Source organism: Erythrolamprus reginae, chromosome 6 (assembly GCF_031021105.1).
Source record: "Erythrolamprus reginae isolate rEryReg1 chromosome 6, rEryReg1.hap1, whole genome shotgun sequence".
Taxonomy (NCBI): domain Eukaryota; kingdom Metazoa; phylum Chordata; class Lepidosauria; order Squamata; family Dipsadidae; genus Erythrolamprus; species Erythrolamprus reginae.
The window spans coordinates 39,036,762-39,313,809 of NC_091955.1; the positions used below are offsets into that span (position 1 = coordinate 39,036,762).

At 43.5% G+C, this 277,048-nt stretch overlaps 1 protein-coding gene across 9 annotated transcripts; it reads right to left on the reverse strand.

Annotated features, from left to right (window-relative positions):
- Positions 1–32,312: 32,312 nt before the first annotated feature.
- SCAF11 (SR-related CTD associated factor 11) lies at positions 32,313–208,715 on the reverse strand. 9 transcript variants are annotated; one of them, XM_070755586.1, is made up of 15 exons: positions 208,326–208,715; positions 193,304–193,384; positions 192,597–192,754; positions 151,846–151,923; positions 151,331–151,419; positions 150,066–150,130; positions 148,563–148,609; positions 136,650–136,756; positions 129,652–129,738; positions 127,568–127,659; positions 118,885–121,692; positions 116,233–116,363; positions 64,964–65,164; positions 64,250–64,369; positions 32,313–32,661 (listed from the first exon to the last, which is right to left on the reverse strand). In XM_070755586.1, exons 2-15 carry the CDS (start codon positions 193,362–193,364, stop codon positions 32,533–32,535), a joined length of 4,173 nt encoding a protein of 1,390 aa, XP_070611687.1. In that variant the 5' UTR covers positions 193,365–193,384; positions 208,326–208,715; the 3' UTR covers positions 32,313–32,532. The 9 variants fall into 9 exon arrangements, with proteins under 9 accessions (XP_070611687.1, XP_070611683.1, XP_070611686.1 ...); XM_070755582.1 differs by having other exon boundaries at positions 116,233–116,579; positions 208,326–208,713; XM_070755585.1 differs by lacking the exon at positions 208,326–208,715 and adding an exon at positions 208,084–208,250 and having other exon boundaries at positions 116,233–116,579.
- Positions 208,716–277,048: the final 68,333 nt, after the last annotated feature.

A 277,048-nucleotide genomic window follows, 5' to 3' on the forward strand; every position in this document is an offset into this window, starting at 1 on the left:
AAATAAAGAAAAGCAGGAAAATAATACCTGATACTTTCTTGCAGCTGTCAGAGGAGTATCTTTTTTTTTAATAAATTTTTATTGATTTTATAGGTTTACAAAAACAAACATATAACAGTGCACAGTGCATGTGCCCATCACCAAACAACACACACACCCCATCACCCCCACCACCCCTATAAGAGGATTCAAAGAATTTTTACTTGTTTATCTATCTATTAATCCTTGGCTCTATCTTGAACGATTTTTACTAAAAGAGTGATTGCTTTCCAGCAACCCCCGAGCCCCCAACTCGAGCGAAGGGCGGGTGAGCTGGGCGAAGGGCGGGCGAGCCGGGCAAAGGGCGGGCGAAGGGCGGGTGGCTGGGCGAAGGGCGGGCGAGCAGCGAAGGGCGGGTGGCCGGGCGAAGGGCGGGCGAGCGGCGAACGGCGGGTGGCCGGGCGAACGGCGGACGAGCGGGTGCTGGGGGGGGCTTCGCCCTCCCGCCAGCAAGAGGGGGAAGACCCAGGGAAGCCGCCCAGCAGCTGATCTGCCCGGTGCCATCTACGCATGCGTGCCCATAGGAAAAAAAGGGTGCGCATGCGCAGATGGTGTTTTTACTTCCGGGTTCAAAAATCGCCATATAGCCGTTTCGCAATGATCGGGATCGCAATACCCGGGGGATCACTGTATTGTTTCTATAACTTTACAGAATTTATTTCCCATATTTAAATCTTTACATAGTTGAAATAGGTAGTCATGGTTAACTTTGTCAAAAGCCTTATGAACATCTAATTTTAAAATGCTTAATTTTCTTTTGGTACTGGTAGCATGGTGTAAAACATTGATCACGTTTCTTATTGGTTCAAAAATTTTCCTTCCTTTCACAAATCCATATTGATCTTCTCCAATTATTTTTGGTAATATATTCTCTACCCTATTTGCCAATATTTTCATAAATATCTTGTAGTCCTGATTCAACAGGCTAATGGGGCGATAAGAACTAGGATCCATTAAATCACGATCTGGTTTTGGGACCGTTATAATTTCTGACATTTTCCACGTCTGTGGAGTTTCAAAAGTCTCCATTACATTATTAAACAATTTCTCCATATACGGTAATAATTCATTCATATACACTTTATAATATTCAGCTGTAAAACCATCTGGACCTGGAGCTTTAGCAGGTTTCAATCCCTTAATAACTCTAGATATCTTCTCACTTGTAATTTTTGCATTTAACATTTGACTGTCCTCTTCCTTTAATTGCTTTTTAACCTCTGAGGTTTGTGAAACAACATACTCTTTTTTATATAATTCCCCATAAAAATCTCTCATTATTTTTTCCATTTCTACATTATTACGTTTTATTACACCATCCTTATCTTTTAAAGCAGAGATATAAGATTTCTCTTTTCTTTTTTTCAAATAGTGTACCATTTGCTTCATTGATTTATTATTCCAACTTCTAATTCTATGTTTCATAATCATCTTCATTTTATTCCAATTTTCCTCATCAAGTAATTGTAATTTCTTTTTCTTAAATGATAATAATAAATTCCATTCTCTATTTCTTGTAATTTTTAAGGTTTCTTGGATTAAATCAATCTCTTTTAATAAGTTATTTCTCTTAACATTCCAGGATTTCCTAAAGAAATCTTCCGTGCTAATGCAGTTACCCCTCATCACTGCTTTATGTGTATCCCAAACTATTGTTTCTTTAATCTCACCTGTTGCATTAATACTAAAGAATCCATTGAGTTCCCTTTGTAATTTAATTCTACACTCCTCATTTGCTGAGACAATGGGGTTATACCTCCAAATTCTTTGTTTATTACAAACCTCTATTTCTAACACAGCTGACAAAGGAGCATGATCTGATAGCCAGATAGCTTTCACTTCTGCTTTCTTAAACTTTACCTTATCTGTTTTATTAATTAACATATAATCTATACAGCTAAATTTATTATGTCTTGCAGAGTAGAAAGTATCTCTATTAACTACGTTTTGATGAAGGTCCATCATATTAATTTTATTTAAATGTAACTTTTTCTTTTCCCCCTTCCCTGTTGTTAATTCCAAATTAAAGTCACCTGCTAAAATCACTATACCTCAGCAAAATTATCTAACTTCCGTTTTACATTTATTATAAATTGTTTTGCATTTACGTTAGGGGCATAAATGACCGCTAAAGTTAATAACTTATTTCTTATTTTCCCCTTAATAAATAACATTCTGCCATCATTGTCCCTCTTAATATTACTTAATTGAAAATCCACTCTTCTGTGAACCAAAATAGCTACGCCTTTTGCTTTATTCGTTCCTCTCGACTCATAAACTTTTTCCCACTCTATATTTGTTACTAATCTGTCTGTTTTTTCCCTTCCCTTATGAGTCTCTGAAAGGAATAAAACGTCTGCCTTACTGTCCTTAGCCAGCTTCATGATCCTACATCGCTTTTTCTGTGATGAAAGACCATTTACATTGAGAGATAGAAGGCCTAAATCACCAATTTACATAATCTAAATGCATTTCCTCTTCCAACAAAACAGAGCCTGCCGGAGAATTTTTTTTTTTTTACAATGAATCCACACCCTGGTGCCTCTACCCTGACCTCCCCCCCAGGGGAAGGCAACGAAAAAACCTTCCGTTACTGAGAGGCACTCCTGGATCTGCGTTCCCTCTGAAAGCCCTCCCTTCTTCCTCATTTTACAGGACAATAAAAGATTCCCCCCTCCTTCCCTCCTCTCCCCTTATTAACTAGCGTGAACCCCCAGAAAGAAGTACAGAAGTACAGAAAAAAGGTTAATTAGTTGAAAAACTTAATACCATATTAGCACGTCAACTCAGTTCAGTTTATTATTTTTTTCTTCTGTCGAGTGACTCTTGGCTCATCTCTCTTCTCCGATTGAAGTGAAGCCAACTCTCTTTGAAGCTCGGCAATCTTCTCCTCTTTGCTTTGTTCTGCCTCGCGAAACGGTTCTGCTGCGTCTGGCCGGTCGATCGATGCCTGGCTCTGAGTTGCTCCCTCTGGATTTAATCCCAATTGGAAAAGCAGCTTTCTTCCTTCTTCTAATGATCTTGCCTGAAAAAACTTGGTATCTTTAAATACAATTATGGTGGCCGGATACCTCCAGGAAAATTTAATTCCATTTTCATACAGCTGAGAAGACACCTCTCTCATCTGGTTTCTCATCTTGAGAGTCTCGGCAGACAAATCTTTTAAAACTCGTATTGGAAAAGCTTTGTAACGTAAGTTTAAAATCTGCTTCAATTCTTTAAAAATTTCTGCAGCTCTTCTTTCTGAAGCAAATCTAATAACAATGTCCTTTGAGTCACCCTTACGAGGTCCAAAAGCCCAATGCGCTGTTTCAAATTCTTGCAACTCACATGTAACTTTGTTCTCAATGAACCACTGAAGGATTTCTTGAATGAGTTGTTTGCCCCCCCCCCAAATCTTTGGGGAAGCCTCTCAAGCGTATATTAGCTCGACGCTGTCTGTCTTCAAGATTTATGATGCGAATTTCCTGGCGAGATTTCCCCACTTCCAGCTTTCCAATCCTTTGATCTTGAGTTTTGGTTTGTTCTTTCAATTCTGCCATTCCAGTTCCCAGTGCCGATAAATCCTTTTTCATCTCTTGGAGCAATTTGCCCATATCAGCAAAACCTTTAAGCAGCGAATCCATCTTCCCCTCCAGCTCCACAGCAGACACCATCTTCCCTTTGTTCTCACATCTTCATGCGACCACGTTAAAAAAAGTTATTTGCTTCAACTTTTAACTCCTTCTGATAAAGTTTTCCGACAGCTTGTTCAGTTCACTCTCCTCTCAATCCACTTTTAGCAAGCTAGAGAGGGTAGTTAAGGGTTAACTTTTATTTTTTCTTCTTCATATGGGAGAGCCCTCCCTCGGTGCGTCTAGCTCAGGCGACGCATGCGTAGATCTGCAGCTGTCAGAGGAGTATCAATTAAAAGACTTATGGAGATATTTTTTCCCAAGTACTTCTAACTACACTTTTTTTTTCAAACCCACATCAATCCTGGTCCAGGATAGATATGGCGTGCACAAATCAGGATTTAATAAACCAAACAACAGAATGTGAAATCCTTCCCAATACATGGGCAGACCACAATCCCCTGAGCATAAAATGGAAAGACTCTGAAAAAAATGCTACCAAAAGGTGGATACTAAATCAATGCTGGAAAAAGAATTGAAAATCTTCCTACCAATAAACAAAAACAATGACACTACAATATTCAATTTATGGGACAGCACAAAAGCTTATATCAGGGGATGTCAATAGTGTTTCAGGCATCATATAATAGAAACAAAAAAAATAAAACAAATGAATTGATCACAAGTCTAAGAACCTTGGAATGAGAACTGCAGAGAGACCCCTCAGATATAAAATTTTTAGAAGAGCTAAATACAACAAAGCATAAAATTAATATAATAATGCAAGAGGAATTGACAAAGAAATTGAAAAGAACAAAACAAAACTTTTTTGAAAATGCAAATAAGCCAGACAGGTGGTTGGCATATAAAATAGCTAAAGAAAGAGTGGATAGGAATATAGATACACTAACTGACCTAAAAGGAAATTTGCAAAGTGATAATAAAAACAAAAAAAATAAATAATAACAAAATTCTATACAGAGCTTTACAAACAAGAGGAAGTAGATGAAAAACAAACCGTGAACTAAATAGAACAAACTGATTTATCAATAATTTCAGAGGACGATAAGGAAATGTTAAATAAAAAGATTACCCTAATAGAACTAAGGGAAGCCATAAACAATTCGAAGAATAACAAATCACCTGGCCCGGACGGTATTCCTTCAGAACTATATAAAATAACCCAAAACTCATTGGAATCATTAATGTTAGAACTTTTCAATGAAATATTAGATACAGGCAAAGTTCCAGAATCATGGAAGGAGACATATATAAGCTTAATACCAAAAGATGAAGCAGATAAACAGAAAATACAAAATTATAGACCTATATCGTTATTAAACACAGATTATAAGCTTATGGCTGCAATAATGGCAAATAGATTCATTCACCTCGATCAAAATGGTTTTCTCCTATATGGACAGATAAAAAAGAATACAAGGCTTATTTTGAACGCACTAGAATATTATCATCTTCATATTGACAAACAAGTTGCATTCATTTTTATCGATGCAGAAAAAGCCTTTGATAAAATAAATTGGTTCTACTTTATCAAATTAATAAATAAAATGGAATTTGGAGATAAATTTAGTAGAATGATAAAAGCAATCTACGAACAACAAACTGCCCGAGTCTTGATAAATGGAGATATGACCAATAAAATAGAAAGGTGTCAGACAAGGGTGCCCACTTGCTCCATTAATTTTCATATTAGCACTAGAAAGTCTATTAAGAAATAAAAGAAATAAAAAAGAAATAAAAGGCCTGAAAATCAAAAAAGAGGAATACAAATTACAAGCATCCGCTGACGATATGGCCTTCATTCTTGAAGAGCCTTTAGAAAACGCTACTATCCTCTTTGATGAGATTGAAAGGTTTGGAAAAGTTGTAGGACTTAAAATTAATAAAATCAAAACTAAAATAATAACTAAAAATATGACAATTAAGCAAAATGAAAAATTAGAGAATTCCATTGGAATAAATATAGTTAAAAAGGTTAGGTATTTAGGATTAACACTTACATTGAAATGCTCAACAATAAAAAGAGACAACTATGATGTAGTAATTCAAAGAGTAAAAATGGACTTAGAAAAATGGACAAAACTTCAACTATCACTTCTTGGCAAAATTGTTTTAATAAAGATGAATGTACTTCTGAAATTATTATATTTGTTCCAAACAGCTCCTATTAAATTAAACAAAAACTTTTTTGACACTCTCAACAAAATAATCCATAAATTCATCTGGGCCAAAAAGAAAGCTAGAATTAAATTAAGATATCTACAGGATCATAACACAAAAGGAGGGATGGGGTTACCAAACTGGAGATTATATCAACAGGCCGCAGCCATGACCTGGATCAAGGATTGGATAACCCTAAGAGATAGAAGATTATTGCAAATAGAGGGCTTCAATTTGGAATTCAGATGGCACTCTTACCTGTTCAGTGCAAAAAACAAAAAACATAGCTATTTCAAACAACATTAGGACAAATTTAATAGAAATTTGGTTAAAAATTAAAGGGCAACACTATACACAGCTACCAAATTGGATATCACCAACAGAGGCAATAATTTACCTAAATACATTAGATATAAATAAAATTTTAACATACGAGCAATTATTAAATGATGATACCCAATTACATACAATCCAAGGATTACAAGATAAAGGGATTAATATAGACTGAATTCACTACCTTCAAATAAAGTCAAAATACAATCAAGATAAGAAAATAGGATTTCAACGGAGAGATCAATTAGACAAAATATTATTTGGTCCAGAAGAAAAATTGGTCTAAAAATTTTATAAACAACTCCTTAATGTTGAAATGATGGAAGATCAAGTCAAAGGGCCCATGATAGCATGGGCACAAAATTTTGGATACACTATTAATATTGATGAGTGGGAAAAATATGGACTACCAATTATAAATTGACAACATCTTCAACATATAAAATGTTCTACAGGTGGCATTTGCCACCTGCCCGACTTTCTAAAATGTTCCCAAATAGATCACCAACATGCTAGAAGTGCCTAAAAAATCGGAACCTTCTACCATACATGGTGGACTTGCCCCAATCCCAGAAAATATTGGACTAAAATCAAAAGCCTTTTAGAGCAAATAACAAATCTACAAATTCCACTAAAACCAGAATTATACCTGCTTGGAATTATCAGGCAAAAAATAGCAAAAGAAGGCTTCAAGAGTTGTAAACCTAATCCTATGTAGCTTCTGCTCTGGCAATCTCACACTACTTACCAGAGCTTACAAAACTTTTGCCAGACCCATCCTCGAATACAGCTCATCTGTTTGGAACCCATATCGCATCTCAGACATTAACACCCTTGAAAATGTCCAAAGATACTTCACCAGAAGAGCCCTTCACTCCTCCACTTGAAATAGAATACCCTATGAGACTAGACTTTCAATCCTGGGCCTAGAAAGTTTAGAACTAAGACGCCTTAAACAAGATCTAAGTATTACCCACAAGATCATATGCTGCAACGTGCTGCCTGTCAGCAACTACTTCAGCTTCAACCACAACAACACAAGAGCACACAATAGATTTAAACTTAATATTAACCGCTCCAAACTTCACTGTAAAAATTATGACTTCAGTAACCGAGTTGTCGAAGCGTGGAACTCATTACCGGACTCCATAGTGTCATCCCCAAACCCCCAACACTTTACCCTTAGATTATCTACGGTTGACCTATCCAGATTCCTAAGAGGTCAGTAAGGGGCGTGTACAAGCGCACTAGAGTGCCTTCCATCCCCTGTCCTATTGCTCTCCTATATCTCCTATACCTTTCTTCTATTCCTATATTTCTTCTATTCTTTCATTGATATGTTATATTACTTTATCTTCTTTTCTATTATTTCTTAGATATATTTTACTATGAGTATCTCCTCTATAACCTTCATCATGTATTTTATTATGTATATATAGATATATACCCACTAAAACCCTCATTGTGTATTGGAATAGATAGATAGATAGATAGATAGATAGATAGATAGATAGATAGATAGATAGATAAATAAAAGACAGATACCTAATAGTACACAAAACCACTGTGGCCAGAATCACATTCACGCAAAATTGGAAATTAAATAATGTTCCATCAACTTTAAATATAATAAATAAAATCTATGAAATTGCTGAAATGGATAAATTGACAATGGAAATTAGACAAAAAGATAATACAGAATTCTACCAGATGTGGGAAAGATGGTATAACTGGGTTGACCCAAAAAAATATTTAAAACTTTAAACATACAATGCAGTCAATCTTGTTACCCGTTGTTATTCCTTTATTATAAAATATTGGATACAAGTGTGAAATATACATGACCAAGATTCTTGTAAAAATATGAACATAGTAAACAATAGTGAAAGTTGTAGTAACAATGCCAACCTGTAGGCTGGCAAAAACATGTTTTGTTACCATCTATTAAGTGGTTTTCTTTCTTTTTCTCTTTCTTTCCTCTTGTGTGTATTGATTCATTGTTTTCTTTTCTTTGCATTGTATTTGTCTTGTTTTAGTGTAAATAATTAATATTTTTTTCTGTTAACCCTGTTAGATTCCCCGGTCCCTGCAGAGGACTTCTTATCAGAAGTACAAGCAGTCCACGAGATGGTGAAACGGTATTTGATTAAGGCCAAAGAGGACTACAAACAGGTGGCGGACCGGTCCCGGCGAGATGTCCCCCCGTTGGCTGTTGCTGACCAGGTGTGGTTATCCACCAAACACATCATGTCAGAATTACCTCAACGTAAATTGGATCCATGCTTCATGAGCCCTTTCCCAATTGAGGTCATCAATCCGGTTGCCTATCGGCTTATGTTGCCTGCCAACCTGTGTGTTAACCCCGTTTTCCACCATTCCCTTTTGGTACCTGTTTCTCCTGAGTGCCCACTTTGTCCCAGTGTCCCTTTGTTGCCTGCCCCGTGTTCAAGATCATCTGCCCGAGGTCATGATCCATGCCATCCGGGACTCCCATTGGGTGGACAATTGTTTTCAATATCTTGTGCAATGGGTGGAGGGTGAACCTGACGATTGTTCGTGGGTGGAGGCTGCCCTGGTTGATGCTCCCGTCCTTGTCTGGGCGTTTCATGCATAATTTCCACAGAACCCTCGTCCCTTGCATTGGAGCCAGGGGAGGGGCCTTCCGGGAGGGGATGGTGTTGTGGTTAGCTCTGGCCCAGCTCCTGCCCCAAGCAATGTGGAGGTGGATGTGGGGGAGACATCCACATGACGCAGGCCTGTTTTTCTTCCAGTAGAATCTGTCTCCACTGACCAAGGAAGCATGAGTGACAAGGAAGAGTGGAGTTTGGCCCAGGAGGAGATCAATCATCTGTATCATCCTTGGATTCTGAACAAGACTTAATGACACATCCACACATGCGTAGATTGATGCATAGGAGACAACAACTGAAGGATTATTACAAGAGAAAATGAGGCCACCTGTGGTTGGGTGGGGCTGCTGTAATTAGTGCTACAGATAAAAGTGCAGCCTGGTGTGTTAGCCTCAGGGCAGTTTACCTGATTCATTGTTTCATCAAGATCGTGTTTTTTTGCTGTTCAGGATTGTGTGTGTGGACTCTCTGGACTTTAGAATTGGACTCAATTTCCCAGTTATTGGGTGAGCAATTGGATTGCATTTAACCTGTGCCTTGTGTGTACCAGAAAATCCTTTTGACATTTAAAAAGAGCTGTTTCTGTTTTTCTGTTTATAAAAACTTTTGGGTTTTCCTTTTATCGTGTGGTATGTGTCTTCCTGGAGTAATTACCCTGTAATTACGGGCGGTTGAAACACACCGGCAGAACAAGGGGTCACCACGGTGAGGAGGGGGACACACTATTTTCCAGGGTACCAGAGGGCCGGATGAGGAACAACGGTTGGAAGCTGACCAAGGAAAGATTCAACCTGGAGATAAGGAAGAATTTCCTGACAGTGAGAGCGATCAACCAGTGGAACGGCCTGCCAGCGGAGGTTGTGAACTCCCCAGCTTTGGACATTTTCAAGAGGAGATTGGACTGCCGTTTGGCTGGGGTACTGTAGGATTTCCTGCTCAAGCAGGAGGTTGAACTTGATGACCTGTAAGGTCCCTTTCAACTCTAATAATAAATAAATAAATAATCAAATACCGCTTCACCATCTCATGAACTGCTTGCAGTTCCGATAAGAAGTACTCTGCTGCGGGGACCGGGGAATCTAACAGGGTTAACGGGAAAAACCAGGGATGGAAGCCATAGTTTGCATAAAATGGCGTGAGTTTTATGGAGGTATGCCGGGAGTTATTAAACGCAAACTCCGCTACCAGGAGGAAACGTGACCAATCAACCTGCCAGTCTGACACAAAGCACCGCAGGTATTGTTCCAAAATTCCAATGTTTTTTTCTGTCCCCCCATCAGTCTGAGGGTGCTGGGTCGAAGCAAGACAAACTTGGACCTGTAAAGCAGACATAAGCTTTTTCCAGAACCGTGCCGTGAACTGAGTTCCTCGGTCCGACACAACTCGATCTGGAAGTCCATGGATCCAGAATACATGTTGCAAAAACAATTTAGCGGTGTCATGGGATGTGGGTACCTGGTGACTGGGGATGAAATGGACCATTTTTGTCAACATGTCCATCACCACCATGACTGGGGTGAACCACGACAAGGAGGGCAAGTGTGTGACAAAGTCCATGGACACAGCTCCCCACGGCCTTGTGGGCGGTGGCAATGGCTGTAATAATCCTGGCAGGGGCCCTGTGGCTGACTTGGTCGCACAATACCGTTCACATGTGGCCACATACGAGTGAATGTCATCTTTGATTCGCGGCCACCAAAAGGTTCAGGTCACTAAGTCCAAGGTTTTAAACAAGCCAAAATTATCCGCCGCAGGATTGTCATGGCATTGGGACAGAATCAATCTGCGAAGCGGCCCTGCTTGTATATACAACTGCCCCCAGTACTGGAGCAGTTCCTCAGCAAATGATTGGGCACCATCTCCCTCACAAACCCATTCCCCCCGCTGCATCTCACGGATACGCCTCCGCAAGTCGATGGGGTCCTGGATAGCAGCCAGCGCTTCCGCTGGCAAGATTGTCTGTAACAGGGCTGGCTCTTTCGGATGCAGAAATTCTGGTTTCCTAGACAAAGCATCTGTTCTGGGATTCTGGAAGCTGGGTGTGTACCGGATCCGAAAGTTGAACCTTACAAAAAAGAACAACCAATGTATCTATTGTTGGTTCAACTTTCAGGCCGTTTGCAGATACTCCAAATTTTTATGGTCAGTCGTGACCTCTACCTGATTCCGGGCACCCAGTCTCCATGTCTCCAAAGCCGACTTGACTGCCAAAAGTTCCTTTTCCCAGATCGTGTAGTTTCTTTCCGAGGGCGTGAGTTTTCTGGAGTGGTAGGCACACGGAAGCAAGGTGCCACCATTGGGACGGGCCTGTAGAACTACAGCGCCGATGGCAAAATCAGAGGCATCGGTCTCAACGACAAATGGCCGACATGGATCTAGATGCTGCAACAAGGGCTCTTTCATGAAAGCGTCCTTAAGAGCTACAAAAGCCTGCTGCTCCTTCTCACCCCAATGAAACGAGACCTGTTTTTGCAACAACTGGGTGAGAGGCGCGGTCAACTGGGCAAACCCTGGTATTTATTTATTTATTTATTTATTACTTAGATTTGTATGCCACCCCTCTCTGAAGACTCGGGGCGGCTCACAACACGTGGAAACAAATCATAAATAATCTGACAGATTTAAAATATTTAAAGATTTAAAAAAGACCCCATATACTAACAGACGTACACACAAGCATGCCATATATAAATTAAACATGCCCAGGGGGAGATGTTTCAATTCCCCCATGCCTGACGGCAAAGGTGGGTTTTAAGGAGTTTACGGAAGGCAAGGAGAGTAGGGGCAGTTCTAATCTCCGGGGGGAGTTGGTTCCAGAGGGCCGGTGCTGCCACAGAGAAGGCTCTTCCCCTGGGGCCCGCCAACCGACATTGTTTAGTTGATGGGACCTGGAGAAGGCCCACTCTGTGGGACCTAATCGGTCACTGGGATTCATGCGGCAGGAGGCGGTCTCGGAGATATTCTGGTCCGATGCCATGAAGGGCTTTAAAGGTCATAACCAACACTTTGAATTGTGACCGGAAACTGATCAGCAGCCAATGCAGACTGCGGAGTGATGGTGAAACATGGGCATACCTAGGTAAGCCCATGACTGCTCTCGCAGCTGCATTCTGCACGATCTGAAGTTTCCGAACACTTTTCAGAGGTAGCCCCATGTAGAGAGCATTACAGTAGTCGAACCTCGAGGTGATGAGGGCATGAGTGACTGTGAGCAATGAGTCCCAGTCCAGATAGGGCCGCAACTGGTGCACCAGGTGAACCTGGGCAAACGCCCCCCTCGCCACAGCTGAGAGATGGTTTTCTAATGTGAGCTGTGGATCGAGGAGGATGCCCAAGTTGCGGACCCTCTCTGAGGGGGGCAATGATTCCCCCCCCAGGGTGATGGACGGACAGATGGGATTGTCCTTGGGAGGCAGAACCCACTCCGTCTTATCCGGGTTGAGTTTGAGTCTGTTGACACCCATCCAGGCCCCAACAGCCTCCAGGCACCGGCACATCACTTCCACCGCTTCGTTGACTGGGCATGGGGTGGAGATGTAAAGCTGGGTATCATCGGCATATTGATGATACCTCACCCCATGTCCTTGGATGATCTCACCCAGCAGTTTCATGTAGATGTTGAATAGCAGGGGGGAGAGGACCGACCCCTGAGGTACCCCACAAGGGAGCGACCTCGGAGCCGACCTCTGACCCCCCACTAACACCGACTGCGACTGGCCAGAGAGGTAGGAGGAGAACCACTGAAGAACAGTGCCTCCCACTCTCAACCCCTCCAGCCGGTGCAGAAGGATACCATGGTCGATGGTATCGAAAGCCGCTGAGAGGTCAAGAAGCACCAGGACAGAGGATAAACCCCTGTCATGGGCCCGCCAGAGATCATCCATCAACGCGACCAAAGCGGTTTCCGTGCTGTAACCGGGCCTGAAGCCTGACTGCTGGGGACCTAGATAATCGGCTTCTTCCAAGGACCGCTGGAGCTGGAGTGCCACCACCTTCTCGACAACCTTCCCCATAAAGGGAAGGTTGGAGACTGGACAATAGTTGTTAAGTACGGCTGGGTCCAGGGAGGGCTTCTTGAGGAGGGGGCGCACGAGCGCTTCTTTATAGAGAGTTGGAAAGACTCCCCTCCCCAAGGAAGCGTTGGTAATTTCCTGGGCCGAGCTCCGTGTCACCTCCCTGCTGGCCGAAACCAACCAGGAGGGACACGGATCCAGTAAGCAGGTGGCGGAACTCACAGCTCCAATGGCCTTGTCCACTTCATCAGGTGTCACCAGATCAAACTCCTCCCAGACAGGTGGAAAAGTACGTGCCCCAGTCACCTCGACTGACTCGTTGTCAGTCGACTCTGTAGTACAATTGGAGTCGAGATCAGCCCGGATCTGAGCGACTTTATCAGCGAAAAACGTGTTAAAATCCTCGGCACTGCTCTGCAAGGTCTCCCCAACTCCCCCCTGGTTAAGAAGGGAGCGGGTCACCCTAAACAGAGCGGCCGGGCGGGATTCCACTGATGCAATCAAGGCGGCATGGTACACGCATCTTGCTGCCTTGAGCGCCACTTTGTAAGTCTTAATAAAAGCTCTTACAAGTGTTCGATCGGATTCGGACCTCCATCGCTTCTCTAGACGTCTCTTTTGGCGTTTCAACTCCCGGAGCTCCTTGTTGAACCATGGGGCTCTACGGGGTCTAGTGCCGCGGAGAGGTCGCAAAGGCGCAATCCGGTCAAGAGCCCCTGCTGCAGCCGTGTTCCAGGCCTCAGCAAGGGACTCCGCCGAACTGTGGACGAGTGCCTCTGGAATAACCCCAAGCGCCGTCTGAAAGCCCTCTGGGTCCATCAGGCGTCTGGGGCGGAACATCTTCATTGGTTCCGCCTCCCTACCGGGAAGGATTGGAGCCAGGAAGTCAAGCCGTAGTAGGAAATGGTCTGACCATGACAAAGGCAACACTTCTAAGCCCCTTAGTCTCGGACCATTACTCAATTGCTCGGAAAGGGATACCATGTCAGGTGCGTGCCCTCCCTCGTGAGTCGGACCCTGTACTACTTGAGTCAGGTCCATGGCTGTCATGGTGGCCATGAACTCCTGTGCCAGCCCAGAGGTATGAATGTGCGATAGTAGTTTACAAACCCCAGCAACCTCCGGAATGTGCGATAGTAGTTTGCAAACCCCAGCAACGTCTGCACATCCTTGACTCTCCTTTGGGGTTGCCAGGTCTTTAGTGCTGCCACCTTGCCCGGCTCCACTGCGCTGCCCCCTGGAGAAATGACGTGACCTAAAAATTCTATGGTGGTCTGCAGAAACTGATACTTCTCTAGCTTAGCATATAAACGATGCACTCTCAACCGGAGCAGAACCCGGCGCAAATGTCCCAAAGGAGTAGACTTGGAGGGGGAATACACTAAAATGTCATCCAGATATATGACCACAAAATGGTCTAACATGTCCCTGAATACATTGTTCATCAAATGCTGGAAAACAGCCAGGGCATTTGTGAGGCTGAAAGGCATCACTGTATACTCTAAATGCCCGTATCGGGTGCCAAACGCTGTTTTCCACTTATCCCCTGGTCTTATATGAACCAAATTATAAGCGCTGCGTAGGTCCATCTTGGAAAAAACAGTGGCAGCTCGTAAACGTTCCATTAATTCCGGAATGAGTGGCAAGGGATAGCAATTGTGCACCGTAATGGCATTCAGGCGCCGGTAGTCACAACAAACAAGACGGGCACTGATAATGGGGAGGTCGATGGCCTGATGAACCCTTTGGCCAGATTTTTATCTATGAAGTCCTTGAGGGACAGCTTTCAATATTCCCCTAGGATGTTTCCAATTTTGAGTGCTCCCATTTGGTCTATAGGGGGTGCCAGGAGTTTTCATGCAATTAATCAATGAGGTACTGCATGAACATTTGTATAAGGGGATCCTTATCTACCTTGACGATATATTGATATTTTCAGAGACATTAGAGCAACATGTGGTCCTTGTGAGGGAGGTTCTAAAGAAACTTTAAGGCCGCAGAATTATATGCAAAACTGTCCAAGTGCGAATTTCACCAGAGCAAAATTGACTATTTGGGTTATCGCACCTCACACCAAGGGGTGGAGATGGATCCGGAAAAGGTGAGGGCAGTCCTGGAATGAAAAGCCCCACGCACAAGAAAGCAGTTGTAGAGTTTTTAAGGGTTTGGCAATTTCTACCGACATTTTATTCTAGCGTTCTCCCAAATAGCCCTGCCTATCACGAATCTATTGAAAATGAAAGGAGAAGGCAAGCCTAAATCGAACAGCGCACTACAGTGGACCATGGAGTGTCAAGTGGCTTTCAAAAAACTAAAGAGACTGTTTGTGGGTGAGCCATCTTTAAACACCCAAATCTGGAGTGTTCTTTTGTAGTCCAAGTCGATGCAAGCGATGTGGCCGTGGGAGCGGTCCTGTTGCAGGGAGATGAACAACAGGGCCTTCGCCCCTGTACATATACTTCTAGGAAACTGTCTGAGACTGAACAGAGGTGGGCGGTATGGGAAAAAGAAGCATTTGCAGTGCACTGGGCCCTACTGTCTTGGAGGCACTTCCTAGAGGGAGCTAAGCAACCTTTTGAGGTGTTGACTGATCACAAAAATTTAGCGGCTTTGAAAACCTCCAGGAAACTGTCCCCCAAGCAAGCTAGATGGGTGCAGCATTTTAGTCAGTTCAGCTTCTCGTTGCGCTATATACCTGAGGAAGTAATTTTATGGCCAACGCCCTTTCTAGGTTGCCTCAATACAACAGTGGTAGATTGGAGATAGTCCAACCGCTGATCCCGGCACAACAACGGGCATGCCCAGCAATCATCAGAGAGCAGAGTTTAAAGAAGGCCGAATTTTCGGCAGATGCCACCCTACACACTGCCAAATTTTCAGCGAGAGGGATTTCTACTACCCTTTCATCACATCATCTTTTGTGGTTACGAAACTGGCAAGCAGACACAAAATCGAAATGACGTTTAGCCTCCTTGCCCTTCCAAGGTTCCAACATCTTTGGGGAGGCTCTGGATAAGGTCCTCATCAAGGATAAAGACAAGCGCAAGATACTCCCCAAGTCCTACAGAAGGCAAGACCACCGGACCATTCCCTACGCCCGACATCAGCCCTTTCATTGGGATTCTTCCTCAGGGACAGGCCAACCCCCGAGGTCGTATTCACAAGTCCGCTTCAACCAAAATTCTGCATTCAGGAATGACCGTATGCCCTTCCAGGACAGGGCAAGGGGCTACCAACAAGCTAGACGCCCATTCACAGGCACTAACCAGAGGGGCTTCAAACGCCCCAAATGACTCAACCACCAAACATCCTGTAGGAGGGGAGCTCCACCTTTACAGTACCTCTTGGTGTGTCACATCATCAGACAGATGGGTGGTAGCCACGGTGGTCCAAGGACTGCGGTTGGAGTTCATCCAGCCCCCACACTTCCTTCAATGCCCGAAAACCCAGAACCCTCACAGAAGGACAGAACTGCTCCAGGAAATATCACACCTCCTGGACATTCAAGCCATAGAACTGGTTCCTCACCATGCCGAGGGAACAGGGTTTTATTCTGTGGTTTTCATCATTCCAAAGACATCGGGAGGATGCAGGTTGATCCTGAACCTAAAACAGTTGAATCTGTATATCCTCTACAGAAGGTTCAGGATGCATTCTCTTCAGACAATCATGGCTGCAATATGGCCCCAGGATTTCCTGACTTCTCTGGACTTGAAGGAGTGCTACCTCCATGTACCGATCTATCCTCACATCGAAGGTTCCTACAATTCTGCATAGAAGGGGCACACTATCAGTACAGGGTGATGCCGTTCGGCCTTTCGTCGGCCCCTCGAACCTTCACGAAACTTTCAGATGTACTTACAGTGACTCTTCGTGCACAGTCGATATAATAATTTTATCCAAGTCTCAGACACAGGCGCGGGAGGATCTCACTCTGACAATGAAGACCCTGGAAGAACATGGCTTTACTATCAACTTGCCCAAGAGTCAACTAACTCCTTCCAAAACACTTCTACATCTGGGTTCTGTCATAAACACGACATCAAGTATAGTGTCTCTCTCACCAGAAAGACAAAGCAACATCTTATCCCTCATATCCTCTCTTCGACGACAACAGCGGGTCCCCCTGGCCTTGTTATCCAAGGTCCTAGGGATCTTAGTTTCCTGCATAGGAATTGTACCGTGGGCCAGACACCACATTAGGACTCTTTAGTGGTTCCTCCTCCCTGCCCAGAGGGCAAAAGTGAGTCACTCAAACAAACAAGTTCGTTTGCCACGGGAGGTCAAGGATTCCCTAGCCTGGTGGATGTCCCCAGCCTTGCTACGAGGGTCGTCGTTTTGGATTCACAACCATGTCACGCTGACTACAGACACCAGCCTGTCGGGTTGGGGCATGCATATTGGCCTTCAGGTCGCACAAGGCCTCTGATCCAAGGAGGACCTCAATCCGGTAAACATCAACTTCCTTGAACTCAGAGCGGTGTTCCTGGCACTTCAGCATTTTTCAGGACAAACATGTATTAGTTCTAGCAGACAATATCGTGACCAAGGCCTACCTCTATCATCAAGGGGGCACGAGGTCGCGGCGTCTCATGCAGGAGACCATGGCTCTTTTCAACTGGGCCGAGAACAACTTGGCCTCCTTGTCTACGGAACACATCGCCGGTATCAACAACATCCAAGCCGATTGGCTAAGCAGAACCACCTTGGATCCGACAGAGTGGAGGTTGGACCCGCACCTGTTCCAGGAGATCACACAACGTTTCGGCACACCACTGGTGGATCTGTTCGCAACCCACATCAATGCACAGCTCCCCAGATTCTACTCCCATTTTCCATCGCCCAAAGCAGAGAAAATCAATGCCCTGCTCTCTAGTTGGCCTTGCGGCCTCCTTTACACCTTCCCGCCAATGAACCTTCTGCAGAAGGTAATTGACAAGATTCTACAGGAGAAGGCATACTACTGGTGGCGCCACACTGGCCACGCTGCCCGTAGTTTTCAGACCTAGTGGCACTATAAATCTCTCCCCCATGGAGGATTCCAGACAAGGACATATCCCTCAGTCAACCACCCGAACCCTCAGTGGTTTCAATTAGCCGTTTGGCATTTGAACAGAACAGGCTGAAGGAACATCAGTTGCCTGACAAGATCATTTCCACGATGCAAGCAGCCCATCGTCCATCCACGTCAAGGATTTATAAGGCGACGTGGTCAGCTTTCTGAAATTCTGCAGGGAAAAAAAGATAAATATGGAAACAGCTTCGGTGATTCCAGTACTTGAATTCCTACAAGCAGGCCTTGAGTGGGGCCTAGCCCCAAACACCCTTAAGAGACAGGTGGCAGCGCTTGCGACCGTCATTCGATTGGACGAATATCGATCCTTAGCTTTTCATCTTTGGATAAGAGATTTCCTCAGAGGCGCTTTGAATAAGCATTCTCCGCCACTTCATAGGTTCCCGACTTGGGACCTATCGCTTGTACTAAAGGCGCTAACAGGTCCTCCATCTGAACCCCTGAGGACGATTCCAGTTAGATTTCTTTCCATCAAGACGGCTTTTCTTGTCGCGATAACATCGGCTCGACGAGTTTCAGACTTATCATCGTTGTCTATCCGTCCAGACCTTTGCGTTTTTCACCTGGACAGACTTGTTCTATGTTTAGATCCAACCTTTATGCCCAAGGTCAATTCTCTGTTCCATAGGAAACAGGAACTTGTGTTGCCTGACTTTTGCTCACACAGAGACCACCCAGCGGAACTCAGGTGGCACAAACTGGACGTCAGGCGAGCTGTAAAGATATACATCAGAAGGACAGATGCGTTCAGGGAGTCAGACACATTATTTATCTCTTTCTCACAACCAAAATTGGGACTTGGAGTATCCCCTAGGTCCATCGGCCGCTGGATCCGGGAGTGTATCTCTGAAGTTTGCAAGGCAAAAGCTCAGACTCCTCCCCAAGGGATCACTGCACACTCTACCCACAGCGCAGCCACATCGGCAGCTTGGATGACACAGGCTTCCATTGATGATATATGTCGAGCAGCGACTTGGGCCGTACCAACTACATTTATCCGACACTATAGACTGGACTCTTAGGCTTCGGCTGAAGCATCATTTGGGAGACGTGTGTTGCAGAGTGTGTTCCTCTCCAGCTTAACCCTGAATCTGCACTCTCCCACCCATGGAACTTGAACTTGGGTATATCCCATGTTGGACTCTCTTTCCAGGTGCAGTGGAGAAGAACCGTTGTACCTACCGGAACTGTCTTCTCAATGCACTGGAAGGAGAGTCCAAACCCACCCAGAATTTCGCTTGATTCAGGGACGCTGGGTTCGAAATTCTAGTTGCTATAAGTTCTGTGTTGGTTTAATAAAATTGTGTTGGAGTATACCGTCTTCGTTTTTAAAACTGAGCTCATGGGGGCAGGCAAGGGGCGGTGCCTAACTAATATGTTAATTTAAACTCAGTCTCCACCAATAAGATTAGAGAATTACCCATGTTGGACTCTCCTTCCAGTGCATCGAGAAGACCGTTCAGGTAGGTACAACGGTTCTTTAACCCTCTCTTTCCCCCTCCCCATGGGGACATTTAGACTTGGTCAAGTAATTTTCATAGAACTGTTTCATTAAGCTATCAGCCTTGACCTTCCGACTCTTTACCCAGGTAACATCCAACAAAGGGTACCCCTTTCAATGAATCAAGTACTGTAGTTTACCCTGGAAAATTGAATCCAAAATCTTTTTCACTTCATAGTGGGAGAGGGGCGATTGTGTATGTGGCCTAATGTTGAACCTGATCACCAGTTATAGCAGACTGCAGTGGAATACAGAGTGGATCTTTCCTAGGATTCTAGGTAATGCAAGCTACATCGTGACCAGGTTGGTTACTTTCATGATTGGGATCATACAACAGGATCACAATCTCCCTCTTCCTGCTTGTTATACCTCTAGCTATGCAGCCAAGCATTCTACTTGCTTTCCCTACTGCCACTTTAACCAACCTTGGTTGACAGGAATACCTTATTCCCCACTCTAAAAGGGGGTTGGAGAGAGCAATGTTTATCTGCTTGTTTCTTATAAGCTTCCACTGCCTAAACAAGCGCCCTCTTGGTGTCCTCCCATCCTCTTTAGTTTCTCCATCCATTCCGCCAATGTGATGGACAATGGAGGTTCTGTAGGTAGTTCTGGCATAGGAACAAAATTTTGTCCACTGGTAACCTGGAAAGGAGTTAGTCCCGTGCTGGGTTGCTGCAAAAGGCAGCAGTTCAGCTCAATTGCTGGTAACCCACATAACATCTGAGGCATTGTTACACTAGGGCGTTAGCTTTTTCAGCTGCTCCATTAGTGGAAGGGTGGAACGCTGAGCTAAGTCCTTGGGTGGAACCAATGGCACGAACAAATTTTCTCCAGAATCTGGACCCCCTGATCTGATATGATTCTATGGGGGACTCCATGCAATCTATAAATGTGTTTTAGGAATAACTTAGCAAGATGTCTGGCAGTGGGTAGTCCCGAACAAGTGATGAAATTAGCTTGTTTGGAGAATAAATCAATGACAGTCCAAATAACAGTGTTCTCCTTGCTCTCGGGGAGTTCCACAATGAAATCCATCACTATTTCTTCCCAGGGTCTACTAGGATTGGCAACTTGCTGCAGCAACCCAGGTCTATATTTCCTGGTGGCACAGGTGGCACAACTCCTTACATAATCTTTGACTTCTGCTCTCATCCTGGGCCACCAGAACTGCCTCCGTTCTAGGTGCAATGTTTTCAGGAACCCGAAGTGGCCCCCTAGTCTGGAGTCATGACTCCATTGGAGAATCCCTAATTACAGGCTAGTAGGCACATATAATTTGCAGGGTGTCCAGCAAACCTGGAAACGGGAATCGGAATTATCAGGAAAATTGGCAGTTTGGGAAATATCAGGGAATAAATCGGGGGGGGGGGGATGACACAAACTATTAAAATGTTTAAAAGTCAGGGGGAAATCGTGTAAAAAAGAAAGGGATCGGGCTGCCGGCCAGTCTCAAGCAAAAATGAGCATAACTGTGGCAAAAACTTGCTTCCTCAGCTTAGCCATTTGGTGTTGTGGTTGGCTCTGGGCCAGCTCCTGCAATGGGGAATTTGGACGTTGGTTTAGGAGAATCCTCAGGTTCCCAGAGACTTGTCTTATTGTCAGCGTCTTCTGATAGTGAAGCTTCATTGCCAAGGTCAGATGCTGGGGGAGTGGAATCGGACAGAGAAGTGGATGCAGCCAGCCCATTAGGTAATGACCCCATTAGTGAGTCATCAGACTCAGAGGAGGATCGGTTGATAGATGCTCATATGCACAGGGTCATAGCTGGAAGGGACCAATTGCGCAGGTATCATATAAGATAAGGGAGAATACCTGTGGCTGAGGCAATTAGGTTAGTGGGGTTGCTGATAAATTATGGGCATTGAGGAGTGCGCATGTGGGTGTTAATCTGACTATTGTTTTGGTCTGAACTGTTCCAGGACTTTCACAGACCTTTTGGATATTTCAGTTAAGTACATCTTATGAACTCATTGCAGGGGGGTGGATGTGACGCTTTCCCAGCTGCCTTTATCTGCTCTGTTTGTTTTTGCCTCTCACAGCATTCCAGGACTGTAATCTGTGTGGGAGAAATTTTGGCTCTGTTTAAAGTGCCTGCATTCAGTACTATTTTGGATAAACGGATTTTCTGTTTACTCTGAGACGGTGTGTGTTTGAATTTACATTTGGTATGATGTCATCTATAACTGTGTCTTAATTAGATCGCAAGTTACAGGGAAATGTCAGGAAAATATCATGGAATTTCAAAATGCTTTCCCCCTGGACACCCTGAATTTCGTTCCCTTCCAAGCCAATCCTTCCCTCAGTGTTAGGATTTCTTTGTGGTTATTGAACTGGGCAGAGAAAGAGGCAGCACTCATTCTCATGGTTGCAGTGTAGAGAGGTGGCTGCTGGAACCTCTGGGCAGGGGGGAGACTAAGGGCCCACTGGCTCCGAGCTCATCCCATCCCTGGGATATATACAGCCCCAGGTGTCTTCATATCAGGCTTCCCCTAAGCTCTTGTCTCTCATGCTAGGGGCCATTCCAACCTGGTCTTGGGGCCAACCTGGGCTGAGAGGGAAGGGTATCCCAGGTAGTTTTCAATTCAGCTGGAGGATCTTTAGGGGCTTCACTTGCAGCCATATGGAACAATAGGGTCTCTTGGTTTCGCAGGGTGAACAATAGGGTTTCTTCATTAACCCAGTGTAAGGATCCCCAGGGGCCTTCAATGCCCATTTGTGGGGCTGGGAGCCTTGTTTAGGGACTGTTTCACTTACAGTTAGGCATCCCAAATTGTCAGGAAGATCTGCTAAGGACTGGCTCCTAGACTTGGACCGGGAACTCCCAATTTCCAACCGGTTGACAACTTGGCTTCTCAGAGATCTCCAATCAGAGTGGGGTGACCAGGTAGCTCACATTTGGGCCTCACTTTCTCTGGTTAGAGGCTCCTGGCCTTCCATGGCTCCAGAAGAGACAGATCCTGATGGGGGGATCGTCTCATAAGCAGCCCTTTCCTGCCAGGCCCCTCCTGTGCTTTCAATTCTTATTGATCCGTCTGGGGGAGGGGGGTTGGAAACTCCAAACCCTTCCACAGTAGGCTTTTTGGTTAACCCTTTCTTTTCCATTTCTCCTGTTTACTCTCTGCCCATGCCTGGGAGCGGAAGGATGGGCGCTCAGGTCCCCAAGGAAAAATAATTTTTGGGATTGTTGTCAGCGCTCCAAATAGCATCCGAGAAATAAATCAGATTCCAATCCAATTCTCTCATCCAAGTTCGATTTATTAGCAGAGCCATGTTGCTCACTCCATTGCCATCCCAATGCTAACTTCCTTCCAGTTCCCCACCCCGGTTAAGGTTCATCCCACATCCTCACACCCACAAGTTCATCACGAGAACCAGTCCGAGTGTAGGGATTTCAACGACTTCCTCTTTACTTCAGTTGATGCAGAACAAAAGATAACCTTGGACTCTAAGAAAGGAATTTGTTGTGGCTAGTAACTTTCCCTCTCACGCAACTACCCCTGCCAGTACTATTCTACTGTGACAAGCCAAAGTCTCTAACTCCACATGATGGCTTCAGCCTGACATCGAAAATCAAATTAAATTACTTACAAGACAATAAAAACGGGGAGGGGGGGCGTGGACTACCTGATTTTGAACTGTATTATTGAGCAGCATCATTAACATGGTCAAAAGATTGGATTAAAATCAAGAACAAAAGACTTTTACTGATACAGGGGCATGATATGCAAGCTGGTTGGCACACATTCCTTTGGAATGAAAAATGTAAAACTCACTCATATTTTAGGAGACATAGAAACATAGAAGACTGACGGCAGAGAAAGACCTCATGGTCCATCTAGTCTGCCCTTATGCTATTTCCTGTATTTTATCTTAGGATGGATATATGTTTATCCCAGGCATGTTTAAATTCAGTTACTGTGGATTTACCAACTGCGTCGCCTGGAAGTTTGTTCCAAGCATCTACTACTCTTTCAGTAAAATAATATTTCCTCATGTTGCTTTTGATCTTTCCCCCAACTAACTTCAGATTGTGTCCCCTTGTTCTTGTGTTCACTTTCCTATTAAAAGCACTTCCCTCCTGAACCTTATTCAACCCTTTAACATATTTAAAAGTTTCGATCATGTCCCCCCTTTTCCTTCTGTCCTCCAGAATATACAGATTGAGTTAATTAAGTCTTTCCTGATATGTTTTATGCTTAAGACCTTCCACCATTCTTGTAGCCCATCTTTGGACCCGTTCAATTTTGTCAATATCTTTTTGTAGGTGAGGTCTCCAGAACTGAACACAGTATTCCAAATGTGGTCTCACCAGCGCTCTATATAGTGGGATCACTTCCCTCTTCCTGCTTGTTATACCTCTAGCTATGAAGCCAAGCATCCTACTTGCTTTTCCTACCGCCTGACCACACTGCTCACCCATTTTGAGACTGTCAGAAATCACTACCCCTAAATCCTTCTCTTCTGACCTTTTTGCTAACACAGAACTGCCAATACAATACTCAGATTGAGGATTCCTTTTCCCCAAGTGCATTATTTTACATTTGGAAACATTAAACTGCAGTTTCCATTGCTTTGACCATTTATCTAGTAAAGCTAAATTATTTACCATATTACAGACGCCTCCAGGAATATCAACCCTAATGCACACTTTAGAGTCATCAGCAAATAGGCAAACCTTTCCTACCAAACCTTCCCCTATGTCCCTCACGAACACATTAAAAAGAATAGGACCCAGAACAGACCCTTGTGGCACGCCACTTGTAACCTGTCTCTGCTCAGAATACTTGCCATTCACAATAACTCTCTGTTGTCTACTCTTCAGCCAGCTGCAAATCCACGGAACTATCCAGGGATTAAGTCCAATCTTCACTAATTTATCTATCAGCTCTTTATGTGGATATATAAAGGCAATATCCACGGCACCACCTTCATCCAATACCTTTGTGACAGTCAAAGAAATCGATGAGATTAGTCTGACATGATTTGCCTTCAGTAAAACCATGCTGATTTGGGTCCAATAAGTTATTGTTTTTTAGGTGCTGATTTATCCTCTTTTTGAGTAGAGTCTCCAACATTTTAACTATAACTGATGTCAAGCTAAATGGCCTGTAGTTACCAGCTTCTTCTCTACTGCCCTTCTTGTGGATAGGCACAACATTGGCCATTCTCCAATCCTCAGGAACATCTCCTGTTAACAGGGATTGGTTAAACAAATCAGTCAGGGGGATAGCAATGACAAATCTGAGTTCTTTAAGAACTCTGGGGTGGATGCCATCTGGACCCATTGCCTTATTTATCTTTAATTGTTGAAGTTCTTCTAAGACATCAGCTTCTAAGATCACTGGAGCTGAATCCGTACAGCTGGAAGCAATGCTATATCCATCTATAGTATTATATTGTAAGGTGTCTTTTGAGAAAACTGAACAGAAGTAGCTATTGAAATGGTCAGCGATCTCCTTATTCTCATCAATGCATGTATTATTCCCGGTACTAAGCTTCATGATGCTGCAGTTTTTCTTCTTCCTATCTGAAGAAGGTTTTATCCCCCTTCTTTACAGATTTGGCAATTTCTTCCTCTTTTGAGGCTTTAGCAGCATATATTATCTGTTTCGCCTCCTTCTGTCTCATTTTATACACCTCTCTATCAGCTATACTTCCAGACTCTTTATACCTCCTATAGGCAGCCTTTTTTGCATTGACTATAGCCCTTACATCATTGCTAAACCATAGCTGTTTCTTCTTCCTTTTACCTTTAGTTATTTGCCTTACATACAGTCCAGTGGCTTTTAAGATGGCCTTTTTTAATATAGTCCATTGGGTGCTCGCTCCTGCCATTTTATCCCTCCCCTTTAATTCATTATTTAAATATTCCCCCATTGCATTAAAATTTGTTTTTCTGCAATCCAATACTTTGGTTGCAGTATAGGATTGCTCACAGTTTTTACATAAAACCACAAACATAGATGGTCACTGCAACCTAAATTTTCTCCTACTTTAACCTCTGAAACCCAATTGCCATTTGTAAAAACTAAATCTAGAATATTCTCCCCTCTAGTCGGTGTCTTAACCAGTTGTGCCAGAGCTAATAAAATTAGAAATGCAATTGATGCAATCAATAAAAATTGGATGAAAATAAAAACCACCACTATCCACAAATACCAAAGTGGTTGTCCAGCATGGAAGTCACGATCCACCCCAACATATTCTGAAATTTTAGATGGACGAAAACTGAAAACAATTTCACAACTGGAAAAAGAAGGAACTAAACTAGATTGGTGGCCATATTTACAAATTAAAATAAAATTTGAAGAAGAGGAAATCAGGAATACAAAAAGAAATCAGAACTAGATTAAGATATTATTTGGACAAGATAAGAAAATGATATCCCAATTATATAACTTTTTATTAAAATACAAAATGGAAGATCAGATAGTAAATGAAAGCATGATTAGTTGGACTAAATATTTCGGGTACAATATAAATTTAGATTTAGGGGATACAATATGGCCCAAAAATTTCAAATTGACTAAGTTGGCATCATATAAGGAAAACCTGTATAATATGTATTATACAGTAGATGGCACCTTCCGCCAGCGAGTTTGGCCTTAATGTATCCAAACCTTGTGCCAAATTGCTGGAGATGTGGAGAGAAAACTGGAACATACTACCATATTTGATGGCCTTGTCCTCATATTTAAAAAAATTGGAATAAAATCCTTTGACTAAAGGAAATTAAAAAACTGGAAATAAATAAAGCACCAAAACCTTTTTTCTTGGGAATAGATCAGAAAATTGAAAAAATATATTATATATTAATAGGAGCCAGAATTACCATTGCACAAAATTGGAAACTGTTCAGCTGGGCTCTATGGTATGAGCCTCCTGAAAATTCAAGGGTAAAAAATTCAGACACACACTTGACAATTCAAACACAATGTTTTTTATCACAAAATTCAAAAGAAACAAAGCACCCTTTTTGTATTGCAAAGAGCACTTTTCCCGAAACAAGCTTGTAGGCTGTAAAAAACCCTTAAGTACTTAGTTAGCAGCTGTGAGGAAACTTCACAGCCCTCCTTCTTCCACGAGTTGAAACACACACGCTTTGCTCTGCCTTGGTTTCAAAGTCTTGAAAAATCAAGAGTCCTGAAACAGCAAGTCACGGTCCAAACCAGGACAATCAGATAATCTCCACACTGTGAGGCCAGCACGCTGCCAATTTAACAGCAGCCCTAATTACTTGAACCCCACCCAACCACAGGTGGACTCAATTATCTCCTATAATACTTTTGAAGCTGTTCACTCCTATGCATAGCTCTACGCATGCATGGGTCTATCATTATTTCCTCATCCGAATCTAAGGAAGATAAGGATGATTGACTTCTTCCTGGGCTGTCTTCCAAGCCCCCCCCTCCATCTCACCGTCACTTCCTTCTGCAGAGGACGATTCACCGTCTGACTCTGTCGGCAGCAAAACAGTCCTATAACATATTGATATTTGCCCTGCATCCACCTCCTCAGTCCTTGGGGCAGGAGCTGGGCCAGAGATACCCACAACAGAAACAAAAGGAGATACCTAACAAACATATGTTGATTAGAAAAATTATGGATTGTGAGGAAGCAGATAAGATGACTATGAAATTAAATGTCAAAGAAGGCTTAGAATACTATGAAATTTGGAACATATTTTATGAATGGTTAGAGCTCAGGAAAAAACAAAACTAGAGTGTATTAATTATATTAACACATTATAAAAGTAAAGATATTGACTCTAGTTAATATTTTTTTTGGTTAAAATGGTACTTAATAGAAAGTATGATTTGTACTAGCTCAATAACTTCAAAAATAATTACAGTAAGGCAGAAAAAAGCAAGACAGGAATATACAAGATATATAAGATTTTTACGGTTCTATTGACATGTTACTTACTATGGTTGTTACACGTTGATAGAAACATAAAAAAACCTGTTGGGGTAAAGTGTAAAATATTAATATATTAATGATGTAATGTTTAAAAATTTATGTGTTTTGTTTGCGTTATTTTTTCCTATTCTTTTGAATTGTTTTTAATAAACATAAAACATAAATTAATAAAAATTATGTGTGCGATTAGGGAAACCACAGGGAGGCCATTTCCTCCCAGGAGATTCCTAGAGAGGCCCCACAGAGACTTCGCCCCGCCTTTTCCAGCCGTGTTTCCTCCCAGGAGATTCCTAGAGGCCCCACAGAGACGTCTCCCCGCCTTTCCCGGCCCTGTTTTCTCTCAGGAGATTCCTAGAGAGGCCCCATGGAGGCTTGTTCCTGCCTTTTCCAATTACAGTTTCAGAGGCTCGGGTTTGTAAGGGGAAAATGGTTGAGAAGACGCAAAAAAAATCTTGAACACCCAGTTGTTATCTAGAAAAGTTGGTAAGTAGAGGCATTCTTAAGAGGTTCCACTGTAATGGTTCACTCTCAGGGCATGATGGCCTTGAAACCAGGCTAGAACAGGTTTGAGCAAAGGTATGAAAAAAATGGCAGAAAGCCAATCCTCCCCCCAACCTTTCAACAGAATGGCGCCATGTGGACCTGACATTAGGTTTCCATGCTTGCTTAGAGAAGGGTTTTCAAAGCATTGTACAGAGATGGGACACACCTAGTGTACACATTGTGGCTAGGATGTAGTAATTATAGCGAACCACCCAGTTGTTGAATGTGAAGTGGTATGTACATAAGAGCTTTCTAAATCAATACAATTTAAAAAGAGGCAGACTCATTCCAGCTTAATCAAAAGAATTTATTGGAAAATATTCTGAACTACATAAAACTCTTTAGAATATTGTTTTCAGTATATTTTATTCCAGCCCTGCGCTACAGACACCAGTGTCTGGATTACATCAGCCACTGTGAACCTGATTTTAATATTCCTATATCTAAAAGTATAACACATTTAAGCTACATGCACACCAAAAGACTGGAATGAGTGCTCAGTGCACCATTTCAAGAAATATCAAGTATTTTTTCATAGCAATTTAAAGCAGTTGGATTTGTTTTGCTATTACTGAAATTCTTGCATTGTACTACCAAGAAATAAATATTTCAGTCAATAGGCACAGGAATACAAAAATAACTTGGCTGTTCTGACTAATCCTGTCTACTTCAGATGCGCTAATTAATTAACCAATTGAATGTCCTCTCTTTGTGGGTAGGACTACAATCTAATAAGAAATGTTCTTAAGCTTGGTTATACAACCTTTCCCTGCATATTTGTGGCAATGCTATTATTGTTTTAATTAAAAAGCAGTATAGAGTGGCCAAATTTAGTCATATACTTTATAAAGATGTCCAGTAAGAATAAGCGTTTCAGTACTGACAAAGTGATCAGAAAAGGAAAAATTCAGAAATATATGCATCTTGAACTAACAACTACACAGTACCTCCATTCACAGTTAGATGAAGTGCTGGTCACATAAAGTAAACAAATAACTTTCAATTCAGTGATGTGTGCCCGAACTATCATTTAAAAGGCTGCATATTAGGGAATGACTTAAAAATATTTAAGGAAACAGCCCAATAGCATGCTAGTCAACATCCCCTTTCATTTAGTTTGGAATTGCAGTGAACATTTGCAGCTACTATATTGGAGAGATATGGGAATAAGGCATTAAGCAAGCTTCTTAATCCATCATCTCAATAATAATAATAATAATAATAATAATAATAATAATAATAATAATAATAATAATAATAATAATAATGAAGAGTGCCTCAAACTCAACAGGAATCTTCTTTCTCCTTTTCAGCATTGAACGGAGTCCCTAATTAGTTTTATATCAAGCAGTAAATAGTCAAATGTAGATTGTTAAAGTCTGACCTGTGAATATGAAATCTTATGCAGACAAGATATACTCAGCAAAGAAAAATTAAGAATGAGCACACAAGCCTGAGAAATTTCATGAACTTCTAAAGTAGACCTAAATTCAGAAACATTGAAAAAATAACAGAAATGCATCAAATCAATACATAGTATATTTATGAATTCCCATCCTATCTTAAATGGTTAGAAATACACTTCATTATAAAATGCAAATTATGAGTCCTCGGAGAGGGGCAGCATACAAATCCAATAAATTAATATTAATTATTAAAATTATTATTAAACAAAATTGCATTCTACAGGTTTAAAGTGTCAGCAGCCAGTTTATATTGGAAATTAACATGCATGCTATTCTAATAAAAACTCTCTTCAGAAGACTAAGTATAGCACCTGACTGTAAATAAAAATAATATATACACTAAAGATTATAAGATAAATATAGACCAAGAGTTCACTGTCTGAAATGGAATTTATTTATTTGTGGCATTCATATGCCGCTCACTCCGAAATGGACTCAGTGATGGAATGTGGATTGATAACTGTGATAGTGCTCTGCTTTAACTTTCTGATCCCTTTGTCTTGGGCCTTTCCGTGGAGCCTGTCTACAAGTGATCTCAAGAAGACATGTTTAATTGATTTGTCTGTCCCAGTTACACCCTTAATTGACCCAGGTTCCAAACTACACCGCCTGCAATGAAATGCAAGGCAATTACTGCACTCGAGTTATATTTTGTTGCAAGGAATTATCAAAGCCTGTTATTTCCCTAGCTCTTCATATATATATATATAAAATTTTCAAATTCAGCAAAAAACATGTGACATATATATATGCAGAGCTGAAGGGATTGGATACTGTATTCTCTGCCTTACAAGGCAAAGGTTGCAGGTTCAAGTCCCAGTGAGGGTATGGCTAGCTGATGAGGCCAAAATAAGGCTGAAATAGATCTATCCTAGTCTCCCTTAATTTTCAAATTCAGCAAAAAACATGTGACACATATAGATAGAATTGTCGGCTATCAATAAAATTAACTGCCTTGGAAATGGTCCTGGGTTGGGCCGAGAGGCAAAAAAGGAGCTGTGATGTTCCTTCAATACACCAGGGTGATTCGACACAAAAATATGTAACCCTTCCCTGGTGCAGAGCTGAAGGGATTGGATACTGTATTCTCTGCCTTACAAGGCAAAGGTTGCAGGTTCAAGTCCCAGTGAGGGTATGGCTAGCTGATGAGGCCAAAATAAGGCCGAAATAGATCTATCCTAGTCTCCCTTAATTTTCAAATTCAGCAAAAAAACCTGTGATATATATATATATATATATATATATATATATATATATATATATATACACACACACACACACATACATACACACACACACACACAGATGGTAGCAAGACACTGAAATATAGCTGCAATATGCTTCATGAATTACTTTTAGATAGCAACCTTCCTCATCACCCGCTACATATACATTTAAGATCAGTATAACATTCTCTACTTGGACTTCATGCAATAAACTAGCACAAGGTCATCTGGCATGCTGTCTTCATCATAGTATAATTCTTGCTAGAACATTATATTATTTCACAGGCCTAGGACAACTGCTTGCTTTAAAATCAATGTACAGTAATACCTCGTCTTACGAACTTAATTGGTTCCAGGACGAGGTTCGTAAGGTGAAAAGTTCGTAAGATGAAACAATGTTTCCCATAGGAATCAATGGAAAAGCCAATAATGCGTGCAAGCCGATTAGGAAAATCCAAAACATTAAGGCTTTAAAAAAAAAAAAGCTGCCAGCAGATGAAGCTGAGGCAAACAGAGTGGGGGGAGGGACAGTGAGAGGTGGCAAGAGGTGGCAGTCCCAATGAAGCAAGGCGAAAAGAGCCTCTCTTGATCTCCACGAGTCCCTCCGTTTTTCCCCACCCTGTCCTGCACCTTTCTCCCCTGTTGATCTCCATGGGTCCCTCCCATTTTTTCCCACCCTGTCCTGCACCTTTCTCCCCTGTTGATCTCCATGGGTCCCTCCCGTTTTTTCCCACCCTGTCCTGCACCTTTCTCCTCTCTTGATCTCCATGGGACCCTCCCGTTTTTTCCCACCCTGTCCTGCACCTTTCTCCTCTCTTGATCTCCATGGTACCCTCCTGTTTTTTCCCACCCTGGAGATCAAGAGGGGAGAAAGGTGCAGGACAGGGTGGGAAAAAATGGGAGGGACCCATGGAGATCAAGAGGGGAGAAGGTGCAGGACAGGGTGGGAAAAAACGGGAGGAACCCATGGAGATCAAGAGGGGAGAAAGGTGCAGGACAGGGTGGGAAAAAATGGGAGGAGCCCATGGAGATCAAGAGGGGAGAAAGGTGCAGGACAGGGTGTGAAAAAATGGGAGGAACCCATGGAGATCAAGAGGGAGAAAGGTACAGGACAGGGTGGGAAAAAACGGGAGGGACTCAAGTCTGGAGGTGGGGCATCCCAGCGGCCGGCGGCAGGTTCGTAAGGTGAAAAAAGTTCATAAGAAGAGGCAAAAAAATTCCGAACCCTGGGTTCGTATCTCGAAAAGTTCGTATGACGAGGGGTTCGTATCATGAGGTACCACTGTAAATACTTTGTCATAGGTAACTTGACTAAGATTGTTGCTTACACAATCCACGTCTTAAATTCAGTCAGACATTTGAAAAGGTTGGCAGTTCAGAAATATGCTTGTCTTGAAACATGTTAAATACAAATTAAATTAGGCAAGGAATAACCAAATGTTAGGTGTGATGCAAAATACTTTTCCATAATATATTAATGGAGGTTGTTTTCTCCAAAGGTGTAGTGCTAGATTAAAATCTACACTATGCCTTTCAGAACTATACTAGGATTTAACACTGACAAATCCTCAACAGGAGAAATGAAGACAACACACAAGCCTATGAAGTGAGAATTTTTTTTAAAAAAATCCATGGTTTAAAAGAAAGAAAATCAAAGAAAAATCTACTCCAGTCATTTCCCTGACTCACCTGTATTTTATTATCCTGCCCAAAATTCTGACAGATTGCGTGAATAAAAAATATTGTATGCGACATTCAACAAACTAATTGGGAATGGTGGGCGGTATCCTTTATTCCTTTTATTTTCTCTTTACATAGCTTTTGCAAAAGATAAATTTTAAGCATTTATCTATATTTATTTATAAGAAAACATTAAACACTATATTGAAAAATAATCTTATCAAAATCAGATTTCAGCCACTATTTCTAAGTAAAAGTCCAAGCCAAAATTGCACTTTGCAGTCATCCTGATGGCATTTTTTGATTCTGGATTTATTTTCTTTCAACAGAAACAGTTTCATCTGGATTTTTCTTTCGCGAATGTTTGTATTTGTCCACATAAGCTTTTACCAGATTTGCTACTTTTGCAGAATTAACTTCCCCACTTTTGCTATGGCAAACCTAAATGAAAAATTGAAAAACAAAAGTTAAAGTATTATTTGATAATAATTTGATAATAATAATTAAAGTAATTCCTAATCTGATGACTCCTGAATATTAGGCTCAAGCAAAACTAGAGTGATTTCTGCAAAAAATCTTTATCAGAGTTCTCCAACCTTTCTGGCTTTGCAGACTGGCAGGAGAGAGAGGGAGATGGGATGGTTCCGCAGAAGCAACCAGCAAGAACATACGCAGCTGCATTTACTTTTGCGGCCTAGTTCCAAACAGCTCAGAGCCCAGTAGTGGGCTGCAGCCTGGGTACCCCCATTCTATATAATGCTGATAGAATATAATCTGGGGGGGACGGGGGGACGACATAGTGGAAGCTTTGAATAAGATGAGAGAACAGAAAATATGTAATTAGACTATTCCTAGATCCAAGAATGAATGAGAATGTTGATTTTGATGAACATCTGCTTAGAAAAAAGTTTATTTCAAATACATAGATTACTGTAATTTTCAGAGTATAAGATGCATCTTAGTTTTGGGGGATGAAAAAAGGAAAAAACAAATCTGCCTCTGTCTTCCAGCAATTTGCCTCCCAGCAACCAGATGATATACACAATTTGTTTTGTATTTCTATGCATATCTATCTGACCCACAGAAATAGCAAAGAATTGGAGAAATGTACATTATGGCAGCAAATTTTCTTAAATGGAGTCACACTAACGCCTCCCAATTATTTAAATAGATCTATTCAAAACATGACTAAGTCAAGGTTTAAGTCAGCTAATTTATCTTAATATTAAACAGGACACTGCTACATTTCAGATTATACTTTTACAGATCCTATTAAAATTGATGTGGCTTTCTGGAAGTATAATTATTCTCTACTATTTAAAATAAGATACAATAGCACCGGGCCTCTTCAGATCAAGCATTTATTTTAAAAAGCTTTTTCATTTTGTTAAGTTGTTGAAAACAATAATAAAGCAGTTTTTAAAAAGTAAGTCTAATAATTTGAACATTCTATAGGCGTTTATAGTTCTTGACTTACCTCCTTGCAGCAAACAACAGCCAGTTTGTTTCTGATTTGTGTTTTGCATGTACACACACATACACTTACATAAATACACACAAAACATTTATAAGAAATAAATGAATCAAAAGCACAATTGATCTGATTATTTATGAGAGGCGCAGTATGAGATATAAATATGGCAAGAACTCTTAATGTGGGCTGGACAATGCTTAGTAGTGCCAAGAGTGAATTATGGAGAAAAATGGACATGGAAGAAAAGAAAAAGTGAACCAAGAGTAAGAGCAGAATTAGTGCAGGAAGAGATTTTTTATAAAATATACTAGAAGGTAAGAGTGGACATAAATATAAAATGTGAAATTTGCTTGGAAAAAATAATTTTTTTAGAAATTGGGAAATAAATCTTTCAGGTTACACTGATGGTGATGCTGAAAACAAATGCTTTCAGAAGGAACTGAAGATTAAATGAGACAGAATTCAAAATAATTCAGGCAATACAATAAAAAAAAACTGTTTTGGAAGTGGCCAAGGAAAACTAAAGAAAGTTTAATGAATACAATTTTTTAAATTTGAATGAAACAGTAGTTAAGGGAATGCTGGAAGTATTTTTTTTAATGTATAGAATAGGATAGAATAGAATTCTTTACTGGCCAAGTGTGATTAGATACACAAGGAATTTGTCTTTGGTGCATATGCTCTCAGTGTACATAAAATATAGATTTGTCAAGTTATAGGGGTCAAATAATTGTCATAGGGGTCAAATAAGCAATGAAGAAGCAATTTCAGGTACATGGCCGCGTGCCCCAAAACTACCCCCCCCCCGCACACCCTTTTCCGAGGCCGAGCCGGACATTGATGTTGGGGACGGGAAGTGACGAAGTTTTTTTATTTTGAATGTCAGACACGTGTCCGTGCATGCTCCCCATCCCCCTGCCAGCCCACTGGGGAGGCGGTGGGGAGGCCACAACTGAGAGGCTCGGCACTGGCCCATCCGTGGTGGGTGGGGGCGGCCGCGGCTCCCTTTCCTTCTCCCACCGCCTATGTCTACCGCCGTTGGCCGTCGCCAGCAGTAGACATAGGCAGTGGGAGAAGGAAAGGGAGCCGCTGCCGCCTCTGCCCTCTCCTCAGGCACCTACAGCCCCCTCGTGCCCCTGGCCTCTTGCCGCTGCCCCCGCCTACCTGATCCGCCCCTCTCTCCAGCTTTCTCCTCCTCCGCCTCCCACCTTGGGGCGTGGCTCCTCCCGTGGCAGTGACAACTGCGGCTTCTCCTCCTCCTCATCCACGCTCCCAGCCAGGGGGCTGCAAGTTTTTCTCTGGCGCTTCGGGAATGCCCACCCCGCCACTCTGGCAGCCCCTTCGCTGGGAGCGCTTTCATCCTGGGCTGTCAGCGAAGGGGCTGCAGGAGAGGTGGGGCAGGCGTTCCTGAAGCACTCGGAAAAAGTGTTCTAGCAGCCCCCTTGCTGACAGAGAGAGAGCAATAGACAGAGTGAGAAAGAGAGAGGGAGAGAGAAAGTAAGTGAGAAAAAAAGAGAGAGAGAAAGGGGCGAGAGAAAGAGAGATCAAGAGAAAGAGAGATAGCAAGAGAGAGATCAAGAGAAAGAAAGCAAGAGATAGAAAGAAAACAAGAGAGAGTGAGAAAGCAAGAGAGAAAACAAGAAAGAAAGCAAGAGAGAGAGAAAAAAATAAGAGGAAGAGTGAGAGAAAGAAAAGAGAGAGAGAAAGAAAGCAAGAGAGAGAGAAAACAAGAAAGAGTGTGAGAGAAAGCGAGCGAGAGAAAACAAGAGAGAGTTCAAGTTTCAAGTTTTATTGGATTTATATGCCGCCCCTCTCCAAAAACTCGGGGCAGCTAACAACAATCATGAAAATATACAATAAAATCCAATACTAAAAGCAAATTAAAACCCCTGAATATATAAAAACCAAACATACATACAAACATACCATGTATACAGTTGTAACGGCCTAAGGGGAGAAAAAAGTCTTAATTTCCCTATGCCTGGCGGCAGAGGTGGGTTTTAAGTAGCTTACGAAAGGCAAGGAGGGTGGGGGCAATTCTAATCTCTGGGGGGAGTTGGTTCCGCAGAGAAGGCTCTTCTCCTGGGTCCCGCCAAGTGGCATTGTTTAGTTGACGGGACCCAGAGAAGACCCACTCTGTGGGACCTAACTGGCCGCTGGGATTCGTGCGGCAGAAGGCGGTCCCTGAGGTAATCTGGTCCGGTGCCATGAAGGGCTTTATAGGTCATAACCAACACTTTGAATTGTGACCGGAAACTGATCGGCAACCAATGCAGACTGCGGAGTGTTGGTGTGACATGGGCATATTTAGGGAAGCCCATGATTGCTCTCGCAGCTGCATTCTGCACGATCTGAAGTTTCCAAACACTTTTCAAAGGTAGCCCCATGTAGAGAGCGTTACAGTAGTCGAGCCTCGAGGTGATGAGGGCATGAGTGACTGTGAGCAGTGACTCCCGGTCCAGATAGGGTCGCAACTGATGCACCAGGCGAACCTGGGCAAACGCCCCCCTCGCCACAGCTGAAAGATGTTTCTCTAATGTGAGCTGTGGATCGAGGAGGACGCCCAAGTTGCAAACCCTCTCTGAGGGGGTCAATGATTCTCCCCCCAGGGTGATGGATGGACAGATGGAATTGTCCTTGGGAGGCAAGACCCACAGCCACTCCGTCTTGTCTGGGTTGAGTTTGAGTTTGTTGACACCCATCCAGGCCCCAACAGCCTCCAGGCACCGGCACATCACTTCCACTGCTTCGCTGACTGGACATGGGGTGGAGATGTATAGCTGAGTATCATCGGCATATTGATGATACCTCACCCCATGCCCTTGGATGATCTCACCCAGCGGTTTCATGTAGATGTTAAATAGCAGGGGGGAGAGGACCGACCCCTGAGGCACCCTACAAGGGAGAAACCTAGAGGTCGACCTCTGATCCCCCCCACTAACACCGACTGCGACCGACCGGAGAGATAGGAGGAGAACCACTGAAGGACAGTGCCTCTCACTCCCAACCCCTCCAGCCGGCGCAGAAGGATACCGTGGTCGATGGTATCGAAAGCCGCTGAGAGGTCAAGAAGCACCAGGACATAGGACAAGCCCCTGTCCCGGGCCCGCCAGAGATCATCCATCAACGCGACCAAAGCAGTTTCCATGCTGTAGCCGGGCCTGAATCCAGACTGCTGAGGACCTAGATAATCGGCTTCTTCCAAGGACCGCTGGAGTTGGAGCGCCACCACCTTCTCGACAACCTTCCCCATAAAGGGAAGGTTGGAGACTGGACGGTAGTTATTAAGCACGGCTGGGTCCAGGGAAGGCTTTTTGAGGAGGGGGCGCACAAGTGCCTCCTTATAAAGGGCCGGAAAGGACCCCCTCCCCAAGGAGGCGTTGACAATCTCTTGGGCCCAGCTCCGTGTCACCTCTCGACTGGCCGAAACCAACCAAGAGGGACACGGATCCAGTAAACAGGTGGCGGAGCTCACAGCTCCAATGGCTTTGTCCACTTCATCAGGTGTCACCAAGTCAAACTCCTCCCAGACAGATGGACAAAGACGTTTAGCCCCAGTCACCTCGACTGACTCGTTGTCAGTCGACTCTGTTTTACAATTGGAGTTGAGGTCAGCAAAAAACGTGTTAAAGTCCTCAGCACTGCTCTGTAAGGGCTCCCCAACTCCCCCCTGATTAAGAAGGGAGCGGGTCACCCTAAACAGAGCGGCCGGGCGGGATTCTGCTGATGCAATCAAGGCGGCATGATACGCGCATCTTGCCGCCTTGAGCGCCACTTTGTAAGTCTTAATATGAGCTCTTACAAGTGTTCGATCGGATTCGGACTTACTCTTCCTCCATCGCTTCTCTAGACGTCTCTTTTGGCGTTTCAACTCCCGGAGCTCCTCGTTGAACCATGGAGCTCTACGGGGTCTAGCGCCACGGAGAGGTCGCAGTGGCGCAATTCGGTCAAGGGCCTCCGCTGCAGCCTTGTTCCAGGCCTCGGCCAGAGACTCTGCCGAACTGCGGACGAGTGTATCTGGAAGAACCCCAAGTGCCTTCTGAAAACCATCTGGATCCATCAGGCGCCTGGGGCGGAACAACTTAATCGGTTCCGCCTCCCTGCGGAGGAGGATTGGAACCAGGACGTCAAGCCGCAGTAGAAAATGGTCTGACCATGACAAAGGCAACACTTCTAAGCCCATTAGTCTCAGACCATTACTCAGTTGCTCAGAGAGGAATACCATGTCGGGTGCATGTCCCCCCTCATGAGTCGGACCCTGTACTACTTGAGTCAGGTCCATGGCTGCCATGGTGGCCATGAACTCCTGTGCCAGTCCAGAGGATTCACCGAGCGACGGCAGGTTGAGGTCCCCCAAGACAATAAGTCTAGGGAACCCCACTGCCAGCCCAGCTACCTCCTTGAGTAGCACAGGCAGGGCTTGTGCCACGCAGCTGGGAGGCAGGTACGTGAGAAACAAACCCACCTGAACCCCTAAGTCCAACTTCACCAGGAGGGACTCGCAACCCGCAATCTCCGGGGCAACAAGTCTACGCAGGCAAAGGCTCTCCCTGGCTATAATAGCCACTCCTCCCCCCCTTCCCTGGGGTCGAGGTTGATGCCATATCTGAAACCCGGCTGGGCAAATTTCAGAGAGAGGAACTCCTCCCTCTGGGCCCAGCCAGGTTTCAGTTACACATGCCAGGTCGGCCTCCTCATCCAGGATTAAATCCCGGATGAGGAGAGCTTTATTTACCACCGACCTGGCATTGAGTAGCAGCAGCCTGAGCCCAGGGCCAGACTTACACTCGTCACCAGTATTCTGGGTTGAGCTCACGGAGAGAGAACAAGAGAGAGAGAGCAACAGACAGAGCGAGATAGAAAAAGGAGAAAGTGAGAAAAAGAGAGCAAGAGGGGGAAAGAGAGAAAGAAAGAGAGAGAGAGAGAGAGAGGAAGAAAGGAAGAGAGAGGGAGAGAGAAGAGAGGAAGGGAGAGAAATGATAGAAAAATGAGAGAAAAGAGAAATGAGAAAATGATTGAGGCAGAGAATGAGAGGAAAGAGAGAGAAACAGAGAAGTGACTCTCGATTTAAAGCATATGGTGAAAAGCAACCAAATAATAACAGAGAAAACCCCTCCAGCCCTCACCTGTTTTTCGAAATGGTTCAAAAGTTCACACACACACACAAACAAGGGGGAGGAGACAGGGATGGAAAAAGAGAAGTGAGAGGGGGAAGGAATGAGAGAAAAGGGGAGGGAGAAATGAGAAACAAATGAGACAGAAAAGGGGGAGAGACAGGAGAGGTACCCAGAAATGAGAACAGTGGTAGAAATTTGAGGAGGGATGACTATTAAATATGGATTGACTATGGAATATGGGGAAAGATATATTTAGGTGTTGTTTAATATTAGCATGTATTAATTTAAAAAAATGGATTAGAATTTTAGAACTATATAGAATTGCATAGGTAAAATTAATGGAAGATATATGTGATAAATAAGGGATATATGATATGTACTGTATGGTTTTATGAGTTTGCATTATGAATTTAAAATATACTTGGAAATGTAGAAGATTGATGAAAGTTAATAATTTTAAATGCTAAGTGCCTGAAAATTAATTGAGCTTGGAAATATTGAATGAAGATATAGAAAAGTATAATTTATGGAAATATATTAATTGATGCATTGGTGTTCAGGTAGATTTTCATAGTATTACTAGATTACTATAATAAATATTTAAGAAATGAAGATTTTAAAGCATGGATTTATTAATAGTTGTGTTTTTGGTTTTGCTGGTTGTTTTAGTTTTAATAGTAATAGATTTTGGTTTTGTTTTATTATTAATTTATTTTAATAAAAAAGAAGGGATTTTGTTTCCTTATTTATTTATTTATACTTCTATGCCACCCAGTCCCAAAGGGACTGCCACTCAGACACTATACTTTTCCGCCCACACCGAAAAAAAATTAGAGGGAACATTGATCAATATTAATAAAAATCTTAAGGATACAAGCAACAAGTTAGTCATATACAGTAGTCATAAGTGGGAAGAAATGGGTGATAGGAATGATGGGAAAAAACTAGTAATAATAGTAGTGCAGACTTAGTAAATGTTCTGCCTGGCTACTACTAGTAGCCACCCATGAGTCCAGAAATAAGTCAAACACACGACAGAAGAGCAATAAATCAAGGAAGTCTCTTTTATGTACAAAGGCTAAACGCTGGCTTGAATGCAATACCAATTACTGTTTTATGAGTCCAAAAGGTCAGAGTTACTCACTCAAAAGTTCCCCTGACATGTTTAGGCTTGTGCCAGAGCAAAGGGGTGATTTATGAGTCCATAAAATCAGAATTCCACATTCAAATCCGCAAAGCCTTTGCCTGCTTGAGTGTCACAGTGAGGAATCCAGTCTGAGATACACATTCGTATTTAGTGCTAGCCCAAATTCTGCATTTCTTAAGCCTTGACCTATGGCCCCACATATATAGTTATGCTTGATATATTTAGGGTACAAAACTACATTCTGTGTTTATAATCTATGCCTTTCTCCCAGTGGAACATAGCTGCGCTAAAACACAAAAGGACATGAAGACAGGAAAAGGACATGGCTTTGATGGTGTTAGATAGATCAGCCACCTGCTCTCAATGCACATAGCTCCACGCATGAACCCACATACTAACCGCAAGTTCCTCCTTTTCTTGCTGTCACAAATTCTGCATCTTCTACATTGTATAACCCTTTTTTAAACTTTCTGTATAAGGAAACATTGACAGCTAGTATCTGATTGGCTCATATCGTGTATTTTTTGTACTCATTTGGAAATGTATAAAGAGCCCTGAAAAACAATCCATGGGGTTCAGACATTGCTTTTCTATCTTCTGAACCTGATGCATGCATCAAATAAACCTGAGTTACACGATCTCCTTGTGGTCTCCATTCCCTTGACTGGTAACTGAATTTTGCCACAACAACAGAGTTCACAGAAATCCAAACCAGAATGCAACCACGTTGCAACAATCTTCTTTCCTCCAAACGCTAATGATAAACACCCACACCCAGCACTCCAACCCTCCCTTTTTTATCAGGGTTTTGGCAGCGTCGTTACTTCTTAACAGCTGCGCTCTATTATTTGTTTCTATGCCTGTGCAGCTGTTTCTGCCTTCCCAAGATCCTCCACACATGGGGATTCAAGATAGAATTATTCATGACTTCTTCAACTTCTGAGCCCGAGGACCCTCTAGCTGGTGGGCTGGCTGAACTCATTCCCTGTCTGTCCCTTCCTCCTCACTGCCTTCCTCTGCCTGCGATTCTGCTTTGCTGTTTGAGGCATCTGGCTGCAACCACACTGGGAGTTGAAAGTTGGAGGTTAAATGGATTAGGAGCCGAGTATCAGAAAATAAAATCATGTGTGAAAATATATTCAGAGTTTCCCTCTTCCCCGATTCCCATAGCTCTCATCTTACAAGGATTCTATAAGTCTTTGCTCCTAGGCATGGGATTAAATTATTTGTTGAGCCCCTGGTGGGTTTTCTATGAGGTAATGGATGATTTTGTCTGGATCCAAATATCAGTTTCTCTTTTAATCATTCCCTCCCCCTCCATTTTTACCTATGTAAGATGTCTAGATTCATTTGGTCAGGCAGCCTTCCAAACCAAATTAAATAAAAATTTTGGAAATGCCTTCATCAGGGACAGGAAAGCATTTTTTAATGCAGAAATGATATTTTTATTGGCTAAAAACCCCAAAGACTTTTAATGTTAGCCTGCATGATACAATGAGATGGCTCTTATAATTAATGTATGTAAAACTAAGATGGTCAAAGCAAATTCCCTTTCATTATTACCTGCATCAACTTCCAGCTCAGTTTGCCAAACAGAAATTGGAGGGGGTTGGTAAATTCGTATGGTGGGGGAGGACTAAGGAATGCATGAGAGCCTTCTGCTGCCAGAGAGGAGATACCTACCAAGGAACAAGTTCTTGGAGCTACCAGCCAGTGCAGACTGTTTTCCCAAACAAAAGTACTGAATGTAATTGGTGGACAATGAACTGTGGGCCGCCCAGGGATGAAAAGGGGTTTTTACCTATGCAGGTTTTTGCAGGAAAATCTCAGAACTGACTTTGCTTCTGCTATGCCTAAAAGGATTTTTAAATAAAGTTTTACTCTAACCAGCCAGTCTCCTTCTCTCCTGCTGGTGATGCCTGCACCTAGCAGGATGATTGGCTCCACCACTCTTCCGCCAGCATGGCATTGAGTGGCCTTGGCAGCAACTGGGATTCTTTCTCCTCCACTTGTGGCAGCAGTAGAGACGAACAACCACCTATCCCCCGATAGTCCATTTTGGCTCAGATGTGGCATCGGGGGATGTACACAGATCGGGGGATGTACACAGATGATGCAGCCCAGGTTCACACTGTGGTATCCAACCTGGCACTGCTACCAGAAGGCTAGTATCCCTGCACAATAGCAATGCACCAGAGCTGGGCAATCTGGATACTTTCATGCAGATCCTACATGAGTGATTTGAGGAGTGTGTCTCAGCCCTATGTACGGAATCATGTATCTATACCTTTAAGCAGGGAAAGTGGCCAGCAATAGACTACATCCAAGACTTCCACAGCCTAGCTAGCCACTGGAGGCACTGACCTGAATGTATGCTGGTTTCCTACTTCCAAGAAAGGTAGAAATAAGAGCTAGACTAAAACTGTACACCGAGGAGTGCCACGCAATCTACAAACATGGTTCCAAATAGCCAGCAAGGTAGAGATCGACCTGATGGAGTTCTGAGAGCACATCAAACAGGAGAGTCAACCCTGCAGAATGCCCAAACCACAGCTGGGTCCCAGAGTGGGCAAAGAGGATACAATCTTGTCCAGAGGAAGCCTCACCAAAACTTGGCAGCCTATTGTCTCTATGAGAAGGAGGGACATTGAGCAGCCGAGTGCCTTGCACCACAGCCAGCATCTGCTTCTGCACATGCCAGTCAACCCAAAAGAGGTCCCCCGTGAAGCCAAAGGAGAAGACACATGTAGGGTGACAGATGTTGAGCTATCTTCCCATCTAGTGAGGAAGCGGAAATCCAGACCACCACCCAAACGGGTCCAGCATTCAATAAGAACAACAGTATAGGGGAAGACAACACAATGGTAAGTGCCACCATCACCCCTATGACAGCCAGGATTGGAATCATGATGCCCTTATTGGGGATGAGGGAAACTATCACAGCATGGCAGGACTCAGGGTGCACATGGTGCATAATCAGTCCCCAGGTGGCGGACGAACTGGGGCTGAGACTGAGGAAACTAAGGTGATCCATGGCTTTTCCCCAACTGGATGGATCAATAACAGGGTGTATGCAAGCTATCTACCTGACCAAGGCAGTAAAGCTCAAAGTGGGGACCCACAGAGACTATTAGATTCACTGTGGTCCCTGGAATGACTGAACACATGGTCCTGAGATTGGAGTGGTGGAAAAAGTGGAACCCCTCTGTGAGCTATGACAGAGAGGTAACAGATGTGGAGTAAAACTGCTAATTAGCAAGAGCTAGGGTGTAGCGAGCTGGCCGTGTGCCTATGATTAAGGAAGTGAAAACAGAAACCACAAATACACTAAAAGATTATGGGTTATCACAACCTACATCAAGTTTTCAGCGAGAAAGAATCAGTCATGCTCTCACCTCACGTTCTGTCCCAGCTATGGACCACAAACAACACAGGACACACAAAGTCTGTACAAATATTAGTTTATTAATTAAGGACTACTAATGAGCTTTCTTAGTAGTCATCAAACAGAAATACAGTTTAAAGCAGTCTTTTCTGAACATTGGATGTTAAGTCAACTTCATTAACAGCCAGCACGAGTTCATAAAATAAATTCTGAGTCAACAGACCTGTAGAAAACAGGAAGGTTTTGGTGATTGACAAAATGCCCAGAAGGAATTTGCAAGAAAAATGACAAGAGAGAGAATAAGAGCCGGTCAGATATTTCTGGAGTCAAGACACGAAGGAATATGAACAAATGTTGTTTCATGTAAATTGCTTCCTTTGTCGTCATCCCTTAAATAGGCTAGGGGAATTAGCCCCAAGCGTTAGCCAGTTAGCCCCAAGCCTTACTCCTGAGGAGACCTTTTCCTGAAGAACCATTCCTGCCTTTGAGCAGCTCTGTGTGCGCATGCATTGAGAATAGTCTCCTACTCTTCTTCCTCGTTCTGAAGGCTATGGCTGAATTTTTCCTTCTGGCACCGAGTCCTCTCCAGCTTCCTCACTGTCTGACTTGGTGCCAGCTGCACAGGCCATTGGTGCATGACACCAACTTCTGTGCTGCTTGAAGCAGCTACCAGCTGCACGAGCTGCTGGCAGGAGACAACAGTATCCTTCACCAAAGGGCCCTTCCCCGTCTGTCGGTCTGGATATGGTTGGAATGGAAACTGGTAATAGAAAGCAAGATCTGGAGCATGGAGGGAGGTCGCATCCTCCCAGGTGAAGTCCTCCAGCCCATACCCCTTCCACTTGATGGGGTACTGGAACCGGCCTTTCATCCACCGGGAGTCGCAAATGCTGGTGACCTCATATTCAAGTGGTTCATCTCTGTCATGGGGCGCTAGCTGGGGACGATCAAGTTGGTGGAGATGACAGGTGGGCTGTTTAGGAATAAGGAGGGATCAATAAAACATGTGGTGTATCCTCAAAGACCGATGCAGGTTAAGGTGGTAGGCACTGGATTGATGACCACCTCCACAAGGAAAGGACCAAGGTAACAATGATCCAATTTTTGGACTGGCCGGTCTGAGGGGAGATGTTTCATCAACAGCCACACTTGATGCCCCACAGCCAACGGTGTGTTACCCACCAAGAGTGGTCTGTGACCTTTTAATAATCTTCTTTGGCCTTGTTAAGATGTCACTTCAACAACTGGTAAATGGCCTGCAACTCGGTCAAGAACTCATCTGCTGCCAGAACTGGGGAGTCAAGATGCGTGAGCGGGAAGAATTGGTGCTGATAGCCAACATTGGCTAGGAAAGGGGCTGTCTGATTGGAGATGTGATGGGAATTATTAAAAGTAAACTCTGCGACTGCTAAGTACTCCACCCAATTGTCCTGTTGCTGATTGACAAAGCAGTGCAGATATTGCCCCAATATTCCTATGACCTTTTCAGTGCCACCGTCAGTTTTGGGATGATGAGCCAACGACAGACAAATCTGAATGTCCAAGGCCGTCATCAGCTCCTTCCAAAACTGGATTGGGCCCCTCTGTCTGAGCCAGAAGACATGGAGGAAAAACATGTTGATGGTGGCGCAAGCTGTCAGTAATTCTCGACGGGATGAAATGAGCCATCTTCATCATCCACCACCACAAACACAATTGTGAAACCAGAAGAGGAGGGCAAATCCATTAGGGAGTCCATTGAAGCGGCTCCTCAGGGTCTAGCTGGTATCAGCAAGGGCTGAAGCAATCCAGGGAGAGCTCCTGTGGCCAACTGGACATCATGGCAGAGTCGAGGCCAACAGAAGGCCCGCAACACTAGGTAGACCAAAATGTCTTGCTGTGGGATTGTCCTGGCACTTGGACAAGATAAGACACTGGAGCCGCCCTGGAGGGATGTACAGCTTCTCACAGTATCACAAGAGATAGTTGGAAAACATCCAGGGATAATAAGGCCCTATCTCATGCTTCCTTTGATCAACATACGTGTCCTGCTGCTGGGCCCCCCAGATCTGTGCCCATAAGTCGATAGGTTCATGGATGGCAGGGAATGACTCAATGGGCAGAATAATTGGAGGCGGAAGCCGATCCTCAACATGGGCATATTTGGGGTTCCTCAAGAGCGCATCCTCAAGAAAGACCACTGGATCTGTCATATTGAGTTTCTGTGCAGTCTGCAGAAACTCCAGATTTTTGTGGTCCATCCGGACTTCCACTTGATGTCGGTGTCAAGCCACTGCAGAAGTTGTTGATAAATTAACAGCTTACTATACTATCTAAGAAAGGAGGGAGGATTTCAAGAGGCAACTACAAAGCATTCCTAGAATGCATTCCACTGGGATAGCAGTGAAGATGGCAATGAAGATGGCGCAATCTGAATGGCTAATGGGCAAGTGGTGGGTGGGGGATAGCAAAAGATGGGAACTTTCAACTGGATGGAACCTCGGATCCAGGATTCCCTGTATGGTTGCCAGCATGGCTCCGGAATTAAATTGGAATTTCAAAGAATGTTTTGACATAGCTTTTGATTTAGTTTGGATGTTATCGGGAACCTTGACATAACTATCCTGGATCTCTCATGAATTCTTACCCAGTTACCATAGCAGACACTAGGAGGGGTAACTGAACTCCCACATCTGCGGAGAGGGGCGGCATACAAATCTAAATAAAGATAAAGAGATCAGACCCGGCATCAGGCGGTATGAAAACACAGGGAAAAAGGAGAAAAAAATGAAAGAGAAGGCACAAGCTGCTGGAGAGTTTGAAGTCCTCTACCATCCCTCCCAGGAAGGCACAACTGCTGGAGAGGAATGGAGACAGCGAGAGATTAGTCTCTGCTTTGAAAATGAAAGCTTCCAGATGCTGCCATGCCATCAGTTGGTGATTAATCTTCCTGACTGGGCTGAAGACTTAACCGTGAGTTGGAAAAGCCCTAAATCACAGCCAGAGTCCTCCTTCCAAGAAAAGCACCAGGGCCTCCTATCGAGTGGGGACATCTATTTTTTCCACACGAAGGCAAGTGGAAACCCAGGGGCCCTCTCCACAGGGGTGAAGCCTACTGGATCAACCCAATGCCTCACTCTAAGACCAGCTGAACAGCTGGCCTGGGGAGTCTCCAGCATGAGCAGTTGGGAGGGGAGAAGTGTCACTAGCAGCAATGCTCCTGTGGCAAGCCCCACCTGGATGGGCTTTCTTCCCTGGAGTGGGGTGGGCGCAGAGACAGTGGACCCCAGGATACCCCCTGCAAACAAGCATTGCACCAGGGATGGGGCCAACAAGGCAGACCACTGAATTGCTCCTGCCTCTCCACCAACAAATGGGCCTCCCCCTGCAGATGGGACCATATGGGGCCTAGCTCAACAAAGGTAGCAGAGAGTTTGTAAAGCTGAAGAGCCCTCCCAGAAGGCTGTCACCCCACCGGCTGCACTCAGGCCACCTCCTACTTCCAGAAAAAGCTCTCACCCAGCCGCTGGAATGGGGACAGTTGGCACTGTGGTCAAGAGAGCCTCCTCCAGAAGATGACGAAACCTTGCCTATAAAAGCAGCAGCAACCCATTAGAAGGATGGGAACAGCGACTAAGATGACCCGATGGTGAGTGAAGCAGTTCACCCATTCCTCATAAAGAGGAAGATTAAGGTGCCCAAAATGGGAAAGGAGGGGAGATAGATACCATAATAGATATGGGTTGCACCTGATGCCTAATCAACAAGGTGGTGGTGGAGAAGCTGGGAATACGTACCAGGGCCCTAATGAACCCCATCCGGTTCGACTGTCAAGCTGCTGTAGAAGTTGTTGATAAATTAATGGCTTGCCACACTAAGAAAGGAAGGAGGATTTCATGAGAAAAGAGTACTGCCAGCCACACAAGCCTGGAGTAGCACCGCTCCAACTGCAATATCAGGTGCATCTGCTTTCACCACAAACAGATGGTGAGGGTCATGATCACTGTTCCCTCTGAGGTGTGCATCCTCCAGCATTTTCGAAAGCTGTGCAGTCAAGATGCGATGGATGGAGAGGAAGGAAATGTCACGGCTCTGTGAACACAAGGCTTTTACTTGGACAGCTGCTTCTGCTTTTGCTAGAGCCTAGCCAGCAATGCCCCTCAGCTGCCCAATTGGCAGCAGGCTGAAGCAATCGTGGCTTCTACGCAGAAAGGAGTCACGGGGAGAAGGGGCGGGAAGCTTGAAGGGACTTTCGGAAGGAAGGTAAAGTCGATGAAAACTCAATCTTTCTCCAAGAGCAGCCGCTTCAGGTGACTGTGGCTTTTCCTCCTGCTCAGAAATAGAAGTCTCTTCCAGCAAGCCAGCAACATATTTTGCAAGTAAAATAAGTTACTCATTTAAATTTGATTCATTTCTAGTACAAAAGAGGTAATTTTGTAATAAAATGTTCTTCAAATGGGAACATATTTAACCCTGTGTAATTAAACATCCTGATGACTTATTTAAAAAAATACAAAGGTTAGAATAATATTATAATAGTGTGAATTTTGCCATTAATCATTGTTCTACATAATTAATATGAATACTTTTTTTTGAGAGTGTAGTTACTCCTTATCGAAGATAAATACCATCTTATAGAAGAAAGATTTTACAATTAATGATTGAGTAACCCCAATTGTTATTTACTGATCTATTGAGATAGTAATCATTTTAACTTATGAAATATATTTTAAATTTGTCATATGGAAGTTTAAGCAATTGTTTTGTAATAATATATGAAATCCCGATTATTAAGAAAATTATGATACTTGTCTTACCTCGTCTTACGAACCACTCATCATATGAACTTTTCGAGATACGAACCTGGGGTTTAAGATTTCTTTGCCTTGTCTTAAAAACCCTTTCCTTCTTATGAACTTGAGCCCAGGTCCGTGGGCTCTCTTACTGCGCCTGCACTCTCGTACTGCGCATGCACTCTCTGACTGAGAGTCTCAACATCCTTTTTGCACCGTGGTGACCAAAACTGAATGCAGTATTCCAAGTGTGTCCTTACACCTGGAATATTGCATAATATCATAATGAGATGCCACAGATTTCACTTCCAGGCTCAAAACAGTACGAAATTTCCCCTCCCCATCAACTATGGTTGGAAAATTTATTTATTTATTTATTTAATTAATTAATTAATTTTTATGCCACCCTTCTCCTTAGACTGAGGGCAGCTTACAGCATGTTAGCAATAGCACTTTTTAATAGAGCCAGCATATTGCCCCCACAATCCGGGTCCTCATTTTACCCACCTTGGAAGGATAGAAGGCTGTGTCAACCTTGAGATTTGAACCACTGACCTACAGATCTACAGTCAGCTTCAGTGGCCTGCAGTATAGCACTCTACCTGCTGTGTCACCCTGGCTCTGATAGAAACTCACTTTTGTAATAAATGTTGAGCTTAGTGAGATTTACTGATATTGTTTTCGGGTGGTAAAAATAGTTTCCTAAACAAAACTGCATATAAGCTGTCTCAGACAGTTCTCTTAAAACAGAGCTTTTATAAAATTGAACATTAAGTAATATGCTAATTTACAGTTCCAAACTTTGAACTGGAGGAATCTGCAAATGTATGATACTTTAGTGACTAAACCGATATTTAGCAAGATATTTAGTATATTTCACTGCTAATTGGCATTTATAGCCAAAGAAACATGCAAACAATTGTAGCCTTCCATTAAAATTCTATGAACATAATATACTAGTTGGGAGCAAATATATCTTTTAAAACTATTATTTCCATTCATAAATTAGTTTGGTTATTGTTGGTTATGACCAAGCCCTACATGGCATCGGACCAGATTACCTCCGAGACCGTCTTCTGCCACACAAATCCCAGCATCAGGTCACAGAGAGTCGGCCTCCTCAAGGTCCCATCAACCAGACAATGTCAGTTGGCGGGACCTAGGGGAAGAGCCTTCTCTGTGGGGGCCCCCGGCCCTCTGGAATCAGCTCTCCCTGGAGATTTGCACTGCCCCCACCCTCCTTGTCTTCCATAAAAGTTTAAAGACCTATTTATGCCGCCAGGCTTGGGGCCATTAGATCTCCTTCCCCCGACCAACGAGTGTCTTAGTTTGTTTTGTGAAAGGTTGAATGTTTTAAATTATATTAGAACTTTTAAAGGTTTTTACTCATATTAATTGGATTCTATTTGTATTGCTATGTTCCTTGATATGTTGTGAGCTCCCCTCCGAGTCCTCGGAGAGGGTGGCATACAAATCTAATAAGTAAATAAGTAAATAAGTAAATAAGTAAATAAATAAATAAATAAGATATAAACAAACTTAACATAGTTTCTTCCCTTGCACATTGGCTGATCTAAGTTTGCCTAGTGGTTGTGAAGCTGTCGCAAGAGCAGACAGAGATGTTGGAGATGACTTTTCTGGGATGTCCAGTAAATCAAGATGTCATTGAGATAGACACAACAATAGAAAGATAGAAAACGTAATTCATGAAATGCTGAAAGAAAGTGGGAGCAATGGTTAATTCAAACAGCATGACTGTATATTCAAAATGGCTGTCTTCCACTCATCCCCTTCTCAATCTAAACCAGCTTGCAAGTTCAACTTGGTAAACATGGCAGATGTTGTGAGCACTCCTTGTCCACCTCTGGTCGTCAGATTCTGAGGATGAGCCAGGCCCCTCTGGATACCCTGGGCCAGTGGGATTACCTGATGAAGAGAGTGAGAGTGAGGGGGAAAGTGAACTGAGTGAACCCAAGGAAGTACCAGAGGAGGTTGATATAACAATGGGGGAGTGGTCTCAGTTGGAAGATGAGGAAAACATTATTAGATATTAGATATTGGAGATTTCTGAGAAGGCAAGGAGACTTGCATAGTAAAAGGAAATAAGCTTACAGCTTTACATCTTTGGGGTGTGATGTCACTTCTAGGCAGTATAAAAGCAAAGGATTTGGGGTAATTGGGTGTGGGGTTTCAACATTGTTCATGGAAGAGGTGTTCGAGTGGAGGGGTACCTGAAAAAGACATTATTTGCTGGATGATGTTTGTCTTAGATTCTGGTGAGCGGTTTTATTCCTTTGAATGATAAATTGGCTCTGTTATCACTAAGGAATGCAATTAGGTCAAGTTGGCACTTTTCCCAGACTTTGTTTAATGTTTCACTTTGGAGAGAAAAATTACTCCCTTCTTCTTGCCATTCAATCTGCTTTACACTGTGTGCTGCTTTTGCCAATAGAGTGTGATTTTACCATGAAATAGTGGACTTTTGGGTTGGTGGTTTCGTTCCGAGAGGCCGGACATAGGACAGAGTAGCCGCCTGGAGTCTCTCCAAGAGTTTAGGAATCAAGGCCAAAGGACACCACTTGCGCACTGTAATGGTGTTCAGTTTATGGTAATTGCAGCACAGGCACAAGGCACAAAGGAGGCACAAAGGCACAGGCACAAAGAAGACCAGGCACAAAGACCAGAGCAGACAAGGGCAACGATGGGGGCCAGATAAAACCATGGGCCAGGTTTTTTGTCCACAAAGTCCCGTAAAGCCGCCAATTCAGAGTCCGACATAGAATATAGCCACCTTGGAGGGAGTGGTGCATCCGGGAGTAAGTCAATGGGGCAATTCTATGACCGGTTTGGGACCAATTGGTCCATCTCTTTCTCGATAAAAATGTCCACGAAGTCTGAGAGGTCAGCCCAACAAAAACACCGCAGATGAACCTTATCTGGCCTCCACAGACTTGGCACGTATGATCAACATACAGCAGGCTTGGGAAGGACACGAAGTTCTGGGAGCAAAGTATGGATCGTGATTCCAAAGCTGAGCCAGCCCTCAAACCATTGAGAAATATAATCCGGATGTGACATAAAATTGGATGGCTTCCTCATGCTTACCAATGGTCAGGCGTACAGGTTGCAGAGTGGTTTTAAGCACCCAATCATGAATGGTCTTGAGGAGCATGGGAGGGTCCACAGGACACAGAGGGATGGCAATGTGAGTTGCAAACGCTTCATCCATGAAATTAGTTGTCATGTCAGCCTCCACCAAGACATGGGCAGGAATCCCTTGGGATTTGTTGGTAATGAAGACTTTGGTATCCAAAATCAGATGATGAGGGGGTCTGGGTCCATGTCCATAGAGTGTGACCTGGTGTTGGTATGTGCCCAACCCATAGTTTACCTTATATTGGGTGCTGGCCATTTCCCAACATGGTAGGCTGTAGGTGTGGTGCAGTGCAACGTCCCTTGTCACTGTTTGGAGCTAGAGGCAGCAAAGTGTCCAGATTCCCCATAATATAAGCACAATATCTGTTCTGCCAGCGTGTCTCAACCGCCTGTAATTACAGGGTAATTAGTCCAGGAAGACACACACCACACGATAAAAGGAAAACCCAAAAGTTTTTATAAACAGAAAAACAGAAACAGCTCCCTTTCTAAATGTCAAAGGGATTTTCTGGTACACACAAGGCACATGTTAAATGCAATCCAATTGCTCACCCAATAACTGGGAAATTGAGTCTAATTCTAAAATCCAGAGACTCCATGCATACAATCCTAAACTGCAAAAAAACACAATCTTGATGAAACAAGGAATCAGATAAACTGCCATGAGGCTAAAACACCAGGCTGCACTTTTATCTGTAGCACTAATTACAGCAGCCCCACCCAACCACAGGTGGCCTCATTTTCTCTTGTAATAATCCTTCAGTTGTTATCTCCTATGCATCACTCTACGCATGCGTGGATGTGTCATTAATTCTTGTTCAGAATACAGGGATGATACAGATGATTGATCTCCTCCTGGGCTGTCTGCCAAACTCCCCTCTTCCCTGTCACTCACGTTTCCTTGGTCAGAGGAGACAGATTCTACTGGAAGCAAAACAGGCCTGCGGCATGTGGATGTCTCTCCCACATCCACCTCCACATTCCTTGGGGCAGGAGCTGGGCCAGAGCTAACCCTGCCCTTCATCTGTCCTTCTCAGTAGTGGACAAGTGGAGTCTGGCTGCACTGATTTCTATGGGCTCCTCCCGTGGAGTCTCACATACAATTGAGTTCGCACGAGGTTCCTGGAGGGCACAATGAGAGGTCTACCTCTACCTCTAACATCGCATGAATATGGAGGCACAGACAAACCAGCTTGTTAAGGTTTGGAGGCAGATCTACTTGGGCCAACTCATCTTGTAACACCTGACAAGGCATCCTGGAATGCATCATGAGTGCTGCCTCATTCCAGGCTGAGTCGTGGCTTAGCAACTGGAATTTACTAATGTATTCCTTGTCACAAAACACACACACACACACACATACAAAGACAACCTGTCTCTGAAGGAAAGGTTGGTGTGGAAAGGAACAAAATTGTATTTTTTGGAGTATAAGACACTCCGGAGTTTTGGGGCAGGAAAATAAGGGGGGGGGAATTCTGTCTCTGTCTACCAAGATCCATCGTATTGATCTGGCTAGTGTCCTGTAAATGTGTGAGAGAGTTGAGGGCTCTCTCACACATTTAGATAAGTTGAGATAAGCCATGCTCCTTGCTGTATCCTTCCTTGTGATTTATCTCAACTGTTCTGTACTGAAGCTGCATACTGAGCTCTGAAAGAAACTCCTGTTCTCTGCTTATATTTTGCTTAAATTTGCTACCACATTGGAAAATCTGCTTTTGGCATTATATATTTACTTTATGTGTTATATAATATATAAAGAAGTTATTGAATCAGGTAGAGTCAGTTATTTCTGTGTGCTTTTTGGATGTGATTGCTGCGGCAAACTCTGACATGTCGTTGCAACAAATAGTGAACAGCCAGGTCAGCTTCAGCACATTATTGCAGCTTGATTCAGCTTGAGCAGCTGATTGGTGGGTGGACCGGCCTCCCGGAGCTGTTCCAGGCTGCAGGGATTGCCACAGACCATATTCGGTATATAAGACGCACCCAAATAAAAAAAAATTAGGGGGGAGAGGAGTGCATCTTATATTCCAAAAGAACCGTTGTACCTACCTGAACGGTCTTCTCAATGCACTGGAAGGAGAGTCCAACATGGGTATTTCTCCAATCTTATTGGTAGAGACTGAGTTAAAAATTTACGTATTGAGCACCGCCCCCCTCTGCTCTTCCCATGAGCCAGTTTTAAAAACGAAAAACCATATAAAGAGGATAACCAATTTTTTATTATAATAATTAACAACTGACTAACTGCCCACTCCGGCGTCCCTGCACCCATAAGCATACTGGGTGGGTTTGGACTCTCCTTCCAGTGCATTGAGAAGACCGTTCAGGTAGGTACAACGGTTCTTCTCCACTGCATCTGGAAGGAGAGTCCAACATGGGATATACCAGAGATTTACGGCCCATGGGAGGGAGAAGGTCTTGTCAGGGACGTTGGAGAAACACAAACTCGTTGTAAAACACGTCTCCCAAAAGCTGCTTCAGCCGAAGCGAAGGAGTCCAACTTGTAATGCCGTATGAAGGTTGAAGGAGCTGCCCACGTGGCAGCCCTGCAGATGGCATCTATGGACGCCTGTGTGACCCAGGCTGCTGAAGTGGCCGCACTCCTTGTGGAGTGAGCTGTCACTCCTGCTGGTACGGGTTGTTCTCGAGCCCTGTACGCCTCCGCGATACAGTCTCTGATCCAACGGCTAATCGATGTGGATGAAATTCCAAGTCCCTTCTTCCCTTGTGAGAACGCGATGAACAGTCTCTCCGTTCGCCGAAAGGATTCCGTTCGCCTCACATAAATCTTGACCGCACGGCGTACGTCTATCTTGTGCCATCTTAACTCTGATGGATGGGTACCGTGGGTACAAAAATCCGGAAGAATCAGTTCCTGTTTCCTGTGAAAGTCTGAATTTACCTTCGGTATAAAGGAAGGGTCTAGTCTCAGTACCACCCTGTCCGGGTGGAAGATGCAAAGGTCCGGCCTTACCGACAAGGCAGACAGTTCCGACACCCTTCGTGCCGACGTAATCGCGACTAGGAAGGCTGTTTTAAGAGACAATAGTCGTAGTGATATGGATCTCAAAGGTTCAAACGGTGGCTTAGACAGGGCCCTGAGTACTAGTGCGAGATCCCACGATGGAAATCTCCGAACCGGCGGGGCATGCTGGTTCGATGCTCCCCGCAGGAAATTCAATTCAATTCAATTTATTGGATTTATATGCCGCCCCTCTCCGAAAACTCGGGGCGGCGAACAACAGTCATGAACAATATACATGAACAATATACAGTTAAAAATCCAATACTAAAAACTAACTTAAAACCCCTAAATGTATAAAACCAACATACGTACAAACATACCATACGTACAGTTGTATCAGCCTAGGGGGGGGAAGAAGTCTTAATTCCCCCATGCCTGGCGGCAGAGGTGGGTTTTGAGTAGCTTACGAAAGGCAAGGAGGGTAGGGGCAGTTCTAATCTCTGGGGGGAGTTGGTTCCAGAGGGCCGGGGCTGCCACAGAGAAGGCTCTTCTCCTGGGCCCCGCCAAGTGGCATTGTTTCATTGACGGGACCCGGAGAAGACCCACTCTGTGGGACCTAACTGGCCGCTGGGATTCGTGCGGCAGAAGGCGGTCCCGGAGAGATTCTGGTCCGGTGCCATGAAGGGCTTTATAGGTCATAACCAACACTTTGAATTGTGACCGGAAACTGATCGGCAACCAATGCAGACTGCGGAGTGTTGGTGTGACATGGGCATATTTGGGAAAGCCCATGATTGCTCTCGCAGCTGCATTCTGCACGATCTGAAGTTTCCGAACACTTTTCAAAGGTAGCCCCATGTAGAGAGCATTAAAGTAGTCGAACCTCGAGGTGATGAGGGCATGAGTGACTGTGAGCAGTGACTCCCGGTCCAAATAGGGTTGCAACTGATGCACCAGGCGAACCTGGGCGAACGCCCCCCTCGCCACAGCTGAAAGATGTTTCTCTAATGTGAGCTGTGGATCGAGGAGGACGCCCAAGTTGCGAACCCTCTCTGAGGGGATCAATGTTTCTCCCCCCAGGGTAATGGACGGACAGATGGAATTGTCCTTGGGAGGCAAGACCCACAGCCACTCCGTCTTGTCTGGATTGAGTTTGAGTTTGTTGACACCCATCCAGGCCCCAACAGCCTCCAGGCACCGGCACATCACTTCCACTGCTTCGCTGACTGGACATGGGGTGGAGATGTATAACTGGGTATCATCGGCGTATTGATGATACCTCACCCCATGCCCTTGGATGATCTCACCCAGGGGTTTCATGTAGATGTTAAATAGCAGGGGGGAGAGGACCGACCCCTGAGGCACCCCACAAGGGAGAAACCTGGAGGTCGATCTCTGACCCCCCACTAACACCGACTGCGACTGACCGGAGAGGTAGGAGGAGAACCACTGAAGGACAGTGCCCCTCACTCCCAACCCCTCCAGCCGGCGCAGAAGGATACCATGGTCGATGGTATCGAAAGCCGCTGAGAGGTCAAGAAGCACCAGGACAGAGGACAGGCCCCTGTCCCGGGCCCGCCAGAGATCATCCATCAACGCGACCAAAGCAGTTTCTGTGCTGTAGCCGGGCCTGAATCCCGACTGCTGAGGACCTAGATAATCGGCTTCTTCCAAGGACCGCTGGAGCTGGAGTGCCACCACCTTCTCGACAACCTTCCCCATAAAGGGAAGGTTGGAGACTGGACGGTAGTTGTTAAGCACGGCTGGGTCCAGGGAGGGCTTCTTGAGGAGGGGGCGCACGAGTGCTTCTTTATAGAGTGATGAAAAAACTCCCCTCCCCAAGGAAGCGTTGGTAATCTCCTGGGCCCAGCTCCGTGTCACCTCCCTGCTGGCCGAAACCAACCAGGAGGGACACGGATCCAGTAAACAGGTGGCGGAACTCACAGCTCCAATAGCCTTGTCCACTTCATCAGGTGTCGCCAAGTCAAACTCCTCCCAGACAGCTGGACAAAGACGTTTAGCCCCAGTCACCTCGACTGACTCGTTGTCAGTCGACTCTGTATTACAATTGGAGTCGAGGTCCGCCCGGATCCGGGCGATTTTATCAGCGAAAAACGTGTTAAAGTCCTCGGCACTACTCTGTAAGGGCTCCCCAACTCCCCCCTGATTAAGAAGGGAGCGGGTCACCCTAAACAGAGCGGCCGGGCGGGATTCCGCTGATGCAATCAAGGCGGCATGATACGCGCATCTTGCCGCCTTGAGCGCCACTTTGTAAGTCTTAACATGTGCTCTTACAAGTGTTCGATCGGATTCGGACTTACTCTTCCTCCATCGCTTCTCTAGACGTCTCTTCTGGTGCTTCAACTCCCGGAGCTCCTAGTTGAACCATGGAGCTCTACGGGGTCTAGCGCCACGGAGAGGTCGCAGCGGCGCAATTCGGTCAAGGGCCTCCGATGCAGCCTTGTTCCAGGCCTCAGCCAGAGACTCTGCCGAGCTGCGGACGAGTGTATCTGGAAGAACCCCAAGCGCCTTCTGAAAACCATCTGGATCCATCAGGCGTCTGGGGCGGAACATCTTAATTGGTTCCGCCTCCCTTACCACCAAGGGTGGTAAGCCAAAGATCTTACGTCCTCCACTTGTATCATGGTGGAAAGGGCTGCCACATGTCGTCTTAGTGTGTTCGGTGCTAACCCACGCTCAAGTCCCGCTTGCAAAAATTCGAGAACGGTGATCACCGACGCCATCCTAGGGTTAACTTGTTGCTTTTCGCAAAAAACGCAAAAAGCTGCCCATGTCGTTTGGTAAATGTGAGACGTTGAAGAGCGCCTTGCGGCCTGCATAGTATCAATGACCTTGTCAGGTAGTTTCAATTGTCGTAGTCTGAGCCGCTCAAATGCCAGACGGTTAGTTGAAGCCACTGGGGGTCTGGATGTTGTAGGCTCCCCTGGCTCAGTGATATCATCCGGTCCGGGATCCTCCATGGGGGTGACACTGACAGCGCCACCAGATCGGAGAACCACGGGCGACGGGGCCAATGAGGAGCTACCAGCAGCACCTCCCCTTTTTCCCGCAGAATCTTGTCCACCACTCGCTGGACCAGGTTCGTTGGTGGGAATGCGTAAAGTAGGCCCGGTGGCCAGGGTGTCAGCAGGGCATTGACCTTCTCCGCTCCGGGCCCTGGAAACCGTGTGTAGAACCTCGGCAGCTGAGCATTCCGGGAGCTTGCAAAAAGATCTATTGATGGGGACCCAAATCTGGCGACCATCTGTTGGAAGATGCTCGGCTCTAGTCTCCATTCTGACGGATCCAGGGTAGACCGGCTTAGCCAATCCGCCTGCGTGTTGCTGACTCCCGCAATGTGTTCCGCTGACAGGGATTGCAGATGACTTTCGGCCCAGTTGAAGAGATTGTCCGTCTCCTTCATGAGTCGTTGTGACCATGTGCCCCCTTGGTGGTTCAAGTGGGCCCTGGTCGCGACATTGTCCGTGAGCACCAACATGTGCCTTCCCTGGACCAAAGGTGTAAATGTCTGTAGAGCTAGGAATACTGCTCTTAGTTCCAAGAAGTTTATGTTGACGGGCGATAGATCCTCCGCCCTCCACAGGCCTTGAGCCATCTGGGTCCCGATGTGGGCACCCCATCCTGTAAGACTGGCGTCTGTGGTCAGGATGACCTGGTTCTGCATTTGGAATGGAGATCCGATGGCTATTGCGATAGATGTCCACCAGCTTAAGGAGTCCTTGACCTGCTGTGGTAAATGTACTAGCCTGTGGGAGTGGCTCACCTTGGTTCTCTGAGCCGGGAGCAGGAACCATTGTAATGTCCTGATGTGATATCTGGCCCAAGGAACGATGCCAATCGCTGACACCATAGTGCCTAGTATCTTTGACAGTAGAGATAAGGGAACTGGTCCCCGGTGGATGCTGGACACCAAGCATCGTATGTTGTTCTGTCGTTCTGTCGACAGTGCTACCGTGCCCGCCTGAGTGTCTATAACCGCACCAAGGTGTAGTAAACTGGTGGTGGGCGTGAGCTGGCTCTTTCCCACATTGATGGTAAAGCCGTGGCGTTGCAGTGTGTGTATGGTCTTGGTGAGGTCTCTCCTTGCCGCTGCCTGGGACCTGGACAAGATGATGATGTCGTCCAGGTAGGCCATCAATCTGATGGATCGTGCCCGTAAGTTGGCTGTCAGCACGTCCAGGAGTTTGGTAAAGGTGCGTGGGGCCGATGAAAGGCCGAATGGCATTGCCCTGTATTGGTAATGCCTCCCTTCTGAGCAGAAGCGGAGGAACCTGCGATGTTCTGGATGTATGGGAATGTGCAGGTATGCTTCCTTGAGGTCTATGGATGTTAAAAGGTCCTGTGCTCGCACGAAAGCCAGAATAGTGTTCAAGGAGTGCATCCTGAACCTCCGGTATCTTATGAAGAGGTTCAGTTGTTTCAGTATCAACCTGCAGCCCCCGGAGGCCTTGGGCACGATGAATATCATTGAATAAAACCCTTGGCCTTCCTCCTGCCGGGGGACCTGTTCTATGGCTTGTATGTCTAACAGGTGCGTGATCTCTTTGCGCAACTGCAACTTTTTCTGAGAGTCTTTTATTCTTGGGCAGTGTAAGAAGCGACTGGGAGGTGACTGAACGAACTCCAACTTGAGCCCGTGTGTTACGGTGGCCACAGCCCATTTGTCGGAGGAGGTCCCTTGCAAGGTGAAGCTGAATCCCTGGAGTCTGCCTCCTAAGGGCTGTGAGGTGGCCGAGTCACTTCGTGTTACGTTTGAACCCTCGTTGGTTGCCACCACGTAATGGCCTTCTAGACTGCTGGTATCCCCTTGGCCTGTCCTGAAAGGAACCGCGGTCGCTCCTGTAGGGCTGTGGATTGTATTGGCCCCGAGTAAAGGAGCGCTGGTTCTGGCCGGAGCTGGCAGATGCATCCCAACGAAAGGATTGACGCCTCGAGTATGGCGTGGATCTACGGTCCTGTCGTCGGTTGGACCTGGGGAGGACCTTCCTCTTGTCCTTGTCCTCCACGAGAACCTTCTCCAACAGGTCTCCGAACAGGTTTGAGCCTTGGAAAGGACCGGATGCCAGCCGCCATTTTGATTTAAGGTCCGCCTGCCAGTTCCGTAGCCACAGGAGACGGCGAGAAGACAGCGTGGCGGCCATGCTCCTGGTGGAAAACTTAGCCGCATGTAGAGTGGAGTCTGCGGAGAATTCTGTCGCCGCCCGCAGCTTACTCAGATCCTGGCGAAGACGTCCGTCTTCCGGACCAAGGCGGGACTGCATTTCCTGAATCCACAACATTGATGCCCGGTTAATAAATGACGCTGCTGCAGCCACTCTGAAACTCCAGCCGGACATCTGATGTGTCTTGCGCAGTAACGTTTCCGTTTTTCTCTCTTCAGGTCTCAGGCTGTCACCTGTCTCTGAAGGTACTAATGCGCTAGAGACCAGCGTCACAACAGGCTGGTCGATTGGGGGAAATTCCAATAGTTTCTCTACCTCCTCGTCGAAGGTATAGAATTTCCTCTCTAGGTTGGTAGGCCCCTGGGCTGCTGCAGGATACTGCCAGGGCCTTTTGATTCCTTTTACAAAAATGTCCGAGGCAGGAAAGTGGTCAGACTCGGGCTGAGGCTCTTGTAGAAGTGTGGTCGAAGTGTTGCCAGTCTCAGTGACCTCTGTTGCCTTCTCTGAACCAGGAAAGTTCATTACATGCTTGGCTTTATATAACAGAGTCTTAAAAAGCGTTGGTTTGAACAGACCCACCGTGGGCGTCTGTTCTGGCGCTGTCTCATCCTCTGAGAAGCCATATTCCGGTTCACTGTCCTCGAATTGAGCTGGCTCTTCCAACAAGGACCCCAAGGGGGGCGGTGCCGACCATGATTCCTTTGGTTGAAGAGGCTGCCTGCCATACTGCTGCGCTCCCATAGCCATGTTTTGCGAATAAGCACTGGCTATAATGTCCTGCAGATCTGGGGGCAAGTTCTGCCACGCACCCGGCTGTGATCTCAATCCAGCTGCTGTGGGGGTAAAGGTGGCAGATGGTCCCTGGGAGCTCCTCCCCGAAGGCCCCGCTGACCCTGGTCTGGCCCAGGAAGTGCTGGGGGATGGCATGGCTTGAGGCATGGACAGAAACTGTCTATCTGGGGACCAGTCCCCTGCAGGTTGGACCCCCATAGGCCCAAAGGTGGCTGGGGGCAACATGGGGTCTGATCCCTGTCTCTGGGCTGGAGGTAGCCCCTCTGGAGATGATTGTAATGCAGCTTCCAGCTTTTTTTCGAGCGCTTTGATGCGCTTTTCAGCCTCTTTGATGGAAGAGGTGGAGGCAGGGGAATGGGAGGACTTGGCCTTCTCCTTCCCCTTCCCCTTGTCCTTTGGTGGCCTAGGGGATTCAGGCTTATCGCTGCCCTGACGGTCTTCCATAGTACTCACAATGTCCAAATGAGCCTCCAAAACCTCTTAGATTGACCTCCGGTAACTGTAGCCTCACTGCGTCAGGTAAAAATGGCGTCTGTGTCCCTGCTGGGCCCGCGCCTGCGCATTGGGCTGCCTGGCCCCTTCGCGCTCTTTTGCCGTCTTGGGGGGGCGGGGCGTTTTCGCGCCTAATGATGCGACGCCCAATCGGCTCATCCAATATGGTGGCGCCCGCGCCTCCCGGCGTCCGGGCTAGTCCCCAGGGTCCTCCGGCCTCTGGGGCTCTGGACCCTTCTCACTCCTCGCCTCCACGGCTCCGGGAGAGGGGCAGCTGTTTCCTCAGCCGCTCTGACGGCCGCGGCTCTCGGCGGCGGTTCCGGCGGCTTCGGCGGCAACTGCGGCGGCCGCCGCGCTGATCAGCTGTGAGGTGCTTCCCTGCCGGCCGAGCCGGATTGCCTCCGAGCCTCCCAGTGGAGGGGCAGTCCCCTCCACCTTCGGCTCGCAGCCCTGGTATGACCTCGGAGGTCAGGGACCCCAGGCTGGCTGCTCCTCTGCGGGGTGTTCCCTCGGGGGGAATACAAGACCCCTGAGGAGGATCGTTGGGGGTGCTACCCGCGGAGGGCAGAGACCCCAGCCGTCTGTTCCACTTCGTTTCTTCAATCTGAAAAACAAAGAAACAGATTAAACAGGTTATACATTTATTTTCCTATTTTATTCTATTTTAAACCAATTCAAAGTTCCTCAGAACAAACTCAACATGTCTCTACTCTTAGACTGAGTTTTTAAAACTGGCTCATGGGAAGAGCAGAGGGGGCGGTGCTCAATTAATATGTAAATTTTTAACTCAGTCTCTACCAATAAGATTGGAGAAATACCCATGTTGGACTCTCCTTCCAGATGCAGTGGAGAAAATATGGTATACATTCCAGCCAGCCAACAGACCTCAGTTTTGCAAAGGTATTATGACACATATATAGTAGGACATTTTGGGTTTGTAAAAACTTTTCGCTTTAGTGAAGAGGCAGTTCTGGTGGCCAAGAATGAAAAGAGACATAGGGGCATACATAGCCAGCTGCCATGCTTGTGCTTCAATGAAACAGCTATTCTGGAAGCCCCCCCCCCCCCCCCGATCTATTGCAGGCAGTGGCTGAACTGATGAAGCCCTGGGAAGAAATTTCTATGGACTTTATTGTGGACTCGCTGGAAAGTACAGGGAATACTTTAATCCGAATCATCACAGACCTATTTTCCAAGTACGCACATCTGTGGTGTGCCCAAAGATTCCCTCCACCCGGTCTCTAGCAAAATAGCATATCTATCGCCTTCGTGGAGTCCCAAAACGCATCATTCCGGACTGAAGGGTGCAGTTCCTCAACCTGATTGACTCCTCTCAGGGCCCTACCTCCACCTATCATCTTAGTATCAATGGAGTCCATGATCTTATGAACTCAGTTTTGGAGCAGTACCTGAGGTGTTATGTCAACTACCAACAAACCAATTGCAGAATTGGCATACAATAATTCCCAGTAGCTAGTGTAATAGAGTTTGGGCCCATGTCAGAAATCCCACAGGGGCAGCCATTCTCAGCATCCTTGGCTGAATGGATGGAAACATTAAAGGAAATATGAGTGGTGGTGTGCAGGGCATTGCAAAAACTGCAAAAGAGGCAGGTGGACAAGAAAAGAGCCCCAAAGTGGGAGTTCAAGGTGGGGGATAAAGTATGCTTACCTACCAAGTTCCTTAACTGAGGCAGCCTTGTAAGAAGCTGGACCCATAGGACCCTTTCAGATCATCCAGATCATAAATCTTGTTACTGTAGAGATGCAGCTGCCAAAAAGCCTCAGAGTGCACCTAGTGTTTCACTGCAGTCTGTTGAAACCTTTCCATAACTCAGAATTAAGATTTGCTACAGAGAAATCTTCCCCTCCCACCCTAGTCAAAAGAGATGAGCACTATGAAATCAAGAAGATTCTAGACTCTCAGTACCATTGGCCGGAACTGCAATATTTGGTGTTATAAAAAGCCTATCACTTAGCCGATATAGATGTGAAGGCAGTTAGGTTAGCGAACAGATTTCGTGCTGAACATTCAGATTTGCCCCAATGAGGAGAGGGACAAATAATGCAAGGAGTGTTAAGGAATACATGACAGCCTTCTGCTGCCAGAAAGGAGAAATCCATCAAGGCCAAGATCTTGGAGCTATCATTCGGCATAGACTGGTCCCCCAAAACAAAAGTACTGAGTATAATTGGTGGACAATGAACTGTGGGGAGCCCAGGGGTAAAAAGGTTTTTTTTAACCTATATGGGGTTTTGCGAGAAAATTTCACAGCTGACTTTGCTTCTGCTGTGCCTAAAAGAATCTTTCAATAAAGTTTTACTCTTGGTAGTTTCTAGGTGCCAGAAGTTTCTATTTTTTGGATGTGCCAAATGGGACAGTTGATGGAGAAAACTATTGCAAGTTGCCCAATATGTAGATTATGTTGTATTCTTTAGTAGAATGTGAACTACAGGTGGTAAAATAGAGGACAAATGTGAAGATGTACATATGTTGCAGAAAATTAGTAAGTGCTAGGTGATTTGTTACCAGAAATAAACATCCATTGAAAACAGATAAAAGAGTTATGCATAAGAACAAAATTCTCGCCATTTGTTACATGGAAATAAGAAATAAGAATGTCAGAAAAAAATTGAATTGGAACAATGTACTGGATTCAAGAACAGTGTGTAAGGCAAGTGAACAGTCAAGAATGGCTGCTAAATAAAGTGAACAATATAAATGTGAACGAACACTTGAACAATAATGGAAGGTAATGTTAAACCAATTTGGTCATATACAGAGACTGAATGAAGGATGATCATTTTTTTAAAAAAATAAACAAGAACAGAATAAAATAAAATAAATTGAGTGGCAACCCTGAAGCTGACCTGGCTGAAGCCATCTTGGAGCTTCAGTGCCGCCACACTGGAGTGAAGGATTAGAGATGGCTGGGATTGCGTAGTCAAAATAAAACTTTCTTTTAGGAACCAAGGGCGTTCTCACATCTGGCCAGAGGAAGGAGTGAAGTCACCAGACCAGTAGATGCTGCCTTGATTGAAAACTTTTATTTTTAATTAGGTGAAAACCAAGGGGGCCCATTGCCATTATATTTCCAATAAAGCTATTCTTTGAGAAATTCTGCTTCGGAGTTCTTACTTGCAATGGATCTATGACTTAGAACCCTATCCTTGAGATAAAGGGAAGACCAGGAAAACAGTGGTTGGGTTGAATTAATAAGAGAGATAATCTTAAGAACAAAAAACTATGTAGGAAACAGTACATGGATACTCTCCATAGGAGTGTAAAACAAGGATACCATTTTTGCCTTCACACCTCATTTTGCACCACATACTTTTCTGTGCTCTAATTATTCAGCCCAAAAATGAAAAACATCAGTATAGTGGTGATTACATATGAGAAACAATATCTGATGTACTAAATGCCTGTAACAGCTTCAGCTATATTATAGAGCTGAAACTATTACCTCCTATGTCAAAAATCCTGAAAGTATTAATAAAACTAGACTGCTAATCACTTATGAGTATTGTCAATATTACTTACCTTATCTACTGCTTTTCTAACTATCTCTTTATATTCTTCTTTAGAAATATCTTTATTTTGATAGAAAGGCTTAATAGCAAGTTTTACTTCTTGTGCAGCTTTTTCTTGAATTAGTAATTTCTAGGGGAAAAAGGGTAGATCTTATTTAGGGAAAGGGCACAGATACAAATCAACATTTTTGAAGTGACATACCCAATTCAAATATGCATAAATGCTACTCTCCATAGCAGTGTAATCTCTGACTGCAAAGCACACATCCGCGTGTACTTTCTAAAATAAAACACTAATGCTAGAAGAGATATATAACAATTAACAAAAATATATTACTTGGTGTGGAAATTGTTCATGTCTAGCCATAAGTGGCTAAAGATTATTCAATAATTGACTGAAACAAAACATCTATTCATCTAAAGAAGCTTGTTAACATGCACAGAGGCAGGTTCCAATGATTTAGTAAAACTACTTTTACCATACCTCCCTCTTTTCCTCTTTTTAAAAAAACAAACAGCTAATATAGGCAGAACAGGGGGTTGAGAACATAGTATCAAAGTAGATATTATGTATTTTTGTATAAAGATACAAACTGTAACATTATTAAATCCTATGGAAAAAAGAGATTATAAAAATGACTGATGTAAACATTATTTTCAAGGCAATTTATTCCTATTTTTAGTTATTCAAAATTATTCCTGTTATTCTTTGCTTTGAACTTACCTGGTCTTTTTTAGAACTATCAGCGCTGGCTTCCACTATAACATTTACTTTCTTTTCCATCAATTTTACAGCAGCATTTGAGGATTTGATATTATTTGATGCTGTGTTACCCATACTTGATCTCTGAATAGATTCCATACTTGGAACAGACAAGTGTGTTGTGTTCACGCTGTTAGCAACATGGGAAGTAGTTGGAGCAGCCTGTTTTGAAAAGTTAAGAGAATTTAGCATCCAAGTAGTTATATTAGTACTATTGAACAGAATTCTAAATAACAAATGAATTAAAAAGATGCTATCTCCAATATATTATACAATGGGTCGGAAACTATTCAGACCCCTTTAAATTTTTCACTCTTTGTTTCATTGCAGCCATTTGGTAAAAGCAAAAAAGGTTCATTTCATTTCTCATTAATGTACACTCAGCATTCCATCTTGACAGGAAAAAACCAAAAATGTAGATATTTTTGCAAATTTATTAAAAAAGATAAACTGAAATATCACATGGTCATAAGTATTCAGACTCTTTGCTGTGGCACTCATATTTAACTCCCATGCTGTCCATTTCCTTCTGATCCTCCTTGAGATGGTTCTGCTCTTTCATTGAAGTACAGCTATATTTAATTAAACTGATTGGACTTTATTAGGAAAGGCACACACCTGTCTATATAAGACCTCACAGCTCATGTGTCCTATAGTGCTTGATGAAGGTAGTAGGTGCAGACCAAGTGGCTGCTGCTCTACACACCTCTTCTAAGGAAGCCTCTTTAGATTAGGGGGCCAAAACAGCCACGCTCCTGGTAGAGTGGGCTGTAATGTCCCTAGGGCGAGGAGCTGCAGACAGATCGTAGCCCTTAGCTATGACCGCCCTTATCCATCTGCCTATGGTGTTGGAATTGACTTTTCTCCCCATAGAAGCCAGGAGGTATGATATGAGAATGGCCTCGGATTTTCCCCAGTCTGCCAGGTGCTTCAAATAGATGCTCAAGGTGTGCCTAACATCTAAGGTGTGCCACTTCCATTCCAGTGGATGCAGGAGGGAAGGGAAAGTTGCTGGGATCTGTGGAACAATGAATTTATTTTAGGGAGAAAGGAAGGATCAAGGCGTAGGACGACCTTATCAGGCAGAAAAAGACAGAGATCCTAGCGCATAGACAAGGCAGCCAATTCGGAAATCCTTCTGGTCCAGGTGATGGCCACAAGGAAGGCCACCTTTTGGGTAAGGTGACAAGTGGAAGAATCTCGTAGTGGCTCGTATGGAAATTTCGTCAGAGAGTCCAGCACCTTGGTCAGGTTCCATGTTGGAAAATGGTGAGTGACCGGAGGGCTACGTAGGGAGGCACCCCTCAACAGTCTTTTAATCAGCGGATGTTGAGACAAAGGAGAGAAATCTGTGCAGGCCAAGACTGATGAGGGTGTTGGGAGCTAACCCCTTGGAAAAACCGTCACTCAGGAACCCCAGCATCTGGCCTACCGTTGGGTCCGTTGGAGAACAGCATGCTCCCTTGCACCACTTGCAGAGTGGAGGCGTAAATCCATTAGGTAGATGCCCGGCTGCTGTTGATGATCAGGTCCATCACTCCAGTGGGCACCTGGCAGTTTACTAACATGAGCCGCTCAAGTGCCAGGCAGTCAGTTTCAACAAAGTGGGGATCTGGATGGCAGACCGACCCCTGTTTCAATGTGTTGGTTAACGCTTGAAGATGCCAAGGAGGGGATACAGACAAGGTCATAAGGTCTGCAAACCAGGCCCTGCATGGCCATATGGGGCCACCAGGACCAGTTCCGCACCCTCCTCCAACAGTTTGCATATGATCCTGGGGATTAGGGCAAGGGGAGGAAAGATGAAGAGGAGCCCCTCCAGCCATTGGGAACGGAGAGCATCCGTGCTCTCTGCCCCCCAACAGCAGAACCTGGTGAAGAGCCGAAGCAGGTGAGTGTTCATAATGGTACCAAAAAGGTCTACTTGAGGCTGACTGAACTAGGCACAGATCTGCTGGAAGATGTTGGGATGCAGTCTCCACTCCATCTGGTCTATTGTGGAGCGGCTGAGCCAGTCTGCTGTGTAGTTGTCCTCCCCTTGTGATGTAGTTGGCCATGATGGAGAGCAGGTGGTTCTCAGCCCATGTGCAAAGTACCCTGGCCTCCTCCATAAGGGCAGGGGACTGGGGCCCCCCTGCCTGTTGATATGAGCCTTGGCTGTGGTGTTGTCAGTGAGGACCAGAATATGCTTCCCCACTGTTAGCCGGCTCAGCTCTTGGAGGGCCAGGTAAACTGCATGCAACTCTAAGATGTTGATGGGCAGAGAGGACTCCTGCTCCGACCAAAGGCCCTGGGCCATTGAAGAACGAATGTGGGCACCCCATCCCAAAAGGCTGGCATCAGTGGTGAGAACCAGATGGGGTGGTTCGAGGAAACAGGAGCCAAGGCTCAAGTTCTCTGGAGACCACCATAGGAGAGAATTGCGGACCTTTTGAGGAAGAAAAACCCTTAAGGAAGAAGAACCCCGAACCTGCTTTTGGAAGGGGAGATAGAACTATTGCAAGTCCCTAGAGTGTAGTCGTGCCCAAGGAACAATATTGATGGCCGAAATGAATTTTCACAGAAGCGTAGATAGCAGACGTAGTGGAACCTTGCACTGACGCGGGATGGAGGAGTTTAGATCCACAATACTAGCCTGACGCTCCTGGGAGAGAAACACCCTACACTCTAGGGAGTCGATAATGGCACCCAGGTGGGCAATGGAAGAGGTAGGAGCAAGGTGACTCTTGTCTTTGTTGATGGAAAACCCGTGGTCTGCTAATGTTGATAACATTACCTGGATATCGTGCAGGGCTTGAGCCCTGGAGGAAGCCAGCAACAAAATGTCATCAAGGTAACAATGAATATGCATTGGGAGTATCCTTAGGTGGGCCGCCAAGGCCACTAGCACCTTAGTGAACACTCTGGGGGCTAAGGAAAGGCCAAAGGGGAGAGCCCGGTATTGGTAATGAACGCCCTCATAACAGAATCTAAGGAACCGTTGAAGGTCGGGATGGATAGGGATAGGCCTCCGTAAGGTCAATGGAGGATAGGAGATTGCCCTTTCATATGCACGCCAAAATGGACTGAAGTGAGTGCATCTTGAACTGTCAGTATCGAATATGATGGTGCAATCTCTTGAACAGAAAAAGGATGGAATAAAAACCTGATTCAGCTTCAGGATCCGGTACCTGCTGAATGGCCTTAATCTTAAGAAGATGATCAATGGCCTCTTTCATAAAGTGTTTCTTTGCCAAGTTGTTAGACATAGGTCACCAAATAAAGAATTGCGGATGGATGGGTGGAGAAGAAGTCTAGGGAGAGGCCAAATTTTACCGTCTCCCTGACCCACGTGTCGGATTTGGTTTCCTCCCATTGGTCCGCAAACAGAGACAGATGACCACCAATGGGAGGACCCAGATCCGACGACGACTCACTTGCTGTGGTGGAAAGAACAACCTTCCCCGCTTCGAAAGGGCCATTTAGAACCTCTGCCACAAAATGGCTGATTCTGGAAGAGACGCTGCCGCCCCCCGTTGCCTATAGGAGTAGTACTGCCTGGAGGAAGTAGTAGGTTGGGCAGGGGAACAAAAGGATCTCCTCAGGTTTGGAGCAGATCTGGAGTTACCTCTGCGTATCGTAGGTGGCAAAATCTTACATTTGTCTTTGTCTTCAATTAGAAGCTGGTCAAAAAAGATGTTGCCCATCAAAGGGAGATGTGGCGAGCTTCCACTTGCGTTTGGCGTCTGCTTGCCAGGAGCGTAGCCAGAGCATCCTGCAGGCCACAATGGAAGTTGCCATTGTACGCAAGGTGAATCTAGCCACTTGGAGTGAAGCATCCACGGTAAGGCGAGCCGCTGTCAACCTCTTGGCAATGTCCTGGTGGGACCTGGTGTCCTCAGCTGGAATTCTGTCCTGTAAATCTTGCAACCGGATTAGATTAGCGTGAACAACGAAAGAAGTGGCCGCTCTTACTGCCCAGGTGCCCGTCTGGTGGTTTTTGATAAGAGTTTGTTTGGCCCTTTTATCTTCCAACCTTAAAAGCTCTGCAGCCTCGCCTGGGAGGTTCGTAAGGTACAAAAGGGCGGTGATGGGAGCATCCACCGAGGGTGTATGGAGACAGGAATCCAATTCTGGCAAAACGTTAAAGAATTTCTTAGCATTGACTAAGGGCATGGCCCCTGCTGAAGGAAAGAGCCACTGTTGTTGGACTGCTTGAATGAACAAAGGTGGACAAGGGATCACCTGAGCCTCTGGGGTGGTTAAGGAAAAGAGAGGATTGATGTCAGAGCCGGTTGAGGAAGAAGAGGCAGCGTTAGCGATATTCGCCACATTCCTGGCCTTAAACAACAAGGAGCGAAATAAAGCAGGGTGGAATAGGCCCACAGTAGCTGGAGGTTCTGGTGGAATACCCTCGTCATCACATATTTCTAGATCTGGACCCCTTTCATCATCCTCTACTGGATTACGAAATTCTGCCGCATATGTGGGCTGTGACAATGGCTGGCCTATTTGAGATTGAGGTTGGCTTGCTATCACCCCTGACACATTTGCCTGATTCATGCTAGAGGCAGGGGTCTGGGAGCCTTTCATGATCTGCATGCACTGCATGACACTCTGAGAAACAGCCGCAGAAATAATAGCCTGAAAGTTTTCTGGGTCATGAAGGCCCTGAATAGCTGGGAAGGTCGGCATTGGCATGGCAGAAGGCTCAGGAGCCTGAGGAAAGGCTTGGAAGGTGAAAGGCAGAGAAGAAGGAAAAGACTGCCCAGTAGACCCCCAGATATCCGAATCTGCCAGTATTAAGTTGTGTGATTCCATTAAGGCCTTGTCTGCCAGGTCAGGAGGAGACAGGGGTTTACCAATTGAAGCTGCTTTGGAGGCCTTGTCACACATTCTGGTCAATGCCTTATGCATTCGGGTTTCTGATTTTTTTGAGGCCTTGGTTGCTTTAGGCCATGTGTCTTTGGCCTTGAAGGCCCATTTCTTCGAATGCACAAAGGAATACCCCACATTTCTGGGGCCTGAGAATCCCCGTTAGGGGTCGCAATACTTGGCCCTGCCTTCCGGCTTACAGAATTATCTGACATGGTATATTAATAAGATAGGCCCAACAAGGAGAAAAAAATGGCAGTTGAGACATCCAAAATGGCCACCGCTGTGGAGTGAAAAGACAAAATGGTGGGAGGCCTAGTGGGCTTGAGTAACTAAGGCCTCAGCGACTGATACTCAACTGCCGAGCGGTGCTTGTTACAATTACTCTCTTCCCTGAGACAGAAAGAATGGGATTCGATTTCAGCTAAACCGCTATAAAGACCGCTCCTCAATTGCCGTGGTATGCGAGTTTCTGATACGGCAAATAGAAAAAACCTCTCGAAGGGCCTAACACATAGGAGCGGTGTGGTGCGTTGCTGCCAGAGATGATCAGCTGTGAGGCGCTGGCTCTTAATTATGAGGAACCAGGCGGATTCGCAAGCTGAACGAAAGGAGCCAAAATCGCTTGTTCAGGATGTTTCCCGCTTCGGCACTTGCTCGCCGGTTTGTCTGGACCTCTGGGAAGGTCTTTTCGGCTGCTCAATTATTAGCTCTCCTCGTCCGGTTGCTCAAGCTAAGAATGGAAATAGGTGGCAGATGAGTTGCTCTCCGTTAGCAACTCGGCTGGCTAGCCAGCCTGGAAGGCCAAGCCTTCCTTCCTCACAAATTGCCTTCCCGAGGCAGTGATTAATGGGGAGGAATGGGAATGGGTTTTTTTTAAGGAAATTATCTGAGGTGAAAAGTAGTAGATAAAGATCAGAGGTAAGAGAAAACAATAGTCAGTGAGTTGACCACACGTCCGGTCCTGCTGAGTACTGAGGAAAAAAGCGGGAAGACTGACAGAACTCGAGCTTTTATAACATGGGCTCAGTCCTAATTGGTTGATGGACGGAGGTCTACCCACTGACTGTGGACTACACCAATAACCGGAGAATCCTGACCTCAACTCAATTGAGCATCCCTGGAGAGACCTGAAAATGGCTGTCCACCAACGTTCACCATCCAACCTCACGGAACTGGAGAGGATCTGCAAGGAAGAATAGCAGAGGATCCCCAAATCCAGATGTGAGAGACTTGTTACATCATTCCCATCATTCTGTATTAGCTCAAAAGGGTGCTTCTACTCAATACTGAGCAAAGGGTCTGAATACTTATGACCATGTGATATTTCAGTTTTTCTTTTTTAATAAATTTGCAAACATATCTACATTTCTGGGTTTTTTTCTGTCAAGATGGGGTGCTGAGTGTACATTAATGAGAAATAAAATTTATCAAACAGCTGCAATAAAACAAAAAGTGGAAAATTTAAAGGGGTCTGAATACTTTCCATACCCACTGTATATGACTTGCAGAACATAGAATTAATGGGTAAGGGGAAAAAACCTTTATATTTTCTGTTCTGTCCGGCCCAGTTATTTTTCAGTAATTAATCCCCAATTAAGACTCAGAAGCAAAGGCACTTTATATATTTGTCTATTTACAAAGAAACATGCTAGAAACAGCAATGAGATCATGCAGGCTGACTCATTATCAGCAAAGTCACTATGGCTGCCAAAAGGGGATCATAATTCAAAGTAATTACTTCTCGGCTGAGACAGTTTTTACTCACAAGCTACATTCAAAATCAGAATTTCAGGATCCAAGAGGATTAGGAGAGTCTGTTATGCTGCAAGGCTGTGCTTTCCATATTGAAACACTGAATCTCCACACCTTTTTTACCCATAAATAACAAACTTAGGGATAACCTGGAAAAGATCTGGATGGAAATCCTAAATGGTAAATCTACACAGGAAGCTTGGGAGGCTCTGAAAAACACAATCATAAAAGCCCAAAACAACACAATCCCTATGAAAAAGAAAAACACGATCTTCCGGTTGGTGTTCTGCCTGACTGGGCTCAGGCAATGCATAACAGTCCAAGGAAAAGAAATCAAACACACACATGCTCTGCTAATCAGCAAACTTGTATTAGGTAAACAAAAAAGGGTTACTCAAAAACAGTTCTTAGAGTCTGAAAACAATGATAGTGCAAGGCTTACTTCAGCCGCATACAAAAACACAGGAAAACACAAACAAAGACAACCTGGAATGAGCAAAGATGTTTCAGGAGTCCTTTTGAATCTTTGGAGCAAACAGCAAGTCCCAGAGTTTTCACCTCCCACTTGTCTGAAAAAGCTGGGTTGAAAACTCCAACGGCACGGAACAGAAACTTCAGAGCAGGAACCACAAAATAACACAGATAAACAGCCACAGTTTGCCTTGGCCTTTGTTCCCTTTTATCCCTTTAGCCCTCATTAAGGGAAACACACCCAGCCCTCAGTATAAGAACCACACCCAGCCCAGGTGCTACTATTATGACTTGTAATACTCCTTCAACCGATCCCTTCTTTGCATAGCTCTTCGGCTACGCAGATCAATATATTGATCTGCAGAAGAACCCAGGGACGAAAGACTGTCTGAGGGACTGCATGCCAAATCCCCTGGGCTGTCTGCTGAATCCTGTGTACCAGTGGCCTTGTCCTCCTGGCTGTCTGCCACGTCTTCCTGGCTGTCTGCCACGTCTTCCTGTCTGTCTGCCACGTCTTCCTGTCTGCCTGCCACGTCTTCCTGGCTGTCAGCCAGGCTTTTCCATTCACTTTGTGCCGCGTCTCTCCCATCTGTGGGAGCAACGGCTGGCCCAAGCCCAAACACAACAGTTGGGAACGGCGCTGGCTTCTGGTTGGGAACGGCGCTGTAACAGGAGACAGGGGACGGAGCTCCGTACCTGAACACTCCTTTTTCTTCCTTGGAGGTCGCATTTTTGTGGTCTGATTGGACTCGGAGGGTCCGATCTTAGAACAGGGGGTCTCATGGAGCCCTAGAGACAGATCACCACCGTCTTGTGGGGCAGGGATTGCCCCGCAGCTCTTTGGAAAAAGAAACAGGCATCGACTATGGTGGCTGCCTGACCATAACAGAGCGACCACACAGGAGGAAGCAGAAAAAAGTAAATAGGAAAAAGGTATAAAAGTTTTAAAAAAGATCCTATAGTCTTTGCTAAAACTGAATAGTCTTTGCTAAAACTGAAAAGGAGTTGTGATGCTAAATTAAACAACTGGAAGGAGCCAGGACTTGTCAACTGCCGTATATTAATTATAAGGAAAACACAAGTAAATCTAAGTAAACTTAAAATTCAAGCTCCTTAAAACATCAGTGGATTTTCTCCCAAGAAACAAAATAATAAAAAGTGAGTATCTGCCTTTAAAAGATGGGGATTTAGGACTAGCGGAAGATCAGTATTCCAAATCAGATAAACTGTTTGACCGATCTGCTGCATGGCTGTTTATCCGATCTGCTGCACGGCGACGCTGCTATTACACCTTTAAAGCTTTAGGACTCTAGTCTTAAAGAGGGTCACAAAATTAAAACGATTGAAACTATATGTGGAAATTGTGTTTTTTGGAACTGAGTATTTTTTGGACCCCGATATTTGATTTTGGATTCTGGATTAAGAATTTTGGAGCTGTTTGAGAAATCTGTATTCCATTTTGGATTTTACTTTCTTCCTGAACCGATTGTAAATTATCCGGAAAGAGTTGGCGAAAGATTGACATGGCAGAAAGAAGACAAATTTGGATGGCCGACGCCATTTTTGTTGTAAGCTAAAATGACTGAATGGAACAGAAGAGGATTAAAATTGGAATGAGCCGATATTAGATATTTAAGTAGCAATCTCATTTGTCTTATTTGTTGGATTTCGGATTTTGGATTTAGTCTGGGGAGTTTCTTTTTTCATTCTGAAGGATTGGATATCATTGATAGACTCTGGATTATAAGATAATGACTGTGGATTTCAATTAAATACGATCAAACTCTTTTCTCCTTTTTTTTCTCCTTTTGAAAATTTTTGCAAACTTGTGAAAGAAAATTTTTTAGGACCTATTTGGAAAGACAGAACAACCGGACTAAATAAAAATAAGATCTTAAGTATATTTTGAATTTATCTCTTTTCTTTTTTCTTCCTTTTCATTTTTCTCTCTCTTCTCTCTCTTTTCCCCTTGTTTTCCTTATTTGTCTTTGGTTCTATATGATGAATTGTTAAAGTTGCATCTTTTCCCCTTCCCCCTGGACTGATTGTAATAACCTTTGCTATCTATAAGAAAACTCTGATTATTGTATTATAATATATATGTAATAGTAATATATAGTAATAATTAATTTTCTGAAATCATTTTATTGATAAGTAATAATTATTTTGTTATATTTTGTTATATTTTGTTATTTTCCTTGTTCCTTAGAGTACAAAAATTAGTTGTGTTAGCATATTAACTCCACATTAGTTATTTTAAGATATTAATGAAATTCTAATTATGAATGAAATTCTATTTATTAGGTTATTAATAAATATAATTGGGATAAGTTATTAATAGTGTATTAAGTAGTAATATACAACTAGAACTAAGTTTGAGTAGTTTAATGCTCCTCTGGAAAAGCTTAAAAGGTTCACTTAATATGTCCAGCACAACAACAACCTTAAAGACAAATGAAAAACAGACCTCCACTCTATCATTATCATCACAGGATTCGCCATCACACCAAAGGTCAATAGCAGGCATGTTTGCAAAAGATAAATCAGCGTCACAACCAACCCTCCAAACTACCCAAGAAACTTTAATAGCTATGCAAGAATCTATGCAAAGAACCCAGTCTTCAATAGATAATAATAGAGATTATTATTACACGAGGATTTGAAAGCTGAAATGGGTGAGATGAAAGCAAGGATGAGAGGCATGGACGAGAAAATTGAGAATATATAAGAAACGCTGCAGGAAAATGAACATAGACTAAAAACAGTGGAGGAAAAAATAGAAAAGGTAGAGCAAAAGATGGAGGATATCGAAGAACGTAATGAGGTCACCATAAGAGTTTTGGACGAGGCCATAGTATATTTAGAATTGGAACATGCCTCTTACGGATTAAGATTTTAGAACATTATAGAAAGATGATTACTTAGGAGCAAAGATGACATAAATAGTGGGTGAGATTGATCTACAAGAAATAATCAAAGAAATTGATGAAATGTATAGGGTCCAAACTAACTTTGCTCAGAGATACAACCTTCCTAGGGAGATCCACATAAAATTCGCCAGAAAGTTAATAAAAGATGAAATTCTTAGATGGCTAAGGCCTATATTCGCGGCTTGACTATTTCTTATAACACTAAAAGGAATAAAGAGAAAAAAAGGCAGTATCAACAATTAGAGCAAGAATTAAGAGGCAGAAAGGGAGCTACAAAATGATCTGAATAATGGAAAAGTTAAGGGGAAAATTAATTTATTAAAACATAAAATAAAGCTAAAGTCGGGTTTCAGGCCCAGTTACAGCATGGAAACTGCTTTGGTCGCGTTGATGGATGATCTCTGGCGGGCCCGGGACAGGGGTTTATCCTCTGTCCTGGTGCTTCTTGACCTCTCAGCGGCTTTCGATACTATTGACCATGGTATCCTTCTGTGCCGGCTGGAGGGGTTGGGAGTAGGAGGCACTGTTCTTCAGTAGTTCTCCTACCTCTCCGGTCGGTCGCATTCGGTGTTAGTGGGGAGTCAAAGGTCGACCTCAAGGTCTCTCCCTTGTGGGGTGCCTCAGGTGTCGGTCCTTTCCCCCCTGCTAGATATTAACTACATGAAACCGCTGTGTGAGATCATCCAAGGGCATGGGGTGAGGTATCATCAGTACGCAGATGATACCCAACTTTACATCTCCACCCCATGTCCAGTCAATGAAGCAGCAGAAATGATGTGCCAGTGTCTGGAGGCTTTTGGGGTCTGGATGGGTGTCAACAGACTCAAACCCAACCCTGATAAGACCGAGTGGCTGTGGGTTTTGCCTCCCAAGAACAATTCCACCTGTCCGTCCATCATCCTGGGGGGGGAGTTACTGACCCCCTCAGAGAGGGTCCGCAGCTTGGGCGTCCTCCTCGATCCACAGCTGACATTAGAGAAACATCTTTCAGCTGTGGCGAGGGGGGCGTTTGCCCAAGTTCGCCTGGTGCATCAGTTGCGGCTCTATTTGGACCGGGAGTCACTGCTCACAGTCACTCATGCCCTCATCACCTCGAGGTTCGACTACTGTAATGCTCTCTACATGGGGCTACCTTTGAAGAGTGTTCGGAAACTTCAGATCGTGCAGAATGCAGCTGCGAGAGCAATCATGGGCTTCCCTAAGTATGCCCATGTTACTCCAACACTCCGCTGTCTGCATTGGTTGCCGATCATTCCAGTCACAATTCAAAGTGTTGGTTATGACCTATAAAGCCCTTCATGGCACCGGACCAGAATATCTGAGAGACCGCCTTCTGCCGCACGAATCCCAGCGGCCGGTTGGGACCCAGAGAGTTGGCCTTCTCCGGGTCCCATCAACTAAACAATGTCGGCTGGCGGGACCCAGGAGAAGAGCCTTCTCTGTGGTGGCTCCGACCCTATGGAACCAGCTCCCCCCAGAAATTAGGATTGCCCCCACCCTCCTTGTCTTTCGTAAACTCCTTAAAACCCACCTCAGCCATCAGGTATGGGGGAACTGAGACATCTCCCCCTTGCCCATGTAGTTTTTGTGTATGATATGATTGTATGTATGTTTTTATATATTGGGGTTTTTTAGACTTTTTAATGTAAAATTTTTATTTTTAGATTTTAAATATTAGATTTGTTACCATGTATTGTTTTTTATCACTGTTGTGAGCCGCCCCGAGTCTACGGAGAGGGGCGGCATACAAATCTAATTAATAATAATAATAATAATAATAATAATAATAATAATAATAATAATAATTGAACAAGAAGAAATACCGACAAAAATAAAAAGCGCAAAACAAGATTACTTTTTCGGTATAATTTTTTTTATTTTTCTCCACCATAAAATAAAAAAATATATGGTTATAAACACAACAATAATGCCTAAAATCAATCATATACAAACTTTTCTTTTCTCATTACTCACTCCATGGAAGTGTTATCTCTCTTCCTGTATAAAATTTTCTGTTAATTTTATACAATATTAGCAATTCTTAAAATTCTAAATTAAAATTTTTCCCTCACTGTCTTACTACTAAAGGTTACAACAATGTAAAGAATAATAAAATCTCTTTTATCTAAATTTAATCTTATATCATATAGTTGATTAAAAATTCTCTCTATACGTATATCTGTAGTAAAAGAAACTATTCATAAAATGTAATCTACATCATAAAATAAAGTTCTATATGTTTAAATCTAAATAATAGGTAAATTTTGTGTTATATCATTATATAGTGCTACCACCATTTCTCATCTTTGCCATCTGGTTTGGCAAAGCTTAAATCAAATTCACTTGTTTCTATTTTTCCAAAATTAACCAATTACTAATAATACATAATGTAGAAACATCAGGCAGAAAAAGACCTCATGATCCATCTAGTCTGCCCTTATACTATTTTTTGTATTTTATCTTAGGATGGATCTATGTTTATCCCAGGCATGTTTAAATTGAGTTACTGTGGATTTACCAACCATGTCTGCTGGAAGTTTGTTCCAAGGATCTACTACTCTTTCAGTAAAATAATATTTTCTCATGTTGCTTTTGATCTTTCCCCCAACTAACTTCAGATTGTGTCCCCTTGTTCTTATGTTCACTTTCCTATTAAAAACACTTCCCTCCTGAACCTTATTTAACCCTTTGACATATTTAAATGTTTCAATCATGTCCCCCCTTTTCCTTCTGTCCTCCAGACTATACAGATTGAGTCCGTTAAGTCTTTCCTGATACGTTTTATGCCTAAGACCTAAAATGTATCAGGAAAGACTTAATGTATCTCTTAATTTTCTATCCAATCATAAAACTTCATCCAAATTTTATAATAATCAGAGTCTTGTTTATCTTTAAGTTTCAAAGTCAATCTACTCATCTCTGCACACTCCATAATTTTTCTCAAAACTTCTCTTTCCGTTGGTATCCTATTTAATTTCCAACATTGTGCATATACAATCCTAGCTGCAGTAATTATATGTATAATTAAATATGTCTCTTCTTTATCAAAATTATCTGGTAAAATGCCCAGAAGGTATGAATCCAATGTTGAATTCGTGTCCAAAATTTCCGTGCTTCCGGACAATTCCACCACATGTGATAGAATGAGCCAAGTAACTCGCTGCATTTCCAACAGTTCATTGACAAATTCTGAAACATTTTCCCTAGCTTTTGTGGTGATATTTGCCATCTATAAAACATCTTATACATATTTTCCTTGAATGCAGTTGACATTGTCATTTTATAATTTCTCTCCCATAATTGCTGCCAACAATCTCTATCTATTGTATATCCTATATTTCTCATCCCTTTTATCATTGTATCCTTAACCTGCTCGAATTCTAACTCAAGTATTTGTAAAAAAAATTGATCAGGTTAACATCCTGACCCAATAAGATTTGATCTAATTCTGTTTTTTGTAAGTTAATACCTTCTGTTTTAATGTCTTTCTCAAATCTTGATTGTAACTGTAAATACATAAACCAATCCAGTTTTATGCCTTGTTTTTCTAATTCTTGAAGAGGTTTTAACTTCAATGATTGTGTCAGTATATCCTTATATCTTAAAATATTAGACCAGTTTAGTCTATTGGGGTGCATGAAAACTTTTATTATCGATATCCAAAATGGTACTTTTGAGTAGCGTTTCGCTTTCATTTTTTCCCAAATTGCCATCAACGAACTTCTTATACTATGTCTCTGAAATGATCACATACAAATGTGTATGTTCTTCTTCTCATACCACATAAATGCGTGCCAACCTATTTGCAAATCATGTCCTTCTAACACCAATAGTTTTTTATTATTAAGTAAAATCCAGTCCTTTATCCATGTCATTACTGCCGCTTGGTAGTACAGCTCCCAATGTGGTAGCCCAAGTCCTCCTCTTTCTCTCGTATCTTGTAAATTTTTAAAATTGATTCTTGGTCTTTTCCCTTGCCATACAAATTTTGTTGTCATTTTATTTAACTAATTGAAAAAAGTATTTTCAAGTTTAATGGGAATAGTAGAAAATAGGAACAGTAATATTGGTAAAATATTCATCTTAATTAAAGCAATTCTGCCCAATAGAGATGTCTGAAGATTCTTCCATTTTTGAAGGTCTTTCTCTATCTGCTTTTTAAGTTTTACATAGTTATTTTCTTTGAGTGATGAACATCTAACTGTTAAATGGATTCCCAAATACTTTACTTCTTTTTCACCATTTGAACACCCATACATCTTTTAAGCTGTAATTTCTGCTTTTTGGTCATATTCTTTGTGATTAGTTTTGTGTTGTTTTTATTGATCTTTAGTCCTGCTACCTCTCCATATCTTTCAATTTGTGATAAGAGTTTCGGGCCTGAAGTTACTGGATTTTCAAGTACAAAAACTAAATAATCAGCAAAAGCGTGTCATTTATATTCTTGGTCTCTAATCTTTAATCCTGAGATCTGAGAGTTAGATCTAATATTTCTGTTTAAAACTTCCAGTGACAAAATAAATAACAATGGAGACAAGGGACATCCTTGCCTTGTAACTTTAAAAGTTTCAATATTTTGTGTCATTTTTTAGCTGATTGTTTTTTATATATTGCCTCGATGACATGAAGAAATCTTGCACCAAAGTTCATGTATTGTAGTTGTCTGTTCATGAATTGTCAATTTACATTATCAAATGCTTTTTGCGCATCTAAAAACATCAGCGCCATTTGTTTTTCAGGATGTTGTTCATAATATTCAATAATATTTAAAATTATACACATGTTGTCTTTTATTTGTCTTTTAGGAAGAAATCCATTCTGATCTGTATGAATAAATTCATTTAAGAATCTTTTAAGTCTGTTTGCTATTATAGATGCAAATATTTTGTAATCCACATTTAAATGCAATATAAGTCTGTAGTTTTTTACTTTCAAAGTATCAGCTCCCTCTTTTGGTATGAAATATAAGCCTCTGTCCAAGAATCTGGTATTTTAGCATCCCACATAACTTCATTAAATATGTCCAACATTAGAAGCGCAAAGACTTCCTCAAAAGTTTTATAGACTTCTGCTGGTAGCCCATCTGGACCCGGGCCTTTTTCATTCTTTTGTTTCTTTATAGCTTCCAATAATTCCATCATAGTTATTCTAGCATCAAGGTTTTCCCTAAATGTTTCTGGTATTTTAGGTAGATTTGCTTCTTCCAAATATTGACAATTTTTTTTGGTCATCTATAAGTTCTTTTTTATATAAGTTTCTATAATAGTTCCAGACAATTTGTTTTTTCTCCTCCTCTCTATTGTGCAATCCACCTTTCTCGTCTTCCAATTGTTTTATCCATCTTTGTTCTTTATCTTTCCTTATTTTATAAGCCAACTATCTTCCAGGCTTATTTGCCTGTTCAAAGAAATTTTGTTTTGCTAATTTCATCTTCCTGGCTACTTCTTCAACCTCTATTAAATTTAATTTGTGTTTAGTTAAGTCCAACATCACTTGAACTTTTAGATCCTGAGGGTTTATCTGTAACTGATGTTCCAATTTTCTATGTTTTACTTCAAGCTCTTTCTTATATAGAAATTTTGCTCTATTCCTCTTACTCATGTGCGTTGTAACAAGGCCTCTAAAATAAGCTTTGGATGTATCCCAAAGTATTTGCAAGGAAGAATGTTCTCTTTTGTTTTCTTGGAAAAAGAAGGCCATTTCTCTTTTAAAAAATAGTTCGAACTCTTTCTCTTGTAATATTTCTCGCCTTATTGTCCACCTAGGTTTTTTACTTCTGCCCTTCCATTTCATTACAATAGGATTATGATCTGCCCAAACATTAGGTACAATATCAACTTTTTTGAACAGAATTAAGCAGATCAAATGTAGTCCATACCATATCAATTTTTGTCCATGAAGCATGTCTCGCAGAGTAAAAAATGTATTGTTTTTCTTTCAAGTGTCTATTTCTCCAAACATCCACCATATTCCATTCATCTATCATCTCAAAAAAAAGATTTAGGCAAAATCCTCTTTTTAAGTTTGTTGCTTTTATTCGTTTTGTAGTCCAGATCTGGTTGTACTATTCCATTAAAGTCACCCAATACACAAATATTCTCATAGTTTAATTCATTAATTTTCTTGTGTAACTTTAAGTAAAAGGCTTCTTGATTATCATTTGGGGCATATATTGCTACCAACAGTATTTTTTGGTTATTAAGTTTTAAATCAACCATCAGTATTCTGCCTTCTTCATCCGAGTAAATATGATTGGAGTCAATTTTCTTTTGTATATACAAAGCAACTCCTCTTTCAGTCTGATCTATTAATGAAGTATAGAGTTCTCCAAATGACTTATTTTCTAAAAAATTCTTATGTTGATTTTTAATATGAACTTCCTGAAGACAAATTATATCCAAATTTAGTTTTTTAAGTTTGTTAAAAATTCTGTTTCTCTTATTTGATGAATTAAGTCCATTAACATTTATTGAAATCCATTTAAGCTCTTCATCCATTTTAAATTTGTATTTGTTTTCCTATATTAAAGTTTTTGCCTCTCCTTTGCTGCTCTCATCATCACCCTCTCTCTTTGTTCCTTACTATCAATCAGAAAAAGTTGTTCTATACTTGTTTGTCGCTTCTTGGTCTTGAGATAAGATATCTGTTCCTCCCACTGCCACTTCCAGTAAGTATTCTTCACTTAAGACTTTTAGACCCTCTTCTATGGGAGCTGATTCTTTTGCTCTCACAACTACTTGCATCTCCTTCGCTCCTTCCTCAGTCTTTTCAAACTTCTGATGGAAAAACAATTCAGCTTTCTTAACTGAGTCCAGTCTATATCTTTGACCTTGCCATACCAGGAATATGCCCTCTGGAATCAGCCATCTAAAATTGATTCCTCTTTGATGAAACTTTCTTGTTAAAAATTGGTATTCTCTTCGTAGATCTCTTATCTTTCTTGGAACCTGCTTTATAGAATAGAATAGAATAGAATAGAATTTTTATTGGCCAAGTGTGATTGGACACACAAGGAATTTGTCTTGGTGCATATGCTCTCAACGTACATAAAATAAAATATACATTTGTCAAGAATCATGTGGTACAACACTTAATGATTGTCATAGGGGTCAAATAAGCAATGAAGAAGCAATATTAATAAAAATCTTAGGATATGCGCAACAAGTTACAGTCATACAGTCAACATGGGAGGAAATGGGTGATAGGAATGATGAGAAAAACTAGTAGAATAGAAGTGCAGATTTAGTAGAAAGTCTGACAGTGTTGAGGGAATTATTTGTTTAGTAGAGTGATGGCGTTTGGAAAAAAACTGTTCTTGTGTCTAGTTGTCTTGGTGTGCTGTGCTCACTATGATTTCCTTCTCTCTGTACTTGAAAGTTGCAGTTCTCAGCTTTTGAAGTATTTGTGTTCTATGCTGCTTTTTAGTAAATCTAGCATGAACTTCTCTTGGTAAATTGTGTCTGACCACATACCTAGTGCTCACTCTAAAAGCTTCATCAATATCCATCATTATTTCTTCTTTGTCCTCTTCCATTGTTTCTGCCAAAATATCACCTAAAATCTCTTGAAGATTCTCACCTTTATCTTCCGGAATGTTCTGAAAACAAAGATAAAATTCTGTGCGGTCTGCCTCAAGAATGAGTGAAATTCTCTTTTTTTCTCTTCTGTCATCAATTCCTCTATCTTTGTATCATGGGTCTGCACCTTTTCTTCGTATTTGTTGCTCATTTTTACCAATAATTTCCTTCATTCCTTTCATTTCAACATTAACAGAATTTAAATTTTTAATCACTTGGTTCAGATTTTCTTTAAATTGAATTCTTGATTACCATTTTCTCTACTCAATTTTACTTCTTCTCTTAAAGCTTGAATTGCACTTTTAATTTCAGAAAATTCCAATTTCTCTGTTATGCTTGATGACTGTGGAGGAGTGCTTGTAGAATGAGATGGTTTCTTTGCTGCCATTTTATAATCCAATTAGGCTGAAATATTGCAATCAGGTAATAATCCAAAGGATGGGTATGCAAATCCAGTGTTAAACCCCCCCGATAAAATAAAAAAGTAGTTTAAAAATAAAAAATAATCCAAAAAATCAAATATAATCCAATGGATAGATAGAAAAATCCATTAATTTAAAAAAAAGGTAATAATCCAAAGGGTGGGCATACAAACCGGGTGTTAAAAACACCTGATAAAATAAAAAAATCATTTCAAAAAATTGAAAAATAATCCAAAAAATCAAATATAATCCAATGAATAGATAGAAAGAACCATTAACCAAAAAAACCCCAACACCCCGCCCCCCACAAGGTAATAATCCATAGGGTGGGTATACAAACCCGCTGTTAAGAACACCCGATAAAATCAAAAAGTAGTTTAAAAAAAGAAATAATAATAATAATCCGAGAAATCAAATATAATCCAGTGAATAGATAGAAAAATCCAATAGTCTAAAAAAAACCAAATAGTAATCCAGAGGGTGGGTATACAAACCCGGTGTTAAAAACACCCGATAAAATAAAAAAATTAGGTTTTGGAAAAAATCAAAAATAATCCAAAAAAATCAAATATAATCCAATGAATGGAAAAATCCAGTGATCGAGCCCCCCCCCAAATTAAATAGTCAGACCCAACATTTAAATTAGGGTCTGATAAAAAGAGTAGTATAAAAGCCAATTCTCCAGAACAAGCTATCAAAATCAAAATCTGATAAAAATAATAAGATAATAAAGAATGGAAAAAAGTAGAGTATAATAAAGGCCTAATTTTTTTTTCAGGATTTAAAGATTTAAAAATTAGAAAGCCAATATAAAAATTAATTAGTTTTTTTTTTAAAAAAAATAAAAAATAAAAATAAGTAAATAAATTTGAATTATGTATAAAATAAAATCAAGGTTCAAATCAAAAAAGTAGCTGGGTATAAAAATTGTAGTATTTAAAATATATATACGTTATGTTCATTGATTATAGAAATATAAGGGTCTTTTAGCTGAATTATTATACAGAAGCCTCGAACCAAGGAGCTGAGTTATTGTACTTTTCCAAAGAGAAGGGGGAAAAAACTATTTATCACTTTGTAACAATAACACACTGAGTCAGCGAGCTGCACCTGGCTTTGTTATTAAATGTTGCAAATGTTGCAGATTATCAAGGACAGTTTCCCATGCTACAGCCTGTACTTTTTTCTTTTAACTTCTTGCCACTAGACGGCAGTGTAGGCCTTTTATATATGGCAGTACAGTGGTACCTCAAGATACGAACCTAATTGGTTCCAGGGGGAGGTTCGTAAGACGAAAGGTTCGTAAGACGAAACATTGTTTCCCATAGGAAACAATGTAAAGTCAATTAATCCGTGCAACAAGAAAAAAAAACCCGCAAAAAACCCGCTGCCGGCCGGCTGTCACCTTTTAAAACAGCGGGGGGGGGGCCTTCCCAGCAGCCTCCGGAACCGGGAAGTTTGGCAAAATTTCGGGGTTCGGGAGGCTGCTGGGAAGCCCCGCAGCCCGGCTGTCACAACAACCAGGAGGCTTCCGCCTTTGGGTTTTCGGCTGGGGGAGCAGGAGGACCTTCCTAACTCCCTCCTCCCCGAGCCGAAAACACAAAGGCGGTCATTCAGGGCGTGGAGGAATGGGAAGCTCAAACGCCGGTGGCTTCAGCTTCCCATTCCTCCATGCACTTCGCCCTGAATGCCTTCTGGCCGCCTGGCAGAGCGGGGAGCCGGGCAAGAGCGATCTTCTGCCGGCCATGGGCGAAGGGCGGGGAAGCCGGCGGCTGTAGCAGCTGGTGCAAGAGGCTTCCCCGCCCTTCGCCCATGGCCAGGAGAAGATCACTCTTGCCCGGCTCCCCGCCCCTCTTCTGCTGGCCACATTGGCTGCAGCGGCAGTGACAGCTGCGGCTTCTCCTCCTCTTCCTCCTCCACCTCCTGTTGCCACTTTCCCCAAGAAGCCTCCCGTCCACAGAGGAGGCAAAGATACCATTGCGCTGCTTCAAAGCCCGGGCGGCTCTGAAGAAAAAGGGGGCCGCAGCGGCGGGTGTTGCTGCAGCTTATCCTCCTCTTCCTCCTCCTGCGGCCGCCTTCCCCGAAGATCTTCCCGTCTGCAGAGGAAGCAGGGAGAGCTTTGTGCCACTTCGGAGCCCGGAGGAGGAAGAGGAGGAGAAGCCGCAGCTGTCACTGCCGCCAACGTTTTCTTCAAAGCCACACCAAGCTCCAAAGCAGCGCAAAGCTCTCCCTGCCTGCTCTGCGGCCGGGAGGCTCCTTGGGGAAGGTGGCCGCAGAGGAGGCAGGGAGAACTTTGTGCCACTTCGGAGCCCGGAGGAGGAAGAGGAGGAGAAACTACAGCCACCACTGTGGCCACACTTTCCTTCGGAGCCCAGTACAAAGCTAACCCCGCCCCCTGGGCAGCCAGAAGGCTCCTTTGGGAAGGCGGCTGCAGGGGGAGGAGGTGGAGAGGCAGGATAACTTTGCGCCGCTTTGGAGCCCGTTTCTTTCCTGCTGCCACTATCTCCTTGAAGGTTTTCCCGACGAAGCGCTGCGCTGGGCTCCGAAGTGGCGCAAAGTTCTCCCTGCCTCCTCCGCGGTTGGGAGGCTCCTTCGGCTGGCAACAGAAGTCCGGAGGTGGGGTTTCCCAGGAGGGAAGCCTCAGCAAATTCGCAGCATCGCAAACCTCTGCTGGGGCTTAAGAGCCAAAGCATGCTGCTGAGACGGCTTTAGCCCCAATCCTGCTTTAACGGGGCTAAGGCTGCTTTAACCCCAGCCCACCAGTTTTCACAGAGGGTTTCTAAGGTGTCCTCCTGCCTATTTGCTCTCTATGTGTCATCCAACTTTCGTGGAGGGTTTCTTAGCTTTCCTCTTCCCCATTCTCCGTGAAAGCTGGAGGACAAATAGAGAAGAAATGGTGAAGAGAAGAGCCTCCTTGAAAGGTTGAGGACACATGGAGAGCAAACTGGGAAGAGGAGAGGTGAAAAACCCTCCGTGAAAGGTTGAGGACACATGGAGAGCAAACTGGGAAGAGGAGGGGTGAAAAACCCTCCGTGAAAGGTTGGGGACACATGGAGTGCAAACTGGGAAGAGGAGAGGTGGAAAACCCTCCGTGAAAGGTTGAGGACACATGGAGAGCAAACTGGGAAGAGGAGAAGTGGAAAACCCCCCGTGAAAGGTTGAGGACACATGGAGAGCAAACTGGGAAGAGGAGAGGTGGAAAACCCCCCGTGAAAGGTTGAGGACACATGGAGAGCAAACTGGGAAGAGGAGAGGTGGAAAACCCCCCGTGAAAGGTTGAGGACACATGGAGAGCAAACTGGGAAGAGGAGAGGTGGAAAAAACCCCGTGAAAGGTTGAGGACACATGGAGAGCAAACTGGGAAGAGGAGAGGTGGAAAACCCTCCGTGAAAGGTTGGGGACACATGGAGAGCAAACTGGGAAGAGGAGAGGTGGAAAACCCTCCGTGAAAGGTTGGGGACACATGGAGAGCAAACTGGGAAGAGGAGAGGTGGAAAACCCTCCGTGAAAGGTTGAGGACACATGGAGAGCAAACCACTTTCGGAGACTGCTGGGGAGCCGCGCGGCTGTTTTAAAAGGTGACAGCCGGGCTGGGGAGCTTCCCAGCAACCTCCCGAACCCTGAACCGGAAGTTTGGCAAAAGTTCAGGGTTCGGGAGGTTGCTGGGAAGCCCCTCAGCCTGGCTGTCACCTTTTAAAACAGCCGCGCGGCTTCCCAGCCGTCTCCCGAAGCCAACCCGGAAGTTCGGGTTTGGCGTTCGTAACATGAAAAAAGTTCGTAAGAAGAGGCAAATTTTTTCTGAACCCTGGGTTCGTATCTCGAGTTGTTCGTAAGACAAGGGGTTCGTATCTCGAGGTACCACTGTATAAGCATTTTAAGAGGAAAAAATCTTTCCGACTACAGATTTTTGAATATCTTAATACTTTAAAATATGGAAGGAAAACAGTAAAAAATGCTGGAAATCCAGCCCCAACATGCAGTAATACTTTTCTCTTTAAAATATCAGTTTCTTTAGAATTGTAGCACTTTACAAAAACGCTGTTAACATATCGTTCTGGCACTTTAAATGCAGCATTCAGAAGAGACGGCAATGCAGAAAGCTTTCCCCGCCGATGAGCCGGAAATAAAAGTTCCAGTGTTTTCACGTCTCTCCCTCGCCAAAAAACAGGTCCAAAGTCAAATTTTAAGAAACCTCCAATACATCTCTTCTTTCCAAAGTCCAGATTTTAAAATCCCAAAACATTTCTCTCACCAGATGCCTTTATGTATGATTATTATCCTTCAGCTTCCTCATTTCCGAAGCTTCATGTAACAGGTTACTTCCAGCAGGTTGGTGGTCAGGGAACTGGCTTCCTGCAGGATTTTGCGATATCCTGCAGTTCCCCAGATGTTCCCCTCTCTCACCTGGCTCTCCAAGCCAGGATAGTCCACATCGTGGGACCCCAATCAACCGCGGTTCAACAGGCTATCCCAGAGTATTGGGGAGTCCGTTGTGTCACTTCAGCTTAGCTCCGCCCCTCTCTAAAACAAGATTACTTTGAAAATGCAAACAAACCCGGTCGCTGGTTGGCCTATAAATTAAGAAAACAAAAAAAATCTAAAACAATTAGTAAATTAGAAGATAGAGAGGGAAAGGTAAGAGCAGACGAAAAGAAAATGATAGTGATAGAATTTTATAGACAATTATATCAAAATGAAGAGGTGAAGGAAATAGAGATTAAAGATTTTTTAGATTCAGTAAATTTACCTATTCTGACAGTTGAACAACAACAAAGACTGAATTCCCCAATTACAATGGCAGAACTCCAACAAATAATTAAGAGGCAGAAGAACAGTAAAGCTACTGGCCTGGATGCAACTCTCACAGAATTTTATAAACTAGAAAATAATACAGTGACAGTGAATATGTTAGAGATCTTCAACAAAATAATTTTGGACACAAAATTCCCAATATCCTGGTCTGAAGCTCTGATCACATTAATACCTAAATCAGGACCACAAAAAGAAGGAATAGAAAATTATAGGCCAATATGTAGATTATATTTATCTCCATATAAGCAGCCAGACTTAATTTTTTTAAAATGGTATAATTCATGAAGATCAAAATGGTTTTCTCCCAGGCAGGCAGATGAAAGATAATCTTAGGACGATCATCAATATTTTAGAATACAACGAATATCATTCCAAAAAACAAATGACCTTGATCTTTTTGGATGCAAAAAAAGCCTTTGACAATGTCAATTGGAGATTTCTAAAATTACAATTAGATAAAATGAACTTTGGTGCCAATTTTAATAAACTGATTGATTACATATATACTAAACAAACAGCTAAAATTATAATTAGTGGTGAACAAACTGATAAATTTGAGATTCAGCAAGGACTTAGACAGGGCTGCCCCCTTTCTCCCCTTTTATTTATATTATTTTTATATTATATTTATTTATACTAATACACACATGATAACTAAAAATATGACTGATGCTGATAAATCAATTAGAAACTTAACGGAAATGAAAGCAGCAAAGAAGATAAAATATTTAGGTGTCTGGATAACCTCTAAAGCCTCTTCCCTAAAAGAAGATAACTATACTAAACTTTTAGCCCAGATTAAAAAAGATTTGGAAATATGGAATAATCCACAACTCTCCCTTTTAGTAGAATATCAACAATAAAGATGAACATCTTACCTAAATTACTGTTTTTATTTCAAATAATACCAATTAACCCAGGGAAAAAAATTCTTCATTGAACTCACAAGGATTGTCAAAAAAATTATCTGGCAAGGCAAAAAAGCAAGAATAAAATTAACAGTACTAGAAGATGTGAAAGAAAGAGGAGGTTTTGGGCTTCCAAATTGGAAATTGTACTACCAAGCTACTGCTATGGTATGGATCAGAGACTGGCTTACCCTGGAAAATAATAGAGTCTTAAGTTTAGAAGGTCATGATCTAATGCCGGGGTGGCATGCTTTCGTGTGGTATGAGAAATACAAAGTGCATAAGTACTTTAATAGACATATAATCAGAAATTCTCTATTACAAGTATGGATAGAGGTTAAAAAAGATCATGTATTAACAATGCCCGAATGGATTTCCCCAATTGAGGCAATAAGACACCCAAATTTATTACAAAGTGGCACATTATTAAGATATAAAGATCTTCTAAACTCCCATTTTAATTTAAAAGCTAGACAAGAAATAAATAATGAGGGCAGGGTGACAGACTGGTGGACATATTCCCAGATTCAAACAAGATTCATAACAGATAAAAACAATTACCTTTTTTCAGAGTGGGAGTGGTGCCCTTGATAAAATAGTTATGAAAAATCAAGAAAAATGATTGGGAAAATCTACAAATACATGATAAGATCTAAAACGGAAGGCAACACATTAAAAGATCAGCTGGTGCAGGTACTTTGGGCATTCGATAGACATGGAGAAATGGGAAAATCTTTGGACATACAATTGGCAAACAACAAAGTCTGTAGCATTTAAAGAAAATGAGATGAAGATGTTCTACAGATGGCATTTGCCACCCCAGACTTTCCAAAATGTATCCGAATTCTCAGCCAAATTGTTGGAAGTGTAAAAAAGAGATAGGCACATATTACCATCAGTGGCGGATCTGTCCTAAAGCCAAATCTTACTGGAATTTAATTGAGAAATTGTTAAGAGAAATTATACAAGAAGTTGAAAAGACTCCAGAATTTTTCTTACTAGGTATAAGTTCCCAAAAATATAAAAAAGAAATTCTGTATTTATTAATTAATTAATGGCAACCAGACTAGTTTATGCACAAAGATGGAAGGATGCCGATATTCCAAAAGAAGAAGAAATAATAAGATTACTGACTGTGCTGAAATGGATATGATGATGAGGTGGTTAAACGGTCAAGAAGAATCGGAATACAGTATTACAAAATTTGGTATAAGTTTTATGATTGGGTGAATAAAAGAACATTCATGTAATAGAATATATTATACTATATGGTACAAAACTACGTAAATTCTGTAAATACAGTGATACCTTGTCTTACGAACTTAATTGGTTCCGGGACGAGGTTTGTAAGGTGAAAAGTTCTTTTTTCTTTTCTTTTTTCCTCGGGAGACTTCTGAGAAGAATGGAGCAGTTTTGGCTCCTATATTTTGTTGTATGTTCTTTTTGTTTCTGTCTTTGTTTTGTCTTGAAATAAAAAAACAATAAAAAGAAAAAGAAAGAAAAAGAAAAACAGGAAATCTAACAAAAAACCAGCAAGGCTAAAGAAAGACCTCACAGACACTCTAAAAGAAAAAAAAAGTCAAATACAAAAAAATGGAAAGAGGGACACATAACCAAGGAAGAGTTCCAACAAACAGCAAGAATCTGCAAACAAAAAACAAGGACAGCAAAGGCTCAATATGAACAAAACCTTGCAACAAAAGTCAATGACAACAAAATAGCTTCTTTTAACACACAAACAAAAAGAAAAAAGTCAAAGAAACAGTTGGTACACTAAAAAGAGAAGATGGCAAAGAAATCATAGACAACAGAGATAAAACAGAGCTGCTCAATACATATTTTGCATCAGTCTTCACACCAAAAGAAACCACCAACCAACAAACCAGTATCACAGCTGCAAAAAAACAGTTTTGGAATAGAACTCAACATAACTAAAATCACAGTAAGAGACTACCTGAGAGAACTCAATAAGTACAAATTGCCAGGACCAGATGGACTACACCCCAGAGTGTTAAAAGAACTGGCAGATAGCATCGCAGAACCTCTACTCCTTATCTTCCAAAAATCATAGAACACAGGAGAACTACCGGAAGATTGGAAACGAGCCAATGTAGTCGCCATCTACAAAAAAGGGAAAAAAACAGACCCAGGCAACTACATACCAATCAATCTGACATTATACCTGGAAAAATACTAGAAAAAATAATAAAAAACCCAGCTCTGCCACTACCTAGAAACAATAAGACAATAACCAACAGTCAATATGGGTTTGTCAGAAATAAATCATGCCAAATCAATCTCGTATCATTTTTCAACAGCGCAATGCAATAGACCTAATATGCTTGGAATTTAGTAAAGCTTTTAATAAAGTAGACCACATCCTACTACTTTACAAATTGGAAAAAAGTGGGAAAGACTACAACACATGTAGATGGATTAACAGTTGGCTGACCAACCAAACCCAATCAGTGGTTCCAAATCCACATGGAAGGAGGTAGGCAGCGGGGTACCTCAGGATTCAATCCTGGGCAAAGTACTCTTGAACATATTCATCAATGACCTAGATGAGGGAATAGAGGAGGAACTAATCAAATTTGCAGGCGACACCAAGCTGTCAGGGGTAGCCAATGCCCCAGAGGATAGGCTCAAAATACAGAAAGATCTAGATAGAGTATTAGTATCTTTCTGTGGGCTCAAACTAACAAAATGAAATTTAATGTTGAAAAAAACAAAATCTTACACCTAGGTAAAGACACGCATATAAATTGGGAGAAACCACATTTAATAGCAGTGACTGTGAGAGAGATCTTGGATAACCAACTAAATATGAGCCAGCAATGTGCAGCGGCGGCTAAAAAAGCCAATAAAATCATAAGCTGCATCAACAAGGGGATACACTCCAAGACTAAGGAGGTATTAATACCACTCTATAATGCCCTAGTCAGACCACACTAAAGTACTGCATTCGATTTTGATCACCCCACTACAAAAAGGACATTGAAACTCTAGAGAAAGTACAGAAAAGAGCAACTAAAATTTCTCTCTCTTTCTCTCTCCCCCTCTTGCTCTCTCTCTTTCTCTCTCCCTCTTTCTATCTCTCTCCCCTTCTCACTCTCTCTCTTTCTCTTTCTTTCTATCTCTCTTTCTTTTTTTCTCTTCTCTCTTGCTATCTCTCTTCCCCTTTCTCTCTCTCTCTCTTTCTCACTTACTTTCTCTCTCCCCCTCTCTCTCTCTGTCAGCGAGGGGGCTACGAGAGCGCTTTCCCTGAGCGCTTCGGGAATGCCTGCCCTGCCTCTACTGCAGCCCCCTTGCTGAATGTCCGGGACGAAAGCGCTCCCAGAGAAGGGGCTGTGAGAGGGGCGGGGCAGGCATTCCCAAAGCGCGTGGAGAAAACCCTCTCTCGCAGCCCCCTGGCTGGGAGCGCAGAAGTGGAGAAGGAGAAGCCGCAGCCACCACCGTGGGAGATGTCGCGCCCCAAGGCAGGAGGCGGCAGAGGAGAGGAAGCAGATCTGGTGGGCAGGGGGCAGGGCCGAGAGGCCAGGGGCGCGAGGGGGCTGCAGGCACTGTAGGGAGACAGGGGCAGCCGCAGGAAGCAGATCCGGTGGGCAGGGGGCAGGGCCGAGAGGCCAGGGGCGCGAGGGGGCTGCAGGCACTGTAGGGAGACAGGGGCAGCCGCAGCTCCCTTTCCTTCTACTGCTGGCGCCACCCCCCGCACCCCCCCGTGGGCTGGCAGGGGGATGGGGAGCGTGCGCCTGTGGAAAAGGGCGCGCGGGGGGGTATTTTGGGGTGCACACGTGCGCAGCTTATGGGGAACACTGGTTGCTGGAACTGGGCATGGATAGTTTAGCAAAAAGGAGAGCCAGAGGGGACATTATAGCAATATAAAGATATCTGAGAGGTTGCAACAGAGAGGAGGGGGTCACACTATTTTCCAGGGCACCAGAGGGCCAGACCAGGAGCAACGGATGGAAACTGACCAAGGAGAGATTCAACCTGGAAAAAAGGAAGAACTTTCTGACGGTGAGAGCAATCAACCAGTGGAACAGCCTGCCAGCAGAGGTTGTGAACACCTCATCACTTGACACATTCAAAAGAAAATTGGACTGCCATCCAGTGTTCCCTCTAATTTTTTTTCAGTATGGGCGGAAAAGTATAGTGTCTGAGCGGCAGTCCCTTTGGGACTGGGCGGCATAGAAGTAAAATAAATAAAGAAAGAAAGAAAGAAAGAAAGAAAGAAATAGGAAATAAAATTTCCCTTCTTATTTATTAAAAGAAATTAATAATAAAACAAAACCAAAATATATTACTATTAAAACTAAAACAACCAGCAAAACAAAAAACACAACTATTAATAAATCCATGCTTTAAAATCTTTATTTCTAAAATATTTATCATAGTATTATAGTAATCTAATAATACTATGAAAATCTATCTAAACACTGTTGCGGAACTTAAAGTCTGTTAGGACCTTAACTCCGGAGGTCGATGGATAGAAGCCTTAATCATTTTTTTAAACAAGATTTTTATCTTAAAAACAGAGATAAAACAAATAAAAGACTGTCTCAAGGGACAGGAGAACATATGTTTCTTACATCATGGAGATGCAGAAGGAAGAAAACATCAATGCATCAATTAATATATTTCAATATTTACTTTTCTATAATTTCATTCAATATTTCCAAGCTCAATTCATTTTCAGGCACTTAGCATTTACAGTACTATTATTAACTTTCATCAATCTTCTACATACAAGTATACAGTGAACCCTCGAGTTTCGCGTCCTCAAGGATCGCGAAAGGGCTATTTCGCGAGTTTTCAACCCGGAAGTAAACTCCACCATCTGCGCATGCGTGCCCTTCCACGCATGCGTAGATGGTGGAATTTCCCCGCCGGGCAGAGGCTTCCCTGGGTCTTCCCCCTCTTGCCCCCGTAAGACCCCAGCGGCGGCGCGAGCAACGGCGTGGGCGGGCAGGCGGCACGCGCGGGGACACCCCAGCTCGGCTCCCCAGCTGGGAAGCGGCCCCAGCAACAGCGTGGGCGGGCGGGCGGTGCCCGCACGCTTGGGGACATCGCAGCTCCGCTCCCCAGCTGGGGAGCCGAGCTAGGGAGTCCCCACCGCGCGCGCGTTGCTGGGGAAAGCGCGCGCGCTTGGGGACATCGCAGCTCCGCTCCCCAGCTGGGGAGCGAAGCTAGGGAGTCCCCACCGCGCGCGCGTTGCTGGGGAAAGCACGCACGCTTGGGGACATCGCAGCTCCGCTCCCCAGCTGGGGAGCCGAGCTAGGGAGTCCCCACCGCGCGCGCGTTGCTGGGGAAAGCGCGCGCGCTAGAGGACTCCCTAGCTCGGCTCCCCAGCTGGGAAGCGGCCCCAGCAACAGCGTGAGCAACGGGGTGGGCGGGCGCGAGCAACGGGGTGGGCGGGCGAAGGGCGGGCGGCAGTGGAAGCAAAAACACCATCTGCGCACGCGCAGATGGTGTTTTTACTTCCGCACCGCTACTTCGCTAAAAATCGATCATCGCGTGGGGTCCTGGAACGGAACCCTCGCGATGATTGAGGGTTCACTGTATTTTAAATTCATAATGCAAAGTCATAAAATCATACAGTACATATCATAAACCCCTTATTTATCCTATGTATCTTCCATTAATTTTACCTATGTAATTCTAAAGTTCTAAAATTCTAATCCAATTTTATGAATTAATAATCCTAATATTAAACAACATCTAAATATATCTTTTACCATCATTCCATTGTCAATCCATATACAGTAGTACCTCGACATACGAGTTTAATTCGTTCCGGACCTGGGCTCTTAAGTCGATCAACTCGTATCTCGAACAACTTTTCCCCATAGGAATTAATGTAAATAATTTTAATTGGTTCCAGCCCTCAAAAAACTTACAAAGTTAGTCTAAGTTATGAAAAAAGACATGTTTTTAATGAAGAAATATACATGTACATATAAATGAATAATGAAGTTTCTTTCCCTTAACTTGTAAACTTTCTTAAACTTTTAAATTTACATATGTACACAGTAGCCTAATCATCTGTTTTCGCCTTTTTGGCTGCACTTTCACTTGGAGCAGCTCTTTTCATAAGAAATTTATCCAATGACATCTGCTTTTGCCTGCTTTTCAAAATGTTGCGGAAGTGAGTCAATGAGGTGTCATTGAAAAGTGCTGCTGAACGACTCGTGGCTACTTTCTCTGGGTGATTTTTTTCGATGAAACTAACAACGTTCTCCCACTGCGCTAGCATCGCTTTTATTTCACTGGTAGGAATGACTTCCTGTGGTTCCTGTACCTCTTCCTCACTGCTGCTCATCTCTTGGGTCATCTCCGTCTGTTGCATCTCATGGAGCGCCTTCAGGTCCTCTGTAGAGAGCGGTTCTTCATGCTCTTCGACAAGCTCATTGATGTCACCCTCGTCTACCTCCAGACCCATACACTTACCGAGTGACACAATCTCCTCCAATGGGGTGTCAGTCTCGGTGACGTCCTCGGTCTCGCCCTCGGGCTCAGCAGAGTCCCTTGGTGCAAGAGCAGCAGGCCACAACTTCTTCCACGCCGAGTTCAAGTTTCGCCTTGACACTTCTTGCCAGGTAAGGTCAATGATGTTAAGGCAAGAAACGATGTTAAAATGATCCTTCCAAAACTCAGCCCAGTCTCATCACAGTTAAATATCTGTTGAGAGACATAGCCTTCTTTTTCAACCAGGCTAGCAAAACGCATAACAAACTCCTCCGCTGCCTTGATGTCTGCACTCGCTGCCTCCCCATGCCTAACTACTGAGTGAATGCCACTTCTTTTTCTGAACCTGTCAAACCACCCATGACTTGCCTTGAACTCATCTGGATCTCCCGACGAGGATGGTTCATTTTTCTTTAGGTCAGAGAATATCGCACGAGCCTTCTCGCTGATGATCGCCTCTGTTATTGTATCTCCGGCCAGCTCCTTTTCTTTTATCCAAATTAACAATAACCTCTCCATCTCTTCATGAACAGATGTCCTAAGTTGGGAAACTATCGTCGCACCTTTTGCTGCTTTAACACCTTTAAGGATGTCCTTCTGCTTCAGGATTGTATAAATGGTGGACGTACTGCGTTTGAACATCCTCGCAAGTTCAATAACACGAGTCCCTTTATCGTGCAAATTAATTATCTCCTGCTTCGCTTCTATGGATATCATCATCATCTTCTTCTTCTCAGCGGCCTTTGCACTACCGGACACTTTTTTCGGAGCCATGCACAAAACTCTATACAGTACTCGCTTTAAACACCGACACCACCGAGACGAGACTTTTTTTCGCGCCGAGAAAACCGGAAGCCAACTAGAGCGGAAGTTCGGCTCGTATCCCGAATTTGAGCTTGGGTGTCGAACAGAAATTTCGCTCTCGTCGCGGCTCGTATCTTGGAATACTCGCATGTAGAGCAGCTCGTATGTCGAGGTTCTACTGTATAATAATCAATCATCCCTCCTCAAATTTCTAGCACTCTTGCCAAAGGGAAGAAACCATGTTGTTTTTCAGTAGCCTGCATTTTTCTTTCGATATTTGTTATTTTTAATTATAAGCTACCAAAGGTTTTTACGCAGCTGATAGACATGAAAACTAAAGTATATTAAGAAATTGGATGATTGATATTGTCTTGCTGATCTTAATCTGCAGTAAAGATATTTTGGTTTTTAAAAAACCCACCATATTTTACCTCAGAGAATTTCAAAATAAAATACTGTGTGTCTATAACAGTGACCTCAGAATGGGGCAATTCTGCTAAGTATCAAAATGCCACTTAAATATTTGAGTTAGTTTCAAACTAGATTTTGATTTTCTCTCTGTCTCTTTCTCTCCCTTCCTTTCTTTCCTTCTCTCTCCCTTCCAACTTTTCTCTCTTTCTCTCTCTTCATCTCTTTTCCCTTTCCTTCCCTCTTTCTTTCTCTCTCCTTCTCTCTGTCCCTTTATATTTCTCTCTTCCTCCCTTTCACTCTCCCTCTTTCCCCCTTTTTCTCTCTCTTCCTTCCCTCCCTCCCCTCCCTCCTTCCTTCCTCTCCTCTTTCCCTCCCTCTCTTTCCCTTTTCTTTCTTTCTCTCCATTTCTCTCTCTCTCTTTTCTCTTTCACCCTCCCTCTTCTCTCCCCACGGGGGACTTGCCCGACAATCCTCCACCTGGCAACTCAAAGAGGAGGAGGGTATGTGCATGTGTATGTGCGTGTGTATGTGCGTGTGTTTTGCCCGGCTTGGCTTTCGGCAGGCCTTCTATTACCTTGGGTGAGATCGAGGGGGCGTTCTCCTCACCGCTGCCATTCCAGCCTCGGAATGCAGAGGTGCCTCAGCGAGCGGGCACGGAGACTCACTGCCTCCTCCCTCAGGGCTAACTTCTGCACCCCGCCATGGGCCTCTGGGGGGAGGCTGACCACCGCCGCGTAGCTCTCCTCAGCCGAAGCCTTGACACATGAGAGCAGGCTCGGGGCTCTCGGCGTCAGCAGCCACCACGGTGCCGTTCTTGTTATTGTTGTCATGGCAGCTGCCCTGCGCTGGCCAGCAAAGCTGGCTGCCCAGGAAAGTGGCACCTTTGAAAAGCACGCCGCTTTCCTGGGCAGTGTTCCCTCTAACGTGAGTTGTGCGCTATAGCGCAGGAGATTTGAGATGTCTGCCCACGAGTTTCCAATTCCAGCGTGGAGGTCTGACCTCTGCGCTGGAATTCGCAATTAGAATAAGGTGACCAGACCTTGATCATTTGTCCTGACTCCAAAATGCGGCATGACTTTAAAACTGACTGGATTGGATTTCCACCCTCGAGAGAAAGAGAGAAAAGCCCAGCCGGCTAATTTCCCCTCTCCCTCTGACTCCAAAATGCGGCGTGACTTTAAAACTGACTGGATTGGATTTCCACCCTCGAGAGAAAGAGAGAAAAGCCCAGCCGGCTAATTTCCCCTCTCCCTCCGACTCCAAAATGCGGCGTGATTTTAAAACTGACTGGATTGGATTTCCACCGTGGGGAAGGAGCGGGGAAGAAAGAAGGAGAGAAAAGTATGGCTTTTTCTAATTGGGCATTGTATTTTTTTAATTCTCATTGAAGGCATTTGTAATTGCTTCTAAATGGTGTTGGTTTTGCTTTTGCAAAAAAAAAATCAAAACAACCTCCTTAGGTGCAAGTCAGCTGAAAGTCCTAGAGAGACTGAAGGTAGATAATTCATTAACAATCAAGGCATGTCAAACTGATCTGTGTTTCCTGAACTAGATACTGGATATTTGATACTAGATGTAGAAGTTGTTTATGGTTATTCACAGTTTCTTGAAGTATTGTCTACAAGGTGGGAAGATGCTCCTCTAAAGAGATCTCTATTGTGGCTTGTACAAATATTTTAAAATGTGAAACATTTTCTAGCAACCAAGATGGAAGGGACCTTGGAGGTCTTCTAGTCCAACCCCCTGCTTAGGCAGAAAACCCTACAGACAAGGGGGGGAAGAAGTGAAAAAAAAACGGGCTAAGGCATGAAAATTTATTTATTTACATGTTTATTTATTTATTTATTTAGACTTCTATGCTGCTGAGTCCCGAAGGGACTGCTGCTCAGACACTATACTTTTCCGCCCACACTGAAAAAAAATTAGAGGGAACATTGCCAGGCAGCCGGCTTTCCTGGCCGGCGCAGGGCTTTGCTGGCCAGCGCGGCAGCAGGGGAGGAGGCAGAGTTCAGGGCCGAGCCCAGGCCCATTGCCTCCGGCTCCGGAGGGCAGCCCCCAGCGTGGCGGTGGGGGAGGAGGCGGAGTTCAGGGCCGAGCCCGGGCCCATCGTCCCCGGCTCCAGGGAGCAGCCACCAGCATGGCGGCGGGGGAGGAGGCGGAGTTCAGGACCAAGCCTGGGCCCATCGCACCTGGCTCTAGGGGGCAGACACCAGCACGGCGGTGGGGGAGGAGGCCAACGCCTCCTCTGATGCCGCCCGGGTAGGTATCAGAGCCTGGGCAGCCTCGGCCCTGGCTGTCACCGCCAAAGCGGGAAGGCGAGGAAAAGGTCCTCTGTGCGGGAAAAACCAGCACGCTATTGCGTGCCTTAGAGGGAACACTGCTGCCATCTCGTTGGGGTGGTGTAGGGTTTCCTGCTTGAGCAGGGGGTTGTACTTGATGAGCTGCAAGGTTCCTTCCAACTCTAATAATAAATATAAATATAAACTTGCGAGAAGTTTTGTTTTACAATGGGCCTCTCTGGACAGAACGCCGAGCAACACAATGGAGCTACAAGTGTCAGGTAGAACGTGCGTCTCACAGTCCAATATGTCCCACCTGCCAGAAATGAGTCTCTGTAAGACTCATAATGCCACCACCACTGCCTCATGGAACAGGACTGTGCAAAGCTTGTTGTGCCATTGCATGCATGAATGGCCGCACTACTGCGAGGCAGTCCTGCACTTTGTGCATGGAGGGGTACAACAAGCCTTGAAGAGTCCACGAGGCGAGTGGTGGTGGGACAGCCACTCTGCCTTCGCCAAGAACATGGAGGGGAGGAGGGGAAGGGGCGTGGTCAGTGCTGTTGAGACAGCATCCCTTGCACTCCTGCGTGGATGCCAAATCCCCATTGTTTGGGGGCGCTGATTCCAGTTAGATTGACCTGGAACCTCCCGAAAGGGGGAGGGTGAACAAGGGGTCTTGGCCATCCACCGTTTTTGGGATTGGCATATCCTGCGGTGGGCTGGCAGTCGACCTCGACCGGCAGTGGGTGAAACAGCCTCAGTCTCCATAGTTGCAGCAGATACGTGCTTGGAAGAAATAAATAAAGCATCTGGAGCAATGTTCCCTCTAATTTTTTTTCGATGTGTGCGGAAAAGTATAGTGTCTGAGTGGCAGTCCCTTTGGGACTGGTTGGCATAAAAGTCTAAATAAATAAATAAATAGATCTTCTGGTTTTGGCGCCGGAAGCTGGGCAGTCTCCATCTCTCCTCGGGGCTGCTTCGGCTTTTTTTGCTTTCTTGACTGCCAGAGGCGATCGTAAATCGGTAGGAATTGCGATTCGAAAGGGGAAGATCCTGTGCCCATGGAGAAGTAGACATGCTCTCTGGATGGTGGAGGATATCTCTGGGTCAAGCGCCAAAGAGATCGGCTTTGGCTGTTCCGGAGACATGGCGATCTGATGCCATTGGAGGAATGATTAAGAGATGCGGCTGGAGATGGTGAGATTGTGAGATCGTGAAAAGATTTGGAGGAATTTGGACAGATTGTCATTGATTGAGGTGGACTTTGAAAGATCCCTTTCTGCTGTGTATCCTTGGAGACGAAGTGGAGTTTTGCCTGGAGAACAGCAAGTGGCGACTGTATTTTAAAGGCTGTGTTTTGAAGCTTTGTTAAAGAACTGGGGAAGGGCAGAGACAAGAGAACTTAAACTGGTTAGATACCAAATCGGACTCTGCTGGAAATCCTGTGTTACTTCTTACAAAGTTACCAAAGTGCGGAAGGTAAATTTAAAAGACAGCAGGAAGGGTAAGAAAGTTTCTTTTTGGAGTGTTGCAGATGGTGTATGGATGTAATTAAGGAAAAGCCTAAGGAAAGGAAAACAGCACGTTTAAAGTCAGTGACATATTTTCTATAGACCAAAATTATGAAACTTTGACAGGGACTAAGGAAGAAATTTAAAAAATTGGTGAAAGGGTAGGTCGGCTAGATCAGCGTTTCCCAACCGGTGGTCAGGTGTGCCCGAGGCTCCTAGGGAAGCTCCAGCTGGGCGGGGCGCTGCCGGCGCCCCTGCCTGAGTGTCGTCCTGTGGATGGTCTTGGGCTTCACAGTCGCTTCCTGGTTCCCTCTCCTCCCACCGCCTGTGTCTCCCGCCGTCGCCTCCCACCAAGCCGGCGGCCGTTGCCCTGGGCTCCTCAAGTGGGAGCTGCCGCTTCCCTCCGGCCAGCCCAGCCACGCTGCCGTAGAAAGCACAGAGGTTATTGCCACCGCTTCTGCCTCCACTCAGGGAGCCACCGTGGTCACCGCGCCTTTTCCTCTCGCTCAGCTCAACCACGATGGCTCCCTGAGTGGAGGCAGAGGCAGCGGCAATAACCTCTGCACTTTCTACGGCAGCGTGGCTGGGCTGCCTGGAAGGAAGCGGCAGCTCCGGCCCGAGGAATGAGGCGCTGGCGGTAGACACAGGCGGTGGGAGGAGAGGGAACCAGGAAGCAACTGTAAAGCCCAAGACCAGCCACAGGACGACCTTCAGCCAGGGGCGCCGGGACTGCGCATAGCCATGGTGGGAGTAGCGTGAGAAAGAGAGGATTCCATCCCACGAGGAGACGCCCACCGAGCTGCAGGTCCCGCTGCCGTCGCCTTCTTTCCTTCCGCCTCTTTCTCCTCATGCAGCCTGAGCCCGCCTTTGCGAGTCCGCCCTGGTTTTCGCTTCGCCCCATGATTTCCCGGCAATTTCATCCAGGCCACCTCTTGCCTCCTTTTGAACTGCGGGAAAAATCTGCGGGCGAAGCAAAAGCCAGGGCGGGAGAGAAGCGCGGGGGTGGGGAAGGAGGAGAGCCCCTCAGCGCTTCCCCTCTGCCAAGCTGCCTGCTTGTCCTCGCGCCTCGTTGCTACCTCCTGCCTTTTTCCAGGGGCCTTTGGAAGGCACCCAGGGAAGGGGGGGATTGGGGGTGGCTGCAGCGGCTTCTCGTCCTCCTCATCCGGCTGCTAACGCCCGCCCGGCCCCTCTTGCAGTCCCTTCACCAAGCGCTTTTTTCTTCTCACAGCTGAGGCAGGATTTGGAATGTCGGGTGTGTGTGCGTTAGGGCTCCGCATCCCCCTGCCACCCGGAACATTTAAAATAAGAAAAACCTTTGACGGCCGCCGCAGAGAACAAAGAAAGACAGAGAAAGAGAGGCAGAGAGAGAGAAAGAAAGAGACATAGCAAGAGAGACAGAGAGAGAGAAAGAGAGACAGAGAAAGAGAAAGAAAGAGAGACAGAGCAAGAGAGACAGAGAGAGAGAGAGAAAGAGAGACAGAGAAAGAGAAAGAGAGAAAGAAAGAGAGCTAGCAAGAGAGAGAGAAAGAGAGACAGAGAAAGAGAGACAGAGAGAGAATGAAAGAGAGAGAATGAAAGAGAGATAGCAAGAGAGGCAGAGAGAGCAAGGGAGAGAGAAAGACATAGGGAGGGAAGGAGGGAGAGAGAAAGAGAGCAAAAAAGAGAGGAAGAAAGAAAGAGGGATGGAGAGAAAGAAGGGAAGGAAGGAAGAGAGAGAAAGAGTGAGGGAGAAATAGAGCGAAATGGAGGAAGATTTTTTTTGGTCAAAACTTTTCTTTAGCCGCCCCTCCCCCCCCCGTTCAGTGTTCCCCAGGATTTTGAAAATATGAATAATGTGCTGCGGCTCAAAAAAGGTTGGGAAACACTGGGCTAGATGCTAGGATGGAAGCTATTCAAGACACAATTGGAAATAATAAGCAAAACCAAGATGAAAGCAAGCAACAAGGACCTACAACCAGGGCAAGAGCAGAAGCCAAAAAAGAGAAACCAAGATAATTTGCAAATTGAAAACCAAGAAGATGGAATAAAACTTTTGTCAATAAACGTAAACGGATTAAACTCCCCGCAAAAAAGGAAAAAAATCTATCACAAATTGATTAATCAAAATTTAGATATTATTTGTCTTCAAGAGACTCACATTAAAAAAACAACAACAAACTGATGTATTATCCTTCCCTAGGTTGGGGGCTCTCTTTGTGTCTCTGTTTTCAGTCAAGAAAAGAGGTGCAGCCGTATATATAAAACAGAAATTTAATCCAAAATTAATTTATAATGATGAAAATGGAAGAATTGTGATATTACAAATACAAAATGGAAATAAAAAATAACAATAATCGCAATATATGCTCCTTCATTTAACCAATCTTCCTTTTTTCTTAACTTACATAAAAAATACAGGAAATTTCTACAGATGATAGACTTATAATTGGCGATTTCAACACAGTAAGCGATAAAAATAAAAACTATAAAAGTCCTAAAAAACATAAACGTAGGAAAGAACTGCCAGCAACATTTGATACACTGAAATCAGAATGCGAGATAAAAGATGTTTGGAGGTATTTCTATCCTAATAATAGGCAATATACATTCTATTCCCATCCTTTCAAATCATGGTCAAGAATAGACATGGCCTGGACCAGTGTAGGATTAATAAATGACATTACAAACATAGAAATCTTACCCAACGCATGATCAGATCACAACCCTGTATTCTTAAAATGGTGAGATTTAAGCAAAAGAACAAATCAAAGATGGACCTTACCAAAGATAAGAACTACAATGAAACCATGGTAAAAGAATTAAATTTATTCTATCAGATAAATAATGATAGGAATACTTCTTTCAAAATGTTTGGGACACAATGAAGGCATATCTTCTGTTGTGGTTGGCTCTTGCCCACCTCCTGCCCCAGGGAATGTGGAGGTGGAGGCAGGGGAAACGTCAACATGTCCTAGGCCTGTTTTGTTGCCGGCAGAGTCAGGGAGTGCATTTTCCTCGGACGAAGAAGGTGGGGGTGACTTAGAAGAGGGGGACTTGGCACACAGCCCAGGAAGCCAATCACCATTATCTTCGGTCGATTAAGATGATGAAGTGTTAGACCCACACAGGCGCAGACTTATGCATAGAAGAGACCAATTGAGGAAATATTACAGGAGATAAGAGAGGCCACCCGTGTTTGGGTGGGGCTCCAGTAAGTAGAGCTGCTGCTATAAATAGCAGCGTGCTAGTTTGGCCGTTGTGGAAGATTATCTGATCGCAGTTCTTCAGGATCATGCCTCGCTGTGTCTGAACTTTGTGGATTTTTCACGTCTTTGACACCAAAGCAGAGTAAAGTGTGTGTGTGTTTCACTTCGTGGGAAGAAGGAGGGCTGTGATGTTTCTTCACAGCTACTAGCCAAGTACTTAAGGACTGATTAAGGGACTTGTACAGCCGACAAGGTTATTTTGGGGAAGAGTGCTCTTTGCAATACAAAAAGGGTGCTTTGTTTCTTTTGAATTTTGTAATAAAGGACATTGTTTTCAATTTTCAAACGTGTGTGTGTCTGAAATTTATACCCGTGAATTTTCGGGAGGCTTCTACCAGAGAGCCCGGCAGAACATCTTCGAGGCATAACAATTGCTTATTTGTCAAAAAAGGAAAAACAAAAACAAAATACCTTAAAAACTCTAAACATTGAATTAGGAAAACTTGAGAAAGACCTCCAAAATAAACCAGGAAGCAATAAAATATTAGGACAATTAAATTTAGTAAAGCATAAAATAAATTTAATAACCCAAGAGGAACTTGCTTGTAAAATAAAGAAAGTAAAGCAAAATTTTTTGAATTTGGAAATAAACCAGGAAGGTGGCTGTCCTACAAATTAGCAAAACAAAAAGCAGGCAGAACAATAAGTGCGTTATACGATACAAATAGTGAACTAAAAACAAATAATAAGGATAAGAAACAGGTCGCCCAAGCCTTTTATGAGGAATTTTATAATGCAGGAAACCCTAATTCAGACTTGGTAAACAACTATATAGTAAACCTATCTTCACCAACTATATCCGAAGAAGATAGACAAATGCTAAACAATAAAATAAGTAACATAGAGTTAAGAAATGCTCTAAACAAACATGAAAATAATAAATCCCCTGGACCGGACGGTATCCCTATTGAAACTTATTAAAAAATGCATGAGACATTTGAGCCTATACTGTTGGAACTTTATAATAACATCTTAGAAACCGGAAACCTGCCAAATTCATGGAAGCATATATTATGTTAATCCCAAAGGAAGATACAGATACCCATTATATACAAAATTATAGACCCATATCTTTATTGAATTCAGACTACAAATTATTGGCTTCCATCATGGCAGAGAGATTCAATTTTTAAAAAAATAAAATCATACACCCTGATCAGAACGGCTTCCTTCCAGGAAGTAATATCTCAAATAATACAAGAATCATTTTGGATCTATTGGTATTTTACGACAAAAGAATAGATAAATAATTAGGATTAATTTTTGTGGATATCCAGAAAGCTTTTGATAGTATTTATTAGAAATTCTTTATAAATCAGCTCGAGGAAATGAAATTTGGAGATAACTTTATAAACTTAATAAAATCAATTTATTCCAAACATACAAATCCAATAAATAAATAAATCAGCTAAAATCATTTTAAATAATAAGATCACTTCTCAAATCAATATAAGGAAAGGTGTCCGTCAAGGTTGCCCTTTGGCACCTTTGATATTTATCTTGGCCTTGGAAACTCTACTGAAAAAAAAATGAGATAAAGAAGAAATCAAGCGCTTAAAAATAAGAAACGAAGAGTTCAAGGTCCAAGCCTTTGCAGACGACATATGGAAGACCCCATTGATGGAAGTAAAAATTTGATTAACGAAATTGAAACATTTGGGGAAATAACTGGGTTAAAAATAAAGAAAGAAAAAATGAAAATAATTACAAAAATATGTCTCAAGTACAAAATATTAAATTAGAAAATTTATTAAAAATAAAGATAGCAAAAAAAAATCAGATACAGTGATACCTCGTCTTACAAACCACTCGTCATCATAGTTCCCTCTAAGCTGAGCAGTGAGCAATCGTTCACTTAAAAATCATCATCAACTCAGAGTTTTCCAAACCTGGCCAGAAGCCGAGAGGGAAAGAGTGAGAGGGAAGGAGAGAGAGAGGAAGAGAGGAAGAGAGAGAAACAGATAGAAAAAAGAGAGGAAGGAAAAGAGAAAGAAAAAGAATGGGAGTAAGGAAGAGAGAAAGAAAATCAAAATCTAGTTTGAAACTAGCTCAACTATTTAAGTGGCATTTTGATATTGATAGAGTTGCCCTATTATGAGCTCACTGTTATAGACACACAGTACAGTATTTTATTTTGAAATTCTCTGAGGCAAAACAGGGTGGGTTTTTTATTTGTTTGTTTGTTTGTTTATTTATTTATTATTTCTGTGCCGCCCAGTCCCAAAGGGACTGCTGCTCAGACACTATACTTTTCCGCCCACCCCCCCAAAAAATTAGAGGGAACACTGCTCGTCATACAAACTTTTTGAGATACAAACCCGGGGTTTAAGATTTTTTTGCCTCTTCTTCCAAACTATTTTCACCTTACAAACCCAAGCCACAGCCACTGGGATGCCCCGCCTCTGTACCTCTGTTGCCAGTGAAGCGCCCGTTTTTTGCGCTGCTGGGATTCCCCTGAGGCTCCCCTCAATGGGAAACCCCACCTCCGGACTTCCGTGTTTTTGCGATGCTGCAGGGGAATCCCGGCAGTGCAAAAACGTGTGCTTTGCTGGAAGTCCGGAGGTGGGGTTTCCCAGCGAGGGGAGCCTCAGCGAAATTGCAGCATCACAAAAACACGGAAGTCCAGAGGTGGGGTTTCAAGGACTTCCGTGTTTTTGCGATGCTGAGATTTCGCTGAGGCTCCCCTTGCTGGGAAACCCCACCTCCGGACTTCCATTGCCAGCGAAGTGCCTGTTTTTGCACTACTGGAATTTCCCAGCAGCATCACAAAAACACGGAAGTCCGGAGGTGGAGTTTCCCATGGAGGGGAGTCTCAGGGGAATCCCAGCAGTGCAAAAATGGGTGCTTCGGCTGGCAAAAGGGGTGAGTTTTGGGCTTGCATGCAATCTCTTTTCCACTGATTCCTATGGGAAACATTGTTTCGTCTTACAAACCTTTCACCTAACAAACCTCGTCCCGGAACCAATTAAGTTCGTAAGACGAGGTATCACTGTATTTAGGTTCACAGCAAACTGCAGTTCAATAAGAAAAGAAAATTATGACACTCTAGATCAGTGGTTCTCAACCTGGGGGTCGGCAACCCTTTGCGGGTTGAATGACCATTTCACGGGGGTCACCTGAGACCCTGGGAAAAGACAAATTTCTCCTGGTATTAGAAACTAAAGCTTCTATTCTGGCATCTTGGAACATATTCATACAATCCGACCAATCAGGCGTTTACAGTGGGGGTGTCTCTCTGACCTTCCTGCCAATCAGCTCAAAGCTTTGTTGGGAGAATTGGTGCTAGACTTATGGTTGGGGGTCACCACAACACGAGGAACTGTATTAGGGGCCACTGCCTTAGAAAGGTTGAGAACCACTGCTGTAGATGAAAATATTCAAAAAGACTTCGATAGATGGTCTAAAATTCCGCTATCTCTAATGGGTAAAATTGCCACAATCAAAGGGAACACTCTTCCTAAACTATTATTCCTGTTTCAAGTCGCCCCAATAAAACTTCCAAAAACCTTCTTCACCAATTTGAACAAAAAAATTAGTAAATTTATCTGGTCAAAAAAGAAAGCAAGTATGAAATTAAAGTTATTACAAGACCCCCTAGAGGGTTTTGGTCTACCAAACATCAAATTGTATTACCAAGCCACGATTCTTAAATGGACACAAGATTGGATACTCCTAAAAAACTCAAGTCTTAACTTTGGATGGCTTTGACCTCTAAACTGGTTGGAACACATTTTTAGGAACTGATAAATATAAAAAACATTAATATTTCACGTCACATTACATACAAAAAAGTATAATAAACAATTGGAACCAAATAAAAAAGCAATATTACCCAGCAACTCCTAAGTAGATATCCCCTTTGGAGGCCATAACCTACCCAACCTTGTGGACAAAGGACAGGCTAATTAGATACCAACAGATTTTAGATGAAAACAATGACTTATTACCCAAACAGATCCTGACGACCAACGGAATTAAGTTGGATTGGATAAATTATCTCCAAATCAAATCAAAATTTAAGGAGGATAAAAGATACGTCGGTTTCCAAAATTATAATGAGCTTGACAAGATCCTACTGGGATCAGAGGTTAAAATCATATCTAAAATTTAGTTTACTTCTTAAATAACTAATGGTAGGGGAGCAAGTTAAACCATCAACGATAGCATGGGCCCAAAATTTCGGTTACCCCATATATTTAAACGAAAGGGAGAAACTCTGGAACTTAAACTGTAAACTTACACTGGCAACTCCATACAAAGAAAATCTTTATAAAATGGTATGGATGAGGTGAATGGGAATGGTATGAATGACATATTTGGCCCACCTGACGTTAGAGAGGCAGGAGGGGAGGAGGCGTGAGGGTCAGAATATCCCGGTGCTCTTGGGGAGAGGCAGATATGGCAGGAGCCACGGAGCTAGTCATTCCAGGGGAAGGAGGGATCGCTGCTTAATAGCGATCCCTTGTTCCGGCTCCAGGAGCTCAACTCAGAGCACTGGTGACGAGTGTAATTCTGGCCCTGGGCTCAGACTGCTGCTGCTCAATGCCAGGTCGGTGGTAAATAAAGCTCTCCTCATCCGGGATTTGATCCTGGAGGAGGAGGCCGACCTAGCATGTGTGACTGGAACCTGGTTGGACCAAGAAGGAGGAGTTCCTCTCAGATATGGCATCAGCCTCGACCCCAGGTAAGGGGGGGAGGAGTGGCTATTATAGCCAGGGAGAGCCTTTGCCTACATAGACTCGTTGCTCCAGAGATTGCGGACTGTAAGTCCCTCCTGGTGAAGTTGGACTTAGGGGTTCAGGTGGGCTTGTTGCTCATGTACCTGCATGTCAACAGCCCTGCCTGTGCTGCTTGAGGAGGTAGCCGGGCTGGCGGTGGGGTTCCACAGACTTATTGTCATTCGGTGAAACCTCTGGGCTAGCGCAGGAGTTCATGGTCACCATGACAGCCATCGACCTGACTCAAGTAGCACAGGGTACGATTCACAAGGGGGGGTACGCACCCGACATGGTATTCCTCTCTGAGCAACTGAGTAATGGTCTGAGACTAAGGGGCGTAGAAGTGTTGCCTTTGTCATGGTCAGACCATTTTCTACTGCGGCTTGATTTTCTGGCTCCAATCCTCCCCTGCAAAGAGGCGGAATTGAATAGGTGATTCTGCCCCAGATGCCTGATGGACCCAGAGAGCTTTCAAAGGGCGCTTGGGATTATACCAGATGCACTTGTCCACAGTTCGGCAGAGTCTCTTGCTGGGCCTGGAACAAGACTGCGACAGAGGCTCTTGACCGGAATGGGCTGTTGCGACCTTTCTATGGCACTAGACCCTGGAGAGCTCCTTGGTTTACCGAGGAGCTCCAGGAGTTGAAATGCCAGAAGAGATGTCTAGAGAAGCGATGGAGGAAGAGAAAGTCCGAATCCGGCCGAAAACTTGTAAGAGCTCACATTAAGACTTACAAAGTGGCGCTCAAGGCGGCAAGATGCGCGTATCATGCCGCCTTGATTGCATCAGCGGAATCTCGCCCAGCTGCTCTGTTTAGGGTGACCCGCTCCCTTCTTAACCAGGGAAGAGTTGGGGAGCCCTTGCAGGGCAGTACCCAGGACTTTAACACATTTTTGCTGATAAAGTCGCTCGGATCTGGGCAGACCTCGACTCCGATTGGATAACAGAGTCAACTGACAATGAGTCAGTCGAGGTGACTGGGGCCCGTCCTTGTCCATCTGTCTGGGAAGAGTTTAATCTGGTGACACCTGATGAAGTGGACAAGGCCATTGGAGCTGTGAGTTCTGTCACCTGTTTGCTGGATCCGTGTCCCTCCTGGCTGCTTTCGGCCAGCAGGGAGGTGACACGGAGCTGGGTCCAGGAGATTGTCAACGCATGTTTGTGGAGGGGGTCATTCCTGGTTACCTACAAGGAGGAACTTGTGCGCCCCCTCCTCAAGAAGCCTTCCCTGGACCCAGCCATTCTTAACAACTATTGTCCAGTCTCCAACCTTCCCTTTATGGGGAAGGTTGTTGAGAAGGTGGTGGCGCTCAAGCTCCAGCGGTCCTTGGAAGAAGCCGATTATCTAGGCCTCAGCAGTCGGGTTTCACGCACGGCTACAGCAGAGAAACTGCTTTGGTCGCGTTGATGGATGATCTCTGGTGGGCCCGGGACAGGGGTTTATCCTCTGTCCTGATGATTCTTGACCTCTCAACAGCTTTCGATATCATCGACGATGGTATCCTTCTGCGCTGGCTGGAGGGGTTGGGGGTGGGAGGCAATGTCCTTCCTTCAGTGGTTCTCCTCCTACCTCTCTGGTCGGTCACAGTCGGTGTTAGTGGGGGGTCAGCCTCTAGGTTCCTCCCTTGTGGGGTACCTCAGGGGTCAGTCCTCTCCCCCCTGCTATTCAATATGTACATGAAACCACTGGGCAAGGTCATCCAGGGGCATGGGATGAGGTATCATCAGTACGCTGACGATACCCAGCTGTACATCTCTACCCTATGTCTGGTCATCGAAGCAGTGGAAGTGATGTGCCGGTGCCTGGAGGCTGTTAGGGTCTGAATGGGTGTCAACAGACTCAAACTCAACCCTGATAAGACGGGGTGGCTGTGGGTTATGCCTCCCAAGGACAATTCCATCTGTCTGTCCATAAACCTGGGGGGAGGAACTACTGACCCCCTCAGAGAGGGTCCGCAACTTGGGCGTCCTCCTCGATCCACACTTACATTAGAGAACCGTGTCAGACTAATCTCATTGAGTTCTTTGACTATGTCACAAAGGTGTTGGATCAAGGTGGTGCCGTGGATATTGCCTATCTGGACTTCAGCAAAGCCTTTGATACGGTTCCACATAAAGAGCTGATAGATAAATTAGTGAAGATTGGACTTAATCCCTGGATAGTTCAGTGGATTTCAAGCTGGCTGAAGCATAGACATCAGAGAGTTATTGTTAATGGCGAGTATTCTGAGCAGAGACAGGTTACAAGCGGTGTGCCACAAGGGTCTGTTCTGGGTCCTATTCTTTTTAATATGTTTGTGAGTGACATAGGGGAAGGTTTGGTAGGGAAGGTTTGCCTATTTGCCGATGACTCTAAAGTGTGCAATAGGGTTGATATTCCTGGAGGGGTCTGTAATATGGTAAATGATTTAGCGTTACTAGATAAATGGTCAAAGCAATGGAAACTGCAGTTTAATGTTTCCAAATGTAAAATAATGCACTTGGGGAAAAGGAATCCTCAATCTGAGTATTGCATTGGCAGTTCTGTGTTAGCAAAAACTTCAGAAGAGAAGGATTTAGGGGTAGTGATTTCTGACAGTCTCAAAATGGGTGAGCAGTGTGGTCGGGCGGTAGGAAAGGCAAGTAGGATGCTTGGCTGCATAGCTAGAGGTATAACAAGCAGGAAGAGGCAGATTGTCATCCCCTTATATAGAGCGCTGGTGAGACCACATTTGGAGTACTGTGTTCAGTTCTGGAGACCTCACCTACAAAAAGATATTGACAAAATTGAACGGGTCCAAAGATGGGCTACAAGAATGGTGGAAGGTCTTAAGTATAAAACGTATCAGGAAAGACTTAATGAACTCAATCTGTATGGTCTGGAAGACAGAAGGAAAAGGGGGGACATGATCGAAACATTTAAATATGTTAAAGGGTTAAATAGGGTTCAGGAGGGAAGTGTTTTTAATAGGAAAGTGAACACAAGAACAAGGGGACACAATCTGAAGTTAGTTGGGGGAAAGATCAAAGGCAACATGAGAAAATATTATTTTACTGAAAGAGTAGTAGATCCTTGGAACAAACTTCCAGCAGACGTGGTTGGTAAATCCACAGTAACCGAATTTAAACATGCCTGGGATAAACATATATCCATTGTAAGATAAAATACAGGAAATAGTATAAGGGCAGACTAGATGGACCATGAGGTCTTTTTCTGCCGTCAGTCTTCTATGTTTCTATGTTTCTAACCACCTTTCAGCTGTGGTGAGGGGGGCATTTGCCCAGGTTCGCCTGGTGCACTAGTTGCGGCCCTACCTGGACTGGGACTCACCTCAAGGCTCGACTACTGTAACACTCTCTAGATGGGGCTACCTTTGAAGAATGTTCAGAAACTTCAGATTGTGCAGAATTCAGCTGCGAGAGCAATCATGGGCTTCCCCAGGTATACCCATATTACACCAACACTCCACAGTCTGCATTGGCTGCCGATCAGTTTCTGGTCACAATTCAAAGTGTTGGTTATGACCTATAAATTTTATCAAAACACCCCCTCAACGGTTTTTACAATGCCCCGGGATCCTCTGTCCACAGAAGCAAACTCTTTTGTTGGAGGAGATTTTCCACTTGCTAGAAATCGGGGCAATAGAAACGGTTCCCCCGGATTAGAGAGGACAAAGGTACTACTCAATTGTCTTCATGGTACCCAAGGCCTCAGGGGGGTTATCGTCTAATTCTAAATTTAAAACAGCTCAATTTATTCGTGAAATACTAACATTTCAAAATGCATTCCCTTCGTTCAATTCTCTCCTCCATCAGACACGGAGATTGGTTAACATCAATAGACCTGAAGGAGGCGTATCTACATGTGCCAGTACATCTAGATCACTGACAATGTCTCAGGTTTTGCACAGAAGGTTGCCATTTCCAGTATCGGGCAATGCCCTTCGGTTTGTTATCCGCGCCCAGGACTTTCACAAAGCTGTTGGACCTTGTGACAGCGGTGCTGAGAACCCATTCAGTGCGCCTCATGGCGTATCTAGACGATGTGTTAATTCTATCCAGGAGCCCTTCACAAGCACAAAGGGATCTCAGCCTGACCATGCAAGTTCTACAAACTCATGGTTTTACCATAAACAAGAACAAGAGTCACTTAGAGCCCACCACCTGCCTTCCACATCTTGGCATGGTGATAGATACTCACTTGGGGAAGGTTTTCCTCTCCAATGACCGCAGGCAGAAAATTCAAGACATGGTGTGCTATCTCCAACATCGACAACGGGTGTCCCTAGCCTTTCTATCCCAGTTGCTAGGGACATTCGTCTCATGCATAGACATTGTTCCCTGGACTCAACTGCATACCAGGCCACTGCAGTGGTTCCTTCTTCCTTTTCAAAGAAAACACATCAGCCACTCCACTCGATTGGTGACTGTTACAAGGAAAGTGAGACAATCACTCCATTGGTGGCGGACATTGATGATTCTACAGGGTTCCCAGTTTCTGGAACATCAAGAAGTGATAGTTATCACAGATGCGAGCACTCAGAGGTTGGGGGGCACATTTCAAATCCCGGACGACACAAGGACTGTGGACTCAGGAAGAATTACAGGGTGTGAATATCAATTTTTTAGAGCTAAGGGCAGTGTTTCTAGCGCTACAAGTCTTTCAATCGCAAATGCAGGGCATTCTAATGGACAATGTGGCCACTTGATCCCACATCAACCATCACGGTGGGACAAGGTTGGGCAAATTAATGGAACAGGCAGAGGTTTTGATCTCTTGGGCGGAGGCAAATTTTGCATCCATAAGAGCTGAGCACATTTCAGGGACATCAAATACAGAGGCGGATTGGCTCAGCAGGGAAACACTCAATCTGGCAGAATGGCGTCTGGGGACAGAGGCCTTTCAAGAGATTACCAACAAGTTTGGAATGCCACTGGTGGATTTGTTCGCCACGCCTCTGAACGCTCAGCTACCACGTTTCTTTTCCCGGTTCCCTTCACCAGGAGCCGAGGATGTCAACGCACTCAGAGCAGCATGGCCGGAGGGTCTGCTCTATGTGTTTCCACCTACTTGTATCATCCCCAAGGTGATAGCCAAGTTACTCTTGGAACAGGCGGAAATTCTCCTGGTTGCTCCATATTGGCCTTGTTGTCCGTGGTTCGTGGATCTGATGGACTTAGCCATTTTACCTCCATGGCGAATTCCCAACCGTCGAGTTTCCCTCAGCCAGGGGTCAGTCTTCCACCCAAATCCACAGTGGTGGAAACTAACCGTGTGGAGATTGAGGGGGACCTCATGAAATGGGCTGCCTTACCAGACAATGTCATAGCCACCATACAAGCTGAGCCCCGACCATCCACCACCAGAATATATCAGGCCACTTGGGCAGCCTATTGTCGTTTTTGCAGTGGTTTGAAGTCGGATCCTCAATGTCTGTCATTAGGAAATTTACTGGCCTTTTTACAAGCAGGTTTCGACAGAGGACTAGCGCCGAACACTTTGCGCAGACAACTGGCCGCTATTTCCTCTATTATCAAACTGGACGCATGGAAATCTATGGCTCATGTTCCCTGGATCAGGGATTTCATCCGAGGCGCAGCCAACTTACGACCTCCAGTGGTACACAGGTACCCAACATGGGACCTTCCATTGGTTCTTCAAGCGCTGACGACACCACCATTTGAACCTCTCCATCAGATACCAATACGTTTCTTGTCAATCAGGACAGCCATTTTAGTAGCCATAACATCGGCAAGGAGGGTATCGGAACTCTCGGCTTTGTCAGTCCAGCCTGACCTATGCATATTCTACCCTGACAAAGTAGTGTTGAGATTAGACCCAACCTTTCTGCCAAATATCAATACACACTTTCACAGATCACAAGAACTAACGTTACCGGATTTCTGCACACATAGTTCAAATACATTACTATTACGTTGGCATAAATTAGACGTTCGGCGAGCCCTGGAAATATATATACGACGAACTGAATCTTTCCGGAAGACAGAGGCTTTGTTCCTATCTTTATTACCTTCGTCAATGGGTACCAAGGTAACACCCACAACGATTAGCCGTTGGGTAAGATCATGTATTGTATCTGCCTATGAATCTCAAAACCTACAAGTTCCTTCAGGCATTACTGCCCACTCAATAAGGAGTGCCTCGACATCGGCAGCTTGGGCAACACAGGCCCTGCTTGAGGACATCTGTCGAGCACTACTTGGCTAGCTCCAGATACCTTTATCAGACACTACAAGCTTGACTCATTTAGGTCAAATGAAGCAGCCTTTGGCCAAAGAGTGCTGCAGAGGGTGTATGACAATTCTGCGCCCCTGGTCCCAGCCTTCTCCCGCCCTGTCATCCTAATCTTGGGTATATCCCATGTTGGACTCTCCGCAGCAGTGCATTGGAGAAGGACCGTTGAACTTACCTGAACGGTCTTCTCGATGCGCTGCGAGGAGAGTCCAAACCCACCCGGCCGTTAGCCCAGGGGCACAGTTACTGTTTGAGTTTGTTTAATAAAGTTATGTTTATTGCATTACTCCTTCGTTTTTATTGACTGAGGTGATGGGGGTGACTACAGGGCAGAGCTAATTATTATGTTAATTTAACTCAGTCCCTAACCAATAAGGCTGAAGTATCACTCTCCTCGCAGTGCATTGAGAAGACCATTCAGGTAAGTTCAACGGTCCTTCTGCACAGTGATGTCTTGAATCATATGTTACCTAAGTCTCCCTCCTTGACTGAGTGGAGTGGTGGAATCAAGTTTGTTTTCTGCAGTAAGGCACTGGGGAGAGGAATTTTCCACTGGGATGGATATGGATTACAGCAGTTTTGACCAGGATAGCTGTGATACAGTTGAACAATTCATAGCTACTCCTGGGGCTTCTTGAAGCATAGGATAGAGTGGGGATTCTATGGCATAATTCCCAGTGGAGCCAATCAAGAAGATTTCCTTGATGAAGGGCGAAAGAGGGATTGGGTACTGGTTCTGTCAAGCATCTTTCCTCTTCAGCACTCACAGTATTCACATTCCCAGAGAACTGGAAACAGCCCTACTGACAGTTGCAGATAGTATGCAGGTGGACATTGTTTATTTAATTTGCATTTCCCTGGAGAAATCATGGTGCAGAGCTGGGATGGCGCAGCAGGTAGAGTGCTGTACTGCAAGCCACTGAAGCTGACTGTAGATCTGTAGGTCAGCGGTTCAAATCTCATTACCGGCTCAAGGTTGACTCAGTCTTCCATCCTTCCAAGGTGGGTAAAATGAGGACCCGGATTGTGGGGGCAATATGCTGGCTCTGTTAAAAAGTGCTATTGCTAACATGTTGTAAACCGCCCTGAGTCTAAGGAGAAGGGTGGCATAAAAATTGAATAAATAAATATGATTCAAGACATTGCTGTGCAGAATTTTCTGTTGCTGTTGTGAGCCGCCCCGAGTCTGCGGAGAGGGGTGGCATACAAATTAAATAAATAAATAAATAAATAAATTTCATGTTTCCCAAAGTATTAATAAGAACCTTGAGTCTGATTCATATAACATCAAAAGCCAACCTATGTACCCATATATTATCAAATGCATGATGAGTACACCGCCACACCTCTAGGGCTCAGTCTGCTTGATTTGTTAACAATCTCTGAGACATCTATAGACAAACAATGCTGGCTGAGGGGTAAGTGGAAATAAAAAAGGAAAGAACTTGGTTTGGCTATGGAGAAACTGGAAAGTAACCATGTTCTTTAGAGCAGAACAAGGCCAGAATGCAGATAGGGGCAATATAACCAGAATTTTAATTCAGACCCAGAAACACCCATTACAGGATGACTTGGCTCCACAATTAGAAGATATGCTAAAAATAATTGCTTGCTAAAATATATCAACATATACACATGCTGTTTATCCAGAGCTCAAGTATCTTGGAATACAAGCGAATATTTTTCAGCAAGCTTCCAAATTAATAAACTTCGGTATTCCTAATATAACAGCCATACATACATAAAAATATTTGGCATTAAAAACAAGGTACTACGTTTTACATATACTGACAGTTTGGAAGATCCTTTACAACTAAAATAGGTACCTGCAACTGCTGTCCGTCAAGTTGGGAAGCAATGAAGTTAATTTGCTGAGATGGAGGTGGTGGTGGTGGTGGAGGAGGTAGTAGTCCCTGAGAGACACTGGATGAAGCTGCTACCTGGACAACAGGCAGTCCTGAATAAAGATGCATGGGCATTGGTGGAGGAAGGTTAAATGGATTGTGTTGAATGTTCATAATAGGAGTAGGAACACCAATTGTATATGGGAAGATGCTCATTGGCTGATGCTGTGTGTTTACTGATGTCATTAAATTCATCTGAGGTTGCAACACATTTACTGGTAGCTGAGAAGGATCATTTTGTTGGCTGGTTTGGTCTTTGAAGTTTGGATCTATCAGAGAGGAACAGATATATATATATATAAGGAGCTGTGATGTTCCTTCAATACACCAGGGTGATTCGACACAAAATATGTAACCCTTCCCTGGTGCAGAGCTGAAGGGATTGGATACTGTAGCCTAGAGGATAATTCTCTGCCTTACGAGGCAAAGGTTGCAGGTTCAAATCCCAGTGGGTATGGCTAGCTGGTGAGGCCAAAATAAGGCCAAATTAGATCTATCCTAGTCTCCCTTAATTTTCAAATTCAGCAAAAAAACTTGTGACACATATATATATATATATGTATGTATGTATGTATGTCACATATTTTTTTTAAAAACATATACAAAAACATTATCCCTCCTTCCCAAAAAGTAAACCATGTCCATGAACAGAAGAGAGTCTTATACCAGATCTGTCTCTTTCACTCATACTCCCCATATACTATTAAAATTAGTCCCAATATATCAAATGGTTTAGCACATTAAAATTTAATAATATTTATTGAGGCATTAATTGGAGATTCCATACCAAATTACTTACAGGTAATTCTCACTTAGAATACTAAAGTTATTAAGTGAGGATTATTGCATTGCATAGTGATAGAATATTAAAGTTATTAAAGTTATTATCACTATGCAATGCAATCATTCGGTAAAACATCATATGATCATGATAAGCTTATATCATCAATTCACTGTGGTCATTAAGTGCATCATCCATGATCATTAAATGCAATATCACATGACCACGACTTTGATTTTACTGCTATATTCTCCATTGACTTTGCTTGTTGGAAGTGGGCTGTGAAGCTTGCAGATAGTGATTACATGACCCTGGGGGTGCTACAAAGGTCATACATTTAAGGACTAGTTTATCAGCATTTTATCAGCTACTTTATCAGCATTTTTGTAAATCTGAATGAACGCTAAATAGAGCAGTCTATTACCTGTATTAAGCTTCTATCAGTAATTCAGATCCATCTTGTTTTGTTTGTGATAAATCCAGGATCTGTTAGAATCAGTCTGATTTATTCAGAGACATGGTCAAGGTAAGGAAGGCTGAAACTTGACCATCACTGAACAGGACAGGCAAGTTGAAACGGCACGTCTAGGCCAAGACAGATTTTTATGGTTTTATGGACTGATGAGAGAGAGTGACTCTTGACAGATCAGATGGATGGCCCCGTGACTGGATCACTTCAACTCAGGCACCCAGCAAAGTGCAGGTGGGTTACTGGTATGGGGTGCTATTATTAAAGGTAAGCTAGTTGGACCTTTTCAGGTTGAATATGGACTCAAAATAAACTTCCAAACCTACTGCTGGTTTTTAATAGTCAAGACTTCCAGCAGTGGTACAGTGGTACATATCTTTTCTTTTATGTACACTGAGAGCATATGCACTAAGACAAATTCCTTGTGTGCCCAATCACACTTGGCCAATAAAATTCTATTTGCATCTTTCAAAAAGACCATGATTTTTATGCAGGACAATCCATCACATGCATCCAAGTACTCTACTGCATGGCTAGCCAATAAAGGCTTTAAAGATGAAAGAATAGTGACATACAGTATTTCCCTTTTCTCACCTGTCTTAAAACCTATTGAAAACTTGTGAAATCTTCTTAAATGGGAGATTTACAGTAAAGGAATACAGCATATCTCTCTGAACAGTGTTTGGGAGGCTATGGTTGCTGCTGCACAAAAAGTTGATTGTCAATAGATCAAGAAACATACAGACCATGAATATAATTAATAATAATAATAATAATAATAATAATAATAATAATAATAATAATAATAATAATAATAATAATAATAATAGTAATAATAATAATAATAATTTATTAGATTTGTATGCTGCCCCTCTACGACGACTTGGAAAGGCTTATGACTGTAATTGAAAAGGGTGGCTATATTGGTCACTGATTTTTTTTTAATGTCAGAAATGTTTATTTGTACATTTTAAGTTATTATTCTTACTTTAACAGATGCAAATAAACAAGCGAGATGGGCAAATGTTCATTTCTCATTTAGTTGCATAATATTTCTGCATACTAGTTGCTCAATAATTGTACACAGATAGATATTCTCCTATTTTCTAAAATATTTAGGTTTAAGGTTTAACATTTTGGACTGACTGAAAACATATAGTTGTTCAATAATAAAATTAATCCGCCAAAATAGAATTTGCCTAATAATTTTGCACACAGTTTATATTTACATACTGTTTACAAACAAGTATTTGTAAAAAATGGGACTTGGGTACTACATATGGATTTCTACCTAGGAGTTAAGAGGCATAGGAAAAATAATTACCTTGCTCAGATGCTACTTCTTCTTTTGTCCATACAGACTGTGGGCTTGAAGAATTTCTACCTCTTCTTGAATAGTAATTCTGTACATCAGCTGGTAAAGTCTTTCTTACAGCCCAGCTTGACGCAGACGTCCACCCAGATCTATCAGCAGGTGTATCAAAAGTAAAATCTTGTTCTGCTTTACGCTTGAATGGGTGATATTCTGGAAATCTAGAAGTTTCATTAGCAGAAATATTTGCAGTCCTTGAGTGGACTTTCCTATTTTGCCAGCGATTTTCAGCCTGCTCTTCATATGTGAAACCACCTCTATCACGGTTGCTTCTGCCACGGCTGCTTCTGCCACGATTTGAATTCCAACCTGCTCCATAATTTCCACTCCACACAGCCCCTGAATCATTGTGCCTATTTTCTTCCCGTTGCTCATTTCTACCATTTTCTTTTTCTCTATTCCTTGTTTCTGGAACTGAATTTATTCTTTCCACCACCCAGTCTGGATAATCCTTTCTGTACTGATTGGAAGAATTCTGCATATCTGAATCTTTAATTACACCATCTCTTTCACTTTTTGTACACTCTGTTTGTTTCTGCTGTTCATTTCTTTTGTATCTATCACTTCCTCTGAAGCTTTTCCAATTATCATTTGTCAATCTTTCCTTCCATCGAAGTGGTGAATAGCTATCCCTCTCATTTCTAGGTAATGAAGACCCTTTACTTCTTGGCCTGGATCTGGACCTGGATCGAGATCTTGATCGTGACTGTGACCATCTCCTCTTACTTCTCCCTCTTTCATTATCTCTTCTAAATTCATTTTTATCATTAGCTCTGTCTCTACTGGGAGACCTACATTTGTGCCGTGGAGGCGATTCCTTAGCTTGCATCCGAGAAGATCTTACTCCATCTTTGATATAATCCTTTTTTGGAGAGTTGGTTGGAGAATCCCTTCCTTCTCTTAAATTACCTTTTCTGGGAGAACTCAGCAGCAACTGTTTCTCTTCTTTCAGACTATTTGTTCTGGGAGGACTGGATGGAGATGTTACACAATTTCTTTTAGGAGATTTGGATAAAGATCTCATACTTTCTTTGAAAATATCCCTTTTGGGAGATCGAGACATTCTACCTTCCCCCACAATTTCCCTGTTGGAGAATGGGGATAGAGATCTTTTCGCCTCTCGCTTGGATGGGGACCAAGTGGTTGATGGAGAATGAAATCGTGATCTTCTGGTTCGTGTCTTTTTATCCGTGAAACTTTCTTTAGCTTTGTGCTTATCAAAATTTGAAAATAATAGAGATTTACTATCATTTTGTAAGAAATCTGCTTTTTGCTCTACATTGTCATTTGCTAATGTTTGGTCAAGCTGAGATGCATTCTGATTACTATTAAATGAATCGTATTCTATAGATATTATCTCACTGTTATCTTTGTTAAAGTGTTTAGTATCTTCAGTACATATCTTGGATGATGTATTAATTTCAGTTTCTGCTTTATCATTTTCAAAAGACATATTAAGTTTATATTCTGAGGAAATATTTATTAATAAGTCATTATTATTTAGATATTCATTGGTTATATATACATTTGATTCTTTTTTTTCAATTTCAACATCTTGCCCACCTAAAGAATACAATGGTACTTCACTTGAGATATTATCTAGAGGCTCTATTTCTTCTGCAAATTCAGTTATAGGTTTCTCCAGTATTCCATCTATTGCTGAAGATTCTGATTTTCCTAATTCATTTCTATGACAAGACATTAGTTTATTTGCTATTGCATCAGATTCCAGTTTTCCCTGGAATTCATTTCTCGTACCAGCCAATAAATTATCTGCTACTGGAACAGATTCTGTTTCTAATAGCAACTCATGTCTAGAAACAGCAGAAATATCATCTACTATTAGCATGCATTCTGTTTTCCCTAATTCTTTCCCATGACTTTCTACTATTTGATGTGTTACTGCCAGAGGATCCAATTTTGCTGGCAATTCAATGGTGGGGATACCTAGTTCTGGAGATTGATCAGTAAATGTAATATTATACAATTGTTGTCCAGAAATATTTAAATGCTGATCTTGCTCAGCAGTATTTTTATAATATAACTTGTTCTCAGTTTCAGTGTCAACTTCTTCACATTTTTCAGTGTTTCCCTCTAAAATGAGCAAAGGAAGATCCTCAACACAAGAACCAGAAGCTTTTTCTAAGGCAAGTGAAGGAGGATCTTGAACATAGGAACCAGTTTCTAAGATATCCAATGTATCTTGTCCTTCACAGCAGCATTCCTTAGGTTTGTTCTTATATGCTACATAGGAGTTTTCTAAGTCATTAGAAGATTCAGTGTCAACATAATTTTTATGAGTAAGGTCAGAGGTGCTATTTTCACTGTTTGCTAAGTTGTCTTTGTCTAATATCAAAGTTATCTCTGTCTCATCAGGTTCATCAAAATCTATATTACTGGATGCTTTCCTGTAACGCCCAGAACTTCTTAGTTTCTTTTTAGCCAAAGGTTCCTGCTGTTTAACATTTCTTTTAGCTTTCCGTTTGGAGGTTAATTGCTCCAATTCAGTAAAAGAAACATTCACAAATGAGCTACCATCACCACTACCATCACCACTGGCCTCATATCCCGTGTTATTGAATTTTGGTGAACTCTGACACTGATATGAAGTTTCTGTTTTAATATTTCGGGTAGATCGTCTCCTGGGAGTAGAATCTGAAATCTTCCTTTTTGTTCCTTTTGTGCCAGTAGTACTGGAAGTCTGTTTTTCTTCTTCTCCTTCATAGACACATGTAACGACATGTCCTGATTTAGAAGATCCTAATATTTAAATAAAATACTTTGTTGTGACATAGTAAAAACAATTATTATTTTAGAAATACAGACAAATTATTCAATGAGAATAGATTCCGTTATTTTATCATTGCTATAATGATGGTTATTTTTTTAGTCTTTTAAAAGAAAAGTTATATTACAGTTTACAGTCAATGAAGTCAATAAAAATCAGCCGATGTTAACTCTCTTCCTTTGAGCTCTCACATGTGCAGCAATAGCACTTAAACTTATATACTGCTGAATACTGCTTTACAGCACTCTCTGAGCTGTTTAGAGTCAGCATATTTCCCCAACAATCTGGATCCTCATTTTATCAACTTCAGAAAGATGAAAGGGTGTGTGTGTGGCTTTGTCCGTGCGAGTCGGCAGCTTCTTCCCAAGCTAGCCATTCCACGGCAATTTGGGGGTGCTTTCCTGCACCAATCCTGACTAGAAGGATTGGGATTGAGAGGGGAAAATCTGGAGATCCACTAGATACTGCCATCTAGTGGATGTGGTGAGCAGATAAAGCTACATTTTAAATGCCAAGTTTCCAAATTCTCTTATCAATGACCTTGACAGCTAGAATTTCCCATAACTAGACCATTTGGTGGGAAAGTTAAGATTTTGCGGTTGCTGGTTTTTTTCTTGTCATGTTTGGGACTTCTTTTAATCTTGGACCAAGACAGTGTAAAAGACTTTTTTCTCTAAAGACCTTTGTTTATTCTTCCTTTTTCTGTGTTATTTTTATGTAAAAAAAAAGAGAGAAGAGAAAGAAAATAAATCACTATTACTCTTTTCCCCCCCTCCCCTTTTTGATTTTTACTTTGGATACATTCCACTTTTCTTTTTTTTCACTGTTTTTTTTCTTGTCTTTCCTTCTCCCTCTTTTTGACTTTTTTAGGGGGAGGACTCCCCTCCCTTTGGATCTATTTTTTTTTAAATTTCAGGAGGCTTGTGGTTGTTGTTTTTTGGGGGGTCTTTCCTGGTTTTTTCTCGGATTACTGAGAAGTTTTTCTTTTTCTTCTATTGGATTACTTTTGTGTGCGTTTTTTGGAGCATTGGGTTTGCCTACTTATTGGATAACAAATACCCATATTTTTACTATTGGATTATAAATACTTTTGTTTATATCCATTGGATTAAAAATGTTTCATTTATACTCATTGGATTACAAATATTCTTATTCTTAACCTATTGGATTACAAATATTCTTGTTTTTTATTCATTGGATTTTATTCATTGGATTTACCTCTTGGATTACAAATATTCCTGCTTTTACTTATTGGAGTACAAATATTTTTATTTTTACCCATTGGAGTACAAATATTTATATTTATAACCATTGGATTACAAATTTTCCTATTTTTACCTATTGGGTTACAAATATTCTTATTTTTACCTATTGGATTACAAATATTCCTATTTCTACTCATTGGATTAGAAACATTTCTATTTTTACCCACTGGATTACAAATATTCCTGTCAAATAAGTATCAATTTTTTCATTTCAATTTTCATTTCATTGTGTTCAGAAATGTTCAAATTAATGACTAGAAAAATCCCAGATGGCCCAAACCCCTGGTCCTGGGGCATCTGCTACCCTGGAGCAATTTGGAGCGACTCCAAAATTTGAGTTAGAGGGTGCAGAGAAAGGGCTAGGACTTGAGTTAATTACCATGTAGTTGAGGAGAGGCCTAGCAGAGTGAGCAGGAGCCTGAAACTTTCACAGCATGCTCAGGGCCTGCGGAGGGCTTTTCAGCGGCAAGGGGTTAGCGTGAGTGGGCCACTGATGCGATTTATTATAGGCGCCAGGACCGTTGCGCAATGTTATCCAGATAGTAAAACTAAAGCCAAGTGACTTGTGCCAACTTTGCAAAAACTCTTTACTGTAGAGAACAGGGAGCACACATTTTTCTGGAACTCCATTTGCTCCAAGAAAGGCCTTTCCTCAAGGCCCTTGCTGAAGAGAAGCTCCTTTTCAAGTTCCTCATTTCCATGCAGACAAAGTTTCCAGTCTCCTTTAAGGAACCAAATGTTTAAAAGACCTGGGGGGGGGAGCGGAAATGGAGTGATTTGCTGTTTCTAACTGCCCCAGGGTTGCTCAAACACTTGGTGCTTAGACAGAGAAGTGAGGGAGACTAAAAACGTCATCTGCATGAAAACAGGGCACTTGAAATTGGAATGAAAACCTCCATTGTGAAGCACCTAGTTTCCAATCAGATAAAGTTTCCAATCTCTATCAGGGCATAAAATATTTGTATGAACCTCAGAGGGTTGGAAATGGTGTAAATTGCTCCGTTTCCTATTGCTTTAGGGTTGCCCAAACACTTGTCGCCCTTGATGACACTGCAAACTTCATCTGCATGGAAACAGGGTACTGTTCACTCCGATTTCAAGTACAGTGGTACCTCATGATACGAACGCCCCGCCATACGAACAACCCGAGATACGAACCCGGGGTTCAGAAATTTTTTGCCTCTTCTTACGAACGTTTTCCATCTTACGAACCCGCTGCCGCCTCCGAGAAGCCCCGCCGCCCAGCTGTTGCTTTTTGAAACAGCCAGGGGGCTTCTCAGCGTCCTCCTGAACCCGAACGCCAAACCCGAACTTCCGGGTTTGGCGTTTGGGAGGCCTCCGAGAAGCCCCCCGGCTGTTTTAAAAGGTGACAGCCGGGGGGCGGTGCTTCTCGGCGGCGGCAGGTTTGTAAGATGAAAAACGTTCGGGTTCGGGAGGCCGCTGGGAAGCCCCGCCACCCGGCTGTCACCTTTTAAAACAGCCGGGGGGTTTCCTAGCGGCTTCCCGAACCCAAACGCCAAACTCGAACTTCCGGGTTCGGCGTTCAGGAGGCCGCTGAGAAGCCCCCCGGCTGTTTCAGCTTCCCATTCCTCCAGGTCACTTCGCTGCTCCTCTCCTGGCTAAACGTGCGGCAACATACAGGCTTTGGGTTTTTGGCTGGGTGGGGGGAGGGAGTTCGGAAGGTCCTGGAGGAATGGGAAGCTGAAACCGCCCGGTTTCAGCTTCTCATTCCTCCGCCCGGTCTTCTGCTGGCCACAGGCGAAGGGCGGGGGAAGCCAGGCAAGAGCGATCTTCTGCCGGCCATGGGCGAAGGGCGGAGAAGCCTCTTGCACCAGCTGCTACAGCCGCCGGCTTCCCCGCCCTTCGCCCATGGCCGGCAGAAGATCGCTCCGCTCAGTCAACGGCTCCGGAGAGGCAGGAGCCGAGTGCTGGCCTGCCTTTTGTCCCCCGCCGCCGCCCGCTGGCTGCGAGCGCTCTGCCAGGCGGCCAGGAGGCATTCAGGGCGAAGTCCATGGAGGAATGGGAAGCTGAAGCCACCGGCGTTTGAGCTTCCCATTCCTCCATGCCCTAAATGCCTCCTTGGCTCAAGCGGGCGGCAGCAGACCGCCTTTGGGTTTTCGGCTCGGGGAGGAGGGAGTTAGGAAGGTCCTCCTGCTCCCCCCCCAGCCGAAAACCCAAAGGCGGTCTGCCGCCGCCGCCTTGAGCCAGGAGGCATTCAGGGCGAAGTGCGTGGAGGGGTTGGCGTTGGGGTTTGGCGTTCGGTTTCAGGAGGCTGCTGGGAAGCCTCCCGGCTGTTTTAAAAGGCGACAGCCGGGCTGCGGGACTTCCCAGCAGCCTCCCGAACCCCGAAATTTTGCCAAACATCCGGGTTCGGGAGGCTGCTGGGAAGGCCCCCGACTGTTTTAAAAGGTGACAGCCGGGCGGCAGCGTTTTTTTGCGGGGGGTTTTTTGTTGTTGCATGGATTAATTGACTTTACATTGTTTCCTATGGGAAATAATGTTTTGTCTTATGAACCTTTCGTCTTACGAACCTCCCCCTGGAACCAATTAGGTTCGTATCTTGAAGTACCACTGTACTCTATTTCCATGCAGTCTACGTTTGCAGTCTCCATGAGGCTGACAACCTTTCGCCTAGACGAAGACTGGAAACTTCTGGAGTGTATGAAATTCAGGCACCCATCCATATTTGCAGAATGGGTGCCTGACATCCCATGGAATCAGGGCACGCAGAAGGTTCCAATCTCCGTGGGAAAAGTTGTTGCATATTAATGAGGAGGTTGGAACAATGTGAGTTGACTGCCTCAAAGCCTCTATTTGTGCAAACATTTTTCCACACAAAGCCTGGAAGCCTTTGGAGGAGATTCACTGAAGCTGTTCACTGCTCCAGAAGTGACAGGAAAGTTTGGTGATCAGAGAAGCTGAGTAGGGCATGCTCGTCCCACTCTCCCTGTTCTTACTGTTGTGCAGGCAAAGAAACAAAGACACTGGAGTGGAGACAGATCTTCACAAGGTAAGTGACCCAGCACGGCAGGTTGTGTGTGTGGGGGGGGAGCATTTGCGGGGAACACAAGGCATTTCAGTGGGTAGGGGGAGGCCTTGGGTAGTCTGAACCAAGTGACCTGTTCCATCACTATTCCCCCATCCCCATGGCCTTACCACCCTGAGATACCCTATGTGCACTTAGGAAATCTCACATTTGGTTAGTGAATGCATGGGCAAAGGAGGAAGTGATCGCTTTCAAGATACAAGATTCACTCCCATGAATCCTTGTGTTACGAATGGAATGGGTAGGCGCCATTACATTTGTAACTGTATATGGGAGGTTTGTACTGGTTTACTATAAAGCTATCTGAGCAGCTAATACCAAGCATTTTGCACATTTATAATGAAGTCTTGAACTGTGTCAGGAGCATTTCCAATATTTAAGAGCAACAAAAACCCACAACTTGCTCCCAGGAACTATGATTCTCCAAATATCTGTATTCAACTCACTCAAGAATCTATCAATTTTTCCTTTTATCCTTGTGGTGGAACTTCATTCCAATCATTTGTAATACATGTTTTTCCAATTTCAAAAGCTGTTTTTTTATGAAACCATTTATTTTCAAATCCCATTGAAATAATATGTAAAAACACATTTATCTCTAGGCTGTTAATTGGAGCTCTGAGCTTGGCACGCTTCATCACGATTTGAGGAGGCATTGCCCGTGCATTTTGAATTGTGCTCGTATGTCAGAACACAAATCTTCAATTATCTTTTATGCGATACAAATCAGTCTGAGTGTTGTTTGTTTGGGCACTTCTCAGTCATGGTCTGATTTCAAACTGTTTGATTGGCTGGCTTTTGTTGCTGGGCTGTAGTTAAGTACCGTATGTGTGATCTGAGTGCTTCTGAGTCATGGCCTGGTTCTGGCTTGTTAGATACTGACTGTTGTTATTGAGATGTGGTCCGATTTCTTGTGAGCTGCATAGTGAGATGCCTGTTTGTTTTAAATGCTACCTTTGAGATTGTAGTTGATGAAGTTCTTCCATTCTCAGTGATTAGACTAGGTTGATGTCGATGTGTCTGTTTATTGACGCAGTCTGAAATCAGACGATGACACAGAAATATCCGAAAAAAACAACAGATTAATTTGCATCTCATAAAAGATAATTGAAGATTTGTGTTCTGACAGAGAAGCACCATTCAAATGCACAAACAACGTCTCCATAAATGGTGATGAAAAGTTTTCAACCAAATTCTTAAGCTTGGACCTCAAACCAACAACCAATGTTGTATCAAATGTATGGCATAGTTGCAAATTGTTTTATTCCTAAAAATGTTGTTAAATTGGGCTCTAGACCCAAAGCTGAACATTCTGTTCTATCTTCATTTCAAGTTTTCATTCTAATAAAAACCTACCCTGTTTTTTCATATTAAAATGTTCACATAGATACAAAATAAGAAGATATTTTATGCCATTAGACACACTGCTGAAATATTTTTATAATAATTATAATAGCAGCACAGCTATTAGATGAAGATGATTTAATTTTTACAATGCTTTATGTATACTAAATAAAACTTACAAAAATAATTTACCAAAGTTTTCCAAAGGTGAAGTACTTATTGAAAAAACGGTTTCCAGAACAAGATAAGGTACTATTTCTGCTTCAGAAGATATAGAAGGAATTCTGTAAAAAAATGAATCCACCAAAAAACAGGCATTACTTGAACAATTTTGTTTAAAGCTTTGATATGTAGTCAAATTCTTTGCTTATTTCAAATACAGTGATACCTTGTCTTACGAATGCCTCTTCATACGAACTTTTCGTGATATGAACCAGGGGTTTAAGATTTGTTTGCCTCATCTTAAGAACCATTTTCATCTTACGAACCCGAGCCCGGGTGCATGGGCTCTCTTACTGTGTGTGCGCTCTCTTACTGCGTGCGCTCTTACTGTCGCAGGGATTCCCCTGCCACGTGACTGTTACCGCTGGGATTTCCCATTTGCTTGCCACCCCCGCTGGGATTCCCCACCTCTTTTTGCTCGCAGCGTCAGTCCCGAGGTGGGGAATCCCGGCCGTGGCAACGACCCATGCTTCGGCTTCAGACAAGGCTCACTGGCCCTCCATGGGGTGCTCCGTCACCTTAAAGCAGTGAAGCTCCCCGCTGCCGCTTTTGCCCAGTCCTCCACGGGGGGTGGAAAGCCGCGCCTGAACCTGGAGCCTGCTTAGGAGGCGCCGCCTGCTCGCTTCCTCCCACTTGTTCCACCGCGGCTCTTCCCTCCCCCGCGGAGGAATGGGCAAAGGCGGCAGCAGGGGGCTTCGCTGCTTTAAGGCCCCACTCGCTCACTTGCCCTCCTGCCAGCTGCAAAGACAGGGAGGCACGGCATCAGAACTTTCTCCCCGCCTTTCTCGTTCCCCTCAGCCGGGTGGACCACGCCTATTACCAACCTCCCTCCCTCCTCCTCCTCTTCCTCCTCCCGTCTCCCTCCCAGCCTCCCGACCGGCCGACAGCTCCCCGGCGTTCAGCTTCTTCTGCTGCCACCAGCACCCGGCTCCTTCTCTTCTTCTCGTTTCCATACAAGATGATAGCCGAATGGCGGTGCGGGTGAGTTGGGGGGAGTCGGGGGGATTCCCCTCTGCCTGCCGCCGCCCCCGAAAACTTTCAAACAGGGTGGAAGCCCCAGCTTCCTGCCCGTGTCAATCCACCCATGAGGCTCCCTCTGGGCAGCCTCCGCTGTCTTCCCCCCCCGCCTCCTCCACCCACCCCTAAACAAGGATCAGAATGCTGGCGGTAATAAGGCAAAAGGGGTGAGTTTTCGGATGGGCTTGCACTCATTATTCGCTTTTACATTGATTCCTATGGGAAACATTGTTTCATCTTACAAACTTTTCTTCTTACAAACCTCTTCACGGAACAAATTAAGTTCGTAAGAGGAGGTACCACTGTACTTCAGCATCAGTAAACACAAAAGAGTTGGGAAAAACTTTCCCCAAATTAAGAAACCCCAATATTTTATATTCTGATAAATTATGTAATCATCATCTAATCTCCAAAATATTTTATTCATTCATTCATTCATTCATTCATTCATTCATTCATTCAATTTTTTTATGCCGCCCTTCTATTTAGACTTAGGGCGGCTTACAACGTGTTAGCAATAGCACTTGTTAACAGAGCCAGCATATTGCCCCTACAATCCGGGTTCTCATTAACATTTAATTTATGAAATGTTCCTAAAAACATAGCATTGTGTAAATGAAATTTAATTCATGTGATTTCCTTTTGTTATTGATTTAATTTGCTATATGGTTATAAACCAAAAACAAAACAACACAGACCTCATTCACAGACGATGAAAAGAAAAATGAAAAAGAACAAAAACAAAAATAGTCTGTATGTATACGGGAAAAAATGCAAATATGAAAGATTCTTGCTTCTTTTGAAATTAAAAAAGTTTGTTTCTTCTGAAATGAATCCTAATTAATGTTAACCATGTCTGGTTTTTCAGGTGGGAATAAATCATACTTAATCAAAACCAAATATTTCCAAAAACATTCTGTTGAAAATGGAGGAAACCCAAATACTACTTGATTTAAGATACTGGTACCAGATGGTAAAGATTTATTACTAATTCAAATATTTTTAATAACAGGTTTCTAACCAGGTATCTATTTTACCTTGCCATTCTTGCTAATACAGAACAAGACAGCTCCAATTCTCTTCTCTTGTGTCTGATAATTGTGTCAATTTTGCTGATCTCTATACTGGAATAATTGGAAACATTTTAAAATAATTCAAATTATAATTCAAATAATTTAAAATAATTACAGACCCTTCATTGTAACATTAAGCCAGAGATTCTTAAACTGTCCTAGTTCATAATATTTTAAATGCCTCAGTAATTTTTTCATGGCACTCCTAGTAATTTCCAAACTGTACACTACTGTATTTTTCGGTGTATAAGACACACCGGTATATAAGACACACCCAGATTTTAGAGGAGGAAAACAAGGAAAAAAGTATTTTGATCCAAATGATGTAGTATTACATTGTTTAATAAAATACCAGTGTAGCAGAATACTTTTTATAAACTTCAAACTTGACAGCTTCAAGACTTGTGGACTTCAGCTCCCAGAATTCCTCCACCAGTCATGCTACCTTATGAATGGGAGTTGAAGTCCACAAGCCTTAAACTTGCCAGGTTTGAAGACCAAAGTCAAGTTTCACCCAAACCCAGCTTATTTGACCTCTACGACAATCATTAAGTGTTGTACCTCATGATTCTTGACAAGTGTATCTTTCTTTTATGTACACTGAGAGCATATGCACCAAAGACAAATTCCTTGTGTGTCCAACCACACTTGGCCAATAAAAAATTCTATTCTATTCTATTCTATTCTAAACAATGTCTCACAAAGCAGAGAAAGGAAGTAGTAGGCCTAAGAAATTAAAGAAAGGAAAAGAAGCACTGTTTATATGTTTCTGCCCTTAGAACAATATGTCTATCATCCAAAAAGATGCTAAAACATCTAGATGAGATGTTTTACTATTAGGCAGTGAATACAGATAATGGAACACTAAAAATCAAACTTAAGGAATAGGGGGAAAATACTGCATTAATAAAAATATTTTTGGCACAGAAAATGAAGTGTCAGCAGAATACTCTGGCTATTTTTATTTTTGACCCTTTTTGCAATTTGTATCAAGAATACATTTTTACAAATAAATATTGAAATAATGGAACAGCTTTTAGAATGTTTCATGTAAAAGTTCATATTCTCTATTAACCTTATCTATACATCTTCTGATTGTATTTTTGTTCACTGGTGCATCTGAGGGGAGATCTGCTAGTAGGTCATCTTCATTTGTGTCTATTTGGAGGGGGCTGTTGAAGTGAAAGAGACCCCCAAACACACAAAATTTCTTTTAGATCTTGGAACCAATTTGCTGTATATTTCTTCACCTAAGCATATGTAAATGCTTAGGTGAAGAAACCTTGCAAACAAAACTGTAGGCCCTCAACTTCTTATTGCATATGTATATTGTGAATGGATTTTTCCTATTTAAATGTGTATTGTTATCCATTATGTAGTCAAATGGGTCAGAAAAATCTAGCAAAAACTTTGTCCATTCTAACAAAAATCTTAGGAATTGAAGCACATCTAACTATTTATTTATTTGTTTGTTTGTTTGTTTATTTATTTATTTAATTGGATTTGTATACTGCCCCTCTCTGAGGACTCGGGGCGGTTCACAGCATATATAAAAAACAGAACAATAATATAAATCCAATTAATGCTACATTTAAAAACAATCATGTAAATTCAATTAAAAAGAAAAACTTATCAACCAATCATTCAACAATCATACTTAAAACATTCATTGGTCAGGGGGAAGATCTAAAAGTCCCAAGCCTGGTGGCAAAGATGAGTTTTTAAGCTCTTTCGGAGGCAAGGAGGGTGGGGGCAGTGCGAATCTCTGGGGGGAACTGATTCCAGAAGGTTGGGGCTCCCACAGAGAAGGCTCTTCCCCTAGGTCCCACCCATTGTTTGGTCGACGAGACCCTAAGGAGGCCAACTCTGTGGGACCTCACCGGTTGCTGGGAATCGTGCGGCAGAAGGTGGTCTTGGAGATAATCTGGTCCTATGCCATGTAGGGCTTTATATAACCAACACTTTTAATTGTGCCCGGAAACTGATCAGTACCCAATGCAATCAGCGGAGTGATGGCGAGATGTGGGCATTTCTTGGAAGGCCCAAGATGGCTCGCGCAACTGCATTTTGGATAAGTTGAAGTTTCCGAACACTTTTCAAAGGTAGCCCCATGTACAACTAAATTGTAACGTATTTTTCTATATTGCCATTTTGTTGCTTCAAAAAGAATCATTAGATTGGCAAACTGGAGGAAGAATTTTACAAGAGGTTTCTACCTTATTTTGCTCCAACTGTCACCGCCTTTCCTCTCCGCTCCCTCGTCTGCGTGTATATGTATGTGCAAGAGAGCGAGAGCGAGCGCTGGATGGGTGCAAATACCCGGACACAAGCGGCGTCTGCGCCACCTTCAAAGCTCCTGATCGATTCTCTCTCTGGGAGCCCTGCTTCTCCCACCCCCACCCCGCACATCCCATTTCAGCCTGCGCTCCAAAAGCACTTTTCCCACCGTTTAAGACCTGGCACTCTTCTCTCAGGGTGGGGAGAACAGAGCCACAAGCACTGCCTTCAATCTCTGTTCAGGGCGGCCACAGGCGCTTCCAGTATTCTTCGGCCAGGCAAAAGATGCAGCGGCGACGGAGGACACCTGAGAACCTCTGCCACCGCGTCTTTTGCCTGGCCGAAGAACAGCGTTTTTATGAGCCGATAATAGAGACAAGACGAAGATGGGAACAGAACACACTCATAGGGGGGAGGACAAAGAAACCAGTGTTGTGGACCCACTAGCAAGTGAGAGTGGCTGGAGGGACGGGAGCGAGTCCAAATGGAAGCTATTGCCTGCCCTTGTCAGTGGGTGGGAGCACCTGATAAGGACAGTTTACATACTGGGAGGCTGGTGAGGAGAAGACCATCTAAAAACACTGGGAGGAGGACAAAAATTGTGCAGATAGGGATCCTTAGTGCTACTAATATGCTAGCGCCCCCCGCCTGTTTCTCCCTGAACTGCAATTTTACATATCTATTTGACTGGTCTGGGGAGAATGGGAAAGAGAGGCATATGAATGTTGTTGAACTCCCCCTCCCCCATGAAGGGACCTTGATAGAAGAACTACTATACTAATAATAATATTTCACTTAGCGCTTTATCACTCTCCACGTGCTGGAGAGAGGGTACGCCACATAAGAGTGGACAAAATGGTTTACTGAGATCTTGCTAGATTTAATTGCCAGTGCCTATTTATTGTTGCCATTTAATTATTTTTTTAAATTAACTTATAGGAGTGTTAAACATTTTAAAGATAGGTGATTGCTGAATGGACTGAATGGAGAGTATGAGTGAATTGAGTGGATTTATAATCTCATTTTAATTAATTATAAGTTTTTGTGTTTACTGTTTTTAGGGGAGGTGGAATGGAAGGGGGGGCTTATGGGGTGATTAATTTCTAGAAAGGGTAATTGTTGATGGAGAGTATGATTGGGATGAATGAACTGAATTGAAGAGCCAGCATGCCTGGCATTCTGGAGGTGGGAGGAGTAGGGAAGTCAATATCTGGGGTGGTAGAGGGCTGGAATATTCCGGTCTTATTGGGGAGAGGCAGATATGGCAGGAGACATAGGGTAGCTTCTCTCGGGGAACAAGAGCTCACTGCTTTAAAGCAATCCCTTGTTCCAGCCCCATGAGCTCAGCCCGGGGTACTGATGACAAACAAAATCCAGACCCTAGACTCAGGCTGTTGCTACTCAATGCCAGGTTGGTTGTAAATAAAGCTTCCCTCATCCAGGATTTACTTCTGGATGAAGAGGCTGACCTGGCATGTGTGGCTGACACCTGGCTGGGCCCAGAGGGAGGTGTTCAGCCATGACCCAGGGAAGTGGGGGAGTGGCTATTATAGCCAAGACCTTCAAGCCTACACAGGCTTGCTGCTCCTGAGATAGTGGGCTGTGAGTCGCTCTTTGTGAAGTTGGACCTAGGAGTACCTGCTTCCCAGCTGTGTGTCAACAGCCCTGCCTGCGCTACTCGTGGAGGTAGCTGGGCTGGTGGTAGAGTTCCCCAGGCTTATTATCTTGGAGGACTTAAACCTACCGTCACTCAGTGAGTCCTTTGGGTTGGCGTAGGAGTTCCTGGCCACCATGGCAACCATGGATCTGACCCAAGTAATTCAGGGTCCGACTCACAAGAGGGGTATTCCTCTCAGAGCAGTTGAGTAATGACCTAAAATTACGGGGCTTAGATATCCTGCCTTTGTCATGTCAGATCATTTTCTGCTACGGTTTGATTTTAAGGCTCCAATCCTCCCCACAGGGAGGCAGAAGTGATTAGGTGGTTCTGCCCCAGGCGCCTGATGGACCTGGAAGGCATTCAGAGGGTGCTTGAGGTTTTAGCATATTCGCTGATACATAGTTCGGCAGAGTCCCTTGCTACTGCCTGGAATAAGGCTGAAGTGAGGGCTGTAAACTGGATTGCACCTTTGTGACCTCTCTGTGGCAGTAGACCCTGGAGATCTCCTTGGTTCACTGAGGAACTTTGGGAGATGAAACGCCAGAAGAGATGTCTAGAGAAGTGTTGGAAGAAAAGTAAATCTGAATCTGACCAAACACTTGTAAGTGCTCATATTAAGACAAGATGCATGTATCATGTTGCCGTGATTGCATCTGCGTAATCCCGCCCAGCCGTTCCCTCCTTAGCCCGGGATGGTGGTGTTGAGGAACCCTTACAGGGTAGTGCTATGGATTTTTAAAAAATTTTGCAGAAAAAATTGCTTAGATCCGAACAGACCTTGACTCCAACTGGAACACAGTGTCAGCTGAAAATGAGTCAGTTGCGGTGATAGGGGCTTGTGTGGGAGGAGTTTGACCTGATAACGCCTGATGAAGTGGACAAGGCCATGGGAGCTGTGAGTTCCGCCAACTGTTTGTTGGAACCATGTCCTTCCTGCTGGTTTCGGCCAGCATAGAGTTGATGAGGAGTTGGGTCCAGGAGATTGTCAATGCTTCTTTGAGGGAGGGGTTGCATACCCCCTCCTCAAAAAGCCTTCCCTGGATCCAGCTGAACTTAACAACTATCATCCTGTCTCCAACCTTCCCTTTATAGGGAACGTTGTTGAGAAGGTCATTTTGCTCCAGCTCTAACGGTCCTTGGATGAATCCCTCAACAGTCAGGATTCAGGCATGGCTACAACATGGAAACTGCTTTGGTTGCGCTGACGGATGATCTCTGGCGGGGCCGGGTAGAGGGTCCTGGTGCTTCTTGACCTCTCAGCAGCTTTCAATACCATCGACTATGGTATCCTTCTGCGCCAGCTGGAGGGGTTAGGAGTGGAAGGCATTGTTTTATGGTGGCTCACCTCCTACCTCTCTGGTTGGTGTTAGCAGGGGATCAGAGGTTGACTCCTAAGTCCCTCTCTTGTGGGGTTGCTCAGGGGTCGGTCCTCTCCACCTGCTGTTTAATATCTACATGAAACTGCTGGGTGAGACCATTCTTGAGCACAGGGTGAGTTACCATCACTATGCTGATGATACTCAGCTATACATCTCCACCTGTGTCCACTCAGTGAAGCAGTGGAAGTAATGTGCTGGTGTCTGGAGGCTGTTAGGGTTTGGATGGGTGTTAACAAACTCAGATTCAACCCCACAAGACAGAGTGGCTCTGGGTTCTGTCTCCCAAGGACAATTTCATCTGTCCATCCATTACTCGGGGGTGATGGGACTTTTGTCCCTTTTAGAAGATCCGCAACTTGGGCGTCCTCCTCAACCACAGTTGACTTTGGAACATCATCTTTCGGCTGTGGCATTTGCCCAGATTCGTCTGGTGCACCAGTTGTGGGCCTATTTGGACAGAGAGTCTCTACTCATGGTCAGACATGCCTTTATCATGTCGAGATTCGACTACTGCAATGCTCTCTACATGGAGCTCTCTTTGAAGAACATTCAGAAACCACAAATCATGCAAAATGCAGCCAAGTGAGCGGTCATGGGCCTTCCTAGGCATGCACGTTTCTCCAGCACTCCACGGGCTGCATTAGCTGCTGATTGGTTTCCGGATGCAATTCAAAGTGTTGGTAATGACCTATAAAGCATTGGGCCCGATTACTTGCGGGATCGCCTTCTGCCATATGAATCCCAGCAACTGGTTAGATCCCACAGAGTCAGCCTTCTCCAAGTCTCGTCAACTAGACAATGTCACTTGGCATGGCCTTGGGGAAGAACCTCTCTGTGGGGGCTCCGGCTCTCTGGAATAGCTCCCCCCAGAGATTCGTACTCCCCTCACCCTCCCTGCCTTCCCCAAGAGTCTTAAGACTCATCTATGCTGCCAGGCTTGGGGTGATGAGAGTCTAGTCCCCTGACCAATGAATGTCATGTATGGTTGTTGTCTGAGTGGGTATGATTGATTTAAAAAAAATAAAATTGGCCATTATTGAGTTTTAAATTAATTGGATTTAGGCTACTGTATTGTATTGTTTCCTTTTCTATACATTGTAAGCCGCCCCGAGTCCTCGGAGAGGGGCGGCATATAAATCCAACTAATAAAATAAATAAAATAAATGTTGCCAAGTACCCAAGTACACCAAGTTTATTTTTCTAATCTAATACAATGTTAGACGGCAAGCAGGATTATTATCTAAATACCGAACAGAACAAATTTGACAGGGAGACAGGGAGAAGCTGTCTGGAAAAAGAAAAACTGGATCTGAAAATAGTCCAAGTTAAAAACTGCTGTTTTGGGGGGGGGGGGGGCACAGAAACCGGACACATTTTCCTAATTGAATTGGGCAGTGGTTTGGAATGTTTCTAACTAAATTCCCTTCTTTCGGTTTTCAGGATCCAAAGAAGAGCTATTATTAAGGGTTGGAAAGAATTCCAGAAATCATATTTTTAAAATATTTGCTTTCTAGTTACCTCTCTACAATAACATAGGGCAGTTTGGGAGGAAAGCTAATAACACAATTTCTCCCAAAAGCAAAGGGAACTATTCTAGTATTTACAATATTACAAACTTCTGGATAAAAAATAAGATGTATACTGACCTTTCTCTGTGATAATTAGGAGATACATCAGTGAAACTACTATTAGAAGAAAATCTGTCATGCCAATTACTTTTGAAGAATCTGTTCAAGCAGGTCTGTCTTCTAGGCTGTAAAATAAAGTATTCATATTACACCTCCACCATAGTTCCCCCTCAAAATCTAACTTGCATACACACAAATCTTTCCAACTTGAAATGAAAAAGTATTTTCTTTATATTGTACTCAAGTATATTTGTTTATAAATCGCTGTAATCAAATCAATCTGAATGGCACATAGTCCACTAAATATCCCAAGAGAAGGAAGGAGACCTATGCTGGTGTAAATTACCATAATCCTCAGTGGGAAGAGATCCATGTCGGACCGGTGGAAGAAATTGACCTTGAACCAACAAGACGACTGGGCAAGCCTGTTGGAATCCAGCTGAAATGCCCTGATTTCCTCGGTGATAATGGCCTGCATAACCTTTTGAAAGGCTGAAGTGACAGAGTTGGGCCACAGACCAGCAGCCGTAGGAGTGAAGATGGCCTCTGGTGCACTCCTGACTCAAGGAGGAGGAAGAGCTTGAGGAAGATTCTCAGGAGCTGTGCCCTGGAAGAAGGACCCTCAGAGAGATTGGCATCGGAATTAGGGGCATTGTCCAGAGATGGGACGGCATAATTAGACGTCCAATTGGTGAGAGCCAATGGAAGACCAGGCAGAGAAGACCCTGGGTCTAGCAGGGGAGTCTGTGAGTGATGATAAATGGCTGCCTGCTCACATAGCTTAGTCAGTGTCCTATGGTGATGCAATTCGTCCCTTTTTGGACTCTTTAGAGGATGAGGCCTCATGGCATGAATGAGAGGTCCTTTGGGAACCCCACTCTTTCCTGCCATTTTGTCTGACACTGACTTAAGAGGATTTGGAGCCTCTAGATGCCATTGGCACGAATGTAGTGGCCTTTTTGAAGGACTGCGTTGGAGCTGCCGTGGCCAAGGATATGAGGCTAGAGTGCAGATTGCACTAAAAGGTCTTATAGGTCAGGAGCCTCTGCCATGCCTTTGTGGGGGGCATGGCTGTCAGCTTCTAGGGCACTCAGAAGCTGGTAACTCCTATCTATGCTTAATTGCTTTTGGGAGTGTGGCTAGAAGCTGCCAAGGCACTGGGAATGAGAAGTTCCTAGGTAGTGCTCAACTGCCATGTCTTTGAGGGGCGTAGCTGTCAATTGTCAAGGGACTTAAAAGGTCCAAGCTTTGACTTGCTAGTCAATAATTGCAGGGGAAAGCCAGAATTAGTGGGGCGGCTTGTTAGGAGACACAATAAATTGTCCCTTCTCCCTCTCGGCATGGATCCCTGAAGAGGGGGAGGAAACGTCCTTCTCCTCAGGCAGCTCAAGATGTAAATGCAATCCCTGTGATCGGGATCTTCTCCCCAGGCAGATTCTGTCACCAAACCCCAAATAGTTAAATGCAGCTCGCTCGGAGATGTTTGGAGCAGACAGCAGAGAAACGAGGCTGTTAATGAAGCAATCAAAGGCAGATGCACTGAAAGGGAAATCCAAAATGGCGGCCGCAACTGTCGCTCCCTTGGGAAAGCCAGCGGCGATTAGTTGATTGTTGTCTAAACTAATCAAGGGAGGTCTTCTGTGCTTGGCTAAAGCAACATTAAAGTGAGTTAAGTACACTTGCTCCATAGACAGCACAGAAAACTGTCCAAAAATGGTGCATGTGGTAGCCAAAAAAGTGCATCACATTTTAGGCAGTGGGCAGTTCCAGCCTGAAATGCGAGGATTGTGGAGGAAAGTATTTTCAGTTGGCGGAACACTTTCCCCCCTGATCCTGGCATTGCAGATGCCACTTTTTGGAATTGTGGAGAGGATCATGGGGAAGGAGGAGGGTGGCATAAAGCAGCGCCATCTTAAACCAAAGCTTCTGAGTAACAGGGTAAGAAAGCTTTGGTTTAAGGTGGCGCTGCTTTATGCCACCCTCCTCCTCCTTCTTCAGCAAGCGAGAGGTGCCTCAGAGACTTGGCTGGCAAAGAGGGTGTAGATTACTGAATTCTTTTTCGGAAAACCTATTGGGGTACTCCTGTAATTCGCAGGGACTACTCGCTTTCCCTTCAGTAATCCTAACCCTCACATACTCTGAGAAGCCCTAGTTAAGGGCTTTAAAAAAATTATTCTGGGAGAGTAACAATGAAAGAGCTTGCATTCCAGTAAGAGCTGGGAACATCATTAGCACCTGGAAAGAAACAGTCTGAGCAAGTAGAGCAATGGAAAAAATCTTGCAGAGACTTAGGGCAGTGATGGCAAACCTTTTCTCCCTTGGGTGCCAAAAGAACGTATGCACACGCTGTTGTACATGCGTGAATGCCCACACCCATAATTTAATGCCTGGGAAGGGCCAAAACAGCTTCACACACACCTTGGAGGCCCTCTGGAGGTGGAAAGACCCGTTGTACCTACCTGAACGGTCTTCTCGATGCACTGGAAGGAGAGTCCAACATGGTATTTTACCAATCCTATTGGTAGAGACTGAGTTAGAAATTTACATATTAACTAAGCACCGCCCCCTTGCAATCCCCATGAGCTCAGTTTTAAAAATGAAAACAATGTAAGAGGATGTTGTGATTCAGCCTTAGGCTCCTCAAGGACCGGCTGGATCTCTGCCAGATCCATGCTCAGAGGAGGAAGACAGTGACCAGGAGGGGGAGGACCAGGCAGACAGGGGAGAGGAACATCAGGAAGAGGAGGAGGGAGAGCAGCCTGAGACCCCGGGGGGGGGGGGGCTCCCCCAGCTAGTAGCCTGGATTCATTGGATGAAGACGCACAGGCTATAATAGACATGAGGCAGCGACGTGCAGCTCAAAGAAGGGACCAATTAGCAAGGTATTTACATCCCTGAATTGGGTTTGGGTGTGGTTCTCCTCAGCGGGGCTGAAAAGGCAGGCCCGCCCTTACCGTCTTGTGGAGAGTTATCAATTGGGAGTCCTGTGACCTTGCTTCGATTCTTGGCGTCTCTGATCTTGGCTTGTGGCCTAGAAGTCTGGAAGACTTGGGGGAGGCGTGGGTTTTATTATCTACCAGCGTTGTTAAGAACAGTTTTTGTTACCTGTGTTTTCTTGGCATTATATAAACTGCCTTTGCTTTTTACCAGTGTGTCTGGATACTCTTTTTGGTTGGTGTTGGCTGCTGGGGGGGACCCAGACAGAACAGAGGATATCCAAATTTTATTATTAACAACCAGATAACTAAACAAAAACCCAATCTCCGGCGTCCCTGAACTTCAATAATGCCGGGTGGGTTTGGACTCTCCTTCCAGTGCATCGAGAAGACCGTTCAGGTAGGTACAATGGGTCTTCTCCACTGCATCTGGAAGGAGAGTCCAACATGGGATATACCAAAGATTCAAGGCCCATGGGAGGGAGAAGGTTTTGTTAGGGACCTTGGAGATGAACACACTTGTTGTAGAACACGTCTACCAAATGCTGCCTCCGCCGAAGCAAAGGAGTCCAACTTATAATGTCGAATAAATGTCGTAGGGGCTGCCCAGGTTGCAGCTCTGCAAATGTCTTCTATAGATGCTTGTGTTGACCAAGCAGCTGATGTGGCCACACTCCTGGTTGAATGCGCTGTCAACCCTACTGGTGGAGTCTGGCCATCTGCTCTGTAAGCTTCAGTAATACAGTCCTTAAGCCAGCGGCTGATGGATTTAGAAGACAGTCCAAGTCCCATTTTATGCTGTGAGAAAGAAATGAACAATGTCTCAGACTTCCTGAACACCTCAGTCCTTCTGATGTAAATCTTCAGAGCTCTTCTGACGTCAATCTTGTGCCATCTAACTCCGATGGATGGCTACCATGTGTACAAAAATCAGGCAGTATTAGCTCCTGTTTTCTGTGGAATGATGTATTCACCTTTGGTATGAAGGTGGGATCTAGGCGAAGTACCACTCTATCCAGATAAAAGATGCAGAGATCTGGTCTTACAGAGAGAGCCGATAGCTCCGACACTCTGCATGCCGAGGTTATCGCCACCAAGAAGGCTGTCTTAAGGGAAAGTAACCTAAGTGAGATAGATCTTAGAGGCTCAAATGGAGGTTTTGTCAGTGCTCTAAGAACTAATGCAAGATCCCATGACGGGAACCTTCGAACGGGTGGGGAATGTTTGTTTGAGGCTCCTCGTATAAAGTCTCTTACCCAGGGGTGCGGAGCCAAAGAGCGAGTCTCTGATGCCTGTATCATAGTAGAAAGGGCTGCCACTTGCCTTTTTAGGGTATTAGGGGCCAGACCCTGTTCCATCCCTGTTTGGAAAAACTCTAAGACAGTAATCACCGATGCCTCTCTAGGATTTCGGTGGTGTCTATCAAAAAATTCACAGAAGGCTGCCCATGTCGCTTGGTATATTCTAGAGGTCGATGGGCGTTGTGCGGCCTGCATTGTGTCGATGACCTTCTCCGGTAATTCTAGGTGACTTAATCTGTGCCTCTCAAGTGCCATACGGTCAGAGACTGGAAGCTGAGCGTCCTTCTTCCCGGCTTTCTTCTTTGAGTCTTCCTTTTCGCATCTTCCTTCTTTGCGCTTTCATTTTCGTGCCTTCCTTCTTTACAGCAGGTGAGCTTGGGGTTCGGTGGGAGGGCAATAGTGGGGGGGTGGCTGAGGCTTCCACTTGTGGCGTCGTGAGCTGCCGTGGGAGTGCTAATAGCAGCAGCGGCGGCGGTGGGCAATAGCCGGGGGGCAGGTTCTGCAAGTGAGAACTCCAGCCCTGGGGGGGCCGCTTCTGCAAGTGGGAGCTCCAGCCCTAGGGGGGCGGCTTCTGCAAGTGGGAGCTCCAGGGCTGAAGCCTCAGCCCTGGAACTCCCACTTGCAGAAGCGCCCCCCCCCCGGCTATTGCCCGCCGCCGCTGCTATTGGCACCCTCCCGCGGGAGGCCGGCAAAGGTTGCTTTGAAAGTCGGCCCCCTCGCGCCCATGGCTTCTCATCACTGCCCCCGCCTGCCTAATCCACGGGAGTGCTAATAGCGGTGGCGGCGGGCAATAGCTGGGGGGAGGCTTCTGCAAGTGGGAGCTCCAGCCCTGGGGGGGGCAGCTCCTGCAAGTGGGAGCTCCAGGGCTGAGGCTTCAGCCCTGGAGCTCCCACTTGCAAGAAGCTGCCCCCCCGGCTATTGCCCGCCGCTGCTGCTGCCATTGGCACCCTCCCGCGGGAGGCCAGCAAAGGTTGCTTTGAAAGTCGGCCCCCTCGCGCCCATGGCTTCTCGTCGCTAACAGCAGCAGCAGGGGCGTCAGGCAATAGCCGGGGGAGGGGCGGCTTCTGCAAGTGGGAGCTCCAGGGCTGAGGCTTCCACTTGTGGCTGTCCCTGCCCGCCCGATCCATCCTTCTCTCCGGCTTTCTTGGGGCGCGGCTCCTCCCACAGCGGTGGCTGCAGCAGCGCTGGTGATCCGGCCGATAGCCGCTCCAAGTGCTATGGGAATGCCCACCCCTCTCACAGTCCCGTACCGGGCTGTCAGTAAAGGGGCTGCTTCCCATCCCCCTGCCAGCTTGCATGAGAGAGAGAGAAAGAACAAGAGAGAAAGAAAATAAGAGAGAGAAGAGAGAGAGAGAGAACAAGAGAGAGAGAAAGAAAACAAGAGAGAACGAGAGAGCAACAGAGAGAAAGAACAAGAGAGAAAGAAAATAAGAGAGAGAATGAGAGAGAGAGCAACAGTGAGAGAGAGAAAGAACAAGAGAGAGAGCATGAGAGAAAGAAAATAAGAGAGAATGAGAGAGAGCAACAGAGAGAGAAAGAACAAGAGAGAAAGCATGAGAGAAAGAACAAGAGAGAGAAAGAAAGCAAGAGAGAAAAAGAGATAGCAAGGGAGAGAGAAAGCAAGAGAGACAGATAGGGAGAGGAATGGAGAGAGAGAGAGAAATGAGAACAAAAAGGGGAGAAAAAAGGAGAAATGAGAAAATGATTGAGGCAGAGAATGAGAGGAGAGAGAAACAAAAGAGAGAGAGAGAGGTGATTCTTGAAGCATATGGTAAAAAGCACCCAAATAATAAGAAACCCCCCCAAGCCCTCACCGGTTTTTGAAAAGAATAAAAGAGAAAAAAAACCCAGCCGTCACTTGGTTTTGGAAATGGTTCGAGTGTGTATACACACACACACACACATAAGGGGGGGGAGAGAGACAGGGATGGAAAAAGAGGAGAAGTGAGAGGGAGAAGGAATGAGGGAAAAAGAGAGGAAGAGAGAGAAATGAGAAACATGAGAGATAAAATTGGGAAAGACAGGAGAAGTACCCAGAAATGAGACAGTGTTATAAATTTGAGGAGGGATGATTGATGATTGACTGTATTTATAAGGGGATGTTACATGGGATTGTATATATGAGGGGTTTATTTATTTATTTATTTATTAGATTTGTGTCATTTTGGTTGGTGGTGTGCCCCAGGATTTTGTAAATGTAAAAAATGTGCCGCGGCTCAAAAAAGGTTGAAAATCACTGATCTAGAGGAACCTCCGACAAACAATGCGCCTCCGATCTGCCTCGTCAGGTCTCGCAAAATAGCGCCCAGTCACCCCTTGCTATTGTGCCTGCGCACTAGGGCTTGCTGCCCTTTCGCGCCTACCAGCTGCAGGAAGTCAGTCCGTTTCACGCCCTCATGGTGTTGTGAGGGTAGCGACCCAAAATGGCGGCACCCATGTCGTCCGCGGCTTTTTTGGGACTTTACCGCTGTTTCCAGCTAATTCCTGCTGGTATCTCTCTTGCCGCCTCTTTTAATTATTATGCCTGCGGCCCTTGTCCTCGCCGAACCGCCGTTGTTTGGGCGGCAACGCTTGTCCGGCAGTCGCCAAACAGCTGAGAGGTGCTGCTCCGCTTTCTTTGCGAAGTCCTTGGGGGCACTCACGCATTTGAGCCTCCCAGTGGGGGGAGGCGGACCCCTCCACCTTCGGCTCGCAGCCCTAGTTTGGCCTCGGAGGCCAGGGACCCCAGGCTGAGGTGCTCCTCTTCGGGGTACTTCCCTCAGACGGAAACAAACCCCTAAGGAGTAACGTCAGGGGTGGTGTCCACGGAGGACAGAGACCCCATCGCCAACGATATTCAGTAACCTGTAAGGAAACAAAAAGAAAAACATTAAACAGGTAATTTACTTATACAATTTACTTAAAGCAAAACTCAGTATGTCTCTACACTGGGACTGAGTTTTTAAAACTGAGCTCATGGGGACTACAAGGGGGCGGTGCTTAGTTAATATGTAAATTTCTAACTCAGTCTCTACCAATAGGTTTGGTAAAATACCATGTTGGACTCTCCTTCCAGATGCAGTGGAGAACAGCCTGTCTCCCAACTTATGTTGGGCTCAGTAGGCTTGTGTTTCACCTTCCCCAGGTTCCAAAGGCTTCCCTGGAGCCGGGGGAGGGTAAAAATGCCCTCCCCCATCCCCCCTGGAGGCTTTCTGGAAACCAAAAATGCCCTCCCAGAGCCTCAGTATGAGCCAAAAATATGCTGGCCGCCACACATATGCACGTTGGAGCTGAGCTAGGGCAACAGATCATATGCCAGCAGATATGGTTCCACGTGCCACCTGTGGCACCCATGCCATAGGTTCACCATCACTGACTTAGGGCTTGGAAAATATTCTTCTTTGCAGAGAGTAACAATGAAAGAGCTTGGGTACATTAATAGCACCTGGTTAGGGCTGGAAAGAAACATCTGGAGCAAGTAAAGTAATGAAAAAAACCCTACACAGAGAGGGTTTGGAATACATTCTTTGCATAGAGTAACAATGAAAGAGCTTGCAAGCTGGTAAAAGCTGGGGACATTGTTAGCACCTGGAAGGGCTGGAAAGAAACATTTGGGGCAAATAGAAAATGAAAAAAAGAAAGACAGGGTTTGGAAAACATTCTTCGCAAAGAGTAACAATGAAAGAGCTTGCAAGCTAGAAAGAGCTGGGAACATCATTAGCATCTGGATAGGGCTGGAAAGAAACTTACTCAGAGCAAGTTAGAGTAATGAAAAAAAAAACCTGCAAAGACTTAGGGCAGTGATGGCGAACCTAAAAAAAGGTGCCAAAAGATCGAGCTTGCACGCTATTGTGCATGCATGAATGCCCACAACCATAATTCAATGTCTGGGGAGGGCAAAAACAGCTTCCCCCACCCATTGGAGGCCTTCTGGAGGCTAGAAACAGTCTGTTTCCCAACTTCTGGTGGGCCCATTAAGCTCCTGTTTCGCCATTCTGAGGCTCCAAAGGTTTCCCTAGAGCCGGAGCCCTGGAGCCAGGGGAAGGGAAAAATGCCCTCCCCCATTCCCCCCCGGAGGCTCTCTGGAAGCTAAAAATGCCCTCGCAGAACCTCTGTGCGAGCCAAAAATCAGCTGGCCGACGCACACGTGTACACTGGAGCTGAGCTAAGGCAACAGCTCATGTGCCAGCAGACATGGCTATACATGCCACCTGTGGCACCTGTGCCATAGGTTTACCATCACTGACTTAGAGCTTGGGAAACATTCTTTGCAGAGAGAAACAATGAAAGAGCCTGCAAGGTAAGAGATGGGAAGATCATTAGCAGCTAGTTAGGGCTGGGGGGGGGGGGGGAGAGGAGCTACATTCAGAGTATAAGACGCACCCTAATTATCAGCCTCTTTTAAGGAGGAAAAATATGTGTCTTATGCACCGAAAAATACGGTGCATATTTTATGAACAGAATGTTGTCCAAGTCAATCTTATGTATCTTTCCATATGCGTAGTCAATTTTATATCATCTCTCTATTTTCAATTTCAGCTATATTTTCTTTACATATTTTTCACTTAATTTACTTTCTTCTTAATATATAAACAATATTAATAATCACCAAAATTCCTATTTTTTTCCAATAACAGCAATTAACTTATCATATTTAGGTTAGGTTTATTGGATTTATATGCCGCCCCTCTCCGCAAACTCGGGGCGGCTCACAACAATATTCATTATCCATACATTTCCCAGATTTTCTATCCCACTGCATTTCAATTTCATCTACTAATTTCATTAATTTAAGTTTCTCATTTAACCTGCTGTTCCATTTTACTATAAACAATCTACATTGTCATCTTCAAATTTTACATAAAAACCCTTTCACTATCCACAACTAACAATATATCAAATTTTTCCTCACAGTTTTTACTAATCTGTTTTGCCATAAAACATACATCATCATATAGCTTAATTACTGATCTGTTTTACAAAACCCCATGTACCTAGTCCTCTTACTTTTTACATGGTTGAGGCTCAAACTTTGCAAAGAAACCCTCAAAAATGAATTTACAGCAATCTTCAAGCTGCTGAAGTTTCAAAACTACTTGGCCTTTCAGGTTGATTTTTGGCAAATGTACTAAGTACACAGCTGCAATGAGGACTTCCGATTTGCAACACTTTCCTTCAAGTTGTTGAAAAAATATAAGAGTTCAAATTTGGTACTTAACGGGTTTTTGATGCCCTGTTTGATCCTGTGGGACAGAATGGGGTTTTGCCAGTTTATAAAGCTTTATAAGATGTGCAGTTTCTCCACATATCTCCAACATACTACTGAAACTGCCGCCTTTACAGCTTCTTGAAGTTGGCCCAAAATGTCATTTTTTCTAACTCAGCATTTTGCAACCCTTTACTTGAGGCCTCCTAGAACTCCCAGTTTTTAGTCTTTTGAACTAAAATTTTGCACAGCATAGTTTTATATCATAAAGAAATTATGTGCCAAATTTCATCAAAATCTGAGATGGTAAGGTGGGGATGATCTTTAAAATTGGTCCACTTGACATGGAATGACCCAATACGAACCTTATTTTCCTTCCTCCTTTCCACTAATCTTTTAGACTCTCAAAAATTCCACATTAATTTTCTCCTTTTATCCCATTTCCTTAACTTTTTTCTTTTTAAAATATTTATGTATCTGTTAAGGGTTTCCCTTTTCCCCCTTTTGTTGAGGGATGTTCCCAGTACATCATCAGACTGTTTTTTGCTTTCATTCTCTTCTTCAGTATTATTTTCTTGCTGTTTATTTGCCACCTTCTCTCCTAATTCTTGCTCTGTATATTCCAACAAGATTTCTGATTTATCACCTTTTAGTTTCACATTTATTTTTTAACATCTCAAATAATTCCTCATACAATTTAACAGACTTTTAATCCTTTTATATTATATCACATTTAATTAGTACTTAAGATCCATATAATCTCTTTTTATTTTCAATTTATTATATATCCAATTCAGATAATAATCCAAACCAAACCAATTCCAAAATCTATTGCCTTCCACAGCTGTGGAAAAACAAAGCTAACTAGTTTAGGCAAAACAGACATTCTTTAAAAGTTTCAAATTTATCTTCTTACAATTCAACAAGACTTTTTTGTAATGTGTGCTATTTTAAATGGCAGTTTAAGAAATTGAAAATGTTTAACTATTTAATTTTACCATCCTTAATAATGACAACTTTATAAAAACAGTAATCTAATCACACAGCTCCCAATAACAAATAAGGGCCCACAGGGTTGGCCTTCTCCAGGTCCCGTCGACTAAGCAATGTCGGTTGGTGGGGCTACGGGGGAGGGCCTTCTCTGTGGCTGCACCAGTTATCTGGAACCAGCTTCCTTCTGAAATCCATACTGCCCCCACCCTAGTGATCTTATGGAAAGCCATAAAGACTTGGCTCTGTGGGCAGGCCTGGGGTTGTTCATCAAATTACACATCTTTTAGATCTGGCCATAAAATATATGAATGTTTTAATATAAGTTGTTTTAAATTGTTTTTTAAACTGTTTTTTAGATGTACCTTGTTGTAAGCCGCCCAGAATCCTTCAGGAGTTGGGAGGCATATTAATTAATTAATTAATTATTTAATAGTTAAACATTTTCAATTTCTTAAACTGCCGTTTAAAATAGCACACATTACAAGAAAGTCTTGTTGAAATCTGAATAAAACCAAAGGTATACCTGTAAATTGTATTTAAATAAATATTTTATTAATTAATTAATTAATTAAATAAATAAATAAATAGTTTAAAACAAATCAGATGTATTTATTTCAATTGCCCAATTCTACTTATATTACCGTATTTTTCAGATTATATGATACACTTAGATTTAGGGGATGAAAACAAGACAAAAATAGTTTTGGGCCTCTGCGCATCTCGTTTTTGCTCTCCCTGGCCCCCAGAAGCACTTTGCAGGCCAAAAGTGGGCACATTTTTAGCAAAAACAGGGTGTGTAGGGCACTGCAGAATGCTTCTGGGGCTGGGGACGGCAAAAATGTGATGTGCTGAGAGTTTGTGAGGCCAAAAATGAGTCCATTTTTGGTGAAAACGGGACGTGTGGAGCACTGCAGAGTGCTTCTGGAGGCTGGTGAGGGTGAACATGGGATGTGCGGGGAGTTCAGGAGGCCAAAAATGATCCCATTTTTTTGCAAAAATGGGATGTGCGTAGCACTGCAGAGTGCTTTTGTGAACCGGGGAGGGCAAAAACATTTCTGTATTCAATCTATAAGATGCACTGAAATTTTCACTCATGGGTGGGTAGGGGGGATTGTATCTTATACTCCAAAAAATACGATATATCCTTTAGTTCAGGAGTGTCAAACTGGCAGCCCATGGGACGGATGGGTCAAGGACAGGCTACACCCACCCAAGTAAATCGCCAAACAAAAAAAAAATGGCAATATGACGCGGCAAGTTTGACACCTGTGCTTTAATTACATCTAATTAATATTATCAAACAGTGCATTTTTCAAAGTTAAGATTTATAAATTCTTTCAAACTACATAAATAAGTTAACTTCACCATGATTGGCTTAAATGTCAACAAAACAGAAAATGCAATAGCTCAAACATATGAAGAAGAAACATTTATCAAGGAATATACTAAAAGTGAAGGATTTTAAAATAAAATAATTTGAAATCTTCATTATTTTAAATATATAATATGAACAAACCTTATTTTTCTTCACTGAATTTGTAACTTCTTCCTTGTTTGAAGGATCTTTATATTTAAAATAAGAAAGAAAATATTTAACTTGATTTTTTAAGTCCTAAGGCAAATATAATTATCAATCCTAATTAATTTTAAAGAAATTTTGTTGCAAGTATTTAACTACTGAAAGAACTTAAAATGCAGAAGAAAAAATTATTCCAAGTCTCTTTGAAAGTTATATAGAATGACACATAAAATATGTATTTCTTTCTCAACCTCTTAGTTAACTCAATAATTAAACTGCAGTTCAATAATGCAGCAATTGCAAGGGAAGTTTTCATGTCCTCATTACACAGCATTAAATGCCATAACATTTAAAATCATAACAAAAATTCTTCTGGATACCATATAAAGCTAACCTAATCCAACAATTTATTTCCACATTGTTATGGCAAGTCCATATATACAACAGCACATCCAAATTCCCCAGCAACTGATATAAAGAGGCTACTTCTTCCAATACTAGAAATGTTACCATTATGAATACTAGCTATATAGAGAGAGAGATTTGGCATACATTGTTTTAATTTCTTATAAAATCAACATCATTGGGGTAATTACATGAACTATGGAATGTGAAGAAGAGTCATTCCTTTTATAACATCAAACAATTAAACTTAATTGAATGACCCCAGATGTCAAATTATGAGAGAAAAACATTTTGCAAAAATTATAAAAACCTTTATCTACATCTTATGCATTATTCATAATCATACAGCATCTGTACAATTATATATAATTATATTGTCTTCCATGCTTTGATTTTTTAAGGCTACAAAGCATAGCTGAATTATAAAAATTCAAAATTAATTTTAATGGAATTAAACATAGAATTAAATTATGCCTTGGTACCTATTTGGCCATTCATTTAAAATTTATCATTAGATAAATATATGAGGCACCTCTCATCTAGACCATGCTATTGAAACAAAAAAAATTAAAATGCAGGAAACAGGTTATAACAATATATTGATAATATTAAAATTGAAATACCATAGGCTTTTAGAATCACAAAACCGGACTTCATGCAAATTTATGAAGTTCAGACTTTGCCTGATAGGTCTGTCTGCACTTAGATCTGAACTGAAGTACAAAAACATGCAAATATGCAAAAACACTAAAATATGAGTATGAGCAGACAAAGGGTTTTGATTTTATAAAGAATTTTGTGCTTTGGGGAAATTTGCTAAATATGCTAAACTATAACTCATAAAAGATTAAGTTATAAAATAATTATGTACAATTTCTGTGAACTTTTTGCTTCAACAGGCTAATATAGGAAGACTTTTAGAAACTGTTTAAGGTAGTGAATTTGGCAGAAAAATAAATATATTCAAAGTATTCCTCAGAAGAGTTTAACTGCCCAAGATAGTTAATTTGTTAGAATAGCAAATAGCACAAAACAAATGACATGTTTTGTGAAAATGTCAAAAGGCCAAGAAGTTGACCCAAATGACTCACTTACTGTATTTTGGGTTCCAGCTTTTATAGATAAAAGGTAAAAAACCTATGCCAGCATTTTCTTGTTTTCTGGGAAAAAAACATACCAAAGATTACTTATTATTAATTTTAAAAATTAAGTTAATTTTATGTTCGTGTATATTATTGATATGTTTGTAATAATGTATCTGAGTGTCTTTAAAAAAATCTGAAGATATTTTAACACTCCAAAATATTCCGGTCAAAAAAAAAAAGAACCATCAGTGACTTACTCCATTAAAAAAATAAGCAAATAAAACTACATCTATTCTTCTGAGCAATATGAATTAGGAAAAGTTATTCCACAAGTTACAACAGTTCAATTAGTGCCCGTTCAAATTTACAACACCCCAAAAAAAGTACTTATAGTCTGGTCTAAACTTTCATATATTGCACCAACATACCGGTAATTCGCCCTTACAACTGATGGCAGAGACTTTGCAACATGCCCCCTTGCCTTCTCCCCCAATTCTGCCCCGCTGGGTCTCCACAGGCACTGGGCCTGCTTTGCTAGCTTCCCAGATTCTGCTCCTCCCCACCCCATTTCCCATCATTTACTTACTTTTCAAAGATCTCCAGAATTCTAGAATCGGTTGGCTCACTTGGTATAAAAGCCAAAGTCATTTATTCAGATGCTGGTGAAGCTATAAGAATATGAGATCTAAGGAAAACAGCTTCACTAGCATCGGAAGAAAGGACTTTGGCTTTTCTGCTATGAGGGTAGTATTCCTGAAGGCTTTGTTTCAGTCCAGCCTGAGTAGGCTGCAGCAGGCTCCTACTTGCTGCTTACTGGCTGGTTTAAATAAGCTGCTTCAGGGATTGGGCGTGAAGGCAGCGGCAGCAGCCAATCAATATGGAGCTTGTTTCCTTTGTTTCATCAGACTAAACTGCAAACTCCACATTGATTGGCTACTTCATATGAAAAACATATTAGAATTGAAGTATTTCAAAAGTGAAAATATACTGCTCAAAAAAAATAAAGGGAACAATCAAATAATACATTCTAGAACTTGAATGAATGAAATATTCACTGAATATTTCATTTGCACAACTATTCCACAATAGTTGTGGATGTTTCACAACAGCATGTGAAATTGACTGTCAATCAGTGTTGCTTCCTAAGTGGACAGTTTGATTTCACAGAAGTTTGATTTACTTGAAGTTATATTCTGTTTTTAAGTGTTCCCTTTATTTTTTTGAGCAGTGTATTTTTTTATATTGTAAAGATGGTTTACATGTGGTATTGCTAACCTTTTGCAAGTTTTCATAGTTATAGGGCAATTCTTGCCCTTATTACAACTGATGTTATCTTTTTTGCTTATTTGTTGCTTTATTTGAACCTGCAAAGAAATTAATATTAAAATTAGTACAAGTTTTCCAATAAATTATTCTAATGTTGTTTTTAGGAATAATTAATTAACCTATAAATTCAATTCAATTCAATTCAATTCATTAGATTTGTATGCCGCCCCTCTCCGAAGACTCGGGGCGGCATAAAAATATTAACTTGTTTAAACATTATTTACAAATACTACCACATATTCAATATATTATTTTCCAAATGAACTTTAAAGTCAAGGTAAGAATATATTGTCAATCTCAGAAAAAAAGTAACCCAAAATCTCTGATATATTAAGTTTCAAAGCAGAAGAGGAAAAAACAGGGAAGGCTTCAGGTCAATTAAAACTATAGCTGCTACATCTGCTATTGTTACTGAAAATGAACACTAGAAAAATTAATTTTATTAATTAAATCTTGGAACTTACCTTTACAGAATCTTCTGAAGTATTTAGTTTACACACAGCCTTGAATTGTTTGCGGTCCACTGGGCACGAAGCTCTTGTCTAAAAGGTTTAAATTAGTATTCAGAATTTTAAAATGAATATTTTTAAAAATTATAAATACAAGTTTTGGTTATAATTCATGAGGGATATAAAACATAAATTTGCATCATATTATCCTGGTATCCACTTAGAGCTCTAGTATTATCATTTATTTTTCACATTTAACGTATATATTTTAATTTTATATATTGTTTTTATTATATTTTGAAATTTAATAGTACACTGCCCAAAGTCCTTCCTTGAAACAGGCAGTTCACAAATGTAAAAAAATATAAATTACATATATTAACATGCAACTTTACATGAATAGACTCCTGCTTGAGCAATGCAATGCAACTATTATTTACTCCCACAGATAACCCACAAAAGCTTGGATTCTTGAATTGGTTTAACACAGAATGCAGAAAATTAAGAACCATTCCATGAGCAGAATAACCATATAATTCCCTCAAATGTTCAGTCGTTACAAAATTTATTTTGAGCAGATGGAAGTCAACAGTTGTTTCATTTTGATTATTTTGGAAAGCTTATGTAGCTTTTCCTTCTATGAAAAACATATTTTCATTAATTATTTTTTTCTCATACATATAGATATAATTCTTCTATTAAATATGGAAAGTTGATTAAATAATAAAAAGTTTATAACTTCACAATACTTTGAAGTAGCACATGTGAATCAGTACACTTCAAATCTCTTTAACTGTAGCAAATTTATTTTCTTTAAATTTAAAATCAAGTAATTTCACAAAAGAAGTAACCAAATGTACAACGTAAACCTGTGGATTGCAAATCTCTTTTACTCGAAGTAATTTTATTTTATTTAAATCTAAAATCAAGTAATTCACAAAAGAAGTAATTAACCAAATATTTTAAGTGAAACAATATATTAATATGCTAATTAATTATCCAGGCTTGATTCAAACTGAATGAAGACAACATACAGAAGCAAATCCTACATACATGTTAACCCACTCACTATCAGGCCAAAGCTATCATTTGATTTGGAGAATTTGGCCTGCCACATATTATGATGTAGAATGTATTAGTGCCATGGGAATTTGGGAGGAGCTGCTGCATGAGGGAAATAGAAAAATAGCTATAACAAATTCCTTCTAGATTCTCAAGGTCATCCTCTGTTCGACTTCTGCCTGGAAGCTGATGGAAGTAACAGGCAGGTTGGCAGAAAGACACTGGTCAACGTGGTGGACTTGTGGGTGAGGAAACAAAGGAATGAACTTTCAACTGGGTGGAGAAACCCATGGATTTCTCACAGATGTGCCAACATGGGTCTGCTAATAAATTGGAACTTTGAGGAATGCTATGCCTTGGAATCAGATTTAATTTTGGATGTTATTTGGAGCCCTGAGACTCACTAGGTAAGGGCAATAGAATTTATTTATTTATTTATTTATTTATTTAAATAGGGAATCCAGAGCGTGATACCATGGTCTTTCAAGACTGAAGGATGCCAATGCAATTCAAGCAAAAATGGATTCCTTATATAAAAATATATTACGTGGCAAGGCAAACTTAGAATATGGTTTCTGAAGAAACTGTTTAAAAATGATCAAAATAACTTAAAATAGATATGAGCAATAATTGTAGATGTTTAAAGCAGCGTTTCCCAACCGGTGTGCCGCGAGACACCGCCAGGTGTGCCGCCTGGGCGGGGCGCTGCGGTGCCTCTGACCTCTCCGCTCCTGCCCGATGCCGCGGTTTCTGGCGCTCTCCTGCTGGGTCCCAAAGAAGGAAGGCAGGAAGGAGAGCTCCATTCTTCGCGCCTTTTTCCCGCCTTCCTTCTTTGGGGCCCAGCAGGAGAGCGCCAGAAACCGCGGCATCGAGCAGGAACCGGGAGGTCGGAGGCACCGGCACGGCAGCGCCCGCCCAGCTGAAGCTTCCCTGTCGTCATCGGCAAGTGTCCTTTGGGGCCCGGCAGGAGGGCACTGGTGGTGGGAGCGGGGGGGGGGGCGCGGCTGCAGCGGTGCAGGCAGTCGCAGGGAGATGGCGGGGGGAGCGGGGGGGCAGCTAAAGCGGCCCCGGGCACCGTTCCCTGTAGGCTTTTCCAGGGGCACGCAGGGAGCCGCGGCCACCCGCCCGCCTACCGGATTTCCCTCCGCGCTGCTGGGGAGGTGGATTCGCCGCCCCCGCCAGCCCGATCTCCCTCCAGTGGCTGGTGACGTAGATCTACCGCCCTCGCCAGCCTGATCTCCCTCCGTGGGGGGGTGGGGGGCGACGAACCGACGACCGGGCGCTGTCCGTCCGTGTTGGGTGGTGCAGAGCAGGCACAGGCAGCCCCAGGGGAGAACAAGGGAGGGAGAGAAAGGAAAGAGAGAGTAAGGGAGGGAGAGAAAATTGAATGAAGGAGGGAGAGAAAGAAAGAGTAAGAAGTAGAAAGGATAGAGATAAAGGAAGAGAAAGAGGGGGAGAAAGGAAAGAGGGAGGAAGGTGGGAGAGAAAATTGAATGAAGGAGGGAGAGAAAGAAAGAGTAAGAAGTAGAAAGGATAGAGAAAAAGGAAGAGAAAGGGAGGGAGAGAAAGGAAAGAGGGAGGGAGGGGGGAGAGAAAATTGAATGAAGGAGGGAGAGAAAGAAAGAGTAAGAAGCAGAAAGGATAGAGAAAAAGGAAGAGAAAGGGAGGGGGAGAAAGGAAAGAGGGAGGAAGGGGGGGGAGAGAAAATTGAATGAAGGAGGGAGAGAAAGAAAGAGTAAGAAGTAGAAAGGATAGAGAAAAAGGAAGAGAGGGAGGGAGAGAAAGGGAGGGAGAGAAAATTGAATGAAGGAGGGAGAGAAAGAAAGAGTAAGAAGTAGAAAGGATAGAGAAAAAGGAAAAGAAAGGGAGGGGGAAAAGGGAAAGAGGGAGGAAGGGGGAGAGAAAGAAGATATGAAGGAGGGAGAAAAAGAAAGAGAGATAGGAAGGAAAGAGGGAGAGAAAGGAATGAGAGAGAAAGGGAGGGAGAGAAAGGGAATGAAAGAGGGAGAAGGGGTGAGAGATAGAAAGGATAGACAGAAAGGGAGAGAAAGGAAAGAGAAAGGGAGGGAGAGGAAGGAAAGAGATGTGAGAGGAAGGAGGAGACAGAAAGAGAGGAAGGAAGGAAGAGAGAAAGAAAGAGGGATGGAGAGAGAAAGGAAGGAAGAGAGAGAAAGAGGGAGGGAGAGAGAAATAGAGCGAAAGGGAGGAAGAGATATTTTTTTTGTCCAAACTTTTTTTAGCGCCCCCCCCCCTCCATGTTCCCCAGGATTTTGAAAATATGAAAAATGTGCCGCGGCTCCAAAAAGGTTGGGAAACACTGGTTTAAAGCATAGTATAAAAATATATAAAAAGGAATTGGTGATTAGGAAAAAAAAGAAAAAAACCGAAAGAACTAAAAGTGGATTTACTTGAATGATTTTTCCTTTGGAGTCCTTTATATTTTAATTTTTTATTTCAACCTTTTCCTTACAGAGGTTACACAACTACTAACTACTAACAAGAATAAATAACAACTTATGAGCTAGGCATTATGTATGCTTTTACTGTGTTTACACATATTCATTTCCCTTTTTTGTTTGTTTTTCTATTGCTTTTCTAATTAATAAAAAAATTAAAAAGCATATTATTATTATTATTTATTGGATTTGTATGCCGCCCCTCTCCGCAGACTCGGGGCGGCTAACAATAATGATAAAAACAGCATGTAGAAATCCAATTAATAAAACAACTAAAAACCCTTATAATAAAACCAAACATACACACAAACATACCATGCATAACTTGTAATGGCCTAGGGGGAAGGAATATCTTAACTCCCCCATGCCTGGCGGCATAAATGAGTCTTGAGTAGTTTACGAAAGACAGGGAGGGTGGGGGCAGTTCTAATCTCCAGGGGGAGTTGGTTCCAGAGAGCCGGGGCCGCCACAGAGAAGGCTCTTCCCCTGGGGCCCGCCAAATGACATTGTTTAGTCGACGGGACCTGGAGAAGGCCAACTCTGTGGGACCTTATCGGTCACTGGGATTTGTGCGGTAGCAGGCAGTTCCGGAGGTAATCTGGTCCCATGCCATGTAGGGCTTTAAAGGTCATGACCAACACTTTAAATTGTGATCGGAAACTGATCGGCAGCCAATGCAAGCCACGGAGTGTTGAAGAAACGTGGGCGAATCTTGGAAGCCCCACGATGGCTCTCGCAGCTGCGTTCTGCACGATCTGAAGTTTCCGAACATTTTTCAAAGGTAGCCCCATGTAGAGAGCGTTGCAGTAATCGAACCTCGAGGTGATGAGGGCATGAGTGACTGTGAGCAATGACTCCCTGTCCAAATAGGGTCGCAACTGGTGCACCAGGCGAACCTGGGCAAATGTCCTCCTCGCCACAGCCGAAAGATGATGTTCCAATGTCAGCTGTTGGTCGAGGAGGACGCCCAAGTTGCGAACCCTCTCTGAGGGGGTCAGTAGTTCCCCCCCAGAGTAATGGATGGACAGATGGAATTGTCCTTGGGAGGCAAGACCCACAGCCACTCCGTCTTGTCTGGGTTGAGTTTGAGTTTGTACTGTATATAACCACAAACACAAGTTATTTGAGTGTGATGGAACCTAATGTCAGGGTTCCAAGTAACCCTCCCCCAACTAAAGAAGACTCCGAGGCTAGCAATTTTGCAAAGATCATTTTATTAGAAATGTCATATTGGCACATCTGGGAAAACCTGAATCTGAAAGTTCCTGGGTTTTCCCCACCCAAAAGAAAGTCAAAGACCCATCACATGCAGGGACACACAAATCCACCACAAGATTCAATCATGCCACCATCCAAACTAGAGACAACCCTGTTACTCCCTGCCAGGTGCAGGCTGAACACCCTTGACTCTCTGGGAAAATAATGTTGTTATGGCTAATATCTTCACCACTCCTTGCAAATTCTCCCTACTATTTTCCCAGGCACTAAATGTGACAGCCCTGAAGCTCCAAAAAAAGATGGTCTCTAGGGCTGATAGTCCCCCCACCCCCATCCTAACAAGAGGAACATGGGAAGTTAATTTGCAATCAATTTCCTAACCACGCTCCCCGCCCCCCTGCCCGACCAGGATTCTTTGGCTTTAGGGAATTTATCATGGAATTGTTTTACCAGTCTATCAGATTTTACATCCCAACTTTTAATCCAGGTAGCCTCAAAGAAAAGGTACCCATTCCAATGAACTAAATATTTTAATCGACACCTAATAAAGCCTAGAATCTAAAATATGTTTTACTTCATAGTGCTATTCCCCTTCTACCATTGCTGGGTTAGGTGCTGCTTTCTCTCGTGGTCTGTCCCGAGCTGACAGCAGTATTCAGTAAGCTGCTGTGAAAGAGTGGATGCACTTTCCCAAGTAGGTGGGACAGTTACCAGGTACACACTTTCACTATTGGGAAAGATCTTAAAAAATTTGAATCTAGATTTTTACTAGGCAACTTTAATTTAATGTATTTGGTTGATAGATAAACACAGTCTCCCACCCAGAAGGGGGGCTGGAGAGATCTATGCTTATCAGCTTGTTTTTTGTAAGCCTCTGCAGCATCCGCTAATACACCTTTTTGGTATTTTCCTAGCCCTTCTTTAATGACTCTATCCATTCAGTTAGAGTAATGGAAGAAGGCTGTTCTCTTGGTACTTTGGCATGGGGACACAATCCATGCTGCTGGCGACTTGGAAATGTTTTGTATTGCTGTGCACTGGGTTGTTGTATGCCACTTCCGCAAAGGGCAGGATATCTGGTAATTCACATAACATCTCCACTATGACATTCGTATGTCCCATGGCTCCGGTCATTCTCAGATGAAAGGCCGAACTAACTCCTTGAGACAATCAGATGGACCTCAGGAATTCCTTCCAAAACTTAGTGGTGAATTGAAAGCCACTGACTGAGATCACTCGGTGTGGTACTCCACATAATCAATAGATCTGCTTAATAAATACCTTTGCCAGTTTCTTGGCTGAGGGTAGTCCCAAGCAGGCATTGAAGTGGGCTTGTTTAGAAAATAAGTCAATCACAGTCCAGATGACTGTGTTTCCTGCGCTGTCTGGGAGTTCCATTATAAAGTCCATTGCAATTTCTTCCCAGGGTCGGCTAGGTTCAGCCACTTGTTGGGGCAACCCAGGGGACTTTCTGGATCTCATCTTCATGGTGGCACATGCGGCACAGCTCTTTATAGTCCTGCACATCACTTTTTATTCGCAGCCACCAGAATTGCCTCTAGTGGAGAATTTTTAGGAAACTGAAGTGACCGCCTAGCCACAAATCATGGTTGCGCTGTAAGATTTATAACCTGACTCTTGCAGGGACGTACGCTTTGAACCCTTTCCAAGCAAGCCCTTCTACGCGGGTTAGGACCTCTTGGTTCTCACTGAACTATTGATTGGCTGGTGTTGTGAGTGTCCTGTGTCAGCCTTAGGAAATATCAGATTCTGAGGACGAAGAAACCAAGGTTTTATTTTATCCTGATTTAAGAAGGTTGTCAGAAAGCAATGGGGATGAGAACGTAGGAGACAATGATTTAGAAGTTAACATGGAAAGTAGTTCATCTTCAGATAATGGGGGTGGGTGGGGTGTAGCTGACAGTCCATGGGTTAATCCTAGGTTCAAGATATTTGCAAAAAAAGAAGAGAAGAGATTTTTGGGAATCTGCAAGTGTAGAATTCTGTAAATAGCTAATTGCATCATTTCTTGAAATATATCAGAAATGAAGCTGCTTTCGAACAAACTGCATAATTGAAATATGGCATGTATTCCAAGCTCCAAAAATGTAAGCTTTTGATAAACCATGACTGTTCTGCCGGCGTGTTTCAACCACCCGTAATTACAGGGTAATTAGTCCAGGAAGACACATACCACACGATAAAAGCAAAACCCAAAAGTTTTTATAAACAGAAAAACAGAAACAGCTCCCTTTTTAAATGTCAAAGGGATTTTCTGGTACACACAAGGCACAGGTTAAATGCAATCCAATTGCTCACCCAATAACTGGGAAATTGAGTCCAATTCTAAAGTCCAGAGAGTCCACACACAATCTTGAACAGCACAAAAACCACGATCTTGATGAAACAATTAATCAGATAAACTGCCATGAGGCTATAACACCAGGCTGCACTTTTATCTATAGCACTAATTACAGTAGCCCCACCCAAGCACAGGTGGCCTCATTTTCTCTTGTAATAATCCTTCAGTTGTTGTCTCCTATGCATCACATGGATGTGTCATTAATTCTTGTTCAGAATCCAGGGATGATACAGATGATTGATCTCCTCCTGGGCTGTCTGCCAAACTCCCCTCTTCCCTGTCACTCACACTTGGTCAGAGGAGGCTTCGTCGGCAGATTCTACTGGGAGCAAAACAGGCCTGCAGCATGTGGACGTTTCCCTCACATCCACCTGCACATTCCTTGGGGCAGGAGCTGGGCCAGAGCTAACTACAACACATGACAAATTGTGTTAATTTAGATTAGAAAGGATTATGAAAAAAGCCTATAATACTGAGAAATTATTCCGTTTTTTGGAGAGATTTTATTTATTTATTGATGGATTGATTGGGATTTTATGCGCCCTTCTCCAAGAACTCGGGGCGGCTCACAACATATAATAAAACAATACATTTCGGTCCAATTAATTAAATATATAATCTAAAACTAAAAACTCTAAAAAACACAGTCATTCTCATTCAATGAGTTTCTCTCAGTCCATTCATCGGCCGGGGGGCAAGAATCTAATGGCCCCAGGCCTGGTGACATAAGTGAGTCTTGAGGCAATGGGGGTGGGTGGCAATATGGATCTCTGGGGGTAGTTGATTGCAGAGGGCTGGAGCCCCCACAGAGAAGGATCTTCCCCTAGGCCCCATCAACCGGCATTGTCTAGTTGACGGGACCTTGAGAAGGCCAACTCTGTGCAACATAAGTCTTTGGGATTCATATGGCAGGAGGTGATCCCGGAGGTATTCTGGTCCGATGTCATGTAGGGCTTTATAGGTCATAACCAACACTTTGAATTGCGTCTGGAAACCAATGGGCAGCCAATGCAGTCCACGGAGTGTTGGAGAGATATGTACATGTCTGGGTAAGCCGATGACTGCTCATGTGGCTGCGTTCTGCACAATTTGCAGTTTCAGAACACTCTTCAGAGGTACTCGCCATATATCGTCTTACCTTTCCCCCCATATTTAGTTCCTTGCATAATTTATATAAATAGCTACGGTTAACTTTATTGAAAGCTTTATACACATCTAATTTCAAAATTCCCAATTTCCGTTTAGTAATGGTAGCATGGTGCATCACATTTATTACATTTCTAATTGGTTCATTTATTTTCCTTCCCTTCACGAATCCATATTGATCCTCTTCAATTATTTTTGGTAAAATATTTTCTAGTCTATTTGCCAATATTTTCATAAATATTTTATAATCTTGATTAGCCAAACTGATAGGACGGTAGGACCCAGTCTCTCTTAAATCTCGATCCATCTTCAGGATAGTAACAATCTCTGAAAACTTCCATGTCTGCAGGATATCATGATTTAACAATATATTATTAAACAGTTTCCCCAAAAGCGGCAACAATACATTCATATAAGTTTTATAAAATTCCCCTGTAAACCCATCTTTGCCCAGTGCTTTGGCTTATTTTAACCCTTTATAATTACTCTAGCAATTTCATCTTGTGTAATTTCTGTATTCAATATTTGTTTATCTTCTTCACTTACTATTTTCCCAACATTGAGGACTCCTATCTTAACCTGCTCTTCTTTATACAAATCCTCATAATATTTTCTCATTATCTTCTCTAGCTGTTCTGTACCATATCTAACCTCTCCACTAGTCTCTCAGTGCTAATATACATGATTTTTCTTTCCTCTTCTTCAAATATCTTGCCATTTGCTGCATTGATTTTGTCCCCCAGCTCAATGTTTTTTGTCACACCGTCATTCTCATCTTGTTCCACTGGATCTCATCGTACACCATCAATTGTTTCTTTTTCAATTTCAATAAACTATTCCAATCTCTACTTTTAGTTAATCTTAGCTGCTCTTGTATCAAATCTATTTCCCTTATCTTCATTTCCATTTCTCTACCCCACCTCTTCCTAATATCTGCTTCTATACATATACATTGTCCCCTCACAAAGGCCTTACATGCATCCCACACAATTGTTTAATAACACCCACATCATTAATTCTAAAATATTCTCATAACTCTGTCTGCAATTTATCTTTATCTTGTTCTCTAGCAGTTACAACTGCATTATATCTCAAAATTCTTTGATTGCGTTCCTGACCTATTTCCAATTCTGCCAATAGTGGGGCATGATCTGATAACCAAATACTTTTAATATCTACTTTTTTAACTTGTATATTTCCCCCCCATTCATTAATATATAATTAATGCAGCTAAATGTATGATATCTTGCTGAATAATATGTATTTCTATTTGGAATATTTGCATGAAGTTCCACCATATTAAGTCTCTTTAAATGTAACATCCTACTGTTTCCAATCCCATTTGTTAATTGCGTATTAAAATCTCCTGCCAAAAAAGTTGAGTCCTCCATTAAGTTATCTAACTTCCTCTTAGAATTTATTATAAAGTGTTTTGTTTTTGTATTCAGGGCATAAATTGCTGCTAATGTCAACTTCTTTTGATTAATTTTCCCTTTAACAAATAACCACCTTCCTTCTCTATCTTTCTGAACTCCAATCTCTTCGAAAGGAACCCTCTGATGAATAAGAATCGCTGTACCTCTACTATTTTGCGTTCCTCGAGATTCATATACCCATTTCCAATTTCTATCATTAATCAATTTATCTCTTCCACCCCTTCTTTTATGTGTTTCTGTCAAAATCATAATATCTACCTTATGTTGCTTAGCCATCCTTAATATCCTAAAATGTTTCAAATCTGATCCCAAACCATTCATATTTAAAACCATTATCTTACACTCAATCATAATATACCAAAATAACCCTTTGACCCTCTTGTTTTGCCCTCGGTTTAATTTCCCCCCCTTCCTTACCCGTCACCCCCCCCAGCGTGCCTCCCCCCGTGCTCCCCCCACCAAAAGGGGGGAGGACAAGAAAAACCCTTGTCCAGTTATGAGGCACATTCTCTTGATTGCGTTCCCACACTCCTGAGCTCCACTTTCAACCATTTTTAAATGTAATTAAAGAGAAAATTCCCCTCCCACCTTCCCTTCTCATTTAGATAACTTCCTTTACCATTTCCCCTTCTCATTTTTCCCTTCACAAGAATAACAGATACACTACATTCCAAAGACATCTCCGGAAAAAAGGGGGGGGGGGGCAACAAGGTCACTTTTTCGCTTTCTTCTCACGCTGAGCTCTTGTTCTCCTCTGCTCCCTTCTGATGGCCTCCAGCTGTCCGGTTAACTCCTTCAGCTGCTCCTCTCTTTGTCTTTCCTCATCTGGGGTATTATGACCACTGAAAAAATCATCTCCTTCTTCTGCTTCTTTTGTCTCATCCACAGCTACTTGTGCTCCTTCTTCAAACCTGATTCCCAGTTGATCCAATAATGCCTTTCCCTCTTCCAGTGTACGTGCCCTGTACATTTTATTTTCTTGAAACACCAAAATAGCAGCTGGAAACCCTCAAGTAAACCTTTTCCCACTTTGATATAAACGGCTTGAAATTGGGCGTAAGGCAGCTCTTGCTCTCACGGTTTCCCAAGAGAGATCCCTCAGAACTCTTACCTCGTTCCCATCTTGTTTAAGGCTGGCACAACTTTTCAAGAACTTGTAAACGATCTCCGCTTTTTTCTCACTGATCAAAGCCATAACAATGTCTCTTTGCCTCTCCCTGTTTCTACGTGGGACAGCCCAATGGACACGTATTATATTATCAGAACCAACTTGGGCACCTTGCTTATTAATCCAATCAGTTACTGCTTCATTTAAATTTGAACCAAAAACTGATCTAAACCCACGCAGACGTAAATTTCTTCTCCTTTGACGGTCCTCCAGATTAGCAATTCTGTAATTCATTTGTTTAATAGTCTCTTCCTGATCCTTAACTTGTTTTTCAACTTTCTGAATTTTTCCAGTAGTTACATCAGTCTCTTTTTAAACTAATTTTACATATGAAGCCAAATTTCCCAGTGCTGACTCCACTGTAATAAATCTCTGTTCAAATCCTGAAACAATTTCTAACAGTCTATTCAATTTTTTTCGATTTTCCCGAGGCTCAAGTCACCACCTTCCGCCATTTTAAAATTTATTGTACTCACTTTATCGCTCACTTCGTTATAGTGAAAGAATCCCCGTCTTTGCTTAAAACCATAGATCTTTAGATTCTCTTTGATGTCCTGTGGATTCTCTTTCCCTCTGTTTTTCTTCAAGAAGGATTTATAGTATTTTGAGAGAGAAATTTCCCTTTACATAATAAATCACCATGGAGCTTGAGGCAGAGTGCCTAGAAAAACCTTCAGCAAATGCGCAATCCCGATCATTACTCAACTGCCCTGAGAGTAATACCATGTCAAGAGTGTGTCCTCCCTTGTGAGTCAGACCCTGAATTACTTGAGTCAGGTCCATGGTTGTCGTGGTGGCCATGAACTCCTGCTCCAATCCAGAGGATTTGCCGAGGGATGGCAGGTTGTTTATTATTATTATTATTATTATTATTATTATTATTATATTATTTAGATTTGTATGCCGCCCCTCTTCAAAGACTCGGAGCAGCTCAGTTAAAATCCCCCAAGACAAGAAGTCTGGGGAATTTCACCGCCAGTCCGGATACCTCCTCGAGTAGCGCAGGTAGGGCTGTTGACATAGCTGGGAGGGAGGTACATGAGCAACAAGGCTACCTGTACCCCTAGGTCTAACTTCACAAGGAGGGACTCACAACCCGCAATCTCAGGGGCAGCGAGCCTACGCGGACTGATGGTCTTCCTAGCTATGATAGCCACTCCTCCCCCCCTTCCCTGGGGTCACGGCTGGTGCCATACCTGAAAGCCGACTGGGCACATTTCCAAGAGAGGAACTCCTTCCTCTGGGCCCAGCCAGGTCTCAGTCACACATGCCAAGTCGGCCTTCTCCTCCAGGAGTAAATCCTGGATGAGGGGAGATTTATTTACAGCCGACCTGGCATTAAGTAGCAACAGCCTGATCCCAGGGCCCGGATTTCGCTTGTTACCAGTACCCCGGGCTGCATTCACAGGGCTGGAACAAGGGATCGCTTTCAGGCAGTGATCTCTAGTTTCCTGCGAGCGGCCCAACCCGTGACTCCTGCCATGTCTGCTTCTCCCCAACAAGACTGGAATATTCTGACCCCCTGCCACCTCAAAGATCGTCTCCCCTACTCTTCCCACCTCCAGTCTGCCAGGCAAACTGGCCCTTCCATTTATTTCATTCTTCCCAAACCATCCTCTCCATTCAGTCATATTCATTCACCCAGTACTAAAATTAAGCTCCCTTAAGTTAGTTAGAAATAGCAATAAAATACATATTCAATCTATCGAAATACAGTGGAACCTCAAGATACGAACTTAATTGGTTCCAGGGGGACGAAGAGAGGCATTCGCTTTCCTCCCGCTGGCCCCTCAATCGGGCCGGCAGGGAACAGAATGGAGCCTTCCGCGGCGGCTGCCTGCTGGGCTGGTAAGAGGGGGAGCCGAGCCCAGCCCCGTGGGCTCGGTTACATCTTCCGCTGCCAGCCAGGCCATGCTGGCGGAAGCGCAACAAAGAGAGGCATTCGCTTTCCTCCCGCACGCAGCCATCTGACCGTGGGCTCCTTCCCGATCTCGGAGAGCTTCCTGGCTTTCGTCCTTGTTACATTCGCGAGCTTTCATGCCCAGGAAGCTCTCCGAGATCGGGAAGCCGTCCACGATCAGTCAGCTGCGGGCGGGAGGAAAGCGAATGCCACGGGGCTGGACTCGGCTCCCCCCCCTTACCAGCCCAGCAGGCAGCCTCCGCGGAAGGCTCCATTCTGTTCCCTGCCGGCCCGATTGAGGGGCCAGCGGGAGGAAAGCGAATGCCTCTCTTCGTTGCGCTGCCTGGCTGGCAGCGGAAGATGTAACCGAGCCCACGGGGCCGGGCTCCGGCTTCCGCGCCGCTCGTCCCACCCATCGCACGTATCCAGCAGAAGCGGCGGGATTCAAAAGTGCTGGGGTGGGGGGGCTGTCAGGACACCCCCCCACCCCAGCACTTTGAATCCAGCAGCTTCTGCTGGATACGGGCGATGGGTGGGACGAGCTGCCACAGCCACCGGCTTCCGCGCCGCTCGTCCCACCCATCGCACGTATCCAGCAGAAGCGGTGGGATTCAAAAGACCTTTTAAAACAGCCGCGCCGCTTCCCAGCTGTCTCCTGAAGCCAAACGCGGAAGTTCGGCTTTGCCGTTCGGCTTCAGGAGACAGATGGGAAGCGGCGCGGCTGTTTTAAAAGGTGACAGCCGGGCTGGGGGGCTTCCCAGCAACCTCCCGAACCGAACCCAGGGTTCAGAAAATTTTTGCCTCTTCTTACGAACTTTGTTCGAGTTACGAACCGGCGTTCGGGAGGCTTCTGGGAAGCCGCGCCGCCTGGCTGTCACCTTTTAAAACAGCCGCGCGGCTTCCCAGCAGTCTCCGAACGCCGGTTCGTAACTCGAAAAAAGTTCGTAAGAAGAGGCAAAATTTTTCTGAACCCCGGGTTCGTATCACGAGTTGTTCGTAAGACGAGGGGTTCGTATCTTGAGGTACCACTGTACATCCACCCATTCATCCTATTCATATCCTTCCTTATCATACACCTCACATCATAAAATCCTACCCTAATTAAAACTAGATTAAAAAAACCATCCAAAAATTAGTGTATATCATAAAACTAATTCCCCAAACCATCTCCCAATTAAATGTTAAAAATAATTGCCCCCACCCCCCACCAGTAAATAGCCTCTCTCCTTAAACAAGGAAGAGGTAATAGCTTTAAAAGAGTCTTTATAATGTAGTCTGTAAAAAGAGAAAAGGACTTTCTTGAATGGATGCATAATAGTGTTAAGTCTGACATAAATCATAAGTTCTTCATTAATTGTTACATAGAAACTGGAATCGGAAAACTTGCCTTGCATTTTTAGCTTATTAGGTTGGAATGTGAATTTGCATCGTAAGTTATTGTGCATGATCTCGTAACGCTGCATGTAACTGTTACAATCTATTTTATGTAAAAGAGAATAAAATATTTATTTGCTTGAAAAATCAAAAACTTGAGAAGAGATTTGTGGATTTGCATCAGCTAGACCAGAACAGCTGGTAGTGCTGCTTTTAACAAATCAGTCCCAGAGTATTTGCATACATTTGTCCATGTCATCCAATTCTAGGATAACTTCATTGTGTAGTTGGGCTACCCAGTCCACTGTGTTCCCTCCCATCAGCGTTAGCTGACACAATGTCTTGATCAATCTGGCATTGCTCCCTGAAAGGCTTAATGTGGGACCAGATCCCATTGAGGAAAGAGGCCAATTTCCCCAGGGTCCCGTGAAATATTGCTCAGAACCATGAGGAGGAGCAAGCAGTGGAGCCAGTGCTGTCATCCATTGGCATTACACCCACCCCTGGTTGGGATAGAAGGCCAATTGGTGAGGAAGGTATCCCCTGGCAGCTTAATGGCCGATTGGTGAGGAAGGTATTGTCTCAGCAGCCCCAATGAGATAGCTTGCCATGTTGGGCTGGACTGCCCCAGTGGGCCTTGCTGCTGCACTGCCCCAATTCCTGCAGGGGAAGCCTGGAGTGTAACCCACTTCAGGCTGACTGGAATGAAACCAATGCTCCACTCTGTGCTGCTGTAGGACTCGGGCCTGGGAAGGTGAACGTGGGCTGAGTTAACAGGTTGGACAGTGGGAGGTGGTTGCCCGATGCAGCCCATGCTGAGTTGATTGAAACACTCTGGTAGCCCCGCAAGTGATTGGCTCTGCGACAGCAGCTGGAGAACCCATTCTCAGGAATCACTAGATTTTGGAGGTCATGGTGTTCTCCACTCATGGGTTTCTCGCTCCACTTGCTTCCATAAGGTTTTGTGGCATGACTCTGATCTTCAATCCCTCCATTGTTGTGGTCTTGTCCTCCATTTTCACTGAGTCTTTACACTGCCCAAGGGTCAGCTTGGCGCTTGGGGCTCAGACAGCAGCCCGGCGATCGGGGAGCTGGGTTGAATTTTTTAAAGGAGGTTAATGTCAGGGTTCCAAGTAACACTCCCAACTAAAGAAGACTCTGAGCCTAGCGATTTCTCAAAGATCCATTTTATTAGAGATGTCATATTGGCACATCTGGGAAAACCCAATTCTGAAAGTTCCTGGGTTTTCCCCTCCTAAAAGAAAGTCAAAGACCAAACCCCTGCACCCATAAGTCTGCCACAAGATTCAATAATGCCACCATCCAAACTGGAGACAGCCCCCAGTTACTCCCTTCCAGGTGCAAGGTGAACATCCTTGACTCTCTAAGAAAATAATTTTGTTATAGCTATATATCTTCACCACTCCTTGCAAATTCCCCTCCCATTTTCTCAGGCACCAAATGTGGCAGCCCTGAAGCTCCAAAGAAAAGATGGCTTCCAGGGCTGACAGTTAACTCCAAACTGAATATGGGACCCAGCATAGACTGCAATATCAATTTGGCTGCAATTAATTGTAAAGAATAAGGGAGAGGACATGACAGTGACACCAGAACTGTTACATAAACGAAGAGGCTTGTAACATTCTTTAAACCCTGAGAGCATTGGAAAACGACTCAGAGGTTCCTTTCTGAATCACTGTGGTTTAAGGAGAGGTGTTGTAAAATAGAACCACGTTTGCAAGAGATTCTGTTATTTCAGCCTGTTTCAATACAAATTTCTAGTCTGGTCTACCTAGTGGAACTGAAAAAAATAGATGCTTGCTCAGAAATAAACTCGAATTAAAAAAGATTTATTTCTGAACATAAATGCTTTTAAAGTTTTCTAGGATAGATTATGCAGATGACGGCTAAAGAATAATTGGAATGGTTTTGCTGTTTCTATGGTTAGTGAATGCTTAGATTGAATTGTGGGTTTTTTATACAATTCTTAATCACATCAAATTAATTAGATCATAATGTTTCAATTTTCTCAAAATCTCCTCCATATCAATTTTCATATATACAGTGGTACCTCAAGATACGAACCCCTCGTCTTACGAACAACTCGAGATACGAACCCGGGGTTCAGAAAAAATTTGCCTCTTCTTACGAAGTTTTTTCATGTTACGAACGCCAAACCCGAACTTCCGGGTTTGGCGTTCAGCTTCAGGAGACGGCTGGGAAGCCACCCGGCTGTTTTAAAAGGTCACAGCCGGGCTGGAGGGCTTCCCAGCAACCTCCCGAACCCCAAACTTTAGCCAAACTTCCGGGTTCGGGGTTCGGGAGGTTGCTGGGAAGCCCCCCAGCCCGGCTGTGACCTTTTAAAACAGCCGCGCGGCTCCCCAGCAGTCTCCGAACGCAGAACGCAGTTTGCTCTCCGGAACCGGGAAGTTTGGCAAAATTTCGGGGTTCGGGAGGCTGCTGGGAAGCCCCGCAGCCCGGCTGTCACAACAACCGGGAGGCTTCCGCCTTTGGGTTTTCGGCTCGGGGGAGCAGGAGGACCTTCCTAACTCCCTCCTTCCCAGCTGAAAACACAAAGGCGGTCTGATGCCGCCCCGCTTGAGCCAGGAGGCATTCAGGGCGTGGAGGGTTTCTTAGCTTTCCTCTTCCTCATTCTCCTTGAAAGCTGGAGGACAAATAGAGAAGAAACGGTGAAGAGAAGAGCCTCCTTGAAAGATTGAGGACACATGGAGAGCAAACTGGGAAGAGGAGAGGTGAAAAACCCTCCGTGAAAGGTTGAGGACACATGGAGATCAAACTGGGAAGAGGAGAGGTGAAAAACCCTCCGTGAAAGGTTGGGGACACATGGAGATCAAACTGGGAAGAGGAGAGGTGAAAAACCCTCCGTGAAAGGTTGAGGACACATGGAGATCAAACTGGGAAGAGGAGAGGTGAAAAACCCTCCGTGAAAGGTTGGGGACACATGGAGAGCAAACTGGGAAGAGGAGAGGTGAAAAACCCTCCGTGAAAGGTTGGGGACACATGGAGAGCAAACTGGGAAGAGGAGAGGTGAAAAACCCTCCGTGAAAGGTTGGGGACACATGGAGATCAAACTGGGAAGAGGAGAGGTGAAAAACCCTCCGTGAAAGGTTGGGGACACATGGAGAGCAAACTGGGAAGAGGAGAGGTGAAAAACCCTCCGTGAAAGGTTGGGGACACATGGAGATCAAACTGGGAAAAGGAGAGGTGAAAAACCCTCCCTGAAAGGTTGGGGACACATGGAGAGCAAACTGGGAAGAGGAGAGGTGAAAAACCCTCCGTGAAAGGTTGGGGACACATGGAGAGCAAACTGGGAAGAGGAGAGGTGAAAAACCCTCCGTGAAAGGTTGAGGACACATGGAGAGCAAACTGGGAAGAGGAGAGGTGAAAAACCCTCCCTGAAAGGTTGAGGACACATGGAGATCAAACTGGGAAGAGGAGAGGTGAAAAACCCTCCGTGAAAGGTTGCGGAGACATGGAGATCAAACTGGGAGATCAACCTTTCAAGGAGGGTTTTTCACCTCTCCTCTTCCCAGTTTGCTCTCCATGTGTCCTCAACCTTTCACAGAGGGGTTTTCACCTCTCCTCTTCCCAGTTTGCTCTCCATGTGTCCTCAACCTTTCAAGGAGGGTTTTTCACCTCTCCTCTTCCCAGTTTGCTCTCCATGTGTCCTCAACCTTTCACGGAGGGGTTTTCACCTCTCCTCTTCCCAGTTTGCTCTCCATGTGTCCTCAACCTTTCAAGGAGGGTTTTTCACCTCTCCTCTTCCCAGTTTGATCTCCATGTGTCCCCAACCTTTCACGGAGGGTTTTTCACCTCTCCTCTTTTCAGTTTGATCTCCATGTGTCCTCAACCTTTCACGGAGGGGTTTTCACCTCTCCTCTTCCCAGTTTGCTCTCCATGTGTCCTCAACCTTTCACGGAGGGTTTTTCACCTCTCCTCTTCCCAGTTTGATCTCCATGTGTCCCCAACCTTTCACGGAGGGTTTTTCACCTCTCCTCTTCCCAGTTTGCTCTCCATGTGTCCTCAACCTTTCACGGAGGGTTTTTCACCTCTCCTCTTCCCAGTTTGATCTCCATGTGTCCTCAACCTTTCACGGAGGGTTTTTCACCTCTCCTCTTCCCAGTTTGATCTCCATGTGTCCTCAACCTTTCACGGAGGGTTTTTCACCTCTCCTCTTCCCAGTTTGATCTCCATGTGTCCTCAACCATTCACGGAGGGTTTTTAACCTCTCCTCTTCCCAGTTTGATCTCCATGTGTCCTCAACCTTTCACGGAGGGTTTTTCACCTCTCCTTTTCCCAGTTTGATCTCCATGTATCCCCAACCTTTCACGGAGGGTTTTTCACCTCTCCTCTTCCCAGTTTGATCTCCATGTGTCCCCAACCTTTCACGGAGGGTTTTTCACCTCTCCTCTTCCCAGTTTGATCTCCATGTGTCCCCAACCTTTCATGGAAGGTTTTTCACCTCTCCTCTTCCCAGTTTGATCTCCATGTGTCCTCAACCTTTCAAGGAGGCTCTTCTCTTCACCGTTTCTTCTCTATTTGTCCTCCAGCTTTCACGGAGAATGAGGAAGAGGAAAGCTAAGAAACCCTCCACGCCCTGAATGCCTCCTGGCTCAAGCTGGCGGCATCAGACCGCCTTTGTGTTTTCGGCTGGGGAGGCAGCCTCCCGAACCCCGAAATTTTGCCAAACTTCCCGGTTCCGGAAGCTGCTGGGAAAGCGCCCCCCCCCCCCTATTTTAAAAGGTGACAGCCAGGCGGCAGCGGTTTTTTGCGGGTTTTTTTTTCTTGTTGCACGGATTAATTGACTTTACATTGTTTCCTATGGGAAACAATGTTTCGTCTTACGAACCTTTCGTCTTACGAACCTCCCCCTGGAACCAATTAGGTTCGTATCTTGAGGTACCACTGTACTTTAAACCCTCTTCCATAATAAACGCCCTTTAGAATAAGAGAAAAAGAAAAAGGACATTAAGGGAAAAGAAAAGGAGCAAAAATTTCCAATTACCTCCAATACGGTATTTAAATTAATACGAACCATTACTAAAAAATTAGTTAAAATACATATAAAGGGGGCAAAAAAGGAGAAGCCACCATATAGTATATCCTAAATATCGCCAGATTAATAAGACAAATTAAAAAAGAACCTAATTAAAAATAATTCCCTTCCATGAATAAAAATACAGAATAAAAATAAAAATTAAAGATTAGAAGATAGCAGGGAAAAAATAAGAAAGAAGATAAGAAAAAAGGAGAATAAAAACAAAACTAAATACTCCATACATTCATCATACCCTACTCTGGTTATAAGGCTTTCAAACCGTAACCCTTTCATTCCAATAGAGTCATCCTACCATATTCTAAAAGAAAAACAAATCACTGTATTTCCAGTGAAATCATCTTTCCTAATCTAATTATAACACTTTCAATCTATCATCATACCCTATTCTTAAAAATGAAAAAGAAAATCACTGTATACCTAGTGGAATCATCTTCCCTGCTCTAATTAAAACACTTTCAGTCACATAGAATCATCAAACCTATTTTTAAAAAAAGAAAAAGACACTGAAAAAACCAGTAAGAATATCTGCCCTATACTAATTATAACACTTTCAATCCATCATTCTGCTCTATTCTAAAAAGAAGGGGGGGAAATCACTGTATGGCCATTGTAATCATCTTCCCTATACTAATTATAACACGTTCATCATCATGCCCTATTCTAAAAAGAGAAAAGTCACTGTATAGCCAGTGTAATCATCTTCCCTATACTAATTATAACACTTTCAATCCATCATCATACCCTATTCTAAAAAAAAAAAAGTCACTGTAAACCCAGTGGAATCATCTGCCCTACTCTGATTATAACACTTTCAATCCAATAAAATTAACATACCCCATCCTGAAAAAAAGAGAAGAAAAAGAAAAAAGAGGGAAAAGAACCGTTGGACTTACCTGAACGGTCTTCTCGATGCATTGCGAGGAGAGTCCAATGAGGGTTATTCTTCAGCCTCATTGGCAGGGACTGAGTTAAAAATTAACATATTTATTATGTCCCGCCCCTTAGCTGCCCCATTAGGTCAGTCAATTAAAAACGAAGGAATAGTGTAAAAACCTTTAACTTTATTAACAATAAGCAACCAATAATAAAAAAACTGGAAAGTGTGTCCCTGGGCCAATTAAGCCGGGAGGGTTTGGACTCTCCTCGCAGTGCATCGAGAATAACGTTCAGGTAAGTCCAACGGTTTTTCTCCACTGCACTGCTATGGAGAGCGGCATACAGTGATCCCCCGATTATCGCGAGGGTTCTGTTCCAAGACCCCTCGCAATAATCGATTTTTCGGGATGTAGTGGTGCGGAAGTAAAAACACCATCTGTGCATGCGCGCCCCTTTTTCCATGGCCGCACATGCGCAGATGGTGGAGTTTGCGTGTGGGCGGCGGGGAAGACCCAGGGAAGGTTCCTTCGGCCGCCCAACAGCTGATCTGCTCCGCAGCGCGGCAGCAGCGAGGAGCCGAAGATGGGGTTTCCCCGTTGCCCAGGCAACGGGGAAACCCCATCTTCGGCTCCTCGCTGCTGCCGCGCTGCGGAGCAGATCAGCTGTTGGGCGGCCGAAGGAACCTTCCCTGGGTCTTCCCGCCGCCCAGGCAAAGGGGAAACCCCAAGATCGCTTGCCGCTTGCCCGTTCACCCGCCCGCCCGGCTGCTCGCTTGCCTGTTCACCTGCCCGCCCGGCCGCTCGCTTGCCCGTTCACCCGCCCGCCCGGCTGCTTGCTTGCCCGTTCACCCGCCCGCCCGGCCGCTCCGCTTGCCCGTTCACCCGCCCGGCCGCTCCGCTTGCCCGTTCACCCCGCCCGCCCGGCTGCTCACTTGCCGCTCGAGAGCAAGAGGGGGAGAGATAGAGAAAGAGAGAGAAGGAAAGAAAGAGATGAGAGAGGGAGGAAGAGAGTGTGAGAGAGGAAGAAGCAAGATAGAGAAAGAGAGAGAGAAAGAAAGATGAGAAAGGAAGGGAGTGACGTCATCGGGTGGAAAAATCGCGATATAGCGTTTCGCAAAGATCAAGATCGCGAAACTCGGGGGATCACTGTATATCCAAACACACTAATTAGGGCGGGATAGGCTGGACCAGGGGTGCTGGATTGCACACTCTTTGTAGCACTCTTCGGCTGAAGGCTGCTTCTGTGGCCAAAGGCTGCTTCTACGGAAGCATAGGCATCTAAGCGGTAGTGTCTTATGAACGTTGTAGGGGTGGACCAAGTTGCTGCCCGACAAATGTCCTCAATTGGAGCTTGAGTGGTCCAAGCTGCACTAGTGGCTGCACTCCTGGTGGAATGAGCAGTAACTCCGGTTGGTAGAGGAGTAGAGCTTGCCTTATATGCCTCAATGATGCAGTAGCGGATTCATCTGCTGATCGTCTTCCCTGAGACTTTGGTGCCCATAGATGATGGGAAGAAGGAGACAAATAGTGACTCAGTCTTCCTAAAGGGCTTAGTATGGTGTATGTACATTTTTAATGCCCTACGCACATCCACTTTGTGCCATCGTAGCTCTAACGGATGTTATCCGTGAGTGCAAAAGTCAGGAAGAACAATGTCCTGAGAGCAATGAAACCTAGAGTTGATCTTTGGCGTGAAACAAGGATCTAGTCTGAGTCACTGTCAGGGTGGAAGGTACAAAGGTCCGGTCTGACAGATAGAGCTGACAGCTCTGAGACCCTACGTACTGAAGTAATCGCTTCCAGGAAGGACACTTTGGCAGACAGTAACCGTAGTGGAACATCTCTTAACGGTTCGAATGGAGGATTTGTCAGAGCCTGCAGTACTAAAGGAAGGTCCGAGGATGGGAAGCAATGGATGACTGGTGGCAAAAGGTTTGATGCCCCCTTCAAAAAGTCCCTTACCCATGGATGTTGAGAAATCGGGAATAAAGGATCAGGTCGGAGGACCATGGCTATGGCTGCCACCTGTCTGCGCAGGGTGTTCAGTGCTAGGCCCTCATGAAGGCCTTTCTGTAAAAAGGCTAGAAGTTGGGGCACGGAAGACGTTTGAGTTTGTATCCCTTGGGCTTTGCAAAAATGGCAGTAAGCATCCCAGGTGGCCTGATAAATACGCGTTGTCGATGGCCAACGGGCCGTTTGGATGGTATGTGTTGTATTTGGGCTTGGGCCAGCCATTTCTCCCACATATGGGAGAGATGTGGCACAAAGTGAGTGCGAAAGCCTGGCTGACAGCCAGGAAGACATGGCAGACAGCCCCAAGGATGAGGCCACTGGTTCAGAAGAGTTGGCAGACAGCACACAGGACCCAGCAGACAGACCAGGGGATTTGGCACGCAGCCACTCGGACAGTCTCTCCTCATTGGATTCCGATGCAGAACAGCTCATAGACATGCATAGCCGGAGAGCCATGCAAAGGAGGGCTCAATTAAAGGACTATTACCGGTGATCTGAGTAGCACCTGTGCTGGGTGTGGTTCTCATACTGAGGGCTGGGTGTGGTTCCCCTAATGAGGGCTAAAGGTATAAAAGGGAACAGAGGCAAAAGGCAAACTGTGGCTGTTTATCTGTGTGACTTTGTGGTTCCTGCTCTGAAGTTTCTGTTCCGTGCCTGTGAATTTCAACCCAGCCTTTTCAGGCAAGTGGGAGGTGAAACCTCTGGGACTAGCTGGTTGCTCTCGAGTCTCCACGATTCAAAGGACTCCTGAAACATTTCTGCTCCGTGCAGGTTGTCTTTGTTTGCTTTTTCCTGCACTTTGTATTTGGCTGACTGTATGCCTTGCACTATAGTTTATTCCTGACAATAAGGACTGTTTTCGTTAACCCTTTTTGTTTGTTTAATACAAGTTTGCTGATTAGAAAAGCATGTGTGTGTTTGATTTCTTTTCCCTGGACTGTTACTAATCGCCTGAGCCCAGTCAGGCAGAACAGTATGTATGACCTTGTCAGGAAGATTTTCCTTTCTCACACAGTCCCCATCAATTGCCACACGGCAAGTCTCCACCACTGAGGGTCCAGGTGGACTATTGACCCTTGGGTGAGGGAAACCCGGTGTTGTGGAAGGATCCGTGGTGGGGAGATTGACAGGTCCATGAGGTCCGCAAACCATGGTGGTCTGGGCCAATATGGTGCGACTAGGAGAATCTCTGCTCGTTCCATTATGATCTTAATGACAACTCTGGGAATCAGACAAATCGGTGGGAAGGCATATAGAAGACCTCTCGGCCATGGGGAAAGGAGAGTGTTGACTTGCTCCGTTCTCGGGGATGGGAATCGGAAGAAAAACCGCGGAACCTGGTTGTTGTGGTGGGTCGCGAATAGGTCCACGGTAGGTCTGCCGTAGCGATGCACAATTTCCTGAAACATTTCTGAATTCAGGCACCATTCTCCTGGGTCGAGAGTCCTGCGACTCGGCCAGTCTGCTTGTATGTTTGATATTCCTGAGATGTGTTTCGCGCGGATCGAGGCTAAATGTAGCTCCACGCAAGAAAGGAGGGTTTGGGCTTCTTGCATCAGTGGGTCTGATCTCGCGCCGCCCTGATGGTTCACATGTGCGCGAGTTGCTACATTGTCTGTCATGATTAAGACATGTTGTCCCTCAATCAGGTCCGCAAAGCTCAGTACTGCCTTTAACACTGCCCGGAGTTCCAAAAGGTTGATGTTGAAACCTCTCAGATCCTCCTGTGTCCAGAATCCTTGTGCTACCTGAGAACTGGAGTGAGCTCCCCAACCCGATAGGCTGACGTCCATAGTGATAGTCACCTCTCGGTGGTAGAGAAAGGGTGACCCCTTGATTAGAGCTGGGGAGGTCCACCAAGGCAGGGAGTGGCAGACATCTGTGGTTATTGTTACTTTTCGCATGGAGTGGCTGGCTCGTGTCCTCTGAAAGGGGAGCAGGAACCACTGCAGCGGGCGGGCATGGAGTCGAGCCCATGGCACAATTCCTATGCAGGAAATAAACATTCCTAGTAGTTGTGATAGGAATGCTATGGTTACTCTGCTGTGATGTTGAAGATAGGCCACCATAGCTATAATTTTTTCCTGCCTTTCTGCTGAAAGAGAAGACTCTGCATTCTGTTGTGTCTATCATGGTACCCAGATGGCGTAGGTACTGACTTGGTTCTAGATGACTTTTGTCGTAGTTGACTGTGAAACCGTGGAGTTCCAAGGACTTGATGGTTTCTGTCAGATCTCTCCGGGCTTACTGTGGGCTCCTGGACAGGACAATGATATCGTCCAGGTAAGTCAGCAGGCATAAAGAATGCGTCCGGAGGTCGGCCGTCAGTACATCGAAGAGCTTGGTGAATAACCTCGGGGCTGATGACAAACCGAAGGGCATGGCTCGGTATTGAAAGTGTTGATCCTCGAAAAGGAAATGGAGGAAGCAACGATGTTGTGGGTGGATTGGAACATGCAGATATGCCTCCTTGAGATCGATGGAAGTCATCCAGTCCTGTTTCCGAATGGCCGCCAGGATGGTGCGGAGAGAGTGCATCTTGAATCTCTGATAGCGGACGTATACATTCAGCTGTCGAAGATTCAGGATTAAACAGTTTCCGCCGGAGGCTTTGGGGACCACAAAGAATATGGAGTAAAATCCCTGTCCTCGTTGTGTCGATGGTACTGGTTCTATTGCCCCCACGTGCAGTAAATGGTTGACTTCTTGGGCCAGAAGAATTCGCTTCTGCGGATTGGTTAGAGTTGGGCATTGTATGAACCTGTTTGGAGGGGTCTGTAAGACATTTATCTGCAGACCCTGTGCCACATTGTCCAATGCCCAAGCGTCTGTAGATATAGCCTCCCAAGATTCGGTGAAGGACTGTAACCAACCACCAATGGGGATCCCTTCTAGGGAGTCACTTCTGTCTACGATATCCCCCTCTGCTGGACCCTCTGAAGGACCTTCGGGGCTGTTGGAACTGTCTGGTCTTGTCTCCATATCCGGTCCTGTCGGATCTGTAGGACGACTGGTTGTAGGACCCCTGCCCATAGGTCCTGGCTATCGGGAGCACGGTCGGAGAGGGGTCTGCACGAAAGGGCTGCCTTCTGAAGTAAGGCGTCCCCCATCTATCCTGTCTCCTGGCCGTCCTTGGTAATACATTTTTCTTATCCTTATCTTCTATCAGTACAGTATCCAAGGATTCGCCAAAGAGTTTTAATCCTTGGTAAGGTGTTGTGGCCAGGCACCACTTTGACTTTGTATCTGCTTGCCAGGACCTTAGCCACAGCAAATGATGGGATGAAAGGTTCATTGCGAGGGCTCGAGAAGAAAACCTGGCTGCCGTTAAGGTTGCGTCTGCTGAAAATTCGGTAGTTGCAATAAGTTTGTTAATATCCTGCCGTAGGCGGGTATCTTCCAGGCCCAGTCTGGGTAGGATATCCTGTAGCCACAGGATGGACGCTCTGTTCAAAAAGGATGCAGCTGTAGCTGCTCTTAGGGACCATGCAGATAGTTGGTGTATCCTTCTGGTTAGGTTCTCCACCTTCCTGTCATCGGGCCTTAAACCGTCCGCCATGTCCGATGGTACCAAGGCATTGGATATCAGTGCCGTCATGGGTGTGTCCACTGATGAATATTGAAGCAGGTCCTCTATGTCTGGATCAAAAGTGTAAAACTTCTTGTCTAGCGTAGAAGGCCCTAGTGCTGCAGCTGGGTGTTGCCAAGGCCTTTTTATGTTGTTAGCGAAAATGGGAGATGAGGGTATGTGCTCCGAGTCTTTCTGAGGTTCGGTGAAAAGACGGAGAGCAGGTAATATGCCCACAGATTGGCCTGCCGGTTTTTCTGTGGTTTCTAATGCCACCATTTGCTTTGCCTTATTTAGTAAGATGTGATAAAGGGATGGTTTAAAGAGACCAACCAAGGCAGGTTGCTCAGGCAAGTTCCTTTCGTTATCAGAAAGATCATCTTCCGGGTCTGTGGCAGCCTCTCTTGGCATCTGTTCCTCCTGGAAGGAGTCATGCTGAGAGGGGGGTGGAGCTGGTGCTGCCCAGGTCTTGGCGACTGGTATGTGGTGGTAGCTGGAGCGGGCGCTGCTGTGCCCCAAGCACAATTAATGCCTTGTGAATAGGCTGATGCAATCATGTCCTATAGTGAATGGGAACATGGTTTGCCAAGAGTCCATAGGGCCACAAAATCCTGCTGCAGTTGGAGTGAATGTTGCTGCTGCAGGCGGAGGCTGGGCAAATTGTTGCCAAGAGTGAGGCGGTGGCCTGGCCCATTCTGGTCTTTGGGCCCCATCAGAAAGTAAGAGGGCGCTTAGTGGATGATCTGGGGACAGATCTCCTGGCCTGTTAAAGGTGGGCCCTTCATAGGGCAGAGTAGCTGTGGCTGAGGTGCTTGGTTGTCTGGCAGGGGGAACGCTAGCCGATGGGCTGGTCCCGGGCCTGTTTCGTGCTGCCTGAAGGGCCTTGATTTTTTTTTTCTCTGCTTCTTTCAAAGCTGTAGAGGATTGAGAGGTCTTACTTTTGGTCTTTGAGGCCTGGTCCTTTTCTTTCTCCTTGACCGCCGCAGGCTCACTCGATTTGGCTTGAGACTGCGACATAGTGAAGCTTGAGTACACTCACAGATCAAATAACTTCCTGAGCAGAAGGGCACACCGACATGCTCGAGTAAAGGCTCTGACAAAATGGCGGTGTGCGTGTGCCTGCAAGCCTCAATGAGGCTCTAGCCTGCACGTCACCCCCCTGGCACCCCGATGGCTGGTTGCTGCCTAGTGAGGAGATTGTCAGCTCGATGAGCGCAATCTTTCTGGCATTACTTCTGAATCCAAAATGGCGGGCGCCACTTGTCAGCAGTCCTGTGGATCCGTTTGGCCGGGAAACGCCCCCAAAATGGCTGGCACAACTTTGGGCGGGAAGGGCAAAAGTACCGACTTTTAATTGTCAGTAATACTAGCCCAGTTTGGCTTCCCTCTCGCTCCGGCGGTCGCACTGTCTGCAAGTGAAGGTAAACGGAGCCGACAAACAGCTGATCCGTATTAGCTCGTTTTGCAGGAATTCAGGTGATGCCATCTGCATTGCTCGAGGGGCAAGTTCATTGTCGCTGGATGCAGGCACCTGAAGGGTGCTGAAGGGGGGAAGGGGGGGGTCTGATCACGGACGTCAGGGACCCCAAGCCAGCGATCCCTGTCTTTAAGGCTATGCTTCCAGAGAGCAGAAGCCTCTCAGGGAGTGAAGAGGTGGAGAGCAATACCCCGGAGGGCAGTGGCTCTCAATATCCTCTGTCCATCTCGTATCAGACATTGGACCTGTGAAAAGAGGGAAAAAAGGAAATTAATTAGAAATTATTACAGAGAGAGAGAACAAACTCACAGTTCCTAAACTATGAGTTTTTAAGACTGACCTAATGGGGCAGCTAAGGGGCGGGACATAATAAATATGTTAATTTTTAACTCAGTCCTTGCCAATGAGGCTGAAGAATAACCCACATTGGACTCTCCGTAGCAGTGCAGTGGAGAAAAATCATTAAATTTAATTTAATAATCATATTCCAAATTAAAAATATAATCAACATTTCTAGTATATCACAACAACGACCCTAAAGGGAAGTAAAAGACAACATATAACAAGGGGCAACTGGTGGTGCCTCCCCAGCAAGTCAGTGATCTATTGAAGATCTATTCACATTAGAGAAAACAGGGTAAACAGAGAATACAACGTTATTACAAACTATGGATACATTAAATACAGTTCAAGAAACTATGGTTAAACTACAGGAGATGATGATGCAGAACCATGCTGAGCTGAAGTCTGACATCTTAAAATTAAATAACAGCATGGAGTTGATGAGAGGAGATATTAAGAAACATGAAGACCAAATTAAAACAGTAGAATTTAAGACAGAACGTAATGAGAAAAAAATAGAAAAAGTAGAATAAAAAACAAATAAATTGCACAAAGAACTTGAACACCAATTAATAAACCTGGAAATGGATAGAGCATCTTATTTTTTAAGGTTCCAAAACATTGTAAAAAATAAAAGAGGAAAACGTAGAGGATATAATAGTGGAACTAATAGGAGAAATACTCCAAAGGGTTATGTGTTTTTATGGCCATGGGAGGAAAGATTTGGCCATACAAAGGAAGAGATATCAACATATTAATACAAGTCCCTAGAAGAGTGAGAGAGCAAAGGAACGATTATAAACTTCTGGCAGCCACCTTAAACAAAAAACATTTATACTTTAGATGGATCATTCCGGAAGGAATGATAATAACCTAAGAAGGGAGGAAGATTAAAGTTGATACCATAGAGAGAGCGCAAGAAATAAATGAATAACTACAAGGCATACCCTGTTTCCCCGATAGTAAGACACCCCCGATTGTAAGACGTATTGGGGGTTCCAGGGGGGTCGGCTAATATAAGCCGTACCCCGAAAGCAAGACATATGTCTTACTTTCGGGGAAACACGGGGGTATTGCCGCCTCCCTCTCATCTAGCTGCGTGCCGCCTCCTGCCCACGTCCGCACTGTCCCCCTCTCCATACGTCGCCGCGTCTGCCACCTCCCTCTGATCTTAATGAGCGCCGCCTCCTGCCCACTTCCGCACCGCCCCCCCTCCATACGTCACAGCGTCTGCCGCCTCCGTCTGATCCAAATGAGCGCCGCCTCCTGCCCACGCCTGCGCTGTCCCCCTCTCCATACGTCGCCGCGTCTGCCACCTCCCTCTGATCTTAATGAGCACCGCCTCCTGCCCACTTCCGCGCCGCCCCCCCTCCATACGTCACCGCGTCTAAATGTTAATTTTATGGTTAAAACAAAAAATTCGACAATTTTTTTCCAATATAAGAGATACCCCGAAAGTAAGACATAGTGGGGCTTTTGGGGATAAAAAGAAAGTAAGACACTGTCTTACTTTCGGGGAAACACGGTAGAGGAAATTACACAGATAGAAAGTGAAGATAGATTAGAAGGAACGAGCCAAGAAGATAGACAGGAAGAGAAGGAGGAAGAAGAAAAGGAAAGGCCCAAAGAAGCAGAAGATCAAGTGCAGAGAGAGGAGGGAGTAAGGACCAGAACACAAACAGCAGCAAAAGCTAACAAGTAGAAAATAAGGAGAAGGAAAGTAGGTAAACGAACAATAAAATAAACAAATGAATAAAGAAATTAAATTAATCTCGGTAAATATTAAAAGATTAAACAGCCTGGAGAAAAGAAGGAAAACATAATCAAAATTAATTAAAGAAAAAGCAGACATCATATGTTTACAGGAGACACATATAAAGGAAACAGAAAAAAAGTATTTAAAAAATCCAAAATTAGGGATACTATATACATCATTAGGAAATAAAAAAGAAGAAAGATGTAGCAACATATATTTAAAAAGAAATTATAGCGAAATTTATTCAGATCCGAAAGGAAGATTTTTGATTACAGAAATTAAACTAAATGGGGAAAAAATTAATTTAATAAATATATACTCCCCCAACAAAAAACAAAAAGAATTCTATAAGAAAATACACAATAAAATATTAAGGTTGGAGAACAAAAATATTTGTATGATAGATTATAATGGAATTACATACAAAAATAAAGACTATGCTACAGGTAAAACTAAAGACGTCAAAAGAACTACACTACCAAATACTGTACATTCAAGGATATGGTGGAAGAATTAAATTTGATACTTATAATACATCCAAACAAAAAACAATACACATTCTACTCAACACCACATGGATCTTATTCGAGGATAGACATGTTCTGGACAAGTAAGGAAATGCTACAAGATATAGAAATGGTAGAAATAGATACACCTGGGCGGATCACAACCCACTAGCTGTGACCTGGAAAGGGACAAAAAATAACAATAAAAGATGGAAGTTAAACCCACATACGCTACTAGAGGAAGAATACTGTATATTAAAAGAACTACAAAAGAGATCAAATTGTTTTTAGAAGAAAATCAGAAACAACCTACAACTGCTCAAAATCTGTGGACACACTCAAAACCTACATAAGATTTATCACCATTGCATACACTACTGGGGAGGAAAAAAAGAAAAGGCAGAAACAATAATAGAAAATATTAAAAAATTAGAAAGACAACATCAGGAATCACAAGAAAAAAGGGAAATATATGAATCTTTAATGGGCTACAAATATGAACTAAATTTATTAGACCAACAAGAATATAACCAAAATATTAAATTCACTAGACAAACATTTTTTGAGAATGCAAAAAAAACGGGCAGATGGCTGGCATATAAAATTAAAAAGGAAAAGGAAAACAGAATGATACACCAATCAATTGATGCAAAAGGGAAATTACAAAATAATGAACAAAAACTAAAATAAATTATTTCAGAATATTATACATAAGAAGAAATTGACATAACCATAATAGACAGATACTTGCTGCAAAGCAATGTGATGGAAATAGAAGAAGACAGGATAATGTTAAATAAGGAGATCACTGCACTAGAACTACAAAATGCAATAAAAAAAACAAAAAAATGATAAATCGCCAGGCCCGGATGGATACCCAGGAGAATTTTACAAGTGTTTTGGAGAGTCTCTAGAACAATTACAATTAGAAATTTACAATGAAGCATTATTGAAAGCTAGAATACCTGAAACATGGAAAGAGACATATATCACCATAATACCGAAAGAAGGTGCCAATACAAAGTTAGTGATTATAGGCCAATTGCCCTCTTAAACACGGATTACAAAATTTTCTTTTTTTGGATCATACATTTTTTATTTTTTCTCCAACACAAAGTTAAAAAAACCAGTACATAGTTTCTAACACAAAGTCCAGCTTATTGTCAAACATATACAAATTTTTCCTTTATACCTTGTAATCATTCAATGGAGGTTCTTATATCTCTTTCTTTCACGAACTAATTGTAAAAACGTATCATATCTTATATATTCAAAGAACTCTTAAAGTATAGCTTTTCATTATCTCATATTACAACATTACAATAACCTTTACATTAATCGCTGGTCAACAAATTCATTTATTTAAATCTTACAAATCTGTTAGGCTCATTATTCAAAAAAAAAATTTTTCTTATAATCTTTTAAGCCAAGTAAATTACATATAAAATAATTCTTCATATTGCAACAAAAAGAGGTATAAACCATAATTCCATATATCTAATAAAATAGTTATTCTAATAAGAAAATGTATCATATTTTATGCTAAAGTAAATTATATAAAAAGTAAATTTGAATATCACAACTAAAAAAAGGTAAATAACTTTTCTTTCTTTAATTTAGTAAATTTGAATATGTTTACAGTAGATTATCCCAATAGTATTTTTTGTGTGTGTGTAATATCAATACTTAGTGCTACCACCATTACTCATCTTCTCCATCTGGGTTATAATATTTAAAACTCAATCTTCTTGTCTCAATTTTATCGACAGTATCTGAATATTAAAAACATCAAAACATCCATTCATAATATTTTCCCCAACTTCTGTAATAATCAGAATCTTGTTTGTCTTAAGTTTTAATTTAAAGTCAGTCTATTCATCTCTGCACAATCCATAATTTTCTTTAAAACTTCCCTTTCAGTTGGTATTCTATTCAATTTCCAATTTTGTGCATAGGCAATTCTCGCAGCCGTTACTATGTGTACAATTAAATATATTTCTTCTTTATTGAAACCTTCCAGTAAAATACCCAGCAGGTATGTTTCAGGTTTCAATTCAATAGGCTTTTTCAGAATCTTCTGTATTCAGTATTGAATCCGTATCCAATATTTTCGAGCTTCTAAATATGTCCACCACATATTATAAAAAGAGCCAGGTAAATCAGCACATTTCCAACATTTCATCGACAAACCTTTGAACATCTTAGCTAACTTCTCTGGTGACATATACCATCTATAAAACATCTTATACATATTTTCTTTAAATGCAGTTGACATTGTCATTTTATAATTACGTTCCCATAATTGCTGCCAACTATCTATATCGATTGTATAGCCTATATTTCTCATCCATTTTATCATTGTATCCTTTACCTGTTCAAAATCTAATGCAATAGATAAGAAGTACTAATAAAAAATTTTAATCGAAGTGTCCTCTTGACCAAATATAATCTGATCTGTAAATCGATACCTTCTGTTTTAAGATTTTTATCTGCCCTTGATTTATTTATTTATTTTATTTATATGCCGCCCCTCTCTGTTGACTCGGGCTGGCTCACAACAACAATAAAACAATATACAACAAAGCTAATAATTTAAAAGTCACTAAAAAAACCCTTAAACCCCACTAAAAACATACACACAAACATAACCATGCATAAACTGTATAGACCCGGGAGAGATGTCTCAATTCCCCCATGCAACTGAAGATATATAAACCAGTCTATTATAATGCCTTGCCTTTCTATCTCTTGAAACAACTGTAGTTTCATCGACTGTGTCAGTATATCTTTATATCTTAAGATATTAGACCAATCTAATCTGTTGGGGTGAAGAAAAACTTCTATCGTCGAAATCCAGAATGGAACTTTTGAACATTTCTCCTTTATCTTTTCCCAAATTGCCAATAAGGAATTCCTTATAATATGTCTCTGAAAGTAACTGTATTTTTTCCCTTCTCATACCACATAAACGCGTGCCATCCAATCTGCAAATCATGTCTTTCTAAAATTAAAAGTCTTTTATTTCTAAATAAAATCCATTATTTTATCCATGTCATTGCAGCCGCTTGGTAATAAAGCTCCCAGTTTGGGAGTCCAAATCCACCTCTTTCTGTAACAACTTGTAGATTCTTTAAGTTAATCCTTGGTCTCTTCCTTTGCCAAATAAATTTAGAAGTCATTTTATTTAGTTCATTGAAAAAGGATTTATCAATTTTAATAGGAATTGTAAAGAATAGGAACAATAATCTTGGCAAGATATTCATCTTAATTAAAGCAATTCTGCCCATCAAAGATAGCTGAAGACTTTTCCATTTTTCCAAATCCATCTCAATATGTTTTTTAAAGTTTTATATAATTACCTTCTTTAAGTGATGAGCATCTCACTGTTAATTGAATCCCCAAATATTTTACTTCTTTTACAATCTCAACATCTAACTGTCTTTTTAACTGTGTTTTCTGTTTTTGTCATATTCTTTGTAATCAACTTAGTTTTGTCTTTATTAATTTTAAGTCCTGCTACTTGTCCATATCTTTCAATTTGTAATAAAAGCTTCGATCCCGATGTTAGTTGGTTCTCAAGTATAAATACCAAATCATCTGCAAAGGCTTGCAGTTTGTATTCTTTAAACCTGTAATCTCGTGATCTTGTCGAATATTTCTGTTTAAAGTTTCCAAAGTCAGAATAAATAACAATGGAGATAAAGGGCATCCTTGCCTTGTACCCTTTGTAATTTCCACCTTTTGAGTCAATTCTCCATTAATCAATATCTTAGCTGATTGTTTTTTGTATAATACTTCAATAACATGAAGAAATCTTGTACCAAAGTTGATATATTGTAGTTGTCTATTCAAAAATTGCCAGTTTAGATTATCAAATGCCTTCTGAGCATCTAAAAACATCAATGCCATTTGCTTCTCAGGATGCTGTTCATAATATTCAATAGTATTTAAAATTATCCGCATATTATCTTCTATTTGTCTTTTAGGAAGAAATCCATTTTGATCTATATGAATAAATTCAGAGAATTTTTTTCAGTCTATTTGCTATTATGGATACAAATGTTTTATAATCGACGTTTACAAGTGAAATAGGTCTATAATTTTTCACTTTCAGAACATCTACCCCTTCTTTTGGTATCAGGGAAATAGAAGCTTCTGTCCACGAGTCTGGTATCCTAGCCTCAGTCAAAACTTCATTAAATATATCCAGCATTAAAATTCCAAATACTTCCTCAAAGGTTTTATACACTTCGGCTGGTAATCCATCAGGCCCTGGGGCTTTTTCATTTTTTTGTTTTTTAATAGCCTCTGATAATTCCATCATTGTTATTCTAGCATCAAGACTTTCCCTGAAAGTTTCTGGAATTTTTGGTAAATTTGCTTTCTCCAAATTTCTTTATCGTCTACTACTTCCCGTTTATATAAATATCTATAATAGTTCCAAATGATTTGTCTCTTAACCTCCTCTTAATATTGCAACTCGCCTTTGGCATTTTGTATTTTTTTATCCATTTTTCCTCTTTATCATTTCTTATTTTGTATGCCAACCATCTTCCAGGTTTATTAGCCTGTTCAAAAATGTTCATCTTCCTAGCGATTTCTTCATCTTCTGATAGATTTAATTTATGTTTAGTTAGATCCAACATTTCTTGAGTTTTTACATCAGCTAGATTCAACTGCAGTTGTTGTTCCAATTTTTTATGTTTCAGTTCCAGCTCTTTTTTGCAGATAGTTTTCAGTCTATTCCTCTTATTCATATATGAGGAGACCAAGCCTCTAAAGTAAGCTTTAGATATGTCCCAAAGTATTTGCAAGGAAGTATGTTCTCTTTTATTTTCTTGAAAGAAAAAAGTCATTTCTATTTTTACATAACTTTCAAAGTCTTTCTCTAATAATATTTCCCATCTTAATGTCCATCTAATTTTTCTATTTTTCCCTTTCCATTGCATCCCTATAAGATTATGATCTGCCCAGACATTAGTTTCAATATCAACTTTTTGAATTCGATTGAGTAGGTCTAGAGTAGTCCAGACCATATCAATTCTAGTCCAAGAAGCATGTCTCGCTGAATAAAAGTACAGTAATACCTCGTCTTACGAGCCTAATTGGTTCCAGAAGGAGGTTCCTAAGGCAAAAAGTTCGTAACACGAAACAATGTTTCCCATTGGAAACAATGTAAAAGCGATTAATGCGTGCAAGGGGGGGGGAAAATCCCAAAATGGCGCTCCACTGGGCGCCGCCGCCTGGTTGTCACCTTTTAAAACAGCCGGGGGGCTTCTCGGCGTTCTCCCGAACCCAAACTTTTCTGGTTCGGGAGGCCGCCGAGAAGCACCGCCGCCCGCCTGTCACCTTCTTAAACAGCCGGGGGGCTTCTCGGTGTTCTCCCGAACCCGAAAGTTCAGGTTTGGGTTCCAGAGGCCGCCGAGAAGCACCCGGCTGTTTCAGAAGGTGATAGCCGGGCAGCGCCACTCGGCAGAGCGCCGTTTTTGTGATCAGCGGCAGCGTTTTTTCCCCTTTGCTGAGAGCGCTTCTGTCCTGGGCTGTCAGTGAAGCGGCTGCGAGAGGGGCGGGGGGGCAGGCATTCCCAAAGCGCTCGGAGAAAGGACTCCCAGAGAAGCGGCTGCGAGAGCGCTTTCTCTGACTGCTTTGGGAATGCCTGCCCCGCCTCTCCTGCAGCCCCTTCACTGACAGTCCTGGACGAAAGCGCTCCTAGCGAAGGGGCTGTGAGAGGGGCGGGGCAGGCATTCCCGAGGTGCTCGGAGAAAACCCTCTCACAGCCCCCTCATTGGGAGCGCTTTCGCCGAGCCAGCCCCTTCACAGCCACCCCTCTGCTCCAGCTCCGCCCTCCCAAATGGTGGGGCTGCCACGTCCCAGTGGATTCCATCCCTCTTGCTAGGACAAGAAGATAGTGGCGGTGGCGCTGTTTCCCTTTCAGAAGCAGCAGCAGCGCCGGGAATGTCACCCCCTGCCGCCACCCATCCCCAAACAAGGATAGGAATGCCAGCAGTAATGGGCAAAAGGGGTGAGTTTTGGGCTGGCACGCATTATTTGCTTTTCCATTGATTCCTATGGGAAACATTGTTCCATTTTACAAACTTTTCACCTTACGAACCTCATCCTGGGAACCAATTAAGTTTGTAAGACGAGCTATTACTATATATACAAGATGCTGATTCATCTGTAAATAAGATTATGTAATGTTTTAAAAAACTGAAAAAACTTTAATAAACATTTATTAAAAGAATTTTTTTTAAAAGAAGGCGAGGAGGGTGGGGGCAGTGCGAATCTCTGGGGGGAAATGATTCCAGAGGGCTAAAGCCCCCACATAGAAGGCTCTTCCCTTAGGCCCCACCAGACGACACTGTCTAGTTGACGGGACCTGGAGAAGGCCAACTCTGTGGGAGCTGACCGGTTGCTAGGGCTGATGCGGCAAAAATCTAGCTGCTTTTGGCAATAAAGATGTATGTCACATGGCTCACTATTTTTCCATTACATCATTTCTCTGTATATTAGTTATTAGTTATGTACAAGCTAGATATTAGTTATATACAGAAGTAATAAGCCTACTTAGAATTTTTCAAAAAATTAGAAATACAGTAGCCCCTTGACTTTCGCGGGTCCGACTTTCACGGAAGGGCTATACCAAAAAATATTAATGGAAAAAGTACTCTGTGGTTTTTTTGAACACCATTGGTTTTCCCCCAGAGGTGAGCATGGAAGCCAAGCCGCAGCTTTTCTTTTCTTGTAAAATGTCCCTTGTACAATTATCCAGAGGAGGAGCAATTTTACTCTTTTCCCTCCAATATTTAGCTTCTTAGTTAGAAAAGATGCCTGCAGAGTGGCAATATGCTTGTCACTGAACTTGTTCTCACAGTAACAGAGGACTAGAGAAGTCTTCCCCATGCCGCCTTCCCTGAGCAGGACCACCTTGAAACTGCCAAACCCCTCTCCATTCTGATAGACAGGGCTGCTGAGCAGAATCCGAAATAACCGGGGAGTGTGAGAGAAAAAGGAGAGGAGGCTGCGTGGAGGAAGACTGCCAGGGGGAAGCAACCCACAGAAGGAGAGGCGACAGCGGCGGGGGGAAGGAGAGAGGGAGGAACCCCAAGCCGCCCTCCTCCCACGCCCAAGCCGCAGCTTTTCAAACGCACTTCCCCAGGTGGGCGACTTTGCTCGCTGCTGTCGGACTTGACAGCAGCCCTGCAACTGCCTTGCACTGCGCGAGGGGGGGGCGCTTGCCTCCGCCACCTCCGCCAACTCCTTCTCCTCTTCCACCGCCCCGCTGCCTGAGCCCGGCAATGTCGTTTACACGGTGCTGGTGGAAGATCTGTCATCGCTCCGGAGGAGAGCCTGGCGCAGGAACTGTGAGGATGGAACTGGATGGAGCGCCACCACTGACCGTGCCTGAAGCCTTTCTCTCTCTCTCTCTCTCACACACACACACACACATCTCCTCTCCTTCTCTCCTGGTTTAAGGCACAGGTTAAAAAGGAGTGCTGGGCAAGGGGTAGGCAGCTGAGGGGCAAGCAGCATCAGTGGGGAGGGTGCCATATTTTTTACGTTTTTTAATGTTATATTTATGTTGTAAATACAGTAGAACCTCTAGATACAAGTTGCTCCACATGCGAGTATTCCAAGTTACAAGCCGCGACGCGAGCAAAATTTCTGTTCGACACCCGAGCTCGAATTAGGGATACGAGCCGAGCTTCCACTAGGTGGCGCAAGAATCTTTTTGCTTCCAGTTATCTTGGCGCGAAAAACAAAGTCTAAAGGCATTCGTTCGAGATGCGAGTTGATCAACTTACGAACTCGGGTCCAGAATGAATTAAACTCGTATGTCGAGGTACCACTGTATAGCGTCTCTACTTTACGGTTTTTAGTTTTTTGCAGGTGGTCTTGGAACACATCCTCGCGAAAAATGAGAGATCACTGTACTACCTTTGGTATTTACCAATTTTTCTTCGAATCTCTTTATAACTTGTTCACTTAATAGTACTATTTTACATCGCTTTCTGGGCAACTAGTCAACTCTTTGCACCTTTTATTTTATTACATTTTATAAATTCATTAATGAAAGAACACAAAAAACCCAACCAACTTGTTAGCAATCACATAACACACAATAAATCTCCTCCACTCAACTTCAATACATGACATCAATAACTGAATCCTACTGTGATCTGATTGGCTCACTGACAAAACAAGACAATACCTGATTGGCTCTTCAAAAACTCATGCTCATTGGCTACAATCAGTTAAAGGAAAGCTACCTGATATCAATCTAAGCAAGTTGTACTTCCTTTTTCTCGTTACTTGGCTGTAACTTTTCACAGAATACAGATAATTGAACAAACTATGTTGAATTACATTCTTGATTAAATTGTCTTTTTATAATCATCACAATTATGACAAATCACGGCTTGAACTATCTTGCTTTGCATGTAATGAATCTCTCTCGTATAATTAGTTTCACCTTTTAAGTTGCATTACTGAAATAATTAAACTTTTGCACAATACAGTCATACCTCGTCTTACGAACCTAATTGGTTCCAGGGGGAGGTTCGTAAGACGAAAGGTTCGTAAGACAAAACATTGTTTCCCATAGGAAACAATGTAAAGTCAATTAATCCGTGCAACCAAAAAAAACCCCCCGCAAAAAAACGCTGCCGCCCGGCTGTCACCTTTTAAAACAGCCTGGGGCTTCTCAGCAACCTCCCGAACGCCGAACGCTAAACCCGAACTTCCAGGTTCGGCATTTGGGAGGCCGCCAAGAAGCCCCCAGGCTGTTTTAAAAGGTGACAGCCGGGCAGCAGGGCTTCCCAGCAGCCTCCGAACGCGGAAGTTCGGGTTTGGCGTTCAGCTTCGGGAGGCTGCTGGAAAGCAGCCCGGCTGTTTTAAAAGGTGACAGCCGGGCTGGGGGGCTTCCCAGCAACCTCCCGAACCCCGAACCCGGAAGTTCGGCAAAAGTTCGGGGTTCGGGAGGTTGCTGGGAAGCCCCCCAGCCCGGCTGTCACCTTTTAAAACAGCCGGGCGGCTTTCCAGCAGCGTCCCGAAGCCGAACGCCAAACCCGAACTTCCGCGTTCGGTGTCTGCTGGAAAGCCGCCCGGCTGTTTTAAAAGGTGACAGCCGGGCTGGGGGGCTCCCGAGCAACCTCCCGAACCCCAAGTTTGGGAGGTTGCTGGGAAGCCCCCCAGCCCGGCTGTCACCTTTTAAAACAGCCGGGCGGCTTTCCAGCAGCCTCCGAACGCCGAACGCAGAAGTTCGGGTTTGGCGTTCGGCTTCGGGATGCTGCTGGAAAGCCGCCCGGCTGTTTTAAAAGGTGACAGCCGGGCTGGAGGGCTCCCCAGCAACCTCCCGAACCCCGAACTTTTGCCGAACTTCCGGGTTCGGGAGGTTGCTGGGGAGCCCCCCAGCCCGGCTGTCACCTTTTAAAACAGCCGGGCGGCTTTCCAGCAGCCTCCCGAAGCCGAATGCCAAACCCAAACTTCCCGTTCGGCGTTCGGAGGCTGCTGGGAAGCCCCGCCGCCCAGCTGTCACCTTTTAAAACAGCCGGGGGGCTTCCCAGCAGCCTCCCGAACGCCGAACCCAGAAGTTCGGGTTTGGCGTTTGTAACTCGAAAAAAGTTCGTAAGAAGAGGCAAATTTTTTCTGAACCCCAGGTTCGTATCTTGAGTTGTTCGTAAGACGAGGGGTTCGTATCTTGAGGTACCACTGTACTCTAATTTTTCGAGTTTCACCTGTATTTCTAAAGTGTGTATTATTTTATCTTATTAAAGTATCTTTAATAAATTTTATATATAAAAAACAGAATTGTTCTACTGAATCAATAAGAAACTTATTTTAAGCAATAAAAATAAAATGTGATGAGGAATCAGTAAAAGGTATAATATCTATTGGAACAGAGGAAGACATGTGATATTGTTTATAAGAATTGCTTTAAGAAATTAAGGCTCTTTTATAGTTGTATGCAGAGTGTGGCACAATTTATATTCGTGCTACTCTTCAAAGAGCTATTTTAAGTGTCAGGCTAAAGTCATTTTATTTGGTGTCTTTGGCCTGCCACACTTTAAGCTATTTTAAAATGTATACTTTGCTATGAGAATTTGGGAGGGGTCATTGCATGAGGGATGTCTGCATGTAGCCATAACAAATTCCTTCTAGATTGTCAAGGTCATCCTTTGCATTCCTGTACCTCCACAGAAGGACATGGGAGTTGCCGCCAATTTGGAAGATGAAGATTGGCCAATGTGATGGATAGGGGGCGTGGGGACAAGGGCTCAACTGGGTAGAGAAAACCCTGAGACTTCAGATTCAAGTTTCTCCCAGATGTGCCAACATGGTTCTGCCAATAATTGGAAATTCAAAGTATACTTGGCGTTGGAATCAGATTTAATTTTCAATGCTATTTGGAACCTTGACATAGCCAATGCTGAGTAGGAGAGTGAAGCTGCTTTAAAAACTGCACTTGATCTATCAATCACTACCTACATTGCTTTTGAATTTTTTTAAATATTCTGCTTTGGAATATTTAATATTCCAAAGCAGCCTTTCAAGACATATCAAAATACTATGTCTGAGTATAGGTGGTCCTCAATTTACAATTACAATTAGTACCAGAATTGCTGTTGCTAAACAACATAGTCAATAAGACTATAATGCTAACTTGGATTTTATGATTTTTACTACAGTTAAGTGAATCTAGCTACCCCCAGAGTTTGCTTATTGGAAACTCCCTGGAAAGAATCCAAATGGTGATTATGTGACCTTAGGACATTGTTACCTTTCTAAATATTAGTTGAGTGCAAATTTCAACAATTGATCAAATATTGATCATGCGACTGCAGTGCTGTTGTAACTTTAAATGGTTGTTAAATAAATTGTTTAAAGTTCAGGAGTACCTGTAACGGAGTTGTTGTTTGGATGCCAATCAAAGAAAAAAATGATCATTTAAGGATTATTAAGATTTTTTTTAAAAATAAATAAAAATAAAGTATTCTTAAATTTTTATTGCAGCTCTTAAGACTTACTTCAGCCCATTTAAGAATGCACGCCATGCAGAAGATGTGGTTGCAATTTTCAGGAAAGCCAACTTCCTGCTCTGCCAAACAATTTAGACAGATTGGGCAGCGATCATCTTCATCAGATAAAAAGTCAGAGGAGCAAGAACAGTTTTCCTCATTCTCACCTGTTATGAAATGCATGTAAGTAGTTTGAAATTACTGGTGCAGAGTTATACAATAAAATTATGGGGAAAAAAATAAAAATAAAGCTAAATTATATGTCAAATGGTTAATTTGAAATTCACTATGTAAAATGAGTATGTATGAATGGTTAGAATTTGATTTTTTTTTTATAACATCACACCTTTATATGGAGGAAGAATTCCAATTACAATTGGAAGAACCAGTTATTTTAGCTAATATGTACTGTGTTTCTAGAATAAGTGCCAAATTTAGATGTCCAAGGTATTATTATTATTGAAACATTTCCTAGTGAAATCCGTGATAACAGCAACAATTGTAATATTTTGGGAAGCAGGAAACTTCTCAACTAGAATCTGAGATTGTACCTCCAGCTCCTATCAACATTGTCAATTATAAGATGGGACTTGTAGGAAGTAAATAGTTAAATTCAGAAGGATGTTAATATCAATAAAATAAAGCATATATTTTATCTAGAAATATAGTGGAGTATTTAAAGTCTCTTTTTTCAGAAAATCAAACAATCTACCTACCTTTTGCAGCCTCATGTTTGTCATCATCTGCATTTTGAACAGATTGTTTTTTATTCTTCATTTCTGTTTAATAACTACTACCTGCAAAACAGAGCCACTAAAGGTTAAATGCTTCCTGATAAGAAGTTAAAATAGACCAACATCATATATTAAATTATAATTAATTATTAAATCAACTTCAAATCATATTCAACACCATATGTTATAGATATTATTTCTATACCAAACTATTGTGTTTATAATATAAAGAAATATTGTGTTTTAACACTAAGTAAGAAATATATAAACCACATTGTTCCTATACAGCAGCGGCCCCCAAACTACGGCCCGCGGGCCCGATGCAGCCTGATGAGGTCTTTTAACCGGCCCGCGGCAGCTCACGAGATTTTACTGATCAATATAATAAGCTCCCGAATCTCCTGTCCAGTCACCGCAGTCGGCTGCTGAGTGAGGAGAAGTTGGAGAGGCAAGGGGGTGGGGAGGAATTGGCCCCTTCCTTTGCCGCCTTTAGGGAGAAAAACTGTTGCTGCCCTATGGCAGAGCAGCAACAGTTCCTCTCCCTAAAGGCGAGAAAGAAATTGGCCAATTGCAGGCCCGCTTTACTCCCCGCCTCCTTGCCTCTCCACCCCCTCCTCCCCACCTCCTCCTCCGCGGTGAGTGGACGTGAAATTCAGGAAAAGGTGATTGGCGATTGAAAAACTGTCCACTGAAAGTCACAGCTAAGTGCGCCATGGCTAAGTGTGTGTGTGTGGGAGGGGAGGCGGCTGCTTGAAAACCCCTGACCTCCATCGCCTCCCCCCCCACAGCACAAGGCGAGCACACCTCACCGCTGACACAGGCGGCGGGGACTGCCCTGTCCCTCTGCACAAAGCTACGCAGTCCTGGATCACTCGCTTCTCCAGCCAGCAAAGCTGACTGCCCGGCTTTGCTGGCTGATGCAGGAAAGCGTTGAATTTGAAAAGCGCACGTTTAAAAAAACCCACCACTTTCCCGGGCAGCCGGCTTTGCTGGCCAGAGAAGTGAACAATCTGGGACTGCAGCGCCGTGGTTGCCTTCAAGCACGGCCCTTTGCGGCGCCCCCCCCCCCCCCAGTTCCTGCAGGTAGAGATCGGGTGCATTACCGGGAGGTGGCGTGGGGCTGGATGCTGGGTGCCAGGGAGGGCGAAGGAGTGGACGTGCCTCTCAGCTGCAGAGCCGAACGGGGGCGGAGGCAACGGCGGAGTCCGGCGCTGGGGCCATGTGGTGCCGCTCATCCGGGGGGGCGTGGACTGGCAAGCCACCCTCCGCTCTCTTTCTTTCTCTCTCTGGTTGCCGGCGTGGTGTATGAGAGAGAAAGAGAGAGAGCGAATGGCAGCTTGTCGGTCCACCCCCCCCTGGATGAGCAGCCCCGCATGGCCCCAGCGCCGGACTCCGCCGTTGCCTACACCCCCGTTCGGCTCTGCAGCTGAAAGGCAGCAGCCACGTCCACCCCTTCGCCCTCCCCAGCGTCCCCGGCACACAGCGTCCGGCTCCACGCCACCTCCACTTCCCGGTAATGCACCCGACCTCTACCTCTCTCTTTTTCTCTCTGTTGCCGGCGTGGTGTTTGAGAGAGAAAAAGGAGGAGAGAGAGAAAGAAAGCAAGAGAGAGAGATAGAAAGGGAGAGAGAGAAAGAGGGAGAGATAGAGAGAAGGAGAGAGAGAGAGATACAGAGAGAAAGAAAGAGAGGGAGAAAGAGAAATAAAGGTAGAGAGAAAGAGGGAGAGATAGAAAGAGAGTGAGAGAAAGAGGAGAAAGAAAAGAGAGGGAGAAAGGAGACAGAGAGGGAGAGGGAGAGAAAAAGAGGGAGATACAAAGAGAGTGAGTGAGAGAAAGAGAAGAGAGTGAAAGAAAGAAAGAAAGAGAGAGAAATAGAGAGGACAGAGAGAGAGAGAGAGAGAGAGAGAGAGAGAGAGAGAGGGAGAATAAATATTAAATTTTGTATTTGTTCCCATTTTGTTTTTTACTTTAAATAAGGTATGTGCAGTGTGCATAGGGATTTGTTCATACATTTTTTTAATAGTCCGGCCCTCCAACAGTCTAATGGACAGTGAACTGGCCCCCTGTGTAAAAAGTTTGGGGACCCCTGCTATACAGTTAGGAATACGTGTACACAAAGTCCATATAAATGTACAACTACCAAGATATAATAATGCTTCAGATTCTCTCTTAAATTTTAATTTGCTAAGCAGGCTAAATTTCCTTTCAGCATAAATGCTCTTGTGCCATTTTTAAAAAAATATAACGACTATTATATTTTATCCTACCTTTTTTATATGTAACTCAAGGCAGCAAGATTACTTAATACTGTTGCTTCCTATTTCCCCCACAACTACCTCACGAGGTTGGTGGACTAAGAGAGAGTGACTGCCCCAAAATCATCCAGTTGGCTTTAATGTCTAAGAATGTCATTTCTGTGCTGTTTTACAAAGAAAAATACAATAGGAATGAATACAAAAATTACAATTTTCTTTTTAAACTTGAGAAACCTGGAAAGACGTTAGGTAGACAGCATATTGAAAGGGCAGTAAGATGACAATGAACATAAATTGAGAAATACCTTATCTTAGGGGTGAGCAGAGCTTACAGACTGGATATTCAGCATGTAATAAGAAATTTATAAATATGAAAAAATTATATACCATATATACTCGAGTATAGGTCGACACGATTATAAGCCGAGGCACCTACTTTTGCCACAAAAACTGGGAAAACTTATTGACTCGAGTATAAGCCTAGGGAGGAAATTGCAGTGGCTACTGGTAACTTATAAAAATGGAATATTCTTCAACTGTAACTTCTTAAAATTGTTTTTGTAGGAGAATTAAAAATAATATGAAGAACGGTTGCAGGAACTGGGTATATCTAGTTTAATGAAAAAAAGGACCAGGGAAGACATGATAGCAGTCCTCCAATATCTCAGGGTTTGCCACAAGGAAGAGAGCACCTGAGGGCAGAACCAGAAGCAATGGGTGGAAACTAAACAAAGAGAGAAGCAACTTGGAACTAAGGAGAAAATTCCTGACAGTTAGAACAATGAATCCGTGGAACAGCTTGCCACCAGAAGTTGTGAATGTTCAAACACTTGAAGTTTTTAAGAAGATGTTGGATACCCATTTGTCTGAAGTAGGGTTTCTGTCTGAAGTAGGATTGGACAAGAAGATCCCCAAGGTCCCTTCCAACTCTGTTGTTGTTATTATTATTATGTAACTTTTCCTTCCAAAATGGATTTTATTTCTTGCACCTTTCCATTTTTGAGCCTACTACTTCCTCCCCTTCCTAAATCTCTCTTTTTTTTAATTCCTTCTTTTATCATAACCAAAAAACCCTTAAAATATTTTTAGGAATGTATATTATTTCAAAACAATTGCTTAAATCAAACTTCTATATGATAAATATTCAGATTTTCCATTTAAAACATATTTTATAAATTAAAATCATTACTATCTCAATAGATCAGTAAATTACTCAATCATTAATTGTAAAATCTTTCTTCTACATGTTATTTATATAAGGAGAAACCACATTCTTAAAAAAAAGATAAATCTATTAATATTAATTATGTAGAACAAATGATTAATGCCAAAATTCATACTATTATGTTATCCCAACCTTTGTATTGTTTTAAACAAGTCAGCATTAACTTGGGTATTAACTCTTGGGTATGATAACTATAGTTGGAAGAAAAAGTATAATTACACAGAGTAATCCCCATTTGAAGCAATATTTTATTACAAAATTACCTCTTCTGTTACTAGAAATTAATCAAATTTTAATGGGTAACTTATTTTACTTGTAAAATATGTTGCTGGCAGAGACTTCTATTTCTAAGCAGGAGAGGAAGCTACAATCACCTGAAGCTGCTCCCCTTGGAGAAAGATAGTGTTTTCATCCACTTTTCCTTCCTTCCAAAAGTCCCTTCAACCCTCCCGCCCCTTCCCCCAGTGCTTCCTTTCTGCGTAGAGGAGGAGCTGTGATTGGTTCAGCCTGCTGCCAATCAGGCAACTGAGGGGTGTTGCCAGCTGGGCTCTAGCAAGAGCAGAAGCAGTCGTACAGGGAAAAGCCTCCTGTTGCCAGAGCCATCAGGCTTCCTTCCTCCCTGCCTTTTGCATCTGAACTGCGCAGCTTTGGAAAATGCTGCACAGGAGTTTATTTATTTAGAGCAGTGCTATAAAACTTGAGGCCTGCAGGCAAGTGGTTAATCTTGCCTGCAGGATTGTCCAAGAAACAGCAAAGGTGTGGCCTGTGGGGCCTTAGCCTGGCCCTGCTATGGTGCTGATTTGTAACCTGGTGGTGTGACATCCGGCCCGGACTGCAGCCAGCTTTAGGAACCCTTCTGTGTATGCACTGGTGGTGGCAAGCACGCAGGGCCTGGCAACCCTGGGGACTGCGTTCTGAGTGCTTTCCTTACACCCAGGACTGCCTGCTCTCTTGTGCTCACCACCTATCTGCACGCCCAGAGGACAGGCCCAAGGCGACGCTGCGGATTTAAAGTTTGCTGCGGTCCAGCCTGTATGGATGCCACCAATGTCTACATGCCCCACTCACAGACCGTCTGTGTGTGCGTGTGTGTGCAAGCGCACGCGCGCATGGAGATATCCAGCAGCAAAGGTTGCGCAGCCCGCTATGACCACCAGGCTGATCCTTCAAGAAGAAGGTATGGCATCAGGCAAAATCTGCGGGGAGGCAGGTGATGCAGACCATCAGATGTGCCTGCTCGATCCCATGTGGCTGAGACAGGGCAGGCAGCTGCCCGGAACATCTACCTCTGCCTCCAGCTACTGCCAGCCGAGAAAACATGGGGAAGGGGATAGGAAGGCTTCTGCTTGGCAGCATAAGTATGCCTACTCCATCCTATCTGTTTTTACTTGATGTTGGAAAGGAGGTCACCACTGGCCGTCACCACTGGCCATCTCCTCAGTCTCCTCGTGGGTCTTGTCCTTGCGCACCCAATTAGGTAGGTCTATTAGGCCACTGCTTGGAGCACCAGGTTAACCCAGCACGAAGGAGGTGAAGCAGCTAGCTAGAAAGGCCAGATACAGGTGGTAGAGCACATCCACGCCCAGCAGGCAAAAAGACAGCCACTACGAGTGGAGAAAGCCAGATCCCTATCAGCGTCATGGCTGCTCAGGTCCAGCTGGGATTGCATGTCACCCCCCCTCCGCTTCTACTTGACTTTTCTATTTATAATGCATTGAGTCAGAAATGAGGGAAAGTGCCTCATTTGTAGGCATCAACCATACCTGCTGGGGCTGCTGTTGTGGTCAGGAAGGCTTCGGAGGTAGCTGCAATAGGGGGCAGCAGGAGACTTTTCAAAAGGTACAGCTGATGCCTATAAATGCAGTGCTGCATTTCAACCCGGAAATTCCAGAATAAAGTTGGGACAACCTTTTGAGCACCCTGACAAAATCTGCAACGAGGCAAGTTCACTTATTCACTTACCAAGTTCACTTATTCACTTACCAAGTTCACTTATTCCTACCACCAGTTATGTGGCTACCATAGTTAGAGGAATTCATAACAATATTTGCTCTATTGCTGATATTCAGATAAGAATATAATTAGAACAGCTCCAGGAATACTGATTATAGATGTTGAGATAGTTATAGTTTATTAGATTTCTATGCTGCCCCTCTCTGAAGACTCGGGGCAGCTCACAGCATAACTCACAGCATAACAGTAATACAACACATTACAAATCTAATAATAAAAAATTAAATTCATTTAAGAAGGCATTAATAACATAAAACCCCTAACTATGCGTCATACACATTCAACCTAATCTATCATACACAGTAAGGCCAAACACATAATAAAAAAGGGGGAAGGATGGTAATTATCCCCATGCCTAGCGACAAAAGTGGGTCTTCAGCATTTTACAGAAGACAAGGAGGGTGGGGGCTATTCGAATCTCTAGAGGGAGTTGATTCCAGGGGGCCGGGGCCACCACAGAGAAGGCTCTTCCCCTGGGTCCCGCCAGCTGACGGGACCCGGAGAAGGCCAACTCTGTGGGACCTAATTGGCCGCTGGGATTTGTGCGGCAGGAGGCGGTCTCGGAGATATTCTGGTCCGATGCCATGTAGGGCTTTATAGGTCATAACCAACACTTTGAATTGTGACCGGAAACTGATCGGCAGTCAATGCAGGCCGCGGAGTGTTGGTGAAATGTGGGCAGATCTTGAAAGCCCCATGATGGCTCTCGCGGCAGCGTTCTGCACGATATGAAGTTTCCGAACACTCTTCAAAGGTAGCCCCATGTAGAGAGCGTTGCAGTACTCGAATCTCGAGGTGATGAGGGCATAAGTGACTGTGAGCAGTGACTCCCAGTCCAAATAGGGCCACAACTGGTGCACCAGGCGAACCTGGGCAAATGCCCTCCATGCCACAGCTGAAAGATGGTGCTCTAATTTTAGCTGTGGATCGAAGAGGATGCCCAAGTTGCGAACCCTCTCTGAGGGGGTCAGTAATTCCCCACCCCCAGGGTAATGGATGGATAGATGGAATTGTCCTTGGGAGGCAAAACCCACAGCCATTCCATCTTGTCAGGATTGAGTTTGAGCCTGTTGACACCCATCTAGACCCTCACAGCCTCCAGGCATCGGCACATCACTTCCATTGCTTCACTGACTGGACATGGAGTGGAGATGTATAACTGGGTATCATCCGCATACTGATGATACCTCACCCCATGCCCTTGGATGATCTCACCCAGCAGTTTCATGTAGATATTAAATAGCTGGGGGGAGATGTAAATCAAATATACCAAACTGGGGAAATCTGCAAATTCCTATCACATAAATTACCACTATGTATATGTCTATCTGTAAGAAGAAAAGTTTGTAAGATGAAACAATGTTTCCCATAGGAATCAATGTAAAAGCGAATAATGCATGCAAGCCCATCCGAAAACTCACCCCTTTTGCCTTATTACCGCTGGCATTCTAATCCTTGTTGGGGGGGGGTGAGGGAGACAGCGGAAGCTGCCTGGAGGGAGCCTTATGGGTGGATTGACACAGGCGGGAAGCTGGGGTTTCCACCCTCCTTGAAAGTTTTCGGGGGCCGCAGCAGGCAGAGGGCAACCCCCCCCACTGCGCTAGTTTCTGCGCTGCCGCCAGGTTGTCATCTTCTTCAAAAGCAAGAAGAAGAGGAGGAGCCAGGCACTGGTGGCGGCGGAGGAAGGCGAACACCGGGGAGCTGTCAGCCGGTCAGGAGGCTGGAGACGGGTGGAGGAGGAGGGAGGGAGGTTGGGAAGAGGCGGGATCGACCCGGCCGAGGGGGAGGAGAAAGGCGGTGAGAAAGTCCTGACGCCGTGGCTCCCTGTCTTTGCAGCTGGCAGGAGAGCAAGTGAGCGAGCGGGGCCTTAAAGCAGCGAAGCCCCCCACTGCCGCTTTTGCCCAGTCCTCCACGGGACCGAGCCGCAGTGTGGAAGAGCCGCAGTGTGTTTTGGCTCCTGGCTCGGATCTCCGGCAGCCTCAACACAGCTGCTTTCGTTCCCAGGCAGTAGACATGCGGGGCTGAGCCAGGCAGCTGAGCTCAAGATTTCTGCTGGATGCCCTGCTTTTTCCCACTGGTGCACCAGCTCCAGGTGTGCGTTTGCTCAAGGAGGATTCCTGCCACTGCACCTTCCAAGGAGCCCGATCCCCGTTCCCACTTCCAAAGTTAAGAACAAGCCGGTGAAAAAAGGAACAGCAACCACCAAAAAAATCCTGGAGTTTTCCCCTGCACCTTCCTCCTCTCCCCTGCCCCACCAGCGACTAAACAAAACCACTCATTGCAAGAATTGCCTCTTTAGTTTCTCACCGAAGTTCTCCCTTCCCCCACCCTTTCTCCTGCTCCAGTGGAGCCGGCCACCGCAACAGGAGCACACCAAGGCAACTCCCCCCACCCTCTGATCCCAAGACCCGGAGGAGCGCTTCCTGAACTACGTGGCAGGTGAACTTTCGCACCTCCGATGCCACAAAGCACAATCATTCCATGGGATCGGGCTCCTGGGAAGTCACGGTGGCAGGAATCCACCAATAAACCCAACACTTGGAGCTGGCCCAGGAGCAAGAAAAAGTAGGACATCCAGCGCAAAGCTTGAGTGTAGCTCCCTGGCTCAGCCCCACACTTCCATCACCCGAGAATTAACGCAGCTGCCCTGAAGCTGCCAGAGACCCGAGCTGGGAACAAACAAATGGAAAAAATCAGCCGAGGTTGTGGGGGGTGGTTTTAAAGGGAGGCAAAGCTAAGCAGGCCCTTTGTGTGTGCACTCACACACCACCCCCTTCGATTCCATTAGGGGGTCCTGTGACTGATATGGATTAAAACTCTTCTCTCTTGACAGCTCTGCAGCTGCCAACCTCGTTCTAGTAAATATCGGAGGCACATTTGAGCTTGGCTTCATTTTGAGGGAGAAGAAATTCTTTTGGGAACAAGCAAAAGTTATTTTCGGTTTTCGTTTTCCCGAAAGGAGCTGCTTCCTCCTTTTGCTGAGGTCCCCAGAGCTAAGAATGGAAGAAGTCCAGGGGAAGCTGAAGCTGAAGCAAAGGCTATCTTGAGCACAGACATCTAGGTTGGAAGCAGCATCCAAAACCCCTGCGCCCCGTGCCCTGCTAATCCCAATGGAATCGGCCACGTCGGCAAGCAAGCTGCTGCCCACCCAGCTTGTGCCCCCCACCCGCCACCACTGACTAATAGCCATAGTGCGCTAATAGCATAGATCCGAGCCAGAAGCCAAAGCAAGAAGAAGAAAGGGGTAGAAGAGAGGAGAGGCAATGTGGGAACCTTGGATTTCCAAGTTGCAACTCTGGTTCTCCCCTCTTCTTAATAGACCGCTCTGTAGGGGATTTGGAGTCTCCCCGGGCCGTTCGATACCCCAGCCCACCCCTGCTGCTTGCTCTCCTGGGCAGGGCACAAAGGCTGCATCCAGGAGCTTCCCAGACGGGTTCCTTCCATGGGGCGGTGGCCGCGGCTCCCTGCAGTTCTCCCGCGGACCTCTTCCACCACCACCCCGACTTCCAGTCTCCGCACCGCCGTCTGGCTGTCATCTTCTTCAGAAGCGAGAAGAGGAGGAGCCAGACGCCGGTGGCGGAGGAGGAAGGTGAACGCCAGGGAGCTGTTGGCTGGTCGGGTGGCTGGTTGGAAGACGGGAGGCAGAGGCATGGCTCTGGCTCCTGCCCACCTATCTCCTCCCCCTTTCCCCAGCGGGGAAGCCGAGAACGAGCGCTGTGGGGACGGCAATGGAGGAAGGCATGCAGCAGGTGAAAAAAGAGGGGGGGTACGATGCCCATCACCTGCCAGCCTTCCTTTCCTGAGTGGTCTCTCTCACATACACACCACACACCTACACACACGCACTCTCTCACACACACAACTTTCTCTCTCTCTCTCACACACACACTTTGGCACACATATTTACACAACACTCTCTCATACACCCACACACACTCTCTCTCTCTCTCACACACACACACCTTTGAAAGCCACCAGCTGGAAACCACTCCCCCTCTGTGGGAAATCCACGCCTCCCCTCCCTCTTTGTGCTTTAAAAGTCCAGATTTCCTCCGCCCTTTAAAAGCCCTTCGGGGGCGACACCAACCTGAAGCGGGTGAAAGTTGGTACCCTGGAGGGAAGGTTTTGTTTTCTTTTTTTCTCACAAAGGCGGAGGAGCGAAGCAGGGAGTGGCCCCGCCTCTCCCCCTTCTTATACAACCCCGAGGGATGCTCCTGGGTGGGTTTGGTGCCGTGGATGATGCCCAGTCCTGCTACCCTGAAGCGCGGGTCCTTGCCACACATGGAAAAGGAGGTGGGGAATCCCGTTGGGGCGGCAAGCAAATGGGATTCCCCGCCTCCTTTTGTTTTCACTCGTAGTACCGAGGTGAGGAATCCCAGCCTTGGCAAGGACCCGCGCTCTGGCCTCAGACAAGGTTCCCTGGCTCTCCCTGGGGCACCCCGTTGCCTTAAAGCAGCGAAGCCCCCCTGCTGCCGCTTTTACCTGGTCCTCCGCTGGGGTGGGAGAGCTGCAATGGAACAAGCGAGAGGAAGTGAGCAGGCGGCAGCTCCTAAGGAGGCTCCAGGTTCAGGCATGGCTCTTCCCCCCGCCACCCCTCCGCGTAAGCAGCAGTGGGGGGCTTCACTGCTTTAAGGCGACGTGGCAACCCAGGGAGCCTTGTCTGAGGCCAAAGCGTGGGTCCTTGTCACGGATGGGATTCCCTGCCTTGTGACTGGGGCTGCAAGCAAAAGGAGGCAGGGAATCCCCAGCGTTGGCGGCAAGCAAATGGGAAATCCCGGCGGTGACAGTCACAAGGCAGGGGAATCCCTGCGGCAGTAAGAGAGCGCACGCGCAGTAAGAGAGTGCACACACCTGGGCTCAGGTTCGTAAGATGAAAGTGGTTCTTAAGACGAGGCAAACGAACCTTAAACCCCAGGTTTGTATCACAAAAAGTTTGTATGAAGAGACGTTCGTAAGACAAGGTATCATTGTATTTAGAAATAACTCTGAACATAAAAAATATATACTACTGTTAAACTCATCCAAAAGGCCCGTGAAATTATTTGAACTGGACAATTATTCAAGTTCAAGTGGCTTACAATGCTTGCATGCTTACAGCATAGAAACTAACAGAGAAAATTATGATTCCCTGCTGCTCTTATCTTACCCTGAAAGACTCAAAATATATGAACTGACATCTTTCATGTACAATCTTCAATACAGCAAGCTCAATGTCACTGTGTGTTCTATAATTTCCTAAAATAAAAGCTCTTGGATTGTCATGCAAATTGTATCCTACACATCAGGGAATCTATGTTTAAATATGATAAATATTTACATTAATTGTCAAGAATCAGTTCCCTCTAACAGAAGTATTTCAAGAAAAAAACCCCGAAAGTTCATTATCATTTTTCTTATATCCTTACCGTCAAAACTCCTGAACATCATTCTTTAACATTACCTTCTGAATCTTATTGACTTTGTCCCATCAAATAATAGAAACAATATTCAGCAATTCTTTAGATGAAGATAAAATAATATATTCAGTATTTTTTTTTAAGTGTAACATTCATTGTCCTTTAAAAAAACAAGGTCATTTCTTGTGACTTGAGTACCGTATATACTCGAGTATAAGTCGCTCCGACTATAAGTCGAGGCGCCTACTTTTGCCACAAAAACTGGGAAAATTTATAAACCCCTGTATAAGTCGAGGGTGGAAATTGCAGCGGCTACTGGTAACTTATAAAAATGGAAACCAATAAAATTACATCAATTGAGGCATCAGTAGATTAAATATTTTAGAATATTTATTTCAAAGAAAGCCAGTAAACTAGCTCTGTAAGTTTAAAAGAGGGTAAACAGGTATATATCCCCCAAGGCAGGTATAGGCAAAAAAATTGCAAGTACCTAGGTACTTACCTTAATCCCCTGCTCCTGCTGGTTTGGGTTAGGGTTAGGATACTTGACCTCTCCTTGCCTCAAAGAGATACAATTTCCCTCTATATTTACAATTACTGAACATCCAAAATATACTTAATTCTATGTATATATGCCATATGTGTAAATAAATATTACACACAGGCACACAAAAATATACTGTACATTATCTACTATATAAACTGTATGTGTATATACAGAGAGAGAAAGAGAGAGAGCTCTTGTAAAATTATATATGGTACATTCAACCTCACTGTAATAGGAAAACAAACCCAGAGTCCACTTTCTGCCACACAGTTAACCATAACTAGAACATTACACATGTCTTCAGATGTACCGGTACTTCCCTAGCTTGCACATCACTGTTAGAGCTAGGAAATGTCATGGATTGAGTAAAATGTGGTGATTTTCACTTAACAATGCTTTTGCTTAACAACAAATTTTGAGCTCAATTGTGGTCATAGGTCTCTATCTGTCTGTCTGTCTGTCTGTCTTCCTTTCCTGTCTGTCTGCGCCCCCCTCCTGTCCCCTCCCCGGGTAAATTACAGAGTCAATACTGTATTGTTTTTTTATTTAAGGTTACAAAGCAAATGAAGAATCATTTTGAGTATTCTTTAAAATTTCTTCAGTGAGATCCATAGCTAATCTGGCAAAAAAAAATTCACCTGGCAAAAAATTTTATTGTTGACATTAGGCACAGCCAGAGAGATGTTTTAAAAGGCAAACAAACTGTCAAAAAAGTATGTTTTTTAAAAATATAATATTTTGGTTGTTGAATTTAATTCTGCCTTGGCACGGAGCAGCCCCCGCAGATGGGTGGCTGGCAAGGACCACGCATTCCCATCTTTGTGTCCGCTGGGGTTAAAGGAAAGTTTAGGGACCCCCGCCCCTTGGAGAAATGCCTCGTTGGTGACATTCTGAGCGTTTTTGCCTCCCCACTCCGAAAACCCCACTTCTCGGCAGCTTGGGGTTTTCTCCCCGCTGAAATGTTGCTCGCCCGCCGCCCTCAACACCCGCTTTGTCCTCGACCCGGCAGAAGAAAACCGCGTCCTTTCCTGTTGCTCTCTTCCCGAGAGGTGGGGTGAGGGGGTGTTGAGAAGACAAGCAAGAATCCACCCCCCCCCCCCCACACACACACCTCATTGGCTTTTCCCCCCTCTAGCGCGGCATTGGAGTGTTTGGCTGGCTCCTTTTCTTGCGGGGAGAGGGGGGAAAAGCTGGGGGGGTGGATTCTTGCTTCTATCTTCTCGCCACCCCCCCCCCTACACCTCACCGGCTTAGGAATGTCGTTGCCTCCCACAGCCACTTCCCCACGCGCTTCGGATGTGCCTGCCTTTCCTACAGCGAAGACAGGCGGCACCTTCCCGAAGGGCTCAGCTAAGCGGGTGGGGGAAGGGCTGGCCATTTGCCGCCTCTCTCCGCTGTAGGAGGGGCAGGCGCAAGCAAAGCGATGTCCCAAAGCGGTCTCCGGGAAGGGACCGAGGGAAAGGCAATCGTCTGCCTTTCCTTCAGCTCAAAAGAGAAGGCAAATGCCCTGCCTTCCCCCAGCCAGTTAACCGAGCGCTTCAAGTTAACCGGCTGGGGGAAGGCGGGGCATTTGCCTCCTCTTTCGGGCTGAAGGAAAGGCAGACGATTGCCTTTCCCTCGGTCGCTTCCCGCAGACCGCTTTGGGACATCGCTTTGGGAGAGGTTTAAGAAGCAAGAATCCCCCCCCCCCAGCGAAACGGCTTTTTTCTTGTTTAGCGTGGCGTTCGAGTGGTTGGCAGGTTCCTTTGCTTGCACGCAAGAGCCAACCACTCGAACGACGCGCTAAACAAGAAAAAAGCCGTTTCGCTGGGGGGGGGGATTCTTGCTTCTTAAACCTCTCCCAAAGCGATGTCCCAAAGCGGTCTGCGGGAAGCGACCGAGGGAAAGGCAATCGTCTGCCTTTCCTTCAGTCCGAAAGAGGAGGCAAATGCCCCGCCTTCCCCCAGCCGGTTAACTTGAAGCGCTCGGTTAACTGGCTGGGGGAAGGCAGGGCATTTGCCTTCTCTTTCGGGCTGAAGGAAAGGCAGACGATTGCCTTTCCCTCGGTCGCTTCCCGGAGACCGCTTTGGGACATCGCTTTGGGAGAGGGGGCAACTGCTCCCGGTTTAAGAAGCAAGAATTTCCCCCCCCCCAGCAAAACGGCTTTTTTCTTGTTTAGCGTGGCGTTCGAGTGGTTGGCAGGTTCCTTTGCTTGCACGCAAGAGCCAACCACTCGAACGCCGCGCTAAACAAGAAAAAAGCCGTTTGGCTGGGGGGGGGGGGAAATTCTTGCTTCTTAACCGGGCAGTTGCCCCCTCTCCCAGAGCGATATCTTTAGCGGTCTCCAGGAAGCGGCTTAGGGAAAGACAGCCGTCTGCCTTTGCTTCAGCTCCAAAGAAGTTCTGGGAGAGGGGGCAACTGCCCGGTTAAGAAGCAAGAATCTACCCCCTAGCCAAACGGCTTTTTTCTTGTTTAGCGTGGCGTTCGAGTGGTTGGCTCTTGCGTGCAAGCAAAGGAACCTGCCAACCACTTGAACGCCGCGCTAAACAAGAAAAAAGCCGTTTGGCTAGGTGGATTCTTGCTTCTTGACCGGGCAGTTGCCGCTTCTTTCTAGCTGAAGCAAAGGCAGACGGCTGTCTTTCCCTCAGCCGCTTGCGCCCTCTTGTGGTGACATGTCAGTCACCCGATTATAAGTCGAGGTCGGGTTTTTCAGCCCATTTTTGGGCTAAAAAAACCCGACTTATACTCGAGTATATACGGTAACTGCTATCCATGCAGAAAGGAATAAAATATGAATAGGCATTTCTACCTCCAGATTTACAATTAAGATTTAAAGGATCTGTCTTGTCTTTCTCTCTTAAGAAGCAAATGTGTTTTTTCAAAGGCAAATGGCTTATTTTTCCTTGAGAAGAGCTTCATCTTTTATCTTTTGAAAAAGCACTTTTGAGAGAACTGTGGCCTTAGATCAGGGGTCCCCAACCTTGGCAACTTTAAGACTTGTGGACTTCAACTCCCAGAATTCTTCAGCCAGCTTTGCTAGCCCTGGCCTACATGACTGAGAATCTCAATCTTTCTCCTTTAGCCACCTCACAGAACCCGTTTTCAGACGTTCAAGCTTCGCAAACTTATTGTTGTGCAAAATGACTGCACGCAACCAGCTGTAAACAAAAAAAAAAAATCTCAGGCGATCTCAAACTCTTCACTAGAACTAGTTACCACCGTAAATGCTTTCAAGTATCTGAGGCCCGAGTCTAGCATTTGATTGAACACATCCGCCCTTCGGCAGTGTACGCGTAACTTTGTTTCAGAGGTTCGTCAAAGCGTCGAAGCGATAAGACTACGTTACCAACAGCGCCATTGTCCAGAAACGGCATTTTTCAAGGATTTCCCGCGAACGAGATTATCTGACGACTCTCCATGCCTCGGAGGCTCTCTAGGTCGAGCCGAATCCTACTTTCCCCCAATCTGTCCACGAGAAACGGCGAAGTCGCAGGCCTCGGGACAAGCCTTTGTCTCCCAATCACACCAGCACACAAACACACGCACCCCGCTCACACACACACACACCCTCCCACATCGAGCCCTTACCTTTCACGTCACGAGGACGGAGACGTCTAACTAGACAGCACCGCCGAGCGAGCGAGTGGAGCAAACGGCCAACGGACAGTCTCCGTTACTGCGGCCTCAACATAGACAGCCTGGGCCGCGGTGTTTCTGTGGCGCCCTGCGATCTTCGGGGGGGAAAGGCCTCACACAGCAGGAGGAAAGGGAAGCAGGCCGCTTCCTCAGCGCATTCACTACAGAGTTTGCTCCTGTAGTCAACGATAAACAGAGAGCAAAACGTCCCGCTGGCTTGACGGAAAGAACGCCGCTCGGGGAGAACACCCAATCACCTTTCGAAGAAGAGGAACAACGTGATCGGCTGGCAGGCGCGCGACGGAGCCTGCCAACCGGCCCCTGTTAATCAGAGGCATTCTGGGAAGGTCCTCCAAGGCGCCTGGCAGAGAAGATGCGGAAGAGTTGGGCAGCAGCGAGCGCAGAGCGTAATCTCTAGCGCCTCCAAAGGAAAGAGGGCTGTATCCGCAAATTCCAAATTAACCATGCCTTCAGAAAGTGACCCGGTGCTCATCCGATCTGAGTTGTTCTCGGAAAATGTAGCGGGTAAAGGTTAGGTTACGAATTTCGAGACAGCAGCAAACCTCTTTTTTCTGGCGGCCTTCAAAACGGCACGGGCAGGTCTCCCTAATCCCCCAAGGTTTGATACGGAATTGAACAAGATTTTACTTTCTCATCTGACCTGTTACTGAACTCATCTTCCCCAATCTTGAGGTCACCCGTTAGTTTGGGCATCATTGCGACGTAGCTTGAACATCGGCAGGAAAATGTTCCTCCGAAGCTTTAATCAATGTTTAATATCTTGTTTCAATTGAAAGAGTTATTTCTTTCAGGAGTTTAAGATAGTGAGAGATGAAGCTGAAAGGGAGTGACCATCATACCCTTGGATGAGTGAATTTGCATTTGGGTCTCCTGTGTCTACCTATGGTGCCATTCTATAACTAATATCACACTTCCACTGCAAAGTCATTGCCAACCTTCCTTCTCTTCCAAATTCATAGGGAGAGAAGAAAATACCAACTGCTGTCATAACAAATGATTTTATGTCCTATGTTTTTTACCCAGAACTGATGTTTTTTGTAATGTGAGGAGGGTGTGCCTGCCCTGCTAGCTTTAAAGAAGCAAGGCTCCTATTGTTGCTTGCACTTCCAGTTACAAAAAACCAAAATAGAGCTGATGAACTGAAAAACTAGTTCAAAGAGAGAGCTGACAATGCCAACAAATCAGCTACCTAGATTGAAAAATTGGGTTCTTGTGGTGTACAGAACTGATTTATTTGGCCAAAGTATTTTTTCTTCCAGAAATCCCATTACTGTATGTTCAAAGAAATTATTCTAAATTAGCATGTTTCAGACTCAGATCTTGGAGTATAATTCTGTATTTATCTGACAAATTGCTGTGTACCTTGAAAATGAATATATGATGCATAGCATGACTTTAAAGTACCAATTCTCATTCCAGTAATTATAAGGAGAGAAATCATACTATTATATATACCTGACATCTTTCCTAACATGTTTGCAAATGGCTATGGAATTAAAATGATTTGAACACAAAACATAACAAACACTCTGAATATCATATTCTGAGTTTCATGTTATACTACTACATGGTTTATAGACTATTTTGAAATTTATTTCTGGTCAGAGATGAGAAAGTCATGTCTTAGATTAGATGCTCCCTAAACCTTAGGGTCAGGTTAATGAAAACCACTAGAAAAATTCCTTGTGGTTCAATGTACACTGCTCAAAAAAATAAAGGGAACAACACAATATAACTCCAAGTAAATCAAACTTTTGTGAAATCAAAGTGTCCACTTAGGAAGCAACACTGATTGACAATCAATTTCACATGCTGTTGTGCACATTCAACTTTGTACAAAACAATCTAGGATGTGTTATTTCAGCGTTCCCTTTATTTTTTTTGGAGCAGTATATTTATTCAAACTATGAAAGGCTTAAAATATTGTGGGAAGAAGTATCATATTTTATGTAAATTAATATTTCCCCAGCTATAAAAGTTGGATGAAATTTTCTTTTTCTTTGAATAGTTTTTATTGAGTTTTAAAAACAATACAAAAACACAAAAGACAATAACAAAGCTCATAAACATCTTTACATTTTACATTTCTATGGCATCGAGAAGAAGGAAAATTTCTATGTTTATATGTCTATCTACCACATTGTTAAGCTATTAATAATTTTTATAAACATACACAAACAACAATGACAAAACAGACAAAGAAAAAAAACATAAAACATAAATTTGGGAAATTTACATTCCCTTCTCATTCAGAATTTCAATCAGAGAGTTATTCATTTTTACCTTACTTTTTGTTAAAGTAATGCTTTGCATTTTTACATATTTGCATATTTGTCTTTAAATTTTATTTATTAATTTCTTAGATTACCTTTCTATGTAATTTCTTTTCTTTTACCCTTTCTTTCCTCCAGCCAATTATAAACATTTTCCCATATCTTATAATATTCTGAGTCTTCTTTCCCTTCTAGCTTCTTTGACAGCATATCTATTTTTGCACAATCCATCACTTTTTTAATTACCATCCCTTCTTCTGGTATTCTATCAGATTTCCACTGTTGAGCATATATTATCCTTGCTGCTGCTAGAATATGAATAATCAGATATCGTACTTCTTTTTTGAATTTCTTATTAAAAATACCCAATAAATATAATTCTATTTTTTCTCTACTCCTTCTTTTGTAATTTCTTTTATCCGTTCCCCTACCTTGTTCCAATAGTTTTTGGCCTCTGAACAGGTCCACCATTGACAATAAAATGCGCCTTTTTCTTTTTTGCACTTCCAGCACATCGGAGAAACATTCTCTCTGGTGGTAAGTGCCATTGATAAAACATCTTGCACATATGTTCCGAGAGAAATATCATATCAGGTGCATGCCCCCCTCATGAGTCGGACCTTGAACTACTTGGGTCAGGTCCATGGCGGCCATGAACTCCTGCGCTAACCCAGAGGGGCATACCATGTGGGGATTCCTTTGTAAAGTTTAGACTTAATTTTTTTCCAGGTATGTATTAAAGATTTCCTAATCAGATGGTTGGTAAAATATTTATGGGTCCTCGGTTTCTCGTCCCAAAGATAGTAGTGCCATCCTAAGTGGAGGTCGTGACCTTCTAGACTAAGTAATCTGGTGTTAGATAGGCTCATCCATTCTCTCATCCAAGTTAGTGATGCGGCAATGTAATAGTCTTTCCAAATTGGGAGTGCCAGATCTCCTTCTTCTTTTCTATCCTGTAAATATTTTAATCAAATTCGAGGGCGCTTGTTCTGCCAGATGAAGTTACTGGTAATTTTGTTCAGTTTTGTAAAGAATTCCTGTTTCAATTGAATTGGAATTGTTTGGAATAGGAACAATATTTTGGGCAATATGCTAAGTTTTATAGTCGTGATCCTCCCAAGTAAGGAGAATTGTAGATTTTTCCATTTCAACAGGTCAGATTGTATTTTATCTATTAGTTTATTGTAATTGTTTTCTTTTAGACTGGACACTTTATTCGTCAAATTAATGCCAAGGTATTTGGTTTTTTTAACTATTAGGATATCAAGTTTGGCTGTTAAGATGGCTTTCTGCGGTTCTCTCATATTTTTGGTTAAGATTTGAGTTTTAGTTTTATTTATTTTAAGGCCTGCCACTGTGCCATATTCTTCTAGGACGGCCAATAATTTGGGTCCTGATTCTAAAGGTTCTTCTATAATAAATACCAGGTCGTCCGCGAAAGCTTGTAATTTATAAATTTCATTTTTGCACTTTAGCCCTTTTATGTCTTCCTTTTTTCTAATAATTCTAGTTAGTACTTCTAATGTTAGGATAAACAGTAGTGGGGACAGTGGACACCCTTGTCTCGTTCCTTTGTGAAGGGAAAATTTTGTTGATATATCTCCATTAAGGATGATATATGCTGATTGATCTGTATAAATGGCTTTTATTGCGTTTATGAATTTAGGGCCAAATTCCATATATTCAAGTTGTTTGAATATAAATTTCCAGGACACGTTATCAAAAGCCTTCTGGGCATCGAGAAATATTAATGCCACTTGTTTTTCACTGTGGGCTTCGTAGTACTCCAGGGTGTCAAATACTATTCTGATATTATTCTTTAACTGTCTCCCAGGGAGGAAGCCGTTTTGATCCGGATGTATGAATTGGTTTAGGAATCCTTTGATTCTACTAGCTAAGATGGAGCTAAAGATTTTGTAGTCGGCATTTAAAAGAGAGATAGGGCAGTAATTAGCTATATCTGTAGGGTCCGTATCTTTTTTTAATATTAGCGCTAGATTGGCTTCTGTCCAATATGTTGGAATTATGCCTCTATCTAAGGCCTCGTTTAGGGTTTCTAGCAGGGCCATTTCCATTTCTTTGGGAAGGTCTTTATAGAATTCAGGTGGGAGACCATCAGCGCTCGGGGCTTTGTTGTTTTTTTGCCCTTTGATTGCTTCTTTTAATTCTATGTCAGTGATTGGCTTATTTATTGTATCTATCATTTCTTGACGTACTTTAGGAAGATTAGCCTGTTCTAAAATTTCTTGTATTTTTTGGTCATGTTCGATATTAGCTGTATTTTCAGGATTGTTATAGAGCTTACTATAGAAGTCACTAGCGATCTGTTTTTTCCTTTCCAAGTCATGGCATATTTCTCCGTTTGTTGTCTTAAGGCAGTTTATGAGTTTCTTTTCTTTTTGTTTTTTGAGTTTATTGGCTAACCATTTGCTGGGTTTGTTGGCATTTTCAAAATTATATTGATTGCAACCTTTAATTTGTTTTGCTAAGTTTTGTTGATCTATTAAGTTTAACTCATGTTTTATTTGTGCCATTTTTTGTTTAAATTCTTTTTTGGGGGGATATTTTTGTAAATTTTCTTCTAGAGATCTGTACTCTTCTTCTAGTTTAATCGATTTCTGTTTTTTTAGTTTATGTTCTTTAGCCATATATGAAATAGCTATTCCTCTAGTTACGGCTTTGGCTGTGTCCCATACATTTTGAAGACTGGTGTGTTCTATAATGTTTTCTTGAAAGAAAAATTTCATTTCCGCTTGGAGTTTCTGTTTAAAACTTTCCTGGTTAAGTATAGATTTCTGAAGTGTCCATCTAGGGCATTGTTTGGTTCCTTTCCATGTTACTTTAAGCGCATTGTGGTCTGAAATAAAATTGGGTTCTATCTCTACCGATTGAATTTTGGTGTTAAGTTCTATTGTAGTCCAGACCATATCCAGTCTTGACCAAGATTGGTGCCTATCTGAATAGAAAGTAAATTTTTTGAGGTTAGGATTCCTATCTCTCCAGCTGTCTTTAAGTTTTAATTCCTTAATTAAGTCAAAAAAAGCTTTGGGTAGTATTCTTTTCTTATGCTTATTCCTCTTATCATTATTATAGTCCAGTTCCTTGTCAATTATTCCATTAAAATCCCCTAATAAGCAAATATTGTCCGTGGCATATTCTTTTATGGTATTAAGTAATTTTTTATAAAATCTTTCTTGGCCTTCATTCGGGGCGTATATATTAATTAAGGTTATTATGATTCCCCGATGTCACTCACAAACATATTAAAAAAAATAGGACCCAGAACAGACCCTTGTGGCACACCGCTTGTAACCCGACTCTGCTCAGAATACTCGCCGTTAACAATAACTCTCTGATGTCTACGCTTCAGCCAGCTGCAAATCCATTGAACTATCCAGGGATTAAGTCCAATCTTCACTAATTTATCTATCAGCTCTTTATGTGGAACCGTATCAAAGGTTTTGCTGAAGTCCAGGTAGGCAATATCCACGGCACCACCTTCATACAACCCCTTTGTGACATAGTCAAAGAAATCAATGAGATTAGTCTGACATGATTTGCCTTCAGTAAAGCCATGCTGATTTGGGTCCAATAAGTTATTGTTTTTTAGGTGCTGATTTATCCTCTTTTTGAGTAGTCTCCATCATTTTAACTACCACTGATGTCAAGCTAACTGGCCTGTAGTTACCAGCTTCTTCTCTACTGCCCTTCTTGTGGATAGGCACAACACTGGCCATTCTCCAATCCTCAGGAACTTCTCCTGTTAACAAGGATTGGTTAAACAAATCAGTCAGGGGGGTAGCAATGACAGATCTGAGTTCTTTAAGAACTCTGGGGTGGATGCCATCTGGACCCATTGCCTTATTTATCTTTAATCGTTCAAGTTCTTCTAAGACATCGGCTTCTAAGATCACTGGAGCTGAATCCGTACAGCTGGAAGCAATGCTATATCCCTCCATAGTATTATTTTGTAAGGTGTCTTTTGAGAAAACTGAACAGAAGTAGCTATTGAAATGGTCAGCGATCTCCTTACTCCCATTAATGCATGTATTATTCCCGGTACTAAGCTTCGTGATGCCGCAGTTTTTCTTCTTCTTATCACTAATATATCTGAAGAAGGTTTTATCCCCCTTCTTTACTGATTTGGCAATTTCTTCCTCTTTTGAGGCTTTAGCAGCATATATTATCTGTTTTGCCTCCTTCTGTCTCATTTTATACACCTCCCTATCAGCTATACTTCCAGACTCTTTATACCAAGGTTCGACAAACCCAGGCGCCTGGTCGCCAGTGGCGCCTAGAAAATGTTGTCTGGCGCCTAGAAAATGTTGCCTGCTGTACTGTATGTCAGCGTTTCCCAACCGGTGTGCCGCCTGGGCAGGGCGCTGCGGTGCCTCTGACCTCTCCGCTCCTGCCCGATGCCGCGGTTTCTGGCGCTCTCCTGCTGGGTCCCAAAGAAGGCAGGCAGGAAGGAGAGCTCCATTCTTCGCGCCTTTTTCCCGCCTTCCTTCTTTGGGGCCCAGCAGGAGAGCGCCAGAAACCGCGGCATCGAGCAGGAACCGGGAGGTCGGAGGCACCGGCACGGCAGCGCCCGCCCAGCTGAAGGTTCCCTGTCGTCATCGGCAAGTGTCCTTTGGGGCCCGGCGGGAGGGCACTGGCGGTGGGAGCGGGGGGGGGGCGCCGCGGCTGCAGCGGCACAGGCAGTCGCGGGGAGATGGCGGGGGGAGCGGGGGGCGGCTAAAGCGGCCCCGGGCACCGTTCCCTGTACGCTTTTCCAGGGGCGCGCAGGGAGCCGCGGCCACCCGCCCGCCTACCGGATTTCCCTCCGCGCTGCTGGGGAGGTGGATTCGCCGCCCCCGCCAGCCCGATCTCCCTCCAGTGGCTGGTGACGTAGTTCTACCGCCCTCGCCAGCCTGATCTCCCTCCGTGGGGGGGTGGGGGGCGACGAACCGACGACCGGGGGCTGTCCGTCCGTGTTGGGTGGTGCAGGGCAGGCACAGGCAGCCCCAGGGGAGAACAAGGGAGGGAGAGAAAGGAAAGAGAGAGTAAGGGAGGGAGAGAAAATTGAATGAAGGAGGGAGAGAAAGAAAGAGTAAGAAGCAGAAAGGATAGAGAAAAAGGAAGAGAAAGGGAGGGGGAGAAAGGAAAGAGGGAGGAAGGGGGGAGAGAAAATTGAATGCAGGAGGGAGAGAAAGAAAGAGTAAGAAGTAGAAAGGATAGAGATAAAGGAAGAGAAAGAGGGGGAGAAAGGAAAGAGGGAGGGAGGCGGGAGAGAAAATTGAATGAAGGAGGGAGAGAAAGAAAGAGTAAGAAGTAGAAAGGATAGAGAAAAAGGAAGAGAAAGGGAGGGAGAGAAAGGAAAGAGGGAGGAAGGGGGGGAGAGAAAATTGAATGAAGGAGGGAGAGAAAGAAAGAGTAAGAAGTAGAAAGGATAGAGAAAAAGGAAGAGAAAGGGAGGGAGAGAAAGGAAAGAGAGAGAAAGGGAGAGAAAGGGAGGGAGAGAAAATTGAATGAAGGAGGGAGAGAAAGAAAGAGTAAGAAGCAGAAAGGATAGAGAAAAAGGAAGAGAAAGGGAGGGGGAGAAAGGAAAGAGGGAGGAAGGGGGGGAGAGAAAATTGAATGAAGGAGGGAGAGAAAGAAAGAGTAAGAAGTAGAAAGGATAGAGAAAAAGGAAGAGAAAGGGAGGGAGAGAAAGGAAAGAGGGAGGAAGGGGGGGAGAGAAAATTGAATGAAGGAGGGAGAGAAAGAAAGAGTAAGAAGTAGAAAGGATAGAGAAAAAGGAAGAGAAAGGGAGGGAGAGAAAGGAAAGAGAGAGAAAGGGAGAGAAAGGGAGGGAGAGAAAATTGAATGAAGGAGGGAGAGAAAGAAAGAGTAAGAAGTAGAAAGGATAGAGAAAAAGGAAGAGAAAGGGAGGGGGAGAAAGGAAAGAGGGAGGAAGGGGGAGAGAAAGAAGATATGAAGGAGGGAGAAAAAGAAAGAGAGATAGGAAGGAAAGAGGGAGAGAAAGGAATGAGAGAGAAAGGGAGGGAGAGAAAGGGAATGAAAGAGGGAGAAGGGGTGAGAGATAGAAAGGATAGACAGAAAGGGAGAGAAAGGAAAGAGAGAAAGGGAGGGAGAGGAAGGAAAGAGATGAGAGAGGAAGGAGGAGACAGAAAGAGAGGAAGGAAGGAAGAGAGAAAGAAAGAGGGATGGAGAGAGAAAGGAAGGAAGAGAGAGAAAGAGGGAGGGAGAGAGAAATAGAGCGAAAGGGAGGAAGAGAGATTTTTTTTGTCCAAACTTTTTTTAGCGCCCCCCCCCATGTTCCCCAGGATTTTGAAAATATGAAAAATGTGCCGCGGCTCCAAAAAGGTTGGGAAACACTGCTGTATGTGTATACAGTATATTTTTCCCGCCTTGTGTTTACGCCCAGAAATGGTACATCTTGGCTTCCGTAGCTCCGCCCATCAACCTCGGAGCGAGCTGCTTTCCCAGCGTCCCCTGCGCTTGCGTGCGTCTCTCCCTCCCCCCCTTGCCTCCATTCCGCCTCCTACTCGAACCCCTTCACTCCCCCCCACCGCACACAGACGCTCCGATCTTGGCCGCTCACCCGCCTTCGGAGAGAAGCGGAAGCCCCTCCCCTCCCGGCGTGAGGTTTTGTTCATTCCTCCTCCGGCCGCGTGCGCGGTGACTTCCGACCAGTAACCCCTCCTCCCCCCTCCCCCCCTCACCCGCGTCCCCGGCCCGGTCTCCCTTTCCTTCTTCTCTGTTTCGGTTTCTGACTAACGGTCTCCCCTCGGATCCCGACGGGAGTACAGCAGAGCCGGCTCGGCGGAGCCAGGCCTGCGCCGGGGGGGAGGGGGTGAAAGCGATGTCAGGTGGAGACTCGGCAAAAAACCAAGTTTGCTTAAAAAAAATTCTGGCTCCTAAATTTTTTGGCTGGCTCCTAGATTCTGAACAACTTTGTCGACCCCTGCTTTATACCTCCTAGGGGCAGCCTTTTTTTCATTGACTATAGCCCTTACATCATTGCTAAACCATAGCGGTTTCTTCTTCCTTTTACCTTTAGTTATTTGTCTTACATACAGTCCAGTGGCTTTTAAGATGGCCTTTTTTAATACAGTCCACTGGGTGCTCTCTCCTGCCCTTTTATCCCTCCCCTTTAATTCATTATCTAAATATTCCCCGATTGCATTAAAATTGGTTTTTCTGAAATTCAATACTTTGCTTGCATTATAGGATTGCTCACAATGAGTTTTTACATCAAACCACAAACATAGATGGTCACTGCAACCTAAATTTTCTCCCACCTTGACCTCTGAAACCCAATTCCCATTCGTAAAAACTAAATCTAGAATATTCTCCCCTCTAGTTGGTGTCTTAACCAGCTGTGCCAGAGCTGCTCCTGTAAAGGCCTCTACTATATTCTTACTTTTGCATGTAAGGGCACTGGGGATATTCCAGTCAACATCAGGCATGTTGAAATCACCCATAACCACAATATCTCCCTTTAGTGCCATTTGGGTAATTTCATCCACCATCTTGTTGTCATATTCCTCAGATTGCCCTGGAGGCCTATAGATCACCCCAATTCTAATGACAGAACCTTCTTTATTTTGCATGCAAATCCAGAGATACTCCAGATCTTGACATGTATTTTGAATTAGTGTTGTTTTTAGACTTTCTTTAACATAAATGGCTACTCCACCTCCCCTTTTCTCTATTCTATCCTTCCTATACAGTGTATATCCTGGTATGGATATTTCCCATTCATTAGAATCCTTAAACCATGTCTCAGTTATGGCAACCAGATCCAAATTATCTCTAGATATTATGGCCATTAACTCACAGAGCTTGTTGCTCAAGCTTTGAGCATTCGTGCACATTACCCGAACAACATTATTTTCATTATTAGTTTGCCCCTTATCATCCACAACTACATCTATTTTATTTGCAGCTCTCTTTTCATAAGCTTCCAAAAACTGATTTATCCTCATTGGTCGGGGACAGAAATCACCCACATCAGTTACATCTCTGTCCCCTTTACCTAGTTTAAATGCCTGTCCAAGAAAGTTCTGAATTCCTCACCGAGCACCTGGGTACCTCTGTATGATGGATGCAAACCATCCCTCTTAAACAACTCCCTATTAGACCACCTACTGACATCATGACTTACATAGCCAAAACCTTCAGCTTTACACCACTGCCTTAACCATACATTAAACTCTCTGATACACGTTGTTTTATCCTCTTGGCCACAAACCGGTAACACCTCTGAGAAAGTCACTGAATCAGTTATTTTACCCAGCTCCACACTTAGACATTGAAAATCTCTTTTTACTACATTAACATTTCTCTGGGACAAATCATTTGTGCCAAGATGCACCACCACATCAACGTTATTACCTTTACTCACAGCCTTGACAATGTTTGTAATCCGCCTCCTGTCCCTGCTGGCAGTGGCCCCTGGGAGACACCTCATCTCCTTCACCACATCCTTACTCTGTCCCAAATCAACACCTCTAACAGTCGAATCACCCACAAGAAAATGTGTCCTCTTTTTATTTCTACTAACTGCACTTGATGGTTTGATGACACTATGTACCTCACTTAGAACAACTTCCCCTTTGAACATCCCCTCATTCTCTGCCTGAGGGACCTTGCTAATATCTCCAATATCCTTACTATTTAAATCCGCAAGAACATTATAGGAATTCGATACAGAGAGACCAAAATTGCTATGTTTTTGCTCAACTGCACGCAATCTTCCTGAACCAACAGTTGTCCACACAGCCCTCCTCCTCGGGGGGCGCTGTGGAAGTGGAGGCTGCAATCTAGAGATCTCGCCATATAAACTAGATGTCCTTATGCAAAGAGGGCAGCACCCCAAGTTCCACAAGGTACTACGGAACACAACAGCCAAACAAGTGTTACACTACACCAAGCCAGTCATCTTAACACTGTATTGAAATACAAGTACTTAGCAAGAAAATCCACAACCCCTATTGCTACCAAACTTTGCTGATTTTGGTTTATAGTTATATGATTCACGCGCCATTAGGCGCGCGGGCCACTACCTTCCTCTCTCCTTCTCTGTGATCTGAAAGTGCAACTTAAAATGGCTTTTTCCTGCCTTTTATCCTTCCCAGTCTAATCCTGCCCCAGCCTAATCTGATTGAACACAAACTGCCAATAAAATTGTCTCTTACAGCCCCTCCTCCTTGAATTCAAACAATAGAAATGTAAAAAGCACTACCTTCCTCTCTCCTTCTCTGTGATCTGAACCATTCAGAAGGAGGCAGAACTTGTCTCGAACCAGGGATTTTCAGGACCCAGCAGCCCAATTCAGGACCCAAAGCAGCCCATGGTATGCCCTTGTTTTATCAACACTCTGCGGCTTGTACTGGCTGCCGATCAGTTTCAGGTCACAATTCAAAGTGTTGGTTATGACCTATAAAGCCCTACATGGCCCTGGACCAGACTACCTCCGGGACCGCATTCTGCTGCACAAATCCCAATGACTGATTAGGTCTCACAGAGTTGGCCTTCTCCAGGTCCTGTTGACTAAGCAATGCCATCTGGCGGGACCCAGGGGAAGAGCCTTCTCTGTGGTGGCCCCAGCCCTCTGGAATCAACTCCCCCCAGAGAGCAGGACTGCCCCAATCCTCCTTGCCTTTCGTAAGCTAAAAATCCACCTATGTCACCAGGCATGGGGAAATTAATATACCCTTCAGATATTATGGTTTATGTGAGTTGTATGATTGTTTTTTATTATAAGGGTTTTAAATACTGTTTTTAATATTGGATTTGTACTCTGTATATTGCATGTTGTGAGTCGCTCCAAGGGAGGCAGACAAATAACAACAACACTAACACTAACACTAACACTAACACTAACACTAACAAATGGAGTGCAGCCCTCCTTGACTCTTGATTCCAGTTACCAAAACAAAAAGAGATGAGATGTGGAAAAAATCCCTGAAGCAGCTGAGGTGGAGTTCCACCACCCTAGTGCCCAAGGCTGGGGAAGGCTTCTGAGTGAGCTAAGAAGAGTGGAATGGATGTGGGACTGGGCACAGGTCTGACAAAACCCTTGGGAAGATCCCTAGAGCAGCTGAAGGAAGAATTTGACTGAGCCACCCTTTGTGATGAGGGGCTTTTGTGCCACCCAAAAGAAAGGGGGGTTGCAGCTGTGCACTTTGAAGTGAGGAGATGCAGATAGGAATGCAGCCCCCCCCTTTCCACCCACCAGAAAGAGAAGGAGCCTGAAGCTGAAGCCAGTGCCTACTCCACACAACAGGCAAGCTGCCCAGGGCAGACAGCCCATCCCCTCTCTACAAATTATAGCCAAGTAAGGCTGATAACTGTCTTGATCTCATCTTCTGCAATAGCAAAAGTGCAATATATGGATTACAAATAAAAGAATCATTCTCCAACAGTGACCACAGCATGATAAACTTCAATCTTAACCTAAGCCACACTATGAACCACCCAAATAATGCGACACCAAAATTCAATTCCAAAAAAGCAAACTACAAACTCATTGAAGCCCATCTCTCAACATTAAACTGGCAAACTCTATTCTCTGAATGCTACACTACTGATGACCTCTACAACACATTCCTACTCAAATTGAAAATTATTATCAGACTCCATGTACCTCTAAAATCTACCACAAAAAAAAAATAACCTCCCCATCTCAATAAGAAAATTACAAATGAAAAAAATCTCTCTGAAGGAAAAACAAAAAAGTACAAGTAGCCAACTTCAAAAACCGTTATAAAAGCATTTGCAATCAAATAAAAGCAGAATGCCTAAACTACTACAGCAAACAAGAGGAAAAACCCCTATGCACCAAATCTAATTGAGCCTTCTACAACTGTCAATAATAAACTCAAAGATTCTAGACCTATCCCACCTCTCAAAGGACCCAACAACAAAGAATACCACGATGATTCATCCAAAGCTAACTTCTTCAACTCTTTCTTTGGCTGTCTTTGTTAACAGCAATGGCTCATCCCCTGATTTCATCAATCGCACCACAAACTCCCTCAACGACCTAACCCAAATAGACTTCACTGAAGACCGAGTTGAAAAAGCATTATATCACCTCAAACCTTCTCTATCAGTCGGACCAGATGGTCTATGTGCATACTTCCTAAAAAAGCTCTCTTCTGCTATAGCTGAACCACTAAGCATAATTTTCAAAAAAATCCTTCAGTACCATCCTTCAGTACCAGCACACTTCCTAAGCTATGGTCAAAAGCAATGGTCATCCCCTCTCTTGTCGATAACTACAGACCAATGTGTCCCATGCAAAGTAATGGAATCAATTATAAACAAATCAATTACTCTCCATCTAGAAACTAATAATTTGCTCTCTAACAAACAATTTGGATTCAGAAAAAAACTATCCTGTAACCTGCAGCTCCCTCCACTGCAAAAATATACGGACTACTCATCTTGATAAAGGGAAATCTATAGACGCAATTTATATCAACTTCTGCAAAGCCTTTGATTCAGTAGATCATGATAAACTACTCCTAAAACTCAAATCCTATGGCATCTCAGGACCACTCCACAGCTGGATTACAGCATTCCTGTCAAACAGACAACAAGTGGTCAAAATAGGGAGCACCATATCCACCCCCGTCCCTGTTAAAAGCGGTGTCCCCCAAGGTAGTGTACTGGGATCAATGCTCTTCATTCTCTACATCAATGACCTTTGTGATTACATCACAAGCAACTGTGTCCTTTTCGCCGACGATGTAAAACTCTTCAACACCACCGATAACACGGCTACTTTCCAAAAAAGACCTTGATGCTTTTTCTGAATGGTCTAACACAGTGTTTTTCAACCAGTGTGCCGTGGCACACTAGTGTGCCGTGAGACATAGTCAGGTGTGCCATGGGGAAATTAAACATGGGTCCCCAAACTACCATTCCTGCCAGGATCTCCCTTTTGTGTTCATCCAAACAGGCCCAGGTTTCACACTAAGTGAGTATAAATACATTTAGAAACTATATTATCAACTATATGTATAATATGTATTGTGTTAAAGTGTCATTTTGTGTCAATTTGGTTGGTGGTGTGCCCCAGAATTTTGTAAATGTAAAAAATGTGCCGCAGCTCAAAAAAGGTTGAAAATCACTGGTCTAACACATGGCAACTCAAAATCTCAACCAGCAAATGCTCTGTCCTACACATTGGGAAAAAGAATCTGAACTCCAAATATGAACTGAATAATCAAATTATCACAGATAACCTCCACTCAGTTAAAGACCTTGGTATATTAATAACAAAAGACTTAAGTGCCAAAACTCACTGTAACAACATAGCCAAGAAGGCTTCAAGAGTTGTAAACCTAATCCGACGTAGCTTCTGCTCTGGCAATTTCTCATTACTCACCAGAGCTTACAAAACGTAGTTCAGGGTCCGACTCATGAGGGGGGGCACTCACCCGACATGGTATTCCTCTCTGAGCAACTGAGTAATGGTCTGAGACTAAGGGGCTTAGAAGTGTTGCCTTTGTCATGGTCAGACCATTTTCTACTGCGGCTCGACTTCCTGGCTCCAATCCTCCCCCGCAGGGAGGCGGAACCAATTAAGATGTTCCGCCCCAGACGCCTGATGGATCCAGATGGTTTTCAGAAGGCGCTTGGGGTTCTTCCAGATACACTCGTCCGCAGCTCGGCAGAGTCTCTGGCTGAGGCCTGGAACAAGGCTGCAGCGGAGGCCCTTGACCGAATTGCACCGCTGCAACCTCTCCGTGGCGCTAGACCCCGTAGAGCTCCATGGTTCAACGAGGAGTTCCGGGAGTTGAAGCGCCAGAAGAGACGTCTAGAGAAGCGATGGAGGAAGAGTAAGTCCGAATCCGATCGAACATTTGTAAGAGCACATGTTAAGACTTACAAAGTGGCGCTCAAGGCGGCAAGATGCGCGTATCATGCCGCCTTGATTGCATCAGCGGAATCCCGCCCGGCCGCTCTGTTTAGGGTAACCCGCTCCCTTCTTAATCAGGGGGGAGTTGGGGAGCCCTTACAGAGTAGTGCCGAGGACTTTAACACGTTTTTCGCTGATAAAATCGCCCGGATCCGGGCGGACCTCGACTCCAATTGTAATACAGAGTCGACTGACAACGAGTCAGTCGAGGTGACTGGGGCTAAATGTCTTTGTCCAGCTGTCTGGGAGGAGTTTGACTTGGCGACACCTGATGAAGTGGACAAGGCTATTGGAGCTGTGAGTTCCGCCACCTGTTTACTGGATCCGTGTCCCTCCTGGTTGGTTTCGGCCAGCAGGGATGTGACATGGAGCTGGGCCCAGGAGATTACCAACGCTTCCTTGGGGAGGGGAGTTTTTCCATCACTCTATAAAGAAGCGCTCGTACGCCCCCTCCTCAAGAAGCCCTCCCTGGACCCAGCCGTGCTTAACAACTACCGTCCAGTCTCCAACCTTCCCTTTATGGGGAAGGTTGTCGAGAACGTGGTGGCACTCCAGCTCCAGCGGTCCTTGGAAGAAGCCGATTATCTAAGTCCTCAGCAGTCGGGATTCAGGCCCGGCTGCAGCACAGAAACTGCTTTGGTCGCATTGATGGATGATCTCTGGCGGGCCCGGGACAGGGGCCTGTCCTCTGTCCTGGTGCTTCTTGACCTCTCAGCGGCTTTCGATACCATCGACCATGGTATCCTTCTGCGCCGGCTGGAGGGGTTGGGAGTGAGGGGCACTGTCCTTCAGTGGTTCTCCTCCTACCTCTCCGGTCGGTCGCAGTCGGTGTTAGTGGGGGGGTCAGAGGTCGACCTCCAGGTTTCTCCCTTGTGGGGTGCCTCAGGGGTCGGTCCTCTCCCCCCTGCTATTTAACATCTACATGAAACCCCTGGGTGAGATCATCCAAGGGCATGGGGTGAGGTATCATCAATACGCCGATGATACCCAGTTATACATCTCCACCCCATGTCCAGTCAGCGAAGCAGTGGAAGTGATGTGCCGGTGCCTGGAGGCTGTTGGGGCCTGGATGGGTGTCAACAAACTCAAACTCAATCCAGACAAGACGGAGTGGCTGTGGGTCTTGCCTCCCAAGGACAATTCCATCTGTCCATCCATTACCCTGGGGGGAGAAACATTGATCCCCTCAGAGAGGGTTCGCAACTTGGGCGTCCTCCTCGATCCACAGCTCACATTAGAGAAACATCTTTCAGCTGTGGCGAGGGGGGCGTTCGCCCAGGTTCGCCTGGTGCATCAGTTGCGACCCTATTTGGACCGGGAGTCACTGCTCACAGTCACTCATGCCCTCATCACCTCGAGGTTCGACTACTGTAATGCTCTCTACATGGGGCTACCTTTGAAAAGTGTTCGGAAACTTCAGATCGTGCAGAATGCAGCTGCGAGAGCAATCATGGGCTTTCCCAAATATGCCCATGTCACACCAACACTCCGCAGTCTGCATTGGTTGCCGATCAGTTTCCGGTCACAATTCAAAGTGTTGGTTATGACCTATAAAGCCCTTCATGGCACCGGACCAGAATATCTCCGGGACCGCCTTCTGCCGCACGAATCCCAGCGGCCAGTTAGGTCCCACAGAGTGGGTCTTCTCCGGGTCCCGTCAACGAAACAATGCCACTTGGCGGGGCCCAGGAGAAGAGCCTTCTCTGTGGCGGCCCCAACCCTCTGGAACCAACTCCCCCCAGAGATTAGAACTGCCCCTACCCTCCTTGCCTTTCGTAAGCTACTCAAAACCCACCTCTGCCGCCAGGCATGGGGGAATTAAGACTTCTTCCCCCCCCTAGGCTGATACAACTGTATGTATGGTATGTTTGTACGTATGTTGGTTTTATACATTTAGGGGTTTTAAGTTAGTTTTTAGTATTGGATTTTTTACTGTATATTGTTCATGTATATTGTTCATGACTGTTGTTCGCCGCCCCGAGTTTTCAGAGAGGGGCGGCATATAAATCCAATAAATTGAATTGAATTGAATTGAATATCGCATTAACACCCTTGAAAATGTTCAAAGATACTTCACAAGAAGAGCCCTTCACTCCTCCACTCGAAACAGAATATCCTACGAGACTAGACTTTCAACCCTGGGTCTAGAAAGCTTAGAACTAAGACGCCTTAAACATGATCTAAGTATTGCCCACAAAATTATATGCTGCAACGTCCTGCCTGTCGGCGACTACTTCAGCTTCAACCACAACAACACAAGAACTCACAACAGATTGAAATTTAATATTAACCGCTCCAAACTTGACTGTAAAATATACGACTTCAGTAACCGAGTTGTCGAAGCGTGGAACTCATTGCCGGACTCTGTAGTGTCATCCCCAAACCCCTAACACTTTACCCTTAGACTATCCACAGTTGACCTCTCCAGATTCCTAAGAGGTCAGTAAGGGGTGTGCATAAGTGCACTAGAGTGCCTTCCGTCCCCTGTCCTATTGCTCTCCTATATCTCCTATACCATATATATTCCTTTATTTATTCTATTCTTTCACTGATATATTTTATTCCTATTTCTTCTCTTTTCTTCTTTCTTAGATATACTTTACTACGAGTATATCCTCTATATTAACCTTCATTATATATGTACTATATGTATACCCAATATAACTCTCATTGTGCAATGGACAAAATCAACCAATCAATCAAGTATAGGGGCCAACATGAGGGAGAAGCAACACTGAACGAGCCATCCCAATTCAGGGGCAAATTCGATGGGGACTCAGATCAGTTAGCAATATTCCTTGACTTGGCTGAGATCCATCTAGAGGACTACAGACACTTCTACCCATCCCACCCATGGTGAATATCATTGCTGAGGAGCTAGAGAGAGAAGCAAAGGAATGGCTACCAGTTCTCCACAAGAGGAGAGTCCCACAATTGCAAGATGTAGATGACTTCCTATGACAGCTAGAAACCAGATTTGAGGAGATGGAAGAGGATCCGTACGCAGAAGCTCCAAAACCTAAAACAAAGAAGGCAACCCATTAAGGAACACACCCGTGAATTCAGGAGAGTCATGGGGAAGCTTTTCTCCCTTTGCTGGAATGATTGTTAGTTCATTTTTTCAGAACAAGCCTGGATAAGCAAATTGCTCAGATAACCACCTATTGGGACATCCCAAACTGACTCTCTGAGTGGTTCCAAGTAGCCATAAAAGTCGACCGTGAATTATGACATGAGAAAGCAATTGGACAGCACGGACAGAGAATAACCAGAGTGGAGATCGCCTAGCCCAGTGTTTTTCAACCGGTGTGCCGCGGCACACTAGTGTGCCGCGAGACATGGTCAGGTGTGCCGCGAGGCGGTTCGCTATTGCCCCGCTGCCGCCGCCGCTATTGGCACCCTCCCATGGGAGGCCGGCAAAGGTTGCTTTGAAAGTCGGCCCCCTCGCGCCCATGGCTTCTCGTCGCTTCCCCAAAGCACCGTCGCTTCCCCGAAAGCGTGCTCCTCATCTCCCTGCCAGCCCGCGGGGGGGCGGGGAGGCGCCGGCAGCAGAAGGGAAGGGAGCCGCGGCCGCCCCTGCCTCCCCACGGTGCCTCCGGCCCCCTCGGCCTTTCGGCGCTGCCCCCCGCCCGCCCCCTCTCCTCCTCCGCTGTCTCCTGCCTTTCGGCGTGGCTCCTCCCGCACCCGGAATGCAGGAGACAAAAAATGGCCCAACTCTCGTTCTCTCTCCGTTCTCAGCGGAGGCCAGCGAAGGTAATATTCAATGTCGGGAGCACGCGGGCGGTTGCGCGCGCTCCCTACCCCCCCCTGCTAGCCGCTCGGAATATTCAAAATAAGAAAAACCTTCGCCGGTGAAGGCTTTTCTTATTTTGAATATTCCGAGCGGCTAGCAGGGGGGTAGGGAGCACGCGCAACCGCTCGCGCGCTCCCGACATTGAATATCACCTTCGCTGGCCTCTGCTGAGAAGAATGGAGAGAGAACGAGAGTGAGTGACAGCAACAGACAGCAAGATAGAGAGAAAGTGAGAAAGAGAGAGAGAGAAAGGGGGGAGAGAAAGAGATAGCAAGAGAGAGAACAAGAGAGAGAAAGAGTGTGAGAAAGAAAACAAGAGAGAGAGAGAAAGCAAGAGAGAGAGAGAAAACAAGAGAGAAAGTGAGAAAAAGAGAGAAAGAGGGAGGGAGAGAGAAAGAGAGAGAGAGAAAGAACAAGAGAGAGAGAAAGAAAATAAGAGAGAACAAGAGAGAGAGAGAGAGAAAATAAGAGAAAAAGAGATAGCAAGAGAGAGAGAAAGCAAGAGAGACAGATAGGGAGAGGAAAGGAGAGAGAAATTAGAACAAAAAGGGGAGAAAAAAGAAATGATTGAGGCAGAGAATGAGAGGAGAGAGAAACAAAAGAGAGAGAGAGGGGTGATTCTTGAAGCATATGGTAAAAAGCACCCAAATAATAAGAAATGCCCCCCAGCCCACACCTCTTTTTGAAAAGAATAAAAGAGAAAAACCCCCAGCCCTCAACTGGTTTTGGAAATGGTTCCAGTGTGTATACACACACACACATAAGGGGGGGAGAGAGACAGGGATGGAAAAAGAGGAGAAGTGAGAGGGAAAAGGAATGAGGGAAAAAGGGAGGAAGAGAGAGAAATGACAAACATGAGAGAGAAAAGGGGGAAAGACAGGAGAAGTACCCAGAAATGAGATATAAAGTTGAGTAGGGATGATTGATGATTGACTGTATTTATAAGGGGATGTTACATGGGATTGTATATACGAGGGGGTTATGTATGTATGTATGTATGTATGTATGTATGTATGTATGTATGTATTTATTTATTTATTTATTTATTTAATTTGTGTCATTTTGGTTGGTGGTGTGCCCCAGGATTTTGTAAATGTAAAAAATGTGCCGCGGCTCAAAAAAGGTTGAAAATCACTGGCCTAGCCAACAGGAAGCCACAGCACCACCAGCCAGGCCCAAAACTAACCCTACCATGAAGCCAGCTGAAATGCTACAGATGAGGAGCGATAGGCCACGTGGCATCAGCATGTGTGACCCCAGCCCTGAAACCAAAGCTAGAGCCACCACCCAGGGCATGAACAGAACGAAGCCCTACACAAGCCACAGATATGTTTCAAAAAGCCCTCCAGGCCACAAAGATCCCTCCTCACCAAGCTGAAGGGTGGGGGAACTCCATAAAAAATGATTAGTCATCATATTCCTATGACAGCAAGGATGAAGGTGAAAACAACCCAGTGGTGAGTGAACTGATCCACCCTTTCCAATATGCCTCACAGCCTCAAAAACAGGAACTCAAGGACTTTTCAAGCCCTAATAGACTCAGGCTACACTAGATGTTTGATCAACCTAACCACGGTCCTGAAATTGGGGTTAGAGCGGAAAGACTGGTCTACCCAATCAGGTTCGAATAGGTTGGTGGATCCTTAATGGAGGGAGTTTACATCACCCACCTGACTGAATCAGTGAACCTAGAGCTAGCAAATCACTGGGAAATAATTCAATTCGTAATAGCCCCCAACACAATAATAATGGGAGACTTTACCCCGACCTCAATTGGAAAACCAACTCAGCACCAAGCGGAAAGTCTAATAGATTCCTAACCAGTCTCCCAGACAACTTTGTGGCCCAAAAAGTGGAAACAGGGACCAGAGAGACTGAAACACTAGATATAATAATAATAATAATAATAATAATAATAATAATAATAATAATAATAATAATTTATTAGATTTGTATGCTCCCCACTCCAAGGACTCGGAGCGGCTCACAACAAGTAAAAACATCATGTACAAATCCAAGACAGTTAAGGATATATCAATTCTTCCATGCCTGGTGACATAGGTGGGTTTTCAAGAGTTTACGAAAGGCAAGGGGGTGGGGGCAGTCCTAATCTCCAGGGGGAGTTGATTCCAGAGGGCCACGACCGCCACAGAGAAAGCTCTTCCCCTGGGTCTCGCCAGACGACATTGTTTTGTCGAAGGGATCCGGAAAATGCCAATTATGTGGGACCTAATCGGTTGCTGGGATTTGTGCGGCAGCAGGCGGTCCCAGAGGTATTCTGGTCTGATGCCATGTAAGGCTTTATAGGTCATTACCAACACTTTGAAATGTGATTGGAAACTGATAGCAGCCAGTGCAGGGAAAGCCCATGATTGCTCTCGCAACCGCATTCTGCATGATCTGAAGTTTCCAAATACTCTTCAGAGGTAGCCCCATGTAGAGAGTGTTGCAGTAGTCAAGCCTCGAGGTGATGAGGGCATGAGTGACTGTGAGCAATGACTCCCTGTCCAAATAGGGCTGCAACTGGTGCACCAGGCGAACCTGGGCAAACACCCTCCTTGCCAGAGCTGAAAGTTGGTGCTCTAATGTAAGCTGTGGATCGAGGAGGATGCCAAGTTGCAAACCCCCTCTGAGGGGGTCAGTAATTCCCCCCCCGGATGATGGACGGACAGATGGAATTGTACTCACAAACAGGAAAGAAATGATAGAGGGAATTGAAGTAGAAGGGACGTTGGGTAAAAGTGACCAGGTCATCATAAAATACAACATGTTGCAATCACTAACTGCTCTACCCAACACCACTATAGTCCCAGACTACAGAAAAGTGGATTTAAATAAACTCAGAGACAATCTGGGAAAGATTCCCTGGAAGGAAGTTACCTGGAAGGGTAAATCCACGCAGGAAGCTTGGGAGGCCCTAAATAATACAATCATAGATGCCCAAAACAATACAATCCCTATGAAAAAGAAAAACTAAAAAACTAAAAAGAAACCAGCATGGTTAAACAAAGACCTCACAGGTAACCTAAAAGAAAAAAAAGTCAAATACAAAAAATAAAAAGGCAGAATTCCAACAAACAGCAAGAATCTGCAAACAAAAAAATAAGAGAACAGCAAAGGCCTAACACGAACAATACCTTGCAATGAAAGTCAATGACAACAAAAAAAGTTTCTTCCAGCACATAAACAACAAGAAGAAAATCAAGGAAACAGTCGCTACACCAAAAAATGAAGACTGTAAATAAATCACAGATAACAGAGACAAAGCACAGCTGCTCAACGCCTATTTTACATCAGTTTTCACACAAAAAGAAACCACCAACCAACTAACCTGCAACACAGCTGCCCCAGAACTGAACTCAACATAAATAAAAACAAAAGAAGGGACTACTTGTGGGAGCTCAACGAGTACAAATCACCAGGACCAGACGGAGTACATCACAGAATCCTAAAAGAACTGGCAGACACCATCGCGGAACACCATCGTGGAACCACTACTTGTATCTACCAAAAATCCTGGAATACAGGAGAGCTACTTGAAGATTGGAAATGAGCTGATGTAGTCCCCACCCCAAAAAGAAAAAAGACAGACCCATGCAACTACAGACCGATCAGTCTGACTTGTATACCTGGAAAAATACTGGGGGGGAAAATAATCAAAAAAGATCTTTGCCACTACCTAGAAATGAACAAAATAATAAATAACAACCAACATGGGTTTGTCAGAAACAAATAATGCCAAACCAATCTTATATCATTTTTCAACATCCTAACCAAATCAATAGACCAAGGCAATGCTGTAGACCTAATATACTTGGACTTCAGTAAAGCTTTTGATAAAGTAGATCACAATCTCCTACTATACAAATTAGGAAAAAAATGGGATATATTATAACACATATAGACGGATAAACAGTTGGCTGACCAACCACACCCAATGAGTTGTCCTCAATGGCTCCAAATCCACATGGAAGGAGGTAGACAGTGGGGTACTGCAGAATTCAATCCTGGGCCCTGTGCTCTTCAACATTTTATTAATGACCTAGATGAGGGAATAAAGAGGGAACTAATCAAATTTGAATGCCATGATGACGGGGGTAGCCAACACCCAAGACCCTAGATTGAAAGGAAATATGCGGTGTGAATGAGAAGCACCTATTGCAAATCCGCCTTCATTAGCCAGCTGCTTATTGTGGTCCTCCTCCTCCTCCAATGTACCCGCTCTGTTATGCTCTGCAAAGGGCTCACATTTTCCCCAAAGAAGCACGAAGCATTCGAAACCGGGCGTGTGATGCAGCCGTGTTCCAAAGGGCTTGGTTTACCTGTGACTTTTCGCTCAGAACTGGCTCAAGTGCGCAAAAAGAGAAGGAAGGAGAGAATTCCCCTTATCTGCCAACTCAATGCAGGTGACTCATTATCATCGGAAGACTTCATCGAGCCATCGACTTCTGGAGTCGTTGAGCCTTAAATTTCTTTCCAACCCAACTTGCTGAGAACTTGCCAGGAAGAAAAAGCGGCTGGAGAAATGATGCGTCACACTCTTCGCTTTTACTTGCACAGGGATCTCCAACCTTGGCAACTTTTAATACTTTTGGACTTCAACTCCCAGAATTCCTGGAACCAGCTTTGCTGGATGAGGAATTCTGGGAGTTGAAGTCCCACAAGTTTTAAAATTGCCAAAGTTGGAGACCCCTGAATTAGACTAGTCCCAAGCGCAAGTAAAAGCGAGGAGTGAAAGCAAAACTAGCTGAGGGATTCTGGAAGTTGAAGTTGGAGGTTTGTTGCATGAAAGTTATCTGCTTAGCGGTTAGAAGTAGCATGCAAAGGCTAGCCACTAGAGGGGCGCTGCTGCTGCTGCTGCTGCTGCTGCTGCTGTCAGTACCAACGCCGCTGCCACTGCCACTTCTTCTCCTGCTTGGTGGCTGCTACTGATGAGCATGATTGATCTGCCAGACATGAGACAGAGGAAGAGGCTGCCCCATTGAAGGAGCAGGCAGGATTGAAGGGAGGACCTGCCTTGCCTTGCCTTCTTATGAAGTCATGGAACCCCTGGCTGGCCCTTGCGGAACCCTTGGGTTCTGTAGAACCCTGGTTGAAAAACATTGCCCTAGAGGATAGGCTCAAATAAAGAAGGACCTAAATAGATTCACACTGTGGGCCCACACTAGCAAAATGATGTTCAATGTCGAGAAAAGTAAAGTCCTTCACCTAGGTAAAAAAAAAACCTAGACACACATACAGTCTGGGAGGAACCTCATTTTGCAGTAATGACTGTGAAAGAAATATCAGAGTCTTGGTGGATAACCAACTAAATATGAGCCAGCAATGTGCAGCAGCAGCTAAAAAAGCCAACACAATCTTTAACTGGATCAAGAGGGGGATACTAGGAAGACTAGGGAGGTATTAAAACCACTCTATAATACCCTAGTCAGGCCTCACCTGGAGTATTGCATTCAGTTCTGGTCACCACACTTCAAAAGAGACATAGAGACTCTGGAAATAGTACAGAAAAGAGCAACCAAAATGATAAGGGGACTAGAAATCAAGACATACAAAGAGAGGTTGCAGGAACTGGGCGTGGAAAGTCTAGTGAAAAGAAGGGGCAGGCGGGACATGATAGCAGTATACAGGTACTTAAGTGGTTGCCACAGAGAGGAGAGGGTCACACTATTATCCAGGGCACCAGTGGGCCAGATTAGTAACAACGGATGGAAGCTGACCAAGGAGAGATTCAATCTGGAAATAAGGAAGAACTTCCTAATGGTCAGAGTGATCAACCAGTGGAACAGCCTGCCAGCAGAGGTTGTGAATGGCCCACCTCTTGACATATTCAAGAGGAGATTGGACTGCCATCTGGCTGAGGATGGTTTCCTGCTTCAGCAGGGGGTTGGACTTGATAACCTACAGGGTCCCTTTCAATTCAAATGAATGAATGAATGAATGAATGAATGAATGACAGACATGGTCATTTTGGGCCTCTCCTGGCTAGAAAAGTGGGGCCTGACCATTCACAACCTCTGCTGGCAGGCTGTTCCACTGGTTGATCACTCTGACCATTAGGAAGTTCTTCCTTATTTCCAGATTGAATCTCTCCTTGGTCAGCTTCCATCCGTTGTTACTAATCTGGCCATGACACCCCGGGAAATGCAAGAAATGTGCAAATAGATAGACACAAACCTTTCAAGGGAGTTCATCGAGCCAGGGGGGGAAAAAAAAATGAAACCATGATATTAAGCATGGATTTTAGAGGAATAAATTCTCTTTATAATAATAATAATAATAATGCACAACCTATAACACCCCCCTCTCTCATGAAGACATGCTGCCTCATCTAGTGAAGGGAAAAGTTTTGGTCTATATTAGACCTCAGAAAATACTACCAGATCTGCATCAGGGAGGTAGATGAATGGGAAACAGTATTCAACTGTCCCCTAGGGAGCTTCCAATTCAAAGTGTTACCTTTCAGACTGCCGGGACTGGTGGTGCTCATGCATTTAATAAATGAGGACCTCTATAAGGGGGTCCTTGTCTTCCTGGTCAACATCCTCATCTACAGGAGATGATAAACAATGGCATATCCCTAGTCCACTAGGTACTGGAAAAATGTTTGGCAGCCAACCTGTACATTAATAATAATAATAATAATAATAATAATAATAATAATAATAATAATTAATAATAATAATAATAATAATAATAATAATAATAATAATAATATTTTAGATTTGTGTGCCACCCCTCTCCAGAGACTCGGAGTGACTCACAACAGTGATAAACAATGTAACAAATGCAATACTTAAAAAGACATTTAAAAACCCATATCACTAAAATAATGAAATAACTCAGTCATACCATACATAAAACATATTCGCCGGGGGATACCTCAATTGCCCCATGCCTGGTGATATAGGTGGGTTTTTAGTAATTTACGAAAGGCAAGGAGGGTGGGGGCCATTCTAATTTCTGGGGGAGTTGATTGCAGAGGGCTGGGGCCACCACAGAGAAGGCTCTTCCCCTGGGGCCCACCAGATGACATTGTTTAGTTGACGAACCTGGAGAAGGCCAACTCTGTGGGATCTTATCGGCCGCTGAGATTCATGCGGCAGAAGTCGTCCTGGAGGTATGCTGGTCTGATGCCATGTTGGGCTTTATAGGTCATTACTAACACTTTGAATTGTGACTGGAAACTGATCGGTAGCCAGTGCTACGCAATGTTGATGAGACATGGGTGAATCTAGGAAGCCCCACAATTGCTCTCGCAGCCGCATTTCTGCACGATCTGAAGTTTCCGAACACTCCTCAGAGGTATCCCCATGTAGAGAGTGTTGCAGTAGTCGAACCTCGAGGTGATGAGGGCAGGAGCGACTGTGAGTAATGACTCCCTGTCCAAATAGGGTCGCAACTGGTGCACCAGGCGAACCTGTGCAAACGCCCTCCTCGCCACAGCTGAAAGATTGTGTTCTAATGTTAGCTAGGGGTCGAGGAGGACGCCCAAGTTGTGAACCCTCTCCGAGGGGGTCAATGATCCCCCCAGGGTAATGGACAGAAAGATGGAATTGTCCTTGGGAGGCAGAACCCACAGCCACTCCATCTTGTCAGGGTTGAGTTTGAGCCTGTTGACACGCATCCAGACCCTAACAGCCTCCAAGCACCAGCACATCACTTCCGCTGCTTCACCGACTGGACACGGTGGAGATGTATAACTGGGTATCATCAGCATATTGATGATACCTCACCCTTGGATGATCTCACCCAGCGGTTTCATGTAGATGTTAAATAGTAAGGGGGAGAGGACTGACCCCTGAGGCACCCCACAAGGGAGAAATCTAGAGGTCGACCTCTGACCCCCCATCAACACTGACTGCGACCGACCGGAGAGGCAGGATACCATGGTCAATGGTATTGAAAGCCACTGAGAGATCAAGAAGCACCAGGTCAGAGGATAAACCCCTGTCCTGGGCCCGCCAGAGTTCATCCATCAGCGCGACCAAAGCAGTTTCTGTGCTGTAGCCAGGCCTGAATTCTGACTGCTGAGAGCCTAGATAATCGGCTTCTTCCAAGGACTGCTGGAGCTGGAGCGACACCACCTTCTCGACAACCTTCCCCGTAAAGGGAAGGTTGGAGACTGGATGATAGTTGTTGGGTATGGCTGGGTCCAGGGAAGGCTTCTTGAGGAGGGGGTACACAAGTGCCTCCTTGTAGGGAGCCAGAAAGGACCCCCTCCTCAAAGAAGCATTGGCAATCTCTTGGACCCAGCTCCATGTCAACTCTCTGCTGGCCGAAACCAGCCAAGAGGGACGCGGGTCCAGTAAACAGGTGGCGGAACTTACAGCTCCAATGGCCTTGTCCACTTCATCAGGTGTCACCAGGTCAAACTCCTCCCAGACAGATGGACAAGGATGGCCCCCAGTCACCTCGACTGACTCATTGTCAGCCGACACTGCTATCCAATCAGAGTCAAAGTCCATCCGGATCTGAGCGATTTTATCAGCAAAAAATGTATTAAAATTCTTGGCACTACCCTGCAAGGGCTCCCCAACTCCCCCTGGTTAAGAAGGGAGAAAGTCACCCTTAACAGAGTGGCTGGGTGAGATTCCGCTAATGCAATCAAGGTGGCATGGTACATGCATCTTGCCACCTTGAGCGCCATTTTGTAAGTCTTAATACGAGGTCTTACAAGTGTTTGATTGGACTGGAATTTACTTTTTCTCAACTGCTTCTCTGGACATCTCTTCTGGCATTTCAACTCCCAGAGTTCCTCGGTGAACCAAGGAGCTCTCCGGAGTCTAGTGCCACAGAGAGGGCGCAACGGCGCAATCCAGTCAAGAGCCTCTGTCTCAGCCTTGTTCCAGGCCACGGCAAGAGACTCTGCTGAACTGTGAATGAGTGAATCTGGCAGAACCCCAAGCACCCTCTGAAAACCATCTGGATCCATCAGGCATCTGGGGCAGAACCACCTAATTGGTTTCGCCTCCCTGCGGCGAAGAATTGGAGGCTTGAAGTCAAGCTGCAGTAGAAAATTAAGCTGCCAAAATATGAATTTTACCATGTATGGCTAGACTAACTGGGCAACTGAGTGTCAAATGAGGACATAAAGATGGACCCAGCCAAAGTACAAGCCATCCTAGACTGTCAGCCCCCTTGCACCCATAGATAGCTACAAAGCTTCTTAGGGTTCACAAATTTCTACAGGCAATTCATCCCCTCCTTTCAAAAATCATCAAACCCATGACAGACCTTCTGAAAACAAGGGGGCAAGGGACAAAGCCCTACCCGGGACAACCCTTATAGTAGAACCTAATCTGGTAAAAGGCATTTGAAATACAGTGGAACCCCGACATAAGAGCTGCTCTACTTAAGAGCAACTCGAGATAAGAGCTGGGAGGGGAGAGATATTTTTGTTCTACTTACAAGCCCAAATTCGAGATACAAGCGCCAAGGAGCTGTCTCCTGAAGCCAAACGCTAACTTCCGCGTTCGGCTTCAGGAGACAGCTGCGAAGCGGCGCGCGTGTTTTAAAAGGTTGCAGCCGGCCTGGGGGGCTCGGGGGTGCTTGCAGCCAGCCTGGGGGGCTTGCCAGCACACCCCCCCCCGAGCCCCCCAGGCCGGCTGCAACCTTTTAAAACACGTGCGCGGCTTCGCAGCTGTCTCCTGAAGCTGAACGCGGAAGTTAGCTCTTTTTCTTTCTCTCTTTTACCTTCCCTTCCTCTATTTCTTCTTTTCTTTCTCCTTCCCACCTTCTTCCCTCCCTCCCTCCCTTCACTCATTCCTCTCTTACTCTCCCCTTTCATAAGTTTCCTTGCTTCCTTCCTCTGTTCCTGTCCCTTCCCTCTTTCCTTCCTTCCTTCCCACCCTCCGTCCATTCATTCACCCATTCCTCTCTTGATCGCTTAAAGCCGGTCCCTGGTGCAAAAAGGGTTGGGGACCTCTGTCCTACAGGATTGGGTGGCAGAGAAGTTGAACATATGTAAATTTAAAAGTTTAAGAAAGTTTACAAGTTAAGTGAAAGAAACTTCATTATTCATTTATATGTACATGTACATTTCTTCATTAAAAACATGTCTTTCTGCATAATTTAGACTAACTTTGTGAGTTTTTTGAGGGCTGGAACCAATTAAAATTATTTACATTAATTCCTATGGGGAAAAGTCGTTCGAGATAAGAGCTGCTCGACTTAAGAGCCCAGGTCCGGAACGAATTAAACTCGTATCTCGAGGTACCACTGTACTAAAATAACTTTTTGGAAGAGAACCGGTGCTGAAGCATCCTGACCCCGAACAACCCTTTGTTATCCAAGCAGATGCCAGGGCCGTAGCAGTGGGAGCAGTGTTATTCCAAAAAACAGCCAAGGAAACCTATTGCCCTGCACCTAATCCTCCTAAACCTGTTTATAGCATCATGGGACTAATTCTGTTCAAAGTAGTGAGTGGCATGCCAGGGATTCCCCCCCCCCCCTCCTCAATCAGCTTGGCAGGCTGGTTGTCAATGCTGGAAGCAACCTAAAGTGTTAGCTAAAGTAACACAGATCTATAAGAAACAAGGAGACAAAAACCGAGCCCCGCAATTCCAGCTGGAGGAGAAGGTCTACCTCTCCACAAAGTAGTTGACATTGAAATTCCCTAGTAAGAAACTGGGATCAAAGTTTGTGGGGCCATTCCCCATAATGAAGATCATCAATCCGATCACTGTGCAATTAAAATTGGCCTGACTGCTAGGAAAGATACACCCAGTATTCCATAACAGCCTCTTAAAACCTGCGGTCAAAAACCGTGAGGCCACTACCCCATGAGCCGCTGGACCCTGTAGTCCTAGGGGACCATACCCATTATGAGTGCAATGAATCCTTGAGTCAAGGGGCCACAGGAGACAGCTCCAATTCCTAATCAATTGGAAGGGCTACCCCTTACGAGAGTCATCTTGGGTAAAGAGTAGGAACATCCAGATTGACTACTTCATAGAAAAATTAAACACAGACAACCCAAACAAGTCTGGGGAGAGGGAATCGCAACCCTAATATCTATACCTGTACTCAGATTGTTTTTGCTTTGCATAGGTCACTTTCATATAACTTTCAAATAAGGGGAGCTGGATTCAACTCATAAAACATCCCTGGCCTGCTCTTGAATTGCCATAAACAAGGGGGATAGGAAAACAAACTCTGCAGCTGCGGCAAGGCAGCACATTATAGCCACATCTCTGTCAAGACCATCTCTGCAGTTACCCATAGGGAAGTGATCTCTACAACCCATGAAATTTCTTCCTTGGACTGATGACATATCTTGAGGGGAGGGGGGAAACAGGGGCATAGCTGGGATGTACGTTACGTAGGGCCAAAGTTGGCTTCACTTGGAATGTGCTAACATGAAGATCCTAATTTAATAACTGGATTTCTTTTGAAGCTTGCTCAAGGCTCATGATTCAATTAGAGCATCAATTGGAACCCAGATACCCATGGAAAAAATAATGCAGCTGCCTTAAATAATTGCAAACAGGTGTAGCATTTATTTTTTCTGGGGTTTTTTTTACATTTGAATTCAAAATGCAGTGGTACAGTAGAAGGGGGAAAGTAAATCCCTTAATAATAAGTAATAAATAAAATAAATTTTATTTGAAATAGGTGATTTGTAAACTTACCTGTAGCAAGTCTTTCCAGCTACTGTTTTGCAAAAACATTCACAACAATAAATATCCATCGGAATCCATATACAGTGGTACCTCTACTTAAGAACTTAATTTGTTTCATGACTAGGTTCTTAAGTAGAAACGTTATTAAATAGAAGCAATTTTCCCCTAGGAATCAATGTAAAAGCAAATAATGCATGCAAACCCATTATGAAAGAAATAAAAGCTTGGAATTTGGGTGGGAGGAGGAGGAAGAAGAAGAGGAGGAGGAGAGTTGCTGCCAAAGGAAAAAGGTGAGGTGAATTAAAAAAAATTCAAAACTTTAAGGCTTTATAAAAAATGATACACCCAGCGCGAGGCTGCCTCCAACACACTACCTCCCATACACTGGCTGCTGCTGCTGCTGCTACCTGCTGCCTCTTCTTTCCCATACTGAAGGGCTCCCCTCTCCTCTCGCTTGCTTTCCTTTGCTGTGGTGACTCCTCGGTTGCCCAGGGAGTGTTTCTTTTCTCTGTGCACTGGCAGAGGTTTATCCCCTCTCCATGCACCCAGAGAAAGGAAAATTCTTTGTTCACCTTGGATTGCCAAAGCCTCCTTAAGTGCCCCTGAAAGGCTCCTCTGGCAGCCCAGAAAAGCCTGAGATGGCCGGGATTAAAGGGGGAATGGCAGGAAACTGGCCGGGCCTCCGTGCTGTTCTCAAATTTCCTGGGAAATTTTTCTGGGCTCAGGTTCTTAAGTAGAAAATGGTTCTTAAGAAGAGGCAAAAAAATCTTGAACACCCGGTTCTTATCTAGAAAAGTTTTTAAGTAGAGGCGTTCTTAAGTAGAGGTACCACTGTATAGGGTTCCAACTTTAGGTGATATTTATGGTTGCTTATTTTGTTTCTACTACTAGTAAAGAAATGAGTGAAAAATCATTTTTATAATTAATCCTGAAGTAGAAGAAACAATTATATAAAAGTCTTCAAATTTAATTGAATATATCATTATAATTAAGTCAAAGACGCAATTCCAGTAAATTAGAATTTGCTCACAGAAATTCCCATATTAACCCATGACATCTCCAGCAAGTGATAGGAAAGCTCTTTCTCCATCTAAGGCTCACAATAGATAGTACTGTTAAATTGATAATAATCATAAAGATAAAACATGATATATGCTTCACAATAAAATTAGGGAATTCTCAAATGAAAATGTATGTCTCATGGGAGATTTCAATGGAATAGTTAACAGAGAATACGATTATAAAAATGGAGGTCTCCAAAAATAAAAGGAAAAAACCTTACCAAAAGCCTTTTTTGAAATAATTAAAGAATTTAAACTAAAAGACGCCTGGAGAGAGAGGAATCCCCAAACTAAAAAATTTACTTATTACTCAAATAGTCAAAAATCTTGGTCAAGGTTAGATATGTTCTGGTCCACAACAGAAATAAATACTCAAATAGCAAATGTAGAGATTGAAACAAATTTAGCCTCAGACCATAATGCCCTAAAACTAGTCTGGAAAGGTAAAAAGCCGCTAACTAGATGGACATGTATAAAATCAATTTTAAATCAAGAATCTTTTAAACAAAAATTAGGAAAAGAACTAAAAAAATTTAAAAAGAAAATATTAAAGAACATATTAATCTTCAAAATATATTTAAATCAATTTATCCGTTCAGATCAGAATGGATTTCTCCCAGGTAGACAATAAAAAAAAAAAAAAGAATTATCCTAAATATTCTGGAATATTATGAACTGCACAGTGAAAAACAAATAGCCCTAATCTTTTTAGATGCACAGAAGGCATTTGATAATGTTTTGTGGAAATTTATGGTGAAAAAATTAGAATTTATGGACTTTGGTACAAATTTTATAAATGCAATTAAAGCAATTTATTCAGAACAATTTGTACATATTATTATAAATGACGATGCTTCGACAAAAAATAGCATTCAAAAAGTCACAAGACAAGGTTGTCCATTATCACCCCTCCTTTTAATCTTGACTTTAGAAGTCTTAACCAGAATAATTAGAAACAAAGAAGAAATAACTGGATTAAGATGTAAAAATGAAATTTATAAACTTCAGACCTTCGCCAACGATCTAGTGTTTATATTAGACGATCCGATAGAATCAGGACCAAATCTTTTAAAAGTAGTGGAAGAATTTGGCAAAGTGGCAGGTTTAAAAATTAACAAAACCAAAACAAAAATGATAGTAAAAAATTTGAACAATTTGCAAAAAACATCCCTTGCCAAAAAATTAAAACTACAAATAACTTAAAAAATCAAATACTTAGGAATTAACATAATGGTGAAGGTCTCAACTCTGAAAGAGGATAATTACGATAACTTGATAATTAAAATTTAAAAAGATTTAGGGAAATGTGATAAATTGCAAATTTCTTTTCTCGGAAGAATTGCAACAATTAAAATGAACATTCTCCCAAAAATAAACTTCCTTTTCCAAACCATACCCACCTATTTAACAAAGGATTTCTTGAAAAAAAATAAAAATTTAACAAACAAATTTATTTGGCAAAACAAACGTCCCAGGATACGCTTAAAATACATGTTAAATAAAAAAGAGGACGGAGGATTGGCAATACCAAACTGGGAAGACTATTACTTTGCCTCATCTCTTGCTTGGATACAAGACTGGATACAACTATCTAATAAACATTTACTTACTTTAGAAGGACAACATGGTTGGTACTTCTACTTATGGGAAAGTAAATCACCAATTCATAAATATTTTAAAAACCATCTTATAAGAAAATCTCTGCTCACAACCTGGCTAAAAATCAAAAATCAATTCTACAAGGGCATACCAACTTGGTATGCACCACTAGAGGTTCTTGTCCACCCGAACCTAAAAAAAAAAGTAGTATGATTAGATATAAAAATATAATTTTAAAAAATGGAGAAATAAAAACAAGACAAGAAATGGCAGAAGAGGGTTTCAACACAGAATTGTGGGAATACTTGCAAATCCAGTCTAGAATAGCTAAAGATAAAAATTCAACTGGTATTGAGATAGAAAAACCCCTTGACAAAGTTTTACTAGGGACACAAGACAAATTAATCAAAAAATTATATTGCTGTTTTCAAAACAACAAAACTGATTTTCTGGAAATAAAAACAGATATGAATTGGAATTGGAATTTAAATTTTAAATCTGAGATAAAAAAGGAAGAATGGCAATTGCTATGGAGGTTTTTTTTTAAATATTTCTTTATTGTTTTCATAAATATATATCACATGATTTGGTCGGTTTTACAGATCATAATCCATCTTCATTACCTTTTGTGTTTATCTTTGATTCTTTTACATCTTAAATTTGATGGTATACATTTATTTATTTACTTCATTAATATAGTACATTTTCTAAATAAAAGAAAATATAACATTTGCAAGGTATCTGTTATTTTTTACGGTTTGTACTGCTATTTTGTATTGTATTATTTTTGTAGTTTCTTTTGAATCCATTAATGCCATTTATACCATATGTGTTTTGATTCATTAATTCTATTTCCCTTAAGTGAATTAGTGATTTCATCCATTTCTACACACGTGTATATTTTATCTATTATTAGATTTTCTGTTGGGTTCTGTTCATTTTTCCACGTTTGCGCTATCGCTATTCTAGTTGCTGTATTTATGTGTGTTATTAGAAGAAGTGTTTGTTTAGAGTAGTGTCTCTTCCAAATTCCTAAAAGCATACCTTCCGGGGTGTATTCTATTTCTTCTTTGGTAATTTCCATAAGCCATCTATGAATTGTTTTCCAAATTTTTTATATTTTTAAGCAGGACCACCACATGTGAAAAAAGGTGCCTTTTTCCTTTTTACATTTCCAGCATGTATCATGTAATGTTGGGTAAATCTTCATTAACCTTGCCAGTGGGTGGTACCATCTATAGAAAAGCTTGTAGTAGTTTTCTTTGTATGCTGCTGATAGTGTAATTTTCAATATTGTATTCCAGGTTCTTTCCCATTCTGCTATGTGTATTTCTCGTTGTATGTTTTTTTCCCAAGCCATCATAGAATTTTTAACCGTATCTTTTATTCTGTCCTGTTCAAGTAGTAACTGATATATTTTGGTTATCTACTTATTCTCGGGTCCTATTAAGATCTTATCTAAAGTTTTGGTAGAGATTTCAATGCCTGGTGTTTGTCTATCTTTCTTGTATCTGGATTTTATTTGTGTGTATGTCCACCAATCTATCTTATAGTTTTGGGATTCCAGTTCTTGTTTAGTTTTTAAATCTCCATTTGGGTGTAAAATGTCTTTATAATTTATGGTCTTAGTTGGGTCTATCAGATTTGTATATATTATGGCTTCCATGGTAGATAGCCACCTGGGGATTTTATTATAGTGTTTCTTTTTAATTCCGTACCATGTTTTTAACAGGGATTTTCTGATCAAATGTTTGTTGAAGATTTGTTGAAGATGGTTTGTTTTTGTCTTTCATCTTTCCAAAGATGGGCATGCCAAACTATTTGTAAATCGTGGCCTTCCAATACCAATATTCTTTTATTTGTAAGATTAATCCATTCCCTTATCCATGTTAGGCTTGCAGCATTGTAATATAGTTTTAGGTCAGGGAGCCCCAGCCCTCCTCTGCTTTTACTGTCTTTTGATTCTCAGTTTTTTATTTTGCCAAATAAATTTTGAATTTTTTTTGTTTATCTCTTTAAAGAATTTTTGTTCTATATTAATTGGGGCTGTTTGAAAAAGATAAAGAAATTTTGGAAGAATATCCATTTTTATTACCGTGATTCTGCCTAACGTTGATAATTGTAGGTCCTTCCACTTTTCTAGGTTTTTTTTCTTTCTTGTAATAGTTTATCGTAATTGTCTTTCTTGAGGGATGTAGTTTTGTTTGATATTATCAGTCCTAAATATTTAATTTTTTTTCTAGTTTGAAAATTCATGATTTCTTCCAGTTTCTTAATTTGCTTTGTGGTCATATTTTTTGTCATTAGCATTGTCTTTTATTTGTTGATTTTTAATCCTGAGAATTCACCGAAGCTTTCTATTTCTTTAATTAACTCGGGGCCTGATCTTATAGGATCTTCCAAGAAAAAGACTATGTCATCTGCATATGCCTGCAGTTTATATTCTTCGTCTTTTATTTTAATTCTGTTTATTTCTTTGTTATATCGTATTTTATTTAGTAATACTTCTTGAGTTATTATAAATAGAAGGGGTGACATTGGGCAGCCTTGATGTACACCTTTTTCTATAGGAATTGATTTTGTCATGTCGTTGTTTATTATTGCTCTAGCCAATTGGGTAGTATATATATTTCTGATAATGTTTTCAAATTTGTTACCTAATTTTAATTCTTTAATTAGTTCTAGTAGGTAATGCCAATTAACGTTATCGAATGCTTTCTGCGCATCCAGGAACGCAAGGGCTATTTGCCTTCCTGGATGAACTTCACAGTACTCCAAAATATCTAGTACTGTCCTTGTACAGTTTGAGATTTGTCTATGTGATAGGAAGCCACTTTGATCTGTATTAATTATTTTATTTAAGATGTTTTTTATTCTTTCTGCTAGAATCGTCATAAAAATCTTATAGTCCGCGTTTAGCAATGATATTGGTCTATAGTTCCTTATTTTTTGTTTGTCTAAACCTTCTTTTGGTATCATTGTTATATATGACTCTCTCCATGAGTTCGGAATTTTTGCCTGCTCTAATATTTCGTTGTATGTTTCTAATAAAATAGGTTCGAATACTTCTCTATTCCCTTTATAAAATTCTCCTGGAAGTCCATCCGGGCCTGGGGTTTTATTATTTTTTTGTTTTTTTAGAGCCAGTTGTATTTCTTGTATGGTTATTTTCTCATTTAGCATTTGTTTATCAGGATCTTCTATTTGTAGTGTATTGTTTTCTAGTATATATTTAGTGATTTTCGTGGTTTCTATTAGTTCTTCTTTATATAAAATTTTGTAGTAATCCTGTACTATTTCTTTTTTCTGTTGTTCGTTATATTGTAGTGTTCCATTCTTGTCTTCTAGTTGATAAATTAGTTTATCGCTTCTTGCTTTTTTAATTTTTTGGGAGAGCCATCTACCTGGTTTATTGGCTGTTTCGAAGTATTTTTGTTTTATTTGTTTTATATTTCTAGCAAATTTTTGTTGATCTATGGAGTTTACTTTGTATTTGGGTTCTCTTAATAAATTTAAAGTCAGATTGTTGGATCTTGTTGGAGGGATTTTTCTAGATTGGCTATTTTATTTATATAATGGTTATATTCTACCTTTTCTTCTTTTTGTTTTTTGGCTATATATGCTATTGTTAGTCCCCTGGTGTATGCTTTTAACGTATCCCAAAGTATTTGGATTGTGGTAGGTTGTTTTTTATTTTCCTCCAAGAATAATTTTATTTCCTTATTAATCATCTCTATATATTTCTCATCTTGGAGTAAGTTTGTATTTAGTGACCATCTCCTATATTCTTTCTTTTCTCCTTGCCAAATAATTGTTATCGGATTATGGTCTGCCCACATGTTTGGTTCTATTTCTACAGATTTTATTGTTTTATGCAATCTCTTACTTAACCATGCCATGTCTATTCTGGATAAAGAGTTGTGTGGTATCAAATGAAAAGTAAATTGTTTTTCTTTTGGGTGTATCAATCTCCACATGTCCATAAGATCTAATTCCTCTGTCATTTTCTTAAATGTGATGTGTAATGTGGGTCTTTTTATTTTACTTTTATTTCCTACTTTGTGATTTATGTTAGGGTTCACGATCCCATTGTAGTCTCCTACTATACAAATATTTGTATAGTTAATTTGGAGTAAAATTTGATGTATTTTTTTAAAGAATTGTTTCAATTCTTGGTTTGAGGCATATATATTCACTAATAGTATTTTCTCTCCTTTAACTTCAATTTCAATCATTGTATATCTTCCTTTTAAGTCTGTTTTTATTTCTTTTGGTTTTAATTCTTTTTTCACATATGTGTCCACTCCTCTTTTTTTTCGTTTTCATCTAGTGATGCATGTAATTATCCCAATTTGGTATATTCTAAAAAAAATTTATGTGCCAATTTAATATGCACTTCTTGCAGGCATATTATTTGTGCTTTTTGGCTCAGGAGTTTGGAAAAGACCATTTTTCTTTTGTAATTGCTGTTAAGACCATTTATATTTATTGAAATTAGTTTAGTTTCTGATAGCATTTAGCTAAGTAAAGAGAAAGAGGTGGTAAAACTTTTCCTCTTTTTTTATTTGTTTATTTAGTTTTATTTATCTGCCGCTGCTGCTGTTTGTGACCTGGTCTTAGTTCCTTCTTCTTTCCCTTTTCCCCTTCCTCTCTCCTCTGACCTTATTTCCTCCGGTTTCCTTTCTGTTTGTCTATCTGTTTCTGTGTCTTCTTCTTTACTAGATTCTAATCTATCTCCACTCTCTAACTCTGAGTCTAGGGTAGTTATTTGTTCATATATTTCTTGCGCCTTTTCCAGATTATCAACCTTAACTCTTCTGCCTTCTATATTTATCATCATTCCTTCTGGAGTTATCCATCTAAATGCAATTTCTTTTTTATTCAGGGGTGAAGCTACAGTTTTGTATTCTCTTCTTCGCTCCCTAACCTTTCTAGGAATTTGCTTTAATATATTTAGTTCTCTACCTTTATACGTCATTTTTCCTTCTCTAGAGGCTGCGTATACTCTATCTCTTGTAATCTTTCTAGAGAATCTTAGATGTATTTCCCTCGGGAGTTGATGTCTTTGTGCATAGTTTGTATTAATTCTATATATTTAGTTCAATTCATTAACAACTTCCTCTCGACTAGTTTGTAGTATCCCCGATACTATAGTTGTCATAATCCCCCCTAGATTTTCATTTCCTGCCTCTATTACATTTTGGAATCTTAAGAAATAAGATGATCTCTCTAATTCCAATTAAATCAACAAGTTTTCAAGCTCTTTATGTGAATCTTTAACTTTTTGGTCAACCTGTTCTAGTTTTTTTTCATTCTGTTCTGTTTTTTTTTCTACCAGTGTTATTTTTTGTTCATTTTTTTGTGTTGCCAATTGAGCAGTTTCCAGTCGATTTTCTAGTCTCAATATATCGGTTTTTAGTTCTAAATGGTTGTTTGTAATAAGTTCCTGAAATTTCAACATTGTTTCCTGCATGACTGTTAGAGTTTTATTCATATTCTGCATCAATGAAGAGCTCTATTTTTCTTTTTCTGAGTTTAGCATCTCGTCTATTTGCCTTTGAGAGGCCGGGGAGGCTGTATTTGCAGGTGTTGTCAATGCAGGTGTTTTTTTTACCGCCTCTGGGTTGGTAGTTAGCCATTTCTTTTATAATCTGATTTTGTTTTTCTAAGATAGTACATATTCTATTCCATATAACCATAGGAGATATTTGTACAAACTAACAATTCTTCTTACAATTCATTAATTCATAATTCATAGACTAAATTTCTAAAGGCAAAAATGACAATTGAGATCTATATGAGCTAAGTAAGTAATAGATCTATAACAAATGTAACTATAAAATAAATGCTATAATTTTTTGAAATACAAGTATGTTATAAACAGTTAATCTTAATTTCTATATTTAACTCTAAATTCTTACTCAAGTAATAAGTATTATTATAATCTAAAGAAGGTTATATAAAAGTCTTACTAATATATCGTACAAGTTATATTCTTATTCTATATACTGAAAGAAAAATAAAGGTATTTAAGAGTGGTTTATAAATTCCAGTTGTTAACTCTAAATCAAATGTTACTACTAATATGTAAATATTGTAAATAATATATGCAATTAATATAAACTTATTTTTAAAATTCTATTCTTATTCTTATATTCTATATTCTATATTCTATTTTCTGTCTTCTATATATTATATATATTCTATATATTTTACTTAAGAGTTTTAACTTTAATATAAGGGGGTAGAGAAGACAGTAGAGAGAAAGAGAGAAAAAGATAGGAAGGGATATTATTTCTTCTTCTTTGTTACTTAAAAATTGTTTGATCAAAGTTTTTCAAAGTTTCAGTTTGTAGTTTGGGTCTGTGGATTTATTGTTCACTAGATGAAACGTCACTTCCTTTGCTGTTCACCGCTTTCATTCTTCTGAGGATCGAATTCCAAGTCTTCTTCTGCAGAATGATCTATAGTAACATGTTGACTCCCGATCCCCTCCTCCTCTCAGGCTTTCTCGGATTCCTTTTTCCCCTGTGTCGGTTCCACTTCAAAAAATCAAGAGTCAAATCTTTTCCTATAGTTCACAAATCCAGCATTTTGTTCTGCACTCTAAAGGTCCTTTTGAGTTTTCGTCCTTAATTGCTTCCGTTCTCTTGCTCTTTAACTGCCTGTCAAACTGCTCGGCTTTCGAGATCGTAGACAGGAATGTTCGCTGCTTGTTTAGCCTCTCAGCCTCCGCGATCGTCGAAAGAAAGGGAAAGGAAAATTCTTCTGTTCACACAATTTAGTCAAATTCGTCAAATCCAATTTCCTGATTCAAAGCAAAGATCAATATCCAATGTGGTTCAATATAATTCTATAGTTCCGAAAATCAAGAGTATACTGTCTTTGGGAAAATTTTCCACTCCCCTACGGAGATCTGCACGTTCTTCTAACTATTTAGATCCCCGATCGTGGTGAGTTGCCGATCTTTTTTTTTTTCCTCCCCTCACCATCGCCACTTTTACTAATTTATATGATTGTTTTCTTTGATCTCCTATCGAGGCAGTCTATTTCTCAAAAGCAAAAATAAATCTGTATTTGTTGTGCTAAAACTGTTCTGTTAGAAATCCTCAGTATACAGTACAAGATATGATCTTATGAAATGTTTGGAAAGATCTGTTTATCTCACTTGCTTCCCACTACAGTGGCTCCTTGAGGTTTCAGGCCTGCCATACTGGTGGCAGCTGTGACAGGCACCTCTGATCTCCGATAGAGAGGGTGTCCTTCGCACCGATTGTGAAACGCCTTTACCAATCGATGCCTGAATGGTCCCTCATTGCCCACGTCGCCCTCCAAATGAACTGTGCCCCAAAAGGTCTCAGAGATCAAAGGAAAAAGCAAACGCGAGGAGGAGAGATCCTCCCCACAGCTGCTTCACCCTGTGTCACCAACCCGTAATTACAGGGTAATTAGTCCAGGAAGACACACACCACACGATAAAAGGAAAACCCAAAAATTTTTATAAACAGAAAAACAGAAACAGTTCCCTTTTTAAACGTCAAAGGGATTTTCTGGTACACACAAGGCACAGGTTAAATGCAATCCAATTGCTCACCCAATAACTGGGAAATTGAGTCCAATTCTAAAGTCCAGAGAGTCCACCCACACAATCCTGAACAGCAAAACCCACGATCTTGATGAAACAATGAATCAGATAAACTGCCATGAGGCTAAAACACCAGGTTGCACTTTTATCTGTAGCACTAATTACAGCAGCCCCACCCAACCACAGGTGGCCTCATTTTCTCTTGTAATAATCCTTTAGTTGTTGTCTCCTATGCATCACTCTACGCATGCGTGGATATGTCATTAATTCTTGTTCAGAATCCAGGGATGATACAGATGATTGATCTCTTCCTGGACTGTCTGCCAAACTCCCCTCTTCCCTGTCACTCACGCTTCCTTGGTCAGAGGAGACTTTGTCAGCAGATTCTACTGGAAGAAAAACAGGCCTGCGGCATGTGGATGTCTCCCCCACATCCACCTCCACATTGCTTGGGGCAGGAGCTGGGCCAGAGCTAACCACAACACTTGGACCGACCCAGCTATCATAATGGAGCATTGTTATTGATTGTTGAAAGCAAGTCTTCCTAAGAACATGGTTTTTATCACTAATTCTGTAAAATGTTTGTATTTTCTTAAAGTGCAAAATAAGGTGATTATATAGCCACCTTTGGATTTCTGAATCTATTGTGAGTTTGTTAAATTATATGCTATTGGGCTTTGATTATGAAAGTTATAAAAAGTTCCAAAGCAGAATCGCTAACCATTCCAACTTCTATATGGGTTAGCCACTTTCATTAAAATCAAGATGTCAGAATATGGTATGTTCCAGAGAATAATCAGGCTTCATTGACATCAAGGAGATATTTGCATTTAGTACAGTAGATTCAACACTGCAGTGATGAAATAAAATAGTGTTCTTGGGATTTTAGCACAATCCAATTTTAGACTCCCCCCCCCACTCCATTATTAAAGTGTAGTTATAATGAAAATGCCACAAGATGGCAGTGTGTAACACTTTGATAAATAAATCACATAAACTTCAATATCATTCCCCAATCTGGTGTCCTCCAGATGTATTAGTATTACAAGTTCCCAAATTCTCAGGCAGCTGGGAATAGGATGTAGTTATTTATTTATTATTTATTTATTATTCACATTTATATGTGTCAGATGCTGTCAGATGCTGCCAGTCAGAATTCAGACAAATAAAACTCAGAGTCCTTTCATTTAAGGTTCAAAGTGAATTTATCAAAATCAGAACTTGAAACATCAAAAGCAAAGCAAAGTCTGAATAAAATGGCGCGTAGCCCACATACTAAAACCCCATATTTTACCCCCCTGTTGGGCATCCGCCCAATCTCCATTGTCCAGACACATCAGGTGGTCCAAGATGCTCCTCCCGGGCTTCTCAGGAATGTGTCCGTCTAACGGTCTCCTTCAAACCTGGGGAAACGAAACTTAACAAAACTTTCCTCCTGCACACTTCCCAACCCCCCCTTATTATCTCTATGACAACCAAGCAAAGAATGCAGCAGCAGGCAGCATAGGCAGCATAGGGTTGGCTTGGATGGAATCTTTGGGAATTGAAATTTCTGGTATTTGTAATGTTAACTGTGATAGCATGCCTAACTTTTTACAAGAGTTCCCTGAAGTGTTTAGCCCCACCTTGGGGTCGTCACCCAAGTCAACAAAGACATGCTAGGTGTTGAGGTTGTTGGACATCTGGAGACAAATGACTTACAAAATTCATGACTTTTGGCTGACCAACCAAAATTGACCCATTGTAAATATACAAAAGATATACATATCTCGCTATGATGAAGGCACACATTTGCGACGAATACCCACTGCTGCTGCGCAGAATCTGGCTGAAGTAAACCCAGAGGCAGGGTTGGTTGAGAACGGTACTTTTATTCAGCTCAGCATAGGTAAGTGACTTTCAGCAAGTACCGTCTGCTCTGCTTGGGAGAAACCGCTTCTTTTATACATTTGCGGTTCCCGCCAAAGCAAGAGCAGGGCGCGTCTGAGCCAATCAGGAGCGACTTCCTGATTTCCAGCTCAGACAGCGCTTTAGCAAGGAACAAACTATTTACAGAGATACAAGGTAGCCATTACAGGATACAACACCCCTCCCTCCTTAGTTGGATGCATCCATCACGAAAGCCATGTGACGAAGTCGTCCAATCTGTTGGGTCGCCGCGAGGCTCGCTCCGACCTGCGCAGCTCAGTTGCGTCCTCGCTATCGGTGGTGGAGGTTGGCTCGCTGTTGCTCCCCCGGCGCGGCTGGGGCCTGGTTGGGGCTCCCGCCTGTTGATTCGGCCTGGCCGGCACGACGATGGCTTCGGAGGAGGACGATGGTTCGGCGTCGCTGGAGGATTCTCCCTGACCCGATAAGTCCATTTGAATGTCTAATAAATCGGGTTGCGAGTTATAGTCTGTTGGAATGGGAGAGTCTTTGTCAGCGGTTTTCTCCAGGGGGTTTCCCATGCGTTTCCGAATGTGGTCAATGTGCCGTTTCCACATTCGACCATCCTCCAGTTTCACCATATATGTTTTTGGAGCAGTCTGTTTAACAACAATTCCTTTCATCCAGTTTACACCTCCATCAAAAATTTTTACAAATACATTTTGTCCCAAATACATTTGCCTTTCCGGGTTTACATATATTGGGTCATTAGTACAAAACCTTGGGTATAACCTATCCAGGGGGGACCTTAATTTCCTTCCCATTAGTAACTCAGCAGGACTCACGTGCGTGTGAGAGTTTGGGGTAATGTGCTGGGTTAACAAGAACTGGTCCAAATTCTGTTGTACATCTCCTGGGCCTGACCTGCGTAATGCTTCCTTAGCCACGCGAACATAACGTTCCGCCAACCCATTAGCCCAGGGCGAGTAAGGTGAGATGAGTGCATGTCTGACCCCTAGGTTATCTAAAAATAATTCAAACTGCCTGGCCGTTAATTGAGGCCCATTGTCAGACACTAGGATATCGGGGCAACCATGGGTAGCGAACAGTCTGCGCAAAACCTTGATGGTGGCACTTGTGGTTATGTTGTTCATTGCTATGATTTCCACCCATTTGGAAAATGCATCAACCACTATTAGGAAGTATTGTGACCCCACTGGCCCTGCAAAATCAATATGGACCCGGGACCAAGGCCCTGCAGGTTGCTCCCACTCTGCTGGAGTTGTTTTGAGGGGGGGGTTAGGCCGTGATTCTTGGCATGGGTCACATTTGGCTACCCAATTTTCAATATCAGCATCCAAACCTGGCCACCATAAATGCCCTCTAGCTAGGCCTTTCATCCTGACAATCCCAGGATGGCCCACATGTAACATTTCAAGAACCTTTTCCCTTAGGCTTTTAGGAACGATCACTCTATCCCCCCACAATAGACAACCTCTTACATATGACAATTCAAGTCTTTTGGTTTTGAAGTCACACAATTCAGGTTTCACAGAGTCATTTTGCCATCCTTTTAGTACACAGTTAACCACCTGTTTTAGGATTGGATCTTGCTGCGTATGTGCAGCCACCTCCCTTGCAGTAGTTAGTGGGTTGTCTTCGAGCTCTATCATTAAGACATCAGCAGAAGGGGCAGGGTCCTCCACTAACTCTGCCATGGGGCACCTACTGAGGCCATCTGCGTGGTTGATGGTTTTACCCCCTTTATGGATGAGCTCGTACTGGTATCCTGAGAGGAAAAGGGCCCATCTGATTAATCTTGGGGACATAAATGGAGGAGTAGGCTTGTTGGGGGCTAAAAGGCCTAATAAGGGCTTGTGGTCGGTAACCAATTCGAAACTCCTCCCAAAAAGGTAATTATGAAACTTTTTTACTCCTGCCACTAGAGCTAGAGCCTCCTTATCTAGCTGGCTATAGTTCCTTTCAGTATTGGTCATCGTTCTGGAAAAGAAAGCAATTGGGGCCTCTGTTTTGTTAGGCAAAACGTGAGCCAAGACTCCTCCCACGCCGTACGGGGAAGGGTCGTACGTAAGCCTGATAGGTAGCGAAGTACTATACTGGACTACCACACTTTTAGAAGTCAATAATTGTTTTATTTGTACAAAGGCTTCGTGTTCAGTTCTCCCCCATGTCCAAGGGGTTTCTTTCTGTAGCAAACGGTGTAGAAGCTCTGCTGCTGTTGCCTTCTGTTTTAAAAAAACGGAGTAAAAATTAAGAAGGCCTAAGAAGGCTTGCAATTCAGTCTTATTTTGTGGCTCTGGGGCTTCTCTAATAGCTCTCAGTTTCTCAGTGGTGGGGTGGATACCTTCCTTGTCAATTTTATAACCTAGGAATTCTACACTGTTGGTTCCCCATACGCATTTATCAGGCTTAATTCTCAATCCTTTGTCTTGAAGTCTCTGGAGTACTTCCCTAATCCTTTTGTTGAGCTGTTCTTGGTTTTCCCCTGCAATTAAGATGTCATCAAAATAGGGAATGGCCCCTTTAATCCCTGATAACAATCTTTCCATTATGCTTTGGAATATCCCTGGGGCTATGCTTACTCCAAACTGTAATCTGGTACATTTAAAGGCACCCCTGTGGGTCACAATCGTTTGCGCGTTTGCTGTCGCTTCATCGACCGGCAGCTGCTGATAAGCCTGGGCGAGGTCGATCTTTGCAAACATTTTCCCTTCCCCCAGGGAGTGTAGGAGTTGTTGTACCACCGGAATGGGGTAAGGGTGGTGTTGGAGGGCCTTATTAAGCGTAGATTTATAGTCAGCGCAAACTCTTAAGGAGCCATCCGGTTTTAGAGGGGTGACTATGGGTGTTTCCCATGGTCCCTGCTCCACAGGAACTAAAATGCCTTGGCTTATGAGCTTATCCAGCTGCAGGTCAAGTTTGGGGAGTAGCGGAAGGGGTACCCTGCGAGGTTTGAGCCGGACAGGTGGGACCTTGGGATCGATGGAAAATGAGATAGGGGGCCCTTTATACGACCCCAAGGTGGGGCTAAACACTTCAGGGAACTCTTGTAAAAAGTTAGGCATGCTATCACAGTTAACATTACAAATACCAGAAATTTCAATTCCCAAAGGTTCCATCCAAGCCAACCCCAGGAGAAAGTGTTTAGCCCCTGTAACAACAATCATGGGTAGGGTACATTTAACATTCTTAAATACGATAGGTACATTCACTTTGCCCAGAACAGAGATTATCCCCCCTTGAAAATCTCTAATTACCAACGAGGTTTGCAATAGCTCAGATTTAGACAGGCTAGGCATGTACAATTTAAGCTTTTCCCACGGCATAATGGTGTATTTAGACCCCGTGTCAAGCTCCATAGAACATGGCTTGTTATTTAAAAGTAAAGAAATAACAATCTTGCCCCCATTTTTTGTTGCCGTGGTATTCACGGAAAATTGAGTGTTACCTCTTGAGTAGTCGCGGTTAGCGGCTGAGTAGTTCTTACGGCTCGAAAAACGGAAAGGTCGGTTTTCTCGTGGTTGAGGTGTTTGATTCTGGGGTCTTTGGTGGCGCGGTGTGGAGAAGGTTTCCTCCGGTGCTGATGCTCTGCATGCTTCGGCGATGTGGCCGCGTCGGTTGCAGCGGTGGCATATGGCGTCCCGGAAGGGGCAACGTTGGCGCTGATGGTTTCCTCGGCAGCCGGCGCAGGGGGTGGCGGGGTGAGGAAGTCTGTGTTGTCTCGGCTGGTCTTGCAGCAGGAAACAGCTGTCCTCGTTGCGAGCTGGTGGGCTGTGGTCATCTGGGTCCTCGGCGCGGGAGAACGTGGAGTCTATCTTGGCGATGACTTCTTTCTTTTCGTGATCTATCAGCTCTTTAGCAGCGGCGTCGGCGACCTCTGCGGTTTGCGCTAGCTTAATCACTGTTTGTAGGGTCGGTTCGTCTTCGGTGAGGAGTTTGTTCCTGACCGCGGCGTTTCTCATGCCAAAGACTAAGGCATCGGTGAGGCGAGCTTCGGGTTGTCAAACTTGCATTTCGCAAGCACCGTTCGAAGTCGCGTTGCAAATTGGTTGATTGATTCCGCTTCGCGCTGAGCCATTCTAGAAAACTGGTGCCGGAAAACCATGGCTGGTTTTGTTGGCTTGAAATGGCTCGCGAGCTTGTCTTGTAGGACGTCCCATGCGACGGATCTTGCCGGCAGCGGGTCGGTGAGAGTCTGAGCGAGGGCGCGGATTTCTGGACCACAGTAATTTAGGAAGATGGCCCGTCTTCGATCGGCGTCGGCGTCCCGTATTCCTGCTGCCTCGAGGAAGATCTCGAAGCTGGCTAGGTAGTCGTCCCAGGAAGTCTTTTCTGGGTCGAAGAACTCAGGAGCCCGGCCGATTTGGAGATTGTTCATGTTGCACGCGTAGTTTCTTTCGTCCGTCGTCGCCAGTGAAGTAAACCCAGAAGCAGGGTTGGTTGAGAACGGTACTTTTATTCAGCTCAGCATAGGTAAGTGACTTTCAGCGAGTACCGTCTGCTCTGCTTGGGAGAAACCGCTTCTTTTATACATTTGCGGTTCCCGCCAAAGCAAGAGCAGGGCGCGTCTGAGCCAATCAGGAGCGACTTCCTGATTTCCAGCTCAGACAGCGCTTTAGCAAGGAACAAACTATTTACAGAGATACAAGGTAGCCATTACAGGATACAACACTGGCCACCGGTGCTGTAATTATGGCCTGTTCATCTTTAAGCAGTCACTGGAGATAGGTAGTGCCTGAGTGACCAGGATGTCTTGCAATTAGTGGCAAAATATGTTTTTTCCTAATGTCTGTATAAAAGGAGCATCTCAGAAGCATGTGTCCCTCAGTCTCCACCTCTCCGGAGCCACAAGAGCAAAAACTTTCAGTAAATGGTTTTCTTATGTACTTGCCGTTCAAAAAGGCAGATGGAAGTGCATGGCACCATATAAGAGCTAATGCTTTTTGGTGGTTTGCTGATTCCAGCTGTGTAAGATATCTGGCAGGAGCCACAACAAATCTAGTGGCATCTGAGGCCAGAAACAGCGGAGCTTTATTTAAGTCCTCCTGCCTCTCGATGTCCTCCACCCTTTGTCGCAAGGTTTGATCATAGTTCATGTCGAGTATTGAAGCTGGGGAGAAGCCTAATTTGTGAAGATTGAACTCAACAGCCTTAATCCATGAAGGATTAATCGCAAAGGATTAACGGCGCAATTTTTGTGGAAAAAAATTAAGTTTAACCACATATTTAGAGATGCTATACAGATTCTTGCTTCGACTTTTATCAATCTAGGCCTCAGGCGCAGAAGTGCGTTTGAAACCCAATGTGGCATCTGGAGAATTGCTCTAATAAATTTGGCTTGAACTATTTCTAGTGGTGTAAAGTGTAAAGCTAAAGCTGGCGGTCCAAGCAAGGACCCGCAAAGAAGCTGAGCTAGCAACTTGGCCATAAAAAGCTTAATAGCAGCAGGAACATAATAACCTCCCTTTGTGCAGAAAAAATTTGAGAATGGAGCTTGCTGACCTTTGGCCCAATGCAGCTGTATATTCTCCATGTGCTTTCCTTGAGCCATTGGCCTGAAAGACCACCCCCAGGTATTTCAAGGGGGTTACCTGCTCTATTTTGTGCTCGTCAAGATATCATGAGTAAGTTTTTGGCCTTTTTGCAAAGGCCATGATCTTTGTTTTTTCATAATTTATACTCAGGTTATTGTTATTACAGTACTGAAGAAGGGTTTGCAAGGCTCTTTTAAAGCCTACTGGCGTCCTGGAGAGGATCACGGCATCATCTGCATTGAGCAAAAGGGCGATGTTTCGGTCACCTATTTTGGGTGTGTGTGATTTGGTTTGTTCAATCATTTTGCCATATCATTTATATAAAAGTTGAAAAGCAGGGGAGCCAAGATGCACCCCTGTTTAACCCCTCTTTCAGTTTTAACTGGCTTTGAGAGGTACCCTTGCATATTACACCTCACCTTGAGAGATGTTTTGGTATGTAGGGCACATAGTAAATTAAGAAGCCTTTGGTCAATGGAGGCGGCTTCCAGCTTCTCCCATAATTTAGTCCTAGTAACTGGATCAAAGGCTGCCTTGAGATCTATAAATCCAGCATATAGTGATACAGGACTATTTGAAATGTATTTTTCAATAAGGTGGCGGAGAACTAAGCACTGATCAATAGTGCCCCTTCCCTCTCTAAAGCCGGTTTGTTCTTCAGTGATCAGATTCTCAGAATCCAGCCACTCCTTTAGCTTGTCTTGTAGGTGTTTGACGTAAAGTTTACTAATGATATTTAATAGACTTATTGGCCTATAATTGGCAGGGTCATCTCTTTTCCCCCTTTTAAAAACTGGGATCACAATTGCCAAGCCCCAATCCTCTGGGACGTAGCCAGTGGAATCAATATATGTTAATAGCGCCGCCAAAACTGGTGTCCACCACTCCAAGTTATTCTTCAATATTTCTGAGGTAACCGAGTCAGCTCCTGGGGCTTTTTGCGAGACCTGAGTTGGCCGATAAGTGATTGATTTCAGACTCTGATACCGGGGGCCAATTTGGCAAGTCCTTCATTGTAGATCTTATACTCTCACTAGATGGGTCTTCGTACATCCTCTGAAAGTGAAGTTCCCAGGTGTTAGGAGGTAGGGCAGCTGTCCCCAAACTATGGCCTGCGGGATGGATGTGGCCCGCTGAGGGTATTTATCCGGCCCGCGGCAGTGCACAAAATTTTACATATACACAATAAGCTCCCGAATCTCCCGTCCATTCACCATGAAAAACAAACCCCCCCTGCAGCCTTTTCCAAGGCTGTGCAATGGAGCCGGGTGTTGGAGTTGGGGGCGGGGAGCAATGAAAATGCAGAGGCTGATGAAGGTTTTTCTTATTTTGAATGTCATGCACGCTCCCCATCCCCTGCCAGCCCATGGGGGGGGGAGGCCACAACCGAGAGGCCCAGCATCAGCCCATCCGTGGCAGGCAGGGGTGGCTGCAGCTCCCTTTCCTTATTGCCGCCACCTGTGGCTCCACTCAGGGAGCCACTGTGCCTTTTCCTCTCGCTCACCTTGATGGCTGCCGCCTTGGCAGGAGGCGCCAGTAGTAGACATAGGTGGTGGGAGAAGGAAAGGGAGCCGCGGCTGCCCCCGCCCACTGCGGATGTGCTGGTGCCGAGCCTCCCTGACCCCAAGTGGGCTGGCAGGGGGATGGGGAGTACACAACGGAGATGGGTGTTGGAGTTGGGGGTGGGGAGCGATGAAAGTGTGGAGGCTGGGGGGGGGCATGGATCCATGCCTTGCATGCTGCTGGCACCGGCCTGATGATCGCTGGGGGAGATGCAGATCCACACCCTGCATGCTGTTGGTGCCAGCACGATAATCACTGGGGGAGGCGAGAGAGAGAAAGAAAGGGAGAAAGAAAGCGGGAGAGATAGAGGAAGAAAAAGAAAGCGGGAGAGATAGAGAGGGAGAGAGAAAGGAAGAGGGAGAGATAGAGAGTGAGAGATAGAGAGAAAGAAAGAAAGAAAGAGAGGGGGAGAAAGAAAACATAGAAACATAGAAACATAGAAGACTGACGGCAGAAAAAGACCCCATGGTCCATCTAGTCTGCCCTTTTACTATTTCCTGTATTTTATCTTACAATGGATATATGTTTATCCCAGGCATGTTTAAATTCGGTTACTGTGGATTTACCAACCACGTCTGCTGGAAGTTTGTTCCAAGGATCTACTACTCTTTCAGTAAAATAATACTTTCTCATGTTGCCTTTGATCTTTCCCCCAACTAACTTCAGATTGTGTCCCCTTGTTCTTGTGTTCACTTTCCTGTTAAAAACACTTCCCTCCTGAACCCTATTTAACCCTTTAACATATTTAAATGTTTCGATCATGTCCCCCCTTTTCCTTCTGTCTTCCAGACTATACAGATTGAGTTCATTAAGTCTTTCCTGATACGTTTTATACTTCAGACCTTCCACCATTCTTGTAGCCCGTCTTTGGACCCGTTCAATTTTGTCAATATCTTTTTGTAGGTGAGGTCTCCAGAACTGAACACAGTACTCCAAATGTGGTCTCACCAGCGCTCTATATAAGGGGATCACAATCTCCCTCTTCCTGCTTGTTATACCTCTAGCTATGCAGCCAAGCATCCTACTTGCCTTTCCTACCGCCCGACCACACTGCTCACCCATTTTGAGACTGTCAGAAATCACTACCCCTAAATCCTTCTCTTCTGAAGTTTTTGCTAACACAGAACTGCCAATGCAAGAGAGAAAGAGAAAACTCGGCAAGGAGTTGGGGACTTGCTCCACTTCGCTCCCTCCTCCTCCCCAGGGCGGCATTAAGAAAACCGCAGGTTTTTTTAATAGTCCGGCCCTCCAACAGTTTGAGGGACAGTGAACTGGCCCCCTGTGTAAAAAAGTTTGGGGACCCCTGAGGTATGGGAGTCTAATGGAGTATGTATTCTATCTGAGTGTCTAGCTATTAAATGCCAGAATAGAGAGGAGTTCTTTTGCTTTGCGGCCCCAATAAGCTGTTCGCAGGAGGACCTTTCATCTTGTCTCTTTTTAAGGGCAATTAGTTGCTTCTACTGTTTTTTGAGGGTAACAAGATGGTTTAGGCTTGCTTTGTTGCCATTCCCAGCCTCACTTTTGTACAGTTTGTAAGCCAAGGTGAGAGCTTTCTTGGCTTCTACACAGTCCTTTTCAAACCATTGTTTCGAGGTAGTATAGGACCTCTTAGCTGAAAAGTTTCGATCATATATTAGAACTGGTTGAAGCTTTTGAATTATACTTGTATATGATTCTAATAAGTTTTGAGAAAGGTTGGCTGTGATAAAGGCTGAGTGAAGTTTTTGAATATTATCCTCTGATAGAACTCTTTTCACCGTTTGGTCAAGTTGTTGGGACTATTTGACTCTACATCTTGTTGGGCTTGCTGGAGAAATTGGAGGGATAAATTGGTCTGTGAAGGGCATCTGCCTGATGAGAGACTTCATGTATATACATAAAGATAGATGATCGCTTTCCAGGTCAGGAAGGACTTCAAACTTTTTTACATAATGTAATAAGTCCATAGAGGTTAGAATATGACCTATAAAGCCCTTCATGGCATCGGACCAGAATATCTCCGGGACCACCTTCTGCCGCTTGAATCCCAGCAACCAGTTAGGTCCCACATAGTTGGCTTTCTCTGGGTCCCATCGACTAAACAATGTTGTTTGGTGGGACCCAGGGGAGGAGCCTTCTCTGTGGCGGCCCCGACCCTCTGGAACCATCTCCCCCCTGAGATCAGAATTGCCCCACCCTCCTCGCCTTTTGTAAGCTCCTTAAAACCCACCTCTGTTGTCAGGCATGGGGGAATTGAGATATTCCTTTCCCCCTAGGCCTATACAATTTATGCATGGTATGTTTGTGTGTATGTTTGGTTTTTAATAAGGGTTTTTAAATTTTTTTAAATATTAGATTTGTCATATGCTGTTTTATTATTGTTGTTAGCCGCCCCGAGTCTGCGGAGAGAAGCAGCATACAAATCTAATAAATGAATGAATGAATGAATGAATGAATGAATAAATAAATAAATAAATAAAATCAATGGTGCTGGTTTTGGACCCTGCCAAAAAGCAGCTGCTGTCTCCCCCACTTTCCTCTTTAAAAAATAAATAATCCATGGGATAAATATGTCTGACACACTGTCAACATTAATATCATGATTAATTCACCATGCTGTCGAAATAATGTTACATACATATAAATTGTTTAACAACCAGAAGAATTGAAGATTCCATGGAATAAGATAACCTGTTAAATTTTAAACCCCAGTTGATGTGGGCCAAATGGCCCAACATTCAATATGAGCATTAACATGTGGTGGGGGAGAGAGGAAGGCTTTTTATGTCTAAGGTGTTTGAAACTTATCAGTTATAAGAAGACTAAACTAGAATTTCCAATAGAGTTACTCAATTAAATCAAGATCTGGAAAGTATTTGGATATAAAACTGCTGAGAAATATTACCAGCAACTAGATTTGGTAGTATGCTGTGTGGTCCCATCTAGTTAAAGCAACAACAAAAGAGATTGGTCTGAAAACAATATTTTAAAATGTGCCATAGAATAGATATGTGGGCTCACCAGAAGCCATATGTCAGCAGTTTCATCCTATTTGGGCTGTCAGGCATGGATAGCAAGATGTTATTCTTTGGGGTTCAAATCTTTACCAGGAACTTACTATATGGATCTTTACTGTAGATGACTCTATGTAGTGTTTTAGTTATAATAGTCGGCTGGGTCCTGGAACTCATTGTTGTATACTTGTATAACAATTCTATCAGAATAGTATATTTAGTTCACCTTCTCTTACTGTAAGTTTTGAGAATAGAGAAGAGATGTTGCATTATGTAATGAGTTGTGTATTATAAGCCATGTACAATCCCATACACTTTGGTTTGAAAACTTAAGGTAAAGTGGACAATATGTACCATTCTAGTAGAATAATAGGCACAGGTAAAAGAGTCCCTGCATATTTTACTTCGCTAGACTATTGGGAGCTGTTCTCCTTTCCATTTTAAGGCCATTGAGCCAGTGTTGTCCAAAGACATTTGTTCAGTCATATGGCCAGCATGTCAGAGTGTTAATATCCCTCCCAACCTAGTACCTCTTTATCAACTCACATTTGCATGCTTTCAAACTGTTGGATGGCAAGAGCTGGGGCAAGTAATAATAGATACTGCTATGATCAAGGAAATGAACAATAAACTTTAAGTGTTTTGGTGTATTATCAGTTCAATGCTCAGTGCAAGAATTCAGATAAACCTTCTCAATTTAAAGGCACAAACAATGCTGGGAGAGAATAGGACACCTTGCTATCAATTAGCTTTTTTTAAAAAAATGCTTCCTAGAAATCCTTTTTCTTGTCTAAAAGAATCCTAGACAAGAAAAGGACTTGTGCATATACAATCCTGGCAGCAACAAAGATATGAGTTATTAAATAATAAATTTCCTTTTTATATTTTTTATTTGTTATGCCTAGTAGAAAAAATTCTGGGGTTTTCCTAATCTCCTGAAGGGTAATTTCTTTTATCCAACTTTCTATTTTATTCCAATAGAGTTTGGCTTTTTGGCAAGTCCACCACTGATGATAGTAGGAACCTATTTCTCTTTTACATTTCCAACAATTTTGAGATATGTTCGGAAACATTTTTGAAATTCTATTAGGTGGTAAATGCCACCTGTAAAACATCTTAATGTGATTTTCTTTAAATGAAACTGATTTAGTTATTTTCCAATTGTATGCCCAAACTCTTTCCCAGGTATCTAAGTCAATTTCTTTTCCTAAAATTTACACCAACTTATCTTTTAAAATCAAATCGGTAGTTTTAAAGCTAATCAGATATTTATATTCTTTTCCTATTAGTTTTCTCTGGTTTGTGATTAACATGTTCCCTAAATAATTTCCCCCCTTCCTGAATATTTATGTTTTGATGTCTTTTTGATATCTGGACTGAATCTGCATGTATTGCCCAATCTATTGTTACTCCCTCATCTTGTAACTTTTGTCTAGATTTCAATTTCATTTGTTCATCTATTAATTCTTTATATTTCCATATCTTCCCTTCTTGAATTAAGTTGGCAAATTGCTTCTATAGGAGAAATCCATTCTGGAGTTGTTAAGAAATGGTCTTTTTTAATATCCTTCCAAACATCTAATAAGGCTTTTCTCATTGTATGTTTCTTAAAATAAGAATGTGTTTTATACATTCTTATTTTAAGAAACATACAATGAGAAGTTATTAGATGTTTGGAAGGATATATATGCCAGCCAAGCATAAGATCGTGGCCCTCCAAATTCAATAATCTTCTATTTTCCAAAGTTAGCCATTCCTTAATCCAAGATAAGGCTGCGACCTGGTAATATAACTTCCAATTGGGGAGAGCGAGCCCTCCTCTTTCTTTAATAATCTTCTAAAGCACTTAGTTTTATTCTCGCCTTTTTCCCTTGCCATAAAAATTTCTTAATAATCTTTGTTAATTCTTTAAAAAAAAGTTCCTCCAAGATTTATAAGAATAACCTGGAATAAAAACAATACTTTGGGTAAAATATTCATTTTATTTTTATTTTTTATTTTAATTTTATTTTATTAATAGAGTTGAAAGGGACCGTTAGGTCATCGAGTCCAACCCCCTGCCTGAGCAGGAAACCCTACAGCACCCCAGCCAAATGGAAGTCCAATCTCCTCTTGAAGGTGTCCAGAGTTGGGGAGTTCACCACCTCCCCTGGCAGGCAGTTCCATTGGTTGATCGCTCTGACCGTCAGGAAGTTCTTCCTTATTTCCAGGTTGAATCTCTCCTTGGTCAGCTTCCAACCATTGTTCCCCGTCCGGCCCTCTGGTGCCCTGGGGAATAAAGAGACCCCCTCCTCACCGTGGCAACCCCTCAAGTATCTGTAAACTGCTATCATGTCCCCTCTAGACCTTCTTTTTTCTAGGCTGTCCATGCCCAGTTCTCTCAATCTCTCTTCGTAAGTCTTGGTTTCGAGTCCCCTAATAATTTTGGTTGCTCTTTTTTGCACCTTCTCCAGAGTTTCGATGTCTTTTTTGTAGTGAGGTGACCAAAATTGGATGCAGTACTCCAGGTGGGGTCTGACCAGGGCATAGTAGAGTGGTATTAGTACTTCCCTGGTCTTGGAGCGTATTCCTCTGTTGATGCAGTTTAGGATTGAGTTGGCTTTTTTGGCTGCTGCTGCACATTGCTGACTCATGTTTAGTTGATTGTCCACCAAGACTCCAAGATCTCTTTCACAGTCACTACTGCTGAGTGGGGTATCTCCCAGGCTGTATATATGTCTAGGGTTCTTTTTGCCGAGGTGGAGGACTCTGCATTTGTCGGTGTTGAACCTCATTTTGTTGGTATGGGCCCACTGTGATAGTCTGTCTAGGTCTTCTTGACTCTGAGCCTGTCCTCAAGGGTGTTGGCTACCCCCGCCAGCTTGGTGTCATCTGCAAATTTTATTAGTTCCCCTTTTATTCCCTCGTCCAGGTCATTGATGAAGATGTTAAAGAGTACAGGACCCAGGACAGAGCCCTGTGGTACTCCACTGTCTACTTTTTTCCATGTGGATTTGGTGCCGTTGAGGACAACTCGTTGGGTGCGGTTGATCAGCCAACTGTTTATCCATCTACATGTGTAGTAATCTACTCCATTTTTTTCTAGTTTGTGGATTAGGAGATTGTGGTCGACTTTATCGAAAGCCTTACTGAAATCCAAGTATATGAGGTCCACTGAGTTGCGTTGGTCAACTGACTTGGTTATGGTGTTGAAAAATGATATGAGATTGGTTTGGCATGATTTGTTTCTGATGAATCCGTGCTGGCTATTGGATATGATCTTGTTTGTTTCTAGGAAGTGGGTAAGTTGTTTTTTGATTATTTTCTCCAGTATTTTTCCAGGTATAGAGGTCAGACTGATTGGTCTGTAGTTACCTGGGTCGGTCTTTTTGCCTTTTTTGTGGATGGGGACTACGTCAGCTCGCTTCCAGTCTTCCGGTAGGTCTCCAGTGATCCAGGATATTTGGTAGATGAGGAGGAGTGGTTCCGCTATGGTGTCTGCCAATTCTTTTAGGACTTTGGGGTGAAGTCCGTCTGGCCCTGGTGATTTGTATTCGTTGAGTTCCCTCAGGTAGTCCCTCACTGTGCTTTTGTCTATGTTGAGTTCGGTTCTGGGGCAGTTTGTTGCAGTTAAATTGCAGATTGGTTGGAGGGAGGTTCCCTTTTGTGTGAAGACTGATGTAAAGTAGGCGTTGAGTAGCTGTGCTTGGTCATAGCTGTCTGTGATTTCTCTACCCTCTTCGTTTTTTAGTGTGACGATTGTTTCTTTGATTTTCTTCTTATTGTTGATGTGTTGGAAGAATCTTTTTTTGTTGTCTTTGACTTCCGCTGCAAGGTGTTGTTCATATTGTGCCTTTGCTGTTTTTATTTTTTGTTTGCAGGAACTGGCTGTTTGCTGATATTCCGCTTTGGTTATGAGTCCTTCTTTCCATTGTTTGTACTTAGCTTTTTTTCCTTTTATGTCATCTGCAAGGGCTTTGTTTAGCCATGCAGGTTTAGTTTTGGTTTTCCTGTTTTTCCTTTTCATGGGGATTGCGTTGTTTTGGGCGTCTATGATGCTGTTTTTTAGGATCACCCAGGCTTCCTGAGTGGTTTTTCCTTCTAAGAGTTCGTTCCAGGGGCATTGTTCAAGGTTCGCTCTGAGCTTGTTAAAGTGTAGTGGTCTTTGATGTATAGTGCAACACCTCCTCCTTTCTTATTTGACCTGTTCTTCTTGAAGAGGTTGTAACCCATTATCTGTGTGTTCCAGGCGTGTGTTTCGTCCCATCAGGTTTCTGTGATTCCAATTAGATCGTATTGGCCCTCGTGTATTAATAATTCCAGTTCATCCTGTTTGTTTCCCAAGCTTTGTGCGTTCGTGTACAGGCATTTTAGATGTTTGTGTTTGTTTGCAGGTAGAAATTTTTTATTCTCAGGTTTGTTTGTAGGCTTGTCCCATTCCCCTTCCTTGTTTTGTTCAGTGTTTTGTCGTATAGGTTGGTCACCCTCCCCTCTCAGAGCTAGTTTAAAGCCCTCCTGATGAGTTGGGCTAGTCGGTTGCCTAGGAGGTTCTTCCCCGCTCTAGTGAGGTGTAGCCCGTCGCTTGCTAGAAGCCCTTCTTGGAGATAGTGCAGGCCATGGTCGAGGAAGCCGAAGTTCTTATGGCGACACCATCCTTTAAGCCAGTGATTTATCTGCGGGATTTTGCGTTCTCTGGCGGGGTGTCGTCCTCTAGTGGGGAGGATGGAAGAAAAAACAACCTGAGCACCTGTTTTTCTGATTGTGTTGCCCAAGTGGTCATAGTGTTTCATAATTTGGTTCATGTCTTTCCCTGTGTCGTTGGTTCCCGCATGAATCACCAATAGTGGGTAGTAGTCCGTGGGTTTGAGTATTTTGGTGAGGTTTTCAGTTATGTCAGAGATTTTAGCTCCAGGGACACACCTCTCTAGATTGGTTGTCTGGTCTGCAGATGGGAGGCTCAGTTCCCCTGAGGATTGAGTCTCCAATTACCAGTACTCTCCTTTTCTTTTTGGCTGGCTTGGGGTGAGGGAGGTTAGCTTCTGTTGTTGAGGCTTTTGGTGGAGTTGTGCTGTGCTTGGTTCTTGGTGGTTCTTTGTCAGATGTTTGCAGTTTTCTTGTTCCGAGAGTACTGAATATTTGTTGCTTGTAGGCAGTGGGGTTGGGAGGAGGAGGGTTGGAGTTGGTGGAGGCTTGTTTTTTCATCTTAGGGTGATGTGTGTCCAGCTATTTACTGCTTCTGGGGCGTGGATTTGGCTTAGCTCCTCTGGGGTGTTGGTTTTGTTGGGAGTCTGATGGATTTTCTCATTGTGATGTTGGTGCTTCAGGGTTGTTAGGTTTTTCTCTAGGTTTTCGATTTTTTCCTCAAGTAGCTGGATGAGTTTGCATTTGTTGCAGGTAAAGTTTTGGAGGTTTGAGGGGAGGAGTGAGTACATGGAGCACAAACTGCAGCACACCATGGATTCAGTTCCGTCTTCATCTATGCTTGTTCGGGGAGTGACTTCTGTGTGCATGGTTGGTGTATCTTCTCTCTCTCTCTCTGTGTTGTTCTTTATGTGTGTGGTAGGTTGCAGGGTGGGTGCGGGAGAGTGTAGAGGTGACATGTCTGCTCTTGTTGCTGGGTTGGTGATTTCCTCTGCTTCCCTGGTCAGCAAACCCGGTGTTCTTTTGCCTCGCGATGAGCTTTTAGCTTCTTCCCAGCATGCACCAGGAGTATGCAAATTACCCCCTGAAGCTCAGATTCCTGGGTGGTGAGTTCCTCTGCTTCCCTGGTCAGCAAACCCAGTGTTCTTTTGCCTCGCGGTGAGCTTTTAGCTTCTTCCCAGCATGCACCAGGAGTATGCAAATTACCCCCTGAAGCTCAGATTCCTGGGTGGTGAGTTCCTCTGCTTCCCTGGTCAGCAAACCCGGTGTTCTTTTGCCTCGCGGTGAGCTTTTAGCTTCTTCCCAGCATGTACCAGGAGTATGCAAATTACCCCCTGAAACTCAGATTCCAGATTCATCTTAATTGTTGAAATTCTCCCTATGAAGGATAATTGTAAATTATTCCATATTTCTAAATCCTTTTTAATTTCACCAATGAGTTTCATATAATTGTCATTTTTTAGAGATATTGGTTTAGCTGTAACCCAAATACCTAAATATTTCACTTTCTTTACTATCTTCGTATCTGTCAAATTCTCCAAATATCTTATTTGTATATCTGTCATATTTTTAATTAATACTTGTGTCTTATTTCTATCAATTTTTAAACCTTCAACACATCCATATTCTTCTATCAATTCTATTAAATTTGGGATTGATGTTATAGAATTTTCTACAATAAAGACCACATCATCGGCAAAAGCTTGAACTTTGTAAATTTCTTTCTCAATCTCTAATCCTTTAATTTTATTATTTGCTCTTATCTTTATTAACAAAACTTCCAAAGTTAAAATAAACAGTAATGGTGAAAGAGGACAACCCTATCTGACATCTTTAAAAATCTCAAAACTTTCTAATTGTTCATTATTCAATATAATTTTAGCTGTTTGATTTGAATATATCGCATCTAATATGTTAACGAATTTTGTTCCAAATTTCATTTTATTTAATTGCATTTTTATGAATGTCCAATCAACATTATCAAAAGCTTTTTTCGCATCCAAAAATTCCAATGACATTTGTCTTTCTGGATGTTATTCATAAAATTCTAATGTATTAATAATCGTTCTTAAATTATTTTTTATTTGTCTACCCGGTAGGAAGCCATTCTGATCTTCATGTATTATTTCATTTAGAATTTTTAAAAGTCTAAATGCATAAATAGAAGTGAAAAATTTGTAATCTACATTTAATAAAGATATTGGCCTATAATTTTGTATTTTATCTTTCTCTGTGCCTGTCTTATGTATTAAAGTTATTAACGTCTCCGACCAAGATCTAGGGGTTTTATCGTCCATTATAATCCTATTAAAAATCTCTAACGTGTTCACAGTAAGTACATTACTTTCTATTTTATAAAATTCAGCCGGTATGGCATCTGGGCCTGTAGCTTTATTGGTTTTTTTAAGATCAACTGAAGTTCAGACATTGTGAATGGGCCATTAAGCCTTTGTTGTTGTTCTTCAAACAGAAAAGATAGATCTAATGAATTTAAAAATTCAAAAATCTCTTCTTTTATTTCTTCTTTTCTATATAAAGTCATAAAATTCCTCAACTATTTTTATTTTCTCCTCTGTTCTAAATCTTGGCACTCCTTGCTATCTACCAATTTCTTTATCATTTTTGATTCTCTATGTTTCCTTAATTTGAATGCTAACTATCGTCCCAGTTTATTTGCATGTTTGAAATACAACGATACCTCATGTTACGAACTTAATGGGTTCCGGAAGTAGGTTCGTATGGCGAAAAGTTCGTAAGACGAAACATTGTTTCCCATAGGAAACAATGTAAAAGCGATTAATGCGTGCAAAGGGGGGGGAAATCGCAAAATGGCGCTTCTCTGGGCGCCGCCGCCCGGCTGTCACCTTTTAAAACAGCTGGGGGGCTTCTCGGTGTTCTCCCGAACCCGAACCCAAACTTTTCGGGTTTGGGTTCGGGTTCGGGAGGCCGCCGAGAAGCGCCGCCACCCGGCTGTCACCTTCTGAAACAGCCAGGGGGCTTCTCGGCATTCTGCCGAACGCCGAACCCAGAAGTTCGGGTTCGGGTTCCGGAGGCCGCCAAGAAGCGCCCGGCTGTTTCAGAAGGTGATCGGCAGCGGCGTTTTCGGCCAATCTGGAGGCTGGAAAGGAGTTGGGGAATCCCAATAGGGAATTCCATGGGCGGAGCTTTGATGTCACAAAGACGTCCTTCCTGGAGGCCATGTTTCAGCCTCCAGGAAGGACGTCTTTGTGACGTCAAAGCGTCCGGAACCCGAACCTGAACCTGAACTTCCGGGTTTGGCATTCGGGAGAACGCCGAGAAGCCCCCCAGCTGTTTCAGAAGGTGACAGCTGGGCGGCGGCGCTTCCGAACTTTTGCCGAACTTCCGGGTTCGGGGTTCGGGAGGTTGCTGGGAAGTCCCCCAGCCCGGCTGTGACCTTTTAAAACAGCCGGGCGGCTTCCCAGCAGCTTCCCGAAGCTGAACGCCAAACCCGAACTTCCGCGTTCGGTGTTCGGAGGCTGCTGGAAAGACGCGCGGCTGTTTTAAAAGGTGACAGCCGGGCTGGGAGGCTTCCCAGCAACCTCCCGAACCTGGAAGTTCAGCAAAGTTCGGGGTTCGGCAGGTTGCTGGGAAGCCCCCCAGCCCAGCTGTCACCTTTTAAAACAGCCGGGCGGCTTCCCAGCAGCTTCCCGAAGCCGAACGCCAAACCCGAACTTCCGCGTTCGGTGTTCGGAGGCTGCTGGAAAGACGCCCGGCTGTTTTAAAAGGTGACAGCCGGGCTGGAAGGCTTCCCAGCAACCTCCTGAACCCCGAACCTGGAAGTTCAGCAAAAGTTCGGGGTTCGTCAGGTTGCTGGGAAGCCCCCCAGCCCGGCTGTCACCTTTTAAAACAGCCAGGCGGCTTCCCAGCAGCTTCCCAAAGCCGAACGCCAAACCCGAACTTCCGCGTTCGGCGTTCGGAGGCTGCTGGAAAGCCGCACGGCTGTTTTAAAAGGTGACAGCCGGGCTGGGGGGCTCCCCAGCAACCTCCCGAAACCCGAACTTTTGCCGAACTTCCGGGTTCGGGGTTCGGGAGGTTGCTGGGAAGCCCCCCAGCCCGGCTGTCACCTATTAAAACAGCCGCGTGGCTCCCCAGCAACCTCCCAAACCCCGAACTTTTGCCAAACTTCCTGGTTTGGTGTTCGGGAGGTTGCTGGGAAGTCCCCCAGCCCGGCTGTGACCTTTTAAAACAGCCGGGCGGCTTCCCAGCAGCTTCCCGAAGCCGAACGCCAAACCCGAACTTCCGCGTTCGGTGTTCGGAGGCTGCTGGAAAGACGCGCAACTGTTTTAAAAGGTGACAGCAGGGCTGGGAGGCTTCCCAGCAACCTCCCGAACCCCGAACCCGGAAGTTCGGCAAAAGTTCGGGGTTTGGGAGGTTGCTGGGAAGCCCCCCAGCCCAGCTGTGACCTTTTAAAACAGCCGGGCGGCTTCCCAGCAGCTTCCCGAAGCCGAACGCCAAACCTGAACTTCCGCGTTCGGCGTTCGGAGGCTGCTGGAAAGCCGCACGGCTGTTTTAAAAGGTGACCCAATCCCTTCGCTAGAAACACACGCTGAGAGTTTTGGTAGGGGCAAATTGTTTATTCGGAAAAGGACTGGTTTCCTTAGGGCTTTGAAAAAGTTACGATCTGAAGTTGATTGTCCCGAAATGCTTGGATTGGTAAATCGCCTTCCCTGGTTCCTTTTAAGTCCTTTGTTGCTTGAGAGAGAGAGAGAGAGAGAGAGAAAGAAAGAAAGAAAGAAAGTTAGAAAGGAAGAAAGAAAGAAAGAAAAAGAAAGAAAGAAAGAAAGTTATGAAAATTCCGGGGAGGGGGCTGGAGAGAAACACTCCCCACAAAATTTCCTCCCCTCCTTCTTTTTTATAGTGAAACCGGAGTGAGGGAATATTATTGGATCGAACAGAAAAGTGGGGAAAAGAGGGTCATGAAGGGAGAACTTTCATTTGTTCCACCGTCAGCTTGCCAAACATTCCCCTGGTGCGTGCGTGTGTGTGTGCGTGAGAGAGAAAGAAGGGTCCTTTCTCAGAGTCCATAGAGATCTATAGGCTGATGCTTCTTTTACAAAAGAATGACTCTCTTTTCCCCACTTTTCTGTTCGATCCAATATTCCCTCACTCCGGTTTCACTATAAAAAAGAAGGAGGGGAGGAAGTTTTGTGGGGAGTGTTTCTCTCCAGCCCCCTCCCCTGAGTTTTCGTAACTTTCTTTCTTTCTTTCTTTCTTTTTCTTTCTTTCTTTCTTTCTTTCTTTCTCTCTCTCTCTCTCTCTCTCTCTCTCTCTCTCTCTCTCTCTCTCTCTCTCTCTCTCTTTCAAGCAACAAAGGACTTAACAGGAACCAGGGAAGGTGATTTACCAATCCAAGCACTTCCGGACAATCAACTTCAGATCATAACTTTTTCAAAGCCCTGAGGAAACCAGTCCCTTTCCGAATAAACAATTTGCCCCTACCAAAACTCTCAGCGTGTGTTTCTAGCGAAGGGATTGGGTTTCTGTTCCTCTGAACAGCCCGGTTTGACTTTTATTCCAGGACTCTTCCCCTGAGATTCTTTTATCTCTGTGGACTCTGAGAAAGGATCCTTTTCCTTTCTCTCTCTTTCACACACGCACCTCCACCCCCACCTCCAAATCTCTTCCTTGATATCTCTGGCTCAGGAAAAGAAGCTCTGATACTGAGCGTGTGTTTCTAGTGCCTCTTTTTGTGTACGGGCGCCCGCTCCTTTAATTCCAAGAGAGATTGCATAAAGCTCGGTCTCTTTCAGAAGACTTGGCTGAGAATCCTTGGTTTGCTCATTCCCAACGGGTGTTGGGAGCAGATCTTGCCTTCCTCCCACTCCTCCTCCTCCCGGCCCGTCTCTTCCTCCTCCTCCCCATGTTACCAAGTCACACTCTCCCCAAGCTTTTTGCGCAGAGACCGCCCGGGAGCCACTGCTCAGAGCTTTTCAAATCATATTTCACCTTTGGGTGGCTCCCGTGTGGGGAACCAACCCCCTCCTCCTGCAGGTTGGGGTATTGGAGGGATCGTGAGAGGTGGAAAAAATTCCTCTGGGCAAGTTGTGCCGGGAGAGCGCGCGTGTGCTGGGCAGTGATCCTCCAAAGTTACCAAAGCCTTGAACGGCAGATCTAGAGGAGGCTAGCGAGGGGAACCCTCCTGGAAGCAGTGGTTCCTGGGCGGTCTCAGTGCAGCTCTTGGAGAGAGTGGGACAGGCGCTGTTGGCGGAGGGTGGGCGGGCGGGAAGGTGGCGTGTCCAGGCTCTCCGGTCCATCCAGGAGCTGAAAGTTTCACCTTTCTCCACACCCAGCTTTGGCTCTTTGCGGGCCTCTGGCAGGAGGGGGCAGTGGGCGATGGATGGCTGGGTCTCCCACGGACACATTTTGACAGCGAGATTGGGGAAATCCCCTCTCCCGACGCTTCCTTGGCTCGCCTGTCCCCACTCTGTTCTCCTCCACTTCGTCTGCCCACCGCTTTTTAAAAAAACTTAAAGTTTTGGATTTTCCTAATGGGCTTGCACGCATTATTCACTTTTCCATTGATTCCTATGGGAAACATTGTTTCGTCTTATGAACTTTTCATCTTACGAACCTCGTCCCAGAACCAATTACGTTCGTAAGACGGGGTATCACTGTATGTATTTATACACACACATACATAAATTAAACATTTCCTACAACACAACTGCATAGATTTTGGTTGCTACTGCTACTGTTGTTAGCAAATGTTTAAAAAAATTAAAAAGAGAAACAGATTCAGCGATATGCTAGTATGTGAGTATCAAGGTTCTATCAGCTCTCAGTATTTAGCAACATTTATTTTTTATCTTCACATTTTGATAACTGAAGGTCTTAAACAGAGGAACAATGGACACATTCAGTTAAAAAGAAAGACACACAAAAACATTGTCCAGATGCGAAATAGCATCCTCAGCAATGTTTGTTTCCGAATAAGGAAAGCCTTACTGATCAAGAAACATTTTAAAAACAATTTAAGTTAATACAGACTATTGTAATGGTATAAACTGTATTTGAAAAAAAGAAAGACAGAACTAATACTAAGAAAAGAAACATGCAAAAGTATGTCTTTAATTTCATACAAACAGTATTTGGTGTTCACATAAATAGTGCACTATCATACCTAAGGGTTATATTTTTGCTACCCACTCTTAATGTCCTCTGCATACTCTGGACCAGAGGTAGACAAAGTTGGCTCTTCTATGACTTATGGACTTCAACTCCCAGAATTACTGAGCCAATCATGCTAGCTCAGGAATTTTGGGAGTTGAAGTCCACCTGTCATAGAACTTTGCCTACCATTACCCTGGACCAAGCGTGATAAATGTGATACTAGTGATCCTTTCAGAACTGTTAGATGGAAATGGTGAGGAGGAAATATTCTCTTTACAAAAATTGCTCAATTAGGATGCAATTTTATAGCCCCTTGGAGGAGATACCAGAAATTGGAAACTAGGCAGATCAATGACCATTGGGCTTCTAAGGCTGTGTATCAACCCTGAAGCTCATATACAGAAACAAACATGAATAGGAATAAATAGAAAAAAAATCTATTATCCTCTTCCTTATTTCTGCCCTGCTTAAAAGTTTACAGCAAAGTGTTGTGTTTGTTATACATTCCAGTATTGCAGCATTCCAAAAGCAGAAAACTGCTTTGCCACAGTGGAATAGTTTATTCCTCAATCTCAGGAACTTCAAGATACTGTATATGGATATCAAGAACGTTGGCTGGAGAATTTTAGGAATTGAAGTCTACATTTCTAAAAGATCTTGAGATTGAGAACTACTGGCTAATTCTTAGGAAAAATCTTTATAATTTTATAATTTAAATTTTTGCTGGGTTGTCAAGCCCAAAATCCAGGTAGTTCACCACTTCTTTTCTGTGGAAAAGCCAAGGGAATGCAAAGAACTCCACTTTTGTAGTAATTGAATTGGCATGGTTAGGATAGAATTAATTCCATTTCTGGGTAGGGAATTTGAAAACAGTTGTCTATATACTTATAACAACCAAAAATTCCTCCAAGAAGCCTTTTTAAATGTCTTCTAATTGTAAAGCAATAAAAAAATAGTTCCTGCTCAGTTTTTTTATAACACAAAAGCAAGACAAAGAAAGAGTTTGAATTCTATCTCTTTCTTTATTTCTTTATGCAAGGATATTCATGGGGCAAGAGATGTCAAGCTAGTCAGTCTAATGAAAAGAAAAACAGGTAGTTCTCGACTTATGACCACAATTTAACCCAAAATTTCTGTTGGTAAGTAAGGCAGTTAAATGAGTTTTGCCCCAATTTATGACCTTGTTGTCACAGTTGTTAAGTAAATCACTGAAGTTAAGTGAACCATGGCTGTTAAGCAAATCTGGCTTCCCCCATTGATTTTGCTGTTTAGAAGATGGCTAGGAAAGTTGCAAATGATAATCGCATAGCCCTAGGACAGTGCAACTGTGATACAAACTTTTATCACTATGGGGATGCTGCAATGGTCATAAATGTGAAAAACAGTCATAAACCACTTGTTTCAGTGTCATTAAATGAACGATTGTAAGTAGTCAAAGACTACCTGTACTGTAAGTGCGGCTTCTTACATGTGTCACAAACATCCAAAATGGGTAGAGTTTACAGCTCAACACAGTTTTCATCATTGTAGCAAAAGAAGCAGGATCCCACATACCCATGTTCCGTAAGATATAATATAATAAAAAATAAAGTATACATGACTTTCAAAATATTTTCCACCTCTTTGTCAGCAGTGGCCATAGAATAAGCAGTGGCTTATCATCAGAACTGAGAAAGTAACAATGTCAATATCCTTAGCTGGGATGCCTGGAGGAAACATCCTAGGGTTTGTTTTTCTTCATAGCCTTAAGCCTGATTCAGTCCTTTCTAACTAGTTCTTACTTTTTCAGCTACACCTTCCTGTACTAAATACATATCTGCTTCATTCATGATTCAAGTAGTAATAATCACAATGGAAAGGATAAAAGACAAGCAGACTGCTTAGCCCAACCACTCCCTTATTTCTTCCCAGCAATTTTTTGAGTTGGAAATAGCAATAGCACTAGACTTATATACTGCTTCACAGTACTTTTACAGCCCTCTCTAAATGGTTTAGGCCAGCATATTGTCCCCAAGAATCTGAATCCTCATTACCAACTTCAGAAGGATATGGAAGGCTGATCAACCTTGAGCCAGTGAGTATTGATAATACATTCTTCTTCTTTTAGAGTTGCCTATTACATAAATAAAATAATTAACTGCCCCTAAGCTTGTTAATATTTAATTTGCACAATAGTTGTCATCGTCACATATTATTTATTTTATTTGTTTGTTTTTCAAGTACGTACTGGTGCTATACAAAGATATAATAATATTTATATACATGATACTAGTAAAAGAGAAACATTTGGACAGGGGACAGAAAGCACTCTGGTGCACTTATGCACATCCCTTACTGACCTCTTAGGATTCAGGATGTCTAGATGGGAACCTCAACTATAATGTATTGTGAACTATTGCTCTTGTGCAAATGGTATACAATTTGCCTTCCAACAAATCAGAACATTTAATTACCCAAAAGTTTATGATAATCACTAGGATATTTTTTATTAGGAACTTTTGTTCCATTTTAAGGGGACACCCCCCCCCGCCCCCGAATTCTGAGTATAGTAAAAACTGTGAAGCAGTTTGCTTTTTTTCTATTATCTTTCAAAGTGGCTTAATCCCTGGACAGGGAAACCTAGTCCCATTATCTTTTTGGCCCCAGCACTGTCTATGCAAAATAAACCTATTACTGATCTACTTCACAATATGACTGTAAAGAAAAGTGCTTTGCAGAAGTCATAAGCAATAAGGCCAGTGGTGGGTTTCAAGTTACCTTGATGCTGGTTTGCTTCTTCCCACACTTCATGGTTGTGCATGTACTTGGTGTGCGCATGCATGTGCAGTGCAAAAAAACCCAATTTCTTTTAAAAGCCAAAACCAAATTGGCAACGCATGTGCAATGCTGGAAACTCAGCTTCTGTGCATGTGCAGGACAAATAAATAAATCAAAAAATCAAAAACCATCCCCCTGAAAGAAACACACAAAAAAGATGGTGGCACCCATGGAACGGCACCGACTGATCTGGTTTGGTGACATTACCAGGCTTTACTGCCAACAGCTTCATTGTCTGAAGTGAAGGTTCTGTGTCAAGGGAAGGTTCTGGGAGTGAAGCAGGATCGGATGATGAGGTAATTACAGGCAGCCCATTAACTAATTACCCCATTAGTGAGTCATCATCATCGTCACTAGACTCAGAAGAGGCACAGGTTTATGACGAGGGAACAACTGCGCAAGTATTATAGAAAATAAGGGAGAACACCTGTGGCTGGGGCCATTAGGCTAATGGGGCTGCTGATAAATTGCCAGCATGTTTGAGAGCGTGCATGGGAAATTATCCCTTTGGTAAGAGAGAAGTGCTGTTTGCTTTTGAACTGCTTCAGGATTTACAAGGACTTTTTTGAACAATTCACAGTTAAGTACAGCGTGAGGACTCTTGAAGGGGGGTGGCTGTGACTTCTTCACAGCTGTCCTTTATCTGCTCTGCTTTTGTTTTTCACAGCATTCCAGGCTTGTGGTTTGTGGGAAAGCACTTGGGCTGATTTAAAGTGCGTGTATACAATATTTTCTTGTTGATAATCTGACTCTTTGTTTACTTTACAACCATGTGTGTTTGAATTTATACTTTGGATTTAATTGGGGCTCATAACGTGAAGCCTGGCATAACACATAATTCTTTGTGTGTAAGTTTAATTATGTTCAATAAATAATTGTTGAAGAAAAAAATATGGTGCATTACTTTCTGGGTGAGCCTCGTAATGTACATCACTTACAGATGCAATTTTGAAACACTGCTGCAGCTCAGCTATCTCTCTGAAGAAACACAAAATTTACACACACTTCTAACAATTCAAATAATGTATATCTAAAGTTTTGCATTTGTACCATTACTGTAGGCTGAGAAAAAAAATGTGGTGCATTACTTTCAAGGTGACCCACGTAAAAAGGATTATAAGCTTTTATGTACTAGATAGCAAGCTCTGAAAAACCTCTGGATGCAACCCAGAGAATGTATCAAGATATATGTATGAATGCCAGCATGTCTTGTATTCTTTCTTTTCATAAACTGCAGATTCTTGAACTACGGACAACC

Coding starts and splice junctions, on each gene's coding strand:
- SCAF11 (XM_070755582.1), bottom strand. CDS start 193,364: ATGAAGAATAAAAAACAATCTGTTCAAAATGCAGATGATGACAAACAT. Junction 129,739..136,649: donor CCTAATTATCACAGAGAAAG/GTCAGTATACAT, acceptor CAATTATTCCAG/TATAGAGATCAGCAAAATTG. Junction 32,662..64,249: donor TTAGAAAAGCAGTAGATAAG/GTAAGTAATATT, acceptor TTTTTCATTTAG/GTTTGCCATAGCAAAAGTGG.